This window comes from Spea bombifrons, chromosome 11, assembly GCF_027358695.1.
Source record: "Spea bombifrons isolate aSpeBom1 chromosome 11, aSpeBom1.2.pri, whole genome shotgun sequence".
NCBI classification, from domain to species: Eukaryota; Metazoa; Chordata; class Amphibia; order Anura; family Pelobatidae; genus Spea; species Spea bombifrons.
In genome coordinates this window covers 33,767,881-34,036,966 of record NC_071097.1, presented here as the reverse complement: position 1 = coordinate 34,036,966, position 269,086 = coordinate 33,767,881, and the positions used below count along the sequence as shown (strand labels likewise).

The 269,086-nt window shown below is 44.9% G+C and overlaps 19 protein-coding genes across 25 annotated transcripts in view; 8 read left to right on the top strand and 11 right to left on the bottom strand.

The window, feature by feature from the left end:
* The first annotated feature begins 2,654 nt into the window (after nt 1-2,654).
* LOC128468316 (transient receptor potential cation channel subfamily V member 5-like) lies at nt 2,655-16,032 on the top strand. Its single transcript, XM_053450007.1, has 17 exons — nt 2,655-2,671; nt 3,339-3,557; nt 4,498-4,587; nt 7,454-7,551; nt 8,354-8,476; nt 8,752-8,892; nt 11,062-11,160; nt 12,046-12,218; nt 12,313-12,459; nt 12,549-12,761; nt 12,925-13,011; nt 13,393-13,469; nt 13,591-13,756; nt 13,990-14,056; nt 14,355-14,623; nt 15,059-15,165; nt 15,510-16,032. The coding sequence occupies exons 1-17, from the start codon at nt 2,655-2,657 to the stop codon at nt 15,967-15,969; spliced, it is 2,553 nt and encodes an 850-aa protein (XP_053305982.1). The 3' UTR covers nt 15,970-16,032.
* An 841-nt stretch (nt 16,033-16,873) lies between these two features.
* On the bottom strand, nt 16,874-27,248 carry LOC128468524 (transient receptor potential cation channel subfamily V member 6-like). The gene is made up of 16 exons (XM_053450277.1): nt 27,023-27,248; nt 26,194-26,316; nt 25,082-25,179; nt 24,648-24,770; nt 24,197-24,337; nt 23,581-23,679; nt 23,314-23,486; nt 22,769-22,915; nt 22,454-22,666; nt 21,753-21,839; nt 21,045-21,121; nt 20,429-20,594; nt 19,768-19,834; nt 18,595-18,863; nt 17,928-18,034; nt 16,874-17,446 (listed from the first exon to the last, which is right to left on the bottom strand). Exons 2-16 carry the CDS (start codon nt 26,286-26,288, stop codon nt 17,182-17,184), a joined length of 2,127 nt encoding a protein of 708 aa, XP_053306252.1. The 5' UTR covers nt 26,289-26,316; nt 27,023-27,248; the 3' UTR covers nt 16,874-17,181.
* A 3,476-nt stretch (nt 27,249-30,724) lies between these two features.
* Nucleotides 30,725-50,395, top strand: LOC128468315 (alpha-2-macroglobulin-like protein 1). The gene is made up of 36 exons (XM_053450006.1): nt 30,725-30,794; nt 32,668-32,851; nt 33,026-33,191; nt 34,121-34,173; nt 34,366-34,386; nt 34,555-34,708; nt 35,166-35,250; nt 35,651-35,774; nt 36,147-36,261; nt 36,771-36,883; nt 37,364-37,531; nt 38,155-38,373; nt 38,569-38,632; nt 38,768-38,916; nt 39,137-39,286; nt 39,474-39,656; nt 40,052-40,121; nt 41,048-41,098; nt 41,277-41,403; nt 42,009-42,234; nt 42,467-42,593; nt 42,926-43,047; nt 43,193-43,244; nt 43,584-43,670; nt 45,026-45,202; nt 45,314-45,395; nt 45,519-45,675; nt 46,318-46,555; nt 46,673-46,884; nt 47,197-47,412; nt 47,504-47,613; nt 47,823-47,913; nt 48,241-48,309; nt 48,711-48,813; nt 49,939-49,980; nt 50,224-50,395. The coding sequence occupies exons 1-35, from the start codon at nt 30,730-30,732 to the stop codon at nt 49,977-49,979; spliced, it is 4,371 nt and encodes a 1,456-aa protein (XP_053305981.1). The 5' UTR covers nt 30,725-30,729; the 3' UTR covers nt 49,980; nt 50,224-50,395.
* Nucleotides 50,396-51,025: 630 nt separating this feature from the next.
* Nucleotides 51,026-75,552, bottom strand: LOC128468314 (alpha-2-macroglobulin-like protein 1). Its single transcript, XM_053450004.1, has 34 exons — nt 75,373-75,552; nt 72,098-72,257; nt 71,956-72,008; nt 71,652-71,672; nt 70,784-70,943; nt 70,491-70,575; nt 70,271-70,379; nt 70,001-70,118; nt 68,615-68,724; nt 68,080-68,244; nt 67,369-67,599; nt 66,539-66,602; nt 64,222-64,367; nt 63,763-63,912; nt 63,514-63,660; nt 63,211-63,307; nt 61,511-61,625; nt 60,963-61,188; nt 59,968-60,094; nt 59,728-59,852; nt 59,481-59,532; nt 58,835-58,909; nt 58,405-58,581; nt 58,237-58,318; nt 57,742-57,898; nt 57,479-57,553; nt 57,240-57,402; nt 56,881-57,074; nt 55,584-55,799; nt 53,829-53,953; nt 52,974-53,064; nt 52,487-52,555; nt 51,926-52,028; nt 51,026-51,063 (listed from the first exon to the last, which is right to left on the bottom strand). Exons 1-34 carry the CDS (start codon nt 75,508-75,510, stop codon nt 51,026-51,028), a joined length of 4,164 nt encoding a protein of 1,387 aa, XP_053305979.1. The 5' UTR covers nt 75,511-75,552.
* Nucleotides 75,553-85,406: 9,854 nt separating this feature from the next.
* RIMKLB (ribosomal modification protein rimK like family member B) lies at nt 85,407-96,753 on the bottom strand. The gene is made up of 6 exons (XM_053450346.1): nt 96,553-96,753; nt 89,384-89,604; nt 86,767-86,997; nt 86,524-86,610; nt 86,112-86,315; nt 85,407-85,920 (listed from the first exon to the last, which is right to left on the bottom strand). The coding sequence occupies exons 2-6, from the start codon at nt 89,553-89,555 to the stop codon at nt 85,415-85,417; spliced, it is 1,200 nt and encodes a 399-aa protein (XP_053306321.1). The 5' UTR covers nt 89,556-89,604; nt 96,553-96,753; the 3' UTR covers nt 85,407-85,414.
* A 24,512-nt stretch (nt 96,754-121,265) lies between these two features.
* MFAP5 (microfibril associated protein 5) lies at nt 121,266-128,385 on the top strand. Its single transcript, XM_053450366.1, has 8 exons — nt 121,266-121,359; nt 123,196-123,255; nt 124,091-124,132; nt 124,991-125,017; nt 126,372-126,407; nt 126,727-126,814; nt 127,523-127,596; nt 127,800-128,385. Exons 2-8 carry the CDS (start codon nt 123,198-123,200, stop codon nt 127,892-127,894), a joined length of 420 nt encoding a protein of 139 aa, XP_053306341.1. The 5' UTR covers nt 121,266-121,359; nt 123,196-123,197; the 3' UTR covers nt 127,895-128,385.
* Nucleotides 128,386-137,262: 8,877 nt separating this feature from the next.
* LOC128468313 (single-stranded DNA cytosine deaminase-like) lies at nt 137,263-138,465 on the top strand (the record flags this gene model as incomplete). Its single annotated transcript, XM_053450003.1, has 3 exons — nt 137,263-137,713; nt 137,947-138,062; nt 138,412-138,465. Coding segments are annotated over 3 exons (621 nt in total), but the record flags the coding sequence as incomplete, so codon positions are not given.
* Nucleotides 138,466-139,844: 1,379 nt separating this feature from the next.
* LOC128468591 (solute carrier family 2, facilitated glucose transporter member 3-like) lies at nt 139,845-149,604 on the bottom strand. The gene is made up of 10 exons (XM_053450344.1): nt 149,037-149,604; nt 147,454-147,552; nt 147,072-147,232; nt 146,410-146,650; nt 145,688-145,850; nt 144,075-144,262; nt 143,533-143,637; nt 141,471-141,572; nt 140,897-141,100; nt 139,845-140,692 (listed from the first exon to the last, which is right to left on the bottom strand). The coding sequence occupies exons 1-10, from the start codon at nt 149,049-149,051 to the stop codon at nt 140,483-140,485; spliced, it is 1,488 nt and encodes a 495-aa protein (XP_053306319.1). The 5' UTR covers nt 149,052-149,604; the 3' UTR covers nt 139,845-140,482.
* Nucleotides 149,605-167,522: 17,918 nt separating this feature from the next.
* On the top strand, nt 167,523-174,983 carry FOXJ2 (forkhead box J2). 2 transcript variants are annotated; one of them, XM_053450385.1, is made up of 12 exons: nt 167,524-167,890; nt 167,978-168,054; nt 169,377-169,692; nt 169,948-170,022; nt 170,210-170,290; nt 171,431-171,562; nt 172,039-172,183; nt 172,446-172,643; nt 172,728-172,829; nt 173,383-173,601; nt 173,771-173,884; nt 173,986-174,983. In XM_053450385.1, exons 3-12 carry the CDS (start codon nt 169,384-169,386, stop codon nt 174,090-174,092), a joined length of 1,482 nt encoding a protein of 493 aa, XP_053306360.1. In that variant the 5' UTR covers nt 167,524-167,890; nt 167,978-168,054; nt 169,377-169,383; the 3' UTR covers nt 174,093-174,983. The 2 variants fall into 2 exon arrangements, with proteins under 2 accessions (XP_053306361.1, XP_053306360.1); XM_053450386.1 differs by having other exon boundaries at nt 167,523-168,054; nt 173,774-173,884.
* A 4,075-nt stretch (nt 174,984-179,058) lies between these two features.
* LOC128468361 (centrosome-associated protein CEP250-like) lies at nt 179,059-193,650 on the bottom strand. Its single transcript, XM_053450052.1, has 17 exons — nt 193,520-193,650; nt 193,209-193,265; nt 192,246-192,304; nt 191,964-192,129; nt 191,352-191,458; nt 190,154-191,224; nt 188,186-188,330; nt 187,918-188,064; nt 187,588-187,803; nt 187,282-187,424; nt 186,063-186,190; nt 185,849-185,982; nt 181,290-185,618; nt 180,855-181,001; nt 180,679-180,768; nt 180,351-180,404; nt 179,059-179,646 (listed from the first exon to the last, which is right to left on the bottom strand). The coding sequence occupies exons 1-17, from the start codon at nt 193,631-193,633 to the stop codon at nt 179,434-179,436; spliced, it is 7,320 nt and encodes a 2,439-aa protein (XP_053306027.1). The 5' UTR covers nt 193,634-193,650; the 3' UTR covers nt 179,059-179,433.
* Nucleotides 193,651-196,430: 2,780 nt separating this feature from the next.
* Nucleotides 196,431-197,606, bottom strand: C3AR1 (complement C3a receptor 1). The gene is made up of 2 exons (XM_053450002.1): nt 197,015-197,606; nt 196,431-196,879 (listed from the first exon to the last, which is right to left on the bottom strand). The coding sequence occupies exons 1-2, from the start codon at nt 197,604-197,606 to the stop codon at nt 196,431-196,433; spliced, it is 1,041 nt and encodes a 346-aa protein (XP_053305977.1).
* A 2,562-nt stretch (nt 197,607-200,168) lies between these two features.
* On the top strand, nt 200,169-214,470 carry NECAP1 (NECAP endocytosis associated 1). Of its 5 annotated transcripts, none has more exons than XM_053450616.1 (9): nt 200,169-200,370; nt 201,116-201,284; nt 211,302-211,394; nt 211,496-211,600; nt 211,916-211,997; nt 212,169-212,277; nt 212,415-212,601; nt 212,951-213,041; nt 213,743-214,470. In XM_053450616.1, the coding sequence occupies exons 3-9, from the start codon at nt 211,337-211,339 to the stop codon at nt 213,789-213,791; spliced, it is 681 nt and encodes a 226-aa protein (XP_053306591.1). In that variant the 5' UTR covers nt 200,169-200,370; nt 201,116-201,284; nt 211,302-211,336; the 3' UTR covers nt 213,792-214,470. The 5 variants fall into 5 exon arrangements, with proteins under 5 accessions (XP_053306591.1, XP_053306590.1, XP_053306589.1 ...); XM_053450615.1 differs by having other exon boundaries at nt 211,294-211,394; XM_053450614.1 differs by lacking the exon at nt 201,116-201,284 and having other exon boundaries at nt 211,294-211,394.
* On the bottom strand, nt 203,755-206,760 carry LOC128468797 (beta-citrylglutamate synthase B-like). The gene is made up of 6 exons (XM_053450611.1): nt 206,585-206,760; nt 205,679-205,909; nt 205,516-205,605; nt 205,204-205,407; nt 204,468-204,601; nt 203,755-204,092 (listed from the first exon to the last, which is right to left on the bottom strand). Exons 1-6 carry the CDS (start codon nt 206,745-206,747, stop codon nt 203,979-203,981), a joined length of 936 nt encoding a protein of 311 aa, XP_053306586.1. The 5' UTR covers nt 206,748-206,760; the 3' UTR covers nt 203,755-203,978.
* Nucleotides 214,471-215,818: 1,348 nt separating the features above from the next.
* On the bottom strand, nt 215,819-222,321 carry PEX5 (peroxisomal biogenesis factor 5). Of its 2 annotated transcripts, XM_053450979.1 has the most exons (16): nt 222,120-222,321; nt 221,681-221,827; nt 221,546-221,581; nt 220,896-221,028; nt 220,552-220,668; nt 220,372-220,471; nt 220,191-220,281; nt 219,863-219,982; nt 219,503-219,577; nt 219,104-219,223; nt 218,761-218,904; nt 218,524-218,594; nt 218,243-218,443; nt 217,959-218,124; nt 216,674-216,831; nt 215,819-216,595 (listed from the first exon to the last, which is right to left on the bottom strand). In XM_053450979.1, exons 2-16 carry the CDS (start codon nt 221,816-221,818, stop codon nt 216,391-216,393), a joined length of 1,875 nt encoding a protein of 624 aa, XP_053306954.1. In that variant the 5' UTR covers nt 221,819-221,827; nt 222,120-222,321; the 3' UTR covers nt 215,819-216,390. The 2 variants fall into 2 exon arrangements, with proteins under 2 accessions (XP_053306954.1, XP_053306955.1); XM_053450980.1 differs by lacking the exon at nt 219,863-219,982 and having other exon boundaries at nt 222,120-222,320.
* A 4,592-nt stretch (nt 222,322-226,913) lies between these two features.
* LPCAT3 (lysophosphatidylcholine acyltransferase 3) lies at nt 226,914-235,619 on the bottom strand. Its single transcript, XM_053450550.1, has 13 exons — nt 235,464-235,619; nt 234,280-234,387; nt 233,020-233,126; nt 231,757-231,850; nt 231,338-231,375; nt 230,372-230,550; nt 230,179-230,287; nt 229,884-229,970; nt 229,061-229,227; nt 228,830-228,977; nt 228,556-228,714; nt 228,230-228,358; nt 226,914-227,649 (listed from the first exon to the last, which is right to left on the bottom strand). Exons 1-12 carry the CDS (start codon nt 235,555-235,557, stop codon nt 228,242-228,244), a joined length of 1,407 nt encoding a protein of 468 aa, XP_053306525.1. The 5' UTR covers nt 235,558-235,619; the 3' UTR covers nt 226,914-227,649; nt 228,230-228,241.
* A 5,463-nt stretch (nt 235,620-241,082) lies between these two features.
* C1S (complement C1s) lies at nt 241,083-248,767 on the top strand. Its single transcript, XM_053450224.1, has 11 exons — nt 241,083-241,117; nt 242,321-242,531; nt 242,879-243,053; nt 243,369-243,494; nt 243,874-244,073; nt 245,574-245,721; nt 246,553-246,677; nt 247,090-247,162; nt 247,374-247,505; nt 247,594-247,668; nt 247,828-248,767. Exons 1-11 carry the CDS (start codon nt 241,104-241,106, stop codon nt 248,622-248,624), a joined length of 2,076 nt encoding a protein of 691 aa, XP_053306199.1. The 5' UTR covers nt 241,083-241,103; the 3' UTR covers nt 248,625-248,767.
* A 2,014-nt stretch (nt 248,768-250,781) lies between these two features.
* Nucleotides 250,782-257,961, bottom strand: C1R (complement C1r). The gene is made up of 11 exons (XM_053450223.1): nt 257,942-257,961; nt 256,304-256,520; nt 255,308-255,494; nt 254,800-254,940; nt 254,462-254,658; nt 254,148-254,295; nt 253,861-253,982; nt 253,526-253,604; nt 253,151-253,291; nt 252,231-252,305; nt 250,782-251,581 (listed from the first exon to the last, which is right to left on the bottom strand). Coding segments are annotated over exons 1-11 (2,094 nt in total). The 5' UTR covers nt 257,944-257,961; the 3' UTR covers nt 250,782-250,796.
* A 1,481-nt stretch (nt 257,962-259,442) lies between these two features.
* On the bottom strand, nt 259,443-261,716 carry RBP5 (retinol binding protein 5). Its single transcript, XM_053450243.1, has 4 exons — nt 261,412-261,716; nt 260,897-261,075; nt 260,656-260,757; nt 259,443-259,565 (listed from the first exon to the last, which is right to left on the bottom strand). Exons 1-4 carry the CDS (start codon nt 261,482-261,484, stop codon nt 259,512-259,514), a joined length of 408 nt encoding a protein of 135 aa, XP_053306218.1. The 5' UTR covers nt 261,485-261,716; the 3' UTR covers nt 259,443-259,511.
* Nucleotides 261,717-264,774: 3,058 nt separating this feature from the next.
* CLSTN3 (calsyntenin 3) overlaps nt 264,775-269,086 on the top strand; it is a 13,715-nt gene continuing 9,403 nt past the window's right edge. Inside the window, exons 1-2 of the mRNA XM_053450218.1 lie at nt 264,775-265,278; nt 266,026-266,174. Of these exons, the coding sequence (XP_053306193.1) occupies nt 266,102-266,174 (73 nt within the window). The 5' untranslated portion in view covers nt 264,775-265,278; nt 266,026-266,101. The remainder of the gene's footprint in view (nt 265,279-266,025; nt 266,175-269,086) is intronic.

The window sequence follows — 269,086 nt, the reverse complement described above, 5'->3', positions numbered from 1 at the left end:
TTTAACAAATTTACTGGATAAAATGTGTAATTTTTGTGTTTAAAAGGCAGAGATCAGACGCTATGATCAGGCGACAGGTGAAGGAGGTTATGTCAGCACAAGGGCTGCGGCCTCTCTCCTGTTACATGGTGTATGCTGGCTGATTTTAGAATGAAAGAAATTGTCAATTCTGTTGTTTTTAATATTATTGCTTTTTTTATTTTGTGTGTATATATATATATTTTTTATTATAATTGCTTTCTTTTAAAAAAAAATGTGTGTTTGTATATACTGATTATTTTATTTTGTGTGTATACATACAGTGTGTATATATATATATATATATATATATATATATATATATATTATTATTATTATTATTATTTTTTTTAAATTTATTTATTTAATGTGCTGACATAAGTCTGCAGCGCTGTACAATTAAATAGCTGTGAGAGTTAACAATGGCGAGAAATATGGTGTATTGGGTTGCTTAAAAATCCTAATAACCGCAGGGGGTAATAAACTACCCACCCCTCTTATAACAGAGACGTCGGAGTTAAAAAAAACTTTCTGATGTCTTTTGATACGGCCTTTACCAACCAAACAATTGTGTCACGTTAACAAACTAAAGGCGAGAAGTTCTTATTTTATTTGTCAGAGCAAAGGAGAAAATGTCCTCTAAAACTAGAGGCTTAGATGTAATGTAAGGAAGTTTTACTTTACTGAAAGGGTGGTAGATAAGTGGCGCAAACTCCCAGTAGAGGTGGTAGATGGTAATACATGCATGGGATAGGCATATGGCTCCTGAATCTAAGATGAGACCAACGACTGATTGTTATTTATGGGTCTTATCTCCCATCGAATCATGTTTATATCTTTATAAGAAGAAGAATTAGATCCCTTCTCTGATTATATTTTATTTATAAATCTCTACAGCGATTTCCTTTTGTTTTAGTTACAGCTCGTTTGGCTGAATGTATCGACAAAGTAGACCAATCGCCATGGCAACCCATGGAATATTTCTATGAATTTTCACTAGTTGTTGTTGTTATTTTATCAAATTATACTTGTGGGCTGAAAACCATCGCCGGCATGAAGCGCGCAGGCCTGCGTCGATCGTAGGACTGTATGATCTGAACACGCTAAACACGTATGATGCTCGGTGACACCCGCTGTATAAAGTGATTGCGTGGAGTGACTTCTCCTTCCACTGACTGACGTTGATTGATGGGTTTTGATTTACTTTTAAACGCATCAATTACGAAACAGCAAAGCCGGCAAAAACAAGAAAGTATTGCCTCCAAACCATTGTTGTATTTCACGTCTGAACTTTAACCCCGCGGAGCACATGAGGATTCAAAGTACGTCTACAGGGGACAGGAGGACAGAAGCTGCCAAACCAGATCGGCCGAGTTAGACCTGAACTCATCATCCCGCGTCTACTGGGGTATTTTTCACATATGGCTGCCTGCATGTTCTAGGCTTTAAAGCCCTGACCCTCACCTGGGGGTGTAGCTACCTTTTAGAGTTTCCCCCTCTGAGGTCAGCGCCTTTGAGACACGGAGCACCGGGGTATGATGTCATATCATGGAGCGCCGTGACTTAAATGCACACATCTCCATGGTGTAAATGGGCTTGAATCAAAGAGTCCCCGTGAAGCAGGGCAAAGGGTGGGGGCTTGATCGCTCTGATCTGCCCTTAGTCTGGTTCTGCTTCCAACTTTGTGGGGACGGTTTTGGGGAAGAACCTTTTCTATTCTGGCGTGACTGCGCCCCGGAGCACAAAGCAAGCTCAATAAAGACATGGCTGGATGAGTTTGGGGTGGAAGAACTTGACCGGCCGCACAGAGCCCTGACCTCAACCCCAGCGAACACCTTTAGGATGAACCGGAGGAGAGATCGCGAGCCGGGCGTCTCGTCCAACATCAGCGCCTGACCTCACAAACACTCTACTAGATGAACGGGCGAAAATCCCACAGAAACTCCCCAAAATCTTGTGGAAATCCTTCCTAGAAGAGCGGAAAGGGGGGACCAACTTCATATTAATGTCTATGTATTTAGAATGTGATGTCATCAAAGTCCCTGTTGGTGTAATGGTCAGGCGTCCCAATACTACGGTATATCCATATAGTGTATATGATATTGGTATGTTGGTCGCAGTACATTTTTCCTTTTTTTTTTTTTTTTTTTTGTAATCATCCCAATTCCAACTCGACCTGTAACCCTATCTTCTAATCATTCCCCCAAAAGGATGGTCACCTACTTTGGCCACCTGATATGTTGGGACATGAATGTATGACATCATCACTATTGGCAAAGTTTGGCCTCGGCAACCTAAGCTTCCGAATGGTCTACGGCCACCGGGGGTCCTAAAAAGAAAATAAAGCTGACCAGCAGTGAGATTCACCAGTATACCGTAACTCACTTTTGAAGGACCTGTCCGACCATGAGAGGTCTCGTGGGTCTCCAAAAGCCTCTTCTGGGTGCAGACTGGCTCTGCTGAGATGTGGCTTGGCAAAGCTAGTTTAGACGGGTCTTTGAAAACCTATAATGTTGAGTTTTGAGCTGGGAAGCCCCAGGCAAAGGCTTTTCAGCTTAAATCATCATTTTTTAATATGTTTTTTAAAGATTATATGTGATAAAAGTAAGAATAACACGTTTACCTTCAGGGATAGAATGTACATCGGCTTGCTGTGAGAATTATTATTGTAATAGTTTTGTTTGTTTTTTTACTTTGTAAACGGCTGTTTTACCGAAGGAGTAGTTGTTACGTTGCACAGCCTGCTGGTAAAAGTGGTAAAGCAAAAATATTTTATTTTTTGAACATTTGATACAAATAATAACGAAAATAATTCCTTTTTTCAATGATTGATTTAATTCTAGTTAATGAGAAATGTGACATCTTTGAGCCGCTGGTACCAGGAGGTTGGTGAGATTAAGCAGCGTTTGTCCTTGAAATATACAAAGTCAAATTTGCCAAATAATAGACATTTTGGCTGACTTTGGTTACGAACTTTCCACAGGCTTAGTTAGGAGATGTAAGGAAGTTTTGTGCTGCGACACGGCTGTTGTTGGAACTGGCTTCGAGAACCTAGCTCGGGGAATGCTGCCGGTGTTATGTGGGACTGGTATTGTTTTTTTATTTGTTTGTTTGTTAATTTTGTAATTAACATTCTTTGGCAGAGAAGGAGTTAATGCAGCCAATTTGCAGAATTTACTAGAAAAAAAAAAAAAGGTGGCTGATAAGATCTTTGGTGACAACAGGGGGGCCAGGGGAAGCCTTTTGTTGAAGGTAAACCCCATTGATGTGGCGAGGAGTCCCGGTAATATTGTATTCGCTGAGTCTAACCTGTCCAGCAGGTTTAAAGACATTCTGCGGGCCGGAAAGCGAGCGAAAAGACAGGAGTTCAGACTTTTGGAAGAAGCCGATAGCGAAAAAAAGGAGTCAAGGACTCAAGACAAGGAGACGCGGGGCAAGGAGGGCTTCGAGGGGCACGTGAAGACCACCTTGCGTTGGCTCAATGCCAGCGTGGACCAGAGGCTGAGCGGAGGATTCTGGGAATGCGGGAGAAACGCGAGGTTTGTATAAATAGCAATATTATCATTTCTCAACAAACAATACTATGTTTAGTTTAAGGCTTAATTGCCTAATTTTTTTTTTTTTTAATTCACTCTTGTTTAGTATTTTTATTTTTAACAAAGATTTAAAAAAAATAAACGGAGAAAAAATTAGTTTGAAGCCAGAATTATTCATTCAAAAAATAATTTGTATTGGTATTTCCTTTATTTCATTATTTTCCTTTAGCTACTCTAATTGGCTTTTTATTTTATTTTTTTCCCCGGTTATATTATTATTATTTTTGTATTACTTTTGGTTACCACTAGATATACCTTTTTGGATGGAGGCAGTCATTGTATTCTTAATTTTTTATTTATTTTTTATTTTTTACTGATCCGCCACATTAATGTACAACAATGGAAAATCTTATATATATATATTTTTTTTTATTATTTTATTACATTAAATTGACTAAATAGAAACTTATGGAGGTTCTCCTGTGCTCTTTCACCTGTATCTGTAGAGTAGACTCTGATCACTATTTGAAGTGTAAAGAATGAACTGTGCATGAACTAAAAAAAAATTAAAAAAAATCTATATAATATAATTAGCAGTAACAAATAATAATGGAAGCTTGAAGCCACCAAGTACCTCCTTGCATTAACATAGCTACTTTAATTATTTTTGGTAAAGGTGGCGACCACGTGGACAACTGATCTGCAGAGCTGACAATCCTTTGGAAATGCAAATTTCGTGACTAAGGAGAGAACTTCCAACTTGAACATGTGAACAATTTTATCATGAATTCACCAGAAACTAGCCCTGGTATTTGTGGACCTGAAAGCTCGGTTTCAGTAACTCGTGGCTATTTCGGTGTGTTTTTTCTCTCACCTCTATGAGGATAACTCCGTTTTCCGGACAAATTTTGGACTACGTTTCATTTGTAACAAACTCACCCAGGGCGAAGCCAGCGGAGGTCAATATGGTCCTCGGGTTTGGGAGAAAGCAAGAGGACGATATCTGCGAAATCAATTTGTTGCAACAGAAACGGTGAGATTTTTCTTTTTCCTAAATATTGAACTGAATATTCGTTTAAAAAAAAAAAAGCAAGTTTCATCTTCTACAAAGTCATCATTTCCGCTTTATACAGGGAACCAAAGCGTTCATAGCTGATATTTCTGGTGGTCTCCATAGTAATTCCCAGATAATCACGATTTCTGTTGGACCTGGAATTCTTTATGCAAAATATTTGACCTTAGAAAGGTCAGAATAATTCCAGCTCCTTAAAGCCTTTAATTTTTTGGGAAAAAAATCTTTTTATGGATTACTATGTTGCTAAAACCACTTCTCAAGCTTTGCTCCTGAAACGTAACCCCCAGGGTGTCGATCCCTCGGAGCCATCATCCTGTAAGAATACGTTTGGGTAAAACCACTAACCTTTTTGAAAAACATGTTGTTCCTGAATGAGAAGCGGCGGCTCTGCCTGACAGCTTAATTTATGGCTTTTTTTGTGAATGCAGGTTACAAACATCTAAAGAAAAATGCCTTGTGGACCCAGCTAGTCCCTGTCCCAGTGTTTATTTGTTATTGTTGTAATTACCCCCACTATTGCATATAGACCACTAAACAACTACTAGTTCTCCAACTTCTGTAATTTAGAGGGCCAATGGGATGGAGAGGTTAGGATGGTGGGCAATGGATATGGAAATGTTGGTAGGATGGAGAGCAATTGGCATGGAGGGCCATTGGCATGGAGTGGTTGGTAGGAAGGAGGGCCATTGGCATGGAGTGGTTGATAGGAAGGAGGGCCATTGGCATGGAGTGGCTGGTAGGATGGAGGACCATTGGCATGGAGTGGTTGGTAGGATGGAGGACCATTGGCATGGAGTGGCTGGTAGGATGGAGGGCCATTGGCATGGAGTGGCTGGTAGGATGGAGGGCCATTGGCATGGAGTGGTTGGTAGGATGGGGGGCCATTGGGATGAAGAGGTTGGTAGGATTGGGGCTATTGGCATGGAGTGGTTGGTAGAACGGACACTAGGCTTATTGTCACATTAAAGACCTTAGTGGGTCATATATGCTGGTTTTTTGGGGGTTTTTCTTTGTGGTTTATTGGTTCTTGAAGCTTTTGTAGGGGTGGAGCCAGAGAGACGGAGAGCTGATATATAAGGGCAGGTATTGGATAATACGGATCCTTGGCCTATTTTAGATCCCAGCCTTGTCTTAATCTGTTGAGTGCAACTAAATTAAAGAAATAAAATAAAAAAGGTGAGTTAATTAGTAAAATTCGATATATAATTAATGATTCCCACCTTTTTTACAATTTCCTTTAATAAGTGGCTCCAGTCGAGGCCCGTAATACAAATTGAAGGATGGGAACTCGCTGACCCCCATCAGTCATTTCAAGATCCATGTTTATAAAACACTTCAGGAGTTGTGTTTTCCCAAAAACACGAAACCGGTTTATTTCTCACTTGATAAAATTGAACAAAAACAACCTCCTTGAATTGTTTGCCCCGTTTTTATTCACCTCTCCTTCAAACACTTTAAAGGAACTGTTTTTGTTTTGACTTTAGCAACGTTTTTTATTGACTTCTTGGCCTATTATTAGCTAATTTTGAGATGTTTTTTTCTTGACTGAGAGGGTGGAAGATAAATGGAGCAGCCTCCCAGCAGAAGTGGTAGCGGGTAATACAGTGAGGGGATTAAAAATGCATGGGATAGACATACGGCTCCTGAATCTAAGACGAGACCAACGACTGATTAAGGTTTGAGTCTTTACAGCAGGAGAAACGGGCGACTAGACGGGGGCCGAATGGGGGCCGATCTACCATTAAATGCTACATGTCACATGACAGCTAAGCATTCCCTGAAAAAATATGAATGGCCTAAAATGTTTCAAATACGAATTATTTCTGGGAAGGGTTTTGGCATTTAGTGATCTTAGGAATGATGTTTTTTTTTTGGGGGGGGGGGGTTATTTTGCGTGTAGTTACAGAATTATTATATTTGGAAGAATAGGAAATCACAATAGTCCAATAAATCCCCGCACGCCCCGGTCTGTGTGAGAGGTGACCCGAGAGTCTGACCTCGTTTAATAGATAGTAACCTCCGGGGGTTTCGGCAAATATTTACATCCATTGTCTTATTCCATATGGGGGAGGAAGATCCGTTCTGGAATCTGACACTTTGATCTTTACAGTATCTCTGACCTCAGAAACCAGCTGGGGAAACCCATTCACTCGAAAGGGTTCACGTAATGACTTTAAAGAGTCTAACATTCTTCGCCTGATTTTAGAAGACCTCAGAAGAAATATAAAAATGTTCGCGGTGTGTGTCATCAGGATATGATGTCATATCCCAGCATTCCAATTTAAGGCCATGCTGTAGTTCGCCATCGTGTTAATGGGCCGGCCCTATAAGCGGCCCGCTGAGCAGCGGCGCTACAGGGAGCTTCGAGACCCAATATGGCGGGACTGGCTGCCCCCCACCGGACCTGCTGCCAGCATGTACCCTTCCGCTTGTATAATATATACCCCTCAACATTTTAAAGGGCCAGAGCGACAATAAGAGGGGCTTTAGCCGGACTTTTCATGCAACATTTTGAGGTTTTGATGTAACGGAGTAAGAAAATAAATATCATGTTTATGAATAATGCATTATTGTGGTTTTGAAGACTGTAGATCCCTCAAACCCAACTGGGCTCCTAGAAAAGAGGGGCAAGTTTTTTGTTTGTTTTTTTTTTTTTACCATTTTTGTCATTTATGATATAAATGACAAAAGGAGAATCACATGAGGACCTTGTCAAACACCCTACGTTCCCAAACCACCCTTGGAATCTTTTGCACGGATGTAAGGTTGATGAATGATTCTGGTGATGCCCTCCTACATTCCGCGCTGTCTCATCTGTTTTCAGAATCCAGGAGCTCCCGCTGCTTTGTTCCGCACAGAAGAACCGCGTGAGGACGCTTAAAAAGTTATTGGCGTGTAAATCCACCGACCGCTTCCAGAGAGGTAAACAACGCACAACTGGGTTTTCTGGCGTCTATCATCTCCAATTCTGTTCTACTCAAACAAGTAACATCTCTGTAATTGGTCTCTCCCACCATGTTTTATTCCAAGTATCAGATTTAAAATCCATTTTTTAAATATTTCTGTCTTCTCTTTTTTATAACAGTTCTAGTTTTCCATAATTTTTTCAGGCAGCTGCAGATTAGCCGTTTTGTATGAGTTCTGAGCCCTGATCTACTAGACAAACACCCCGACTCCTTATCATACCGCCTGTGGGGAACGATAGAATGGCTCAGTCTTAATCACCCTGTTAGACTCTCTGACTAATGAAAGCCTATGGAGGAATGGACTTCATTAGCATCGCCATAGAGCATCAGCTCAGTGTGGGGTCTGAGCCGGGAAAGTCACCCAAAATATCACATGACTGACAGCAACGGCGGCTGCAGGTCTGCAGATAAAGGGAGTTTATTGGAGCAAATCAGATAAAACCAGGGAGCAAATCAGATAAATACAGCGCTGTGGGGGTTATATTTCTGTGCATTTTTACCAAATATTCTAGTTGTTACCTCCTTAATTCATTTAAATATAATATATATAAACTCCTGCAGTAACTTACTTGAAATCTGGAAGTTGTCCTCTTTCTGTTGGTTCCACCTCCAGCGTTTCATTACCATAAAGGTCCATGAATGGGTTTGATTGAAGTTTATTATCATCCAGACCATCAGGTTCGCTGTCCTGATCTTTCCGGATGAAGTAAAACCTGCTCTGTTGCTTCTTGTCGTTCTAATGCCTCGTTTTATATCAGGAGCCGTCGGGGAGACCGCGTTACACCTGGCCGTCCTGTATGACAACGTCGAAGCGGTGAAGGTCCTCTTAGAAGAAGCCCCTGATCTGGTTAACCAACCCATGGCTTCCGAGTTATATGAAGGTAAGCGCATCTTCTCCAAGGGAAGTGGGCATTGCGTCATTCGGTCATACATGCGTTCCTTCTTCATCATTCTTGTGGTGTCGTTTTGACCTTAGTAACATATTAAAGGGTTATTTTTCCCTACTTGTGACTCCATGGAAACTTTTAATTTCGTAGTTTTTTTAATAGAAATGTGGCGTATAGTCCATGTGCATGTGTTGATTCTTTCTCTGGTCGTTCCTGTGTATCTGTCGTTGTGTTGATTTCCGACGGACTCTCTTCTCCTCCGATGACAGGCCAGACTGCTTTGCACATCGCCGTGATGCGTCAGAACGTAGCGATCGCCCAGGAGCTGATCGACAAAGGAGCGGACGTGTCTACTGCACGGGCCGTGGGGACTTTCTTCAAACTGAAGCCCACCAACTCTTTCTATTACGGTAAGAACATGTTACTCCTAACTCATTGTATACAACGCTCTACGGTTCTAATAGTCATGAAATTGGGGTCATATATTAATCTCTTATCAGAATTATCCAGTGCCCTACGTTTTTTTATCCCTTACTGCCCTCTTTTGAGGACTCCCAGACCTCCCTTGGACTTTAACCAAGGAGGGAAGGAAGGGGTTGTATAGAACAGAGTTCAGCCCATGGAGAGAGTATGGCTTCAGCTTTCGCTGTGGCCCTACCGCTTTGGCGCGCATGTCTCCAATCTTCATGTGGCAAGGTGGAAGCATAAGATACCTTTTTAGGGAAACAAATGGCTCTCAAACCGCACAAAAGTCACATGGCTACAGCCCACCGCCAGCCGCACTAACCATGTGCCTTGAAACCTGCATCCCTCCAGTCATCGGGTCATGCTCTCTCTTAGGCTTGTGCATTCAGATTTGTATTACCGGTAGTTGCAAATTTACAGAATTTTGGTAAATTGGGTGATTCGTTTGAAGTCCCCAAAACGAGGCAATAAGCTCAGAATTTTCGGCCAGAAAAAAAAAAAAGAAAAAAGAAAGCAATGACATTCATGGAATTCCAAATGTAACTTTCCAAAAATAATTTTGGCCACTTTTATATCGTTTCTGCAAGGAAGACTTCACAAAAACTAGATGTTTTTGGGTCCAGTGGTAGGAAAAATTAGAAATCCATATTAACCTTAAAAATGGAGTCTGTAGTTGAAGCCGATACAGTTTACTGATTGGTCTGGTTGTCCAAGCTCCGTATTTTACGTTGAGCTCCTGCTGTAGGGCTCAACGGAGAAGCCAAGTTCCGTTTGTCCCAAAAAATCTAGTAGAATAAAGAGTGAAAAGCTGCAAGTATCCTATGTAGAAGCCATTATGTTTCCAAGTGGACAAGGTGGCCTATGACAAAGACCTTTCTCGTCAGCATCTCGATGACTGGTCTTAGCGAGATGTTGGACTTGGTCTGTAGGAGATATTTGGGTTTGGTCCCCAAAACTCTGCCACCTTATATGACTTGATGGATTGTTCTGTGTGTCTACGTCTTTATTCTGTGTACTACGGGCTGATCGAGCTGAGGAACCAGCGAGGAACGAGTTCACGAGGTGGAGTTGTTGATGTTCTGCTTATTGTTTTGGGAAAACTGGCAGATTTTTGGCAGCTTCTCTGATATTTTCTTTTTCGTTGCCTGTCATGTGGCTTTGAGTTTAGTCCGTGGCCGTATCTGATTTTGGTTTTATTTATGCCAGACCTGAATTTCCTCATTCTTTAGTGTATAATGTACAGTGTATGATACAAGATCCATAAGGCACGCAATGTACGCATCGTTTGTTATTGTCACAGTCTTGTGGAACTGTCGACTTTCCAGTGTCCCAGGCAGCCTCACGAACAATACAGTCGTAAAATATGTCACTTGCCTTTAGGAGAAGCTGCAGCTCCAGAGCTGCAGTGGAACATCTCCTTCATAGCACTTTCTTTGCATGCGCACAGGTGGGGGGGGCCTTATTATAACCCCACCACAGAATATTCCCCCAAGCCAATGCTGGAGATACCTGCCAGTAATCAGAATTTTACCCCACAGGTGTAATTTGCGTTAAAGTACATATGGTAGCTGGAGAGTCCCTTTTAAGGGGCAATTTGTGGTTTTGGTTGCATTAAATAAAATTTATTATTTATTTATTCAGATTGTAAAACAATATATATATAGATATATAGATATATATAATCTTGTAACTAAGTTACTTTAGCAATTCTATGTGCATTTCTCTCTTAATCGGTGAATTTGCATCCCTGGGTAACCGGAATAGAACATTTAGAGAACGATAGCCATTGAAATCAGTAACCTTGTATCTACTACACCTGCAGCATATCTTAAGGGTTAATGCGGTCAATTTCATTGGAAACACCCTAAATATATATTTGCTATAGGATGTGAATAATGGAACGCCTCATCCCACCTCGCTGGGGTAACCTATTTACTACAGTCCAAAGGTGAAATGCGTTTGTGTGCGACAGGAATGTGCGTTTGTATGCAATATGTAAGAAATGTACATTCTTTATGTAATATATAATCATGTAATTTTTTGTGTTTCAAATAATATTTTTTTAAAATTATTTACCATCTCTTGCCGTTTTTATTTTTTTCCTCCCCTTCCAGGAGAACACGTTCTGTCGTTCGCTGCCTGCGTGGGGAATGCTGAGCTTGTTCGGTTATTACTTCGGCACGGAGCAGATCCAGAGGCCAAAGACTCGCTGGGTACGAGATGGTTCTGTTGGGTTACCGGGGCTAATACGGACCCATAATACTGAACACAGTTCGGTTTTCCTGATCGTTGGCGGTAGTTGGAACCGCTCACCTTGCCCCGTTTCATCCTTTTTCCTGCTGCTTGTTGGCCGGCCAGCCATCCATCGACCTTCATGAAGGCAAACTTGGCCTGGATCAAAAATATGGAAGTTGGTGTTGGGTTTTGTTTCGATCCAATTTCTTTCCTCTTAACTTGGTCTTTCCTCACCTCTCGCCAAGCACGATTACCCACTTAGAGATGAGTTAGCGACCATGACCTAGAACAGAGCGTCACGCTCTGCCGACCCAACCGATACTTAACAGGACGGCTGTTTTTTCTTACCCCCTGAGCAAACTAATTGCTATACCCCTTCTGTGGCCGCCTCTGGTGCTTCTTATGTTTTATATTGAATTGGAATCCGATCCATTCTCTAGCACCGGTATACATTTATAATACTTGACATCTGATGTGATGAGACTCCAACTTTTGTTAATTTGGCATTTCTAAATATTTACAAATAGATGACAGAGAACATAATCCTGAGAAAATGGCCATTGTGTCATGAACTAGTCAAAGCGGAAATAAGAATAAAGAAAAGTTTCCTGAATTTGCACATTAAGGAAAAAATGAGGATTATATATTTGTTTTGTGTTTTTTTTTAAATGCGGAACCTTTTTCTCTTGTTTTGCATTCTTCTTTTTTTTATCTTGTATTTCTGTAAATGAAGTTCCGCTTGTAAGCTAGCACGTTGTGTCCTACGCCAAAGACATACCAGGACAAGGAAATAAAAATTGTATGTATTTTTGTTTTGGGGGCAAAAGTTTAATTCAAGGTTATCCATTTTCTTCTGTCCACAGGTAACACCGTCCTTCACATTCTGGCGTTTCAGCCGCACAAGATGGCCGCCTGTCAAATGTATGACCTCATCCTGGCCTATCACAAAGAGAAAGTAGGACCAGGATTAGAGGACATCTGCAACAATGACGGTCTCACGCCTCTAAAGATGGCTGCCGGAGAGGGTAACACCGTGGTACGTCAACTACAACACATCCAATGTGCTAGAGAACGTAGTCTTCTTTGGAATATGGAATATCTAAGCTTTTATATATTTATCGATATTTTAGATGTTTCAGCATCTGGTTCAGAAGAGAAGACAGATCCAATGGACCTTTGGCCCTATTAGCTGTTACCTTTATGACCTGACTGAGATTGACACGTGGGGGGACCCCAAGTCTGTCCTCAATCTTGTGGTTTCTGGAGAAAAGAAAGAGGTAACGGGATGACCCGATTAAAGATAGACCTAGGGTTTGATTTTATTATTGTGCATCAAGTCCTCCAAACGTGTCTCGTTAATTTCCAGGCGCGTCGGATTCTGGACCTCTCCCCGGTGAAGGAGCTGGTTAATAGGAAGTGGCAGAGGTTTGGCCGGCCCTATTTCTGGTCGTTGGCGGTCCTCTACATCCTATACATGGCCTGCGTCTCTTTCTGTTGTGTCAACCGGCCTCTAAAATCCAAAACCGAAAATTCCACGAACCCCAGGGACATCACGATATTTGTGCAAAAACCCCTAAAGGTGAATAAAGGGTGAACTATGTATTTTATGTATCACGTTAATCGTTTTCTTCAATTTATGCTGAAAATATGTGTAATGGGTAACAAAAAAAAATTAAAAAAATCTGTCAATTTATGTCAAAATGGAAATATTTCTTGAGTAACTTCGGGCTGTTTTTCTGCAGGAAGCCTATTCCACACCTGAAGACCTCGCCCGTCTCGGTGGGGAAATGATCAGTGTTATCGGGGCAATAATAATTCTGCTGCTGAAGGTAAATATCCTGATGTGTGTAAGTTTATATTTTCCAACAAGAAAAAAAAAAAACTTAAAGCTCCCTTCCTTTGAGGAGATGTAGAAGTAGCGATTGTAAAGTTTGGCGCGCTTACTCACACTCGCTCTAATGTTCTCCAACAGTTTCCCTTCTCTGCCAACCCCTTCCACATCTTCTTGTTCTTCTCGTTTTTATCTTCTATCTTTTATATATCTTCGTCCGCATCGCCACGGACATAATCTGGTGCGAACGTCCAACAAAATGGCGGCTCTTCCGTTGACCTGCCCTCCAATCAGTGGAGAGAACGACCCAGAAAGGGTGAAATAAACTAGAAGATCTTCAGTTCTAGAATTTCAACAATCTTCCTGATTTTCCTTTCAGATCCCTGACTTGCTGCAGATAAAAAATGCTAGGTACCTTACGCAAGCTGTCCAGGGTGGGCCGTTCACCATTATTATGTAAGTGTTGCGGAACAATAAATATTATATTTGCACAAAATATGATGGCACTATATAAAAGAAAGTATGTATTTTTTTTTATATGTTTTTTCATCGTTTTGAATTTTCTGTGCCCGGACAGCATCTCCTTTCCTTGCCTGATCCTGGTGACCCTTATCTTGAGACTCACTAACACAGACGGAGAGGTGGTCCCCATGTCCATGGTGTTGGTTCTCGGATGGTGCTACGTCATGTACTTTGCCCGAGGTTTCCAGATGCTCGGACCTTTCACCATCATGATTCACAAAGTAAGGAGAATTAAAGGGATGATGTTCTACCAGTTAACGAACATCTCACAAAACCCAAGACCGTCACTAACCTCTATAATGTCAGTTGGCACCGAAGTGAGGTCTAAATAAGCCATGTTCAGCCTTCAGAGAGTATTTCACCACAAGTTCTTCAATTTGCTTCTTATGCTTTCTGAGCTCCTTCCATAGAAACGTCCTCCACTAATCCCTTAATTCTACCCTGTTCTCTCCAGATGATTTTCGGGGACCTGTTGCGGTTCTGCTGGTTAATGGCTGTTGTCATATTTGGCTTTGCTACCGGTAAGTAAATTATACGTGGGTTGATCTTATGGAAGAATCAGCATATATTAATAATAACTTCACTAAACTTTGTGCGCTTGGTACCGTTGGAAGCCGTCAAGCTGAAATTGATTTATATTTTGTGGACGTTTTTGGCATATCAATGATTCTCTTGCTTCTGATTGGCTGCGTACCTTATGGAACAGTTCGAAACCAATGGACATGGCGAAACCCACGGATTAAATATTAAGCTATTTAATGTATTGTCAAGAAAATGTTGGTTGATCTTCATGGGAACCAATTCTCTCTGTCTCCCCAGCTTTTTATATCATATTCCAGACGGAGGATGCGTCCAAGCTGGGGCATTTCTACAGCTACCCCATGTCTCTCTTCAGCACCTTTGAGCTTTTCTTGAATGTCATCAACTCCCCGACAAATTATGATGTGGACCTCCCTTACATTTTCAGTATTATCTACTTCACCTTTACGGTCATCGCAAACCTGTTGATGCTGAACCTCCTGATTGCTATGATGGGGGACACGCACTGGCGGGTGGCGCAAGAGCGGGATGAGCTGTGGAGAGCACAGGTATTGAGCGACGTCTGACCTCTCCACTCACGTTACTCTTTCAGTTGATCCGAGCTCCTTTATTGACTCGTCTTTTTGTTTGTTTTTTATGATTATCATTTATTTTTAGGAATATTTTTAGAATAAATTTGAGAAAATATCATTTTCTGCATCTCAGAAACTTGCTGCCCTGTCAAAAATCTCTCTATTATAATTTTTTGCGTGCATATGTGTAATATATGGTTGTCTCTGGGGGGGAAAAAACAAAAAACAATGAGTCAACCTTATACATGTGTCCAAGTTGGGACACCTTCTGTGGGAGATGGAGTATATTGTTTTTTACTCTTTTTTTTTTTGTATTAAATGCCGATTGAGGAACCACATATTGGCTGCTCTTGACCCGTTTGTCAATTTAGTTAAATTTTATAACATCCCCTTCCTCGGCCTACCTTCCAGGTCGCAGCCACCACCGTGATGCTGGAGAGAAAACTTCCACATTGCCTATGGCGACGATCGGGTGTCTGTGGCAGAGAATATGGACTGGGGGATCGCTGGTACCTCCGGTGAGTTCACCATCACTTGAACTATTTCAACAGTAAAAAATATATATATTTATAATATATTTCTTAAGCTTTCTGTTGATTCTCCCACAAATTATTTTTTTTATCGGTATCCACTTTGAAAATGTTCTACCACAGACGATTTGCAAATATAAGAGTTGTTGGCTTTTGTTAACTTTTCTGGATGTGCTTCGAGAAAACTCTCTACACAAACGATCGGACGACCGGTGGTGGATAATATCACTTTTGAAGATAAAATAGTGATGAGAATTTACGTTTTGGAAGGTTTATTATACATTTTTTGATCGTTTGAAATAAATCTTGATCATATCTGGTTCTATTTACAGAGTGGTGGCCAGGAGGGACCTCAGCCAGCAGAAGATTCGCCGTTACGTCGAGGCGTTCCAAGGTCCGGAAAACGAACACCAGAAACATAAACCTGAGAAGCCTCATGCCAGGAATATCCATTTGACCAAGGGGATAATCTGCAGCGTCCCAGGGAATCTCCCAACCTTTGAGTTCACCGAGGACAACGAACCTTCGAAAAGCACGCAAATGCTGGGTAACCTACGGGACCAAGGCCCCTTTTCTGGCCAAGATAACCCATGTGCAACCAGACTTGAGTTGCCTCAAATATGTGTAGAAGACACAAGGACAGACCCCACGGCTTCAGGAAACAGGACGGTACCAGTGAGAAAGGCCAGTGGCCGTGGCTGGCAGATCGTGAGGTCAATCACCATTGAGCAGCTACGTGGACATATACCACAAAGTAGCACGGAGGAGTTGGAGGAGATACACCACGTGTGACAAATGCATGACCTAAGGTGTAATCACGGCTAGATGATGTGGGTCTTTCGGAATGCCAGAGCTGTGCAGTAGCGGATGCTAAAACTGACTGGGAAAGCCAAAACGGAAGAAGGTGCTGGCCAAAACTGACTGATTTTCTTGGTGTTACCCCAAAATGAACCAGGATTGTTTTAACTTAAATGATTAAGACATTAAAAGGTGCCTAAAACTGTTACACGCCATATTGTAGTGTCGCTGCTGTTAACCGTTTGTCTGCCACACAACTGGATCTGTGGGATCTGTGGGATCAGATGATATGATGGGGGGGGGGAGCCACTTTTGTAAATAAAAAATTCAAATAAAAATAAAAAAAAATAACTTTTAGAAGCAAAAATATCACTATTTATCAATAAAAAGTGTTATAGGTGTAGCTCTTGGTTGTGACTGACCTTTCAATTCATACAAAGTATTTCAAACTAACCAAGCCGTTTACTCCCAAAACTAATGATTAGGAACAGGCGTATCGGACAGTGTGATATATTAAGGAAAGGTCGTCGTGTTGGATTGTGGTGAAAACCTAGGTGCGGCTGGCAAGCCTTTTTAGAGAGGTTTGCCCTTAGGGGGGTAAAGGTGTTGGGGGGGGTTACAGGAGAGATTTCTGATCTCCAGGACCGGCCCATTTACACTTTGGATGCTGTACCGAGCCAGCATAGCCACCGTAGGCTGCACTAAAAGGTGCTGCGTGCCTTTAAAACACGGCGCCCCCGGACATAATGCCCCCCATCTTTGATCTGCCAACTTCTGAAAATTGGGACTATCCTATGGAAAATGTGATGGTTGGGCGGTACGTAAACGTTTTATTATGCAAAACGTTGAATAAAACTACATTCAGGCTCATAAATCCGAAAAATTTATTTATTTCATTACATTTTTTTAATTAACCTTTTTCATTGACGTTCCTCCCTAAAACTGAAGGATTTAACATGTCTTAATTATCTGAATGGAGTCACCAAGTTTAAATTAGAGGAGGGGGGAAAAAAAAGGGGTGAGCATCCTACAGAACCACTTGATATGTTATGACATCATAGAAGATCTTCTCCATTCTCCCCATCGTAGTGATGCTAACCCAGTCCGTGTCATAAGTCAATTTAATTATAACTGAAGCGTTTCCTTGCAGTGATTATCCAACAATCCGTGTTCTGCGTGGTGCTTTTTCACGTTCTGTAGAAATGTCTAGATATGAAAGACTTCGTGTTCCGATTCCCCGGCCAACACGTCCATCCCTTGTAACTGGTCGATGGTTGCCCTCCGTACGATTTGCCAGCCTCGGCTTGACCTTCTTTCTGCCAACGGTTCTACCAAGTCTCTCTGCTCCTCATCCTCCAGAACGGGGGAGATTTGTATTTTGGGGATCGTTTTCCCGGATGTGCTCTGCATGGTTTCAGTCTTGTTGGGCGGGACGGTTCCTGACTTCTGGGGATCCTGGGTGTCTTTCACGCTAAAACAATAAAAATCAGCAAAATAAAAAGCAGTAAAATCGAAAGTGAATTCAATCAGGAGGATCGTGGGTTAAAGGGTATTATTACGCCAGGTATAAGTGCGACAATATGTATTTTTGGTTAGTTGTAACGAATGTGGATACGTTGTGAAAACTCTGACCTTAATCAGTCGTTGGTCTCGTCTTAGATTCAGGAGCCGTATGTCTATCCCATGCATGTTTAAACTCCCTCACTGTATTACCCTCGACCGCTTCTGCTGGGAGGCTGTTCCACTTATCTACCACCCTCTCAGTAAAGTAAAACTTCCTTCAGTTCCATCTAAGCCATCGTGTATTGTTTACGTGGGATATCAATCAGATACATTGTAACGCGCCATCTGCTATCGCATGCTGTAGGTTTGATGGCCCTCGGTTTGATGGACAGAGTTATTGTTTATTCATCTTCCTGTTTTATCGCTAATTTCGCCGGAGCTTCACTTACCACAAATACCAGCGGTTCCCAAGCCCGTACTTGGACCCGCAGACACCGAGTCGGGGCCAGAAGTATCGGGGGAGTTTACTTTCCAACATCACCGTGATGGCTGCAAGCTGCGTGGGATGGCAAAGAAATTGTTATGAAGAATGACGGTCATGCAGGCGGGGGGGGGGGAGCGGGGCTTATATTCCTGGAAGAGGGCAAATATCAGCTGGCGAGATCATTTATGCAAGTTTGAACTGGTTAGAACCAAGGGGACCTTAAAGCTGACTCCTTCCGGTTCTATACGGCCGTGATCATATCTAAGGATCCCAACTGGTGCTTTTGCTACCAATATAGTGGTTGATATCCCTGCTTCAATTTAGGTGATTCCATGAAGTCAATCTTGTGTCAAGGTTTCCATGAGGACGGAATACGAGCCAATTGGTTAGCACATTTTGTGAGTGACCACATCAAATATTTATAATGGGTCATTAAAGGGTAAATATCTGGAGCTTCTCGGGGTATTTTAGTAATAATGGTCATGGTCAGTATTTCGTTATAAAATAAAGGGGTACATTCGGGGCATTTATACATTTATTTTCTGTTTTGTTGTTTAGTTAATAGGTTCCTTCTTAACATCATCAAGCTGGCCAGGATCCAATGTAAGAGAACGGCGATTATCCCCGCTGACCTGTGCCCTCCACAGCTTGTCTCTCTCCTGCGCCACCCTCCAGTAGGTATCACCCATCATGGCAATTAGCAGGTTCAGCATCAACAGGGTTGAAATCAACGTGAAGGGAAAGTAGATGAAGCTGAAGACCAAAGGAAGGTCAACGTTGTAAATTTCAGGGGCGTCCATGACATTGATGAAGAGTTGGTAGGTGCTGTAGAGTGACATGGGGTAACTGTAAAACATCCCCATGTATGCGGGGTCCTCGGTTTGGAAAATCACATAGAAGGCTGAAAAGAAAATGGAACACGTTGTATATATTTACGGCCAATGTCAGGTCAAGAGGAGAAGACGTGACGCGGTGGGGCGTGAGGACAATCAGGGAGACGGAACGTCTGGAGAATGGAGAAGGATGATAAGGAAGAGAGGAGCTGCCGAGAGAAGATAAATGGCAAAAAAGGTGGAGAAAGAAAAAAGAGAGAGCAGAGAAAAGGGAGAAAAGCAGAAAAAATAAGAAAAAAAAGAGAAATGTAAGAGAGTTTCACGGTAAATGGAAGTGCAAGAGAAAGAGAGAAAGATGAAAGATTGGGGGAAAGGAAAGAAGAAAGTTGGGGTTAAATGTGCAAAAAGATTCTAATGCAAAGTTTAAAATGTGGCTTTATCACCGTAGCAACTGACTACATTGGTTTAGTGAGTTATTTTTTAGAGATACCGGCCAACGAGTCATGGAAAATAAAAAGCCAGGGTTGTGATTTTGGCTTTGGAATGGAGCTGTTGCCCCCCCATTTACATTTACTGGTGCTTTACACTTCAAAACTATAAGAGCGTAGCGTCTAGCCGCGTGTATCCCGCAGGTGGCGCACGTCTTATTTAATGGACCCTGGCCTTAAAGTGACAGCACCGCTTTTTCATAACATAGTCCATTCCTGAGAAATGTGCATGGAGGACTATAGTATATCTACACAGCTTCATTCCTACACAGCTTCATTCCTACACAGCTTCATTCCTACACAGCTTCATTCCTACACAGCAGGAGTATGACTGTGTCTGCGGCCCACGATGCCGACCTCATCTAGTTCAGAGCTAATTAAATTAGGGCCTTTTTATAGAAAAAAAAGTCTCATTAAGAATAACTTCATCAATCCGCAGCCAGGTTTCCATTTCTGGTGGAGTCTTTCTGATAAAATGTAATACCTGTTCCAAAACCAATAATGACGATCACCATGAGCCAGAAGAACCTCAGCAGGTCTCCAAACATTATCTGTGTAAAAAAAAAAAACCTCTGTGATACATTTAAACAAGCAAATAATTGATAAAAAGGGTAAAACATTCAAAAAAACTGATACGATTACTAATTATTTTTTAAGAAATCGATAAATGGTGCTGCTTGGTCTGGATTTTGTTATTTAAGATTAACTAGAAAATGGACTGGATTTCTTTCCTGTAAAAAAGGAGGACATTGGTCCATATTTATAAAAAAAATGCGATTAGATAATATTTAAATACGTTTTTTTTTAAAGAAGTCCCCTCGAAACATTGGCAAGTAGGTAAGAGAGTTTCAAGAGTGATCAAGAATATTGAGAACATGTCAAAAAAAATATTTTTTACATTTTACTGCCAATGTAAGCATTCAAGTAATTAAGTAATGTTTTTTAACGAATGTTTCAGATAACAAAATTGCAACAATTATATGAACCAATTTTGTGATTCTGCAACAAAATATAACAATCGGTGATGAATAAATAACAAAACGTGATTATTAAATAACGAGATCTCCACGATTGTGTCGTTATGAACGCTTATCGTCGCCGTGTTCCGAAAGAACTTTCGGATAATGGGAAAGAGTTTTGCTTACTTTGTGGATCATGACAGTAAACGGGCCGAGCATTTGAAACCCTCGGGCAAAGTACATGAGATAACACCAGCCGAGGACCAGGGCCAGAGACATGGGGACCACCTCCCCTCCGGAATCCGTGAGCCTCAGGACCAGGGTCAACAGGATGAGGCAGGAGAAAGACACGCTGAGGAGACAATGACGGAGCATGAGGTCTGCGGGGTATGAGGAGGAGGAGAGGGATTGGGGTACAACAATATACTTAGTCCATTCGCCTCTAGAACATTCTACATACGTGACTGACGTGATGAGGACGGGATAGAACATGAGGCCATCTGGCACATGGGGCAAATGCCCAACAGGCCGCTGGCCAACAGCCCCACGGACTCAACCAGCATCAAGATATGCCCAGCCGCGCACTACGTGAACATAAAAAAGTATATCCAGCTACCAGTCACACTCATGTCATCAGGCGGCCACTGGCCTTAAAGTGCCAGGCCCTCCCCACCATCGCCGGTCCAGCCCTGGAGGGCTCTGAATGCGTTTGATTTAGGAATGAATTTCTCTGTCCATGGAGTTTAGGGGGAATTTCTCCCTCGTCGTGGCGCATGTTTTAATACATCATCTAGTTACTCACAGGATGAGATGAAAAACCCCTCCGGAGACCGTGTCGGTGAAAAAGGAAACATTCCGAACGCTCATCAGTACTGGGATCTGCACAAGGAATGGAGACGCGGGAGTAATTAGAGCTGCATGACGTCTACGTTCCTTTGTTGTATGGAAAACATTTTAGAGCATATTGCATTTCAGACAAAGATCTATATAAAAGTATCTCTGATAACTCTATCATTTTTACGTCACTGAAAGTATGGTAGATAGCTGAACAGCCTCCCAGCAGAGGTGGTAGAGGGTAATACAGTGAGGGTATTAAACATGCATGGGATAGACATACGGCTCCTGAATCTAAGATGAGACCAACGATTAAGGTTTGAGTCTTTACAGCAGGAGAAATGGGCGACTAGACGGGGGCCGGATGGGGCCGATCTGCTGGCAGGTTTTATGTTTCTATGGTTTAGTTCTCCCATAGACTGTAATAAAAGAATCACATATCAGGACGGTTAAGTCTCCAGTAATTAAATCTTGACCAACACGCCCTATTTAAAGCTCATTTAAGGTCCATGTGGGCTTCTTCTAATAAATTACGAGAGCGTTCCATATATTCGACGTTGGAAAAGCGAGTGACATTGAAGCGCCAAGCAAGCAGCGGGAATGTCTTTGCAGTGAAGGTTTGTTACGTAGAAGGAATGTAACTTTCATTCATCTACAAACATTCAATGTGTTTTACCTTGAGAAGAAGCATAGCCACGGCTCCAATGACTGTGATCAGCTCACCCACTAGCCTTAACTCAGCCATCGGAGTTTGGTAGGAATCCTAAAAAGAGATTAATGACAAAATTATCCATCTATATATATATATATATTTATTTATGTATATCTGTGTATTTTTATATATAAATAATATATAGAAATATAATAAATAATTCATTAGAACATTGTCATTCGTAAAGGTTTTGGGTGCATTTCAAGCAAAAATGTATAGTTGTCTGGTCAATTCAGACCAAGTTGGCTGAAATGTTATATATCGTCTAATCACAAACGTTTACTCAACAACTATATAACTCGACTGACTGCTTGACTGCTTTTTTTAGTTTAAAATTCACTTTAAGTGGACAAAATCAACTCAAACCCTCAGATGTGGGTGAACGACCCCCCAAAAAAGATCAGACCTTCAATAAAGTAGAGAGGCTGACAAATGGGGCTATCAACGAGACGATCAAGGCAATTGAAGCCCCATCGGCCAAGATGGTCAACATGTCATTGGTGAGTGTCAGTAGCTCACTAGCTTTTGAGTGCCACTCAAATCACAACACGAGTGGGAGTTGAAACGCTCAAACACAACAGCAATTAATCTAACAGCACTTTTACTTTTAGTGAATAGATAACTTGCTGTTTGAATTCGATGACATCCATAAGATGTTCTCCTACCAGAAGGTTGGCTTGCACCAGCAGAGTGATGTCCCGGGGATCCGTCCCGTTTTTTTCGAGTGGCTTGAGCGGACGGTTGGCACAGCAAAGAGACACGCAAATCATATACAGCACATAGACGGCGGCAAGGAAGCAGAAGTAAGGGCGACCGAAGCTTCGCCACTTCTCATTTACCAGATCTTTCACCGGAGAGAGATCCAAGATTCGACGGGCCTGACCACGAAGGATGAGAAGGAAAATAAAGTTATAAGGTGATAAGAAAAGGACGGAACTGCAGAGTGAGATACAGAATTCGGAATTTTGGCATCTTGTCACCTCGGACTTGCTGGAAGAAACCAGCAGATGGAGCACGGAGCACGGGGAGCCCCAGGAATCGATTTCCGTGAGGTCGTACAACGTGTACGAAGCAGGACCCATCGGCCAGACTTTTTTAACATCTTTTTGCATTAGGTGCTGGAACATCTGAAAGGTATTTGGGTAAAGGCTGTGGTTATTATTGGTGATAACATCAGGCACAGAGCGATCTTAATTCACCACGACGGACGGACAAGCGTTGTTGCTACTAATTATCTAATAAATGTAATGGTTACTATTGTCAGGGTCAACTTTGTAACAAAGGCACATCTTTTATGTTAGTAGGAAGTCGCCCGTCATCTCTGCCCCTAGTTCATAGACTTTGTTATTTTTGGTATCCTTATTGACTTTTGATTCGACGTTTGCCTCCATGGCCTTTGGGTTTGTATCCCTGATTACGTATAGAATGGAATCAAAGAATTCATTCCGTGCATCTTCACAATCTGACGCGCCGGCCGACTTCTACGAGCGAAGGAAGACCGTACGTTTTCGGAATATTCACTCACCGTGACGTTACCTTCTGCCGCCGCCATCTTTAGGGGCGTCAGGCCCTGATTATTTTCAATCTGGTTCAGACGGGGGTATCTACGGTCGCAATCAAGAGACGTGAGCAGATCAAACATTTGGCAGGCGATGGTTTTGTTGGGCTGCAGGACGAGGATGTGAAGGACTGTGTTTCCTGAAAGGAGGAAAGAAAGCAGTAACGGTCTCGAGAGGGGACACGGGGGGTCTCACCTGAGATTAAGTCGGGGAGAATTCCCTTTGGTTCTTACCCAGACAATCCTGAGCTCTCAAGTTTGCCCCGTTGGCTACAAGCAACTTCACAAGTTCACCGTTTCCCACACAAGCCGCAAATGTCAGGATGTGCTCCCCTGGGGATGCAGAATAACTAGAAATTATTATTATTATTATTTATTGTTTTCTATAGCGCCATCAAATTCCGTAGCGCTGTACAATGGGTAGACAGGACACAACAAGTAGTATGTAATGTAACAATTTGACTTACAGAGAAATGGTTAATACGGTGGGAAAAAAATATTATATTTATTGGATATCATTCGTGGATATTCACATATAAAGGATAGTGAATAGAATTATTATTAATTATTATTTCATTATTAACTGGTTATAATAACGCACTGGTCTATAGGGGTAGAATATATACAGATAATATCAGGGTCTGGATATCAATAATGCAGGTTAATACAGAATAATAAAACTACATTAATTCTCGGCGGTCTATCCACCATAAAACACATTTCGATGATAGTAAAAAAAGTAATAAATAAAATAAAAAAATATAAAATATAAATCGATAAAATACAATACATTCTAATCTAATAATATTTTAATAAAACTTTTTTGATTATGTTTACTTTGTGGGCTCACCGAAATAAAAGAGATTTTGGGCTTTCTGGGTAAAGAAGTTCCCGGTTGCCCGAGGCGAGGAGACGTCGGCCCCTCTCCGGATCAGCATGCGGACGAGGTTCATGTTCTGATTGACGGCCGCGATGTGCAGAGCCGTCTGCCCTGGAAGAAGAGCCAGAATCATGAGTTTCCATTGAAGGTCGTATGAGACTTGATAATATATATGAATTCCGGTGGGAAGCCATGTCCGACGTGCAGAAATACTTCTCGATAAGCTTACAAATATACCTAATGGTAACAAAAATGTTTAAAATATACCAAATAAAAGCAAAAAAAATATAGATTTTTACTAATAATTTGCCCATTTTTTATCTGTTTGTGTAATGTTGACAGTTTTGCAAGAATAAGGTTGATGGTTGGATAAAGAAGAACGCGTAGAATCCAGAGACGTATTGTTGTCGACCTGTCTGACCTTGGTAGGTTTCCGATGTCATTGGAAGATTCACCAGGTAAGGAGCCTCCGTTAAGAGAAGTTCGGCTATTTCTAAGTTGTCGTACAGAGCCGCCATGTGAAGAGCCGTCTCTCCTATAGCTCCTGAAAAAGTAAATTCGGTTACATAGAAACAGCCGGCAGATCGGCCCCATCCAGCCCCCGTCTAGTCGCCCGTTTCTCCTGCTGTAAAGACTCAAACCTTAATCAGTCGTTGGTCTCGTCTTAGATTCAGGAGCCGTATGTCTATCCCATGCATGTTTAAATCCCCTCGCTGTACTACCCTCTACCACTTCTGCTGGGAGGCTGCTCCATTTACCTACCAACATTATTGAGTGTGGCTGGGATGCCAACAGACCCAAGAAAAACAAACTATTGGGAATGAAGCAAGACAGTGAGCTGTTTGTTTCACTAACCTCTCTGAAAAGGGTCACATTTTTCCGACGCGAGGAGCTCCCTGAGAAGTTCGACGTTATTCTCTTTAGCAGCGAGAAGCAGAGGTAATTCCCAAATACTACAAAAAAAAAAGAGAGAGAAATTGTTCCTGGACGAGGCTTCCGATGATTCTAACGATCGCAAGGAACGTTCTATGTAGCAAATCAAGAAAAAAATAGGTTATGATGTCATCAGACCTACCAACCAAACTGCGGATATATTGCTTGTCTCTCCAAGAAACATTTTTTTTTCCTTTTTAAGGGAAAGTAGAAATGTAGATAATTTGGTTCTTTATTTTGGGGGGGTTAAACATTTTACAAAAAATTCACACAAATTCACCCAAGATCCCCATAAAGGTTGACAATATGATGTAACACTAGAATTTTAAACCCGTATTTACAATTGTGATTTACAATCATGGTACTTTTGTGCTTTAACACAACTAATACAAATAATAGAAAGACCTTCTAGAAATAACTTAAAAAAAACCAAGAACAATTAGGGATATGTTCCCAGGATCAGTCCCCCATTTGTGACATCAGCATTCGGCACCGTATGTAAATTCATTATTCTCTATTGCAGTTGTTGATCAGCATTTTGTACAGCGCTGCGGAATATGATGGTGCTATATAAAGTAATAATAATGACAGTACTAATGATGATAATAAAAATAATAATGATGATAATAAAATAATAATAATAATAATACAAAGAATAATAATAACAATAATAAATAATATTTAAATAATAAAATAATAATAATAAATAATATTTAAATAATAAAATAATAATAATAATAATAATAATAATAATAATAATAATAATAATAATACAAAGAATAATAATAATAACAATAAATAATATTTAAATAATACAATAATAATAATAATACAAATAATAATAATTAATAATTCCAAAACCCATTTCTTGTTGATCTATACCTTTGCCTGCAGTTCTGTTAGCTCAATGTATAGATCACCTTATGTGCTTACTGCTTAATTAAGTGAGCACTGATCTATATCACTTAATATGTTTACCCCTCAGCATTCTCTGAGCATTGCCAGCGATCATATTAATAATAATTCTAAGGTACCTTTTTTGCTGTAGAAGGTCTGTGTTGACCTCCTTTTCCACACATCCCATGCCGCCGATACAGAAGCAAAGATCGTGGATGCTTTTCTGGATCATCTTGACTTTCAGGTTAGGAAAGTCATGCCTAAAATAGGCGAAATAGCAGAATGTAAATTATCCAACTATCTACAGGAGATTTGTGATGTAGAAAACTCTATAAATACCACCAAAAAAAATTTAGAAAATTAAATACAAACCCCAAATGGTTAAAAATAAATAAGCATAGAGGGTAATAAAGCTGCTGTTCTCTGGGCTGAAAGGAATCAAATATATAAAAAGAAAAAGTGCTAAAATGACTCAATGCCACAATATATTTACATAAAAATAAATCTTATTCAATACAAATGTAATAAGTAAATCAAGATCAATAAATAAATAGAATATGTCAATGTTATTAGGACTAATAATAATCACCACAATATTCCATGTGATGTATAATATAGTGTATAAAACACAATAAATATCAGGAGAAGATAATACCGGATTTGCTCGATTATAAGACAAGGTTTTTTCCAGAGCAAACGCAGATTTTGGGGAGTCGTCTTATAATCAGGGTCGTCTAGATTGGCACTTTTCTCCCTGCCACGCCTGGAACCCCTGCTTGAATACAGGTGACTTTATTCAGAATGTCTTTACTTCCTTATAAGCCATGGTTTCCATTTGAACCATCATTAGAATGGGCTGTACCATTACTATTAATCAATGAGTAGGATCTTACGATGGGCTATCAATGGGTTAATGCTCAAATAGTCATATAGAGATACAGCCAGCCTAAGTGAAAGGTTACTCACCTTTATCCCGGTCAATAGTAAGTAGGTACAGGTGCCAAGCTGGTGTCTCCTCTCTATTATAGCGCCATAATATTGCACGAGGTGGTACTGGGGCAGCCCTTGTGAACAGGTTATTTGTCCGCAGGTGGTTTTGAAGATAAAAGTTCCATATTCGCCTGTCTGCTTCAGGAAAGGACTCGATAACCAGACAGGTCTGAAGTGTTTAGAGGAGGGAGGATTACAGGAAGCCCAATGAAAGCTCAAGAATGCGGAGAGACCTGATGAAGGACTTATGTGACATACTATACAGGGAGCGAGATAACCTCCCCTGGGGCTGGAAACAAAACTATGTCGTGGTGTGACTCCAAGGGCAGAAATACATACCGTAATGTTATGGCATTTAACAGGTTAATTTGACCTAGTGCCTGCGGACGTTCAACCATAAAAAGTCCCCGTATATTAATTTTCATTATAATTAGTATTACTAATGAGTAAACCAGAGAGGCAGATGATAAATTGATATCTGCCTCCAAGGTGAAGTATGGAAGACGAAACAAAACGCCAAAGCGAACCAATCAACAGAATAACAAAGGGCGCTGGACACAAAAGCAATGTTCTCGCTTATTGGCCCATTTCATTGGTTGCTGGGATGATAAAATCCTGTTGAATGCCTCTTGCTCTTATATGCATTTTTCTCCAACATAAAAAAATATCAAGCCATTTATATGTCGACAAAACATGACATAATATTTAAGTCACATGGTCCTTAATGGGGTATTAATGGCTACATTTGTATGGAACAGAGAAATAAAGTATCTTAAAAAAAAGATCACTAACTGATACATAGTTTATAATAAAACAAAAACAGAACCTGATAACAGAACAGTAACAATGTATCCATGATATTATACAGTATCTATTTAACCCTATTTTATAAAGACAATGGTTGTGCTGCCCCTGGTGGTCAGGTGTGGTCATTGAACATTGATCCATTCACATTACAATAGCGACATCTAGTGTTCCGCTGCTGTATTTACAGTCTATTTCATGAAAACAGAATTTGTCGGCAGATCGGCCCCCTCTAGTCTGCCCGTCTTTCCTGAAAAGACTCAAACCTTAATCAGTCGTTGGCCTCGTCTTAGGTTCAGGAGCCGTATGCCGATCCCATGCATGTTTAAATTCCCTCGCTGTATTAACCACTTCTGTTGGAAGGCTGTTCCACTTATCCACCACCTTTTTATCAAAGCAAGAGAACAGTAAAGTAGTAGCTACAGAAAGAACTCGTCAAATAGAGACAATGGGGTATATTCTCGGTATGCCAAAAGGTCTCTTTTTGCCATTGTTTTGAAGCAAGTAAATGCCAGTCACTGATCGCCACGCACCGTGCATAAGTATATATACGTAATGTTTGCAAGTTCACTTTCGCTCACCACACGTATGAACATTTGTTTTCAACACCAGATAAACCAATAAAAATCCCAGTTGGGCCGGTTTCATGGAGTAAATAAAGAAACGGGGATAAAAATGATCAGACTTAGTTAATCAGGAAAAAAAAACATTGGTGCTTTTTCTTGTGGATTCATTTAACTCCTTAATGACAAAGCCTGTACATGTACGGGCTCAAAATGCATTGTTTTCAATGGGTTTAGGGACCACCCATTGTCCTTAAGGGGTTAAACATGAATAGGACAGGCATATGGCTCCTGGATCTACCACCCTCAGTAAAGTAAACTTCCTTCCATTCCATCTGAGCCTCGGACCCTCTAGTTTTAGATGATGGTCTCTTGTTGTAACTTTTCTCCTCCTTTCAAACAAACTTCCCCCCAGCACTGAATCCCTTTAAGTATTTAAATGTCTCTCTCTCCTCTCTCGCCTCTCTCCTCCAAGCCGGACACATCGAGATCCCTTGTTCTTTCCTGGTTTTATCCTGTAAACCATTCATCTTTTTAGTTGCCCCCTCTGAATGCTCTCCGGAATCTCGAGAGGCTCTAAACAGACACAAAATTCATATAAATTCCTCCAGGTTAAGGAAGGGTTAACAGAAAATGATTCATTTTGGCTCATAATTCTATTAATTGAATGAAGCCAAAGTCCTTTAATAATCTGTTCTCATTCAGTAAGTCCTCCTCTTTACCCACCAGGCTGCGTGACTCCAAATATACATCAGTCTTCAGAAGCCAGACAAGGTAGCCTTTTCACCTTTTTTACCCCGAATTAAGAACGCACAAAGACCACATATTATATCGCCCAACCATTCCATTGGCATTAAACAAGCTCCACGGGGCACCTGCCAGAATGTCCACGCGCTCAGTGAGCGTGAAGTTGGCCAAGCGCTGGTCTACTGAGTGATGACCAACAGAACGTCCCATCTTTCCCCCACCATCGTCAGCATCGCTAAAATTAGGCAATAAATCTCAGAACGAGGACGCGTATTTCACCAGGGAGACGTTCCGACTCACAAAGAGCTGCATCGCAGGTGAGTGAGATCCCGGGATATAACGAATGTATTATACAGTAACGTATAGGTGTTAGCAGATACAATCTTTTATTTGGAATTCTACTTATGGCTTCCAGGACCTCCTGTAAAGACTCAAACCTTTAATCAGGCGTTGGTCTCGTCTTAGATTAAGGAGCCGTATGCCTGTCCCATACATGTTTAATACCCTCACTGTATTACCCTCTACCACTTCTACTGGGAGGCTGTTCCACTTATCCACCACCCTCTCAGTACAGTTAAACATCCTTACATTCCATCTAAGCCTCTGGCCCTCTAGTTTTAGATAATGGCCTCTTGTTCTAACATTTCTCCTTCTTTAAAATAAACTTCCCTCCTGTACCTTATGTATTTTAATGTCTCTCTCTCTCCCACCCCTCTCTCTTCTCTCCTCCAACCCGTACATAATGAGATCCCTTAGTCTTTACCTGATCATTTACCTGCCGATCTGGTCAGGTAATCAATCAGACATCTATAGGGCGCTCTGCCCCTCACCTCGAGTCACCGCAGTCTCCCCCATTCTCTTCTGCTATTGGAACTGCCCAAGTGGATATAAAGGTGATGTTGCTATGGGCAACAACCCTTTAGAATTTGGACCCAAAGATAAACTCACTGGAAACATTGAAAAGGCAGAGAAAGCGAGGGAGACGATGTGACAGATGCCAGGAGATAGAAGGCAAAGGAGAAGAACACAAATCATGTGATTTAGAGACAGTCACAAAACACATAGCGTGTGACACACAAACAGGCGTGCGAGCAGAGAGACAGCCGCTGACACAGAGACCACGAACAATGGAGACTTTACCCGCCACTGATTCATTCCCTTCTTACATCATGGCCACCGCTTTCTGGGGTTCAAAACATACTTTCTTTAAACAATTGCCTAGCTAGATAGATAGACAGACAGACAGACAGACAGAGAGAGAGAGAGAGAGAGAGAGAGAGAGATAGATAGATAGATAGATAGATAGATAGATAGATAGATAGATAGATAGATAGATAGATATTAGGTGGATAGATAGATAGATGAAACGAATTATACATATTTTTATTGTTTATTTATATAGCGCCATCATACTCCTCAGCGCTGTATGAGGGATGAGTAAACAGGATATAATAAGCTGTGTATCTCATAACAATTCACATTTTCAGAGAGAAAAGGTGAGATTCCCCCCCAAGTTTCTCAGTAGTTCTTTCTCTGTACCCTCCCTAGGATTGATCGCCGGCGGCTCCGATGAGGTGGATCTTATCTCTGCTCCTCTGCCTGGGCCTGGGCCTGGCTAAGGATGATGGCGTCCCGTAAGTTGGAATGGGAGATAAATACCTTGTGTGAAATATTATCAAATATTATTAATCCTGGCCCGTAAATAATCTACCATAAACCGAACCCCAGCGCTGTATACAGTAATAACCCCCAGCTCTTTATACAGTAACAACCCCACCAAGGCTGCATACAGTACTGTATACAGTGCTGTATACAGTAATATAACCCCCAGCCCTGTATACAGTAATATAACCCCCAGCACTGTATACAGTAATATAACCCCCAGCGCTGTATACAGTAATAATCCCAGCTCTTTATACAGTAATATAACCCCCAGTGATGTATACAGTAATAACCCCCCGCGCTGTATACAGTAATATAACCCCCAGCGCTGTATACAGTAATATAACCCCCAGCACTGTATACAGTAATATAACCCCCAGCGCTGTATACAGTAATATAACCCCCAGCGCTGTATACAGTAATATAACCCCCCAGCGCTGTATACAGTAATATAACCCCCAGCGCTGTATACAGTAATAATCCCAGCTCTTTATACAGTAATATAACCCCCAGCGCTGTATACAGTAATAATCCCAGCTCTTTATACAGTAACAACCCTGTTGTTTGAATTAATGGTCAAGTTCTCCTCAGAAAGAGTTTTAATTTATTTAGATCATGCGCATAATCGAGACAAGGCACACAACACACATACATCGAAGCGTTGTCTGATTACATGTTTGGATTACATAGTTTATAGAACCTCTTAACTTATTCTAATAGCATGCATCATTCTGATTGGTTACTTTTCAAGCAGGTTACGCCTCTTAAGCTGCATAATTAAGAATGGCCTAGACTTGACCCTTTGCACACATATATATATATATATATAACATAGAGTAGATGTGTTGGCGGGAACTCGTGCATATATCATAGACTAGACATTTTCTACTTTCTGATGTCTTTGTCAGCAATAATATTTACGATAACATAAGCATTTTTCTAACAAACCCCCCCAGTGATGTATACAGTAAAATAACCCCCAGTGCTGTATACAGTAATATAACCCCCAGCGCTGTATACAGTAAAATAACCCCACAGCGCTGTATACAGTAATATAACCCCCAGCACTGTATACAGTAATATAACCCCCAGCGCTGTATACAGTAAAATAACCCCCAGCACTGTATACAGTAATATAACCCCACAGCGCTGTATACAGTAATATAACCCCCAGCACTGTATACAGTAATATAACCCCCAGCGCTGTATACAGTAATATAACCCCCAGCACTGTATACAGTAATATAACCCCCAGCGCTGTATACAGTAGTATAACCCCCCCAGCACTGTATACAGTAATATAACCCCCAGCACTGCATACAGTAATATAACCCCCCAGCGCTGTATACAGTAATATAACCCCCCAGCGCTGTATACAGTAATGTTGGTCGGGGACAAAAACCTGGTTTTATCTCATTTTGAGCCAATAAACTCCCTTTATCTGCAGACCTGGAGCCGCCGTTTCTGTCAGTCATGTGATATTTTGGGTGACTTTCCCGGCTCAATCACCACACTGAGCTGATGCTTTATGGCAATGCTAATGAAGTCAGCTCCTCCATAGACTTTCATTAGCCAGAGTTTCCGACTGGGTGATTAACACTGAGCCATTCTATTGTTCCCCACAGGCAGTATGATAAGGAGTCGGGGTGTTTAGTAGATCGGGGCTCAGATAACACAGCGAGAACCTCATACAGACGGCTGATATGCAGCTGCCTGAAAATTGTTTTTTCCCTAAAATTTTTATGTGGAATTTATATGACGCTCTTGAGGGTTGATTAGAATTGGAAATATTCTATATGGACGTTATTATATGAAGAAGAGCTCGTTCCTATTTTATATTTACAGATATTTAGGTCTCTTTCTCCCGTCTGACCTCTATTTTCCGTCCGTGGCGACTTTCTGCTTTCACACCGGCGGAGATCTCGGTAAATTCTCATCTTTGACTGTAAATCTGGAGACAGACTCCGGAGACACAAACATCTACCGGGTGAATGGAGGAAGCGAACCCTTTCACTGCCCTTCCTTCCAGGTGAATCAGTTACTCTTATACTTTTATTTTCTTATTATCTACCGCTACTGCTGGGAGGCTCTTCCACTTATCCACCACCCTCTCTGTAAAGTAACACTTCCTTACGTTATTTCTAAGCCTCCGTGACACTTGGCCAACTTGATCTCGCTAACGCCACAGTCTCGTGTCTTCCAGGTCCCGGCACCATCTGGCACCAAACAAAAAGTGAATATCGAGATAAGAGGGGTCACGCCTGATAATATGTGTCACCAAATCATCACCAAGCAAGTGACGATTCGGGCAAAACGCAACGGGACCTTTATCCAAACCGACAAGTCTGTCTATAAACCAGGACAAAATGGTAAGACCTCGATCTCATGATAAATTAGGGGACATTTTGGAGGAAAGAAGGGATTTTTCCTCCTTTTTTTTGGGGCCAAAGTTGGAAATTGTCTCAATGTGAGGGTTTTACCTTCTTCTGGATCATCAGCGAGGTTGAACTTGGACTCTACTATTAATATGGAATGATAGGGAATAAAAAATAGATTTATTACTTTTTAAATATTTAAAATAATGACTTTAGGTTTTTTTGGATGATAATATTTTCAAGTTCAATTATAGTTTGGGGGGGGGGGAGAACTTTCCAAAAACAATTTCTGGATTGGGTGGGAATCATGAATAATAGTGGAAGGTTTGTTTGGAACGTTGGCGGTGTCAAGTGGCAGGGAAAGAGTGAAACGTTGGCTGTCTTGTATTTGTAGCCAACTTCATGTCTTGTGTCTGAAAGAGAAGTAGAAGAAAATGGATACAGTTGCATTAGCTCAAGAGAAAATGTAGCCTTTTGTTGAAGAGAAGACCTTTCATTGGGGACAGATAGACACAAGATTCTGGGACCTTCCTTCTTCTTCCTTTAATTCCATCTGAAGAAGACACCTCTGAGGTCCGGAAAGCATTTGTAACTTTGTATCTTTGTCTGTTGGCCCAATAAAAGGTATCAACTTCAACCAAAGAGTATCTAAATTATTGGACCCTAAGGATCTTTTTGGCTTGGCTTGGAGACTTGGCCGATGAGCTGATCTTCACAGCCATTGCTACCATGTTGAATTGTAAACGTTCTCATGGAACCAGCAGCAGACAGATTTCACACATCTTCCTCGATACTCAAGAGTTATCCTAAGAACATAAATTAATTAATTATTCAATTATTCAATTATATTGGTTGCTTGTGAACCCGAATTTGTTCCGTTATTGACGGTTTAAGGATATCTCATTCCTCTCGTTTCATTTCAGTGAGGTTCCGAATTGTAACACTGAATCAGGACTTGGAATCCAGCAACGAGAAGGTAAGAAATCTGTCTATGTTTTATGCTGCAGAATTGGAACTCAATATCCTTTTTATAATATATGTATTTTTTACTAGTTATCTTCATCGTCGCAATGATTTAATCTCATAGACCATGTATAAAGTTCTTCATGATTATATTTTGTATCTCATTCTCACTGTGATTTTCTCTCTGTTTGTCTTTTTCTGGCAGTATTCGCTGGTAGAGCTCCAAGTAAGTATTATATGATTTATTCTTTGACCCCCCCCCTTCAAACACTGGAACATTATCACAGGCGCTTCCATAAAGAGAATCCCACAATCTTGGGTCAACTTCCACTTGGGGCAATGTGTCTATAACTGCATTATTTACTTACATTTGAACTTAATGTTCCATCCACAGGACCCCCAGAAGAACCGTCTTGCCCAGTGGAAAGATGTGGCTCCAAACAGTGGTATCGGGGACCTCTCGTTCCAGCTGTCTCCCGAGCCCTCGCTGGGCATGTACACAATCAAAACCGGAGCAACAAGACACTACTTTTCCGTGGAAGAATACGGTGAGGGCAAAAAATAATAGAAACGCAGAGCAATAAAGGAGTTAATGACGATTGAGTCAGATGTTACGCATATTTGGAGCTTACTGGATATAAGAAAGTCGAGTTTAAGCAAACCGAAAGAACGTAAATTATTTTATTATATAATTTAATATAAAGGTACTACCAATAAAACCTATATGAATCAGAGCCAAGAGCAATAAACAAAAGACTCAACACCAGCCCCTTCTTTTAATTAGATAAAAAATTTATCATTTTGATGAAATAATGACTTTTTATGTTTATGGTGATTTCTGATACATGCGTTATGTGGAAGTAATTGAAGAACGGGTCCTGCTTTGGGAACTCTTTCTGGCTCCATTCCAATTCGGATCGCTCGATGCGCAGACAGAACGTTTCCATGTCTGAAGTCTCTTATCGGACATTAAGATCTTTCCTGTCCTCTCTCTCTGCTCCTCAGTACTGCCAAAGTTTGAAGTAATGATTCATACCCCATCGACCATCACAATCTTTGATACTAATGTTACTGTGACGGTCTGCGCCCGGTGAGTACACGCTTGGGGTAACTTTAAGGGAGCTTCCAAATCACTTAGAGCTAAAGGCTGATTGTCACAAATGCAAGACCACCGGGGCAAGCGATATCGCGACCGTGACACATTGTTGCAATAACTCTTGTGGGAAAGACTGAACAGTCATGATAAATGTTACAGAACTTGTAGTGGAACCTCTGAACGGGAAACACGTTCTCAACCTTCTTACGGGGGAAAGTTTTTCCGCCTATCTCTAGACTTGAGTAAGAGAAGAACAGGAGTTAATCAAAGTAATTGACTGTCACTGAGGAGACGCTAATCATGACAGCGATAGGAGGTTCTGGGATGGTGGAGGCCGGGATGACACAAAGCTTTGGGGAGACCGGTGATGTGTGGCTTCGCTTGCGGTGGACAGGTATACATACGGACAACCAGTTCCAGGAACCGTGACGTTTGAGATTTGCCAGAAGAAAGGCTGGTCCTACTGGAGACAGCCAAGGGGTCAGAAACAGAATCCGTGTTACGTCCATACAGAAAAGGTAAGACGTAGGGAGGTTGGAGAGATCAAACAACGCATGAGAGAGAGGGTGACCAAGGTGGGATCAAAAAAGAAGGTATCGGGGAGTGAGGCCAGAATATAATAGTAATGGGGTGATGTAGAAGTGAAAACGGGGGCGACAGATGTAATGGCGGCTTATTAACTATTGAAATGCAGTTACAGACCATTAGAAAGGGGGTTGTGGAAGGGAGGAAGAAGGGAGAGGCAGAGATAGCCGATTACTGCCAGTAACGGGAGGAAGGAGACAGGAAAAGAATATTAAGAGGAGGTGTGGGGTCCAACGTAAAATGTATCAATTGGCGTGTTACTATGTGTCTGATTATCCAACGTTTCAAGTTATTCCACCCCACAGAATGATCCGTCAGGCTGCCTTACAGCCGTCGTGGACCTTTCCCACTTCAATATACGCGACAACGGATACAACAGAAGATTGGAGATCGAGGCATCGCTGGAAGAAGAAGGGACCGGTGAGTCCTAGAGAATTAAGAGGACAGTTAATGAGCGAGAAAGAGGAGATACAAAAGGAGTTCTATATATAAGATATAAGATATAAGATATTAAGAAGGAAGAATCGCATGAAAGTACTAAGAAGTATAACAGATACAAGGGGGAGGTCATTTGGCTCTAACCGCTCGGAGTAAATATGGTTAGCGAGACGTGAGAGGTACAGGAGGTATAATTTAATAAATAAATAAGGATTCCAGCTGGGGATTAGTTCTGCTTCACTATCGACACACAATCCGGTTTACACACAAAAAAAAAGTAATTTGTCATCTGAAATTCAATGACCTGTAAATGATTACAGACTAATCTGACATCCGGCAGTCTGGCCAATTCTGTCATTAATGTTCCCATTGTTGAGGATTCTGGACAGGGCTGCGAGCACGGTCGGTTCCGAATGATTTAAATTGTAATATGGTGTTTGGGAAAGTCCGTCTCGGGATGACTTTTTCTCCGTTCTCGATGTTGTCCACAGGAGTGACGATAAACGCGACAAGAGGGCAATGTGAAATCTCATCTCAAATCACCAAGCTTTCATTCAAAGACACCAAGTCCCATTATCAAGCTGGAGCCCCCTACAGGGGAAAGGTGGGCGACGATGAGAAACACGCGGCCTCATTGTGACACACAGAAATACAGGAGGTCTTTACTTAATAACAAACCCATGGGGGGCATGGAGACCACCGGTGCTTCCACCTTCACCCCCAAACCCATTCACAGTGGGATAGGGGGCTAAAAAAAGCTCAAGGGGCATATGGCCAGCCTATGCCCTGCCACCCATGCCATTCACAGTCGGATTAGGAGGATAAAATAGTTTTACCCCTTTGGGGAGGCATGTGCCCACCATGCCCACCATGCCTCCCTCAGCCTTCAATCCTCCATAACCCTCATAGTCAATGAAGAAGGCAAAGTTTTTTTCAATTCATTGCACTCCGTTGCCATGAGGATTTTTTTATTTGTTTATTTTTTGTTGGATTGGTCCCTTTCCATTGGCCGCAGTTTTTCAGTTAGGTTCGAAATTAACCAAATATTTCGTTTTACCAAACTCTTCTTGTTCTCTTTCCACAGCTGGTGTTGCAATCTTTTGACGGGAAGCCCCTGAGTGGGCAGAAACTGCATCTCTCTGTCTCCTTGAGTGAAAAATCCACCAAGGAGACATTGGTCACAGACTCCAACGGAGAAGCTTCCTTCCAACTGTCCACCTCGAACTGGAGTGAAGGCTCCATCTCATTAGAGGCGAGTATGGTGTAAGAGTGGATATGATGAGAAACCTTGTGTTAAAGTGGAAGTTCCACTCCTCATTATAGGGTATTTTTCTTCATGCTAACAGCCATGTTTATATATTTGTTTATTATGGCCTCCGTAAAGAGATACACAGAGTTCATCGTAATGGCAGAGACTCCACTCACTACATTTTAGAAAAAATTAAACTCAAAGGAGACACAACTGTTGAGATTAATTTTGGTGAAATTTGATCCAGAAATGAGCTTCTTTAGGACTACCTGGGGTCCTTTCCAAGCCCAAGAAGCTGCTAGGTGTCCATTGTAACTTTAAATGCCCTGAGATGAAAGATGGTGCTTTAGGTGGGTTCTCAACAGACTTTGACTCTTCTGGGAGGACCACAGTCTTAAAAATAAAGAAACAGGACAATATCACCACGGTGGATAATTCAGGAGCAAAATACGAATGACGTATTAAGCCCTTCCGTTGGAGTTTTTTCTTCAGCATAACTGTAACGTTGTAAATATAATCAATGTATATGAATGTAATTACATTGTTACCCCCTGTACGCAACAATAGAGAACAATAACCCTCAAACAGAACGCAGACACCTCTGTAATTGCATGTTTTTGTTTCAGGCATCCACAGATGAAGAAGACGAGGGGTACAAGCGCTATCACATCAGCGCTCGATACGGCAGAGCCTACCTATATCTCAAAGACATCTATATGAGCAGCCGTGACTCGGTCTACATTCACCCAGTGAAGAGCTCGGCTGCTTGCCACGAGAATGTGACCGTCCGCGTGGATTACAACCTGGGAGAGAGACCAAAGAGAGATGTGGACTTCTTCTACCTCGTGAGTACGAGACGTAGGATCTTCAGAGTAGACAGAGCCCTGGAAACCCAGGAGAAATATGTCCTTCACATGTCTGGGACATGATTACCTCCAGCGCTGCCCTCACCCAGGGTTATCAGGGAAGCAGAGGGGTTGTTTGTTCCCCTCTTGGAGCGGCTTCTCTAAATGACGCACATTTGTCTCTTTGTCTCTCAGGTCCTTGTTAATAATAAGATCTCACTCAGCGGCCGGAGGACAGTAAGGGCTGTTAATACGGATAGTAAGTCTTCCTCCTTGTATTGTTATTAGGAATTATTACCATTATTATCGTGAAACGTGCTTACAATCTCTTCTGTTCAATGGATATCTTTGCAGCTCTCTCTAGATCTCCTTGTACCCTTTTATTCTCCCGCAGTTTCCGTCTTATCCGGAACTCTGGAGCTCTCTCTTCCCGTCCGAGAAATGTCCCCCTCTGGAAAGATTCTGGTTTTCTCTGTGACGTGTTCAGGCGCCGTGGCTGCTGACACCGCAACATTACAAGTGTCTCCGTGCCTGAAACAACAAGTGAGTGTCGGGGGAAGATTATATCACTTGATCGAACACCGGTCTTTAAAAAAAAAACACCTCTCCATGAAACGTTAGGGGGGTAACAAGGGACATGGGTAATGCCTAGGGGCCAGGGGCTCATCTTTAATCCCCAATTCAAGACCAGTGCTGAACACATTGAAACCAATGCGGGGGGTATCTGCAGGTATAAACGATAGTTATTTATTTTGCGTCTCAGGTGAGTCTTGGATTCTCCGAGCGTGAGGTCATCCCAGGTTCTGAGGTCAAGTTGCATCTCAAAGCCATGGCAGGTTCCTTTTGTGCGTTGCGAGTGGTGGACAAGAGTGTTGTACTTATGAAACCAGAGGACGAGCTGACGGAGGCCAAGGTAAGACACATCGGTACCGACAGTCATACTAACACTAGTAACGATACAGTAACAGTGTTACTTATCCGGTCAGTAGCCGGGAAGGAGCTTCTCGAGGTCTCTCTTCCTGTCCCAAGTGTTCTCCTTGACGTAGATCTTGTACTCAGAGTTCTTCATGTTCTAATGTAGAGTTTTCTTATGGTTTTAGATACAGAATCTTGTAAAACCCGAACCGTCTTATCGCCCGTATGAGAGCCTGGACTATAAATTTTGCGAAAATCAAGAGCCCTCAAACTCCATTTCTAGTACATGGCTACCTGACATTTTCCCAGGATGGCGTCACACTTACTCATATCCAGAGAAGAAGAAGGACGTCCAGAACTTGATCCAGGTTTGTATTTGATTCGGGGGACGGACAGGGGATTCAGATAAGATGTGATTTTGTATGAGAGGCAAGAAGATTTATTGTTAAAAGGAAAGATGAGTCAAGGGGTTGCCTGTTCTGGAAAGAGAACTGAGAACATACAGGTAGAGAGGAGTCCTGAGCAAATATGGCTCCTAAGTGACGTCCATTGCTCAAAGTAAAGATGGAGTCCCACCAAAGACTCAGGAACGAGGAAGGAGGGAGACGGTGTGTGGATGTGGAGTATTCCCAGCATACATATAGAAGAATGTTAGCAAACATGAGCCAAAAGGAGCATGATATCCAACGTACGCCGTTGTGCTTGTAAATGGAAAGATGGTACCGGAAAGCACCGGTATAACCGATGCTCTGCTGTTCCGCAGGACATGGGACTCACCGTACTTACCACCTGGGATATCGTGGCTCCAACAACTTGTAGAGTTCAACCCTATGGTATGTTCTGCCTCCAAACGCTTCCTATTCTCTGTGATAGACAAACGTAAATAACAGACGATCCAAATGATAACGCTTTATACGGGCTGCCTCGCCATGTACCCTGCTGAGCTTGGGGTCTCTAGGCCGTGGTGCACTGCTTTCTTCTAGATATATAGAATTTTTTAGTATTTAAAAAGTCCAAATATAAAAAGCTTTAGGCTTCTCTTGCCGCTCCTTGTTCTGTCTTCTTTCTTCTGTCAGAAGAAGACAGAAGCAAGAAGGGGCAAGAGATAAAAGGGGAGCTGCGGGAAAGGAGACGGGGACATGGAAGCGGTCGGTGGAGAAGGTAGGGAGACGTTGAGACGTTGAGAGATAGCGTGAGTAAGAGTGTGAGTGTGGGTGTTTGTACATTTTAAAGTGGGGGGGGTTGCCAAATCTAGAATCTACCCCGGGTGCCAATTACTCTGGGTACACCCCTGGTATGATGTGGGCATTATTGAAGGTAGGGAAAGTTTAAAAATATTACAATTTGGGGAAAATTGTGCATCTTTTATCATTTGCCCTAAAACTGTTAAAATAAATGACGTTCCTTGGGAAACGGGGTGAATCCAAACTCAGGACAGGTACACGAAACTACTTGGGGTTTTTTTCTGTGTACAATTTATATTTATTATACAATTATACAATTTAAGTAAAACGGCAAAACATTTTTTTTTTCAACATTCTGCTTTTTTTTATTTTTTTCATACTAAACGACAGACTGTGTGTAAAAATATTATCAGAAGAAAGCCCTACTTTGTACTTTTGTAAGCATTGTACTCGTGTCTTATAATAACGCGTAATTAACATGCATTTATACTCTTCTTGTAACATGAATGCTTTATGATGTATAACACGTGACCGGCACATACATGTAGAAGTAAAACTGCCTTTCTGTACCGCAGACATGATGCCAGCAAATTCAATGATGCGTTCTGCCCCCAGCGCCACGTTTGGTAGGTGCTCTGAATAGCCCCAAAACTTATCATGACTGCCCCGATATATATACCCCGTACAATGTATTCAGTAAAGACACCCAATGCCCATTATTATTATTATTATTATTATTATTATTATTATCGAGAGAAAGCCGGACACTGTATATGCTGCTCATTCTGTTGATATGTTTTTCAGCCAGCGTTATGAAGGCCACGGCCCTTGAAGATGATTCTCCGAATGAAGCAGCCATCGAGTCAAGTCAAGAAAAAGAAATCCGGACATTTTTCCCCGAAACCTGGTTGTTCGACATACAGCCAATCCCGTGAGCAAACCTCATTCTCTGCTGATCGTTACGAGCTTTTGAATGGGATTCCATAATAACAAATTCATACGCAGGGGCCTTCTCGTTTGGAATATTATAGAACTTCCCAGGGATTCTCAGAATCGTCTCAGAACATTTATTTAACCGTCACTCCATTATTCTTCCTTTCTAAATGACTGAGACTCCTAAAATATTAACCATTTAAAAGCCCCATTGTGAACATGCGTGTTAACCAAGTGGCTCTAATCCCGGCCCTGGTGGAAAACCTGACTTGTCGTTAGATAAAGATACACTAAATTGAGTCACCTGCATTCAAGCAGGAATGTCAACCATAACATACTGGGAGCAAAGGCACAGGCTGGGAGTCTTCGATGTGAACACAGTGGGGGAGAATAGGAAGGAGTCATCTCCAGACTGCGTGACCCCTGAGATTCTGCCCCTTCCCGTTGAGACCCTGAGACTTGGGCAAAAATGATGAGACTCAGGGTCAAGCCCTGAGAGTTCCCAAAAAGGTTTCTTCACCTAACAGTGTCCTTCTCCTATGAATGGCCAGTCCTATATCCGGCCATGTTGGACAGTCTCATGCCCTTGCATTTCCTCACCAGGTCCTCTGGCAATGCAGAGATGGAGCTAATTGCCCCGGACTCTATTACGGAATGGAACGGGCAGATGTTCTGTACAGGCGCCGGAAGCTTCGCCCTCTCCCCTGCCACCACACTGAAGGTTTTCCAGCCCTTCTTTGTGGGCCTGACCCTGCCGTACTCCGTGAAACGAGGAGAAACATTCAACCTCAAAGCGACGGTCTTCAACTACTTGCTACAATGTATCAAGGTAAAGGCCAAACTTTGTTACCATCCACGCATACGATGTAAGCCACCGAAGTCAGCAATATCTATAGAAGGATGTAAAAAGATCATGAATAAAAATTACAAGATAGACATGGAGGAACCCACCAAGAAGAGCATGAAAACAATAAAGTTTAGGATTTCCATACATTTTCCATAAAGTTGGAACGATTCCCATCGATCATTCTCCGTTTTCACACCAGTTTCTTTTCGCTTAGATTGTGGTCACCCTCCCTCCTTCTGAAGACTTCCATCTGAAAGACCCTTCCGGTAGCGACCACACTTTCTGCCTCTGCGCCGGGGAGAAGAGGACCGTCACTTGGCAGGTGACACCCACCAAACTAGGTAAAAACGATTAAAAACCATCAAATAAAACTCAGATTTACGACATCTAAGATTCATTAAAACACAAACAGACAGGGATGGATAACGAGGCTTCCCGGTCCATCTCATGAATAAGATCCATGGAATACTCGCCAACGTCTTGCACCAAGTCACAAATTTCACAAAGAATGGGGGTCCAAACAATGGATTAAATTAATATCACCCGTAATATAACATATTCATGTATTACCATGAGTAAGATTGTAACCGCTCGGATATGATGCGTTCTAATAATGCGCCGTAACGCAGCTCTTTTGGGGGAACGGACACCCACCCGTTGTGTGTAATTTCAGGAGAGGTAAACGTTACGGTCGCCTCTCAGGCCGTCAGCAGCCCGGAGCTCTGCAAGGGCCAGGAAATTGTGCTGCCTGAGAAAGGACGGACGGACGCCCTGACCCAGGCGGTGCTGGTGGAGGTGAGTTCGGGGTGGTCTGTAACTTTTAGGATAAGGGGGCAGCTGGCGCTGGCTTATTTCTGAGGGTGAGAAGGATATATGTTTGGTTTTAGAATAGAAGAGGCTCCGGAATAATAAATTGGGTTTATAACATGTTTTATCTCAGCCCGAGGGTACGCTGGTGGAACAAACTCACAACGCCCTGCTGATCTGCGAAGGTGAGTGTGATCTGTAAAGGGGCGATGCATTACTGGGGACCCTTCTAGAAGGGGTTTCTATAGTTTGGCAGAACGGGTAAATAAGTAAAATCTTAAATATTAATTGAAAGTCACCTCCTCAACCGGACTACGTCTTCTACCGGCCACCTGGGTGGTCTCACTGGGGTTGTAGAAACCACAACTGTCCTGTAAACTTCCCACTAAACGAGATAAAAAGATTTCTGAGCTTTCACTCAACTTTTCAAGCGCCGTTATTTTTAAAAATGTTTAATGAAATTCCATAATGTGTTATGATATGTATCGTGTGCTGTACCTTAATACATTGTAAACGTCCTTCAGAATCCTCTGAGTCCGTAGAACGCGTGAATCTGGAACTTCATCAGAATAGCGTTGAAGGCTCAGCAAAGGCTACCATCAGCATTTTCGGTAAGTTGGTTTCAAGAGGGTATCTAAAAAAGGAGGCAGAGTTACTCGGGAAAACAGATCGTCAAACAGAATATATATATAGCCTGCATACACTGCCATTCAAAAGTTTGGGGTCACTTAGAAATGTCCTTGTTTTTGAAAAAAGCAGATTTTCCCCATTAAAAAAACGTGAAATGGATCAGAAATCCAGCGCAGACGGGGTTAATGCTGTAAATGACTATTGTAGCTGGAAATGGCTGATTTTTAATGGAATCTCTTCATAGACGTACAGAGGCCTTTATCACTCCCATCACTCCTGTGTTCCAATGGCCCTTTATCACTCCCATCACTCCTGTGTTCCAATGGCCCTTTATCACTCCCATCACTCCTGTGTTCCAATGGCCCTTTATCACTCCCATCACTCCTGTGTTCCAATGGCCCTTTATCACTCCTATCACTCCTGTGTTCTAATGGCCCTTTATCACTCCCATCACTCCTGTGTCCCAATGGCCCTTTATCACTCCCATCACTCCTGTGTTCCAATGGCCCTTTATCACTCCCATCACTCCTGTGTTCCAATGGCCCTTTATCACTCCCATCACTCCTGTGTTCCAATGGCCCTTTATCACTCCTATCACTCCTGTGTTCTAATGGCCCTTTATCACTCCCATCACTCCTGTGTCCCAATGGCCCTTTATCACTCCCATCACTCCTGTGTTCCAATGGCCCTTTATCACTCCCATCACCCCTGTGTTCCAATGGCCCTTTATCACTCCCATCACTCCTGTGTTCCAATGGCCCTTTATCACTCCCATCACTCCTGTGTTCCAATGGCCCTTTATCACTCCCATCACTCCTGTGTTCCAATGGCCCTTTATCACTCCCATCACTCCTGTGTTCCAATGGCCCTTTATCACTCCCATCACTCCTGTGTTCCAATGGCCCTTTATCACTCCCATCACCCCTGTGTTCCAATGGCCCTTTATCACTCCCATCACTCCTGTGTTCCAATGGCCCTTTATCACTCCCATCACTCCTGTGTTCCAATGACCCTTTATCACTCCCATCACTCCTGTGTTCCAATGGCCCTTTATCACTCCCATCACTCCTGTGTTCCAATGGCACGTTGTGTTCGCCGATCCAAGTTTAAGTTTAAAAGGCCAATTGATGGTTAGAAAAGTGACTTCAAGCTTTTAAATGGTAGTGTATATAATATATAATTTTGATTTTGTTCTATTTTCAACATAATAACATAGTAAACATGTATTTATCACTGATGACATCATGCTGTGGCGAGTGGCTAGTTTTTACCCAGTTATAAGGAAGGATTTGTGTTTTATATGTCTCTTTTTCCCTGGTGTTTTTTCTCATTTCAGGAGACATAATGGGGTCTGCGCTCAATAACATAGACGATCTCCTGACCATGTCGTATGGCTGCGGGGAGCAGAACATGGTGCGCTTTGCCCCCAATATCTACATCCTGAATTATTTGGATAGCTCCCAGCAACTCAGCCCCGAGATCAACAAAAAGGCCAAGGACTTCTTAATAGGAGGCAAGTCGATCCTGTTTTACTGATTAGAATTACTCATTATTATTATAATTTTTTTTACGTTTCTATATTGTATTCCTGTTTTGTTGGCTATATGTTGTTTATTTTTTTCAGGTTACGAGAGGCAGCTCCAATACAAACACCGCGAAGGAAGCTACAGCGCCTTCGGAGAGAGCGATAAGGAGGGCAGCACGTGGCAAGTGTTGGCTAATGTTATAATTACTAAGTGGGGTTTAGGTGCATCGCAATGTATAGAATAACCGCCAGGATGCCGGCCTATGGCCCTCTCCTAATCGTTTGCTTTCTCTGCGCCCCTCAGGCTCACTGCGTTTGTCATTAAATGCTTTGGCCAGGCCAGACCGTATGTCTTCATAGATGAAGATGTTATCAAGCAGGGCATTCAATGGCTGAAGAAACAGCAAAGGTCTGACGGATGCTTCCAAGCTAAAGGTCGTCTTTTAAACAATGCGCTGAAGGTGAGCCCGCCGGGCAACATTTCAAGAAAAGAGTATCCACATTCAATAAAGTTTAACTGGGGCAGGAGCCAACGTCAACGCGTCTTACAGAATGCCCAACGCGGAGACCCCTTTACCCGATGCAGCGCCCGGTATACGCAGGGAAACACTCTAACTCCATGCCAGTAATTCAAGGTTATCTTATGTACAGGGGGATTCAGAGATAGATTATCCAGAAAAGTATCCAGCTAGACCCCCATTATATAGCACGGTATAGAAACTGTATATACGCTACACAGCGCAACATCAACCCTGAAACATATTAGAATCTGGGGGCAGAAGGGCAACTATCTCCACCCCCCAGGAAGACGTAGGCCCCATCTAAAGTGCCTCACCAATTTTAACTCACTGGCAGGCCAACGGGTTCCCGGAAGAAGAATCAATGATGCCACCAAAAATATTGCCCCAGGGGGTCACATAATGTCATAGAAGCCCACAGGGCTGTGGTATCCCTCCAGAGACTAGGCTCATGATAATCTCCATATCGGATTAATTATGTCAGTGGTACGCACTGCACATTTGTTTAATGATGTCATTGGGGTGTATTTTGATCTGATGATGTCATTGCTGTTTCCTTTCATGCCCTGTTTTTTTTTTTTGTAGGGGGGTGTGGATGACGAGGTTTCTCTGACTGGTTATATTCTGGCTGCTCTTATGGAAACTGGAATGACCCCTCAGGATGCCATGGTGGAAAAAGGAATAAAGTGTTTGAGGAACGCATCGATAGAGGACGCCAGCACCTACAAACTGGCCCTCATGGCATACGCCTTCACTTTGGCCGACCTTACAGACGCCAGAGCCGACGTTCTTCAGAAACTGTATAACAGAGCAATCAAATCAGGTAGGTTATTAAGTCACGTTATTTTGATGCTTTGCCAGGTTGTCATAGTGAAGCGTCTTTCTTTTGAGGGGAAAAACTTAAAATAAAGTGAACATTTTTCCCACATTTTCCTTGCAGATGGTTTAATGTACTGGACTCAAGAATCCAAACCCGATCCAGATATGTACTGGTCCAAACCTAAGTCAGTGGACGTAGAGCTGACGTCTTACGTTCTTCTGACTCTGGCTTCTAAAAAAGAGGCATCAAAGATGGATCTCGGAGACATGGTGTCCATCGTACGCTGGTTATCAAAGCAGCAGAATGGGAATGGCGGATTCTGTTCTACCCAGGTAACCCAAGACTTAAGGTTAGATGTGCGAGGTTACTGGTAATGGGAATGTCTCCTTTGCACCTTTTATAGTTCCATAATATCCTTTTTTAAGGACCAGTACCTCCTCCTGTGAATCCATATCCTACTTTATACATGTCAAGAGCTTATTGGCCTTTGCAGCTGCTGCCTGGCATTGTGCACTGTGCAATGATTCCTAAATCCTTAGCAGGAGAAACCATTTAAAGAATATGTTGCAGTGTTATTATTTTTCCCACAATGCACAACTTTACATTTGCCTGTATTTAACTTCATTTACCATTTGCCTGCCCAGGACACCGTGGTGGCCCTTCAATCCCTGTCCAAGTTCGCTTCTTTGACTCATACTAAAGGAGGGAATGTGACGGTCACAGTAATCTCAAAGGAAGGGTTTTGGCATGAGCGCCATGTGGATGACAGTAACCGGCTTATCCTACAGAAAGTGTCCTTACCCCACATCCCTGGGGAATACACGGTGTCCGCAAAAGGCGCAGGTAGCGTCTACGTGCAGGTGAGATGAGTCCACTGCTTACCTCCCTCTCTCCCCTTTAAATGTTTCATAGTCCTTGCCATACATTTATCTGTCTCCAAATGTCCGGCAGATCACTCAGAGATATCACACACCCCCTCCAGAGAAGAAAGCCGCGTTCGATCTGTCAGTTCAGACATGGTGTAGGGAGAAAGATGTCCTGGAAGTCGAGGTGCAGTTCAGGTAAGGACGATCGTGTCATTGGAAAAACATATCTGCGGTAATGAGGAATCCTTAAGGTATACTTCAGAATCTTCTAGACAAGGAGAGACTGAAGTTAAGGAAGAGAACAGTTTAAAAGTGAAAAAAACAGGGGGGTAAAGGGGGTAGAAAATGTGAAATGGGTTGTTGGAGGATATTTGTAAAGGGTGGACCTGTTTCCATCACTACAGGTACCATGGAGAACGTCAATCCACCAATATGGTTTTGCTTGAACTGAAGGTGATCTCAGGATATGTTCCACAAAAAGAATCCATAGAAAAGGTATGTTTGGGTCCATCGTAAGTCATGTTGAAGTTCCACCTCTCCGGGTAACCCTACCATCATCTCATTCCGTTAAACCCTAGATCTAACAGGTCCTAAAAGTCTGATTGTAGAATTGCTCAGGTTCTCCTAGTGACGCCATAGCTTTTGAATCTTGTGATAAGGGCTGGTGAAAATTTCCAAAAAGCTAAAACCCAGTAACAATCACCCATCAGGTCTTTTGTGCCAAATCTAAACCCCAGAGCCAAGTACACCGTAAGCCGGCCGTCTTTTGACTTGTAGGGCTTTCAGAAGCTTGTAAGTAAAGCCCCCTCTCCTGTATTTCAGCTGAAGAAAAACCCGCTGGTGAAGAGAGTAGAATCTAAAGAAGACACGGTAACAATCTACATAGAAGAGGTAAGAGCCGCCATTCCAGTCCTGTTACAATGTAACGCTAAAGCCTGTCTGGTTGTTGCTGAAGTTAGATATAAACTATTCACCTCTGATTATTCCAGGAGATCATACCGAGCCCAATTCCTAAAATTATAAGAAAGTGGCCCAAGGTCGGGGGCATTTAACATTAACCTTGTTTTGGTCTCAGGTACCATTTTTTTAATGGAAGAGAAGATTTTTAACCAGCCTGCAAGTAAGACGCTATGCGAGTCCTGCACCAGTTCCAAACCAAACTGCAGTGGCTTGCGAGGTGTTCAGAAATAGCTTTTGGGAAGAGGAGGACAGACGCTGGGGAGCACTAAACGGACACGTCACCCAAAATGTGATCCCTTTTTTTTACTAAATTGCCTTTCAATTACCCCCAGGTGACCTCACAGCCACAGACCCTGATGATTGCGTCTGAGCGGATAGTCCAAGTGACTGATCTGAAACCCGCTGTTTTGAGAATTTATGATTATTACATACCAGGTAAAAAAAAAATATGACTCTGTCAGCTGGTTTGACCAAGGGGGGGGGGTCGCCTTTTCCTTTACCGTTTGTGGGGGGCTCATTATTTGCCTTTGGTGGGATTGAGAAGAAGAAATCCTATTGGGAGCCATAGAGCCCACCAATGCCCCTACATCCTGCGCTTAGTAGAATGACGGGGGTTAAAATAAAGATTAACCCTTTAAGGGGGCGTGACTGCTCTCTCCATTACTTGAGGTTGAAAATGCACATCACCCCTTTGAGGACGTTAGGTAGTCCCCCCCCCCATCCTTATGCTGTGGGCTGAAGAGAGTTACATATAGAAGACAAAAAAATAAATAAAACATAGCTATATATCTCGTATGTCTAATTACCCCAGGAAGAAAGAAAGAATGAGCTCCATCGCATGCACTATATTGGGTGTCTGGGGGTGGAACAGTGACAGGAACTATGTAAAGAAGGTCCATTGCTAATCAACATCCTTGAGTCCTCATCTTTGGCCCTCACCCTTAACGCCTCATCTTTGGCCCTCACCCTTAACGCCTCATCTTTGGCCCTCACCCTTAACGCCTCATCTTTGGCCCTCGCCCTTGAGTCCTCATCTTTGGCCCGTGAAAATTGTGAGCTCGTAAAAACTGAACTGTAACTCACACAGTATAAAGCTGCAGACACTGGCATCACTTTTTTTATGGTTATTAATGGAATATCCAAGGCTCTTGCAAGTTGGAGCACTTTGGTAAATGCTATTTAAGAGTTACGTCAACCGAGCATCTCGTTATCCCACGTTAAGGATGAAACCCCTTCACTACGGACGTCAATAAATATAACTATAGGCAGGGTGATGGACTTGGTGACTTATAGATGTACACAAGTAACTTTGTCTCAGTAGACCCAAGAAGTTTTGAGATTACCATTCGCTCCGGGTCATTTGTATCAAGCGACTCGGTCACAAAACGATGGGAGAACATTTGGTTGGACGTTACATAGAGGCAGGAGATACTCAGTCCTATTGCACCCTGCGTTATGATATCTCACGCCATACGGGGTGTACAGCCCTGCGGAATATGATGGCGCTATATATATAAATAACTAATACCAGTAAGAATATAATCCTATCTATCATTTCAGATGATGAGAAGACAATCACCTACTTGAGCAATTGTCCTTGAGGTAAGTGGTTCTCCAGCCTGTGTCTGTTTAACCCCTTCTGAGACCTGCTTTAGTAACCTCCCTGTGATTTGGCACCCTTTGCAAACTCTAGAATGTATTAACCCTTTGATAACATCATAAAATTTGTCTTTTTACCAAGTTCCTTTACGGTCTAATTCCATGCGTATCCGTACCTCTGCAGAGAAGCGTTAGAATTGTCAGGGTATACGTTGCTAGTCATATGATTCACATCGTCTCCCACAGGCCTGAAACGTTTCTCTAATGGACACACGGATCACCTGGACGTCCCGCTCCCAAGCAGGGAAAAGTTATACTGTTATCAGTAAACCTATGTTTTCAGCATCAATGGATTAAAAATACATCAGAGAATGAGTCTGCGACTGGGTGTTTTATTTGCGGCTTGCGGGTGGATAGATAATAGGTGAATTCATTATGGAATTCAATAATAATCACTAACAACCCAAGATTTCTAATAGAAAAGGTAACTTTTATTAATATGCCATAAGAGGGATTTTTTCTTTTTGCTGAATTTAGTGGATAATGCACTATTTTAGCCCCACTCCTCTCTCTATGATGACCCTTTTCCACGGTCTCTTCTCTGCATTTAGTTCAGATCTCACCAGTAATGTTCAGCGTTGATATTATTTAACATCTCAGAAGTTAGAATGTTACCATCAGGCATGGAAGAGCAACAACCTCCCAAAACATTAAACTGAAAGCAGAAGTTTAAACTTTTTTTGTTGCGATTCAGGCATTTACGCTGCAGTACTTAGAATAGTTACAAGTTAAAGCACTCTTAGGACAGATTAATAAAAGGTAAGATTTGACTTTAGAAGTGTTGGGTTCTTAGTGTTTGTGCCTTTATAGGACTGCAATTTTTTTAAGAAAATCCATTTTTTCTTGTACAATTGTAAAATTTACATTATCATTTGGAAAAGAGACAGAAGATGGAACGTCTTCCCGGGGGGCCACTTGCATGCCAGGTATCCATCACCAACACTTTTGGAAGCAATAAGAAAGAATTTAAGAGTCGAGTCTAAAATTCTTAGCAGGATGCGATGTAGCTGGCCACTGTGTTCTCCTCTGAAATGAAATGTATGAAGTGTAAGTTTGTAAAGGACCTCTGTATACGATAAGCAGAGAAATACATAATGCGAAACCTTCCAAATTTATCATCTTTAAGAAAAAATTGGACCGATCTGAAGTCTGCTTAGAAACATAGAATTTGCTGGCCATATTCAGCCCCCTCTCGTTGCCCGTTAATCCTGCTGTAAAGACTCAAACCTCAATCAGTCGTTGGTCTCGTCTTAGATTCAGGAGCCGTATGTCTATCCCATGTGTGTTTAAGTCCCAATAAGAGTGTGTGAGAGACCAGTAATGGACCCATGGACTCTAATTCACAGGAATGCTTCAACACTCATAAGGATCATGGCCGCCATAAATCCATATATATGGCTTAACAACCCCTTTGTGTCCTATGAAGGTCCCAGGCTCTGCCCTTACTCACTTTCCTCCCAAACCAAAGAATTTGTTTACGGTGAACATTGATTGACTCTCTTCTCCTGGTGGGAAGAGGTCCTAAAATTTTACACAGGTGAACTCAAGAAGACATGTATGACGTCATTGATTGTAAGCTTGCGAGCAGCGCCCTCTCCAGCTAATGTATCGGTTTGTCTCAGTCTGTCAGTTCTCGTCTTGTCAGACCCCTTGAATATATGTATTGTATTGAGCACTGCGTAAACTGTTGGCGCTATATAAATAAAAGATAATAATAATTTATTTTTGAAGAGCTGGATGTTAAAGAGAAGTTAGAGACCAGAATTAGTCTGTCTGAGACGGTGAGAATGAGGCAAAGGGATAGGAATGATGAGACATCCAGAAACCTTGGCATATATTGAAGCCGTAAGAGATAAGTTCATGTTCCGAGCATTCTTCACCTTCTTACCTGGAGTGTAATAGTCGTAAACCTTGACAACCGCCGGCTTCAGATTTTGGACGACGTTCGTTTGTGAAATAACCAACAAGAACATTTCCGTGCTGCGCTTGAGCTGAAGGGATGAATGCAACATTTTATATACATTGTGTTCCCTTCTGCTTCTATAAGGTTCAATGCAAAGCGCTTGGAGCCCCCCAAGTGAATGTCATTCCCACCAACTATCATTCTTCACTGAGCAAATGTAGACATTACAAGGAGCCATAGCATGATCATGGGGGGTATATCATAGGATTGCGGGTACCCATATCTGCCAAGTGTCCCGGGACAGTCCTGATTTTCCTGAAAGTAGGGATTATGGATGGGCTGGGGAGATCCTCCGATATCTAATCAGCACAGTGTCTATATTCCGTGTGGTTATTATTCAATGTAATTTATTATTTATATAATGCACCAATATATGTTCGGCTAAATAAACCCACAAATGAATAATAATACAATGTATTATTCAAAATAATTATTATATTATATTAATAATATAAAAGATCGTGAATGCAAAGCATAATTACTCACCTCATCGAGATATATGGTCACAGAATCCAGATCAAGGCTGACTTTCTTAACAAGAGGGAAACTGAGAAGCTGCAGAATATGGAAAAAAAAGTGTAAGCTCTTGGGGTTGTTTCCACTGTACCTATTAAAGGTACACTGAATTTATCACTTCTCAAACTAAATGTAGCATTTGAAACGTGATTTGAAGTGTTATTCTATACTCAAAGATTTGCCCCAAACAATTATTTATTAGTGTAATTTTTTTATATTCATATTTTTTTAGGGAATTCATAATTGTCATGTGACACAAAAGTGCCAATGATTTGTTGTTGCTGAAAAAAAGAAATTGTAAACATTTTTTTAAAAAAATATATATATTTTTCTCTTCAGTGGTAACAATGAAGTTAGGAGAGATCTCAATTAATGCCCCTCACATCATATTATACTGTTGCGATCTACGACACATGCCGAGGAAGGTACAGGGAGGCGTGACAGCGATAAACGTTACCAGTTTAATTGTGTCCTCTCGTGCTCTGTACCCCGACAGCATTTCCACCCTTATGACAACCATATTGGTAAAATCTCGACTCCCGTTGTAACTGAAAAAAAAAATAACAATCGCCAGATTAGGTCAATAGCGCTAAATGCATTTATTACATGTTTAGATTGATAGAAAAAAATGGATTTTTTGGATAAATTGAAAAATGTAATCTGAAATTATCGGGTTTTTATTTGATGTGTTTTGTTTGAAATGAACAAGTAATGTACAAATCAAACATAGGGTCAGCTGCACCCACCACGGCATGGAGGTGGTGTCTACTGCAGACTACCTACCCCTAAAAAGGGCATTCAACAAATAGCCAAAATAGGAGGAGATATAATATCTGGTCTAGTATGGCCCCAGATAGGCTTTAGTGGGTGAGGGGTAGGAGGAGTGATGGGCAGGGAGGGTGTGTGATCAAATGGTGCTCTGTTGACCGAAGAAAGAGGAAACTGAACCGGAGACCCCGGGGAAGCAGAACTTCACCCTGAGACTCCGGGTGAAACCTGGAGGTTTCCCAGGTATAGTCGGCAGGAATGATGTACAAAGATCTGGATAATAAGATCGCCTTTCAAGTGGTCTCTTTTATATAAGCCCCAAACCACATTACTTATGAGATAATATGGATGCAGCCAGCACCACTACTTACGGAGACAATACGTGACGACATCGACATTTTTAGGAGAACGTTAGCGGCAGGGACGGGGAGATTTACGATATAGAAGAAAACAAAACCAAAGCAACATGTTCCTTTGCAGCTATGATTATTAATTATACTAAATAATATTCTTTCACACGGCTCCTTGGGTTTTGGGACATTACCTGACCCACATGGGAAGTAGGAATTCCGTTAGGGTCCCATTGCTGCAAGTGAAAGGATGAGCTTCAACTCTTAGGTTGAATGCCAAGTTGTTCGCTTTTGGATACGCGTTGTACTTTAGAACACTCTGTGGGGTAAGAAAGTAAAGCAACGTTTGAGAGAAGATGTAGGGGGGTAAGCAAGAAAATGAACACGTATAGAAGGAGCTTTCTTTAACTTACTTATTTTAACTTGATAGACAGGAGAATGGATATAACCATTAAAAAAAACCAACACGTGAAGTCACAATAGACTTTTGGAACCTCGGACATTTCGTCTTCAGTTGGAATGAAGGACCTCCCCGGACTTGAAAGCTTATGCAACTTTACATGAGTTTTTCCATGTCGTCGGAATAAAAGTTATCAACAACGGCTAAACGTCAAAGAGCCAAATGCAGGAAATTACAAAAAAAAAAAAAGTGTTTTTTCTGAAGAATTTTGAGAGACCACATTTTGTCAAGGAAACAATTACCGTATTTCTTTCACCACAGAGATTATTTTTAAAGTATTAGTAGTATTTTAGAGCTCTGTAGACTTTCTTCGGAACTGCGAGGCTCATGAATTCAGGGAGGCAGAGTTTTAGTAGCTGGAGTTCAGCTGATGGCATCTTGGGCTACTGGCGGAGAGGCACGAGGTTTCCCTTGGACCTCGACTTTGTTCTTAAGTTTGTGATAACTTGGTTTGTGTTCTCTAATTCCTTGCGACACCGAGATCTTTCTGGATGACACTGAGAGCCATCTGGAGGGTATTGAGCTCCTGAAATTTAATGTCAGCCCTTTCTGGGCCCTCTCATTAGACAGACTCCCCTTTTAAATTCTCAGTCATCTCCAAAGATGCTGTTTGTGCCTCCTTCTTAGTGTTGTACTTCTTTCTTAGTTTTATACCGTATGTTGCCAATTCCTCCAAAGCGACAGGCCGGGACTCCATTTCTCTCGCCAGCATCTCTGCTTCTTGGGTCTGAGACTCCAGCAGGTTCTCCATAGTTTTCATCTTTTTTTTTCTTAATGTCTCTGCTTCATCCATGGTCTCCAACTGCTGCTGATGAAGGAGCTTCAGATGTTAATCCATGGCAGCTCTGGAGGCTTAAACAAAATGTCTCCATGTCCCCAACCTGCTTCTGTAGACCCTCTGTGGTGAATCACCAGCATTCTTCCGTTTTGTCTGCTTCATCTCTGCTGAGTGAAGAAGGGCATTTGAGTTCTCCACTTCTCCTCTTCTTCTCCAACATCAAAGATTTTTAATTAGATGTCAGCTGCAGACCAACAGGGTTCCACATTGTGGACATGTTTGTCTTGAAGCCAAGTCAAAACCCCTGCCGTTTGCAGCAATACCCCTGGTAAGTACAATTGTACACAGCAACGGTGGGACGGTCTGGCGGCCAATTGCCCCCCCTGGGTAGTTCCAAATTCTTCAAACAAGGCTGGTACCGGACCAGTCCACATTACGTGACCTTTTTGTAATAAGGTGGCTGCTCAAACAGCTATAAAGGAAGCGGCTTGGTAGAATTAACATGTTTTAAGGTAAATGTGTAAGTGTGTGTTGGAGTGAGTAAATGTGTCTCTGTAAGAGCTGTGTGTGTGCTAGTTACCTGGTGAGGGTCACTCGTCTACCTGCCCCCTCCATGGCCAGCAGGTGCCAGCCCATCCCCTGTAATAACTCTTGTTGTTATTTCTATAGACAGATAGGGAGGGGAAGACAATGAGGCAGAAACGTTGTTACCTGTATATAGATGCAGCCGCTGCCGTTAACAAGAAGGTAGTACTTCCCCGGCACCAATGGCAGGGCGGCCGTTTGCTGCAGGAGCCGGTTCCGTTTATCCACATGGAACCTCTTTGTGAAGCCCTTGGCTCCGGTCACCGTGGCACACAAGCTCCCTTGGTCGTTAAACGTGGCTCTCGAGTATTTCGCTAGAGCTTGAATGGCCACCACTGTGTCCTACGAAGAGGCAGCAGTGGATGGGTTAAAAAAAATGATAATTGTGGGAGGGTGTACAGGTGCAAATATATACCCGAGGGGTACTGGTGCAAATATATACCTTGTGTAGCTACACACTCTGCCCCGCAAATCCTAGAGGTTTCTACCTTCCTGTAACAGAAAGCCTTTCCCTCGGGTCTGTCCCGTGTCGCCGTATAGTCAGTAGCGCATCTTGGCGTGGCGCGATCGTGGGCCTGGGCAGCTCTCCAGCCATTCTGACACCACTTGCCTCCACAAGCCATGGCGCTCCATAGTGTATATGGGCCAGCTCATGGAGCGGCACTGTGCCTGGAAGCCTGATCGACCAATAGGGAGGGTTTGATGCCACCCACCCTGGCACTGCCACCATATTCCAGAACACATCACAGTGTATATAAATTAATTCTGTATTATGTCTTTTTTATACCCAAAGTGCATTATTTCGCAAACGTCAGCTGGCAAACTCTTGCTCATTCTTCTAATTTATCGAAATCATTTGCCATTTCATTTAAGACCTTTTGTAAAAATCACTATTTTTAATATTTCTGGTATCAGTAAAAAGTTTAAAAAAAAAAAAAGATATCTCTGTTTTCTTTCTTTTAAAGAGTTCTAGCTTTTGCCTCATAATTTCAGGCAGTTGCAAATTAGCCAGTTCTCACTCTGTTATCTGAGCTCAATCTACTAGACAAACACCCCGACTCCTTATCATACCGCGAGTGGGAAACAATAGAATGGCTCAGTCTTAATCACCCAGCTGGACACTCTGACTAATGAAAGTCTATGGAGGAACGGACTTCATTAGCATTGCCATAAAGCATCAGCTCAGTGTGGTGTTTGAGCCAGGAAAGTCACCCAAAATATCACATGACTGACAGCAACGGCGGCTCCAGGAGCAAAATGAGATAAATTCTGAATTACTACATACACTGGAATTTTATGCTTAAATGATAAAAAATATGTTTCCATGGGACTTCTTGAATAACCCTTCAGAGCCTAACAGTGACATTACTTTACAGAGTAACCCTTTACATTCTGGCCATAATCCAGCTTGTCATTCAGTTACCTGTGTGGACGAGAAGCCACCATTGGGGTTTTGCTGCTTGGTCAACCATTTAACAATCTGGGATGCTTTCTGGATCTCTTCGGAACTCACTGTGGGTCTTGAGACCAAGGCCAGCAGAATATAAGAAGTTAACTCCACGTTGGCTGACACCGCACTCGAAGCGAGGAGCTTGTACTCCCAGAACATCTGCCCTCCTAACAAGAGAGGGGTAGAAACCGGAAAAATCATATCGATCCAGGGAGAACCTGATAAGTTCTAGATTCTAGAAGGTCTTTCGTGTGTGGACCTCTTTTGGATAAACACACAAGAGCTTACATCGATGGCCCTATATCTCTTCAGCCCAATTATGTGGTAATTACCCGAAGTTGTGGCTGCTGAGTAGAGCTTATCCAGAAGGATCTGTCTCGTTGCAGTGTCGCCTGTCAGCGAAAAGGTGTAGGCAAGCAAAGCTTGGGTGTAACGATTTGTTGACCCCAAGACTTTTCCCTTCACGCAGTTCAAAGCATTGGCCAAGATGATGTCCTACGAAGAACAAGCTCGCTCTGAGTCTCCAAAAGCGAAAGCCGCGCACTTTAATAAATATTAAATAAATACTCACGTTTTCCGAGATGCCAACCTCTAGCAGGGCAGCGGTGATATACGCAGACAGCGATACATCATCTTCCACACCGCCCTGCCCATGGAAGAAGAAGAAGAAGATGTCACAATATCATTAATTAAACACTAACCCTACAAATAAAGAATAAGGAACAGGAAGAGAGCTCCATGGCAGGAACCAAATCAGTGACTGGCCCGGGATGAAAAGTTGAGAAGAGGACCAAGAATAGGGTTCTTCTGACTTGAACTTAAAAAGTGTTTTACCTTCATGAGCGTGTGGAAAAGTTTCCCTTTGTTGGTGAAACATCCTCCAGGCTCCTGAAGGGATGAAAGCCAAGCGACCCCTCTGCTGATCACGTCCGAGTCAATAAATATGTAACTCCTTGCCTGGGAAAAACACTTCACCACAAATGCAGTGAGCCTGGAGAAAAAAAAGGTGAGAAAGGTCAAAAGGGAGAAAGATTGGGCGAAAGGATAGGAAGAATGGAGAATGACGCCATCGCCCTAAGGCAAGGAAAATGGTGGAAGAGTCAGGGTCAAGTGAGCTAGGAAGAGGACTTGCGGCCTAGAAGTAGTGGGTGAGGACCAGGTGGAGGTACAGAGGGAGTGGCGTACATATATTTTGTAAATTTACCGGGTCAGATCAGGTGAGAATTCGGTGATTGTGAGTCTAGCGGCACTGGGGATTTTTGGTTACGTATATCGTATCCTATCAGGATTGGATGGGTGATTTAATGATAGGTGAAAGCCGCTACCTACCAACTGCTGCCATCACCGTCCGACTGTCCGAAGGCGCTGAATGATCCATCCATATGCTTAAAAGTGAGCTGCCGCTGATATCCTGAAAGCGGGGAGGTTTAGACAGGTTTAACACCGTTCTGTATTGGGGTCTAGGGTCTTGTGTGAATGTGTGCGGACATATCTCACCGCTCTGCAGGTAGCCCGTGGCTCGTGTTTTCAGCTCGTTCATTAGCTGACCCGTGGCCTCCAAGTATTGCAGGACATATATAATGGGAGCAAAGTTCAGCATGTTCTGCTCCCCGCAGCCATACGGGGCCACAATCAGCCGGTCCAGATTCTGTAAAGCACTGCCCAGCACGTCGCCTGCAACAGAGAGACATACAGCTACCGGGTGAAGCACACAGCTGTCTGTCACTTAGAGGTCCATGGAGCTGTCACTAGGTGTCACGCACCATCTGCCGCTACAGTTATCTGTCACTGGAAGGTGCATGAAGCTACCTGACACTAGGAGATACAAGCAGCTATCTACTACTACTACATGGTAGATATAGCTGTCGCTAGAAGACACATATGGATACATACAACTGTCATGGGTAAACATATAGTAATCTCTCACCCATCACGGAGATTGCTGCGCTAACAGAATCCTCCACCGGCACCTCTGGGAGCGCCAAGGAGAAAGATTCCTGAACTGCAGTGGGACCTTAAAAAACAAGAGATTCTAACACAATATCTGGTGTTACTTACTAGATATGCCAATGGATGTGAAACGACATACCGGAGGGCAAAGGGCAAGAGGAGAGGCCATATGGAGAGTTGAATCATAAAGTGAGAAGACAATGAATTTGAATTCAGATGGAGGAGAGAGATGGAGGCTAGACAATGGCGGCACCTCTGAGGTTGTCTGACCCTGTATATCCTGGCCACTAGAAGGTATCATAATTGATGAGGAAGGGGTGGAAACCACTGGAATTTGGGATGGAAGAGAGAAGGACAGGGATTGGAATTCCATGATGAAGGGATGAAGGAAGGAATTGGAGGTAGAATGGTGGAGAGAGAAGAGTGGAAAACATGGTGGCCAGTTGGTGGAGAAAGAAGGTCAGGAATGGGAGAGGGGTAAAAACTGGAAGCTGCAACAAGGAAAGGCAACATTAGGAAGCTACTGGATGGATATGTAAACAAAGTTAACATTGTGGATTTAACACGGAATCTCCACTCATTCCACACATTTCTTAGGATTCTGTGATGTGAGAAGATTTTACCTTTCAGGCACAAGAAGAAAGTTTGGGTGATGTCTTTCCTGACACCTCCAGGCTAAAGGATAAAAGGGAAAAAAGAACATGAGTGAGAGAACTCTGGAGAGAGGCTGGACACGTCCACATGTGGCCAATTTTAATCCCGGGTTTGCCCAGGATTTACTCATGACAGGTATACCTATCGTCTTGCAAGGTATGTCAACAATGGCAGCGGTACAGTACAAAGGGGACCAAGAGGAACAAACAGACTCACTTTAACCAGCAGTTGTCTTCTGATAATGTCCGTCTGTCCACTAGTGGGTTTAAAAACCGGTTTTCCCTCGCAGGTCTCAGTGCTGTTGTTTATGGCATCAGCTCTCACTGTAAGGGTCACGGAGCCTGAGCCCAAGCAGAGATAAAAGATCAAAAAGATCAAGATGGAGAGATTTATTTCCAACAATGTGGTCACAGGCCGAAGCTCAGCCGCCGACGGGCAAACATTACGTCTGGTTACCGACTCTTTGAGGAGTGATATCCCATTCAAAGGCAACCGCTCGATCTGGACATGCGCAGGAAGAGGTCTTGCAGCCCAGGCACTTCGACACCTGTACGTCTTGGGAGGGCAATAACGATACCGCTATCTGATCGATAATTGTAAAATCAAAAAAAATAAGAAAAAAAAGGTAATACACATACACAATATATATAAATATATTATATATATATATATACACATGCACTAATATAATTCTACCTGTCTTGTTGAGGTCCAAAGAGAAAGACATTTGAAAAGAAAAGGGTACAATACGAGATATGTAAGCCTTGGGGCCAAAAGGACTGTTCCCCCTAAAGAGGGACACTAGGGAAGTATGGCAATAAAGTAATATCTCGGATAAGTCAATGAATTTTCTACTCAGACTTCAATTTTAATCATATTTAAATGCTATTTTCTTTATACTTCTTTACGCACTTAATTTTAAAAATAGGTAATAAGAATATATCCTTCATTTCAAAAAGATTTTTTTTCCCATTGGATGGAATTTCCTTCCAAAATTCTAAAAAAAAATCCCACAAATGTAAATATTAAAACATCATTAATTTTGCACTAGCGATTGCCAACCGTACTTTTTCTCTGTCCCTCCTGGTTCCAGGCTATCCCCCCTGAGTGAGGACTTTTGGGGTTCTTCAGGGATCCTATGCGGGTGGGTACAGGGTCAGACACCCCATACTCACCCTAGAAGCAGATTGGGTGCAGTAGTATGTGCCGCACACTACATGAGTATAAAAACATAACACACAGCCTATCGCGCTTACACCATTAGGCAGCCACCGGCCTTAAAGTGCCAGGGCCGCCTCGTTATCCCTAGTCTGGCCCTCGACAGGGTTGCGTGTCCTCCGAGTCAAAACATACAATATTCCCAGTCCCTACATTGAGTCTCAGCTTAGTAACAACCGACCTAAGGTCGTTAATACGCCCTTAATATGCCCAGTATGAAAGCTGGGACTCACCTTTATACACTGCTGCAGGTAGTTAAAAACCAAGGCTTTGAGAGCGAACCTCTCTCCTCGCACCACAGAGTACGGCAGAATAAGCTCCACGAAGAATGGCTGGAAACCCCGCAGAGAAACCGCAGGAGAGAGGCCGAAGCTGTCCGGCCCCGTGCAGAACGCCCCTGCGCTCCATTCGGTGATGGTGTCCGGAACGGTGACCTTAAGGTCTGCTTGGCCCATCTTACTGAGAGGCGTGGCAGGGGTTAATAAAGAAAGAAATACATGGTTTCAATTCCCACGATGACTAAACAGCATATAGTATTACGTTAAGGATAGGAATGGAGGAGGCCTAGTTTCAGTTGACATAGTTAAGGTAAAATAAAGCATTAATAATACTAATAACAGGCGCAGTAATGGTAAAAGGCAGTATTAGAAGTACCGGGCCTACTTGAGGTGGTAAGAAGTGGTAATTGTATTTGTTCTAGTTGGGGTACAAAGTAATGTTTGAAATACTAGTGACATTGGACCTGTATCTAGAGATGTATCTAGATGCTGAATGGCCTCACCTTACTGGCACAAGTTTCCATATCCAGGTTTCGGGGAAATACTTGCGAATCTTCTCTTCCGAATCACCTCTGATTAATGGGGCCTCAGGGACTACCGATTCTTTCAACATTACGGCTGAGTGGGGCAAAAAAAAACAGTACTCAATAACCAAAAAACAGCAGGAATGACCTAGACTATAAGCAATAACACAAAAATAACCCTGCACCAGCATTACTCAATCCAGACACCAGAACTACCTTGAACTAACTCACGATCGCTATGAAATGATCCATTCCACCAGTAAAATCATACTCCAGGCACCATTATAAAATAATTCAACTACCAGAACCATCGTGGAATAACCCAGCCATCAGAACCATTGGAGAATAAACCAACCACCTGAACCACCATGGAATAATCCAGCCACTGGAACCACCACTAAATAACCAAACAACCAGGACCACCATAAAATCATCCAAACTTCAGAACTATCATGGAACCAAATAAATAACCCGACAACCAGAACTTCCATTAAATCCCCCAGCCACCAAAACTACCATGAAATCACCCAGCCTCCAGAACCACCATACAATAAGCCAGCCGCCAAACTACAACAAAATAACCCAACAACCAAAACCACCATGAATGAAGTAGCGTCCAGTTTCGGTACCTCTTTCACAAATAAAAACAAGAGACACTTCTTTATTTCAAAATTTTATTAAACGTCAGATATGGAATTATTTGTCCGCGGTGCGGACTTAAAATACTTCAGCACCGCAACACTCAACCTTTATTAATATGTTACAAAGTGTCAAATATTATAAACACACAAATTTGACACAATATATATCAATAATTTATTGTCAAAACGAAAGACAACATAACCAATTGTAACCATTTAATAACCAAATTAATAACCAAATTAATAACCTGCTGGTATGGGCGTGTCCACCTGTATCTCTGCTGGAACTGCCGGCGTCCCCTAGGGCGGCAGTCACATGACCCTACGATTTACAGGGGCGCATGCCCCCGGAGTGTCCTGCACTTATACCTCTGTGCACCACAAGTAACCATACCTAGATGGTTAACTCCTGCACCGTACCAGCTTAACAAAACCAGAGTACCCGGCAAATGCCAAAATTAGGGGAGGGATGGGCGGGAAAATTCTCTTGAAAATAATTGCCCCTATAGGCCACGACCCTTCCTTATATACCCCCCCAGGGAGGGTAATTACCCCCTCCCTTCTGGCCCTGCACGTGCCACCAAACTTAACTCTTTCAGTGCCAAAATTTCCACTTAGTCATGCCTTAACCCCTTAAACAGGCTTGACCATGGGTACCTCGTCCGCACTACATTCATGTGGCCCCTCTGTCCAATTCTTTCCCTCCGGGGCTGTTCTTGAAATCACCCAGCTACCAGAATCACCATGGAATTTGCCGGTCACTGGATCCACTGCTAAATAACCAAACCACCATGAAATCACCCAGCTACCAGAAACACCATGGAATAAAACAGCCATGAAAACCACCACGACATAACCCAGCCATCGGGACCTGTACTTACATTGAAAAATATTTTATGTGCGCAGTACCCCGCCATTCCCTACCCTACACTCAGAAAGACGGGCAGCTAGTTATTCCCATCTGTTTCTCGATGAACAGATAGCTCAGCGCATTGCCAGGACTCTCTATGACTTTTAAGGATAATCTCTATATCTTACGCTCAAGCACACTGCCAATCATCGGAAGTGAACACGGCTCCGGCTCCTCTAGCGGCTTCTGAATATGAAGGTTCGTCAAAATCTTCACACTGATGTCCTGAAAAAATGAATCGTAGAGAATATAAAGACATATGAAATCAAGCAAATCGTGTCACGGAAGAAGTGAGGGTTTCTACATGAATGGATCACGTAAAAAGGTCTTAACGGGTGAGATTTTTGGTCAAAAACAACATTGTGTAAAAAAAAACTAAAAAAAAAGGAGACATCGGGACTGAGAAGATGAGAAAACCAGATAAAACGAACCCTGAAAAGACCTAGAATATCCACAAAGTTATTTTGATATGGAATTTTCCACGTCTGAGAACGAAACACCCAACATGGATTGGACTGAAGCTCATCCACCAGGTAATTGTATCCGGAGCGTTCCGAGAATGGAAACAGCTTGTAAATCTGGGGATAAAGTGGATAAAGTTTCAGTTGCCAGTCTCATTTTTTTTTCTCTCTTTTCCCATTTCTGTCCCCCCCCCCCCCACACACGCTTTTTTTCTCTACCTTTTGCGCAGTCAGCTCCTGATCCATGTAGGAGATCTGGACGCTCTTATCCACCGCTCGGAGGGCACACAGGGACCCCGCCGCGGCTTCCACGCGTAAATTCAGCTGAGATTTCGGGAGAGCCTCTTCCTGAGGGAATTTCAGATTCACCTGCACATAGTGCAATACGAAACTATTCATTAATTCGTTCATCACCATGGCCGCCATTTTAACTAGACTAAGAGAAGGAGAATCTTCACAATTTAGTTCTTTTAAGCATTTATTTCTTGTTTCCGTGGCAACCCGGACAGACGAATGGGATTTCTGAAAACATGAAACATGATTGGAGTAAAATACAACATGGAGGGTTGGAGAGCCATACGGAGGGTATAAGGGGCTCTTGCCTGCTGGGTTCTGTTTCGGCGATTGTGGGTAGTGAAATCATAAAACAAACTAATTATAAACCAAATTATCTCCCACCTTGTTCCGGAAGCAATATTCCACTTTGAATTTCAATCTGTCTGCGATAATCATCCCATCTCTTAACGTAATGTAGCCAATCATCTTAGGTCCTGGAGCGAAGTCGGAGGTGAAGACCACCGGAACCGTTAGAACCCCTTTGACAGCTAAACAAGGCGATGTATTTGGATTAGCGGACTCCGACACACGTATCTTACCGTTACAATGATATAATTACCAGTCTAAATCTTCATATGATAATAATGCCCCACATCTCCAATTGGCCCCAGCCTGGGGCCCACGGGGCTTTTAAACCATTGGTCCTATGTCTGCAATATGGATGTACCACATGCAGTGGCGGAACTACCCGGGTCGCAGGGGTCGCGACTGCGACCAGGCCCTGGAGTTCTGCCAGTCAGGGGGGCCAAGGGGTGCCGAGCGGTCGTTTTCAGCAACCGCTCGGCTCCCTTCTGTCTTCTCTGCTCCCTGCCACTGCCGCCACCGCCTGCCTCAGCGCTGCCCCGACTTCAGTGGTGGGAGCGTGAGGTGTCTGTCTCGGGTGCCGGCGCTCAGCAGTGAAGCCGTGCGCACCGCGGCAGAGCAGCGAGACAGAGGCCTCGTGCCCCCACCACAGGACTGCACGGTAAGTGACCTACAAAGGGGGGTAGGGAGAGGGTAGATAGTGAGAAGGGGGGGTAGGGAGAGGGTAGATAGTGAGAAGGGAGTAGGGATAGGGTAGAGAGTGAGAAGGGGGTAGGGAGAGGGTAGAGAGTGAAAAGGGGGGGTGGGGAGAGGGTAGATAGTGAGAAGGGGGTAGGGAGAGGGTAGATAGTGAGAAGGGGGGTAGGGAGAGGGTAGATAGTGAGAAGGGGCTGGGGAGAGGGTAGATAGTGAGAAGGGGGTGGAGAGAGGGTAGATAGTGAGAAGGGGGTGGGGAGAGGGTAGATAGTGAGAAGGGGGGTAGGGAGAGGATAGATAGTAAGAAGGGGTAGGGAGAGGGTAGATAGTGAGAAGGGGTTAGAGAGAGGGTAGACAGTGAGAATGAGGGGGTAGGGAGAGGGGGTAGATAGCCTGAGAAGGGGGGGAGAGGGGGTAGATGGTGTGAGAAGGGGGTAGATTGGGTTGGGGGTGGGAGGGCCCTTAACAGATTCTCGCACCGGGGTCCTGAGGCTTCTAGTTACGCCCCTGACCACATGACATACGTCTTGATAATAGGCAATCACCCCTGCTTTATGAGGGGTTTTCACATAACCCTGGGGGGGGCGTGTACACGATGAGTTAGAGGGGATAAGTAAACTTGAGTAAGGAGCAATATCAACTTGGGAGTCGGGGAAAAAGTAGTGTGAATGAAGTGTGCATCAAAAAGAACTCTGTCATCAAAACACTCTGGGTATATGTTCAACCTTTATGTCTTTTTTTTGATTGATTAGTTTATTTCTCAATTTATATAATTTTATGTATAAATATTCATCTATTTATATATTTATCAACATATTTATATATTTATTGAGTCAGGGAAGTACAGTATTGTAAAAAGAAAAGTGTTCTGCGCTAAATATAAGTTAAATAATGATTTAATTAATGAATCAATAAAATACATTAATTCATTCATCTAAATAAGCAACATATAAGTGATACAAATAACTAAATCCATAAATATATAAATAGATGAATAATAAATCAATCAATCAATAAATAACCAAACAAAAAATGTAATAAAAAAACAACTCTGACTTTATGTCCATTCTTTTTGGCAAAAATTTTTTTTTACTTTTTTTAATTAATTTATTTCTTTATATATTATTAATTTATTTAGATATTTATTCACTTATTTATATATTTATTGATATAGTTATTTATATCGCTTATATGTTGCTTCTTTTATTTAGATGGATGAATTCGTATATTTTATTGATGAATTCATTAATTTATGAATTATTTATTCCATCCTTATTTCCCTTATATTTTGCACAGGGCACTTTTCTTTTTTCTTGGCACATTTTTAGGTTTTTGGGGTCCTTTTTGCAGCTGCTACAGGAGCTCGTCGTAGTTCTTTTCTTTTCGTATACAAATATTAAAGCCAATGGTTGCCTGAACCAATCAGGGACAATCAGCAACTTAACAATATGTTACTGGGGAGGAATAATCGTACAGAGCCCAATAACAGGGATCTGCTTCTATGGTATGTACATACAGTAAGATTATCTCAGATTCGATCATTGGATAGAACGTTAAATTGTAAGATTTAGGGGGACAGATTGAGTTCCCTTTTACTGCAGCCAATCAAAAGGGTTCCTGGGAGCAAGGCTTTTTCATTCACTGTCATTATTTGACTTACGGTTTGACCGGCCAATCGGAATAGGTTTTTGTCCAAATAGCAGAATCCCCCCTTTACCGATAACCTGTATCAAAGTATTTAAACATACTGGAGTCAACGAACTTTACATCTCATATAACCCCAAACGCTGCATTCTATTTACTGATTGCCCTGATATAACCCCACACGCTGCATTCTATATACTGACTGCCCTGATATAACCCCAAACGCTGCATTCTATATATATGACTGCCCTGATATAACCCCGCACTCTGCATTCTATATACTGACTGCCCTGATATAACCCCACACGCTGCATTCTTTATACTGACTGCCCTGATATAACCCCAAACGCTGCATTCTATATACCGACTGCCCTGATATAACCCCACACGCTGCATTCTATATATATGACTGCCCTGATATAACCCCACACTCTGCATTCTATATACTGACTGCTCTGATATAACCCTGCACGCTGCATTCTATATACCGACTGCCCTGATATAACCCCACACGCTGCATTCTATATATTGACTGCCCTGATATAACCCTGCACGCTGCATTCTATATACTGACTGCCCTGATATAACCCCACACGCTGCATTCTATATACCGACTGCCCTGATATAACCCCAAACGCTCCATTCTATATACTGACTGCCCTGATATAACCCCACACGCTGCATTCTATATACTAACTGCCCTGATTTAACCCCGCACTCTGCATTCTATATACTAACTGCCCTGATATAACCCCAAACGCTGCATTCTATATACTGACTGCCCTTATATAACCCCGCGCGCCAATAAACACGTGACACGCAACATGCAATAAGCTCAGCACTTACCAGGTAGTAGAACGCCACACTGTTGCTGTTCGGTCTCAGGTCCTCTTTACTCAGCTCGTAGGTAACGTTTACGTTCACTTGGCGTCCACAAGAAATGACCCCATAGACTGCCTCCAACTTCACCGAACTCCGAGCTTCACTGAAGTACGGACGGACCGTGTGATACGCTTCATTATAATAGGAAGTCAGCTCTGACCGTGCGTCGTTATAAGGGGTTTTCATCACATAAGCCTGGGGGGGAGCACAGGATAAGTGAGGGAGAGGTAAACCTGAGTGAGGGAGAGGTAAACCTGAGTGAGGGGCAAATAAATGAGAGAGTGAGATTACTGGGAACAAGATGCGTGAAATGAGCTTGAAAGAAACAATATACAAGCGAGATAAGATTATTACAGACGCGGGGTTGTTGGGACAGGAGTCAGGGAACTGCAGTATTGTTAGTCTGACACAAGCAGCAACCAAGTCAGTGGAACTTAATAACTTACAGAAATCCCACTGGTTGTAAGAACATCTCACTTCAAACACATATATATTCTAACTACACGGCGAGGCATAATCAGTAATGTCCAAGGATAATGAATAAAAAAGGATTATCTAATCCCTGATTCGATCATTTTACTGTGAGAAGAACCTTTTTTGAAATCTTTTATATGTAATCTCTACTGCCGTGAAATGGTATAAAGGACATGGGCCGAGGTGAAAGCCTGAACTCACTCTCAGATTGACGGTCCCGGTCCATTTAGAGGTGTCGAGATTGTAGTGAATTTGTCCCATGTTGTCGGTCAGCTTTTCCATCTCAATCACGGCGTCTGCTATCTGAATCTGGAGAGAAGCCTTCTGGAACTTGGACGGCGATCCATTCCGGTTCAGCGCCACCAACTGCACGAAACGCGGAAAATGCACCCGGATTGAAATCCCAAAAGCTCAGAGACACAAAGGCCATGGCAACCGTCAACTCAATAAAACCCAAACGATGTGAACGATACGAGTCTACTGTATTTGGGACATAGGCTGGACCTGGGCAGACCATGGGTGGGATTTGGTCCAAATGCCAAGGTAGTGATCAAAGGCTCTATTTTTATTCTGATCCTAAAATTGTAGCGTTCTATACAATGTACAGTTGTTTAGGGGATGTCTACCTCATAGAGAATCAGCCTTGAGAGCATTGCCTTCATGTTACCCCAATATCTCCGCACCAAATCAGCTTCGGGGTTCTCTCTTTCTTCATCATTAAAAGACCCTCTCTTACCATCGCATGGAAGGGGTATCCAACTTTGTAGTATGTGTCCACGTCCTCAAATCTCACTGTTCCCAACACGTATGAAACAGGAACTTTTCTAGATGCCTCAAGCTTTACCCCTGGAATAAACAAGTTAAATATTGAGCTAAATAAAGGATGTCTCATTTTGTCTTCTAAGATTCCATAACCCGAAATGTCCATCCTTCCAGCATGAGATTGTGGGCTTTATTTGCAAGTCCAAGTAAACCTTAGTAAGGATTATTCCATGTTTTAAGACGACTGTGATCTTCATAACTCACTGGAACAATAGAAGGCCTCACTATGTCGAAACATGACCGTGTCTTCTACCACCTTCTATGGTCAATGCAAGATCTCTTTGATTCCCCTCGAGACAAAGAACTTAGAACAAAGTCTTGTGAAAAAAACTCATCTTATTTATTAAAATACCAGAAACTGCTGTCTTTCTAGAGAAACATGAGCTCTTTGACCCATGGTTTTACCTTTCATCTCACTATAAATGTCTCCGGTAGAAAGTGGACCTAGCACTCTACAGAGGGAACATGGAAGCACAAGCCGCTGTAAGGGGTGTGATGGATTACTAGGGACCCTTCACAGTTTCTTAATGGGAAACTCATGTATTGTGTCCTCTACTCATACGCCAGATGAGGATATTTTGCAGGACCATGTTGTGGGGTTACTTTCCTTATTCTCAACACACAACATGCACACATTAGGATCCCCAATGTCTCTGATACCCAAGTTTGTAGGTGTCGCCTCAGTAAATATTAGACTTGTGCATTCGTATTCGGGCAAACATGAAAACGAACCAAAAAGGGTGCATTTTCGTTGTTCAGCCCGAATACCGAAGGAACAAACATGGCGGCGGCGGCAAAACGTACACGAAGACAAAGGCGCAGAACACGAAGAATGTCTTCATCAGTATCTCCTAGCTAATCTCGCTGGTCCCTTCTCCTTCTAGCCTACCTTGTCTACGCAGCATCGCAGGGGTTAACGGGAGTGGGAATCCGTAGGATCGCTCAAGGCGTTAAAGGTCCGTGCGAGCGACTCTATTGGTCGCCGGCAGGGGCCTCCTCTGGCATCAACCTATGAAGAGCAGCTGCACTTCATTGGCAGAGGAGGCCCCTGCTGGTGACCAATAGAGTTGCTCGTACGGACCTTTAAAACCCTGGCGCCAAAGCTGCTGCACTCCACTTTAACCCCGTATTAACCCCTTATAATTAAAAAAAACAGACATGAATAATGTACACAAAGATTTTTTCCCCCACGAAGACGAACACGAGGAGTTGGCCGGCGCCCAAGTCTAGTAAATATGCTCCTTTGCTTTAAATTACAGAAACCAGTTGATGAAGATCAAAGAATTGCCAGAACCCTCACCTGTTCCTCTTTCCACCAAAGAAGCGACCATCACAATGTAAAAGTTAAAGTATCCGAACTCCGTCAGATTGAAGTCGGTAGTATTGACCGTAGCTGAAAAGCAGCCGTTAACATCTGTCTAAGAGAAGCGGAGGAGAGAGACAGAGTGAGAAAGAGAGAAACGGAGAGTAAGAAAAAGAGAGAGGAGCACGAGAAACAGAGTGAGAAACAGAGAGAGATACAGAGAAAACAAAGAACATATTACATATCAAGTAAATAATGTGACCTCACCTCTCCGTCAGCATTACTACAAATGTTATTTCCGTTCATATAGTACCATGCCATCTCCCTGCACATGCTAACACTGAACTGACCGTCTACTCCTTTCCCGTATGTGTATCTGAAAATAAGACAAAAGCACGCATTAGTAAGTAGGACAGCAACGGGGGCCGGACAGGAGGCTCTACCTATTTTTGTCGGAGCTCTACCTATTTTTGTCGGAGCCTCTCACCTGCCGCAGACTTTCAGCTGGAAGGTGGGGTCCGGTGCATAGATCTCAGAAGGGCTTTCGATGGTGACTTCAAAACGCGGAAGAACTAGAAGACAGAAGAGAACTGAGGAAAATGGATCTGCCGTGGAGTTAGATCTGTGAGTGGGCTCGTGTGGACTTGTCTGCAACAAGGGGTAGGTAGCGACATTGGTCATGGTGGACATTTACTGGGGTCTGTGGTAGACCATTTCACGATGTTCTATGGACCTTCACAGAACAGTGATCCCAAGAACTGCATTCTAGAACATCCGTACCTTGCTCTTCAACAATGAAGGTTTTCAAAGCCTTCCCGTTGTCCACGCTAATGGTGTAGCTTCCCAAAAGAGGTTCGGAGGTTAAGTTAAAGTTCAGGTCAATAATTCCCATATTGGGTTGAACTTCCAGCCACTGAGCAATTCGGTTATTGTTAGAATCCTGTTTATCCCGTAAAAACAGAGGAAATGTCCTTAGTATCACGGTGGAGTACCCTACCGAGCAACCCGCACTGCACTGTGCCATCAATTGAGCCCTGCTCCCTACCCTTCACTCCACGTACCCCATCTCCATTCCAAGTCTCATGCTCCCCCAGTCACCCATACCCCAGCCCCTCTTCTCTCCCTTCCAATATTGCATTGCACTCCCCAGCATCTCAGGTCTTTTTCACTCTCAGTTCCCTTTGTCTCAGATCCAACCCGTTCCATATCCTCATCACTCCTCACTCCTCACCGTTCCATATCCTCATCACTCCTCACCGTTCCATATCCTCATCACTCCTCACCATTCCATATCCTCATCACTCCTATTTCCTTGCTTTACTCCTTCCTATATTTCCACTACCTTTACCTCTACACCCTTTCTAATACTGTCTGCACCTCCCTCTTATCTGTCAACTCTTTCCCTCACCTACTCTATCAGTTCCATCCACACCTTGCTTCCCCCGGACCCTCAACCATTTGTAATCCACCTCCTCATCCTTATCTCGTCAATTCGTAATCCACCTTCACCACCTGCCCTCCCTCACACTATCCTACACGCCAACATCCCCATGAGTCTCCCTCTGTTCATTTACCCTTATTACCATCTATAAACCCACAGAACGCCATCGCTGCCCATGCTGCCAACACCAGGAAAATCACTACTCACCCTTAATTCCACAATGGGATACTGCAAACGAGAAGGACATAGATTAGCGAGATGATCAGTAAGACTTTCATCCCATTATCTCCTCTCCCTTTACATCTCCTGGGATCTCCCATCTCGTCGGCACAATTCCTCTTTCCAATTCTCTCTCTATCCATCATGTTTCTTCTCCTCCTCTCTCTCAACCCACAGAGATGCAAACTTCGAGAGTTCAGAACCTCTCTTAGACACACAAACTCTATCCTCGTCTCTTTTGCCACGTTACTTATCGCTACTATCTACCCTCGTTCATGGTCTACTATCTCACCGGTTTCTTAGAAGCCACAAATTTCTCGTCCAGAGTCACAATACGAAAGTTAACTAGAAAGAGAGAGAAACATTGTGATGAGATGAAGGCATCCTCCGCCCAAAACTCTCTAACCATTGGCTGTCTCTTCCCCGTCACTCACCCGTCTGGCTCGGTCTATACGTAGGTTTATCTGTTTGGATGACGACGCCATTGTTAATTCTCCGAATCAGAACAGATTTACTTTCTTTAAACTCTACGGCACCGCTCCCTGATATTTGGATCTCAGCCACCTCGTCTTGTCCCCCTGCCGGTGGTGGAACCTGCGCGGAAAATGCAGAAGAACGACGTTACCTCCTAAATCTGTGCTTATTTACTCCGCTCATTCTAATAAAAGTGTAACGTGTCCTAGATACATTCAACAAGATCTGTCTGGTGATTATTCCACAGACCAATTTTTCTTTATTCGGTCAAAAAAGTGGGAAAAAAAATAAAACAGCGGAGGAACACAGAAAAGAGAAAGGAAATGAAACAGAACGCGATGTATCTGGGGCATCCGTAGGATTGTAAAGGAATAATCCAATGGTCTAAGAGACCATTTTAGGAGATAGACCAAGTGACTATGACCAAGAGGTCTTCCTGTCACTGGACCAGTAAAGGTGACCCCCAAGCCACCCATAGACGAGAGTTACCCCGGTATCCGGACGCACCAAGATCTATCTATCGGAGACATCTTCCATTCCAAACTTCCATCATTTTCAGTCTTTACTTACCCCCCCCCCCGAATGAATAAACTCTAACAATCAACACAACTAATCGCTACATGAATGTGAGATTCGACATGACTTCATGACTTCAGCTGCTTTACTATGGCAATCACACTTGATTAGTTGTTGGGGTAATATTTTACATATTTTATATATTTTATATATATTTTATATATGTTATTAATTGGGATGTTTCCTAACGCATCCTAATTACATTGTAGCAAACTCTATCCCCTAATCCATAATTCAAAGTACTGTATATTTCTTATGTGTCTTTCTAAATGTATCTTTAGGGAAAGATTGTTTGTTTTCCATTAAAAATTACTTTTTAAAAAATCCAGGTATTAATGTCATAATTCTGTGGCCTTGTGCATACATGCGATGGCTTTACGTCACCCCAGCAGACGCTTGGCATTGGGCACACTGATCTGCGGCTTGTGTGCAGCTGCTTGGCCATAGAGATCCATTGGCTGAAGCTCCCGACATACAGCGCTACGGCTGATGTTGCTTTCGGAGGCAGTTTGGATCTCAGTACTGAGAGAAGTCAGGCTTTTTTTACGTGTTAAACGCTTCAGCACTCGATATCCTCACTCTATGAGTGTGAGTGGTCTACCGCTTTGTGGCTGAGCTGTTGTTACTCCTAGACGCTTCCACTTCACAATGATAGCGCTTGCTAAATATAATTTTCAAACACCAGGTGGCGCCAAAGTCATTATTTGAAGTCTTGTGCATGTCTATTATTGCAGATCGGCCCCCATCCGGCCCCCGTCTAGTCGTCCGTTTCTCCTGCTGTAAAGACTCAAACCTTAATCAGTCGTTGGTCTCGTCTTAGATTCAGGAGCCGTATGTCTATCCCACGCATGTTTAATCCCCTCACTGTATTACCCTCTACCACTTCTGCTGGGAGTCCATTCCACATATCTACCACCCTTTATCTACCTCCCTTTCTGTAAAGTAAAACTTCCTTACATTACATCTAAGCCTCTTTTATATAATATATATATACGAGTAGGGAAGGATTCTGGACAAAAGATACCAGCTAAAGCTAAACAAAATATTGCATAAAAAAATACCGAAAAAGTGCATCAAAAAAGCCTGCTTTTTTTGCATTTTAGCCCCAAAACGCTTCCAAAATATAAACAATAAACAAAAATATAGTGATTTTGTTTGTGCCTCTAGCGGTTAATTACATTTCATGATGAAATTTTTTTACACAGGCAAATATTTTGAGATATAAAGGGGCATTTAAGAATTATCTCGGGGTTTACGAAATAATCGGGAGCTCAAAGCGCGACGGAATAGAAGCGATTAGAATGTAGATTTACCGGTTCGCCCGCATTGGATTGACGTACGTAACGAGCATAATAAACTCAAACTCATAAAACTTCCCTATAAAAAAATACTATTTCTTCAGAATACTCCATGCTCGGCGAAGATGACGCTTTTGATGATGAAATATACAGTAAAATGATGCGATGAGCTCATTCATTCCTACCTCCGGCTGAGTTAAAAAAGGGTGATTCTGATTTTCTGTGCAGACCAGCCAGTTTACGTCACTGTCCCTTTTCATGCCCCCCAAGTGTCCCAGTTTTTGTAGGACAGTCCTGATTTTCAGGCACCGTCGTGTTATCCCACAATAGGTATCAAAGAGCCGGTTGGTGCGATCCTCGGATCCCCGTTGGTCAGTCCATATAAAACCCATGGATGTGCAATTAACGTACCCCGGGCTTCGTTATTAACCCCTTAAGGACAATGGGCGGTCCCTAAACCCACTGAAAACAATGCATTTTGAGCCCATACATGTACGGGCTTTGTCATTAAGGGGTTAAATATTATATACGATAAATAATAATGGCACCAACAAGCAAAAGGATGGGAATTGTAATCAAAATAAAAAAATCATCATTGGTGATGGTCGTATGTCCGTTGTACAGCGCCGCAGAATATGACGGTGCTATATAAATCAATCAATGATAATATTATATGGTGTCTGTTCCCTGATCCCCGAATGATCTCACCAAATACATTCATGGGCGGACGGGACGGTCCAGCTGGTCGGACCGCTATAGGAATCTCATCCAGCTGGGGGCTATGCAGCCGTTTATCTGGATTTACTACATATAAAGCAGACGTGCCCATAATGAACATGACAATTATTCCGCTAAAGGCCCCCCCGGAGGCTCTGGCTTATGCGCCATCTGCAATTTCACGTGAATGTTGTTTATCCTGCCAGGCTTATACAAAGAGAGGGGAAAAAACAGCAAATTAGGTAAAATTAGGGATGATGATGAAATCACTTTTTTTTTCTAACTATGTCTCTCTACGAAGCAGTCATCATGTCTTACCAAGTCTCGGATAATTCCTCCCCGATGGCAATGGCGCCCCCTGTCCATAGGGGCGGACTGGCGACGGTGGGGTGCCCCTGGCACTTTTAAGGCCGCACACTGCTCTTTTTATGCTTGTGTCCAGGCCTATCCAGCCTGAAGTGACGCTGATGGCCACCGGACCACTTGGGCATTTGCCTGGTGTCCATGGTGGCCAGTCAACAAAACCTAGTTTCCCATGAAAACAACTTTTTATGAATTATTTTTAAAAAAAACAAAAACAAATGAGATTTTACGACCTCCTTAAGAGAGGTTGGAGGTCTCCCGGTGGACTGGAGGCACCTCACCTGAAAGCTGTAGCACTGGAGGCGGCCAGTAGGGGGCATCTTCCCATTGTACAGCGTAATAATCTGTCCTTTCACATTCAAGGTCACAGAAACACTGGCTTCAACGCTGCGTTGTTCACTGTCCATCTGCAGACACATCTTCTCTGCGGAAGGGAAGTGGAGCTCGGATGGCACCAGTAGGACATAGTATCTGGAGAAGAATGAATTAGTAATTAACCCAGAGGAGATAGTGCCAGGGAGGGAAGGAGGCAGGGAGGGAAGGAGGCAGGGAGGGAAGGAGGTTAGGATTATCCATAGAGGGAAAAGAGGCCAACAATTAAACCTTATGAAGCGGAACCATAGAGTGAAGAGTAGAAGACATTTGGCCCCATCTACTCTGCCCGTTTTCCTGCTTTAGACTCAAACCTTAATCAGTCGTTGGTCTTGTCTTAGATTCAGGAGCCATGTATGTTTAAATCCCCTTAAAACCACCCCTACTGACTACTAACCATGTACAGTATGCGTGCTCCTCTGTCTCATCTGATCTTCACTCCCCGTTGTCTATATAAGAAATACCAACAATAAACAATAAAGATTACTCGGCCTGGACAAACCACCCAGTAGCCATAAAGAGTGCCGAGCTAGGACAACCTAGATGCATGATCCATGACCTCTTCCATCACTTTCGTGGTCATTATGGTTAAAAGCCTGGTTATATTTTTGGTTGCTGTCCTCAGCAGAACCTCTCCTGGACCCTTATTCCACCCATTTTTCCTTTTCCCTTTCCAGTTAGAGAACTTACATTTGAGGAGCTTGAGCTTCTACTCTCCCGAACAGAACAATCAGGAAGACAAGGAACATCTTACACTCCAAATAGAATTGTCCGGGTTTCAGGAGAAACATCTCTACTGTCTGCATTACTCTACTTCATGCTCTCAGCCCTGTCCTTCTGATTGTCTGCAGCCGAGTGATTCTTTATATATAATGGTCTCGGGTCCTGTACCCGTCCAGCCCTATAATTCATACGTCATTCTCAGATCTTCAAACACTTTCTGCTCCTATTGTGTGAAGATTAATGGGCGCTCACTAACCTGATATGAGACAAAAAAAGGTACACAACCACGAAGCACGTGGGGCATAAATCAGAAATGAGTGGCCTTGATCGCTCTACCACCTTAACTATGTGCAGAGATACAAATATACAAAATAATAATAAAATGGAGGAGTATAAATAGGGGTGGTCACCTACCCAAGGAGGACCAGTGACCCGCCATGGTATTAGCGCTAGTTTTGTGTGTTGAGTGCTATCAAGGAGACCTCACAGTCATCTTCACCCATCGCAGAGACTACTCCATTATTGGTGAAGATATATATATATGTACTGTTTATAGGGGGGGTAAAAACATTTCCTCTGGGTCCTTAAATATTTTTTTTCTGGATCCAGGGAGAGTCCTAAGGTTTCTGCAACTTAGGCAAATTGTGCCTTCTACCTCGTCCTGAATGTTACCAAGGTCACCGTCTCTTTGCCAAACTCCAATTTATTTACAAAATGAGAACACCACAAAATAAAATAATGAAGTAAAGCCAGGCTCCCGGTGGGCCTGGTCGGAGTCTTTACAGCAGGAGAAACGGGCGACTAGACGGGGGCCGATCTGCCGGTCCAGGTTTTTAACCCTTTAAGTAATTCCCGGCTGTCTTTGTCCATTTCTACCTCTCCATGTAACTGTTAAGGGTTCTTTAAGTGATGTGAGAAGCTGCCGGAGTGACCGTCGTGGCAAAGTTATGAGCAGAAAATGATTTGTTCACTATTTCTTTTGTTCGGATGGAAGGTGACACAAAGAGGTCACAGGCGACCTGTAACAGCGTGACTTTATTCAGTTGGTACCATTGTGTTAAACAATGAATTTGATATGTTTACAGGTCAAAAGGGGCAATCTATGGGTCTCGTGCCAAATCAGCCTAAGCGAATAGGATGACCATCTGGCACACGGGGCAAATACCCTCCCATTCCCGCAGCGGATCGGGTGCTATGACGCGCGGCCATCGGCCGGATACGCCTGACCTCAAGCTACGTGACCGTAAAAAAATGTAATGCGCTGCCTGGCAAATCCAGCCATCGGCCCGGGTCATCACCAGAGAACTCCCCCACTCCCCGCCGGTTTCCCAAAAAAAACAGCTGTGTGTCCCTTGACGTCAGCGGGACCCCTCACCGGCATCAGCGGGACCACCCTGCGACTCCTTGCCAGCATCCCGAAAGGGAGGGCTCCTGGTAGCTGGAGCCATAAAGTTCCCAGGTACGGGCATAACATAGGTAAATACGTCACCGAGCCCCCTCGGTCGACCTGGTTTTGATATTACTTAGTGAAGAATTGGGTAAGAGTGCGCTTTGTAAATGATGCCTATAATTAGTTTCCCTGAATTTAATAATTAATAAAAATAATACTAGAAAATAATGAAGAGGAAAAGTGTCCACATGAGGGCGCTGCCTTCTCAAATATGGAACCGTTGACAAGCGTGGGGTCTGAGGAGCTGGCAGCCATCTTTTTTTCAGGAACACTTGCCCTTCGTACATCTCAGCTGCCTTTTCAGGGATAAAAAAAGAGTGACGGTGTTAACGCAGAAATTCCTGAATACAGAAATCATGACAGACTGCTACCAATGGCCACTCCGAGACATTTGTTTTCCTGACTAAATAATAAATCTTAGGAAGCTCTAGAAAAATGTAAAGGGATGACGTTACCATGACAGCCAGGATCATCTTGAACACAGGGCAAAAGGGGCAGATGTTTAGGCCCAGCCTCACCTAGGGGCCACAGCAGTTCTAACATTAGACCCCGTATTGTTGTACGTGTTTGCCCGTTCATCCAGTAGAGCGTTTGTGAGGTCAGGCGCTGATGTTGGACGAGACGCCCGGCTCGCAATCTCCGTTCCGGTTCATCCCAAAGATGTTGGATGGGGTTGAGGTCGGGGCTCTGTGCGGCCGGTCAAGTTCTTCCTCCCCAAACTCATCCAGCCATGTCTTTATGGAGCTGGCTTTGTGCTCTGGGGCTCAGTCACACTGAAATAGAAAAGGGTCTTCCCCAAAACTGTTCCCACAAGGTTGAAAGCGCTGAAGTATTACGATAGGAAGGAAGGGACCCAAACACTGAAAAACGGCCCCAGACCATTATCCCTCCCTTCACCAAACTTTACAGTTGGCACAATGCAGTCAGACAGGTAACGTTCTCCTGACATCCGGCAAACCCAGATTCGCCCATCAGACTGCATTACTGTTGCCATTACTGCGGTGGGAATCACGTTCATTATATTTAACGTACCCTACATTGTTTCCGACGGAAATTTCCAATCCATGTCCTCCATGCCGGGCCGGGCCAGGCCAGGCCAAGCCGTGAAGGAAACCAGCTGACTCTTCATGTTTGGCGCTGCTCAATAAGGCGTCTGTCTGCAAGAAGATTAACCGTGAGCCGATTAGACTGGAAGAGATTATAGCGGAGATAACGCTCCGGCAGCTGGGACTCTATACCCATTCAGAACTTCATGGATGTTGGAAAAGTTCCCGTAATTCATTAGGGTGCCTCCTCTACCCCGCTGCAAGGTACCCTGCGTTGGGTCCAACATTGAAATAATGAAGCATACGGTGATATTCCGCTTCACAGCTGGTGCTGATAACTATTTTATAGACCATTATAGACATTTGGCTTTTAAGTTCTAAAAATCCCTAACATCAGGAATCTCGAACACGCAGAAAATGGCCCAAATTGGGCATGACCAGAACACGACCACCCGCTTACCTTACCCTTGCTGCACTCGCATCTTCCATGCGTCGCAGGATGGCTGCGTGGGGGGCTGATGGCGGAGCGTGCTCTGCGGGGGCGTAGACCTCAATCCATGTCATTCCGCGCCGGGCTGGTCAGGGGAGGTCAGAGGTTCTACCTGACCTGTCCACGATTCCCACCGTCATCAAAAGCAGGACAGTTGGGACGTCCGTAGGAGACAGCTGTTGGAATCCTTAGGATTATCAGACCTCAGCAGCTCTAGAACGGGGTCATTCTAGCTAAAATGTCTCACGTGGGTGTACTTGCCTTGAGCGTTGCCCTAGCCCCGGCCCAGAGGAACATCCATACCACATGCCAGCGTGCTGCATCTCTGTACTGTATCCATTTTCTTTATTGTGCCCCACAAAAAATTCAGGTAGACAGATACGTCTATAAACCCTGCCCCGGCCCACCTCCTTTAATCGTGTTAGTGTATGTGTAACAGATACACATTCATGCTAACAACACACACACTCACACACATACATACACACACACAATCTCATCAACAGCACAGCTTACTCAAACACCGCACCGGGCTGATTCTTTACAGCAGTTCCATACATCCATGGACTTTCATTAGTCAAAGTGTCCGGCAGGGTGATTAAGACTGAGCCATTCTATTGTTTCCCACGGGCAGTATGATAAGGAGTCGGGGTGTTTAGTAGATCGGGGCTCAGATAACAGAGTGAGAACCTCATACAAATGGCTGATACGCAGCATCCTGAAACCTGAACAATTTAAAATTTTATTTTTTTTTATTTATTTTTTTATAAAAGAACAGTTTTTTTTTTCAATGCTTTTTAACTCCAGATCAGACAGACAAACAAGAACACTAAATTGTAGTTCGTTTAAATAAGGGGAGTTTGGCAGCGACCGTTCCCCTTTAACTCTTTAACTCTCCTGCAAACCCCTGGGTTACTCAGTACAATCCCTTATCTTTTGGAAAGACAAATACAACAGATAAAGGTCAAAGGGCTACAAAAATGGCACAAGGTCTCCAGATAAAGCCGATCGAGACAGGCCGAAAGTCCCAAATATGTGTACGGCCCAGAACGGGGAGGAATTACGCTAAACGCTTAAATCTCACAGAGTACGCGTTAATATGCAGGGACAGTAAACACTAAAGGAAAGTTAAATGCCAGTAATAGAGTTACCCAGAACATACCCCCCCATTGTACAACGCCATGGCTTACGATGGCGATACTTAAAGCAATAATAATTACAAATTACTCTTCTGTCCTACAAGGGTAGCCACCGATGGGAAGGGGGCTTGAATACAACAGCAGTTACTTAGAGATTCATCGGAAATAGGGATTCCGAGATAAAAACAGAACAGATTGAATTAATGGACATTTTTCTCTCTTTCTGCCCAAATTCTCTTTGCATCTTTTACGCGAAGGTGTAATTCCGGCCCAAGCGGCATTAGCAAATATCCTCTTAAATATTTCACACAAATATAACTACCATTTTTTATTATTATTATTATTTCTAATATCAGTTTATTAGAATTTAAAAAACTATAATAGTTTAAAATTGAGCTTTAAAAGATATACGTGCAGAATATTAGCGACGGCATCCCACGCGGCGACGCGTCCAAACCTTAAGTCAGGGGTTTTGTTGCTTTTTTGCCAATTCCGCTATAAATTTAATATTTTTTTTTTCCTGCCAGGTAATTAGAGAACCATTTCTCAGTAGGAGATACTAAGGAGGAAATAACGTTATTTTATTTTTTTCTTCTTCCTTCTCAAATAAGCGGCCGCTTGGTGCACAAGATTCTCGCTGCCGTCGTCTTCCGTGCTTTCAGATGAGACGGAAGTTTTGCTTTCAGAGCCGAGAACAAGCGATAAAGATTAAACGGGGCAAAAAGCCGTTAAAGGGACGTTCTGGTCATTATAAGCACTTTAATGCATGATAGCCGGGTGGCCCTTTAAATAATAATTCCCCGTTGCTAACGCATGGAGCGATCCTGCTCAATCACCCCCCGTGCATTTCCTGCGACCCCCAGCTACTGAGCTTCTAGAACCTACCGCTCACCAGGGATGCATTTAGCTCCGAGCAGATCACAGGGCCGGTCCCTTTAAATAATCACCCCCGACCCTGCAAACACGCGGCGGCGGCATCCCACTCAGCCACCATTTTTCCTGCCACCCCCCGTAGCTGCTTAGTTTGTAGGAGCCGCTGCCGGCACCCAACCGCAGCAAGAAACCGCAAGAAAAGCATTGCGCATGCAAAGAAAGAACTCCCATTGATTGATTGCCTGCTGCAATGAATCCGTGGAGTGAAAATAGGCAGGCACAGGTTGGCTCTGGAGCTGCCGCTTCTCCTGAAGGTTTATACAGACTGAAGAACGCGTATTAAAAGTACTTCTACGCGCATCGTTTGTTGGCGAGGCTGCACGGGAGACTAAACCGACCCTTTAAGTAAATCAACGACGCCTCGCAACGGGGTCAGGAAAGGCAAGACCTCCAGCTCTCCGTGATATACAGCGTACAAGCACAAAAAAGGGTTAAACCGCAGCAGAATCTACCAGGAAAGTATTCAAAACTGAGCTAAAATAAAAAAAAAATTTAAAAATAAGACGTTGGCTGCACTAAGCAAGAATTACCGTTTACTGCGCCTAATATAGTCTCTAAATCTGTTTTTAAATTTAATAAAACATTAAAAGCCAACGGTACTTGCCTGGTAGCCCAGCACATGACTGGAGCAGCCTTGATCCGATACGAAGGAAACGTCGAGGTATAGACAGCATACGCGGCCGGGCTCTCGTACAGACTGACAGACGGGGCGCCGAGGACACACGGACCGGGGCGAGAAGCTGCAGCCACATCCGCCAGCGGTAAACGGGATTCAGCTGCAGCAGCCCGGCAGAGTTTCAGAAGCCACTTATTATACCGGCCCAACGATCACACAAAGAGTTAAAGCGCAGCATAAAGTCTCCTGGGGTTTGCCCTCCCCTGGGGTGCGTAATAATACATTCAATGTAAAGGTTTTATTTAGGTTGAAAACAAGTTTCGTGACCTGCGAGATTCCTGGTAAAGGCCAGAAGTCAAGAGAATGGCAACAACGTAGGCGATGACGGATCAGAGACACTCGGCCCGTCCGGTCTGCCTGCTTTACCCGTTGTAAAGACTCAACCCTTAAATAAGTCCCTTGTCTTGACTACCCAATGCATTAGTGCATTAGCATCTACTACTTCGGCTGGGAGGCAGTTCCACTTACCTACTACCCACTGTTAAGTAAAACAGTCACATTGCAGGCTTATGCTACCCCATCTAGTATACGTTACTCAATGGGGACATTTACTGCATTCAAATCCGCGCAGGCACTCTTTAGTTATTGGAGTTAGAAGACGAAACAATGGACTCCTCCCCCAGCTGCCTCTTCCAATTTCAGGGAGCATACCTCAGTATGCTCCTGCACATGCTCAGAACTGCTAGCCAATGGGATACGGCCAATATAAGAAACAAATCCCTGAAGCAAGGTAAGCCAATGCATTTTAATTATTTTGGTCTTTGGGCATAGAATACCGACCTCCATCAACGTACATCGGTTAGAACGAAAGGCTAATGCAAGGAAGTTTTACTTTACCGAGGTAGTAGATAAGTGGAACAGCCTCCCAGCTGAAGTGGTAGGCGTTAATACAGCAAGGGGATTTAAACAAGACGAGACCAACAACTGATTACGGTTTGAGTCTTTACAGCAGGAGAAACGGGCGACTAGATGGGCCGGATCTGCCGGCAGATTGTGTTCTTTCACCCCCAATAGCGAATTATGTGGTTCTTAGAACCATTACCCGGCGCTATATGAAATCAATAACTATAACAAGACAAAGGCACGTTAGGTCAATTGACATTTTATTACATTCCAGCATTTTTTTTTGTAATTTTTATTATTTTTTTGGCTGTTTGCTTAAATAAGACTTTAAAAAAAATAAAAAAAAACAAACAAAAAAAAAGTAAAGTCTGAGATGGAGGAGCGAGAGGAGGGGGGAGATCCCCCTGTTCCCTCTGTAGTGTGTGGGTGCAAGCAAATTACTGAACAGGTAGGGGCAGGGGAAGAGGTAGGAATGTAACAGACTGGGGACCCCCGGATGACTCTGGGGATCCCCCTTTATGAATCCGTGCAATAATACGCAAACTGGCTCAGACATGGAGGGCACTTTGATTTAGGAGAGGAGGTAGAAACGTAAGAACCCAACGGGACACTGCGCATGTTCCGTGATGGCAGAAACAAGGAACTCATTTGGGCTTTATTTTTATTTATTTTTTTCACGCTCACCCATAACCTAACATATGGTGCCGACTACGGGATGAGACCCCCATCATATCCTGAAAGAGAGGGAGGAAAGGCTAACAGGGGTGGGTAAAAAACCAAGAGATTGTATGGGGCAGATTTTTCTTGCCCCTATTTGTCATGTGTCTGAGAACCATTAATATGGAATCAAAACAGCTAAACCCTGTGGCCCTACAGGGGGACGAGGATATAGGGGCAATGCGCAACCTAAAAAATAATAATAACTCCCCCCTCTGCCAAAAGCCCCTCCATCCAGAACACAAAAAAAAGGAAAGCAGCAATATGGGTTTAAAAAGGGAAAAAAAAAAATGTACACTTTTTCTTCAAAGGCAATAAAAACCGCATCATATGTAACACTGTTAACCCTCTCACTGCTAGAGTGGGGTCCTTCCTGGCTCCACACATAAGCAATGACAGGGTTAAGGAATGAAAGTGGGGAAGGAGGGCAGATAAGGAGCATAAACCCTTCACCGTCAGATGCGCTGTGATCAGACCGGTGCGAAGACCACCGTGGCTTTTCCGACAGAAAAGCGTCACAACAAAGTAAACCGAGTACATTTTGCATGAATGTGTATATGTATACATATAACATGCATAAAGTTATGCTCTTGCTATATATATATGCGAGTGTGCGTGTCCATGTATACATATACACACATACCTATCACACTCACACAGGAATGCGCTGCAATGAACAGTGATGGAGGAGATTCTACGGAGGAGAAGGCTGCTTTGGATAAAGACGCAGTAGCAGGAGTACCAGGGTCAGGACATACGAGAGCGGCAGGTTCGAGGCACAAGACAAGATGGGACAGGGAGTCTGAGTAGTAAATAGGCCCAGGGGGTGGCCATGCTCAACCAAACAGGGGACATTAGATGACCACTAATGGAGGCTGGTGCTTCCTGCAGAAAGTAATATTCCTCGTCACAAAGTTCGTACGCCAATATTCCAAAGTAATCGCTGCAGGTCTTAGGGGAAAAGGACACAAGAATACAAATTTGTCCCTCCCATGGAGGACTTTAGTGAGATAATACTGTTAGTTTTAGGGCGTCTAATCAATATTCTACACGTCCTAAGCCAATGTCTCAGGACATGATGATTGTACCGAGTCTCGGTCCACAGAAGTGACAGCACCGGTTGTGGGTCTCCAAAAACCAGCTGCGAAAACTTTGGGGCGCTCAGACGTAGCAGAGGATGAACCCCCCTGGGACGCTGGTTAACGTGACCAGGAATAGGACTTTACAGGTCGCACACCATCACTGTCCAGAATGGTGGGGGGGAGCTTTGCAGTAATACATGAAGGGATATTACATGCACATGCAGCGTATAGGAGGGGTACAAGACAGTCTATGTCGCACCCCAGCCTTTAAATGTGTTACTCCAAGGGACATGCGTCAGCAGCACTATATGCAGTTAGGACAGAACCCACCCCACCAAATCACTTGCGTGGCAAGTCCCGTATACCGGACATTCGCCTGAATAGGTAACCAGCTTCTTATCGCCAGATTACAAGGGACCATCAAGAAAATAGGATTTTTTATAGGATGTAATGGCAGAGCAACAAGGCAGCCGTATTGAAAGGACATCTCGTAAAACAGATTTTAAGCCAGAAACATGACTCCTCGAGCCTTCCTCCATGCAGTTAAGGGCTGCATTTATCGGGGCTGTTAGCGGCTACGCTTTTGCCATTATAAGATATTTAAATGTCAGGTCCCTTATAATATAGCAGAAGTGGTTTCCCGTCTCCTATCATAACCCTCTCCCCAATTCATAGCTCAGTGGCGCAGCCTCATCCACAACAGGGAGTTGCAAGTTAACCCTTCCCTTCCAACCCTATTCACCCCCCCCAACACCAGCAATAATGGCCCCTTCAATATTTACACGTGCTGTAAACCCAACAGGCGGCCACCTCCCACCCTCCCTCCCCCCAATTCTGCCCCCTCCCCGTCTTCTACTCCACCAAAAGATTGATTTCATTGGCGAGAAGCTGGTTCATGTTAAAAATGGATCCCTTAGTGAGGAGCTCCCTCTCCGTGGCAGTGTCTGGGTCACTGTCCACAGAGCTGGAGCTGGCACTCATGCTGTCGCCAGCCTCGTGGTTGTGGTGGTGGTGAAGTGGAGCGGAGACGTCAATCCCCGTGCCGGAAGCTACACCAGGAAGCTCGGGTTCACTGGTCTCGCTTGCGCTGGAAACGACCGAGAGGAGGGACATTCGTCGAGTCAGTCGGCTGGGTAGAAGCGACAAGGCATAGTCCGCAATCAGCGAGGCCACATCCAGGTTGCAGGCTTTGTCGAAGGCGATGAAGCCCACGTTCGCGTTTGCCTCGCACACACAGAAGGAGCCATCTTCCTTGGTCAGTAGGTCGATGCCGCACACGTCCATGCCCAAGATATTGGAGACCTGTATTGCCAACTGCTTCCCTTGCTCACTCAACGTGCACATCATGCCAACACCTCCTGTTTTAAGAGGGATGAAGAATTGGGTCAAGAAAAGAGCAACGCAGAACATGCGTTAAAACTAGAACGTGGCAAGTTAAGGAGGCATGACTCAGAGGGGGATAGAAACACGGGACGGGGGGCACCAGATCTAGATTCCCAGAACAAAGTCTGCCGACACCACAGGTAAATAGATTTCATCGCGAGTATACCTAGTGAGCAGTTACTCTGCATCCTCCCATCGGTTGAGCAGCGCAGCATCGTGCCAATAACTCGACCTCCGACAACAATGACTCTCACGTCCCGGCCATGCGACTCCTGCACGTACTTCTGGAACAGGTAGGGAGCGTCGTGACGGATGAGGTGGCTCAGGTCTGACAGATGGTGCTTATCCCGGGCTAGGAACACAGCCTTACCTACCAGACGCAAAAATAAATGGTAAATAAGGCGTAAAGGAGCCGTAAAGGGGGGGATTTTGAAATCAGAGGCGTCACTTGCGTGCTTTGTTTCAGCTCAGCACTGATGTCAGATCTAAAGACGTACGAGGTAAACATACGTAGACCGGAAAACTGCTTTGTACCCTATTCATCACCTTACGTAAAAGTCTGCATATTGAGTACACACCTCTGTGACCTCGAGTATTCTTCACCACCATGGGAAACTCCAGGACTTCCGCCTCGTCGATCATCTTTGAGAAGTTTTCATGGCCTCCTACAAGTAAATTAACAAAAAATGTTCACAATGCACAAGTACATTTTTCCAATGCTGATCTACAAAGGCCAACAGCCTCAGGACACATCCGGCCGAGTATAAGCGTTCTGTAAATCTTATGCCCCATTAGCCTAGAACGTGGCAACCACCTCTTACCATAGGAGAAGGTGTCTGGAAGAGGTACGCCATGACCAGCCAGTTCCTGGAACGTCCAGAACTTATTGACACAGTTTAGGATGGCTTGGGGCCGGTTCATCAGACGGCAGCCCATCTTCTCCAGGTGCCTGAGGACAGTTATGTCGCTGTCACTCTGCACCCATGGCGTAGGTACGCGGACAACCACCACCTGGGGGTAGGCGGAGATGAATTCTCCATTCACACGCAGCCCTAAACAGGAAAGAAAAAAAATATATATATCATTACACTTTATTTCGTGCCCGTAAACGGCAACCAAAAACAAACTGGACCGGCGAGACTACAGATGGCACATTTTCTTAATTTTTTTTTTATTGAAACAGGGCAGGACAAACCAATGTAAAGTTAGAAGCCAGGAACCGCAATAGAGATTGATATAATATAAATATATAATATATATATATTAATATACAATGTCAGAAACTTTGAGGAGCAATGTATAAAAAGCACACCAAAAATAAAAGCAGAAATGGGGTTTGCTCGGTCAGCAAAGAAACAGGAAGGTCCTCGACAAAAACGCCAGCTTCACACATCCATGAGCTCTGAAAGCAGCCGCATTATGTTTGCGTCCACCCAGGCCTGTGTTTATTGTGTGGCGCTCGCTGACCTCCGACCTTCCGCAACCAGGATTAAAGATGATCTGCCCCTACGTCAGGGGGCACAGAGGGGGTTAGGGGGCAGGAAGGTGCGTTGGCACGAGAAGCAATCGATTCTCTATAAGGAGAGGCTGAATAAGAAATCACTAGGCACCGGCTACATAAACGGCTGGTGTTAAAGCATCGCAGAGGACAGCCCTTGGAAGTCCGCTTTCCCTGCTCCTCCCCACCGTATCGCTGCTACTTTTACGGCTGCCGCATTGCAGACGGCGGAGGGAAGCAGAGAGCGAGCGGCGGAGGGAAGCAGAGAGCGTTTCTTATTGCACAGAGACAGGGAGGCGTCTCGCAGAATACATGATTGGGAACTGAAAGCGGAGGGAAGGGCCGGCGACTCCGCTTTACGGGCTTGTGAAGCAAACCTTTTCATTACTTGCCCTAAAATGAATTAAATGCCCCCTCAATACTTTAAAACTACACAATGTGTGACGGCCCATACACAGTCATACAACCCTTAATACACAATTGCTGTTTAAAGTGGTATATCCACACACTGTATATACATATATCACACACATACATTTTCCATGCCCTGCGGGGTCTTGGTTGGCATTAGATAAGTCCGGTCAGATGCGTTTGTGCGCATGGAAACTTGGTCGGCCAGCCCCAGCACTGGCTCACGTGGGGTTTCCAGGGGGGTCTAATGAGACCCCCGCACGGACAGCAGCCCCGTTTATTCTTAGTAATTGGCTACGAGGCTGTGCTTCCGGCAGGTCCTTTTTGTTGGTAGGTGGCGGTAGCCGATGTGCACTTTAACGTGCCTTTATCATTGGTGAGGCTGTTTGGTACAATAGACAGTCCCTTTAAATATATAGCTATATTTAAATCTGCAGAAACCTCTTTTATTAACTGGAAAACCCTGGATACACAACCTGCATTTACTAATATAATATGAATCTGTATTTACACTATGGTTCCTACTTCTTTATAAAATGCGTACCCATCGCCTCTGCCAGGGCGGCAAGGAGAAAGCTGCCCACCCAGACCGTTCCAATGCCAACAGTTATTGTAAAAGCTTATCCTGCCCACACGAAGGAGCGTTTGCCAGTTTTCCGGCACGCTGCTCCTCACTGGATCCTCCGCATTTTTTCCTGTGACAGGTCAGCTGGCAGGAAGTTTATCCGGAGGGGGGGGGTGAGCGCTGAGAGGAGGGGGGGCGCTCGGCACTGGTCTCGTGATCCCACCACCACCACCCTCCCCTCCTTTACATTCTTCACTCTGACAAACTGGTTACAATTTGGAATGCAACGCGTGTGTATATAGAGAGAAGAGGATGGATGCGGAGGAAAGGCAGCAACGGGACGCCCACGCTTTCAGAGACACAAAGCAACGAGAGGAGAGACAGCACAAGAGAACGCAGAAACAAAGACAGGGGGCGCTTACTCAACACTGGCGGGGTAAAAACCCCATCTCTGCAGAAGCCTGGGGACTAAAGAGTCACAAGGAAAGAGACTGAGAAGATCAAACCCGGTAGGGATGGGCCCTGTCTGCTGAGCCGCCATCATATGATCAGCGTGGAGACTTCTAGGTAATCTCTGACCTCACTCACTGGTCTCGGAATACAACGATGTAAAGCCCCAAATCACTGCAGAACGGAATTTTAATTGACGCATGGCTTTGCAGATAAGCATTAAACGTCTAATCAAGATAAAAAGTGGTTTAGTGATGTATTGGCTGCTTCTAGCCCCTTATGCAAATCTGTCATTTGCATAAAGTGTCATGTAGCTATGCCAGAGAGGCCAAATGTAAACCCTCCTGCTGACCAACATTCAGACTGTCTACAAGCAGTCACTAAAATGGATCAGTCTACAGGGTCGGCCATAATCAGTGGAATGGATCCGCACAGAGATCGGTTAATGTCTTAGAGGAGATGTGAGTGTAAGGCGTGTATGAGCACTGACCACAATTACACGAGGCTCACTCACCTAAATTGCCCTGCTCAACAGTCAGCACCACTTCATCCATGAGCAACGCACGGAAATCCAAGTCCTCGTCGCAGCACTTTGCTTTGAGAGCGCGCAGGATCTCCTGCTGGGGATAGTCATCTTTTATTCTACGGTCTGTCAGGAACCAAATACGGCCGTTGGAGCTGCACATCTTCAAAGGCTCCGGGACAAAGATATGGGGTTTCTCCCTAATAGGATTTCTGCGAAAATATGAAATTAAAAATTAGGCTAAGAAATGCAAAAAATAAAATAGCATATCAAAACCCCCACCAGTTCGACCCCCCCCCCTTAAACCAGATCCTAGGAGGATCATCTGTGACCCTGAAAGCCAACAGCTGGATGACTACTTATAGCCCATTGATGGTCCTGGAAACAGACATAGCTAGTCTACGATAAGCGCCCGGCCATCCCCACCACTATGGCTTCCACGGGAAACAAAAGGGATAACATGGATGCGGACATGTTGGAAAATATGAGAAATGGATCTGCTGATCTGCTAAAAGAGATTAACCCACGCATAACTGAACTGTACGCCGTGTGATTTTATTTGTGTAATACCCAAGCTTTGGGGAGATGGGGTCCCTTTGTAATGTGTTTTAATCACTTATGTCGTGAGCTTGGTGGAGCTAAACGAAATTGCCTAGTAATGCGATCGTCGCAGCCGTGGGTCGCCTTGGTGGGAAACAAGGGAAATAGCTTTCCATTTTTATGCGCCGAGCATCATTGACGTTACAAAGAGCCCCCATGCTGCTCCTCCCTCGCCTCTCCATGCACGCCGGCGATGCTGTATTACCTCCGATGACGCTGCTCAACAACCCCCCCCCCCAGCTGCAGAGATGCATCCAGCAGACAATAGGCTCCGTGTAATGTTACATGGGGAGCCACAGGCGTCCCTCCCCCATCCGCCCCGCAGCCCGGGGAGCTGCACAAAAGGAGATGCAGGGACAGGCTGCATCCAGCCACCTCCCCCAGCCGAGAAAAAGCCCCTCCCCCCACTACTGCCCCCTTCCACAATAAGCAAATAGGCAAAACCCCTTTTCATTAATCACCTAGAAGGGTTTCTTTGAAACCAGCCCCCGCCCCCCCTCCCCCTGCTCAGTTACAATGAAGGAAAGCCATTAGAATCAGGGAAAGGATGGAGGGCAGACAGACTCTTGTTGGGAGAACAATGCTGGCGGACCACCTTACAGAAAGAATGCGGCATCAGCACAAAAATCCTGGCAGATCCCCCCCTCTTCTGGTCTTCCACCAGTAATAAAGGAACAACTCCAAGGACACGTTAGATTATCAGGAGCTGCTCAGGCGCATGGTCTGCACATACGTAAAGGTCATGGACCAATGCTGCACTGGCAGGCATGGGTTAATTTAGGAACAGTCGATGGGATGGGGCGATGGTGGGGAATGCAGAGGCAACGGGTAGGTTATATTGTGGGAAGCAGCCCCAGGCTTCATTCTGTGCAGACACAAAGGGGTTAATGGAGTTACCAAGGCGCTCCGCCTCCTACCAGATGAAGAATACGGCGCATGCACCTTTTTAACCCTTTCCCTGCAACCTCAATACCAAATCTGCAACAAAAGGCTTCGATAGCGGGCCATCAGCCCAGCTGTAAGCCAATGCCAGACAAAGCCGCAGGGGGTCTCCAGCCATTTACTTTAATGTGAGTGTTTTAACCCATTCCTGGCCAACGTGCGTACTCAGGAGACAAGAGGCTGCAGACAGTACGCAGCAATCCCGATGACCGAGGAAAACATCATGTGACACTAAATATCCCAAGAATGTCTTTTAGAGGGAAGTCATACTACGTGCACATGCGCCACAACAGGATACAGGGAGAGGATTAAAACCAACGTACGAGAGCGGGGGGAGCCCCTGTCTTGCGACATCAAACATTCTTTATAGCAGGTTCCACGCGTACCCCCCACATCCCCCAGAGAGGGGCAGCGGACCCATAATGTGCTAATGCTGTGATTTTAAGCGATGGCAGGCTTAAGCCCCACACCCTGCATTTTTTTTTTAGAACACAAACCTGTCGCGCAACACGCTTACTACTACATGCTAATCCCCTAATGTGAACACGCAAGAAAAAATAAAAGCAAATACATTTTTTACACACAATATAAGAACAGGAGTAACTACACGATGAAGCAGGGCAGAAACAGGGGCAATAGTAGAGTCAGGGACCAGCAACGATCACCACAAACCAAGGTGGTTGCCAGTCCCAGGACTATTGAGTTTACCGCAGAACATGCTGGGCTAGTCTGTTCTTCATATGTTATGCCAGACAAAAAAAAAAAAATGTAAAAAACAAAAAAAAATGTATATAGAACTTAGATTGAAAGTCGCTTTCTACATAAAAGCACCTTTACAAAGAACGCTGCTGCTCCTGGATGCGTCACGCTTTCATACGTCTGCGGCTCACACCTCCTGCCTCGGGGGGGTACGAGAGGCTCTTGCTGGGATTGAAAGCTGGGTATTAACTCCATACGGCGTCCCACCCACTGCATAAACATACTAGAAAGAGCATACCGGGTATACTATAAATACATATCGGGCGAGGAGGCCTCCAAAAAGCTCTGTTCCTCCTCCATGTTTCCTAAGGAATGTTACTCTGCCTTCAAGGAATACTCATCCGTACATTCCAGATTCAGACCCCTTCCCGCTATCCAAGAAGGCAGCCGAAAGCGAGACGAGAAAGTCACATAGGGGGTTGGAGAGCAAATTACAACATCCGTAGAGTATGAGTTTCACGGATCATAGGGCCACAAGCGAAGCTACACATAACGAAGGGGCCACCTTAGGCCATCCCGGTAGGAACTCGCCAGGGTCGGCCGGTTCTAACTCTCCTCCGAATTCTTACCTCGGTTAATAAACCCATATGGTACGGTGAGTGCGTATTTGTGGCTCTCCCGTGCCGGCCTCTTCCACAATGAACTCATTGGTCCCAACGAACCAAATAAATCCTACGGTTACGAGAACGCCAACAGCCTTGAGATATGTTGACATGAAAACAGTTTCATCGGTTTGGTTATTGCGCTGTGACGGCTTGGAACGATCAAAGAACGAAAGTTACGGGAAGCGGATGCACTAAAAAGGGCAACATCCGAGCTGCTTCTGTGACGGAATCTTTAGTAACACCAACAAAAAAAACTAAAGGGGGCAAGGAATTCCAGTAGGCGCCCTAACCAAATATCTCAATCGCCGTAGACCCTCTGTCATCAAGAGCAGCCACAGTCACGACATTCAGTAACCGGCTGATAAAAGCCCAGAACTCCCTGACCACACGTAGCGCCATTCTTGACACTTTTGTCACACAAAGTAGTAACACGTTGCTACATGTTGCTAGTTTACAGCCACTGGATTTATATTATCTGACCGAATTAGTAAGCGTTTGATGGAAAAAATACCTGCAGCCGTCAATTTAAGTTAGTTTCTCGTGGTCTAGAATGAAGACTTCCCTGTAAATGTTTTCACACAGCTGTGAGCTGCATTCTCTGGCTGATGAAATAGAGCCAAACAGAAGAAGCGCAACTATTGCATTGTAGAGGGCTGATGTTAATATACTGCCCCAAGGAACTGCCCCTCTTCTATAGCCGACAAAGCCCCAGATGTGACCCCACACCTATTCTAAGAGGGTCAGGACCAACTATAATTTTAACTAAAGACCCGCACCCTTCCAATAGGTGTAGAGCACCGGCCCAGAGCCAATCATAACATGAGTTACAGGCAAACCAACGGCATAAAACTCATTTGGAACTATGTTTCCCATAACACAGAGCGATGACTGATCGTGAAAACCCAGAGTCTTTATGAATTTAACTTCAACTCATCTGAATGGAAAAACATGACTCTAAAGTTTGAACCCGGGTCAATGCTTCGGAAATACTTTTCCAACCAACAAAACCCCAAACGTGACATCATAATTACTTTCCACCCCTGAACTCTCCTCTTCATGTTTAAAGTTTAATGCTTCCAGACTAAGCCACCGAAAAGGGATGGATTAACATATCGGGGAGGAATTATTATGCTAATCCTTGTAACAGGGAGCCAAGATCGGTAATTTTATGGTACATACAAAAGGTGTGTAGTTTTTAATGCAGATGGTAATTATTTAATTTGTAACATTGTTGGGATTTGGCTCGCAATAAGAAGGATCTGGCTTAGGGTCAGTCATTTTAGGATGTGGACAGCCCTCAGGTCCGACACGACACAGCTGGAAAAGAGCCTCTTAAGGTTTCAGGGTTCAAAAACGCACCCTAGCAGGTAACGTAGAGATTTAAAGGGGAAATTAGCCAACCGTTTATCTAAAGTATAATGATAAGTTGCCCCTTTATAAAAGACAACAGCTTCCTGATTCTAGGAATGATTGGCACAGTCCGAGCGGTTGGCACCGCAAAGGAAATCTATAAACACTGAGCTCTTCCTTCGGTGCCCCCCGGGGGTTAAACCCGACCGACAATCCGACGAGCTTTTCCAGCTGACATGCGATTCCGCGGACGCCGATATCTCCTACGGAACTATGCTTCAAGATTTGCATGTGGCTGAACTTGCAATTTTGAGCTCCTACCATGAATAATTCATTAGTTGGGGGGGGTCACTGTTTGAGGGGGGAAAAAAAAAAAAAAAAAAAAAAACACACTAGATGCAGGGGAAAAAAACCCAAACATTAAAGGGTTCTGGGAACGGCACACTTATAGAATGTATTACAAAGTTTGACGCCCCATCGTATAATTAGCAGCAAAAGCAGATGAGGCAATCCAGACTGCCTGGTGCCATCAACTACTGACCTCCAAAGACTATTAACCCGCCGCTTATTGGAAGAGTTTTCTAGAATAAGGGTTTTGGGTTTTTTTTTACATTATTAAACATCATAAAAGTGTTTTGTGGGAATAAAAAAAATAAAAAAAAATTGTGTTTTAAAGGTGACATTAAAGGGCAGGCAGGACAAGACGTAATGAGGCAGAAGAGGTGTCCATCCATACCGTGTCCCGACAGATATGGCTACCGGAGGCGCAACAGAGGATGTTGCTTGATTCCTAAACAATGAAGGCTATTGATGCCGGAGGAAGGCTAGCATGCCCTGGGATGAACAGGACTATTTACGCCTCGCGATTTGCCGAGCAGCCGTAGGTCCGATAAATGGATAGACCCGGTCCATCTTTGGGCACAACAGACGACGCAATCCATGTTGTCGAATGTCGGTTTTATCGCAGGGTGGATAAAAAGTTAACCAAAAACACCGGAATCCTGCTTTCAAATAAAATAAGCCGCAGACAAACGCGAAGCGCTTTCTACAAGTCTCTGCAACAGCCTCGCAAGGTGGAACACTTCTTTGAAGTCTGTACTCACCCTCTGATGACAAGACAGTGTGCCTTCCTGCCCTACATGTCACTGCAGATCACACCGTGGCCTTAAATCACAGAACCCTGAGAAGTGATCACACCCCCCAACAGCGATCCCATCAGACAGCGGACCTCCTACTTTATTCATCACAAGTGAAACCCAAGAGCGTCGGATGACTAACACGCCGAGGATCAGTGTAAAGTTTCACTACAAACCAGGTATTACCAGCCGTAAGACAGGTGTGGGGCCGGCGTTCACACAGGTGGAGACAAACATCTGTCTGCAGGTGTTACACAAGAACCAGACCGATGCCACCGGTCCGGCAGAAGACCATGTCCTGCATCGAAGACAATGTGGCCCAAAAGTGGACTCTACAGAATAATGCCCCATCAGGGGAGAAACGGAGTCACGGGACAGAAAGGATAAGAACATATCCAGGCCTCACGCAGCTGCATAGATAGCACCATCTCACCAACGCAGTTTGCACCTTCACCAGTGGGGGGTAGCGTGGGGCATTAGGGGGTCATCTAGCTGGGTTAATAGTGGGGTAGCACAGGGTAGAAAAAGAGCCAATAACACAAACCATCTCCTGCCCCCTGTAGACTGCATGCCCTGAAGGATAAGGCATCTATATGGTGACCACAAGGCCAGTTCCTCCCAAACACCTTATCAAGCATCACGCTGAAGGCCCAGTCTCCTCGAGGACCTCATCCCAGTAAAGCTCCAGAACAGACTTATCCATTGTTGATCTTTACCCCCTATATAATTACCTGAAGATGCAGCAGCAGACTACATACCCCCTTGGATGAAGCATTGCCCTCAACCTGCAGTGTTACATAGCTACTTCACTGCAGTGCTGCACGGGGTGAAGATTTACCCCAGGGATAAAGCATCACCCTGACCTCCATGCAGCACTGTCCTCAAACGGCCATTCATCTTTGCCTTGTGGCGCGATCCAGGGGCAGTATTCGTCCCACACAGCTGTAGGTTTACCCCGGCACAATGGAGAGAAACACCAGATGTACTCTGTATATACCCCAAGAGAGCGCAACTCCACATGCTACAAGGAACTGCAAGGAGCTAAATACCACACCATATGGCTCACAGGAGTCCCCCCCCCCATTATCACTGTAAACTTGTGAATCCTGCAACCCCAGAAGACAAAGGCCAAGGTCTCCAGCCAGATACCCCATAAAAGCAAGAGACATTGGGGACCCACACTTTGGGTATTGCCAGTAGTGGGGTACACTTCATCACTGCAGCTCACACCATGTACTGTGCCAAAGCATACGGAGATTGAGTGCACCCCAATACCACGCCATGTACTGTGCCAAAGCATACGGAGATTGAGTGCACCCCAATACGACGCACTACACTCCAAATCACAGATCCAGGTCGTTGGCACTTACTCTGTAAATCTCGGTATATCACGGTACTGGTTCCTCCAGAAGGACCCCGGAATACCGCTGCCACGTGACTCACAATCATTCCAACAGAAACCCACAAAAGATGCCATCACCGCAGGGGCCTTCAACACCCAGACTCCCCCCACAAACGTGCTGTCGTCTCCCCCCACCCCGGTTCGCGGCCTCCCTCGTCTCAGCTGGATCCCCTGAAACATGCACTTCCCATACCCAGCGTCACTCCGATTATCGACACCCCCCTACTCCTATACCTACCCCGACAAGCAACCCCCCCGGGCTACCCTCCATCTGTACGCCATCCGTAGCGTCATCCCCCTCAAACACTACTCCCTCCTCGATACCCGCAGGTGAGCATCCCTCCGCATCTTCCCGCTCACACTCACGCTGCTCGGTTCTTTGTCCTTCTCTCTCCTGTAGCGGGGTGGGGCTGGCTGGGGGTCTGCACACCACTCCGAGGCAGGGAGCGGAAGCCCGAAGCGAGGGTAACTTGCAGAGCGGTCCGGACCCTCCTCACCCCCCGGGCGGTCACCCCGCCGCCGCTCGGACACAGAGACAGAACTCAGCAGCGACACGTCCGCACTGCGCTCAAGCTGCCAGCGACTGAAACCTCGCCAGCACGCGCTGCTACCACGCCACACCCACACGTACCGCAAGCCAAGCACTATTGGGCCAACACAGCCAACCGCGACACCTATTGGTCGCGCTCGGCTGGCGGGAATGGAGGAGAAAGGGGAGGGCGGAGTAAAGACGCGGAGGCGGGAGAAGTAGATTGACGGAGGGTGCGGCGGAAGGGCCTGCGATCATTGGGCCAGGCGTGTGAGGGAAGCGGGCCTTAAAACTTAAGTGGGCGGGATTGGACGAGCTCGTGCTAGGGGACAGTTGGCAACACTGAGCCCAAGGGGTTTCCGATGATGTCAGCAGGGGCTGCATATGCATATATAAAGTGCGAGGCAGGCGGTTTGACACGAATTATAGCACGTAATGGCTGCTGCAAAGTTTGCTTTGCTGTGAGTGTGGACTTTGTGTGTGTGGGGACAGCTGTAATGTACACACACACACCACACTACACTCTTAGCTTGATTGTGTCTCTCTTTTCTCTCCCATGCCCGTTTTCACTCCACTGTGGCCCCCTCTCCAACCCCAGTGCCCCATTTGATGGGTATGAGAATATAGCCCTAAAAGCCTCCATAATGCAATGGCTTTATACAAGTTGTGTAAATAAAATACAGTCTTCTTCCGAATAAACGTTAATATTTTAGAGCTTCTTGATCTGAGGAGAAATCTGATCGCCTTTTGTAGCCAATAAGGAATTTTTGTTCCCCAAAGTGGCAAAATTTAAAAAATAGCTTAATTGAAGGGTTTTTTTTTGCCGCCTTTTGCCTCAAAAGCATGAAGGATCAGTAGAAGGGGGAACGTGATGTACCTTTTCAACCTAATTTACAGTTATGTTACTATTATGTTACTATGCTCTAAATGCTTCGCACAGTTACATAAATCTTGAAGTCACATAAAAGGGCTTGGTAAAGCTCATGTCACCCATTAAAAGAACGGTGTCCCTCTTGGGCCATTTGAAGCATTGGGGCTGTAATAACAATGATCCGGGCCGAACATGTGGCTTGTGTAAACTCATATCCTTAAGCCCAATTTCCAAAGACTTATGCAACGGTCTCTGCATCGAACGAGTTCAAAGACTAATACTCAGGAAAGGCAACCAGACCATGTACGCGAGGCGACTCGATATAAATACCTTGACCGGTTTTCAGGGCCTTCCCTGCCGGGTACCCAAAGCTACCTCACTCAGGTCTGGATCCCACTCAATGTCCTTTCTGCTAATACTTATCTTGAGTATATGTGGGGTTATGTGGGTAAATGCATTGGAACATCCAAACCAATGGGTAATGTCTACCTACTTAACAATAGTTTTGATTTTTTATTAGATTTTTTTTTCTAAAAGTTATCTAATATTCAGGGTTTTTTCAGTTTATTGAGCACACCCCTAGATGTACCATGAAAACAGGATACAATCTGCCACATTTACCAGGTCAGTGCCACAATCCTTGAAATTTCACAACCTACTGTTAATTTCTGTACGTAAACCGTCGGTGGCAACAGCCCAAGAATCCCTGGTGCTCGGAGCGCTCTTGTTAACATGTTATTATTTGCTGCCAAAATATCTTTCATTTAATGTCTTTGGTAAGTTTAACCAGGTCTGGTCTTAACTGGGAGGAGTGGGTGGGATGGGAGCCAAAAGTCACAACAGAACTACCCCCAGAAGTCACGTTGGTACCTGACAGGGGTATATACAAGGATATGGGGAGCCAGTGGAGCAATTGGCACAGAGGAGCGTCAGATGAGGGACGGTGACAGACAAAGATTAATCTAGCTGCAGCGTTTTGGATGGATTGGAGCGGTGAAAGGTGGGAGATGGAGAGACCAGTTAGTAGGGAGTTGCAATAATCCAGGCGGGATATCTCAAGGGAACGGACGGATCCGGGAGATGTTTTTCAGGTGAAGGCGGCAGGATTTGGTGTGGGATGAAGGAGAGAGCAGAGTCAAGTGTGACACCGAGGCAGCCAACTTGGTCTGTCGGTTGAAGCTGGGCTTCAGATAATGCAACGCCATCCACGATTTCCAGAAAGACATTCGTGAGGCAATATTAGTGAGGCAAGTGAGAAGAGAGGGTGAAAGGTCGGGAGAGGAGATATAGATTAGGGTGTCATCTGCCTACAGATGATATTGGAAACCAAAGGAAGATATGTGTTCTCTAAGTGAAGTGGTGTAGATAGAGAAGAGTAGAGGCCCAAGGAGTGGTCCCTATGTATATCAATTGCCGGAAATACTTCTCTGCTGATGGGCATAACATAATGGATGAACAGAGATTGGCCAAGTAGCAGCATGTCGTATTGTGAGACTAAAGAACAAGACATTCTTGATGCAACACAGAATGTTTGGACTTCATTTGGATGCAACAGTAAAAGGTCCAACGCTACTTGTGGATTCTCAGTTTGACCTCCCAAATTCTTTAGAACAATTGAGAGGATTAGCACCATCATTCTGATTGATATGCTCAACAGTCCTCAGGGTCTCAATTTACAAAGACAAGTTGGGAACAGAATCTGTATGTCATCATCAGTCTATTTCCACTTTTGCTGCAGTTTTTTTTGCTATTAGCTACACATAGTCAAAAGAAATAGGCGTTGGGTATCACTGACCAGCAATTGCCACATATCAACATATCATGAGGGCAGAACCTCCATAATCTCTGCTTCATATAAAATTCAGGATTAACTCTAACGTCCATACATAACATGTCCTCCAATGTGTATTTTAGCTTCCTTTCTTTTATCAAACAGGAAAAATATTTCTCTCCTTGAGCATAAACTCCAGCTCTGTACACAGTAATAACCCCCAGCATTGTATACTGTGATATGCCCCAGCACTGTATAAAGTAATAATAACCCCAGCGCTGTATACAGTAATAACCCCCAGAGCTGTAAACAGTAATAAATCCCAGCACTGTACACAGTAATTTAACTCCCAGTGCTCTATACAGTAATATAACCCCCAGCACTGTATACAGTAATATAACCCCCAGTGCTCTATAGAGTAATATAACCCCCAGTGCTGTATACAGTAATATAACCCCCAGCACTGTATACAGTAATATAACCCCCAGTGCTCTATACAGTAATAACCCCCAGCACTGTATACAGTAATATAACCCCCTAGCGCTGTATACAGTAATAACCCCCCAGCGCTGTATACAGTAATATAACCCCCAGCGCTGTATATACAGTAATAATCCCCAGCGCTGTATACAGTAATAACCCCCCAGCACTGTATACAGTAATATAACCCCCAGCGCTGTATACAGTAATATAACCCCCAGCGCTGTATACAGTAATAACCCCCCAGCGCTGTATACAGTAATATAACCCCAACGCTGTATATACAGTAATAATCCCCAGCGCTGTATACAGTAATAACCCCCCAGCGCTGTATACAGTAATATAACCCCCAGCGCTGTATATACAGTAATAATCCCCAGCGCTGTATACAGTAATAACCCCCCAGCACTGTATACAGTAATGTAACCCCCAGCGCTGTATACAGTAATATAACCCCCAGCGCTGTATACAGTAATAACCCCCCAGCGCTGTATACAGTAATATAACCCCCAACGCTGTATATACAGTAATAATCCCCAGCGCTGTATACAGTAATAACCCCCCAGCGCTGTATACAGTAATATAACCCCCAACGCTGTATATACAGTAATAACCCCCAGTGCTGTATACAGTAATATAACCCCCAGCGCTGTATACAGTAATAACCCCCCAGCGCTGTATACAGTAATATAACCCCCAGCGCTGTATATACAGTAATAATCCCCAGCGCTGTATACAGTAATAACCCCCCAGCACTGTATACAGTAAAATAACCCCCAGCGCTGTATACAGTAATATAACCCCCAGCGCTGTATTCAGTAATAACCCCCCAGCGCTGTATACAGTAATATAACCCCCAACGCTGTATATACAGTAATAATCCCCAGCGCTGTATACAGTAATAACCCCCCAGCGCTGTATACAGTAATATAACCCCCAGCGCTGTATATACAGTAATAATCCCCAGCGCTGTATACAGTAATAACCCCCCAGCACTGTATACAGTAATATAACCCCCAGCGCTGTATACAGTAATATAACCCCCAGCGCTGTATACAGTAATAACCCCCCAGCGCTGTATACAGTAATATAACCCCCAACGCTGTATATACAGTAATAATCCCCAGCGCTGTATACAGTAATAACCCCCCAGCGCTGTATACAGTAATATAACCCTCAGCGCTGTATATACAGTAATAACCCCCAGTGCTGTATACAGTAATATAACCCCCAGCGCTGTATACAGTAATAACCCCCCAGCGCTGTATACAGTAATATAACCCCCAGCGCTGTATATACAGTAATAATCTCCAGCGCTGTATACAGTAATAACCCCCCAGCACTGTATACAGTAATATAACCCCCAGCGCTGTATACAGTAATATAACCCCCAGCGCTGTATACAGTAATAACCCCCCAGCGCTGTATACAGTAATATAACCCCAACGCTGTATATACAGTAATAATCCCCAGCGCTGTATACAGTAATAACCCCCCAGCGCTGTATACAGTAATATAACCCCCAGCGCTGTATATACAGTAATAACCCCCATTACAGTATACAGTATACTGTATACAGAAATGTCAGTTGGCATTGACAAAAACCTGTTCCTATGAACTCCCTTTATCTGCAGACCTGGAGCCGCCGTTGCTGTCAGTCATGTGATATTTTGGGTGCCTTTCCCGGCTCAAACACCACACTGAGCTGATGCGTTAAGGCAATGCTAATGAAGTCCATTCCTCCATAGACTTTCATAAGTCAGAGTGTCCAGGTGGGTGATTAAGACTGAGCCATTCTATTGTTTCCCGCTGGCAGTATGATGAGGAGTTGGGGTGTTTAGTAGATTGGGCCTAATAATGAAAACAAACGGTAGAAGTTTTTCTTTGAGAAAAGATTCTAGTCCTCTTTTTTTTGTTGCCTTCCATGATGTAATATAAAAACTGCACGTAAGGCCCATAGAATCCACCAGCATTTACATTTTTGTCGACGTTTTGAAATAACTTGTCATTGTTTATTGAGACAGCATCATAATCGTTTAAATACATGAAAGCATTCTTTTTAATTAAGTTTTTATTGTTTATTTAGACTGCCTCGTTTTACCAAAGAGCTTAGCAACACTGTCTTGGGTTTGTATATAAACAGTCAAGAGAAACAAAAAAAGAAAGTAAATCCGGAGTTAATGCTGAACATGAAAAATACCCATTTTGTTTTTATATAATCTCATCTAGTTTTATAATTGTATCGATTGTATCCCCCACAATCACAGCCATTCATAAACACGCTTTAGCTACGTTTCTTGTGTCTCTAGGAGAGACATATGTCATACCTTTGACTGTTTTTAACGACTTTCCCTTTTAATTGAAGGTGTAGGCTTCTATGCTCTGTAAAACAGGTGTGGACAGTTTACAGCCTCGCTGGCTTCACTTCCCATTCATTAAAATAATTTTACACCAGCTCAGGATTAGTGGGGTCTGATACAGTTCCTTTCTCACCTGTTGAGTCTCCCTTGGGTTGGGAATTATTGGTATGACCCAGGTGCTACAGGCGTTATCACTATGGCCCTTCTAATTCCTTGTTATGCCTGCCTTGATCACCTAAACGTGTCATGAATAAGGTCCATGTTGTGCTTGAGGCACAAGACACCAGATAACGTGTTTGTTCTTTTCAAAAGTTCAGCAAGGATTGTGGTTATGTGAACATTGCATATAAATACAGCTAGGTCTGTCATGTCGCTCTGTGTTGATGGTAATGCCGGCAAGACTTGCTATCATTCCAGTAAGATAAGCTGTTGTTTGAGGAACAGGAGACCTTCAAACCACAAGTGTGGTCTTATCAAGCCCCACGTCCTGGGGGGGGGGTATCCATATACAGCATGTGTTATAAGACAGCAGGGAGAGTTTATTCATCTAGCTCTCTCTGAGGTAAGATTGCCCTTTACCATAAGTTCCATGTAATATAAAAATAATGGAAAGATCAGTAATGTAACAAGTGTAACAAGAGATGTGATTGTGACCAAGTCCCAGGGAGCTCCGACACTTTGTTGCGAGAACATGACACATTTACCGAGTACAGGACAAGGTTGGTCTCTGTTAAAGCTCTCTCTGTTTCTGTTTCTCTTGTCCCCACCAGAACGCACATTGCAAAAAATTAAGATATTAAGATTACAGGGCCTCGTGCCTAATTCCCTAAAAATCATCAATCCCTGAAAATGGATGGAAATTAATATCCGTCTCCTTACACATTGAATTATATATTAAAGAGGACCACCTCAGCCATTATAGTTGGAGAAACCTACTGATGCTGGGCCTTCATAATGCCTACTGTCTCTTATGCCAACTCTCTCTTTCTGTCTGGAGATCGTTTAAAGTCACCCCAGAGACTACCTTAACCACAAGAGCAGAGGAGTCATTTTGGCCGGCTCGGCTCCACCTTTGATGAATTGCCCAAGATATACCGAGCCTAGATGTACACATTTTACATTTACCACCTTAAAGTGTCCCGGGGCTACTGAGGTCTTCTGCTCTAATATGCATATCTCGATTCAATGGAACAATACAAGAATTCCAAGCTTTTTAGCTTCTTACGTTCTTTGCCTCTTTATACTTACGTCTGGTTTGCCAGCTGCACGTTTCTGCCTTTGGAAGTGTTAATCCTTTTAAAATACCTAGTTTCATTTATTTAATGGTTCTGTGTGTTTTACGGATGCATTTATTTTGCACTTTATTGCTTGGGTGCAGCATGGAGAGCTCTGTAAAACAGGCTGAGAGGCGCAGTACACAGTAAGTGCTCCAGACACACGGATCGGGGTGAGGAAGCTCATCCCAGACGCACAGCAGTTGCACTGGGAACAGGAGGGAGAAGTGACACACAAGACGCTCAGCTATAATTGGAAGGACGCTGAACCATACAAATCCAGGCAAATTAGCTGACGCACGGAGATTTCACCGGGGTTTGGGAAAGGAGGCCTATCTGCAAATCGTGACTGAACAGAGAGAGACAGGAGTGCGTTTCTGATAACCTGTGACTACAGACAGAATCCAAGAAAACGGCAGCGGGATATTGGTCTTATTTTAATATTCGGAAGGGTAGGTCCCAGTGTAGCCACCAGTAGGGCAATCCTTCCCACCCCCTTGGAACCCTTAGAATGCCAGAAGGTGCTATGAACTGTATAAAAGTTACTGACATAGATTGGCATCTGAGGCTGATTCTTTCGCAAAATCATGGGAATGTGACCATGGAAGATGTTGGCAGAAGCAGAATTATGGCAGGGTTCATAACGGTTATGAAGGTGCATGACCCTTAGGGATGACTCAAATTAAGCCTAGCCACCTATAAAGGGTAGGCAACAGCATCATGGCTGCAAAAGGAAGTGAGCATGGCCAACTGGGTGAGAATGGATAACTTGGAGTTGGCTGGTAGATAATAGCGTGTTGGAGTTACTAGAACAAGTTGGGTTACTTTTGGGTATAATGGTATAGTTGGGTTACTTTTGGGTACAAGCTGCTTCGGATACATTTTGGTAAAAGATAAAGGCGGCTGGGTGGGCAAGTGTGGGTCACCTACTTACATCCAACATTATTTAACCAAAAACATCTTTTAGTTATTCACCCTGCCACTCACTTTCTTTAACACCAACTTCTCAACGGCTCCTTAAACAGCCTTCACTTTTTCCCATATCTAAACCCGATGATGTGGCTGGCGAGATCAAGTAATCCTTATCTTTATTCCACACGCATGGGTTGTGGCGCCAATATATGTGTAATTACACAATCCTTTGATAAAATATGGGGAGATCTAGGACCTAGATTTGCTTAAATCTTGATTCTCTTACAGATTATTGTAGTACATGAAGCTGCAAGATGTCACTGCAGCCGAGGCATGTTACTGCAATGAGGCTGCACCTCCCTGGAACCATTGATGAGTCCGATCGATCTTAGCAGAGCATAGAATCAAATCGCCTTTAGAGCGAAGCGCAGGAAATGCATTGCTCTGCAGTTTCGCATATCTTCTGCAGCGTGTGCACATCGTTTTAATGACTGCCCACAAAGGTGACCAGGAAGCTCTTCTGTACCTCCCTAGTGTCCATCTTTACGAGCCAAATCCTTCTTTCCTCCCCTGATGCCCCTCTTTTCTAGAAGCTCAGAATGTTTGCTGGGTATGAGGGTATCGCAGGGTTCTACAGCCCTAAAAGCCCCGATAATGTGTATAGAAACAGCAGGGACTGGCTTTATAAATTATGTAACTAATAAAAAAAAATCGTTTATTTCAATGCCTTACTCAGTTGGCCAATTGGAATGTTGAGGGATAAGTGGCCGTATGAGTGAAGGTTGTAGGGTTCATTAATCTTACTTAGATTTGAGGTACTTTATTAATAACAGATGTTATAATTTCAATGTGGTTGTATGAACATATCGTATCTGGGGGTACCTGTGTTAGAGGTGGTGTATCTGGGGGTACGTGTGTTAGAGGTTGTATATCTGGGGGTACGTGTGTTAGAGGTTGTGTATCTGGGGGTGCGTGTGTTAGAGGTGGTGTATCTGGGGGTACGTGTGTTAGAGGTTGTATATCTAGGGGTACGTGTGTTAGAGGTTGTATATCTGGGGGTACGTGTGTTAGAGGTGGTGTATCTGGGGGTACGTGTGTTAGAGGTTGTATATCTGGGGGTATGTGTGTTAGAGGTGGTGTATCTGGGGGTACGTGTGTTAGAGGTGGTGTATCTGGGGGTACGTGTGTTAGATGTGGTGTATCTGGGGGTACGTGTGTTAGAGGTGGTGTATCTGGGGGTACGTGTGTTAGAGGTGGTGTATCTGGGGGTACGTGTGTTAGAGGTGGTGTATCTGGGGGTACATGTGTTAGAGGTGGTGTATCTGGGGGTACGTGTGTTAGAGGTTGTATATCTGGGGGTACGTGTGTTAGAGGTTGTATATCTGGGGGTATGTGTGTTAGAGGTTGTATATCTGGGGGTACGTGTGTTAGAGGTTGTATATCTGGGGGTATGTGTGTTAGAGGTGGTGTATCTGGGGGTACGTGTGTTAGACGTGGTGTATCTGGGGGTACGTGTGTTAGAGGTTGTGTATCTGGGGGTACGTGTGTTAGAGGTGGTGTATCTGGGGGTATGTGTGTTAGAGGTGGTGTATCTGGGGGTACGTGTGTTAGAGGTTGTATATCTGGGGGTGCGTGTGTTAGAGGTTGTATATCTGGGGGTACGTGTGTTAGAGGTGTTGTATCTGGGGGTACGTGTGTTAGAGGTTGTATATCTGGGGGTACGTGTGTTAGAGGTGGTATATCTGGGGGTACGTGTGTTAGAGGTGGTGTATCTGGGGGTACGTGTGTTAGAGGTGGTGTATCTGGGGGTACGTGTGTTAGAGGTGGTGTATCTGGGGGTACGTGTGTTAGAGGTGTTGTATCTGGGGGTACGTGTGTTAGAGGTTGTATATCTGGGGGTATGTGTGTTAGAGGTGGTATATCTGGGGGTACGTGTGTTTGAGGTTGTATATCTGGGGGTACGTGTGTTAGAGGTGGTGTATCTGGGGGTACGTGTGTTAGAGGTGGTGTATCTGGGGGTACATGTGTTAGACGTGGTGTATCTGGGGGTACGTGTGTTAGAGGTGGTGTATCTGGGGGTATGTGTGTTAGAGGTGGTGTATCTGGGGGTACGTGTGTTAGATATTGTATATCTGGGGGTACGTGTGTTAGAGGTTGTATATCTTGGGGTACGTGTGCATGAGGTAATTCCTGGCACAAGAAACCAGTAACGGAAACAACAAATAATCACAAAGCTTCCAAATGCTCAGCGCACGGAGAAGCGAGGAGGAAAAATATTTCCCAGCATGGAAAGCAGAAAGGAGGTCAGACAGAGAGGGAAAGTCCCAGTCGGAGTTGTGGTTTATATTTTGGATACCAGATGTTTTGGAAAAAAGGTGTTTTTTTTTTTTTCTTTTTTCCGTTTTTTTTTTACATATTCCTCAACTCATAGGTACTGAAAAGGTTAATTATAAACCTGGGATTAATGTGTTAACAGAAATACAAAGGGTTAAACTCAGCCCAAGTAGCCAGCTCTCTGGCATTCAAAAGGTTACTAGTGGTCTGTGAAAACTGCCCTTCCAGCACTTAAAAGGTTAATCCTAGCCTGGGAAAGCAGAAGAACCTTACATAGACAGCACAGGAAAGCAGGGCAGGACTGGGAATGAGAGCCGGGAAGGGCCCAGGCGGGTGAGGGGGGAACCCGGGGACAGGGAGCGCCCACCAGCTTTTAAACAATGGCTAGGGGGGCTTCCTGGAGAGAGGGGTCTCTGCATCCAATGTATTAATCCACACAAATAAAAGAAGAAATGATATCCAATTCCTACCCAAAATCCAGCCGAGGAGGTTAATAAATGAATTATTACGGTAATAGGCGGAGCTTCACAGCGATGCCATTTACCGGGACACTCCCACCATCATATGGACTTTAATGGATATGCCAGCTGAGGGGTCCTTCTAAATTTACATGGTGTACCCCTCTTGCGAATGCACGGCGGGCGTCTCGTAGGCATTAGTCCCTTTAGCTTCATGTTCGGCTGATACAATAACCACTCTTTAGCCCCAGCGCTGGCGCTGTGAATGTCATGGGGGGGGTAGGACCCCCACCCCTTGTGCATGGGTGGAAAGCGCTCCCATTGATTTCACAGGGGGTCATTCCTTGCCACTGCTTAGTTGCTTCGTTTAGCCAATGAGTGGTAAGAATTATCCAACCACAGAGGAGAATGGGAGCTGAAGCTCTGGAGCTGCAGCTTCCCCCTAAGATTATTATTATTATTGTTGTTATTATTATTTAACATTTTAAAGAATGCATACTCATCTTTGGTGAGGCTGCCAGGGGCATTACACTCTGGGATTAAAATATCAGTAGCCCAGTAGCGTTTTCTTTTTTTTTTTTTTTATAAAGCAGCAAAACCATTTTTTTCTCAAAATAACTTCCTGTCTACCTAAAATACATACCTCCCAAGTGCCCTTTACAGGAAGGACAGTCCCTCTTTTAGACCCATATCCCCTCTGCCCCAATTCCCCCCCCCCCTGCCCTTCTTTTCTAGGAGGTCAGAATGTTTGCTGGGTATGAGGGGATCGCAGGGTTCTACAGCCCTAAAAGCCCCCACAATGTGTATAGAAACAGGAAATGTGTTGCATTTTAAAATATGTTTTTTAAAAGCTGTAAAGTGCCCCCCCCCATCTGCCCCTCATCTCGGGTTCCTCTTTCTCCATATGTTAGGGTGTACTAAAAATCATTAAATAAACAGCATTAATATTTCTATAATATAGGAATATATCTTGTAATAAATAAAAATAATCGCCGGGTAAGAATAGATATAAATAAAATAATAGAAACCTCATCAAGAAGGGGTTTAAAAATAATTCTGTCTCATTTACGAGCGCTATTGACCCGAGTTAACATAATGATTTATTTTACGAGATCCAGAGACCAGGCATTGCAATGAACTCACTGCGTTTGCCCATTCCAGGTAATCGCGGACCCTCTCGGTCTGTAAATCGGGATATGAGGATGAGGATGGACAGCAAGCGATTGGTATGCAAGTTTTCATGCATTATTTTCTAGGGTGTAAGTATTTATATATATATATATATATATACCGTATATACCGCCTATACCGTATATATATATATATAATAGTATATACACTATACGCAGTTGGCAGACCAGTAGCACATAAAATAAAACCTGACCATTCTACTAGCCGGTGACTAATGAAAGAAAAGATGGCCAAATCCATGTACAGCCAACAACTAAACTCATGAGCACAGGGATAAAAACCGATGTTAAAGACATAACAGCCAAACAAATGTATATTTAAAGAGCATCACCCAAACTGATGTACATGTAATAACAACCAAACTCATCTACATTTAAGGGATAACAACCAAATATACAAACAGAGAATTTGCCGGCAGAGCGGCCCCATTCGGCCCCCGTCTGGTCACCCATTTCTCCCGCTGTAAAGACTCAAACCTTAATCAGTCGTTGGTCTCGTCTTAGATTCAGGAGCCGTATGTCTATCCCATACATGTTTAAATCCCCTCACTGTATTACCCTCTACCGCTTCTGCTGGAGGGCTGTTCCATTTATCTACCACCCTCTCAGTAAACTAATGTAAGGGATAACACCCAAACTCATGTAATTCAGTCTCCTGCCCCAAACAGCCTCAGCAACGATTAAAGCATATTAAAGTATTTAGTAAGTAATATGCAGGAAATGTCACATGAGCCGGCTGCGGGGCTGGTTGGCAGTGATTATCCGCGCATGCACGCTGCAGAGCAGGAGATGCGTTCAAAGGAATAAATCTCCTGCAAGGCAAATAACGAAGACTGGGGAGTAAATGTATAGAGAGGGTTCTAGTGAATGTGTAACGGGTAGGACCCGAAACTTAAGTATTCGTTGTAAAGTCAGTAGCTGGGTGCCAAAGCAAATGTAACATAGTAACAATAGTAACACAGTAACAATAGTAACACAGTAACATAGTAACAATAGTAACACAGTAACATAGTAACAATAGTAACACAGTAACATAGTAACAATAGTAACACAGTAACAAGGTAACAATAGTAAAATAGTAACATAGTAACAAAGTAACACAGTAACATAGGAATTTAGAATCGTAGTAACATAGTGACATTGTAACATTGGAACAAAGTAAAATAGTAACATAGTAACAATAGTAACATTGTAACATGGTAATTTTGTAACATGGTAGCATAGTAACATAATAACATTATAACATGGTAACAATAGTAACCTAGTAACAATAGTAAAACAGTGACATTGCGACATAGCAACATTGTTACATAGTACTTTAGTAACATTGTAACAATAGTATCATATTCATTTAGTAACATTGTGACATAGTAATTTAGTAATTTAGTATCATAGTCATTTAGTAACATAGTCATTTAGTAACATTGTGACATAGTAATTTAGTAATTTAGTATCATAGTCATTTAGTAACATTGTAACAGTAATTTGGGTTGAAAAAAGACCTAAGTCCATCAACATCAACCCTCTTATTGGCAAGTAGTTGAAATTTGGGGGAATATCAGGGAGAGGAATCCAGCGACTTCGCTCTCCTTATCGGTTGTCCAGGAGTTTTATCCCCTAATCCTACTCTTCCCATCCCAGGCTCTCGTCTGCGCAGCGTGCTTGTAACGTGTGGCCACTTGCAGAATATTATCTCTTGGGCTCTCCACTTGGAGGTGTCACGGATCTCTTCTCTCCTTTCCGCGCCCTGTTTAGGTTGGCTCCTATCAGGAGATCGCTGCACATCTGGAACAGCTTGAAACTTTCTGCACACTCTTGACCTCCTCTTTCAATGGACAAGAAACCTCCCATAAGGTCCCGACACTGTCCGGCCTCACAAAAACAACTGGAATGTTCCGCTTCTCTGAGCGTTGTGAGCGCGCGCTCGTACGCGATTCCCTCCAAGCCCAATGGAACAGGAATTCATCGATAATATAGAATCGGTAATAATATGAAAAACGATAAAATGGAAACCACGGGAGTCTCATTCTTATATCCTTATACCTACCCCATACCTACCCCATACATGCCTACATTACCCCCCCCCAAGAATTGAGGTGAAGGCAGGGAGTGGGCATCTGCCCACCTTAACCGAAGGACAACCCAGCTAAAGAGCTTCCATGGTGGCCACATAGAAGCTGCGATGGAGGTCTGTGCTGCAACAACTGAGGCCTCCATGGCTTCCTGGGCCGACCAGAGGAGATCAGAGGATCCCGTGATCAGCCCGTGATCCCCGCTGCCCAAAACAAGCAGACCCGTGGGGCAGTTACGCAAAATAGCAGGACAATGTCCCAAACTCAGGACAATTGGGAAGTATGTGTTTAAAACCCCAACCCCCACGCTTTTGCTGGAAGGCTGTTCCTCTCATCCACCGCTGTCTTACTCCAGAGATCATTTCTTGTGTTAGATCTAAACCTCCGACTCTCTCATTTTAGACTCTAGTTAACCCCTGTGTGCCTTTAAATGCTCGGGAAGATCAATATTGTGGATTTTCGCTTGTCCGAGTTTTGAGCCACATCGAGGTAGTCAAAGGCAAGCGGTTCTTCTAGAAGTCTCTGACACCATATGGCGTCACAGCAAAGGCACACAGAGATCGTAAAAAAATATTTATGAGATCTTTTCGCTTAAAGATCAATAATAAAGCTGAACTCTGTTTATTCCTCCCCCGTAGCGCGTCGGAGCTGCTTTATTTCTGTCCATCGTGTATTTAAAGGGACACTCCAGCTATCATGAGCCCTTTAATGCATATGATAGCCGAGAGGTCCCTTCACAATGATCAAGGTGTCCCCCCCCTTTGCAAATGCGTGGGGAGGGATTTTGCAGAAAGCTTCCGTATATAATTGCCCCATTGCCCCCAGCATGCCCCATCGTCACCACCAGTCAGCTCCATCGTTGGCTCGGTGAATGCTGCGGGTCGAGGTCTGTTCAATGATTTCAATCAGTGACCAGAATCCATGTACCATGATATCAGTGCCTGATTTAGGGGTCTATTCACTAAATAGGGAGTCTGCAGGCGAGTCGGGCATTTTGGCTCCATGTGACCGCTATGCATTATCAGGGGGAGAATCCGCACAAAGTGGAAGATTTCTCACTAAGCATGCATTGTACAGGGCCAGCTCGGCCCTTCTTGCTGGGGAAGCTCACTGGGGCCGGCCCTTCATAATGCATAATGAATTCAGGAACCTGAAAGGCTCAGCGCTCCTGCAAGCTCCCTCTTTGGTGAATAGACGCGTCAGTCATCAATATCCCCCCCCCTCGGGAAGAAGAGAATGTAAACCCTTTTCGATCTATTTGTCTTGTTTTCAGGCAAAATCTCATGATTTGTTTAATGTGACTGTCAGGTGACAAGCGAGATGTGGGAAACTGCCCCTAGGGAGGGTACTATTCTGCCCAGTGGCCCAACAGTCCCATAGAGGGAGCATAGAAAGGATCCAGACAAGGATCTAACTCCGGACACCCTGGTGGCGTTTTGTGGATTTGCATTGCAAACAATGCACGTAAAACGGCTTCAGATCTTCAAATCAGAGCAGCCCCGAGGGAACGGCTTTTTCCGTCTCCCTTGTCAGCATTCCTGTTCTTACCCCCCTAACAAAATCTCTTCACTCAATGAGCTTTTACCAACTTGAAAAAAAGTCTATTTAATTGTGAGAGAATTAAAGGGACAAGAGCATCCCTGCTGTACATCCCCACGGAATATGATGGCGCTATATAAAACAAGAAATAATGATGTCATAGTGACACACGGTTCCTTCTTACCATGTATATACCTGGACACAGGTAGCTTTATACATTCCTAATTTACGTCATTTCTAGGAGTGTTATATACATTTGCCCCGGGGGGGGGTAGGATTAAGGATTGCGAGTTTCTTCCGGCGAATGAATGAAACTCGGAGAAAACACGTGAAGAGCGTTATGATCACGTCCTGCGCATCGGACCTGTTTAAAGCTATGACATCATTGTAAATAAATGGGTTGGCACAGCCCCCCCGCACACAGCCCCCCCCTGCACACACACAGCTAACCCCCCCACCCTAGCACACAGCCCCATTCTTTTACGGGAATAAAGTATCCGTAGGTCTGGGTAATAACTGACAGGGGTATCAGCGCCGGCCCCGCTGTTCCTCCCCCTTCCTGAACAATGAGTCTGTGAGCAGCTGCCTGTGCGGCTAAACCGGCTGAAACCAGCGCTCAGCCTGCGTGTGCACACGGCTCGCTCACACCGTGCGTACAACAGGCGGTGCGTGTGCACACAGTCACATTACACTGCGTGCACACCGGACACATTAGTGGAACGGCCTCCCAGCAGAAGTGTATGCTGTGTATGTGTGTGTACGCTGTGTATGTGTGTGTATACGTGTGTGTGGATATATGTGTGAGTATGTGTGTGTGTATATGTGTGTGTGTGTGTGTGCGCTGTGTATGTGTGTGTATATATGTGTGTGTATGTGTGTGTATATGTGTGTGTGTATGTGTGTGTATATGTGTGTGTGTGTATACGTGTGTGTGTATTTGTGTGTATGTATGCATTGCAGGCAACACGCCCACACAGAGCCGGCACACATCACGTACATCCAGTATATCTCCATCAGTCTATATTCTGGCTGCCTTTAGCATTAATCAGTCGTTGGTCTCGTCTTAGATTCAGGAGCCGTATGTCTGTCCCATGTGTGTTTAATCCCCTCACTGTGTTGCCCTCTACCACTTCTGCTGGGGAGCTGTTCCACTCATCTACCACTCTTTTAGTAAAGTAAAGCATCTGTCTACATGTCAGTCACTTTGTATTCTGTAGTCTCACTGTCTCTATTTCCCGTATTCTGTCACTCTATCTCTGGCTGTCTGTATTGTGTGGATTATTCACTAAACGGTGCGTTACGGGGAGGTTGGATTTACTGTCCCCGGATCAAGTGGCCCCTTTGTTAACGCACTGAAAGGAAGTTTGTCTCATCTCACTGCTTAGTGAATCAGGCCCCCATCCCCAGGTCTCTGGCAGTTGGGATCGTTTGCCCCCGGACTGTTTGCGCTCCGTGTGAGCCGTGTTTGTGTTTGCATGTGTTTGGATGCTGCCGTGTCGGCAGGTGGATGCGTAACATGCGTGTGATGCTGGTCACATGCTTGTTTGCATGCAGGCCGTGTGTGGGATGCGCGCGGACTCGCTGGGTGTGTTTCGCCTGCAGTTGTCTCGTAACGAACTGGTTGAAACCAGACGCACCAGAGGGGGGGGGAGCGGTGGGCAAGAGGGGAGGAAGAGGAGATGGAGACAAAGCAACACAAAGCGTACACAAAGCAACACAAAGCGTACAATTTCAGGGCTTTGCGTCAAATCCACAAGACAACAGACTTAATGAGTGACAGCGACACGCAGAACCCTCAGTACAATGTCATACGTGTCTTTCCATCCAATCCACGTCACTAAGCGTGTCAGCGAGGCATCACACGTGGGACACACACCTTGTCTAGGGGGTGCGCACATCATTGAGAATACACAGGAGTGCGGAAGGGTTCGGGGGACACGCGGAGTGAATGCAGTTACATGGGGTTAGCATGTAAAACGTGAAGGGGATATACTGAGTGTGAGTGTGTAAAGAGATGGGGGATATACAGAGTGTGAGTGTGTGAGGAGAGGTGGAAATATACCAAGTGTGAGTGTATAAAAGAAGGTGGGGATATACTGAGTGTGAGTGCGTAGGTAGAGTTTGAAGGTAGGAGGACATACCAGTGACAATGGAAATGGGGTACACTAGGAGGGGCAAATACTGAGTGTAGAAGGAGGGGTAAATACTGAGTGTAGAAGGAGGGGTAAATACTGAGTGTAGAAGGAGGGGTAAATACTGAGTGTGGAAGGTGGAAAATGCAGACACACGCCAGGCAGCATTAGGCAGAAGTATGCATGTGGATTGAGGGGGGATTGGAGGAGATGGGGTGGATTGAGGGGGATTGGAGAGGATTGGAGGGGATTGGAGGAGATGGGGTGGATTGGAGGAGATGGGATGGATTGGGGGGGATTGGAGGAGATGGGGTGGATTGAGGGGGATTGGAGTGGATTGGGGGGGATTGGAGTGGATTGGGGGGGATTGGAGGAGATGGGGTGGATTGAGGGGGATTGGAGTGGATTGGGGGGGATTGAGGGGGATTGGAGTGGATTGGGGGGGTTGGAGGAGATGGGGTGGATTGAGGGGGATTGGAGTGGATTGAGGGGGATTGGAGGAGATGGGGTGGATTGAGGGGGATTGGAGTGGATTGGGGGGGGAGTGAGGCTGGGACGCAGTGCAGGGACGGGGTCGTGGCAGCAGCTGCTCGTGACGTGTCCGTGTAACATGATGACAGTTTAGGATGCAGCTACAGGAGGGGTGTGACCAAAAGCAAGGAGCTGATTGGAGCAGCCAAAACCGCACCCATTAGTGCAGCCGTACATCGCAGGATCTTTAAATCCCAGGCGCAGCCCAGCGAGAGGCACCTTCCTGCGGCATGGCTGGGTTACCAGTATACCTGACCAGAAACCTGGAGCCCGCCGGCAGATCGGCCCCATCCGGCCCCCGTCTAGTCGCCCGTTTCTCCTGCTGTAAAGACTCAAACCTTAATCAGTCGTTGGTCTCGTCTTAGATTCAGGAGCCGTATGCCTATCCCATGCATGTTTAATACCCTCACTGTATTACCCTCTACCACTTCTGCTGGGAGGCTGCTCTAACAACACATCCTGCTACCTACGCAGAGAAAACCTGTTAACCCTACACAAAGATGGCTGCCATCTCCTAATCCAACAATCACGAGGGTGTAATGAGATCATTATGAATAGCAAGCACTTTAGGTTAAGGACTGTGAGTCTCTCCCCTGACTATGGAAGGGGTTGTGGATACAGTGCACCACCTGCTGGTGATTTTCATATTGCAGATGTTGAAAAAATATAGATATAAAAAAAGTCTTATTGCCCCAAAAGCCGGCGAGTGATTAAACCCAAGGACTTACTAAATGAGCTGACACTGAGACTCTTCAAATATTAACCCTTTAATAGCCCATCGTGCAGATTCTATTTAGCAGCTCGCCAAATGTGTTACCTAAATGGCTATAATACAGGTTGTCATGGAAACCTTGACTTGTCATTATTTGAAGATACACTTAACAGAGTTACCTGCATTCAAGCAGGGAGATCAACCATAACGTATTGGTAGCAAAAGCAGTAGTTGGCAGTTTTATTATGATCACAGCAGAGCAGAAAAGGAAGGCGTCATCTCCAGGCTGTGACCCCGAGAATCTGCCCCTTCACCCTGAGATGGGGCAAAAACCCTGAGAGCTCCCAGATATTGAAAATATTAGGAGATATCATTAATGCCGTGGGCCCCTCTAAGACTTGGGGTCCCCTGCATTGCAGAGACCTGCGTGACATTACTTAACCGGCTGCTTCATTTAACTCACAGAAACCTAGAACCCTGCGGCAGATCGGCCCCATTCGGCCCCCGTCTAGTCGCCCCTTTCTCCTGCTGGAAAGGCTCAAACCTTAATCAGTCGTCGGTCTCGACTTAGATTCAGGAGCCGTATGTCTATCCCATGCATGCTTTAATCTCCTCACTGTATCTCCCTCCTCTGCCAGAGGGCTGCTCCACTTATCCACCACCACAAGCACCTGAATAAATTATAAACATAGATTGACAAAAAAAACTTTTTAACAATTAAAAAAATGTCAATTTAAGATCCATTATGAAAATCCAGCTCTGCGCATGTTGAGTCATTTAGAAGTTTCACATGACTGTTTTTACGGTTCTGTCAATACAGAGAGAAGGACGTCCGCATTTATTCAGCAAACACGTTATTTACTTGCGGCTTGTTATAGATTTTTAGTTTGAGGGCAAAAAAAGGAACAGCGCTGCACTTTTTTTCTTTTATATCATAAGGCGCTCTCCTCGTAATGTATCGATTTGTCTTTTATTTTGTCCGTCGATTCCCGTCTCTTCGGACCCCTGGAATATACGTATTGTATGAAGCGTTGATGATAATAGGTAAGGAAGGGGCCGCGTATCCCCTTTAGGAGGGCAGCCCCAGAAGACAAAGGTTGAGGACCTGCTATCCACGGTGGCTCCACCACTTTTGGGGGCGTAAATTACATTAACCCTTTATAAGCCCAAAGCAGGGGTTTCTATAACTCCAACGTTCTTAAGATTTCAGCAAAAGGGCAGCCAAAATCCTTCTAATATATATGAATTTACAATAATAAAACACAGTTATTCCATTACCAAAGCATCATACAAAATAATTAGGCTTGGTAGTAGGTACCTACTATGTATATATATATGGGGTGGTAGAAGTATTATTAAACACTCATCTACAGACACCAGACAAACCAGAAGGCTTGTATTTCCCTCTCATACAAATCTCATACAATATATATATATATACCGGTATATAAAACTCAAACTCACATACCTGTAATGCACTTGGCATCCAATAGGTGGCAGCAGATTCACACTAAAATATCATGGGTAAAACACAGTTAACCCCACAGCAGGGCCGGACTGGCAATCGCGAGGCCGGCTCTGGCACTTTAAGGCCAGCAGCCACCTAATGATGGAAATGCGGCCGATGTCTGGGTCTGTCTGTCTCTATGCTCACGTAATGTCCAGCTGGGCAAATCCGCCATGCGATCTGCCGCTGGAGCTTCTGCCCCGCAGTGTTCTTGATCCCCCGGTTTAAAATATTGCTTCTGGGCCATTGTCTTGATAGCACAGTCCTTTTTACCTCTAAGAGCCGGGTTGGCATAAAAAAAGATCCATAATTAGCCATTAGTCACGCTAACACATGACACATTTCTGAGAAGCCTGCGTGTAGTTTATCATGTAATGCGGCTACAAGGCCCGGCACCGACACGCTTGGCAGACAGAATGGTGAAGTCACTAAACGCGACGGCTCGTTACTCTGTTTCTTCTGTGTTTGTTACTGTGGCAGAGGGGAATTATACTGGATACCTGCTTGGCAATAGGTGGAGAATCGTCTCTCCGTTAGCGGTTGTGTTATGGTGATCTAGAACTGGATTCGATGCTGGAGAGAAATCCATCACAGATAATGAAATCGCAATCTCCACGTAGACTGCAGTAGGAAACACAGAGATTTGGTGGGATGGATTCACGCATTACAGATTTTTACCCCATATTTTACCCCATTAGGATAGATTTATCTCCAGCTCGGCGTCTCCAGTCCTGTCCAAGATGCATTCATAGAAAGAAGATGCAGAGAAAGCGTCATCATGTGAATTCTTCCTTCCACCAAGAATTGCAAGTAAAACACACAAAAACCTTATAATTTTATCAATTTAAATAGCGCCACCATGCTCCGCAGTGCTGTACAATGAGTAACTGGACATAAAGCGTCCCAGAAGGCAATACCCCCCCCCAACCCCTAGCTTGTCCTTCACTTGTGTTGCGCCACATGATGTCACCTTCCGCATTTAACGTTCATTTTTTAAGGTTGTCATCTCCTGATTATCTTATTCTCCTTTGGGGTGTTATGACCCAAAATACCTAAACCCTTTTTAACACTGGTACCTGTTGTCAGCCCCCCCAGGAAACATTCCATTTTATTATAAAAAAAAATCTGATGCACCTTTTGGTAGTTAAGTGGAACAGCCTCCCAGCAGAAGTGGTAGAGGGTAACACAGTGAGGGTATTAAACACGCATGGGATAGACATACGGCTCCTGAATCTAAGACGAGACCAACGACTGATTAAGGTTTCAGTCTTTACAGCAGGAGAAACGGCCGACTAGATGGGGGCCGGATGAGGGCCGATCTACTGGAAGATTCTATGCTTCTATCTCACCACCAAGTAAGACGGGGCACTGGCCCAGTTGTCTCTTAGGGTTCACAGCAGGCAGCTATCCATCGAAGGATGTGAAGGACCTCTTCGTTCTGCACTGGCATAGAAAGGGTGGAGGGAATTCCAAATGTATTTAGATTATGATTTATGATTAAAAAAGTGCAGCGCTGCTCCTTTAATATTGCTCTAAAATACTTATTCTGCCCTCAAACCAAAAACAAGCCTCAAGTAAATAACGTGTTTGCTGAATAAATGCGGACGTCCTTCTCTCTGTATTGACAGAACCGTAAAAACAGTCATGTGAAACTTCTAAACGACTCAACATGCGCAGAGCTGGATTTCATAATGGGTCTTAAAAGGCCATTTTTGTGAATAGGATATTCATTATTTTATTCAGCTGCCCGAGGCTGGTAGAAAAGTGGAGCAGCCTTCCAGCAGAGGTGGTAGTGGCGGGATTTCAGTAGAATACACCATGATGAATCAATCATGCACGGTACATACAGCTCCCAGCGCACACATCCTAAGCTCATTTTTGGCATCCGCGTCTCGCACAGGGATCTGGACAAGTTCACTCCAATTAAAGTGTGCTCCATCTCGCTGATTGCAGTATTCACTTAGGAGTAGAGAAGGGAGGAGGAGAGCAGCTGTCACAACGAAGCAGGTCAGTTTTCCATGAATTCCGAAGCGGTGAGAAGCAAGCCGGGCGACCGGCCAGAGAAACGCACAAAAACGAGGAGGCAATTAGAAACAGAAAACGAAGAAAAAAGAGAGCGCCGGAGAGGCAGAGCGTGTAATGGAAAGTATGGAGTAGACAGGGGAGAGAGGCAGAAAGAGTAAGACTCAAACAGGAGAGAACAGCAGAAAGAGCAAGAGAGATAAACAGACAATAAAGAGAAGAGACAGCGGGATCGGTGGAGACACCTTTCTTCCACCTGGCATTAGATGTTTCTTCCCCGTCTTCTCTTGGTTCCTCGATCTTTCTTTCCTCTTCCACTCCCAATCTGTTTTAACCCCTTTCCTGTAGATTAGCTTTAGCTCCCCACCAACAATAAGTTCTTTAGGTCTCTCTTGCCTATTTTGTAGGCGCACCTGGGGACCTTTTTAGTGCAGGTCCAGTGAGGAGAGCTGGTCTTGGCCTCATCTGGTCCTCTGCACCATTGACCATCATCATTGGATCTCCTTGGCCTGGAGAAGACCTCTGAAGACCCATGGCCAACTGCGAATGTTCTACCAAACATCTATAAACCGGTTCATTACGGAAAATCCAAGGTTTATCTGAAATAAAAATAATGATTTTGATCTATGAATAATGACCTAATTTCCCCCGCCCTGAACCCGCTATTAAAAAATATATATATAAAAAAATACGTATAAATTTGTGTATAAATATATAAATAGGAATCCTTGAAAAAAAGATAGATGTTGCTGGTGAAAAAATCCTCTGAGATTCTCTCTCCCCGCGTTCCTCCGACACATTGAGGCAAACACACGGGAATATCACCTGTAATCAAATTATTTAAACACAAAGGAATAGTCTGCCAAGCCGTGTACTGTATACTGTATACAGTGCTGGGGGTTATATTACTGTATACAGCGCTGGGGGTTATATTACTGTATACAGCGCTGGGGGGTTATATTACTGTATACAGCGCTGGGGGTTATATTACTGTATACAGCGCTGGGGGTTATATTACTGTATACAGCGCTGGGGGTTATATTACTGTATACAGCGCTGGGGGTTATATTACTGTATACAGCGCTGGGGGGTTATATTACTGTATACAGCGCTGGGGGTTATATTACTGTATACAGCGCTGGGGGTTATATTACTGTATACAGCGCTGGGGGTTATATTACTGTATACAGCGCAGGGGGGTTATATTACTGTATACAGCGCTGGGGGGTTATATTACTGTATACAGCGCTGGGGGTATATTACTGTATACAGCGCTGGGGGTTATATTACTGTATACAGTGCTGGGGGGTTATATTACTGTATACAGCGCAGGGGGGTTATATTACTGTATACAGCGCTGGGGGTATATTACTGTATACAGCGCTGGGGGTTATATTACTGTATACAGTGCTGGGGGTTATATTACTGTATACAGCGCTGGGGGTTATATTACTGTATACAGCGCTGGGGGTTATATTACTGTATACAGCGCTGGGGGTTATATTACTGTATACAGCGCTGGGGGTTATATTACTGTACACAGCGCTGGGGGTTATATTACTGTATACAGCGTTGGGGGTTATATTACTGTATACAGCGCTGGGGGTTATATTACTGTATACAGCGCTGGGGGTTATATTACTGTATACAGCGCTGGGGGGGTTATATTACTGTATACAGCGTTGGGGGTTATATTACTGTATACAGCGCTGGGGGTTATTACTGTATACAGCGCTTGGGGGTTATATTACTGTATACAGTGCTGGGGGTTATATTACTGTATACAGCGCTGGGGGGTTATATTACTGTATACAGCGCTGGGGGTTATTACTGTATACAGCGCTGGGGGTTATATTACTGTATACAGCGCTGGGGGGGTTATTACTGTATACAGCGCTGGGGGTTATTACTGTATACAGCGCTGGGGGTTATTATTACTAAATACAGCTCTGGGGGGCTGTTACTGTATACAGCGCTGTTTGGGGTGGCGGGGAGATGACTGTAGTTTGGGGCGACATCGAGCGGCGTTGCAGTCTTTCCAGATTATTGATAAAGTGATGATGTAATAATGTTATTCCGCCCCATGACCAGGGAGCTCTGCGATTAAAGGCATAATATCCACCGTCATTTCTGGACCATTTAGTGTCATTAATCTCACTTATTCCGCTTCCATCGCGGCTGGAGTAATAAGGCAGTGGAAGGTGTGTTGTGAATCCACACGCAGATCGCTCCGTGTTTACCTACATGAACGATTCCAGACCCCCTCGCGAAGCACAGGGAGACAGATGTTTCAGGAACTCCAAGCAGCTGCCGCGCTCCTTAAATATTTCGTGTCTCTGGGTGCGGCCGTTAATACAGAAATACTGGATTTAAGACAAAAATGAGGGTAAAGAGGGGGAGTTGTGTGAAGGGACAGAGGAAGCAGGAGAGGAGGACAGACAGAGCCAAGGCAGACCCAGAGACCGAAGCAAGGAGACCAGTAAGTTTATGATATCATCGGACATTAGAGAGGGAGAAAGCGGGGATGGGGAAAGGGAGCGCTAGAGAAATATTGGTGAGGAGAGAGGGAGAGAGGGAGAGACAGGTGAAGCGTCAGAAAGAGAGAGTGAAGGATAAGGTCCGGGGAAGAGAGCGGGAAGTCGAGAGAAAAGAGATCCAAAAGCGAATGCAGATGTGAAACGAGAGCCCCGCTACTCATCACTTCTGGATACATGGGGGGGGGGCGCTGCGAAGAAACGAAAGGAAATTTGGGTCTGGAATGGAGAGAAAAGCAGAGAGGGAAAGGAGTAGGAGAGAAAAAAGAGAGAGCGAGAGATGAACGAGTGAACGAGGCAGGCGAGAGAGAGAGTGATGGGAGAGAGGGGGCACTAACACCAGGGGGAAGATATTAAACTGCCGTATCTGACATGAAGCCACAAATGGTCCCAGTACCGGAAATCATCTGTTTTCTTGGGTTATTTTGTTGTTTTTTTTCTGGTTTACATTTTCCAGTTCTGACATTCATGCAAATGTTCTTTTTCCCATAATCCCTCTGTGCCGTTCAGCTGTCAGGCCGAGTAGGAAGTTGTAGCTGCTTCCTCAACTCTCCCTGTATTGACCTCTCGCTGTACAAATTTATTTTGTTATTATTATTATTATTATTATTATTATTTTTATTAAGAGGGAAAAAGACATTTATGGACAATATTATTATTATTATTATTATTATTTTGTATTATTATTTTTATTATTAATATTATTTATTATTATTATTTTTTATTATTATTATTATTATTATTTTTTATTATTATTATTATTTTTATTATTATTATTGTTGTATTATTATTGTTATTATTATTATTATTAATGTTTTTGTAATTATTATTATTATTATTACTATTCATGCTCATATCCTTTTAAATTAAATTATTACAAATATCCTTAGACAAAGCAACAATTCCAACCATGAGATGAACATACCTGACAATTAAATGAGCTGACCCCGGAATATAATTAAATATTAACCTTTTAATAGCCCATCTTGAAGATTCTATGTAGTTACTCGTTACAAATGTGTTACCCAAATGGCTCTAAGACCGGTGCTCATGGAAACCTAGGCTTGTCCTTATTTAAAGATATAGTTAATTGAGTCACCTGCATTCAAGCAGGGATATCAACCATAACCTACTGGGGGCAAAAGCACCAACTGGGAGTGTTATATATGATCAGAGCGGGGAGAATAGGACGGAGTCGGCTTCAGACTGTGTGACCCCTGAGAATCTGCCCCTTCATCCCAAGATTGGGGCAAAAATGTCAGGTGTAAGTTTCAGGGTAGATGACAATTCCCCTTCACACATATAAACGTAATGATTCTAAAAAAACAGCAATGATTTCCAGAATCCGGTCAGATTGAGGTTAAACGCCCAAATAAATTAAGGACTGGAGGACAGGAGATGGGAGAGAAACATTTAAATACATAATAAAGGAATTTAGCAAAGTACAGGAGGGAGGTTTATTTCAAAGCAGGAGAGATGTTAGAACCAGAGACCAGAAATCTGATTTTATTTCACTGAAGGGGTAGTAGATAAATGTAACCGACTCCCAGCAGTGGTAGAGGCTAATACAGTGAGGGAATGTTTCTAAAATATATCTATCAATGTGAGAGCGACATTAATGGACAAGCAGTAAGACATTTACAGATTCCAATATAATAATAATTATTATTATATATAGCACCATCATATTCCTCAGCGCTGTACAATGTATAAGTAAGCAATGGGATTCGCACAGAAGAAAGAGGGGTTGGAGATTAATGAACGCCTCTCTTTCCCCCCAGACATGCGAGGGATGAATAAAGGCTTCGTGTGCCTCCTGCTCCTGTCCATCGCGGCTGTCGGTGAGTATTCTGCTGCCGGGGAAATTCAACTCCATGAAATGATTCAGTTACTAAAACCACAAACTAACCCCACAATGGGTTAAATACCAGATGCCGGCAACTCGGACCTTTAATAAATAAATAGCAAAATAATTAGAAATGGAGATTTCCAGGTAATTTATATATACTTTTTGTAAAGTTCGCTTTCTTTTTTCTGAGTGTTTAACTCGTTTTGGAATCTGAAAACTATACCTCTTCAGTGTTGCAATTTTACCAATTTATCCTCAATTATTGTCATTAACCCACAATCTGCCACTTTTTTTATTCCTTATATCGTATTAAAAAGAAATCTTTAAAAATATTGTGTTTTGTTTTAAAAACTTGTAGTTTTTGCCCCATAATATAAGGTTTTCAGGCAGCTGCATATCAGCCGTCTGTATGATTCTCGCTCTGTTATCTGATCCCCGATCTACTAAACACCCCGACTCCTTATCATACTGCCTGTGGGGAACAATAGAATGGCTCGGTCTTAGTCACCCAGACAGACACTCTGACTAATGAAAGTCTATGGAGGATCGGACTTCATTAGCATTGCCATAAAGCATCAGCTCATTGTGGTGATTGAGTGGGGAAAGTCACCCAAAATATCACATGACTGACAGCAATGGTGGCCTCCGGGTCTGCAGATAAAGAAACAAAATTGGATAAAACCAGGTTTTTCAAATGTTTGAGTCCAAATCTTTTCAACTCATTTAACAAATTGGAAAATGCTACGCGAAAAGTAATAAAATGAGATAATGTTCCCAAACTTAAATATTTTAAATCACGTATAAATGGGTGGGTTTGTATTTTTCAGCCATCCCTGCCCCAGAAGACAGGATCCGCCGCCAGGATGAGGGTGAGTCAGGTCAAAGCCCAAAAAGGGATGCTTGTACAGTTATCTTACCTTTCCCAGAACGCTCTATCCGTTCTAGGTTTTCAACATTGTAGCACCTAGAACACAACTTTCTTTTCCTACACTAATACAAATACAATGAAACCAACCCAATTGTTACATCGTTTTAATAAATTAGTGATCGTTCCTCTTAAATTAACTCTCCGAGTGCCAGGACTGTGCAGTGTAGGGTCTTGGCAGCCTGTTTTATCATTACAAAGCCTGTGCAATGTATGTGGCTTCAGGACTGATCCGGTGAATGAAATTACAGTCCCTACCAGCATTTATTAAAACGCTTCTAATTATGTATATCGGCACAGGAATAATTAGTGACGCTGGATGTGGCTTAAAGCAAAGTATATATATATATAAACACAAATATACATTACAGGTTTACAATATATCTATCTCTATATACTGTATATCTATCTCTATATACTGCATATCTCTATATACTGTATATGTATCTCTATATACTGTATATCTCTATATACTCTATATCTATCTCTATATACTGTATATCTATCTCTTTATACTGTATATCTATCTCTATATACTGTATATCTATCTCTATATACTGTATATCTATCTCTTTATACTGTATATCTCTATATACTGTATATCTATCTCTATATACTGTATATCTATCTCTATATATACTGTATATCTATCTCTATATACTGTATATCTATCTCTATATACTGTATATCTCTATATACTGTATATCTATCTCTATATACTGTATATCTATCTCTATATACTGTATATCTATCTATATATATATATATACATATTTTAATGTTTAAATGATTTGTGTTGTAGGTGATGGAGCAGCTGAAACTCCAGAAGGTGATGCATGATACTCGTTATTTTGATTTCCTTGGCTACAAAGGGTCTTAATCACTAAACTGCAAGTTGAAATTAAGTTATTATAAGATCGAAATAGCAGGACCCTCTTCCCTTCCCGTACCAAGCGTCTGAACGTCTGTTTATCTTATTGTCAAATTGTAGCTTAATTTCCACTGTCCACCCATTATAAAGGCTAATGAATCATCAGGCATTCTTTCTATAAATATATACCGTATATGTGTGTGTATATTTATATATATATACGGTATATGTGTGATATAATACGTTAATAATAGTGATATGCTTGCCTGTAGAGTTCACCCTCTGTCCTCTATCATTGTTCTCAGTTTTTTAAAATGTATATTTGTGGGTATTGGGTTTTTTTGCCAATATGTTAGAACATCATTAATGTTTGAGACCGTGCAGCGCTGTCATGGTTTTTGTCTGTTGGTGTGTAACGTGTAACGGGTGTGTTAGTACAACGTGTGACTGTTGGCGCGCGGTGTATCGCTGTGTATCGTGGTGTATCGCGGTGTATCACTGTGTATCGCGGTGTATTGCGGGGTATCACGGGGTATCACGGGGGTATCACTGTGTTTCGCGGGGGTTTCGCGGTGTATCACGGGGGTATCGATGTGTAACGCGGGGTATTACTGTGTATCGCGGTGTATCGTGGTGTATCACGGGGGTATCGCTGTGTATCGCGGGGTATCGCTGTGTATCGCGGGGTATCGCTGTGTATCGTGGGGTATCACTGTGTATCGCGGTGTATCGTGGTGTATCACGGGGGTATCGCTGTGTATCGCGGGGTATCACTGTGTATTGCGGGGTATCGCTGTGTATCGCGGGGTATTACGGGGGTATCGCGGTGTATTACGGGGGTATCGCGGTGTATCGCGGGGGTATCGCGGTGTATCGCGGGGGTATCGCGGTGTATCGCGGGGGTATCGCGGTGTATCGCGGGGGTATCGCGGTGTATCGCGGTGTATCGCGGGGGTATTGCGGTGTATCGCGGTGTATCGCGGGGGTATCGCGGTGTATCGCGGGGGTATCGTGGTGTATCACGGGGGTATCGTTGTGTATCGCGGGGTATCGCAGAGTATCGCGGGGTATCACGGGGGTATCGTGGTGTATCGCGGGGGTATCGCGGTGTATCGCGGGGGTATCGCAGTGTATCGCGGTGTATCGCAGGGGTATCGCGGTGTATCACGGGGGTATCGCTGTGTATCGCAGGGGTATCGCTGTGTATCGCGCTGTATCACGGGGATATCGCTGCGTATCGTGGGGTATCGCGGTGTATCGCGGTGTATCGCTGCGTTCTGAAGTTTAGTAACGCCGGCTGTTTGTATTTCAGCCGTTCCTGGCAGCGAAGCCACACCAGCCCCAGGCGGTGAGTATAAAACACCCAAGAGCCGTACGCGTGTTCATGCTTTTACTACGCGCGAACGTGCAGTGCTATAGGTGAAATATTTATAAATACATTAATACTGCATATTTTTTTTCTCCTATCCCTTTTATTCTCTCTTATTGATCATCTTTCCTGTGTCTGACTGCCTCCATAATCCACCTTGCTCCTTTATTTACTATATATATATATATCGCTTTTTCTCCCTGTTTTTCTCTCTGTACTCTCTCTGCGCATGCTGTCTGCACGTCTCTCTCGGTGACCCCTTTGTTCTTCCCACTCTTTGGCCCCCTGCCCCCATTAGACTGTAGGGAGGTTCAGTACCCCTGCACCCGGGTGTATTCGGTGCAGAAGCCAGTCAAGCAGTGCCTCAGCTACCTTTGTGTGACCAGGTACCCAGCACCAGAGACCCCTCTTCCCACCGGCAAGGAAAGACCCATTTATCCTCAAAAAAATGCCCCTAGATCAATCAGCACTCAAAGAAAGATTTTAGCCGGGTGAACTTTTAGATGGTTGTGGAATATGAAGCTTTACAGCTCTTAAGATTGAGGGGTAGAATTATCAGAGGAGTGAAATTTGGGGAGCAAACATCCCGTGGTGCGGTGATAGGGGGTAATACGGCCTCAATCCTATAAAACGATAATTCAAACTCTATGAGATCAATAATGAAAAAGGAAGCTATAAAAGAAAAAAAAACTATACCACTATACCAGGTCTGGATCATTTGTTACAGTCCTGGGTCCCCAATCACTCCAATTTACTGGATTAAGAAACTAGTTTAAGTTTAAGTTTTGGGGGGACGTTTTTCTTCATTTACGTTTAGAGAAGTCGAGTTTGATCGTTGATTGTGAATAATTGGCTTATTATCCATCTTTACTAAGACGCTCTGAGCATCTTTCACAGTATCAGAGGGAAGCTGTGACAGCATATGGCCGATTGTCTGAACCCCTTACAATAAACAGTCTAATCCCGCGATGGTCACTCAGTACCGTTCTAACGCTCCGTTCCTTCTGATTATTAGCACTCCGTTTTTCCTATTGTCCTCTCCCTTCCTCCATCTTTTTCCTCCATCTTTTTCCTCCTCTTTTCCTCCGATGCAGCGTGAGACGCGTCTACATGTTGAACAAGGAGATTTGTACTCGTCTTATGTGCAAGGAGCACGAGGTGATCCTCGGTGAGTGAATTCCGTACTTGGGAAGATCCCACACAAGTCTTTAGTGAAATAAAGCCAGGGAGGATTCAATGAGGGGCTGGTTGGGAGTCCGGGGGGCTATAGGAGAGAGGGTGAGTAATGTGGGGTAAGCAGACACAAAGCTTTTACCCCCTCATTCTCTCACCATTCTCATGCCAATAAACCTCTAACTCCCACCCTGACAGACGAGAAGTGTCGACAGAAGGCAGGACTCCCACCAAGACGCTTCCAGCCCCCCGAAACCACGGACGTGAAGCCAACCCCCGAAGAAGGAGCTTAAACCAAGGAGATATTTGCACCCCCCAATTCCCACACGTCTATAGTGCACCTCGATATCCCAGAAACCTTGCTCTAGAAATACAGGCAACAATTTAGGTCGTCCCCATCCCAGGTACACTCCCCACCATCTATTTTTTTCACTACTCCGTTTTCGCTCTTTCACCGCCCCTCGTGTGACCCTTCCTTGGTGCTGTTATGGATCTGTTCAACCCCCAATCCCCCCCCCACCGTGGTTCAAGGACCCTGATGCCCAAGGGGCAACCGAAGCTGGCGTGGCCAGGGTAGAAGTTGGCACCAACGCAGACGTAGCTCCAGTTCCTCTGCTCCACTTCTTTGTATTGTTTCATGTGTGGATCTGTAACTCAGCAAAACGAATTACAATATAAACCAATTTTATAATCCTAATTGGACGCTCTGCCCATTAATATCCCTTAAACGTGTTCTGTCTTGTACCGATATATCCTATTTCCATTATATACATATATGTACCAATTGCGTGTGCTTGCATGTGTATTAAATATATGTTTGTATAATATATATATACACACAATATATACCATACACAACCCGGAAACGTTACCAGCACTCAACCATAATGCAACAGATTCAGTTCTTATGAGACATTAGTGCTGGATTTTGGCACAAAAGCTCAGAAGCCGTGCCAAGGAATGTGGGGGGAAAATCACGACCGTGAATGCAACATGGCGGGATCTCCGGATCAAGGTGGTATCTGTTGTGTGAAGCGGGTAGGTCTCCTAAAGATGAAATTTCTCCTAACGGCCTAGCTTTAGCTTTAAAGGTCAGGCCCAGACTGGCCATCTGGCCTACAGGACAAATGCCTAATGGGCCGCTGCCCAACCCTCGGGTCCTTTTGCGTACGACCATGGCCGGATTTATCCAGCCGTCGGCCATGCTTACAGCCATGTGATTGTAAGGGATATGCACCAACAAAAATAAACCAGCTTTAACATAATCTCTTTTCGTATTATAATAAATAAAAAACTGACAACTTGAATTGGATAAACAGGCCATGGTCTTTTATTTAGCTTACAATGTAACATCAACCAATTACTTACATCAACATAAACATTATAACCATAAAGCACTCTTGGCCCAAGCCCCAGAGTGCAACCATACTTAAATACTCAAAGACCATCCGCCCTAAAGCCAGGACAGTCAAAATACCACTGGTTCACCCTCTCTTCTCATACATTTTTTTTTTTATAAAGAAAAAGGCAACCTTAACTCCAATAAAAGCCACAACAAAGATTTATTTTTTTTTGCCTCAGAAGAAGTTCTTCCATCTTGGTACCTTTGGCTCTCCCGCTATGCTGCCGCTCACCAGACGCTGCAAAGAGGTCAGTGCAGTCAGCTAGCGGTTCGCTGCAGGTGTGACAGGAATGCACCTCAGCAGGTCTATTTATAGGGCAAAATCCCGCCCTTTGCGCAGCGCGAGATACCCTTTACCTCAGAGTAGCAAAAGCGCGGTTAAACTAAGTGGCTCGAGACACCCTTTGAGCGCAAAAAAGCGCAGCAAACTAAGCGGTGCGAGCGCAGCTAGAAGCTTCTACACTTAAAGTGCCAGGGCTGCCTTGTGATCCCCAGTCTAGTCCTGTCGAGGGGGCCACCAAATATCCATCGTGTAAAGAATGGAATCTCCAGCCAACGCAGCCAAAATAACCGGAGGACCAGGACAAAAGATGGCGCTTAGATGGAAAGCAAGCATTAAGTGCCCCGGGATATGGGGAAAAACAAAAAATGGCTGGAGCTAAAATAAAGTCCCATCTACTAAGCATGATATAGCGTCAGAAAAGCCCCTGTCCTTTCTTACAGACTTTCTAACCAGCCTTGGTCATCATCCTGGTTGAGTTGAGCAGAAATTTGCAAATAAAGTAATTGTAGTTTTTTGGTCGCATGCCACCGGCATTCCCAAGGGCCGCAAAATATTTCGAACCAAACCAGAAGATGAAGGAACCCCACTGCTGGATTATACTCCATATGATTGCTGGAGTGTCCCTCTTCAGCTACCCGGGGCAACAGGGCTCCATGTATCAAACAATCCGGGGGGCTATCATTACCAAACCCCGTCATGGAATTGAGTTGAATACATTGTTGCGCCACGAAGATCATCTTTAGGTCCTGACAGAACCATCAGTGAAAGTTAATTGTCTTAATTAGGACTTGGGGGTCAGTTTTAACCGTTTCATGATAATTGGGGGAGCGCACACTGATTCCCAGGCTGTTACTCACTATTTATGAGTATTTTTATGATTTGGGGAGGGTGTTGTTTGTTAATCGCAAACAAAAACAAGCAGCCCCTTTACTTTCACATCCCCTCTAATGTATCCACTCCATAAACTGTAGCAACACAACACTCACATCCGCACACCTGCTGTGTGTTTGTATCTGCAACTGCCTCCTACTCACCCCACACGCCGCTGAACATCTGCCCCCCCAACAGCAACAACCCCCACCATTTACAATAATCAGGGCGACCCTGGCTCACCCTTTCCTCGGGGCACTTATGAAACCTGCATGAAATAAAAAAAATTTTTAATGAGAGACACTAAAAGAGAGGTTTGTATATAACGTTAATGGGGTGCGGCGTTAGAGGACGGGCAGCTATTACTTTATGTTACGTTTAATTAATAGATCAGATTCCGTAGCTACAGGATCTGCCACCGAAGGGGCAGTAAGGGTAAGTATGGGGCGATACCGGACGTGTGCTAGATAGACAGACTAGACGGGGCTGCCAGCAGATTACTATTTATTATCATTATTTACTCATTTATATGGAGTTAATAAAAATGATATATTTTGTAAAATATCCTTTGCACATTTCTAAATGATCCACTCGTGACTGAGTCTTTCGGGGACCAGCGGACTGTGTTATGGGTAAACCCCCCGTTGTATTCTCAGTCATTCCTATTCCTAGAAGACCTCCAAGGCTCGGCTGCTTGGTCGCGAGGAAAATTTATCTCTCATTTCATGAATACCAATGGGAATTACTGCTTTATTCTGAATTTTAAAATTTTTTATATTTCTATCTGCCTTTAAATCCTCCACCCCTACTCTTCTTCATCGCTAAAGGAGATTTTTTTTGTAAACCTGAGCATAAAGAATCCCGTTGATCACACGGTTGGCTCGCTTTAGGACTCTTTTTGAGCCATATCCCCCGCTCCATACCAAGTTAATCCAGTTCCGTATCTGTAATCCAGAATCTATCCCTGTTCTAGATTCCTGTCCCTTTTCTAGATTCCATCTCTGTTGATGGTCTCTCTCCGTATTTTCGATCTGTCTTCCTATTCTAGAGTCTTATCTGCCCTGTTCTCCATCTTTGGTCCTCCCTACAACCTGGCCTTCACACTTCTCTCACTCTGCGTCTGGAGTTGCTCTCCCCTCTATCGCTGCATCTTCTGCAAACCTCTTCTCTGTTTCTAATTTTAGTTTGCAGAGAAAGTGAGTCTAGCGCTGCAGGGTGACAGGGGGGTGCATCCAATTGGGGCATCCGGCGCGAGATACAAACCAGCTGTCACAGGAAGCCAGACCCACAGAACCAGAGCTTCCTGCCCCAAAACCTCACAAAACACGCACACTCTTATTTTTTAAACAGGTGACAGAGCACGAACGTGCAGATACTAATTCATATCTAACAAGTGTCCAAGTTTAGGTGGGACAGTCCCAAATTGCCCAACCCCTCTTTCCACCCCTGATGCCCCTCTTTCCTAAACTGATGCCCCTCTTCCCTCCCCTGATGCCCATCTTTTCTAAGAGGTCAGAGTGTTAGCTGGGTATGAGGGTATTGCAGGGTTCTACATGTCATTAACCTCCCTGAATCCTCACCTTCAGCCAATGTGAATGGACTACAAGCTGACACAAATCAGTGGTCAAGCAATAGAGGTGAGTAGCGTCGAGTGGCTTGTCTCCGGTATTTAGTGAATAAGTAAGGACTCCCTAATGTGATGTAGAATTACGCCTTACAGGCATTACAAGGAACATGGTTAGAAACCCCTTTCTAGAGCTGGCAAGCAGAAGGCTTCTAAAAATCTAGAATGAGTGATCTAGAAATCCATATTGAAGACCAAACCACCAAACTGTTTTAAGCTTGGTTCCTGACGTTAACAACCTGATTGTTTCTGGAAAGATGGGAACCGGCCACGTCCACCCATGTGCGTCTTTAGAAGCTGCTGGTGAACTCACAAGGTTTCCACCTTCACTACCTCAGGAACAAATTCTGACCTAGAAGAAACATCTCGGAAATAGAGTAGGAAATAGAACAACAGATCCAACATGATCAAAGGGAGAACATTTCTTATATATATACATGTAGAGTGTCTGGATAAATCCATTTTGTTGAGAAATAGAGATGTTTGATGGCAATCTCTTCACTCAGAACAAAGGCCTTCTAAATACAATGAAAGGAACCAAGAGGTTCCAGATCAAACAGAGAACATTCTAAAGCTCTAAAGCTCTAGAATGAATGAATGGAATGAGATAAGCGTAGATGTTATGGATGGGTGTCCTGAAGGTGTATTAGATGCATTTTGGCAATCTAAGGAATTTATGGATAGCCATTATATGATAAATAGTGGCTGACCCCGGGGTTCATCTACCTGTCCACCCTCAAAAATGGACAACAACTCCAACTGTCTTTGTCTTCTTCTGGATCAACGCAAAGACGAGACAGTTGGCGAGTTGTCTCGACCTCACTACGTATGTAAACAATGTATCCTGGTGCATAATGGAGGACTCCTCGGTGCTTTGTTGCATCTTGCGTTGAGATAACGGCCGCCTCATCAGCCGATTAAAACGCGTTGAGGAAATGAGCTTCTTACCAGAAATTTCTCTAAATGAAAACAAAATTTTGAATTTAGTTTTGACCGTTGGCCGTGACGTGACACGGGGGGTGACGTGACACGGGGGGTGACGTGACACGGGGGGGTGACATGACGAGGAGTATTTTAACTCTGGTGTGACTCAGATGCAGAGTTTCAAGCTGCAGGAATGGACAGGTGAGGTATCGCTCTGAGTGTCCGTCCCTCTGTCTCGATTTGACTCACTCTTGTTTTTACACGCCGTGCGCGTCACGGGCGACTAATAACATTACTCTAAAACACGCCACCGCAACCAGATCCCCAGCACACGCTTACAGAAACTTTACAGAATTCATAGAAACATAGAATTTACCGGCAGATCGGCCCCATTCGGCCCCCGTCTAGTCGCCCGTTTCTCCTGCTGTAAAGACACAAACCTTAATCAGTCTTTGGTCTCGTCTTAGATTCAGGAGCCATATGTCTATCCCATGCATGTTTAAATCCCCTCGCTATATTACTACCACTACCACTTCTGCTGGGAGGCTGTTCCACTTATCTACCACCCTCTCAGACCCTTAATACGCAGAAGTTTTACCGTATTGACCTGATCACTATGTGTGTCTAATTTTATCTGTGTAGATTTTATGTGCTCAGTCCCTCAGGTGGATAATTTGTTTTTGTGTGTTATTTATATCTGTATGTTTGTAGTTTTTAATATTTATGCTGATCGGTGTACAACATTATGTCATTTTTTATAAATGAAACCTATTTAATTGACTAAAAACTGTAATTAATAATAAGTATTAACTCTACGCATGCTGCTGGCTCTGTGCACATTGGGGGTTGTGTACAAAAAGGTATCGAGTGTGAAAAGTTGTTTTCTCACCATAGCAACGGATGGAACGTCCAATCACCAGCTGCTATGAGATGATATTGTGCTGATATATGATATATATGATATATGCAGTATATATACTGTAGCCAGGAGAATATATTGTAGGATATCATTGTGATACTTTGTTGCTAATTTATTATTTTATCTACATCTGCAGTTAAATATAATGATCCTTATTATATGCTGTATATTTAGACATATTATATACTGTATATTAAGACATATTATATACTGTATATTAAGACATATTACATGCTGTATATTAAGACATATTATATACTGTATATTAAGACATATTATATGCTGTATATTTAGACATATTACATGCTGTATATTAAGACATATTATATACTGTATATTAAGGCATATTATATGCTGTATATTTAGGCATTTTATATGCTGTATATTTAGACATATTATATACTGTATATTAAGACATATTATATACTGTATATTAAGGCATATTATATGCTGTATATTTAGACATATTATATACTGTATATTTAGACATATTATATACTGTATATTAAAACAAATTATATGCTGTATATTAAGACATATTATATGCTGTATATTAAGACATTATATACTGTATATTAAGGCATATTATATGCTGTATATTAAGACATATTATATACTGTATATTTAGACATATTATATACTGTATATTTAGGCATATTATATGCTTTATATTAAGACATATTATAAACTGTATATTGTGAATCCTGTAGGGTAGATTATATGCCATGTATGCAGACCCTTGGGCATTTTTTTTCATTAGGGTCAATTAAATGCCACCCTCCTATTTTGTGCTATGGGGGTTATATCACCCATTATATGCTGTATCCCATCTTGTACTATATCAGGGGCGTCCAACATGCGGCCCGCGGGCCAAATGCGGCCCGCGAGACCTCGAGGTGCGGCCCGCGTAAGATCGGCAGCCAGGGCAACCGATCTCACGCGAGCCGCACCTCAAGCCCTGCTACTTACTTGTGGGAGGGTCTTCTGGACTGCACACAGAGGAAGCGGAGTTCACGTGACATCCTACTTCCTCTGTGCTTTAGCAGAGAAGGCAGAGGGAGGCCGCGCCCCCTGCTGAAGTCTGTAAGCGGCATCGAGGAGCTGCCTTGCAGGTAAGGAGGTGGGGAGGGTGTTTGAATGAGTGTGTGTGATTGAGGGAATGAATCTGTGAATGAATGATTATATGAATAAATGAGTGTGTGTGTGTGTGTGTGATATCATGGATGTGTAAGTGCTGGAACCTAGGCATGATGGGACTGTGATTGCTGTTAGCAAACACAATCCTATCATGCCAAGTCAGCCAGTACATGCTGAAACCTGGCCAGCTGCCCCCCTTGTGTATTGATGCTGCCAGCAGTATGGGGTCTGCACTTATAGCCACCCTGTACCAGCATGTACTGGCTGACTTGGCATGATAGGAGTGTGATTGCTAACAGCAATCACAGTCCCATAATGCCTAGGTTCCAGTATTTACTGGATGGATGTGTAAGTGCTGGAACCTAGGCATGATGGGACTGTGACTACTGTTAGCAATCACACTCCTATCATGCCAAGTCAGCCAGTACATGCTGAAACCTAGCTAGCTGCCCCCCTTGTGTATTGATGCTGCCAGCAGTATGGGGTCTGCACTTACAGCCACCCTGTACCAGCATGTACTGGCTGACTTGGCATGATAGGAGTGTGATTGCTAACAGCAATCACAGTCCCATAATGCCTAGGTTCCAGTATTTACTGGATGGATGTGTAAGTGCTGGAACCTAGGCATGATGGGACTGTGACTACTGTTAGCAATCACACTCCTATCATGCCAAGTCAGCCAGTACATGCTGAAACCTAGCTAGCTGCCCCCCTTGTGTAGTGATGCTGCCAGCAGTATGGGGTCTGCACATCACAGCCACCCTGTACCAGCATGTATTGGCTGACTTGGCATGATAGGAGTGTGATTGCTAACAGCAATCACAGTCCCATAATGCCTAGGTTCCAGTATTTACTGGATGGATGTGTAAGTGCTGGAACCTAGGCATGATGGGACTGTGACTACTGTTAGCAATCACACTCCTATCATGCCAAGTCAGCCAGTACATGCTGAAACCTAGCTAGCTGCCCCCCTTGTGTAGTGATGCTGCCAGCAGTATGGGGTCTGCACATCACTTACAGCCACCCTGTACCAGCATGTATTGGCTGACTTGGCATGATAGGAGTGTGATTGCCAACAGCAATCACAGCGAGCACAGTCCCATAATGCCTAGGTACCAGCATTTACTGGTTGCCTGGGTTGCCAGCATTTACTGGTTGCCAAGTCATATTGCTAATTTTGTCCAATTGTGTGTTACCTACTTTTATTAAAAATGTGAGTTTTTATTATTATTTTTAAAGGTGGGGGTCATTTTCCGTTTTGGCTAAGTGAACCCTGAATGTTTTGGTCCAGAATTTTCATTTTTGTTCATCCCTAGAATAAATCTAGGGAATCCTGAATTTGTAGTCGCAAAACTTTCTAGGCCCAGAAATCAGTGAGAGGAAAAGTAAAGGTTTTGTGTCATTTTACTTTATTTTAATCTGCATATTTTATTAAAGGCCATATTTTTTGTCACAGTGCAAAATGAGTGCGGCCCGCGCACGTATACAATTCTGATGAAGTGGCCCACTGCAGAAAAAACTTGGACACCCCTGTACTATATGGTCATTTCCATGTGATCTGCCAGCAGATTAACCCCATCTAGTTGCCAGCTTCAGTCGTTGGTCTCGTCTTAGGTTCAGGAGCCGTATGCCAATCCTATGAATGTTTAAATTCCCTAACTGTATTGGCCTCTACCACTTCTGCTGGGAGACTGTTCCGGTTATCTACTACCATCTCAGTAAAGTAAAACTTCCTAACATTAAATCTTACCTTTTGGATTTTTTTTAATCATCTTAAGGTTCATCTGAATTTCATAGAATAGTTAGGATGAATTGTGTATGTGGGCGGGGGAGGTGGGCGGGGGTAATAATGAAAAAATGGAAAATACGAATTGACTTCGTTATTCAGGAAGAATCTTCTTAGCTGGATAAACACTTGTGATGTTAATTTGCCTTTCAATTTTGGAGATAAATTGTTTGCTATTTACATTTTCAATATTAAGGACAATGGGCGGTCCCTAAACCCATTGAAAATAATGCATTTTTAGCCCGTATGGGCTTTGTCATTAAGGGGTTAATTCTATGAGTTATCTATTCATTGATTATCGACCCGTCACCCTGCGTGTTAAGGTGGGGTTTCTGACTTTTGCTGTCCCCGTCTCCGTTCTGAAACCCAGCAGCCTTCAGCACCATGGACAGCAGAGAGATGCGGAGATGGGGCAGGTTAACCCCGTGAGGACCATGACTGCTTTACACATCACCCCATCCACAATTTCTGCATTCTTCAAGGTTTTTTTTTTACAAAAAAAAATCCCATCTTTTAGCCTAAAGACAGCTACGTACTTTACTGAAGGGTGGTACATAAGTGGAACAGCCTCCCAGCAGAAGTGGTAGTGAGTGTTTAAATCCATCTCCCCTTTCTGTGATGAGCTGTTGACTCTTAGCTTTAGGATTAGGATACGTTGCTGCCAAGATGGTCGCTTAGGGGAAAAGATTATTTATCTGTTATCTTTCTATATTTAAAAACTTAAATACATCTGCCGCTTTTGCAGCCTCCTGTTGAAACGCAGCAAGTTCCTGTATCACTTCAAAAACATGCGCTGGGCCCGGGGCCGGCACGAGACCTACCTGTGCTACATCATCAAAAGGCGCTACAGCTCCGTCTCCTGCGCCATGGATTTCGGGCACCTGCGCAACCGCAGCGGATGCCATGCCGAAATGCTGTTCCTGCGCTACCTGTCCGACTGGGTGACGCAGGAGCCGCACCGAAACTTCCGCGTCACCTGGTTCAGTTCGTGGAGCCCCTGCTGGGACTGCGCCCGACGCACCGCAGAGTTCCTGCTCGACCACCCCAACCTCAGCCTGCGCATCTTCTCCGCGCGCCTCTACTTCTGCGAGGAGCGCAACGCGGAGCCCGAGGGTCTGCGGAGACTGCAAAAAGCAGGGGTGCGACTGGGAGTCATGAGCTATAAAGGTCGGTCTACGTAACCATTTATTAACATGGTTCTTATATGGTAATAAATTAAACCCATCTATCCTGGCCCCCGACATACCCCCCCCATCCTTTGGGTTACACCAGCCTAATTGATGGGGGTTCTTCCACCATCAATTACCTCCTTTGCGGTCTCTGCCCCGGTCCTGGTCGCCCCCAACCTTTATAATTCCATCTGGCCGTCTCCGTCATTCCGTTATCCCGTCTGCTTGCAGATTATTTTTACTGTTGGAACACCTTCGTTCAGAGCCGGGAAAGGAGATTTAAGGCTTGGGACGATTTGCATCAGAACTCGGTACGCCTGGCTCGCAAACTGCGACGGATCTTACAGGTAAATCAACATAAAATCGCCTTTGGGGGGGGTTATTCAACTCTGAGGCCATTGCCGTCCAGCTGGATTGACCAGATGTCCTCCACAAGGTTGGCATGGACCCTACCTATATAAAGGCCATAAAGGATTGTATATTCAACTAGAGTCCACCAATCCCCAGCTTGTGGTTCCAAAAAATATTCATCCCGCGATTAAACAGCAAATGACCTTCATTAACACAACGAAGTTTAAAGAACCGTCATGCTATCTATTTGTATTTAATGGAAAACGTAAGCAATGTCCTTTACTCAGCGTTGTAGCTTCGGCTTTGTTCCTCTCCGTCATTCTGCTTGTCCTCCTTTTTCTGCAGCCTCCGTATGACATGGAAGATGTAAGAGAAGCCTTTGACCTCCTCGGCCTCTGAGGGTTTCTCAGCAAAGCTATCCTCAGAACCAGAACCCAACGCAATCTCTAACATGAGCCAGGTTTGTCTTCTGAATGAGAGCTGAGGGACAGAACATGGACCGGCACCATACGCGAAAAGTCCTCATTACAACCAAGGCCAATCCGGAACGCAGATCCCGGAGTCTACTACTACTGGGGAACAAAGCCATATCCGCTCAATACGAAAACTGAGATCCGAGCCGAATGCAGAGCTGAGACCCGAACAAGATACAGAACGAATCCTCCGACCCGGCTCTGGACCAGATAACGCTTCAACCTCAAAGGGTGTATAAAAAACGCCAGAAATAACAAACCCCCACTCTCTACCTCCGTCCTTCTCTTTTCTATTGTACAATATTCAGAAATTAATAAATATTTCCCCTGAGACTCAAAGAAGCCCTTTATGTACATCATTCCGCCCTACGAGTCTCCAGACATGACAATAAGGTATCGTTAGATTGACCCAGACATAGCCCGGTTAGACCAAGTAAGTCAGAAACTTTTGGGTCGAGTCCTCTAATGTGTCCATGGGTGGGATCTTTCGGGAAGCGTACCCCAAAAAGGCGAGGAGGCTGGGTACCTGGTGCCGAGGGATAATCCAGAAATCATGGTCAGACGCGCAAAAGAGTCAGGGCTGGGGGCAAGATACAAGCAGGGTATCCAGAAGAACAGTCAGAACAATCACTAGAACGCACTCTAGAACAAAGTATCGCTACAACCGAGCAGCCAAGAAGGGACATTTTATAGGGGATGTCCAAATTAACAGAAGAGGCAACCCCTATAAGTGGTGTGTATGTCACGCGCATGCATAGGGGAATACCTCTTCAACGGAGACAGACATTGTCCGATGGATGAGGAGATGTCCCTGCGGTTTGAGCTCAAAAGTCCTTCTCCCCCCCCCAATACTCTTTGACTTTGAGGATTGAGTCTTTCGCAGGGTGGTGGCTCGATTTTTCCCAGAACCCAGAGAAGGCAAACTTAACCGCTTATAATAAATATAGATCCCGGCTTCTTTCATATTATATGATGGGGCAGATTATGAACAGGGCTGAAAGGTATCGGCGAGTCAATAATCATCAATGAGTTCTAGATGCATCTATGTGGTTTACAATCCGCCATCGTCCAAACAATCAACACCACCAATAGGGAAAGATAGTTTTTAGTTTAAGAACTTGGCCTTCAATATTCCAAATTTCCAACTTATCAAAGTTGACTTTTACATTTGCCAGCCATATATCCCATATATATTTATGCTGAACGTAACCGTACCGCGTCTACTCCAAATGTCTACCCCATTGGCTCTTGTGGTTTTGACTCTAAATACATAATTAATGAATAAAGAAAAGAAAAAAACACAGCTGAACATAATATAATTTTTAAGTTACATTTAGATTGAATTTACATGTTTCTCTGTGTAATAAAAATCCATATTTACAGATACAATTAAAAATCTATTAAGAAAAAACCCACAACAACCCACCCCACCCCCCACCTGGAAAGCTCTGGATTATTGGGGTTTTTTTTTACAACTGGCCCCAGTGATACGAGTTGACATATTTCCAACAGATGATTGACAGATGATTCAGCTCCCATTATCCTCAGCCATTTCTCACCCAGGAAGAATATTTTGGCTCAGGAAGACGTGTTGGCTGTAGCCAGATCTTCCTTCCAAATGGGTGCCCAGTGCCGGTCACCATTCCCCTTCTATGCAGGACACATATTGGGGGTCCTCGTTACTTCTAATGGGTTATCCACCTTGTTCTTCATTACGTATAGATAGATGAGGTTTAAGGCCAGCTGAACATCGCGCCATCATTATTAGAGTCAGCAGAACATTTAGCCAGCGTTCCCAAATGCCTGCAGAGCATTACATTATTGTGAGAGCTTCATATGACCTGCAATTCCCATAGAACAGTCACCCCTGAATACATATACAGAGCATGGGGTTCCCCCCGTGATCGGCAGGAGAAGGGATGCCATGGAGCTGTCTCTGGCCCTTACTCTGTGGGCTCCGGGGAGACTTTGACGTTCGTCAGTTCCACGCTGTTGCGTTTTTCCCTGGGCTCCGCATCTCTTGTTCTCTGAAAGTCCCTTGAGATCTCCTCGAACGTCCGCCCCTTGGTCTCGGGAACTTTGAAGAAGGTGAAGATGAAGAACAAAATGAGAAGGACCAAGAAAATAAGGAAAACGTAGGGTCCGCAGCCTCTCTGTTGGGGGGCAAAAAGATAAAAACGGGTTAAGAGATTATCCATTGTCTGTCAGTCTGCTGTTCTCACTGGAACCCCCTTCCCGTAAACATTTTATTCCTCCAATAAGAAAAAACTATTTTCCTTTCCTATTCTCGCCTTCGTCCCCCCCCCCATATCCTGCCCTTCTCCCAATTCCTTATTTTGTCTCCGTTCCCCACTCACCTCTGCGTAAGGGAACAACATGGCCACAAGAAAGTTTGCGGTCCAGTTGGAGCATCCAGATACGGCCATGGCTGCTGGCCGGGGTCCTTGACTGAAGAGCTCGGCCACAATAAACCAAGGGATGGGCCCAGGACCAATTTCAAAGAGAGCGACGAATCCAAAGATGGCCACGATACTGACGTAGCTCCATCCCATGGCAACTTCCTATACTCAGAACAAAATGGGGGAAGATAAAGGTGGGGAATGGTAAGGGACGGCATTGTTAATAAGGACAAGAAAGCGGGGTATACTTTGGGAAGAAATAGCCAATGTGATACAGATCGGGGCGTAAACACTGAAAGGGGGGTAAGTAAGTTATGGAGAAGGGCATGTGGAGGAGATCGGCTTTACGAAGATCTTTTCAAAGAGAAAAATGATAAAGTAGAAAGGACTTTGGTGGATTGGGGGAAAGGCGATGAAAAGGATGGTGGAATAGGAAGTTTAGAATGTAGGGGATCAGAAAGTTGCACAAACTGTAGAAAGGAGAGCGGGGAAAGGTGACAGGGGAGCCGTAGAGGATGATATTTTCTCTCACCCTTAGTTTCAGAGCAATGGTCATTATAACAGCACAGATGGCCATCCCCCCAAGGCCGGTGAGATGTAATGTCCGGCGTCCTGCGTGTTCTACCAAAAACAGCTGAAAGGGAATGGAGACGTGAGTATCCGCTCGCTTATATCCTTCCAAAACACATCTTATGTCGCCTATACATACACATGCCCATATACACAAATAAACAGCCCCAACACGCACAAGCAACAAAACAACCGAAGTATCCGAGCAACTAGAAATTTCAAGTCTACTCCCCTTTCCGAGTAAGGTCTCGATCTCTGAAACTCACTGTAGACCAGTCTGACATAACCACACAAACTCGGTTTGGTAAATCAAGTGCTGCACAACTTTTATGGGGGAAAAAAAGGCAAGGTCTCCATTCCTAAATGAAGATGTTTGAGTTGGGATACAGGGTACCCCACCACGAGGTAACCTTCTCCAGAACCTCCATAAACCAAGAGACTCAAGCTGAAGGCCCAGGGTAAAATCTATGGAGGTGGAACGGGTGAAGTACTTCGTTTGACCTGTAGGTGTCGCTATTAGGTTTCTTGTCCACTCTTAGCCACCGAGTGCGGAACGAGGCGATGGACCAGTTGGTTTTGGGCTTTAATCCCTCAATGAGTTCACTTCTGGAGTTCCCATTCACAATTATAGAGGCACCTAAGAACATTTCAGCAGACAGAACATGTTGCCCGTACCAATGGCCAAGGTTCTCATTTGGACTCATTGTGGCCCGGAGAGCGAAGGATAATCCAGCTATGGACTTCACTCCACTCCACTACTCTTTGGGGCTTATAAAGTATAAAATGTGATTCTGGTGCAAGGAACCGGTCTCAGCAACTAACGGAATAGTCTTCCTCGAGTTGTTTTTGACAAACTTGGGTACTTGGTAGTGACTTTACACGGGATTTTGAAACAAACGCAAAATTGTTTAATAAATATTAATATATATATTAATTTATTTTTTTCAAATGCATTGCGTAACAGAACTACTAATATCAGGGCGTTTCTATTAATAGCTAATGCTATTTATTTCAAATTTTACAGGAATTATTAATTAAAATCTATAAAAGTATTACAGATTATGTATGTGGGTGCATTCTGTCTCCTCTTAAAGGGACACTCCAGTCATCGTTTACACTTTAATGCAGGGTCAGAGTGGCGATGGCGAAGGCGTCCCCGGCACTTTAAGGGCAGTGGCCGGCTCATGCGTCTGGGGCGGTGTCAGCCAGCGGCCTATGGGCACTTGCCTGGAGTGCCAGATGGCCAGTCCGGGGTCTGCCTCAATGCATGTGACCCCTTATTGTAAATGGTCCCTTTAAATTTTCATGGAGTATTCTGTAGAATCCCCCCATATCCATGTGTCCCTTTCCATTACCCCCCTCCCCCCCCACACACGATTAGTATGTTCCATGAGCTTACATTTCTACACACCCCGGGAGGGAATAAGTACATTTTTGTCAGATTCTGGGAAGGCGGGCGCACATTTTTTGTTACCCCTGAACCACCGGCAGACCCCCGCAGCTATGGCTTCCCGTACGCTTTCGTCACATCTCTTGAAATAACCCACAGTCTTTGACGGTTCAGAAAGGAAGCGACGTTGAGTAAGTTCTGCTTTTTTTTCACGAGTATAAAAGGATTCGAAAGACTTATTTATTGCTAAATTTCTATTAGAAATCGATGACCAAATTTTCAATATTTCTAAAAAAATTCCAAATAAATATATATAGCAATTTATTAAGATTCCGGGAACGGGAGGTTGGCACAAGGTCTTTGATAATAAACGGCAGCCCATCTAGTTTACCATTTTCTTTCCTGCTGGTTTTCATAGCTGCCAACCGCCCCGAAAAAAAAACAGCCTGTTATGGGGACTGGCGGCAGCTTTTGCCCAAATGGGGAAATAGGGGTAAAGAGAGGGCGTCCCATCACGGTGCAAAGTGCTTAATGTGGAACTCCCTGCATGAACAGTCCTGTTGTTTCCATGACGACTGCTCCACACAAACCATTTTTTCCCCAACAAAAACTCCATCACACTGATCCTACTCACCGACACCACGGTAAACACGGTGTTCACCACGCCGGCCCCGATCGTTGCGTATACCGGATGAGGGACCCCGGCATTTTCAAATATTCTGGTGGAATAATAGAACACCTGCAAGGCAGGGGAGGAATAAATGAGAAATCGAAAAAGTAGAGGACTGATAGGATAATCAGCAGCAGGACCCACAGTAATGGCAATGGGGGTATATGCAAGCTTTTTCTGCCCCAATTCAAAGGGCGTTAAAGGGCCGACAGTACTGGCAATGGGGGTATATGCCAGCTTTATCTGCCCCGTAATTAAAGGGCTGTATTTTTAATAATTTCCATTATATTTCTTAATGAGATGCTCCCTAGAGCGAGGCTGGAACTCTAAAAATGGGTGTGGTTCTAAAAGGGGTGGATCATCAGAAATGGATGTGGAATATATATTGGTAGGTGTGGCCACACTCAAGCCCCTCCCTCGTCTGTCTCCCAAAGCCCGTTCCGCCTTATTTATAAGCCCAGTCCTCTCCTCCCGCCTATGAGGTCAGACAGAAGAGCGGCACTCACGGCGTTAATCCCGGAGAACTGCTGTGATAGTTGGAGGACGATGGCGATGATGATCGGCTGCCGGTATTGTCTGGAGCGGAATAATTCAACGAAGGACACCGGCTTCTCTTTAGACATTTGCTCGCTCTCTTCTTTCATCTCCTTGATGTCGCCGGACACGTCCTGCTCGCCGCGTACCTTCTGTAGGACTGAAAACACATTAATCGTATCAGCCCAAAAACATCTTATTAACTGATTTCAAGCACCAAAAAAACATCGCTTCTCTGTTCTCTGCTAATTCTTGTATCCCAATCATTTTGGATTTATTTATAAGTATTTTAAAACTCTTACCACAAAGTCGAGGCCTATTATTATCCAAACGGCATCGTACGCTGAAGGGGACATACCGAGACATTTTGGACAATGGTCGGCTTCCAGCTTTGTGGGAACAGTTTGGGGAAGACCCTTCTCTATTCCAACAGGGTTATTATTACTGTATACAGCGCTGGGGGGTTATATTATTGCATACAGCACTGGGGGTTATATTACTGTATACAGCGCTGGGGGTTATTACTGTATACAGTGCTGGGGGTTATATTACTGTATACACCGCTGGGGGGGTATGTTACTGCATACAGCGCTGGGGGGTTATATTACTTTATACAGCGCTGGGGGGTTATATTACTGTATACAGCGCTGGGGGGTTATATTACTGTATACAGCACTGGGGGTTGTATTACTGCATACAGCACTGGGGATTATATTACTGTATACAGCGCTGGGGGTTATATTACTGCATACAGCGGGTGGGGTTATATTACTGTATACAGCGCTGGGGGTTATATTACTGTATACAGCGCTGGGGGGTTATATTACTGTATACAGCACTGGGGATTATATTACTGTATACAGCGCTGGGGGGTTTTATTACTGTATACAGCGCTGGGGGTTATATTACTGTATACAGCGCTGGGGGTTATATTACTGTATACAGTGCTGGGGGTTATTACTGTATACAGTGCTGGGGGTTATATTACTGTATACAGCGCTGGGGGTTATATTACTGTATACAGCGCTGGGGGATTATTACTGTATACAGCACTGGGGGTTATATTACTGTATACAGCGCTGGGGGGTTATATTACTGTATACAGCGCTGGGGGGTTATATTACTGTATACAGCGCTGGGGGTTATATTAGTGTATACAACACTGGGGGGGTTATATTACTGTATACAGCGCTGGGGGTTATATTACTGTATACAGCGCTGGGAGTTATATTACTGTATACAGCGTTGGGGTTATATTACTGTATATAGCGCTGGGAGTTATATTACTGTATACAGCGCTGGGAGTTATATTACTGTATACAGCGCTGGGGGTTATATTACTGTATACAGCACTGGGGGGGTTATATTACTGTATACAGCGCTGGGGGTTATATTAGTGTATATAGCGGTGGGGGGTTATATTACTGTATACAGCACGGGGGGGGATTACTGTATACAACGTTTGGTTTTATGCTCAAGGGGAAACGTTTTTATCTTTGATCCCTTTTAAATATGACAGGAACATTTCCGGCGTCTCCAGTGGCTGCCGCTCACATATGAGAGATAATATATGTTCTTTACTTACTGGCTTCCGCCTGCTGCGTCTCATTTTTAATAATCAGCAGGTACCGCGGGCTCTCGGGGCACAGGGGAAGAAGCGCGCATTGGATCAACGACAGAAAAACAGTGACACCCAGTAAAAGGGGCCAAAATGTCACAGATCCAAGGATTTCATCCAAGCCAAAAATCTAGAAAGAGTCAAAATGAAATAAACCTTTAATTTAAATTTCTATACTTCATCTGAGTTTGGGTACGGCAAAGCTTACTGCCGATTTCCCGCATGGTCAAAGATCCGGTTTGTTTCCCGGACAGGAGACGAAGGACATCAATGTCTTACTTAAGAAAACCTCCACCTCGAAAGACTGATCCTTCTAGCTGCCCCCTTTGGTGGGGATCCTACGGCCCTCCTCCATTTTTTTGGTCCTGTCTTTCATGCCACCAACTGCCTTCAACCTACTTACTCCACAAGATGCCGCTACGGGACCGTATTACAACGTAAACATTAGAACACATGGCTTATAACATATTAACATCTACTATCCCCGGGGCGGAAATGTTCCTTCCTAACCTCCTATGTCCAGAATTAAATCTAAAATCCATCATGAACATTTACGTCACAGCTATACCCAACCCAAAATAACGTAACTGAGGATCAGAGCCATTCAGCCCCGTCTAGTCCGCCCGGTTTTCCTACTGTAAAGCCTCTATCAGAACGCGGTGGCCTAAACCATACACCCGGGTATTCACCTGAGCAATAAGAATTCCCACCACGATGCCCAGCTGGTTTAGGGTGCCGAGAGCTCCGCGAAGTCTGGTTGGCGCCAGTTCCCCGATGTACATGGGCACCAGACCAGTGCAGAAGCCGGAGAAAATCCCAATGATAAACCGTCCGATAATCAGCATCTCCGGTGACCGGGCCACTTCAGAAAGAGCCATGAAAGCGCCACCCAGCAGGGCGGCGATATTCACCAGGAGCATGGCGTTCCTCCTGGGGAAAAGGACCTGTGTTAATATGACTTCATTCCAAGGAGTTTTATATTTACCCTCTCTGAGACCCAAATCCGTCAGTCCCTCTCTCCTCCCCTGATGCCCCTCTTTTCTCCCCTGATACCCCTCTTTTCTAAGAGGTCAGAATGTTTGTTGGGTATGAGGGCATCTCAGGGTTCTACAGCCAGAAACGGCTTTATAAATTACGTTGTTTATCTAATGTTTATAACATAAAATAATTTTTTAATACTTCTTCATTGACAGTGAGCAGTCAAGACAGGTCCCGTGATCTCACCAACCGCCACCACTGCTTGCAAAAGTGGGGCAATGGGGCAGATCAGCTGAACAGCGCTCAAAAATCATGCCATGTCTCCGTTGAGTCAATGCACCACCACCACCACTCGCTCTTCGTCCTTCCTCACCTGCCGAATCGGTTCGCTAAGTACCCCACTGAAAGAGATCCACACATCCCCCCAACGGAGAAGATAGCCACGGAGAGCGACCAGAGTGATGTCAGCAGCCCCTCGTGGATAAACTCTCCGTAGCGCTGCTCGTACGTCTCATTATAGAAAGCTTTGATGATCTGCGGAGACAAACCAAAACCACAGCCCATCAATCAACTGGCCTTAAAACCAATCAGCACCTCGCTTACAAAAGCTGGTTAATAAACTAGCCAATCAGATGATCAACATGCGGTCCAATAAAACAATACACTGACCAATGAGCGGAGATTCTGATTGGTTGGATGATCCATAAATTCGTCAAACGGCTCAATAAGATGTCAGGTAATAATTTGTATCTCACCTTTTCGGGAGCGTTGATGACGCCGGTGTTATATCCGAACTGCAGGGAACCAATGGCAGCGACCGAGACAGCAAAAGCCAGGGAACACGTGATCCGACCCTGGAATCAGAAATGTTTTTTTAAGATTAAAAGAGAGCAAAACTGGTTACGATGAATTAAAAAGCTAGTTGAATCTACCATAGAATCTCCATTATAACCAGCAGAGTGACATTCATGACTTCCAGAGGCTTTCATTGATTATCATCTCAGGGGCGTAAATTAAAAGAAGTAGATATGAGTTATATGAAGATATCGGAGAAGTGGACCAAAGTTAGTAGATCCCTCTATGGATCTAGAACAGTTTCCAATGTCTAAACTACAACTAGCCGATTTCCAAAGAGATCGGCATCGTGACTTGCAGATTACCCCAAGGTTCCTACATTCCAACCGGTGAATTCCAACTGGATCATCACTATTCCAACGGAGAACTGGACTAGAATTACTATTTTTATTTTGTGGATCCAAGGTAACTAGTAGATGACTCCATTGATTTGTACCTAAACTAGTAGATTGTGGGAGATATATGTATCAAAACTAAAATATAACCCTAGGTATCTGCAAGTCTAGTCCAGGCTAGCGAGTCACACCAGGAGAGAGACACTCAGCCACGTAAATCTCAAAAAATACTGGCCTAAACAAGGCCTGAATACTCAAAAAAGTCCAGGGTCCACCGTCGGGTCCTGATGAGTTATTGCCCATTTCTAGCGCGTTGTTGTCTGCTACTCAACTTGGTCACCCAGGTCAACAGTCGAGTTGGTCAAGTTTTTCATTCAAAATGGTCATGAAGTCTGCGAGTCCTATGTGTTTAATGAAGTTCTTGGAAATATTTGAGTTTTATGAGTCAACGCGACAACTCAGTAGCCAGTTCCACTGTATCTGAAGTTGTTATGGTATTCAACAAATCTCAACTCAAATTGGAGCTCGGCCAAGTAGAGTAGCTCGTGTCTTCTCGTCATGTTGAACACACAGTTTAGATCTTGGTCAAACTAGTGGAAGTTCTCACTACAAACGTGAATCGACTGCCTTCTTCTGTTCTCCTGACCCAACAGACCCCTTTGGGGAATTGTCTACACATGGGGGTGAGATGGAGAAGGATCTGGGGAGATTTTTGGGGACTGAGAGAGTTTACATAGAAATCTTTAAATCCAGAAAGTGTTTTAAATGTTTCGAGGTGAATTTTATGTGTTTTTTTGGCTGTGGATTTATTTGCACAGTTTCCATTGGGTTTCACTCTCGGTATGTCAACAGTACACGGAACTCGTACGGAGAAAGAGTCTCTTGGCAGAAGTAGTACTAATAATGGATATTTAAATCATAAAGTTAAATAAATAACCATCTTTAGGCAGCTCGTAAAGAGGTAAAAAGCATAACCTGTTCTTGTCCATTCACATAACAGGGCTGTGACCACGGGGGTGGCAGAATTTAGGATATTTCATGCCCACGCTCATTATGTGAAGGCATATATAAAGCACCTTTGTGATGGGGACACGGGCACATGCGCGGATAATGATCCCCCTCGCAGTCTTTTAAGACGTACGCCTTACCTTATTAGCTTCCATCCTGCAGATCTTCCCACCTTGCTCCAATTAGATTTAAATCCAAAAAAGATCCAGAAGATACGGGGGGCTCTTTCCTCTCTATTTCCAGGCGTCTCCAGATGTCTCCTTCTCACCCTCTAGTTTCCTTCTAGCTATATGTAAATATTTGTATCTCTCTAAATATATTTTTCTGTGCCTCTCTCTCCCTCGATACTCTTCCTTTGCTTGCTCTCCCTCTCTCTAGCTCTTTAGACTTTCTTCATACATTCTGACGCTGTCTCTACTTTCTCCGTCTCTCACTCTTTCACCCTTTCCTCGCTCTTATATCCTTTCACTCGTCTTTTTCTCGCTGTATTTTCTCTCCCTCCCTTCTTCACTTTCTCTTTCTACTCTTTACTTTAGTTACTCTCTCTGTCTCTCTATCATATACTCTCTCTGTCTCGCTCTCTCTCGCCCCACACCTGCCCTGCTCCCGGAGCTATGAGGGAGTGATCCGACTGGCAGTCTCTCTGCTTTACTCTGTGTAGTAATCTTCTCTTACATCACTAACCGCCCGATCCAGGCAGGAAACATTGTCTCATACTTCTCTCTGCTCACTTTATATACAGCACTAAGACTGGTGATCGTCATAGTGTGATGACACAACGAGCGTGTCCTTGGTCACCACCAGTGGTCACGTATCTCAGGGAAGAAATTCAATCGGAAGCTTTGTGGCTTCGCAACGCACCACGTCAAACACACTGTCGGTGTTACAGTAACAATGTCACATAATCAGGCTGCTAATACGTGCAATCAGCGCCGTTTGGTGAGCAGGTTACTTTGTATCTCCAGTTATTACCATTCTGTGGCTTAATTAGAAACCACAGGGCCATGGTGCGAAAATTGTCCCGGGGCCCCGCAACTTCACAACCTGTCTGCGCCTTCTTTGCCCCTCGCCCCCCTTGCTAGATACACTCTGGCACACATATGTAAACACAGCATCAAAATGGGTAAGAAACGGGAATTTAAGTGACTTTGAACGTGGCGTGGTGGTTGTTGGTGCCAGACAGGCTGGTTTGAGTATTTCAGAAACTACTGGGATTTTCACCCGAACCATCTCTAGAGTTTACAGAGAGAAAAAGAGAAAATATCCAGTGAGCGGCGGCTGTGTGACCGTTGCTGCCTTGTTGGTTTCAGAGGTCAGAGGAGAACGGGCAGACTGGTTCGAGATGACAGAAAGGCAACAGTGACTCAAATAACCCCTCGTTACACCCAAGGAATGCAGAATCCCTTCTCTGAACGCACAACACGTCGAACCGCGAAGCAGATGGGCTACAGCAGCAGAAGACCCCACCGGGTGCCACTCCTGTCAGCTAAGAACAGAAAACCGAGGCTACAATTTACACAGAATCACCAAAATTGGACAATGGAAGACTGGAAGAAGACTGTGGGGGACATTTTCTTGGCACACTTTGGGCCCCTTAGTACCAATTGAGCGTCATTTCAACAGCCTGAGTATTGTTGCTGACCATGTCCATCCCTTTATGACCACAGCGTCCCCATCTTCTGATGGCTGCTTCCAGCAGGATAATGCACCGCGGCACAAAGCTCACATCATCTCAAACTGGTTTCTGGAACATGACAATGAATTCACTGAACTCCAACGGCCTCCATGGTCACCAGATCTCAATCCAATAGAGCACCTTTGCTCTATTGGGTTGAGCATCATGCATGCGCAGCCGACAAATCTGCAGCCAACATGTCCATATGGACCAAAATCTCTGAGGAATGTTTCTAGCACCTTGTAGAAAGTCTGCCACGAAGAATGAAGGCAAAAGGGGGTCCAACCTGGTACTAGCAACGTGTACTTAATAAAGTGGCCAGCGAGTGTATATACATATCTACAAACACATTTACACATCCCGCCGCCCGCACTTATCTCTCACACTGTGCGGACAGTCTCTGGTTCACCGCGGGGGTCGCGTGACCATAGCTGTGACCTCTGCCACCCCTGTAGTTACATCAGTGTTACCATTATTACAATGCACGCCCATAGCGTTACTTCGGCCATATTTTGCATCTGTGAAGCCACAAGAGGAAGTTACGAGGCTCAGGAAATAGTGATACAGAGTATCTGTCAACCCAGCGACAGTTACTGAGAAATAGTCCCATTGCATCAACTTCTTCCAACAAACGCTATAAATTACCCCATTTATTTCACCGTCATACTAACGGGAATAATAACTCCCTCCCTGCACCCATTTTCCAACCACCCCCCCCCCACAGGGCTAATCTCGGAGCAACATATAAACATATATATTTACAAAGATGTTTGAAAAAAAAAAAAAGGGCCAAATAAATTCCTTTGTATGGATTTTTTATGATTATTTTGTGGGGTCTCTTTTGTTTGTAGTTTTTTGATATTGAAAAGATAATATATTTTATATGAATTCCAGGTGTATTTTGGTTATAATTGAGAACGCTGTTTTGTCTCCATCACAATTTAACCATCGCCAGCCCCCATTCACCCCTCTCAATTCCCCATTCTCTGCATTCACCATCTATTTAACTTTGCATTTCTCTCCACATCCCTCCACTCATTCTCTCTCTCCATCCTCTATTCACTCTCCTCCACCTCTCTATTTGCTGTTCTCCACCTCTCTTTACCTCTACATTTGCTTCTCTCCATCTCCCCATTAACCATTTCTTTATCGCTCCACGTGGCCCCTCTTCCTATCTTCTTTATCCCCGTTCTCCATCTCCCAATTCCCAATCTCTTTCCATCCCTCATTCACACCGCTCCATCTCCCCATTCACCATCTCTTTGTCCTTCAACTCGCCATTTCTTCATTTCCCCGCTCACCCCTCTGCATCTCACTTTTGCAGCCACTCTCATCCTCTATTAACCCCATTGTCATCCCTTCATCCACCATTTCTCTCTTTCTGCCCCATCTCCACCCCCCCCACCCCCCCCCACTCTAGAAAGCCTCTAGAAATGATGAACCTCAAGGCGAAAAAAGGAATTAAAAATTTGTGGTTTTCAAATTAAATGATAGGTGTCGAGAAATCTATGAAAATCCAGTAAGTGGAGGGATGGATTAAGCTTTATCATCAGAAACACAAGGAAGTGCTAAATTGGTACAGCGGCGGGCAGCGGCGGGGGTACTTTTGTATCTTAGGAGGAGGAACAATGTCAGGTTTAGTCACATAGGATGGGGTTATTGTCCATATTCTGATATATTTCAGTGCAGTGGTGTCTCTTATGCTATCAAATGGGCAATTGCTCACCCCAGAAGAAAGTAGAGCTTTCTGTTATAAAACAATATCTTGTGAAACCTCGAAGATTGTATTGTTTGTTTTAAATTTGGAATTCGTTTCTTCTGAAAGTTGAAATGTGTTACACGTTAATCTAATCAAACATCAGCGTCTGCATATGGAACAAAAAGGATTTCCTGACTGTGGGGTAATAATTAGATATTTGAGGTTCTGTTTCTTCTGGAACATCAGAAAACGTTGTTGACTTGAAGCGATGAGGAGAATTGGTGCGACATTCAGATGGCCGGGTCAGACTTTGGCATAAACAACATGAAAACATGGATCCATCAACACTTTAGGCTGGTGGTGGTGTAATGGTGTGGGGGACATTTTCTTGGCACACTTTGGGCCCCTTAGTACCAATTCAGCCTCGTTTAAACGCGACAGCCTACCTGAGTATTGTTGCTGACCATGTCCATCCCTTTATGACCGCAGCGTCCCCATCTTCTGAGGGCTGCTTCCAGCAGGATAATGCACCATGTCACAAATCTCACATCATCTCAAACTGGTTTCTGGAACATGACAATGAGTTCACTGAACCCCAACGGCCTCCATGGTCACCGGATCTCAATCCAATGGAGCACCTTTGGGATGCGGTGGACGGGAGATTCGCATCATGCATGCGCAGCCGACAAACCTGCAGCAGCTGCGTGACGCCATCATGTCCACATGGACCAAAATCTGTGAGGAATGTTTCCAGCACCTTGTAGAAAGTCTGCCACGAAGAATGAAGGCAAAAGGAGGTCCGACCCGGGACTAGCAACGCGTACCTAATAAAGTGGCCAGCGAGTGTATCTATATATATATATATATATCCAAACACAATGAAAAAAGAGGGCCAAATAGGCTCCACAAATGTCCAACTCCAAATAAATTCCTTTGTATGGATTTTTTATGATTATTTTGTGGGGTCTCTTTTGTTTGTATCTTTTTGATATTGAAAAGATAATATATTTTATATGGATTCCAGGTGTATTTTGGTTATAATTGAGAACGCTGTTTTGTCTCCATCACAATTCAACCATCGCCAACCCGCATTCACCCCTCTCGATTCCCCATTCTCTGCATTCACCATTTATTTATCTTTGCATTCCTCTCCACATCCCTTCACTCATTCTCTCTCTCCATCCTCTATTCACTCCCCTCCACCCCTCTATTCACTCTCCTCCACCCCTCTATTTGCTGTTCTCCACCTCTCTTTACCTCTCCATTAACCATTTCTTTATAGGTTCGCTTGGTCCCTCTTCCTATCTTCTTTATCCCCGTTCCCCATCTCCCAATTCCCAATCTCTTTCCATCCCTCATTCACACCGCTCCATCTCCCCATTCACCATCTCTTTGTCCTTCAACTCAACATTTCTTCATTTCTCCGCTCACCCCTCTGCACCTCACTTTCGCAGCCACTCTCATCCTCTATTTCCCCCATTTTCATCCTTTCATCCACCATTTCTCTCTTTCTGCCCCATCTCCACCCCCCCCCCCCCACTCTAGAAGGCCTCTAGAAGTGATGAACCCCAAGGCAAAAAAAGGAATTAAAATTTGTGGTTTTCAAATTAAATGATAGTTGTCGAGAAATCTATGAAAATCCAGTAAGTGGAGGGATGGATTAAGCTTTATCATCAGAAACACAAGGAAGTGCTAAATTGGTACAGCGGCAGGCAGCGGCGGGGGTGCTTTTGTATCTTAGGAGGAGGAAGGACATCAGAAAATGTTGTTAAATTGAAGTGTTGGCGTGATCATTAACGAGGCAGTTTTTGGTCGATTGGAAAATCTTCACTTTTCATTATAAAGGGCCGAGCCCAGTCAGTTTCTCCTGCATGATGCGCAGTCAATGGACGGAGATTCCTCGAAGGTCATCTCACTGATCAAAGCACCAGTTCAGACCCACTTGTAGGTAAAGCTCATTGAGGTCGGTCCTTCATAATACAAAAAGTTGGCGAGTTGAGATATTCCCAAAACACCCAATGTTTAACACATCTGGCATCTCCCAAAATCCAGTAATCAGTTGATTATCCCCAAATATCAGTCCCCCAGCCTCTGGTTTTCCAGACATACGGACCCAAAGGCTCGAAAGAAAGAAGGATATTTAATTTTCCAATGGCACCTACCTGTGATCCCAAAATTTATCTCCAAAACCTACGCCACTTTGCATGGCCAAAAGGACTGAAGCTTATTGAAAAATGAATATTCTTGTGACACTGGTTGTTGGCCGATATCTAATGCCCACTTTTATTTATGAGGCTAAGTGCCGTCACACTATGAGGTCCAAGGACCCGTCCAGGTAGTTGCTTTAGGCTGATGATAGAGTAAATACGAGGACCGAGTCCTCAGAACAAGTGCCAAGCTTTACCTGTAATGTGGATGTTGGCGTGGTGCCCCGTCCATGTTCCGCCCATTTCTCGGTAACATTCTGATAAATATTTACATTGTTTACTCTTGAGGTACGCGGTAACAGGTATTTGTTACAGGAAAGTCATCCCGTTGAACTCAGCCTACGATGTTGAAACACAGTTTCACGTTTACCTTCATTCGACTCCAAGAACCCTTCTTCTCACCTGGCCACAGCTTCGTCCATCTCTCCAGATTTCTCTTCCAACTGGGGGCAGTTATCCAAAAATGTATATATAAAATGTACATAAAACACCTATTCTGCATGATTCTCAACTTTTATAACCTTTCTCCAGATCTTGAACAACCACATCCATACCCTATGGGTTTCCCACTAACCTACGAATGTTGATGGCTCCCTGTTCTAGTTCTAGGTAAAGAACCTACTGGATCAGTAAGTTCCGGATGAGTTAATTCGCAGCATGGGCCCGTCTACTGCCTGTCTATACACCGTTCATATTAATATTTTGGATTAATGGAATTTTACATCCAGAAACATAAATTCCATAATAAAAGTTGATGTTCCCAGCAGGTGGGGCGCCAAACTTTGCCAAACTCTATCCATGCCTTCTCTTTACCAAGTTCTCCCGCGTTCCTGACCCTTTTTGCGGAATTATCTCACGTAAGAATTTATGTTAAACGAAGTTTCAACTTTTTAAGGAGCTGTAGGTTCCTGGCTTCCTTAATCTTCAGGTTGAAAGCAAATACCCCAATGCAGAAAGGGCGCATGACACATGGGGCGTTCGTTTGTAGAGGAGGTTGTGATAAGATTGCCGGTGCCCTGCACAGCAACCATTGTGTTGCATGTTCTGGATCAGGTATCACACAGCGGAATGGCACAGACCCAAAGTTCAAAGGATTCTGGAAACAAACATTTGGAGAAGTGTCGCACAGAGAAGAATGAGTGCAAAAGAAGAATGAGCGCAGGACGTCGCATTAAAATCTAGAAAGAAAGTCCATCTTTTAGTTCGGTGAGCTTTCTGGATGATAAATTCCATCTACGCATCTTCATAGTTCTGGACTGTCTGCCAGCTGATAGATTTTAGTGTTGCCATCTGCTGGTGAAATTGTGCAAGTGTGCTTATCATTGGCATCCTTAGCCTTTTATATATATAAGAATCCAATTTTTTGACCAATTAATACACAATAATGATGTCATTCATTTAGAAGATTAATGTTGGTTAATTAGAGAGTTTAATTTATAAACATATGTTGTTTTTATACACATTATTGGGGCTTTTAGGGCTGTAGAACCCTGCGATCCCCTCATACCCAGCAAACATTCTGACCTCCTAGAAAAGACAGAGAGTATCAAGGGAGGAAATAGGGGTTTTGGCTTCAAAAGCGGGGCTGATCATCCTTTAAAGGGACATTTGGGAATTATGCTGTCAGTGATGGGAGTGACAAAGGGCCATTGGAGCACAGGAGTGATGGGAGTGATAAAGGGCCATTGGAGTACAGGAGTGATGGGAGTGATAAAGGGCCATTGGGACACAGGAGTGATGGGAGTGATAAGGGGCCATTGGGACACAGGAGTGATGGGAGTGACAAAGGGCCTTTGAAACACAGGAGTGATGGGAGTGATAAAGGGCCATTGGAACACAGGAGTGATGGGAGTGATAAAGGGCCTCTGTACGCCTATGAAGAGATTCCATTAAAAAGCAGCCGTTTCCAGCTACAATAGTCCTTTACAACATTAACCCTATCTGCGCTGGATTTCTGATCCTTTTCCTGTTATTTTAATGGACAAAATGTGCTTTTCTTTTAAAAACGAGGACATTTCTAAGTGACCCCAAACTTTTGAACGGTCGTGGATAGATAGATTTTTAGTTAAATAAATAGGAATTTCCGTGTCTGCTGCAATAATTATCTCCATCATTTACTCTGCCAGCCATTTCTTCAGAAGTCAATCTAATCCGTGTCAGCTAAAGGATATTAAATCATTTCTGCAAACTGATCCGCCCCGTGCTGAGCGCGAGAAAAATGATTTATATTCGTATTAATCTGACCAGATTTCTTAAATGCTTTATTTATTTTGAACTTGAAAGCGAACCAACAGGAAGGATATATTATAATTAAAAACATATTTTAAACGATTATGATCACCTTTTTGCTATCTGCTTTGCGCTGGAGCTTCCGTTACTTATTATTATTTGTTTTAGAATTTATATAGAAATATAAGGGGGGGAAATCGTGTTTTTTGGTATTTTTATGTGATCAGTTTCATCCGGCATCTATGGATAACTTCATTTTTCCTGAATAAAATTTTTATATGGTTGTCAATTTTCATAATGAAATCGGGACCAGAAAGTGGGACAAGGTAGAGTTCGGCAGGACAGCGGAATGGGGTGGCAAAATCGGGACTGTCCCGCACAAAGCGGGAGAGATGGGAGACATCTAGATCCCAAACAGCTACCTGCATGGAGTTAATCCTTTTTTATACCTCTTTAAAAGAATATTAACCCCTTAATGACAAAGCCCGTACATGTAAAATGCATTGTCCTCAAGGGGTTAAGCACCTTGTAAAAGGATGGATTTAACCCTTTGTGTATGGCATGGTTTTCAGTGCCCTTGCAGTGAGACAAAATACACGAAATACAAAGTGTTAAAAGCGGGGCAGTCAGTAGGAACATTCTACCGGTTGCTATGGTAATAGGAGAAATGTTTTAAATGACTCCAAGTATGAGCCCCATATACGGAGTGCCCATCAAGGGGGCAAATGCGACTACGGTGGGCTTCACTAGCGGCTGATGGACTCCCGGAATGGTTTTTAATTTGTGTCTCCGGATAGAGTGTTCTGGAATAGTAGATAAAGCCTCTCCCCACCGCAAGTGTCAGCTCTGTCGCTCTTCCTGTGGTGGGAAATTGCACGACATTTTCGCCGTGACTCTGGGCCGAGGGGAAAGCTCTTCCTCTTCCCTTTCCAAAAAAGTCACAAAAAAAACGAAATAATGCGCATGTTTTTATTTAGAATATAATGGGGGGGGGGTTGGGATGAAAGAGAAAGATGAGAGATGAGAATGAAGGACGGGATAACAGGGAGAAACGGCTGGGGGGTAACAAAGACGTCACGGCCGAGAAATAAGGGGAAAATGCGAAATACGTATAAATGGTTTTGCAACAGAAAGTTACTTAATGTGACAGCCGCCCAAAAACTACAAGCAGAAAATGAACGGTGAGAAAGAAGCCCGAAAAACTCTTTATTTATTTATTTATTTCTTTTAATAGTCACCTGTTTGTTTTCACCAAAAAAAACCACAAAAAATATAAAGAAAATACGTGAATTTATATATATATTATTCTGTTTTAATTTAAATATTCAACAACTTTGTGCTTCATCTCCGTGAGCAAGTGTGAGGGTGAGCTACAAAATGTGACTTTATACTTAACAACAAGCCTGTGACATCTGAACGCATATGACATCATACACGGCTCTGACCCACATCAAACGGGTGATGGCATTACACTTACCTAACCAAATAAAAAGAAAGGGGGCCCCTTGTATGTTTTGTGGCCCTGGTGATGCTGCAGAATAAATCAGATGCCTCCCTGGTGGTTTTGCGTGATGGATAAGTATCTGCCTGTACTTCTCAGCAATGAGGAGACCATTCATTCTGACCAAATCCCCAACTCCATTTGCAGAAATGCAGCCCCATCTTGCGAGGAACGTCCGCCATGCTTCACTGTTGCCTGCACTCATTCTTGTCCCGCTCTCCAGCCCTTCGGCAAACGGCCTTCTTTTACAGCCAAATAATTTTTTTGACTCATCAGTCCGGAGCACCAGCTGCCATTTTTCTGCACCCCAGCTTCTGTTTTTTTGTGAATAGTTGAGTCGCTTGGCCATGTTTCCACGTCAATGGCATGGCTTTTTGGCTGCAAGTCTTCAATGAAGACCACTTCCGACCAGACTTCTCCAGACAGTAGACAGATGTACACCATTTTTTCACACCTGCCTAAAACTTCTGCACAGTAATCTACTATTTAGATCATTAGGTTCCATGAAAGGGCCGAAAAAACATATCTCATTTTACGTTGTGATTGTGTATTATAAAATGAAATAACATGGACAGAATTGGGATGTCACAACCACTGAACACATTATCCTCTTCCTTTGGGGAAGGAACAGCCGGCAGCCAGGACTATGCCGTCACATATGTGACTGTTGGCAGCTACGGGTGAATTGGAAGATCGCCTCAGAGCCCTTTTTGTTGCAGGACAAGCTCGACGGTGTAGGAATGCTTTTCACAATTTAGTAAATGAACCCCAGTGATCCGGCGAGAGAGAGACAGCTAGCACTCAATGCCATGGATTCGTTCTGTTGACTTGGTTGTGTGGTTTTGGAATCTGAGCACCGGCTTTAGAAACGTGACAGCCCTGTGTACACAGCCGTATCGGAGCCGTATCGGAATACCTTGGCAGTAAACAAACATCTCTGGAGAATAAAACTCGATACCCCCGTGCCACCTCTGTGCCCAGCACCTTTTTGGAGTTGTTTCTAGTTGACCGCTCTCAGTTAAGAGAGGGGTTGAGCTGCGTGGGACCTGCCTCTCTCCCTTTTTTTGCCATTAATAGAAATATAAACAGGAATCTCTGTCAACTTTTGTAACTGGACTAGAGGGCAAGATGGAGGAAGCCCTACACGAAACACGTATATCGTAGAGCATAAAGGTGACAGCCCCAAACAAAATGGAAGACATAGTCAGTTTGATCATGTCTCCGTCTGGTGGCTTCCGGTCTGCGATTCGAAAAAATATGTCTGTATTTAAGACAGAAAATACCCCAAAATAGGAAATTTGAAATATTTCCAGATATAACTAATTATACATTATACAGGGCCATCCAAGCGCTTCCTGCAGCAGAAGTGTATGAGGGACGGACCTTCATAATGGATAGTGAGGTCAAGGAGTTAAAGTCACAACTCTCCTCCTGGAGCCCATCTCCTGCATAGGCAGAAGAGGACCTCATGGCCAGCTTGGCCCCTATGGGTCGCCTATATAGAAGGGCTGTAATGCACACAATTATGTGTCTCTGTACTAAAAGTCACATTGTTTAGCCTCATTAATGTGTCCTAACTGCCCCGCGGGAACAGACTGGGCGATCCATTTGGGAATGGCCAACCCCAAGCAGCTAGAGCACCAGTGGAGGTTCATCTTATCTCAGCCACCGAGCCACCGAGCCACCGAGCCACCTCCCAGGGCCAAAAAAACACAAAATGTTGACCTAATAACAAAAGGTTCTCCCTGTGAGATCTCAGCACTTCCCAGTAATCCCATTATCTGGGGCTGGGTAGATTTATAGCCCAGTGAGTCACGGGAGGAGTTATTGTAGCATAATTATTGTTTAATTCTGTAGAAACTATCTGTACCTTTTCTACCGACCGCCTCATTCCAAATTAGCATTTTGAATGGGAACACTATTGGTTTTATAATCCTTTGTGACTATAAGCACGGCATTAGGCGATGGTTTACACCAGTGCGCAAACAGTGCTATGTTGCTATGACGACATCTCTTGAATTGAAAGGTTTAATATTTATTCTTCTTTCCCAGTTACTCGAATTCCGATGCCGCGTTTTAATACACTTTGCGACCGACTTTAACTGTTTGCTTCCAACAAAGATCATTAATTCATAAAAAAAATCACAACGCGGGTATTCTACTGCATCTCTAGAGCTGCAGCTTCCCCCTTAGGATTTTTTTTTTGTTTGCAGGTTGAACAAGCACTTGTTATTGAATGGGACACTTTATTCTAGCCAACCTTTATATCATTATACAGTACGTGAATATGTTTGCACGGGTTTCTAAGATACGTGCTTTATCTAAGATCATAATGCATGGCAAAAAAGAGAATTAACCCTCAAATGCCTGCTGTCACCCCAGTTTATCTTACGCTGGCACGCAGCGTTAAATGCAAAAAAAAAAAAGGAAAACATGTTTTACGTGCGTGTAATCCAAAGGCGTGTGTTGGCAGCCAAGCGTGTGCTGTGACTCCTGAACCTGCCACCGCCTGCCATGTGTATGCATGACACCGTTTGGTGAGGGGGGGTTTTGAAGCTCTGCGTGTGTCCCTCGTACATCTCTCACGATACTTCATGTTCTCCATGGCAATTTTCTCAAACGGGGGGAAAATGAAAAAAAATACATGCCCCCCCTAAAAAAGATAATATCATTATTATTGTTATAATAATATAATAATACATTTAGAAAAAACAACAATAATAATAATAATAATAGAAACAACAATAATAAAAACAATAATAATAATAAAACTAATAATAAAAATAATAATAAAAATAATGCAAAAAATAGTAGTAATAAATACAATATATTCATAACATAGCTAATATTTTTTTTAGCTCCCATATTCTTGTTTTAATAATTTTTCTTAATTTTTAAATTGGCAAAAGAAACCAAAGTATCGACGTTGATACCGTACATAGGTGAAATTAGCGGGGGATGAGACAGCTAGGGGCATATTACAATTACCCCATGTATGCAATGCCATGATGCAGTACTGGGATTGCTGGGAGTACTGGGATGGCCGCTGGGCAATGTTCCTGTTACATAAGCTCTTGTGACCTCGGATGTCCCTTCTTCAAATGGAATCTGTGAGTTTATGTCAGTGTGTACGGAGATCGGTGTCGGAATCCTCAGGGTGGAGTGTGTATGTTCTATATATTCTAATTTAAATGTATCGGGCACCCAGCCCTGTTATGTAAAGAACGATGTCCAGGCTGAGTTAGTAATTAGGATAATGAGCGGTTATGGGAAAACGCTGAGGTTGCGACCTGACCGGCTATGAGGTTGCCCCCGCGGGGTATAAATGCCATCGCTTGGCGGTAGCGGGGCGGCTGGCACCCCGACTGCCCGTACCAAGCACAAAAGAAACGCAATTGCAATCTCCAGGCTTTAACAATCAAAGCTCCGTCACATTTTAATCCTGATTAAGCGCACATATTTCATCCAGGACACATTGTTCCTTGGCAGGAGTTTGTGTTTGACAGGGAGGGGTGCCGTCCGCTGTGTGTATATGGGGTCTGGCACTTACAGCGTACGTTACCTGCTACTAGACACTGATTTTATATACCGTATATATATATATAATATAGAGTTAATAGTCTGTTAACCCTTTGCAGGGCCTCCCACTGCAACGATACATTCTATAGGACTGTATGGGAGTAACGAGTTATACTCGTTATGCTCTTTTCCTTGGCAAGAGCGACATTTGTTCCATCGTTGGGTGAGGAAGGGTGAAGGTGGCCGTGCCATGTAAGGACACAGAGGATCACCGGGCCCCAAGCTTCTTCTTCTGGGGCCACACTCCACGAAGGAATATGTAGCCATAGCTCCCTTGGTAAAGCCAAGGGACGGACAGAGCTTCTTTGTTGGTTCCCCTCTGAAGTGAAGCCTTCATTTGGAAGTGAGATCCAAAAGTCCCGTCAATAGCTTCTCCTTTCACTTAAAACTTAGTAAACTAAGACAATAGATTCAGACCCCTCTGTTCCTCAATTGGTTTGTACCATGAGCACTTCCTGTCTGCAGTGTGAGCAAGGAGTGCTTCCTGTACGAGGGAGCTTGTCTGTCTCAGAGATATTAGAGACGCAACCTGGTCTGCAAACAACAACGCCACTGGGGGGGAAATCTGTGTCTACATCGCAAACGGCATTACCTGTCGCTACGCCTGTGTCCAGGGGCATAACATAAGGGCAGGCAGCGACATATCCCAGGCCCAGACGGACTAGGCCTAGGCCTTGCGCGGCAGGTCCCGGAGGGCAGCAGTCCCCCTGGTACACAACTAGGGGCAGGTCGCTTTCTCCCATAGATTATTATAGATGTTATTAATATACTGAATGATATATATATTATATAATATAATATTATTATAGATGTTATTAATATACTGAATGATATATATATTATATAATATAATATTATTATAGATTTTATTAATATACTGAATGATATATATATAAATAATATAAGATTTTATTACTGTAATATAGCTGCAGGCTGTTATCTCCATACACTTTGATGACCGTATCGCGCACGTCAGGAATGATCTGCTGGGTTTGTTCTGTGATTTGTAAAGTTGGGCAGCGATTGGAAGTTGTGACTCACTTTGGCCTGAAATATTACTGGTGTTTGTACAATGAATTTGTGCATTCATATTATATTTAAATATCTATCGTGCGAAGTGATGAGATAAACCCTCGGCATGGATGCTTCAAGCCCAGATCCATGACAGAAATAAACGACATCATCGATTTAGAATCTGATGTAACAGAGAGACCTGCTTTAACATCATACATTTATGCCAATGCAGTGTTTGCCTCAGTGCCGTTGCCCCAATCTCGGGGTCTCAGCAGCCTGGCGCAAAAGGTGGAAGCCGCAGGGAAACGGTTAAATCCCCCCAATAAAGAGTGTAAGCCCCTAAAAACCTCCAGATATTTAAACAGTTTAATAAAAATATTTTTTAAAAATAAAAAATAAAATAAAAATGAAGGATTAAATAAAAAAATAACATAAAATGCTTTAAGCATTTGGTACAAACAAGAAATTCTAAAGGTTTTAAAACTAAAAGACCATGGGGCTCATACACGCAAATATACTTTTAGAACAGAGGGGGCGCCACTCCGGAGCAGACTTCAGATACAGGAATATATGGGGATACAGAAAAAGGGAACCAAGGTCCAAAGCGATTAAAAGTGACAAGAATCAAGTATAATTTTATACTTAAGAAATTTATATTTCACTTATCTTTTGGGTGAAAAACATAAATTTTTTTGCCCTCCAAACTAGCATTATACAAACTCTTTGAAACCAAGAAACTCCAAAAAAAGGATTAGAAACTTTTAAGAACTTTTTGGAAATGGAAAATGATTCTGATCGGTTTCAACCTCCAGCAACAAAGTTCTGTCCTTAAAATAAATGCATCCCCCAAACTTTTATTTTCCGGCCGATTCAGAACCCGTTAAAATTGGGGTGGAATTGGGGTGGAGGTCAATGAGATGACCTTTCCAGACAGGCATGGAGAGCATGAAAGGAAAACTCTAAGCAACAAGATTTGATTATTAAACCATAGGATCGGTGGTAATGAGGTCATTCTTAGACATCTGAGTGGTTACACGTATTTTATGGGGATCTCTACCCCTTCAGAACCCTCATGGATTAAGGATTCTACTAACCAATGGCTGAACGGATCAAGCAATATTATTCATCGTACGTTGGAGAATGCGGCTGCCATATACATTAAAGTGCGTATGATGGATGGAGGGCCACCCTTTTTCACAATGGGATTGTTTGTTTTTTTTAGATCCCCCCCATTCTTCGGATAGAATCTGTGTCACAGGCGTTTAAGGGGTTAATAGTCGTAGAGTCTATGGCTTTAATGGTGCCAACCATGTTTATTGAATGGATGTAGGAGATGATTACAGAGGCCAAACATCAGTAGTTTTGCCCTCCTGCTCTTGTGCATTGGGTAGCAACTTCTTCCTTCTGCCTTTTGTCTCGCTTCCCGACCCTGTAACCCTCGCTCCACACACTCCCCATCTCTCGGCATTTCATCTAGAAATATATTCCACGCCGCAGGCCTCCTAACTGCCCCATTCCATGAAAATACCAAAAATGCATAAATGCTAAATTTAACTTTCATAAAATGTCAAAGGCTGTGCAGCATTAATTAAAGTCCTACGAGTAAGAAGGGGGAGCCTGAATATAGTGACACTGAGCTCTAAAGGCCCCTAGGTAATCACCCCGGGATTGAACTGTATGTAGGAAGCGTATACAGGTGCAGCCTATTCTTTTTGGGGTGGCTCTGCCTCACCTCTTAACAATGAGCCCAACAAATAAGGTATATCGGAACATGATAGGGTGACCACAGAAGCCATTTTTTCCATGGTAGTCCTGCATTTCACATGTTGCTGATGGACACATGTAAAGTGCTGCCCCCTGCAGCATGTGGGATGTATAACAGTAATTCATTGTTTTGTGTGAGGTTATACATCCCACATACTGCAGGGGGCAGCACTTTTTACACGCGCAGCTCAGCAGAATGTAAAATGTATGTATATTCTGGAAAAATGGCCTAGAACAGAAAATCAGGGGTCTGATCTATCACCCCCCAAAAAATGATGGCTCCCTCGTCAATGCATTTATATGAAAAGAATAAAAAGCAGGGGTTTACGGCTTCAAAGTGAATTTGTCAGGTTTTCCATATACTAAATCTTAAAATTCTGTATTGGAAACCCACCTAAGCGTATAGCATAGGAGCTCAGGATTATTCCTCCCCATTGACTTCTCTCTCTTCCATTGTTGAGTTGCTGGTTGTTGATGATTGATTAAGGCGGCCTTTTTAAAGGTGGGGAGGAGAAGGGAGAGAACTTCGGGACAGTATTATTATTATTATTTATTGTTTTATATAGCCCCATCAAATTCCGTAGCGCTGCACAATGGGTAGACAGGGCACAACAAGTAGTATGTAACATAACAATTTGATTTACAGAAACAACAGGTGAGGAGGGCCCTGACCCAACGAGCTTACAATCTAGAGTAAATTAGATAATACTGGCTCTGCCACAGGCTGCCACCTAAGTAATACAAAAAGCTTTAGGTAGATTTAATAAATGAATTCAGTTATTGCTGCAAATATGTCTTTTACGGGAACTAGGATGATAAATAGCACTGGTTATAGCAGGCGGGTTTGCGCAGCCACACACAGCATGGGTGATTATTCTGTGGCTGCAGCGTTTACCATCAATGTGATAAAAATAAGATATTCTCCTGCAGATCCATAGTGGCTAAAAATATCCGCTGTAAAAATCTAATGCATATTAATAATATATCCACCCATTTGCTACATGTATTGCATCAGCTGCGTATCGTCAGTGCAGTGCTACATTATGTCCAGCAGGTGTCAGTATAGGGAAAAATCAGTCCTGCCCATAACAAAGATGGCAGGTCAGTGTTAAAGCTACCTAGCAGGCTAGGGGCTTTGATTGCCAGTGTTGTGCGCATTACACTAGGGATTTTGTCTCATTCCCTTGTGGTCCTTCGGAGACGGGTAATGCCGAAACCTCCTTGAAGTTTGTTCACCGAAGTGGAAATTTCCGGAAGAGTTGAATATTTCAGTTCCATACCTCCAAAATTCTGCTGTAGAGCTTAGGAGAGAGTGTCAATCAAACTGGCAGCACTACTGTGCATGCGCAGTATGCTTTCTCGATGGGGCAGCTTGGCAAAATCAGTACTGTCCCACGGAGAAAGTGGGACAGTCGGCAAGAATGCTATTCTACCAGTATGTTATGGTTTGATATCCTTGCTTGAATGCAGGTGACTAAATTAAGTGAAACTTTAAATAATGACAAGTCAAGGTTTGCTTCAGGCTGGGTATTAGAGCCGTTTGTGTAACACATCTTGCGAGTCGCTACATAGAATCTTCATGACGGGCTATTAAAGGGTTAATATTCCAAGAGTCTCTTTTAAAAAGTTTCCAAGCAAGTCTTTGAATGTATGCGATCTGTTATTATTCATTAAAATAATCCACTGTATATAGCGTTACTTTACCTACAGTAAGGCTGCATACGGAGATCAATGAGTTACCGTGAAAGGTTCCTTGAGACAATAATGAATAATATTACGGGGCATCCGAGTCACAAACAGCCAATAATACGGTAAGTTCTCCAAAATATTGCCCATTACACAAAAACATAAAGAATCCCGTCGAGGTTCACTCCATAGTGGCTGCAGATTCGCTGTAACACCACTAGGTGGCACTAAAACCTTATTTTCATGCCTTAGATGCCTTCAGAAGGCCAGTTTGCCCATATTACTATTATTACTATTATTATTTTGTATTATTATTATTTATTATTAATATTATTATTTATTATTATTTTGTATCATTATTATTATTTATTGTCTTATATAGCGCCATCATATTCCGCAGCGCTGTACAATATTTACCCCGCAGGCTGTGAAATCTTAACCCAAATATTACACAACATAAAAAACATAGAAATTGTGGTGATATTGGCTTTAATTTATATAATTAACCATTTGCATCCTCGACCCCCGATGAGGATATTTGAGATTTTTTGGACAAATGTGGTTTAATCTAGAAGCCTGTCGCAAGGTGTAGAAGGGGGGGGTGATGTGTTTTGTAGGGCCACGGGTCCCCAAGCATCTTCTTCTGGTGCCACATTACCCAGAGATAAGTAACCCCTTCCTTACCTTCATGGCAAAGGAGGGCTGGGTCTTCGAGGTTCCTTCTTCTTCAAGCGGGAGAAGGAGCCAAACACCAAACCCTCCCCCCAAAAAAACAATTCAGGGACCCTTCGTACAGAGCTGTGGCGTATGATGGCGCTATATAATAAAAAAAATAATAATATAATTAACATCATCTTTTATTTATATAGCACCAGCAATCCCCACAGCGCTTCTTGCAGTCCCTACATTCAAAAGGGTCTGACAAAACTAGAACCGACAGAACAAGACAAGTGGGCTTGGCTCACAAGCTTACAATCTAGGGGACATAAAGTGTTTATATATGAGCATTAGCTCCATGAGGAGAGACGGGTGGAAACGAATAAGAGACAAGCTTAGTGAGACAGACAGTCAGTGACAGAGACCGTCAGGGTTAGTGGGGAGACACAGACAGTTGGGGAGAGACAGACAGAGTTAGTGGTGGAGAGAGACAGACAGAGTTAGTGGTGGAGAGACAGTCAGTCAGTTGGGGAGAGACAGTCTGCGCTCAGTTAATATCAGCCAGCCCTCCTCCCCTTTCTTTTACCTGTCCCTCCCTTTCTGTCTGCCTTTCTCCTCCCTCTCTCTCTCTCTATCCCTCCCATTCTGTCTTTACCTCTCTCTCATTCCCTCTTCCTAACCCTCTCTCCCCTCATCTTCTCTTTCTCTCATCTCTTCCTCCTTTTTCACATTCCTCTCCTCTTTTACCTCTCCCTTCCATCCCTCCTTCTTACTTATCCCTTCCCTCCCTCTCTCTGTCTCTCCCTCCCTTTCATTCTCTTCCTCCTTCTCTTTCTGTCCCTTTTTGTACTTTCCCTCCCCTCCAGCACTCGTCCCCTCCCTTTCTCTCTCTCTCCATCCCTCTCTCTGCCCTCCTTCTTTCTCTCCCCCCTCCCCGTGTCTGGGCTGCTGCTCTCCTCCCATTCAGACTTCTGTCCCGGAAGGTAACCCAGCCCTGCAGGAAGTAGAAGGGGCTCCTCCTCTATCTGTCTGTGCCCCCCTCCATCTGACAATTCTCTCCCCCTCCCCAGCCGAGGGCCACTGACAGGGGGTGACCCCCAGAAGAGAGGAGGCGCGGAGCGTGAGAGACACCAGGCGGGGAGCCAGGGTGAGGAGGGGACGTCAAAAAAGGGGGGGAGGAAAAAGTGACAGCTCCAGACAGACAGATGTTCAAACAGGCAGATCCTGACAGACTGACGTACATGTCAATACAGACAGCAGCACGCATAGTGACAGCCGGGCACGGAGACAGCCGGTATAAGGAGACAGGCGATATAAAGAGACAGGAGGTATAAAGAGACAGGCAGTATAAAGAGACAGCCGGGCACAGAGACAGGCGGTATAAAGAGACAGCCCGGCACAGACTGACACACGCAGAGACGCCTACGAGCAAACGTGCACACGGAAAAACTGACGGGTACATGGAGAGACAGGCTTGCTGCGGTCTCGTATGGGCATGGGATAACAGCCACACATGCAAAAACGTGACTTTAGACGGACATCCCGGTGAACACGCGTGTTTTACTTGGCCGCGTTATGTCGTCTGTGCCGTGTACAGCGAGGACGAGAGTTTCTTAACACGTCGGGCAGTAACGGGCTGTCATACGAGAGAGACGCACAGATACATAGAGACAGACACATGGATGTCTAAGGACAGACAGAAACGTATATACAGCCAAACCGAGACTTCACATTTATTTATATAGCGCCAGCAGGCTCCGTAGCGCTGTACACATAAAACAGAGAGGCAGACATCTGGCTGCGTGAATATAGACACCTGGACACAGAAAGACAGACACGCGTGTGATGGCGTGTACTGCCGTGTGATAATATTGTAACCTGTTGTGCTCGGACTACACAGAAAGCTGTGACTCTCTGGTCGGAGCCGGACGCGGCCCCTGGGGGTCGATGGCCACGGCTTCCAAAATCCTCACTGGATAAACCGTCCGGGCTTCCTATCTGTACAAAATGTGAGGTCATATTCTCAAACCGGGGGTCCGAGACTCTGACCTCTGAGGTTAGATCTAACATAAGGAAACTTTACTTTACTAGGAGGGTAGTAGATAAGTGGAACAGCCTCCCAGCAGAAGTGGTGGAGGGTAATACAGTGAGGGTATTAAACATGCATGGGATAGACATACAGCTCCTGAATCTAAGACGAGACCAACGACTGATTAAGGTTACAGCAGGAGAAACGGGCTACTAGACGGGGGCCGGATGGGGCCAATCTGCCGGCAGATTCTATGTTTCTGCATTCACTTGCACTCATACACTGTTACCTTCACACTCCGTGACTCACATTCCCAACGCAAAACATCGCGATTCCCACTCACACAGAAACCCCACTCACACCGTGAGTCTGGGACGGCCACTCAAAGCGTCTCTCACGGCAAACATAAGGGCTGATTGGCTCAATATTTTATCTTTTAGTCTCAAGATGGCATCGGACTTGGGCAGCAGCCTGACCTCCATAGACTGGCTCCCACAGCTCACCATCCAGGCTGCCATGAAGGGGACGCAGGGCAGCGGCGGACGTAAAGGTCCAGGGTCCCCCACCGATCCCAACGCCATGCTGACAAAGGAGGAGGCAGCGGCCCACCGCGACGGAAAGCCCCCTTACAGTTACGCCAACCTCATCCAGTACGCCATCAACTCGGCACCTGCCAAGCGCATGACTCTCAGCGAGATATACCGCTGGATCTGCGATAACTTCCCCTATTACCGCAACGCTGGCGTCGGCTGGAAGGTGAGGAAAAAATGTGGGGCATCACGGGGGCAAAAGAGACAGCCGGGGTAGGATTATGGGCTCTTTTAGAGAAGTCATCATGCCGCGGTTGGTACCAGTGGTGGAGAAGGACAATAATCCTTGCGGTGGGGTCAACATGATGTCCGGTGGAAACATGAGGGGATATACGATCGGGAATGAGTTCTTCTGCCGAGCCGCCATCTTGCTTCTGAGAGGTCATACTGATACTTTATTATTTTCTTTTTTTCTCCCCAGAATTCCATTCGCCACAATCTGTCTCTAAACAAATGTTTCAGGAAAGTTCCTCGTCCAAGAGATGACCCGGGAAAGGTGAGGGGGGCTTCAGTACAATCCAATTTAAATATGGGGTGTTGCGGACCCGGAGCCCCCTGTCAGGAATGGTGGGCTTCTGACGAGCCCCGCTCACGAGTTTACATTCATAAAAGGAACGATATGGGTAATTGAGACAAAATCAGGTGGAAAACACGGAATAACGACAGATATATTTGTTTCCCAGGGCTCTTACTGGATGATTGACAGCTGCCCAAAAGAAGATATAAACCTGCCCCGACGGAAGAGACAACACCCTGACGATGAGGTAACCAGCTCCGGTGCTGTTGGTTCCCTTGTGGAGGGGGCTGCTCTTTTGGGTGGGATCAGACAGATACGTCGATGGAGCTCTTTCCTCTGTCATGGCACACGAGAGCTAAGACTCGAGATGCCCCCGAGGTGGGGGACGCGCTGTAGGACGGGTTATGAAGCAGCTGTCCATTCTTGGTTGAGCTTCTCAAGTTTGTTTTACCTTCACCCTTCCTTCCTTGGCCGCATGGCGATAATTAGAAGTAACGCGTAGATTAGCGTAGGACAAGGGTGTCCAACCTGCGACCCTCCAGCTGCTGCAGGACTACATCACCCATAATGCTCTTTCAGCTAAGGGGCTGGCTGAGGAGTATGGGAGATGTAGTCCTGCAGCAGCTGGAGGCCCGTGGGTGGGACGCATCTGGCGTAGGGGCTCCCAAAAATCACCCTCAAGAAACGCTGAGCATCCTCACCGGGTTTAGTAGATAATCTGTGGGAATCGTCCGTGGATTAAGATTATTTGATGAGGATATTCCTTGGTTTTTGATCCGGTTCTTCGACCTTTCATCGTGGCCGGGTTCCAATTACCTGAATATCAACGTTCTAGAACTATAATCGCCCTTATTGTAAAAGTTTTCTGAAAAATATTGTTTATTTCTGATACGACCCAGAAGTTTTATGGATTAAATCGGGTTTTTGGTGGTGACGTGCACCCCGAGCGGTATTTCTGATGGGGCCAGAGGGCACTTCACCGGATATTAAAACCAGAAGAGTTTCTGGGACCTGGGGGGGTCCATCATTGTTAGAATTTGTCATGAACAGTACTTTTTTTGGAAAGAAAAGATTAAGTAGTTTCTTTTGTTAAGAGGAACTGTAGCTGTGAGCCGATAGTTAAGAAGATCTGTATTAATCCTCTTGGTTAAGGCGATCTATTGGATTTATCCTTAGGGGATCTGCCGCGGTAATCGTTGGTTGTGGGAGGTCTTGTTAAGAGGATCTATAGGAATCCTTCCTTGCTGATGATCAGATTTAGGAATAATTCCTTGGTTGGGATGATGGGTGGGAGTTATCTCTTTTGTTGACATGATGAATGGGAGTCATCCCTGGGTCACATGATCCGAGACAATCACCCCGTTGGTAATTTATATTTTTTTGGCAGCTCTCCCAGGATTCCACTGAGCAGGATGTCAATAAAAGCCCCGCCAGTGCAACCAGCGAAGTGTCTTTACCCCCGGAAGCCGTCCAAGGACATCACATGGAGAATAACTCCCCGCTCCCCAGCTACAGCCAGGTGAGTGGGGGGGGATCTTCGGAGTGCGGGGCTTCTGTGGGTTTGGAACACAAACTGACATTTTTTAGAGTCTTTTCCACTTAAAATGATAATTTTCTTAATTAGAGCGATCCCTCTTGGGAACATCACTCTTTGGGGAGCCCCCATAGAAATTCTGATTTTTTTTGAGTGCCACAACTGATTCCCCCCCCCCCATCATGCATGGCTTGGTTTTTTTTTATTATTGGTATAAAATGAATTTTTATGGTGGTCCCAGAAGAGACGGAAACTTATTAATATGTATTTTTTTTTACCATTAATAGACAATTAATTGCTCTTATTTTTTTATTATTAGTATTAATAAAAATATGAATTGCGATTGTGCCTATTTTAGCATTTTGCTCTCGAGCTGTGTTTAATAACCGGTATTATCTGTTATTATCTTGCGTGTGAGATGAATGTCAGCTCCGCGTGTGACGTCTCGTATCTCCCCGCAGGCTGCCCCGACTCACATGCAGTCAGATTCCAGGGCCCCGTCCTACAACAACAACGACTGCTACAAATTCTCCTTCTCCGAGAACAGCAGCCCGGACCTGAGCTCGTCTTTCCGCAGCCTGTACTACTCTCTGTTGGGCAAACAGGGTGAGAGGGGGCAAAAGGGGTGATTACTGGTCTCTGTAGGGGCAAAAGGGGTGATCACTGGTCTCTGTAGGGGCAAACAGGGTGATCACTGGTCTCTGTAGGGGCAAACAGGGTGATCACTGGTCTCTATAGGGGCAAACAGGGTGAGAGGGAGGATCAGGGGCAATTACTGCTTTCTGATGGAAAAAAATTTGAGAGAGGGCAATAAACAATATACTCCTCTGTAGCTTCCCGGATCTGAATCCTCACCCTTTATTTTTAGGGCAATCACCTTTACCTCCGGAGGTGCAAACATCCAGCTGCTGTATGTACCAGCAGAACACGGGGGGGAACTCTTCTGTGCACCCCCACAGCGTCCCCAACATCAGCAGCCCCCCACCTCAACACCATCAAACCCAGCACCCGTCTTATCTCCCTCAGCAGCAGATGCCCCGGCCGCCAGTGCCTGGGATGTCCCTTGGTAAGTGTGCTCCATTCTGCCCTACGTGCGTAGCTACTTGACCCGGGTACTTGACCGCGGAGCTTACGTTCGCTTCCTCTCCAGGGCTCCCCAGCGACTGGTGCTCAAACATTGACTCCTTAAAGGAAAGCTTCAAGATAGTGAGCAGTCTGGATTGGTCCAGCGTGGATCTGTCCCAGTTCTCAGGTGAGTGACGGTAGGAGATGATAGGGGGGGTATTTGTTGCAACGCTAAGTGACATCATTATATTCATCATTGTTCTGTTAATAATCGAGGGTTTGGGAGAATAAAGGCGAGAAGGTTATTAAAGACGTTCCGGAGGTATATCAGTGATGTAGATATAGACTGGGTTTCGGGGTACAGGAGGGTAACCATGCGTTGGATTGAGACGCACACCAGGGTTGACCCTACTTAAAGCAATGGGGTGCGACTTATCATTTGGCTTAAAAAAATAAAATAAAATAGAATTCACTATTTAGTGAATAATACCACCCAGGGTGCAACTGGGATTTTTTTTGGGGGGGGAAATCTGCAAAAAGCGGAACGGGGCAGGGAGAGAATTAAAACTCTAGTAAAACATGTAAAAAGATCGAGTTTAGGTTTTTGTACAACATTATTTATAAAGGGAAGATGAGGGGTGGGAAATGGGGGGAAGGGTATGAATGAAATAGATGGGCAGATAAATGAAAGTGGGGGGTTCTAGAGCGTGTGACCGCAGAACGTTTACCTCTGTCTCCAGACCTCATGGAAAGTCTACGTCAGGCAGAGCTGAAGAACTGGAGTCTGGATCAGCATCACATCGCCAGCCTGTGCGACTCCCTGAGCCATCTGCTAAACCAGACCGGGCTCCTGCCGCCAACGCACGGGCAACCCTCTCAGTGCCAGGCACAGTGCCTGCCCCCCACCACCAGCAGTGCCTGCGCGCTCCGGGGCGGGAAGCCCGGCCATAGCATGGCAGGTGAGAACGGGGGGTAAAAACGCGCAGAGAGGTGGGGGACTTCAGGGCAGATGCCGGAAGGGGGAGAAATAAAGGGCAATAAGCAAACGTCAGGTCTAAAGGAGTATTTAAGAGGCAGGTTCTTCTTAAAACCACACATATTCTGAATAGTTTCTTATTTTCCCACCAGCAGTAAACTCCTACGGGCAAAATCAGCATCCCCCTGCCTCCTGTGGTCACACTTTCACCGCACCCCCTGGTTACCCCATCCAGACCCAGGCACCCCCCACCTACAGCCAGCAAGGTAAGGCACCCCCTGCGGTCGGTGTACGTCATGCCGGTAATGATGATTGAGTGTATACTCAGGTGGGTTACAGACCCGTTAACTGACGCTTCTCTCCGCAGGACGCCACTCACAACGTGCTTTGTACCCCCCGCCTCGTCCCTCGCTACGCTACCCCCACAGCAGCGACGACATTCAAGATGACTTTGACTGGGACTCCATCGCTTAAAAGACTCGCCAGCCCACCCCGTGGGGCATTACAGAGACTGGAGTGAGTGCCGCACTCCGCTACGTGTGTGTGTATGTGTGTATATAGATATACATATATACATGTATATAATCGTATATCTCCGCCCGACAATCAGGGGCACAGTATCCCCTCTCGCTAAGCAGGAGGGGACCATAAGAAAAAGCCCCGTTTCACCCGATATTGCCCCCCCCCGATGCCATAAAGAGAGGGAGTCGAAATAACGACGATGCCTTTCTGTCTGCCTGCCCCGGCGTGGGGGGAGATCTCCCAGCGCCGCGGCTTCTGGTGTAACTGAAGGAAAGATGGAGCGGCCCGAATTATTTATACGGCACATGCGTACGTCACGACAGAAACTGTTATTAACATGCACAAGACTCCGCTCCGGAAATATCCACCGACTGGCGAATCCTCGCCGCCATCTTGGATTTGTAGCCTCCATGTTTTGTCACCATTGAGGAACGCCGCCCGACAACCTTTTGCCGACCTGTGAGTCCAGTATGAAAAGAATTAAGCGATGCATGGTGCAGGGTTGGGGGCATCCGCGCAGCCCCTCTTAACTGTTTCAGCGCTGGAATGCTTTAGAGGAAAGAAGAGGAGGGATTGAAGATACGTATCCAGAAAAACCAAGACGCTCGGACTTTTGTGAAATCACAGACATTTTTTTCCATTTCAAGGACAGAACTTGTTTTCCTGCTTTAAACAAAGTGTACTAATCAAACCACCTGTGCACAAGCATTGGGATCTTATAAAAGAAAAAAATATATGGTGTACCGCTGCTTCTGAGGCCTGGCTTTGGGAAATGTCATCTGTCCTGTTATTGTCATCATCATCATCTGTGTCACGCTGGTCTGAATACAATTATTGTTCAAATGGCTGCCATTTCTGCTAAGGGCCGTCCGCAGTGGGTGTTCTGTTAATAGCCCTAAACTCTTAAGGAGGGTGGTTTGTTATCTTAATTATACATCTTCTGGATATTCAGTGAACTCAATCGCACTCCTATACGTTACAAGATGCTAAACAACGCTGTACTGGTTATAGAGCTCTGTGTGGGTCGGTCAGGGTTTGTACTGGTTATAGAGCTCTGTATGGGTCGGGTCCGGCATTGTACTGGTTATAGAGCTCTGTATGGGTCGGTCAGGGTTTGTACTGGTTATAGAGCTCTGTGTGGGTCGGTCAGGGTTTGTACTGGTTATAGAGCTCTGTGCGGGTCGGTCAGGGTTTGTACTGGTTATAGAGCTCTGTATGGGTCGGGTCCGGCATTGTACTGGTTATAGAGCTCTGTATGGGTCGGGTCCGGCATTGTACTGGTTATAGAGCTCTGTATGGGTCGGGTCCGGCATTGTACTGGTTATAGAGCTCTGTATGCGTCGGTCAGGGATTATACTGGTTATAGAGCTCTGTATGGGTCGGTCAGGGTTTGTACTGGTTATAGAGCTCTGTGCGGGTCGGTCAGGGTTTGTACTGGTTATAGAGCTCTGTATGGGTCGGGTCCGGCATTGTACTGGTTATAGAGCTCTGTATGGGTCGGTCAGGGTTTGTACTGGTTATAGAGCTCTGTACGGGTCGGTCAGGGTTTGTACTGGTTATAGAGCTCTGTATGGGTCGAGTCCGGCATTGTACTGGTTATAGAGCTCTGTATGGGTCGAGTCCGGCATTGTACTGGTTATAGAGCTCTGTATGGGTCGGTCAGGGTTTGTACTGGTTATAGAGCTCTGTGTGGGTCGGCCAGGGTTTGTACTGGTTATAGAGCTCTGTGCGGGTCGGTCAGGGTTTGTACTGGTTATAGAGCTCTGTGCGGGTCGGTCAGGGTTTGTACTGGTTATAGAGCTCTGTATGGGTCGGGTCCGGCATTGTACTGGTTATAGAGCTCTGTATGGGTCGGTCAGGGTTTGTACTGGTTATAGAGCTCTGTACGGGTCGGTCAGGGTTTGTACTGGTTATAGAGCTCTGTATGGGTCGAGTCCGGCATTGTACTGGTTATAGAGCTCTGTATGGGTCGAGTCCGGCATTGTACTGGTTATAGAGCTCTGTATGGGTCGGTCAGGGTTTGTACTGGTTATAGAGCTCTGTGTGGGTCGGCCAGGGTTTGTACTGGTTATAGAGCTCTGTGCGGGTCGGTCAGGGTTTGTACTGGTTATAGAGCTCTGTATGGGTCGGGTCCGGCATTGTACTGGTTATAGAGCTCTGTATGGGTCGGGTCCGGCATTGTACTGGTTATAGAGCTCTGTATGCGTCGGTCAGGGATTATACTGGTTATAGAGCTCTGTATGGGTCGGGTCCGGCATTGTACTGGTTATAGAGCTCTGTATGCGTCGGTCAGGGATTATACTGGTTATAGAGCTCTGTATGGGTCGGTCAGGGTTTGTACTGGTTATAGAGCTCTGTGCGGGTCGGTCAGGGTTTGTACTGGTTATAGAGCTCTGTATGGGTCGGGTCCGGCATTGTACTGGTTATAGAGCTCTGTATGGGTCGGTCAGGGATTGTACTGGTTATAGAGCTCTGTATGCGTCGGTCAGGGATTATACTGGTTATAGAGCTCTGTATGGGTCGGTCAGGGTTTGTACTGGTTATAGAGCTCTGTATGGGTCGGTCAGGGATTGTACTGGTTATAGAGCTCTGTATGGGTCGGTCAGGGATTGTACTGGTTATAGAGCTCTGTATGCGTCGGTCAGGGATTATACTGGTTATAGAGCTCTGTATGGGTCGGTCAGGGTTTGTACTGGTTATAGAGCTCTGTATGGGTCGGTCAGGGTTTGTACTGGTTATAGAGCTCTGTATGGGTCGGTCAGGGTTTGTACTGGTTACTGAGCCCTGTACGGGTCGGGTCAGAGGCCATACTGATTTATAGAGCCCTGAATTACTCAATTTGCGGCCTATACCCCATTTTTTATAGCGCTAACTAACGTGCTATGGGTGGCTGCTGCCTAATGCCAGTCAGTGAGCTGTGATTGTTAGAGCGGTGGTGGGTGATGCCGCAGAGTGCATGCCAGTTGGCGTAAGACCTGAGTGCGCTGTGCCAGTCGGTGTTGGGAGCTAATTGCACAGTGCCAGTCAGCACTGGGTATGAGCTGAGTTCATGGTGCCAGTCAGTGCTGGGTATAAGCACACAGTGCCAGTCTGCGCCCAGAGAAAGCTAATTGCACAGCACCAGTCGGTGCCGGGTGAGAGTTGAGGGCACCAATTATTGCCAGGTAAGAGCTAAGTTGACTGCCAGTCAGTGGGGGACAAGGCTGAGCGCATGGTGCCAGTCAGTGCCAGGGGAGGACTGAGGTGCCAGTGGTGGGTAAGAGCTGGGTGTACAGGGTCAGTCAGTGTTTACCAGGCACATGATGACAGCCTGCGCATGGTGTGAACACAAGCTGATCTCTCCTGTTTACAGATACTCCATGTGTTTCTCGTATTTTCTATATCAATGTTACACAAACGTATTCAGTTTAATACATGCTGCCTTAAATCTCTCGCCTGTCTGTGATTTACCCGTTCATAAAAACGCGTCCAAAAGCCACGGCGCCTTTTAATAACTAAATACAGCATTAGGAACATAATTCCCAGCAGCCGCATTTATAATTCCTCGAGAAATGACAAAAAAGAAGGGAAAGAGGCAAAAAACTTTTATAAAAAATATTTTATAAGTATACAAACCTTTATATGCAGACAATCGTGCCTGTATTGCGTTAACTTCATTATGGAGCTATGTACATAATACTGTTAAAAAAAATATAAAAGATTTAAGAACCAGGATGAAGTAAAACACTAAACCCACAGATCAGCCGGCAGGGAAATGCCCCCACTGCCCTGCGCGGGGTAAATAAACCCTGTACGTTTCCGTAACTGATTGTCTTGGACCTGTATGAGAGGATTGCGTCTCGGCGGCCTGCGAGACGAGCTGCGTAGTGCAAAGCGAGAGGTCCCGCGGAGCGCCATAACCCTCAGCCAGCCATTCCACCTGGTTACATGCGGCCAAGCTACGCGACGGGCTCTCTAATCAGGTGAGGCCCAGGCTGCTCTTCAGAGTCTCATCCAGTCTGGCAGTTTCTCGCTCTAAAACCAGAGGTCGGGGGTCAGAGGTCACCGCCGCCAGGGATCGATTGAGATTTTGTCTCAAAGAGGTGAGTTCATCCGTGGTGCGAGAGCAGCTCTGTATGTACGCAGACCGGTGGTCTCGTTCAGCGCGGAGCTGGGACTGTAGAAGCAACACCTGGAGGGGTAAAGTCATATTTCTTCAATTCCGTGTCCACTAGATCTTTCCTATCTTATAAACTGACAAATATATATATACATACATACATATATATATATACACACTCATATATATATATATACTCATACACTCATATATATATATATATATACAGTCGGTGTTGGGAGCTAATTGCACAGTGCCAGTCAGCACTGGGTATGAGCTGAGTTCATGGTGCCAGTCAGTGCTGGGTATAAGCACACAGTGCCAGTCTGCGCCCAGAGAAAGCTAATTGCACAGCACCAGTCGGTGCCGGGTGAGAGTTGAGGGCACCAATTATTGCCAGGTAAGAGCTAAGTTGACTGCCAGTCAGTGGGGGACAAGGCTGAGCGCATGGTGCCAGTCAGTGCCAGGGGAGGACTGAGGTGCCAGTGGTGGGTAAGAGCTGGGTGTACAGGGTCAGTCAGTGTTTACCAGGCACATGATGACAGCCTGCGCATGGTGTGAACACAAGCTGATCTCTCCTGTTTACAGATACTCCATGTGTTTCTCGTATTTTCTATATCAATGTTACACAAACGTATTCAGTTTAATACATGCTGCCTTAAATCTCTCGCCTGTCTGTGATTTACCCGTTCATAAAAACGCGTCCAAAAGCCACGGCGCCTTTTAATAACTAAATACAGCATTAGGAACATAATTCCCAGCAGCCGCATTTATAATTCCTCGAGAAATGACAAAAAAGAAGGGAAAGAGGCAAAAAACTTTTATAAAAAATATTTTATAAGTATACAAACCTTTATATGCAGACAATCGTGCCTGTATTGCGTTAACTTCATTATGGAGCTATGTACATAATACTGTTAAAAAAAATATAAAAGATTTAAGAACCAGGATGAAGTAAAACACTAAACCCACAGATCAGCCGGCAGGGAAATGCCCCCACTGCCCTGCGCGGGGTAAATAAACCCTGTACGTTTCCGTAACTGATTGTCTTGGACCTGTATGAGAGGATTGCGTCTCGGCGGCCTGCGAGACGAGCTGCGTAGTGCAAAGCGAGAGGTCCCGCGGAGCGCCATAACCCTCAGCCAGCCATTCCACCTGGTTACATGCGGCCAAGCTACGCGACGGGCTCTCTAATCAGGTGAGGCCCAGGCTGCTCTTCAGAGTCTCATCCAGTCTGGCAGTTTCTCGCTCTAAAACCAGAGGTCGGGGGTCAGAGGTCACCGCCGCCAGGGATCGATTGAGATTTTGTCTCAAAGAGGTGAGTTCATCCGTGGTGCGAGAGCAGCTCTGTATGTACGCAGACCGGTGGTCTCGTTCAGCGCGGAGCTGGGACTGTAGAAGCAACACCTGGAGGGGTAAAGTCATATTTCTTCAATTCCGTGTCCACTAGATCTTTCCTATCTTATAAACTGACAAATATATATATACATACATACATATATATATATACACACTCATATATATATATATACTCATACACTCATATATATATATATATATATATATATACTCATACACTCATATATATATATATATATATATATACTCATACACTCATATATATATATACTCATACACTCATATATATATATATATATATACACATATATATATATATATACACACTCATATATATATATATACTCATACACTCATATATATATATATATATATACTCATACACTCATATATATATATATATATATACTCATACACTCATATATATATATATACTCATACACTCATATATATATATATATACTCATACACTCATATATATATATATATACTCATACACTCATATATATATATATATATACTCATACACTCATATATATATATACTCATACACTCATATATATATATATATATACTCATACACTCATATATATATATATACTCATACACTCATATATATATATACTCATACACTCCTCATGGTACGGTACGGCAGCCCTGGGGCAGCGCTCTGTATTACACCCTCTGCAGAGTTTTGCTTCATCCTCATGCCCAGCTACTTACCCCCCAAACTGTAATAGCCATGTCTGTACCTGTTTTTGCAGATCCATCACACTTTGCAATGATATCTTTGGGTCGTTGGTGTCCTAAAGAAGCCAGAAAAAAAAAACATCAGTAACTCGAGTAACTTGAGGATGATCTAGGGCCTTGAGGATGCATTCTATGGTGGTCTTACTCAGTGTGTTATAAAGGACCTTTGTTTTCTATGGGTACTCTGTGTCACAGAATTTAATGGTCTTCTCATTAACAATCTGTTTTAAGGCAGCTTTGGGCTGTGTGGGTTCTCTGTATGTCTGCTAGTTAGATGCCCCATTGTAAGTATCAGTCATATTCTTGTAGCTTCTCTGGCGTGAAACTCACTTGCTCAGGTTGGACGGCACTGGAATGATGAGTGGACGCTCCAGCCATATTGCGCAATTCTCTGCGGAGACTCCTCCTCTCACTTTCCACCTGAGGATCAAGAACAGTCGGTAGAACCCAAGAGTTCCAGATCTGCCATAGATCCCCGCGGCATACAAGATGCTTCAGATACTCACTCTATCCAACGTCTGTCTCAGATGCAGATTCTGACTCCGTAGGGCATCCTTCTCATTTTCCACCCTCGCGACTGCCTCTTGCAGGACCTTCAGCCTCTGCTCAAAGCTCCCTTTTTCGGGACCATGACTAAATTGATTGACGCTCTCCTGCATGAAATTGACATTTTGTTATTACTGTCACAGGGCGCAAGCTGCATTTTTGGGGCTTTATCTACTAACCAGGGACTTGAAAGCACTTTGCAGTCCAACCCCAATGAGCTTCTGCTCCAACAACAGCTTGTATGGCTCCGTATAAAGCATTTCGACTATATAAAGTCACATGACATATGTCATAAGTAACATATTACTCCATCAGCAGGTTTGGCTCATTCTTTGAGCCAAAATCTATCCTTATTGTACTACTTATTGTATTGGCACGCAGTAGTGTCTCCTCACCTTTAAAGCCATAATCTCTAGCTCCAGTTCTTGGGCTTTCTGTCTCCAGGAGATCTCTTCAGCCTCGGTGTTCCTTAGCGCAGTCTCACATTTTTCTAGACGACCTCTCAGAGTCTCTTCCCTCTTCTGGGATTCTTTTCGTTCATGCCGTAGGGCTTCCAGCTCACCATGGATCCTCTCCAACCCCGCGTCCATCTCAGAGTCCACGTATCCGCTTTCGCTCTCCAGAAAACTCCATTTGCCAATTTTGCTTTGAGGAGCCAAGCTTCCGGTTTCCCTCTCTGACAATCCTTTATCCAGAACAGATAAATGTCCTGCTATTTTCTCGCGGAGAACTTTGATTTCATCGTCTTTCTCCATCACCGCGGTCTTTGTCGCTTCCAGAGTATAGACAAGTTCTTCTTTTTTCAGCTCCTGCTCCTTCATAGCTTTGGACAGATCGGTCACTCTCTGCTTCAGAATCAAGTTCTCTCTCTCATGCCGTCTCTTGTCCTCTAACCTCCTTTGCTCTTGGACCATCAGATCTTGCTTGATTTCTCCTATCTTCATTCTCAGAGCATAGATCTCTCCTGATTTTCCTGCTTCCTCCGCTAGAGAAAAATCTGTCTCCTTCACTTTATCTACCTGTCCTTCCGTTGTTTCTCCTACAGACCCCTCAGCATCTCGTATATCCCGGTTCTTCTCTTCTTCATCTCTTAAACCACGTGACAGTTCTGCTACCTGTTCATTCAGAGCTTTCAGCTCTCGTAGTCTCTCTTCCTCTATGAATTCTTTGTCCTTTAGCGCCTGCGTATGTTCTGTCAACTTCTCTCTCAAAACCCTTTTTTCTTCTTCATCTTCCTCTATGATCATCTCCTTCTGTTTTAGAGCCTGTGACAGACCACCAAGCTTCTCTCTCAGAGCGCTCATCTCTCTCTCATTCTGCTTCTTCTCTTCCGCAGTCTCTCGCTGCTTCTCTATTAGAACGCGGTGAAGCTCTGCTATTTCTTTCTTTAATGTTTCCATCTCCTTGGTTCTCTCCCGTTCTCTTATCTCCTTTTCTGTTAGACTTTGCCTAAGTTCTGTGACTCTTTCATTCAAAGCACGGCTGTCTTCTTCAAGCTGCGCGATATTCTCTCCTGATGATTTTTTATTGTGAAACCGTTCCTGGTGCAGTTCTCTAACTTGCTGTGTCAGAGTCTCACACTCAGAGCCTCTCTGTTCGGCTAATGTTTCTTTTTCTCTCAGTGCCTGGGATAATTCGGAGAGTCTCTGCCCAAGAGCTCGGTTCTCCTTCTCGATCAGACTTTTCTGTATAGATTCTGTCTCCGCGTCTCTTAAAGATTGTAAAAGATCTTCGACTCTCTCTCGAAGAGCTTTATTCTCGCTCTCAAGTTGTATCTGTAAGATCTCAGCTTCTCTCTCTTTCTCTGCCATTTCACTCTCAAGAAAACTCCATTTGCCAGTTTTGCTTTGAGGAGCCAAGCTTCCGGCTTCCCTCTCTGACAATCCTTTATCCAGAACAGATAAATGTCCTGCTATTTTCTCGCGGAAAACTTTGATTTCATCGTCTTTCTCCTTCACCGCGGTCTTTGTCGCTTCCAGAGTATAGACAAGTTCTTCTTTTTTCAGCTCCTGCTCCTTCATAGCTTTGGACAGATCGGTCACTCTCTGCTTCAGAATCAAGTTCTCTCTCTCATGCCGTCTCTTGTCCTCTAACCTCCTTTGCTCTTGGACCATCAGGGCCTGCTTGATTTCTGCTATCTTCATTCTCAGAGCTTTGACCTCTCCTGCTTTTCCCACTTCCTCCGTTAGAGAAAGGTCTGTCTCCTTCACTTTATCTACCTGTCCTTCCCCCACAGACCCTTCAGCATCTTGTATATCCCGGTTCTTCTCTTCTTCATCTCTTAAACCACGTGACAGTTCTGCTACCTGTTCATTCAGAGCTTTCAGCTCTCGTAGTCTCTCTTCCTCTATGACTTCTTTGTCCTCCAGCGCCTGCGTATGTTCTGTCAACTTTTCTCTCAAAACCCTTTTTTCTTCTTCATCTTCCTTTATGATCATCTCCTTCTGTTTTAGAGCCTGGGACAGACCACCAAGCTTCTCTCTCAGAGCGCTCATCTCTCTCTCATTCTGCTTCTTCTCTTCCGCAGTCTCTCGCTGCTTCTCTATTAGAACTCGGTGAAGCTCTGCTATTTCTTTCTTTAACGTTTCCATCTCCTTGGTTCTCTCCTGTTCTCTTATCTCTTTTTCTGTTAGACTTTGCCTAAGTTCTGTGACTCTGTCATTCAAAGCACGGCTGTCTTCTTCAAGCTGAGCGATTTTCTCTCCTGATGATTTTTTATTGTCAAACCGTTCCTGGTGAAGTTCTCTAACTTGCTGTGTCAGAGTCTCACACTCAGAGCCTCTCTGATCGGCTAATGTTTCTTTTTCTCTCAGTGCCTGGGATAACTCGGAGAGTCTCTGCCCAAGAGCTCGGTTCTCCTTCTCGATCAGACTTTTCTGTATAGATTCTGTCTCCGCGTATCTTAAAGATTGTAGAAGAGCTTCGACTCTCTCTCGAAGAGCTTTATTCTCGCTCTCGGATTGTATCTGTAAGATCTCAGCTTCTCTCTCTTTCTCTGCCATAGCGCGTGATAATTCTGACACTGTCTCTCTTAGGGATTTCCTTTCCATCTCAGTCTCTCTAGTTTGACTTTCCCACCGCTCTAAAGAGGTTTGTGCAAGGTCTCGTTCTTGTTTGCATCTCTCTAGGCTCTCTTCCAAAGCCTTGATATCTCGTTCCATCCGTTCCAACGACCTCTCATGCTTTCTCTGGCATTCCTGTAAGGCATGTTGCAATGAGAGGACATTCGAGTTCCTCACCTCCAAAGCCTCACTCTGGTTCTCCATCTCATTCAGAACAGTCTCTTTTTCCGTTTGGAGAGCCGATACTACTTGTTTTAGATCTTGTATTTCGCCGTCTCTCTCTCGTACCTCTTCGTTGTGGGACTCCAGTAACTCCAGAGACGATTTCCTCAGAGTCAGAACTTCTTGTTCGCATTTTTGCTGCGCTACAGTCAGACGTTCTGCCGTCTTCAAGGCCGCGTCTCTCTGTTCTTGACACTCTATTAACTTGGACTCCAAAAATAGGATGTCTCTAATTCTCATTTCCAGTGTAATCTTCTGGCTGTCTAAACTACTCAGAGCAATCTCTCTCTTTTGCACGGTCTTTCTCAGTGTGTCGATCTCGATTTCTCTTTCTTGTACTACCATAGCCTGTCTTTCTAAGGACTTTAAAGCACTCTCTCTTTCCAACTCGCACTGTACCAACCTCACATTCAAAGCTTCACTAAAATGGTCTCTCTCTTTCAGTACGACGGTTTGATGGTCCAGCTGTTCCAACAAACTCTCGGTCTCAGACTGGTGATCTCGTATTGTCTCCCGTAGGGTTTCAATTTCTCGGTCTCTACTGGTTAATTCTTGATGCAATGCACTGACTGCGCTCTCTCGCTCCATCTGGCACTGTCTCAGGCGCTCTCGCAGATTGGAAAGTTCGTTCTCTGCTTCTGAAGCTGCAAGAGACATCTGCGTCATAGCGCTCTCTTCCTTTTCCTGACAAGTACGGACCCTCTCTTTAAGCGTCTCAATTTCCACATCTTTCTCTTTTATTATTATTAGGCTGTCCTCTCTTGATCTCTCGGCTGCCTCCTTCAGTTTTTCGCACTCGCTGAAACGCTCTTTCAGGGTGGCCAGTTGTCGATTTGCTTCTTGGAAAGCCTGGGTCTGATACTGCAAGTCCGTGACCGTGGAGTCTCTCTCGCTTTGGCCCTGTAAGAGCTGTTCTTTCAGGGTCCTGATCTCTCTCTCTCTCTCTTGGACAGTCACGTTGAGGCCAGCTAGCGAGGTTAAAGCCATTTCTTTTTCTTCATTGTACTCCCGGACAGTCTCTCTAAGTTCTGCAATTTGTCTGTCTCGCTCTTGTAAAGTTGCTACGTGGCTTGCTAGGTTATTAAGAGCTGTCTCTTTTTCTTCCATGCACTCTGTTACCCTCCCTTTTAGGATTTCCACCTCGTGTTCTCTCTCGTTCTTTATTAAAGTCTCGTGTTCCAAGTTCCCCAGGAGGTTGTCTTTCTCTTCTAGGCTCTTCTGCAGGTTCTGTCTGAGAACTTCCATATCATGTTCGAGCCGAGACAGAGAAGTGGATTTTTCCTCAAGTTCTTTTTTAAGTTGCTCGGCAATGTTTCTCTCTTTCTCGACTGTCTCCTGAAGCGACCGCTGACTGTCTAATGCTCTTTCAGCACGTTCCTCGGAGGCCATCCTCAGAGCGCTCTCCTTCTCCAGACGGTCACGCAGAGTCTCTGATTCAATCTGTAAAGAAATGGTATTTAGTGGATCAAAAAAGTACCGCTATGTCCATTCAGTGCTAGACATGCAGAGCATCACAGACTTGCAGATTATTACCCTATTAATGGATCCACCAGCGACACAGTAACGCCAACACAGCCCCAAAAAAAAATCACAAACCAAACCTAATTCACAAAAAAATTACTCTATTCATGTCATATCTGCAATATTTCTCCCAAATTCCCCAAACCCACCTTGTCTCTCTCAAGCTCCTCTCTCTGAGCTCTCTCAGTCTGATATTCTCTATCCATTTCAGACAGTCTCTGAGACAATGCAAGCAGTCTTTTCTCTGTTGACTCTCGCTCCTCACGAAGAAGCAAAACTTCATCTAGAAGGAATCCAGAGATACGTATAACAGCTGCTTTCAATCCAATCTCCCACCACAGTGCAACACAATCTGTTTCTCACCTTGAACTGTCTCTTTAGACTGCATGAGTGTCCGCACTTCAGTCTCCAGGTGACTGCAGGTGATCTCCAACTGGGACGCTCTCTCCTGCGATGCAAACAGGGTGCTTTCCAAAGATTGCTTCGAAGAGCTGGGAGAAGTGGCAGAGAGAGTACAGATGAGATGCTAAAAAGCAGAACGAGACACGGGGAGAGCACCGAAGTAATCAAAACCGAGAGAGAGAGAGAGAGAGAGAGAGAGAGAAATAAAAGATCGCCGTACCAAAGCATTAAAGGAACATCAAACCTCACTATTGTGACATATAGAATTTCCGAGAGAAATGTTAGATTTAGACGTGTTCAAATGGCACATAGCGAGTGGGTTTAATCCCGAGTCCATCTGCTAAGGAATTAAGAAACATATTATATTATATTATTGTGTTGGAATTCCTGTTTTTTTGTATAATTCTTGCTCTTGCCAGGGAAAATATACACACACTTTGGTTTTGCACACGTTTTTGTACATGGACTCAAGATCTACCTACAAATAAAATGCTTCTTCGTAACTAGAAAACTGTAAAAAAAAGAGAGAACAAGATAATGTTGGCGGGCAGCTAATATCTATTTAATAAATTCCAAATGGTGTATTTATTGGGGGGACGCTTTGGGTGAAATACAAAGGAATCCAGATGGAAGATTATGGGACTACAAATCCCCAACAGTTTCTTGCCAAACACCAAATTTCATCCACTTGTATTCAGATAGAGAGCTATTTCAGTCTTGATTAAAGGTGATAAAGTCCGTCAACCTTTCCTGGATATCCCTAACGGAACTGACTGAAATGCCAATATTTACCAAAAGAAGGAAAAAAATCCTTTGTCATCCCCAAGGCAGTCAGATTATTCCATGAATCATTTAAATAAAACGCACCCTGTTCTATGGCTAATGTTTGAGAACGTTAAAGCCATTTTGTCTTGAGTCCCAGAGTCACCTTCAACGCTTTACTACAGAGAAGAGGGCCCTGGCCTTGAGAGCTTACAATCTATAAACCTTTAGCATTTCCCATTCCATCCCATTCTATGATCACCGAATACAGACATGCAGTCTCTGAGATTTACTGAAAGCCCCGGTAAATAACACGCAAAGCTTGTAGGTAAACCTGCCCAAGAGAGACAACCAAGAGATAACATAAACCAGAGACAGACTTTAAATGAAGAGATGGGGGTGAAAGCACACTCCTCACCTCATGTAATTCAGTTTCTCCCTCAGCTCTTGATACCCTCTCTCTGTCTCTACAAGCTGCACATGCAGGGCAGATTCCTCCATGTTAAGGTCCCCTTCTTCCTGGCATAACGCTGACGGCTCCTTCTCCTGCATCAGAGAAAGCTGGGACAGCAGAGAAAGGCATCGTATTAAACGAGGACAATGAATGGGGTAAGAGAGCAGCAGCCTGAGGTACGGACAAACGTAACAAGATTTATATACTGAATAACGAATCTCGTGTCTCTATGGATTTAATCATAGCCTCCAGGTTTGAACTTGCATTCACCTGCAGTCCGTCTCTCTCTGCCTGGACGTGTCTTAGCTCAGTTTCGAGATTCTCTCTTGCACTCTCGCTCTCTTGTAGTTGGATCTGTCTCTTCTCATATTCTGCTCTCAGCTCGGAAAGCTCTGTGTTGCATGTCTGCAAACTATCTTTGGCCTGAGCAATCTCTCTCTCGGACTCTTGCTGTCTCTCGGCGAGTGAGGCCATCTCTTTCTCTGTCTGCAAATGTGCACAAAGAAAAAAAATATATATATATATCAATCCCTCACGCAAAAGGTTTTCAAAACAAAGGAGCCAAATAAATGAGTGAAACGGCACAGGTAGATTATGCACCTGCTGTAAGAGGGTGTTCAATGACACTTTATCCAGAGACAAGGCCTGGTTTAAATCTCCCATCTTGGCTATGACATCATGAAGGCTTTCTACTTCCATCTTGCGTTGACTCTCTGCTACAGTGAGCTCACAAATCCTTTTTTCAGCCTGAAACAAAACGTCGCATGCATAATTGGAAGAATAAGTCACCGATCCAACTATCACCTGCTTAAAACTTTTAGCACTTAGTTGCGCTGCACCAGCCAACACTAAAAGAACTCGGGTGTACCTTGTGAAGTGCGTCCTTCAGAACGTGGTGCTCGTCCTGAGATAGGTCCCTCTCCAAGTGACACCGCAGAAGCTCCTCTCGTAGCGTAATCAACGCCTGGAGCAGATCTGAACGCTCAGAGTCCAGAGAGGCGAGAGACTGCTGGCTGGAGAGAAAGAAGAGGTAAGATGTGAACAGTGGTATGAGCAAGTCGAGAGTCAGCAAAGGGCTACAATTAGGGCTGCAACTAACGATTATTTTAATAATCGATTAGTTGGCCGATTATTTTTTCGATTAATCGATTAATCGGATAAAAAAAAACAATATGCAAATTTTTCGTTTATTTAAAATAATTTAATGAACTGGATGTTAAAAAACAACTTAAAATTTACATTAACATTCTTATTTTGTTATGATGTAATAAAAAACAATATTTTCAAAGTACAAGAACCCAAACACAATATTTATGAAACAAAATAACCCCAAACATTCTGAAAAGAGGTGGACTATTACTGTTCAAGAAACTTTGCCCCAGCCCTGGCACTTTGCACCCAGCACTTTGCCCCAGAACTTTGCACCCAGCACTTTGCACCCAGCACTTTGCCCCAGCCCTGGCACTTTGCACCCAGCAAGCACTTTGCACCCAGCACTCAGCACTTTGCACCCAGCCCTGGCACTTTGCACCCAGCACTTTGTACCCAGCACTCAGCACTTTGCACCCAGCACTTTGCCCCAGCCCTGGCACTTTGCACCCAGCACTTTGCCCCAGCCCTGGCACTTTGCACCCAGCAAGCACTTTGCACCCAGCAAGCACTTTGCACCCAGCACTTTGCACCAGCACTTTGCACTTTGCACCCAGCCCTGGCACTTTGTACCCAGCACTGGCACTTTGCACCCAGCACTTTGCACTGTGCCCCTGCACCCAGTCTCCAACTCTGCCCTGCACCCAGCCCTGCCCCCACACTCACACTCTGCCCTGCACCCACTCTGCCCTGCACCCACACTCACACCCTGCCCTGCATCCCCACCCCCACTCTGCCCTGCACCCAGTCTCCCACTCTGCCCTGCACCCACACTCACACCCTGCATCCCCACCCCCACTCTGCCCTGCACCCAGTCTCCTGCCCTGCACCCCCCACCCCCACTCTGCCCTGCACCCCCCACCCCCACTCTGCCCTGCACCCCCACCCCCACTCTGCCCTGCACCCACACTCACACCCTGCATCCCCTGAAACCCCACCCCCACCCCACCGTGGACCCCCACCCCCGCGAATCGCTCTGTGCGAATGGAGCCACTCGCACAGAGCGAACCGCTCTGTGCGAATGGAGCCACTCGCACAGAGCGAACCGCTCTGTGCGAATGGAGCCACTCGCACAGAGCGAACCGCTCTGTGCGAATGGAGCCACTCGCACAGAGCGAACCGCTCTGTGCGAATGGAGCCACTCGCACAGAGCGAACCGCTCTGTGCGAATGGAGCCACTCGCACAGAGCGAACCGCTCTGTGCGAGTGGAGCCACTCGCACAGAGCGAACCGCTCTGTGCGAATGGAGCCACTCGCACAGAGCGAACCGCTCTGTGCGAGTGGAGCCACTCGCACAGAGCGAACCGCTCTGTGCGAGTGGCTCCATTCGCACAGAGCGATTCGCTCTGTGCGAGTGGCTCTGTGCGATCTGTGCACATAGACATGAAGAATACTTACCTCCGGAACGCGTCACATCCGTCACGTAGCTAGAAGGCGGAGACTGCAGAGCGTGTAGCAGAAGCGGGGAACGCTCGCGGAGGTAAGTAAAAGGAGCCGAGTGCTCCAACAACGAATCGATCACTCGATTAATCGATAACGGAAATCGTCGACAACGATTTCCGTTATCGATTATTATCGATTTTATCGATTCGTTGTTTCAGCCCTAGCTACAATGCAATAAAAGGTTAAATTTCATAAATAAAACCCGGAAATAAAAATTGAAGAAATTAATTGAAACTAAACTCACTGTTTGCTTCTCAGTTCGTGCTCCTTATTCTGCCACTGAGATTCCATTTCCATCTTGAACGCCTTTTGATGCGACCTCATAGATTCCACCTGTAAAAAATACGCTTCCAGTTGTGACCTCATTATATCTCTTTCCTGATCGCCTTTTTCAGCACGTTTCCTCAAGGACTCCATTTCCCGCCCGCATTCTGCTACCTGTGACTTTAAGGAACCGATTTCCTGCTCTGACCGCGCGGTTTGTGATTTCAGAAAACGGACTTCCACTTCTGATGTCGCCAGTTGTGACTTCATCAACGCCACTTCCTGCTGAGATTTGTCTAGCAGCGATTTTGTTAACCCCACTTCCTCTCTCGAAAGTTTAAGTTGTGACCTAATTAACTCCACTTCTTCTCTTGAATCTTCTAGCTGTGACCTAACAAACTCCACTTTCTGTCTCGCTTCTTCTAGCTGTGAGCTCATTGACTCCACTTCCTGACTAGATTCTCCTAGCTGTGACATCATCAACTCCACTTCCTCCTTTGATTTTTCTAGCTGTGACCTCATCAACTCTACTTCCTGTCTTGATTCTTCTAACTGTGACACCAAAGACTTCACTTCCTTTTTCGATTTCTCGTGTTGGAATATGATGGACCTTACTTCATCTTCTGAAGTGTCTTGTTGTATCCTCATTAAGCTAAGTTCATGCTCAGATGACAGAAACTGTGACCTCACAGACATTAAGTCCATTTCTAGTGTCTGTAACTGTGCCGACATAGTATTAACTTGTTGTTCCGAAGTCTCTAGCAGCGATTGTTTAGTCTCCAGATCCAATTTAAGCATCTCAATCAATGACTTTCTCGATTCCACCTCTTGTCTGGATGATTCAGTTGAGGAACCCACAGTCTCCCCATCTCTCCTTTCCACTGTCCCCACTCCATGATCCCATGTTACCAGAAGGTAGTTAGGTGGCATTGATGTGTCTTGGGATATAACATCCTCTGATTCCTTCAACTTCAACTGAATGACAGAGACACAAGAAGCCTGCAGGAGACGAGAGAACCTTGCCCAATCAGCACGATAAGCAGATAAGTCCCTGGGGGGAAAAAAAAAATGTCGTATTGATCGTAAAATATTTTTAAAGTGACGCGGGGGCTTGTTCAGCAATCCAGCATGAGATCTTTTTGAATTTTACCTTCTAAGGTATTCAGATCAGTTCTCACCTGTCTGTCGCAGTTTTCAGCTCTTGAAATTGTCGGTGAAATGTCACAAAATCCGTCCATATGCGGAGAAGCCGTGAATGCTCTTTGGCTAGGCGGCTGTTATAGACCTAAATAAAGAGTAGGGAATTATCTGTGGTGAACGCATGCAAGCTCTTTGATTCCTACAAATCCATCCTTTGTTCCAAAAAAACTTTGTTTTTTCTTTGTTCAGAAAAACGCCATAGTTTGAAATACTAATGCACTGGCTGAAATAAATGTGATTGTCCCAGCGCTTTATTATTCAAAACCATATCCACAAGGCAAGCAGCTTACTTCACCAAAAACTCAGTCCCTCTTCCAACAGGTGACACCAATGGAGAAAATATATTGCGGGTCTGTGTTTAAATCTTAATGCCCCTGCATGAAGCATTTTTATTAGCATCCTGAGTTAAAGGAGCCATTGAGTCATCCAGCCAAATAACTTTCCTCTTCTTACTTCCTGACCCCAAGCACTCTTACTCACCCCAACATTTCGTTAAAGCAAAACCCCCTTTTATAATCCCTACACCAATACATTACCCCTTTTATATATCATTCCCTAATGATGCTTCCCTTCCTCATTCTCCCACAAACCTGTCTCTCCGACTCCCACTCCGTCTCTTTCCTCTCCAATTCTTTCATAGCTCCTGCCCAGTCTGCTGTAAGTTTTCGGAGATCTTCCTCCAGACACGCGTTGACTTCTTGCGTGTGACCCAGGTCCTCTCTGAGAAGAGCATTCAGAGCAGCGAGACTCTCGCACCTGGAGTCAGGAGATCAGAAGAAGTCACCTTTCCGGGCGTTAGCGTCGGTTGTGCGGCAAAAACATGCAACAATTCTACAAACGCTTCCTAAAAACACCCCAGACTCACTGCTCACCTCTGCTGCTCTTCTTCCAGCCGCTGGAGAGCTCTCTCCAGCTCTGTTTCCCCTTGACTCTGCATTAAAAACAATAAAAAATAAATCAATTAAAATAAATTGGTACCATATGGACATTTTTAGGTTTAATGAAAGTAAAATAATTCACTTCCACCGGAAAAAAAACAATTTAAAGCCAGCTTGTAGCTACCTTTACCCACAATTAATGATTCCTATCCTTCAATACTAAATCAATTGCTTATCACACCATCAACAAAACACGGCAGGTTGTGGCACCTATTTTGGAGTCTATTCACTAAAGGGAGGGTTGGCAGCAGAGTTTCCTGGAGAGTTGTGGTTATATCTCCTTCACTTCGTTATGAAGACCCAACCCAGTGTTTTAGGGGGTTTTTTGCTGCAGAAAGAACTTGGCCCTGAATAATGTATTTTTAAATCAATGATATTTTTCTCATCACATATTGAATTATGCATTATGCAGGGCCAGCTTGACCCTCGTTGTTGCTGGAGAAACTTTTGCCTTTTGCTTTGAAAATCCCGCAGAATCCCGTATATCAACATTACTTTAATAAGTCTGACTGATCTATGCAAACAAATCAATCAATCGGCTCCTGCACAGACGGAAACACTCATAAGTAAATAGCCAGATTAAGTTATACAGGGTGCCTCCACGGTGACAATAAATAATCCAAATACCCCACAATCACTTGTCTCAGTGTTTCATTTCGAAGAACAGATGGACGGAGAGAGAGACTTTCACCCTTATACCAGTGGTTACTTATAAGTAGTTACAGTAAGGTATGGGTGCGAAACACGACCTTTATCCATCTGCTCCTGTAAGCACGGATTCTTTGAACACGGAGTCAAGTAAGCGCGGAGTCTTTGGATTATTTATTGTCTAACCTGACTCATATATATATATATATATATAATATGTAATATGTTGGTTATTCGTTCGATCCGTACCAGGCTCCATTCTTGACTCTGCTGCAGCTCTTGGTAACGAGTTCTGTACTGAAGAACCTGGAAAAAAAAAATAAAGCTTAGAAACCACAATTTATATGTCAAAGCCTCAGAATGGGGGTTAACACAAAATTGCACAAATAAAACACATGTATATATATATATATATATATATATATATATATATATATATAGGTTCTGCACTGCTCGCTCTCTCTCTCTATTATCTATGCTGTGTCTATGTTGTATGCTATGCCTTTTTCTTACTGCCGCCGATTTGCGCATGCGCGGCGCTGAGACGCGTATTGAGTCACCTTGGCCTGAAGTTTCTCAATGAGCACCGCCTGCCTCTTCTGAGCATCTAACGAAACTTGCAGCTCCCTTTGCAAAGCCAGCCAATCAGGGCTGAGCTCCGCCCTCTGCGTCATTCCCACATCGATGTACACAGCAGCTGTGTGAACAAGAGGACAACGTGTTTACGTACATCTTGTCACACAAATAAGTACACCGCGACACACATGCGCAAACTGCTACTCCTTCATACTATATGCATGTTTAAATTCCCTCACTGGGTTAGCCTGTACCACTTCTGCTGGGAGGCTGTTCCACTTATCCACCACCCTACATTTAGATGCAATGTAAGGATGGGGTAGATAAATCAAACAGCTTCCCAGCAGAATTAGTAGACGTTGATACTATATACCACCCTAAGCTCCAAGTGGCCAAAGAGGGACACTTTTATGTTAGGTGTGTGGTTAGGAGCACAGATTTCCGGGGGCTTTATGTGACTTTGTGACGAATAAGTAGCTATTTATGTAATTGAGTTAAAAGAATAATATGTTTTATTTGCACCGTTTGATTTATCGACACATTTCCCGCTGTTTCTATACACATTATCGGGGCTTTTAGGGCTGTAGAACCCTGCGATACCCTCATACCCAGAAAACATTCTGAGCTCCGAGAAAAGAGGGAAGAGATCGATTTGAGGCTGAAAGAGTACACACACACGCACATACGTACACACATTTGCACTACGGGCAACCAACCTTTACAAGCTGGCACGGCTCACGCACTTTATTTTATTGGGTTTATAAATATATTGCTAAATGATTGACACAGACCCATCCAGCTAACCCTCCAGCTTCATCACCCCAGCATGCCCGCACCTCCCCCGCTGAGTTACCTCCCCTACACGTTCTTCTCCCCCCTCACTACACCAGCAGGGTATTTATTCCCCTCCCTAACTCGGCAAGGCACCCCAAGCGGGTTAATTCCCACCCCCGCGTCCCCTTTATATACCCTGAGCACGGGTAACTCCTTCTGCCTCTACCACCCAACTTTACCTGACACTCTCACCCCATTTTGAATCTCCCTCCAATATTTCCTTCAGCTGCAAGTCTGATAACCTTTGAACTCTGACCCATAACTTTCAGTAACAAGTACTTCCGGTTATGGGGGCACATGATTGGATGAATTATTCACTTCCAAGAACGACGCTCTTCCCTCCCCTGGCAACAGCCGGGATTCCATACCGCCCCTTAGCAACCATCCACTGTCTCTAGTAAAAACCTAGAGGTTGACAGACAGGAAGCGGAACTGGGGCTTGATCCGACCCGCATTGCGTTCTGGGGATTGTAGTCATCATAAACCTGTCATTTAACGTGAGAGAGACGTATAAATGATGAAAATGTTCTGTTTATTGAATAGAGTAAACGTCCCGTGGTGTAGAAAAGTGTCTTAAATAATACAATTACTACGTTTCTTTTTAGTGAATATCTACCGAATGTTAGTGAAATAATATTAACAGGGCAGAGGGTGGTAGATACATGGGACTGCCTCCCATCAGATGTGGTAGAGGCTAATGCAATGGGGGAATTTAAACATGCATGGGATAGGCAAATATTTGGCAAGGGTTATTCCTTTATGGGCTAACAGAAGTATAATAGATTGTAAGCTTTAAAGACCATATCTGCCTGAAGAAAAGACCTAGATTGTCTTGGAAGCTTGCAATCTATTGTACTCCAGTCAGCCTATCACATTAACTCACAGCTAATAATAATGCTTTAAAATATTTTAATTAATAATAACCATAGGCAGTGCCAAATTTCCCTTAATCTATACATTCACTCGCGTAATAAATAAATTACGTTTTATGTTTAGGCAAGCCAAAGGGGGCTGCAGTGCTCAGGGTGTTCAGAAATGTTTTTGGGGGGCTCGATGGGTAATTTAGATGTGTTGGATCCAGTTTCTCAAGCCGAATAACTCCAAAAAAGTAAAAAAATTAAAAAGAGTTATATCCCCGGACCGTGGATGATCAAAAAAAATAAAAATGAAAGCTTATTGGAAGCACAGCATGGACAACAGAAGGCTGAGAGAGCTGTGAGAGATGTCTGGTACATGCGCGAGACATCCTCTAATCTACTCAGCCAATCCATTCCCCTACCAAGATGGCGCCCATGTGGTCTTCAAGTTCATCCTGGGGAACGCTTGTAATAAGTAACGGAGCTTATATAAAAAATAACCACATGATCAAAGAAGGAGAAACATTTAATACATTCAGTTCTCGCATTTATTTTACATGCAAAGAGGAATATTATTAATCATTATTTTTTTTATTTCTTTTGGTGTTTTTTTAATCACATTTAGACATTTAAACATTGATTTAGGGTGATATGAATTAAAATTGTCTCAGGGTTTTTTGATGACCATTCAAGGTCAGTCAAAAACGAATCAGAGGAACTTTCCACCGAAAATGAGGACATTTGGTCCCCTACGTTCTAGATAACTCACGCCAAAGATGTTCCATTCATTCCTTTGAGAATCTTACGGAAAAAAGAGTATATTTCACAAAAAAAAAGCGTAAAGCATGTCACAACTTTGCTAAAAGAAAGAAAACGGCGGAAAATAGAAGATTTATATTTCTTGATCACGGAGTTATTTACGTGATGATGTCAGATCTATATGTTCCGGAGCAAAGTGACCAGTAGATGGCGACATTCATACACAATGGGGGGGGGGCAATTATCTCCTAGGATGGCCTGATTTATAGATTTATATAATCCAGCGAGCACTCATGGTGTGTTTTTGGGATCCTTCACTTGGACTATAGTCTAAGCCAGATGTACATTGGGCTGTTTTATTACTCTGCATGGCCGGACTTGCCCCCCCGGGGCTAAATGTTTCCAGCCTTCCGTAATTTCATACACAATGCTGGGCGAGGGAAGCTCACAGAGTTACACTCTCTGGAGCACTGACCCGGCTTCTGCTTCGGCTGGTGGATTTAGTAGCTTCTTCGCTGAGCGCGCTTTCTATGAGCCCCAAGAGAGACCGACGCAACTTGCTTTTGAAGTCTTTGCCCATGAAGACATAGAGGATGGGGTTAATGCAGCTATTTGAGTACGCTAGAGCCTGCGAGAGGGAATCCAGGTGGTGCATGTTAGGGCTGTCGACATGCAACATGGTGAGACCTACCAGGTGGTACGGAGCCCAGGACACGTAGAAAGCCAACACGATGCTAAACACCACTTTACGGGTTTTTCTGCTCATCCTGTTGAATCTGGCATTTTGCATTTTCCATGCCAGCCGGATATAGCATGCCGAGATGATGAGGGCCGGTAACAGAAATCCGAACACGGCTCGGGCGATGGTGATGACGGCGTGATGGCTCGAGTCATCTGAGTCAAGGAGGAAAGTAAAATCATCCAAAGACGAAGCGAAAGGCTCGGCGCTTGGATCTCTTGGATCCCAGCTTGGGAGGTCAATGTTTTTTACTTGGTTTGTTAAGGTCAAACCATTAAAAGGTGGACTACTTGTTGGTTCCGTGGCCAAGTCTCGTGTAGCTGTGCTGCTCCCTGGCATGGTATCATAGTTATAGTCATAATCAGGAACGTAGGGCCCTCTGGTGTACGTATACTGACAGGTGGTGGTATTTTGGTAGGTGCTGGTTTCTCGGTAAAGCATTGCTGGAAGACACATCAGGAAAGACAGCAGACAAATTCCCAGGCATACGAACCGAGCAGAGCGGACACTGCGGTGATTCTGGGCCCACACAGGCTTCACCACCAAGAGGCAACGGTCCATGCTGATGGCCACCAAAGTGAAGACGCTGGCAAACATGTTGAGAATGACGACGGAAGGTAAAACCTTACACAGGAAGGAGCCGTACGGCCAGCGCTGGTGGAGAAACTCAAGGGCGATGGAGAAAGGAAGAGACAGGCAACAGGTCAAATCAGCCAACGCGAGATTGCAGAACCACACGGTGTTCACTGTGCGTTTCATCTTCACGCTCGTCAACCAGATCACCAACAGGTTTCCAGGAACGCCCAGAAGGAAGGTGATAAGCATGACCATCACCGTGACCAAAGACTCGGGGGAGTAACGATCCACGGGTAACTCTGCCATTAGATTCGGGAAACAGGCCCTGAAATTGAGATGAATTGGTCAATTACACATGCTTTTTGTGCGACGTCTCCTCAGCTGGACACATCCAAGGTTATCGGGCTAGGTGGAGAAAGTATGAGTTATCTGTATATCTATATAGATATTTATAGATATTGTTATATATTCTCCTCTCTCAAACCAATACCACCAATTGATATGCGTGCAGAATGATCCGCTCTGCGTTGTGTATGAATGATAAATGTAATACCCCTTGTTACCTCCTCCAAGAACTAACATATAACCCCTTTTCCAGATAATATATATGTCTAGTTCTACTAAGGTTTTCTACCTGATATTACAATAACCCTTACAAAAAATTACTGCAGTTTTTCTGAAGTAATACTGCAGTTTTTTGGACATGAAAAAACTGCAATACTGCACTTTTACTGCAGTTTTACTGCACATTTACTGCACTTTTTTTATATTGCAAACCTACAGTTGCTCTTCAATGTGCTGTAGCTTTATTGCATTTGTACTTCCGTACAAAAATTACTGCAGTAAAACTGCAGTACAGTGAAGTACAAATGCAGTAAAACTGCAATAAATGTGTAGTAATACTGCAGTAAAAGTGCAGTATTGCAGTTTTTTCATGTCCAAAAAACTGCAGTATTACTTCAGAAAAACTGCAGTAATTTTTTCGTAAGGGATTATCCCAACCCAAGATTCTTACCAGAGAGAGAGCTTTAATTAGAATCTACCCAGATTAATGTTACAGCAAAGACAAAACCAGAGTTCCAGTGATATACAGACGACAATCATTCATACCGACCACAAACATCCCATCTAATATCGGCTAAGTGTGTATGCCGCGTGGGTGATGTGCCAAGGGTGAGACTCACCAATCCAGTCTCCTTCTATGTGTTTCTATGTCTTTTTAAGGGATTTCTCTCTTGATGTGTAAATGTGGTCCCTGTCCTCTGCTCCCAAGACCCCACCGTGTGATGTCATTGACTTGCTATGTTTCCAATGCTATCTCCAGGTGATGCATTTCCTTCCTTCTCTACATAGTATGGAGGTGTGATATCATCTTACAGCTGTCTTTCCTGTTGCTTGCCGCTATCATACATACATATATACACACATAAACTTAATCAAGCACATATTAATTACAGATATACATACTTTGTATTTACCCCAACGGATATATATATATATTATGTTCTAGAACCCTATTATACCCTCATACTCAGCAAACACTCTGAGCTCATAGATAAGAGGGGCATCAGAGAAAAAAAAGGGCATCAGGAAGGAAAGAGGGATATTAGGGGAGGAAAGAGGGGCATCGGGAAGGAAAGAAGGGCATTAAGGGAGTAAAGAGGGGCTTCAGGGGAGGAAAGACGGAAATTAGGCAAAGAAAGATAAGCAACAGGGGAGGAAAGTGGGTCAAAGGGATTGGTCCATACAGGGCATTTTTAATGCATCTTTTCCTTAGCACAGAGCAAAGTTAGCAAAACCACTAACTAACACAAAATAAAATATAATAATGATTTTATTAAAGGAACTATACAAACAGCCATCTTTGAAATGTGGAAGGAAGTGTCGCGTGACAAATTCTATACATTTTATGACAGAAGTACTTTTTGCAAGTGATAAGGAAAAAAGAAACAGACGTTGGAATATCGTAATATGCCCTTAAGAAAGAATACGTGAAGGAATTACATTTGTTTTTGTTTTTTTTTTTTTGGTTTATAATGTCCTCATTGAGAAAAAGATACCGTTATCTTAAAAACATTATAAAGACAAATATTTCCTGTGAAAAAAGACTATTATGCTCAATAAAGCTACTGATGGATAATAGACTGCAAGCCTCCTATGCTAGATCTCTTCTACACATTTGAAGTGGAAATTGCTCAGACATTTATACAGCAACAATGTAGACAGTCACAGCAAGTTACACAGACTGTAACGTTAGTGATGTCAATGGGAAGTGCGCAAGCGGTCTCTCTTGGTGTTATAGACTGTCTCGCGCTGTTCCTTTAAGAGGGACTCGCTGGCTGTTACATACGCTTTAATGCATATAATTGCTGAGAGGTCCCTTTACATTTCCGCTGTGTCCTTTTTGCAAATGCATAGGGGGATTCTGACCACCCCCGGCTATTTTCCATGCAGTAAACCCGATATATTAAATCCTTCGGCCGATTCCAATGGCTTTGGTCTATTTCACTAAATAAAGAGGCTGCACGACCTTTGCCTATGAGGAAGTTTACAATATTTTGCTTACGAGGCACAATGGTGGCTTCAAGTACCGTTTTTTATGGTTACTCAGAAGAAGGATGATAGAAGTATTAATAGTAAGTGTATTGCTGCCAGCTTTCCTATTTTAATCATACTAAAGGTCAGGTCTGGACTGGCCATCTGGCACAGAGACGACAGCGCCCTGTGCTCACCCGATCTATAGCTTTAGCACCAGCCGCTGGCCTTAAAGTGCCAGGGCTGCCCCGTCAACCCCCCCCCCCCGATCTGGCCCTGCTTAGGCTTCCCATTGGATTTCTATTGATGCTGAGTAATTCCGTATACGTCGCTAGCTTGAACAGGACCAAGAGCAGCTGCCTTCCATGCAGGAGAGGCGTTCGGCCAAACACATCTCTTTGCGCATGATTGCACATCTTTACTACCAGTGATCTTCAGTGCTGGCTTGGTGAGAGTTATGGAGGTCCAGCAGCAGATACGTCTGATGATACATCATGCCACAGAGGGGGGAATTCCACTGCGTCTCCTACTAAGGGTACCTTCTTTATTTTATTTTGTTTTATTGGTATTGTTTACATTTTGAAGAACGCATAAGAAAGTATAAAATATCTTAACAAGCATTCTTTGTTGGTGAGGCGGCCTGGGACACGTATCTGTCACTTTAATTATAATAGTAGTCTTTAAACCATCTTTGGTGGACCTCAAACTCTATCCTCTGAACAGCGGGGTCTGTTTAGTAAGCGCTGATTCACTAGAAAATCACACATTACATTGTGAGAACAAGAAAACCTAGAAAAAAAACCCAATTATTCCCAAATATAAACCTCAACCAGAGTTCCTCATTCAATAAGGCGGAAGAGTTTCTCTTCCAGTGTGCATTATGAACGGTCAACCCGTTCCCTCAAGCTCTTCTGCGAGGAGAGGAGAGCAGCTGGGTATGACGTAGTTTGAAATCAGCCCGATGGAAATCTTATATATTTGATATATGGAACCAACTATGGTTTGCCGATCATAATGCGCAGTGAAGTTAGTGATTCGATGCAATAACTCTTCTGCAAACAAAACTCGTAACAACTCTTGGGATGGAACCCTAAAATTCTCCACTAGCGGAAAACATTCTGACGTTATGAACACAAGGAGCTACATGAATTCCATTTATGGGGACTTTGTAAAAGATTATGAAGCACCCCAAAAACTAGATGGTTACTATGCTTCTATTACGGTCATGATTTCTGATATTTATATCGGTCAGGTTTATTGAATCATCTGATTTCCTACAGGTCCAGTCACACAAAATATGGCTACTTTCTTACCTGCCCAGTCTGCCCTCTCCAAATTGCCCCAAATCCTCAGAGATCTGCGAATAATCTTAGAAATCTCTCGGTAATTTCAAGAAGAATCTCCTGAGGGACGTGCGGGTGTCCTCTGGAGCTCAGCGAAAGCCATTTGGTGAATGAATTTTTTCTTCTGCATGATTATTTCCTAACTTCCTTCTAGTTTTAGTTCATTTATAGCATGCAAATTAACTTCCCTCGGCTTCTTAAGAACAGCAGAAATCTGGACATATAGGGTAACGCTTGTAACCTTGTATCATTTTGGTCTACAAAACGCAATACAAGACCAAATCTCGACGTGTAGTTCTGGTGCACACTTTGATGCATTCTAGCTCCGTCACGTTACCATCACATTTGGTGCTTCATACCCAGAAACCCTAAATGTCTATCAATGCCAGAATAGTGATCTTTTGTTGTCTTTTGCCCATATAACTGGTATTTCCATCTGAGCTTTCCCTGCCCAAACCTTTCGGCTTGTTACCTGGACCGCGCCTGTATTCTGCCTGCCCTGACTCTTTGGACTGGATCTTGGTTAGTGAGTAGGCTTTCCCTTAGCGCTTGGATGTGACGCCATATCTACTAAGTCCTGGTGGTCACGGTACCTGAGGTTCATCTGAAGGGATAGTGACTGTTAGAAGCAGAAGAACTGCACCCTTCAGGGTTTCTTTACTAGACTCAGACCAAAGGTCCATCTATAGTATCTGAGATTTATCCATAAGGGGACCAAGAATCTTGGTATTTATCCATAAGGGGACCAAGAGCTCTCAACATAGTTGGTGTTCAAGAATTATACATTGGTCTCCACTTGGTGTCCACTTCACGACACTTTGGCTTTGCTGTCATCTTTTCTCCAAAAACATTTTATATTTTTTGACATAATAAGGTGTCAACCTCATAGTAGGATCTGCATGTCCAGTCTTTTAGTTGCCTCAATTGTGTCTTGTACCATCTTTGTACAGGCAGGTTGGAGGGGTAAAGTCATATTTCTTCGATCTTGTGATCAGTTGACACTCCTCTCTCCGTCAGATTCCTCCCTACTTTATACTCCTTCTCTATATTCTTATACACTGCCTGTGTTCCAGAAATACTCAATGTATATTTTTTAGTTCCCATATGTTTCTCTTAAATATGAGTACAAACTCACCTTTTTTAACAGAACCTAAATCCAGACTTTGTAGAATGTCCAACAGCTGATTGGTCTACAGGCTTTAACCTCAATACCTGATTAATAACCTAAGGGGTAACAAAACTTTCCAAAACATATGGTGGAGTCTGGACAGAGTGTGTTTTTAGTAGGAAGAATGTTATGGACACAGAAGAAGGAACTTTCCGGATACATGTATGCATGTATTAATTCAGCAAAAAGACTGTAACAATAGCCACATTTATTTTAACAATACCGTATTTGCTCAATTATAAGACGACCCCGATTATAAGACGACCCCCCAAAATCAAAATATTAATTTAGGAAAAAAACAAAAAGCCTGAATATAAGACTACCCTATAGGGAAAAAGTTTTACCAGTAAATATTAATTAATGTAAATTATTTTCATGTTTAATAAAAGCTATGATTGAGAAAAATATATTTTTTAAATTTCCTTTTATTTGCCAACCTGCCCCCCCAGTTATGCCACTCTGCCCCCAGAAATGCTTTATACCCCCCTATTTGCCACTCTGCCCCATGATATGCCTTATACCCCTGTATGCCACTCTGGCATATAGGGGGTTAAAAGGCATATCATGGGGCTGAGTGGCATATAGGGGGGTATAAAGCATTTCTGGAGGTATATAGGCATATCATGGGGCTGAGTGGCATATAGGGGGTTAAAATGCATTTCTGGAGGTCCAGAAATGCATTTTAACCCCCTATATGCCACTCAGCCCCATGATATGCCTTTTAACCCAGCATGTACTGGCTGCCTTGGCTTGATAGGAGTGTGATTGCTGTTAGCAGTTTGATATATATATATATATCAAACTGCTAACAGCAATCACACTCCTATCAAGCCAAGGCAGCCAGTACATGCTGGAACCTGGGGATGATAGCAGTGGGATTACAGCCTCCATATGCCATGCTACAACCCCCACCCCCCTTACACATCCATGCTATCACACACACACTCACACTCATTCACAAACATTTAAATACTCATTCATTCCCTTAATCACACACACTTCACACATACTCAAAAACCCTCCCCCACCCCCTCACCTGAACTGCAGATCTCCCACTCGCAGACTTCTGCAGGGGACCGGCTGTAGCAACTTCTCTGGCCCCGCCCTCAGAGGAGGGAGGGGGAGATAGAGCTCTGTGAGGACGCTGCAAGCTTCCTGCCCTGCTTCTAACAGAAGAGACGCTGCTCGCGACCGGTAAGCAGCATGGCGCCAGCATTTTTTTGGGGTCTGATTAGAAGACGACCCCGATTATAAGACGAGGGGTATTTTTCAGAGCATTTGCTCTGGAAAAAACCTCGTCTTATAATCGAGCAAATACGGTATTTTAACAACATCCATAGGGGGCAAGTGGTCGGATGACAGAATCCCTTGACATTATTTATTTGGCCTCTAGGGATTGAGCCAATCATTATTTTTCCTATTATCTAAGTAATTTATTGGAATCCAGAGATCAGGTCCATGTTTTACCAATTTCAACTCAACTCATCTCAAATTCTCTCAACGGGCCATGTACGTAGATTAATTAGCACCCAGTATTCTGAAAATTCCGGAAGGCGGCCATGATTTCAGGAGACAGAAGGACGTTCGACTTGTTTCATGGTCTTGAGAAGAAAAGGTCAGGGTGTTACATGGTTACTGCAGATTCCTGTGTCTGGGAAGCAGGGACAATATATGCTGAGCTATCCTGGAGGCCAAGTCTACGTTGCAAGCTCTTTCGAGGAGGATAAATCCTGGATTGGAGTTCACCTGAAATGGAAGAGCACAAGAAAAATATACAGTAAATGCTATGAAACTGTAGGTCACGCTGTGGACCAGGGAGACGCAGTGGACGTGATCTACCTGTTTTTTGAAACCATGCCTCCTTACTTGAAGTCCATACCTTTTATTGCACCAAAGGAGAAAAAAGCTGCAGAGGTCTCTTCTTCTGATGGAAACACCTAAAGCTTGTTGCCTTCAGACTCCCTTTTCTCTTGGGCTGCTATAGCTATATGCATTTTTCGCTACCATGCCACACAATAGGTTACTTTGTAAAAAAAAAAAACACAAGTATCCAGCACCTCCTCAGTGATGAAACCTTAAAGTATACATAGAATTCCCAGGCCTCGCCGTCCCTGTCCTCACCTCGCACACACACAGCGATCCGTCTTTACGCAACAAAAGGTCGATGGCGCAGATGTCCAGGTCCAGGATCTCCGATATCCTAACGGCCAGATACCTCTCCCTTTCATCCAGCGTGTAGCTTTCAGTATCCGAACCTAAAGAATTCACAGAAAGGAATTGAGGTTAAATTATGGAGAAAGAAGAAGAAAAAAAAAACGTTAAAAAAAAAAAAAAATTTAAAATTAAAAAGTTGGTGAGAAGAACAGAACGTATGGAGGACACTCTAAATGATCACAATTAGAATTCCTGTAATTAACCTTTTTATTATTATTATTATTACCTTTCCACACCTACAGATTGATCAAAAACAGAAAGAATGTTTCCACAAACATATATATATATATATATATATATATAACATATATATGTTGATTCTGACTTGAAGAAGACATTACTGTGTTAATGGGGGGGGGGGTTGCCTTATTCTGGATCAACTAATCAATGAATGGTTGAACTTGGAGGACTAAATGTCTTTTTTTCAACCTAAATAACTTTGTAACACACTGTATCTGCAGTGGATATGGCAACCTGTCTAGCTTTTGTTTAGGATAAAGGACTTATCGTATAGGTCCACGAGCGTTGGTGGTCCTTGTGTTCTTGTGATGGATGACCAAGGGCGAGATAAAGGAGTGGACGGGACAGACAGAGGAAAGCCCCAGGAGAGGACACTACAAAACGCCCGGCAGCTCTATCATACCTCTGCATAAGTTACTCTGGAGCCTTCCATCCTTCGCCATGCGTTTCACGGACGCCACAACTTGGCCTCCAATGACCAAGACTCGCACGTCACGACCATGGGACTCCTGGATGTATTTCTGGAAGAGATACGGGCTGTCCTTCCTCAGCACATGTTGGATCCCCACCAGGTGGCCCTTATCGGCAGCCAGGAACACAGCATTGCCTGACAATGAGGAAGACAAAAGGAGCGGGTGCCAGGGATGTTACCACACTCTTCACCCAAACTACTACACAAAAACAGCTACCACTATTTTTTTCGACCCCTCCTCACCTTGACAGCCCCGCGTGTTCTTAACCACAAGAGGGTAGGAGAGCTTCGACTCCCCCAGCTCAATTATCTCTTCGAAATCCGAATAGCCTCCTGAAAATTAGAAGAAATGAGGACCTAGCGACAAGTTCATATATTTGTGAATTGGGTAATGGGGTTTCCTCACCGTACGACAGGGTGTCGGGCATTGGGATCCCGTGTCCGGCGAGCTCCTGTAATGTCCAGAACTTGTTGATGCACCTTAGCATGGGTTGCAAGGGGTTGACGACCCGGCAACCCATCTTTTCCAGATGTCGGAGGACCGTCACTTCTCCATCCATTTTGAGATGAGGAGTGTGGCCCCGAAAGTACACCACGTGCGGGTACGTGGACAGCAGCCAGCCCTTCAAATACAGCTCTGCAAGAAAGAATGAGCACAAAGAAGCAAAGCAACACAAGACCTTCCATGGGGTGAACTCCGCAACGCTCACTAAACAGTAAAGCATCTAGAAGGATCATCCGTGGACGTAGCCCAAGAGGGAGGCGTGATGAATTATAACGGGGTTTGGACATTGCAGTTGACTTTTAAAATGTAACGCTCTGGAAATGCTATTGTTTTGTCCCAAAAATCTGTAGAATGACCCAGAATATGGGAAAAATTTTTACCAAAAAAAAATATATATATATATAAATTTATATACAGTATAATATTATTTAGCGATATTTCTGGGGTTGGCTTTTATCTACACTGTATCCCATAAAATGTAAAAGCGACAGAATAATTATAGTCTGCGGCCCCGTTGTTTTTTAATACTCCGCATTCTCTTGTGACTTACTAGCCTCATCTTCCCAAATTTCTCTACCTACTGTACCTGCCCCAGAGGTTACAGGTAGGGCAGCTGTTTGGCGAGATTCGGGAGTTTTCATTGGCTATCCAGGCAGTGGGAGTGGCTTCTGGCACCACCAACTCCAGGACCGGCTCCACCGCCTGACTGCTCCTTCTGTATTCAGAACTGATACAATGTGACAAACACAGGCTAACATAGTTACTGCCCCGCCTAGCTGCCACACACATAACTCCCATCACTCTTACTCAAGTGCCCCCTTTCCACAGACATAATGAGATCCTGGAACAGGACAGCTCGATAAGACACGGCCAGCCCCGCACACTGCTTCCTAAATGCCGTGTCCAGCGCCCGGTAGGAATCCTTTTCAGTCTCAGAGGAGTCTGAGAGAAGCCAAATCTGCGAATCCATGAACTGAAAGAGACAGGGGGGAAAAATGACGGGCCGAATGGGCCGAATGGTTCTTATCTGCCATCAGATTCTATGTTTCTGTGAATGAATGAGAGGAAACTGGCAAAAGTTCCTCATCTGCGGGCCATTAATTCTTGCTTGCTTGAAGCAGCCAATCAGTGGCAGGAAAATTCCTCCACTTAAATCAATGGAAGCACTTTCCACGGATGTACACGGGGTCTGAACGGACCCCCGCCAGCAGCGTTCAGAGAGCTAGCGTTGGTACTGGTTGGGGAGGTGGGGGAAAGGGGCAAATGCATGTGGGGGGTATTCATATGTATTAAAGCGCATGTGATGGTTGGAGCGTCCCTTTAATATGTCCACCCTATAGAGCAAAGTGAGTGCGGAGAAATGACAGAAACATTCAAGTATGCCGAAGGATTAAGCAGAGTACAATAGGAGGAATAATTTAAAGCAAGAGGATGGAAGACTGAGAAGTGACCCTAACATTTTGGGGGTGATAACTTCAGGAAATTAAATAAAACCACCAATAATATAACAGACGTGGGATCATAAAAAAAAATAAACAATATAAAAAATGTTGGAATTGCTATTTTTATATCTTAGTAACTTAACAATGTTGAAGATTATTTCCATAGATTCTCAGGGTTTTTGCCCCAGGGTGAAGGGCAGATTCTCGGGGTCACGCAGTCTGGAGACTCCTTGCTATTCTATGCTAATGTGATCATATATAGGGCTCCCAGTTGGTGCTTTTGCTCTCAGTATGTTATGGTTGATATCCCTACTTGAATGCAGGTGACTCGATTTCTAGCTTTGAATAATGACAAGTTAAGCTTTCCATGAGGGCCGGTATTAGAGCCATCTGGGTAACACATTTGGCGGATAAGTACGCAATGGGGCTTTGAAGGTGAAGAGTCTCAGGGTCGGTTCATTTTTCCTATGATTCCCATTATTAATGCAAGATATATGATAACACTGTTTAGGGTAAATCAGCATATAAAAAGAAATAATAAAAAATAATAACTCACAATTTTATAGGAGGAAGAGAAAGGCCCAAAGACGACACCGCGGATGGAATGGAATGGAAACCTGAAGGTTTGGCTTCTTGCATAGATAAGATGACATGTGAGAATTTACCCAAACAGTGCGAGCCTCCGGGGCGTGTGCTCGATAAATAAAGCTTTCAACCGTAATTAACCAAAAACGGTGAAACTAAAACAAACTTAACCTGAAAAAAGGGCGTATGCAAAAACTCAAATAAGAATGAAATAAAACTTATATAAATGAAGCATATGATAATGAGCATGGCTCCCGCCAACCGGAGCCCACCCTTGCGGGATGCGGGTAGGAGGTCCCGCTGCCGTCAGTGGGCAGTACCACTGATGTTGTGGGCGGTCCCGCTGATGAAGCGGGATACACGCATTTGTTGCTGCAGGGGAAGTCCTGCTGCTTGCGCCCCCATGCGCATTAATTTCAATGGGAGCGCTTTCCTGCCAGTGTCATTGCTTACACCGCCGGAAACCATGACCTTTCCGGGACCTCTGATGACCTTACCGGCCATTTCCACTTGAAAAAGAGAAAGAGGTGTCAGCAATCACGTGCCGATAGTGAAAGAAATCAAAAAATATATAAAATATATAAAAATATACTTCCCAGAATAACCACTGCGGCAACCCTCAGAACACTCCTCACAACACTCCACACAACACTCCTCAGAACACTCCTCACAACACTCGTCAGAACACTCCTCAGAATACTCCTCATAACACTCCTCATAACACTCCTCACAACACTCCACACAACACTCCTCACAACACTCCACACAACACTCCTCAGAACACTCCTCACAACACTCCACACAACACTCCTCACAACACTCCTCAGAACACTCCTCACAACACTCCTCACAACACTCCACACAACACTCCTCACAACACTCCACACAACACTCCTCACAACACTCCTCACAACACTCGTCAGAACACTCCTCAGAATACTCCTCACAACAGTCCACACAACACTCCTCAGAACACTCCTCAGAATACTCCTCACAACACTCCTCAGAATACTCCTCAGAACACTCCTCACAACACTCCTCACAACACTCCTCAGAATACTCCTCACAACACTCCTCAGAATACTCCTCACAACACTCCTCAAAACACTCCTCACAACACTCCTCAGAACACTCCTCACAACACTCCACACAACACTCCTCACAACACTCCTCACAACACTCACAATACAGCAGAAAAAAAACAGGGGCGCATGTTAAAAAAAGAGGCTCATCAGGAAAATCTGTAAAAACACGTCTTTATTCTTCTATACGGTCTGTGGATAAAACAAAAAAGTGAAATAGTGCAGTATCCTCAGGTATGGCACATCAGTAAAAACGGAATGGTTGGCTAAAGTGTTACGCGTAAGCGGTTTAGTTATGCCAAGCATTGATAAGGGAAAATAACAGAAAATAACAGGAAAAGAGGATGGGAGGAATGAGAGGAGGGAAGAGAAACAAGGAAAGTAATTAGAGAAAGGAGAGCAGAAAGAGAGAGAGAAAGAGACTTGGAAAGACAACAGAGAAAAGAAAATAATAGAAAAACAGGGGGAGGAAAGGAGAAAGGATTCCCAGGAGATAAAGAGGTAAATCTAAGACCTATCAATCCCTCTTTGGGATCATTTCATATGAAACTCTTCGCAGAGCTGCTTGGCTTCTTTCCTTTTGGTGCGATAGCCTGCAGGGTTGTGATGAGTAATGCACCGTGTGCCTGCGTCACATGCGCGATACACCTAGCAATAGCCTGGAGGAGGGAAGCAGCACCCAGTACACCAGACAAGCGGCATTTGTTAGCGAAACAATGTTTGTTAAATGACTGTTGCTATAAACACTGTTTGCGTGACAGAAGGGACGGTGCTGGAAATTCTTTAATGGCTCCTTACTGAGGCACGCGTGAAAATTCACAATTCTTACCCTAATCTCGGGAGACGCGTTTGTTTAGGGGGTGTGGTTAGAGGTGCAGCTGGGGCGGAGTTTTACCCAGGCTTTTTATACGGCTTTGGGAGTGCTAGATTATTTGTGTATCTGAGTGGGGCATTTAGAATAAGAGTAAGGGGTTTTATTCACGCAGTTTTAATTTATAAAGCCATTTCCTGCTATTTCTATACACATTATCGGGGCTTTTAGGGCTGTAGAACCCTGCGATACCCTCATACCCAGGAAACATTCCGAGCTCCTAGAAAAGAGGGGCATCAGGGGAGGAGAGAGGGCATCAGGGGAAGAGAGGGCACCCTTTTCAGGATAGGTGGTCCCGCTGATGTTGGTGGACGCTTCCCCTGATCACGGGTGGTCCGCTGATCCCGGTGTGTGGTTCATGCAGGGCTAGTCCCACACGCAGGAAAGTGCCATGGTCGGAAGGGATGCGGGTGGGACGTGCTGCAACGCTGCTCCTGAGGGCCGGGTTTATTTGTCGTGAAACCCTGAGGTTTCCCAAATAAGGGGGTATCAGGGGTCGAGACACCGAGGGTTTCAGGGCCAAAAGAGGGATGGTCAGCGACATGTGAAAGACATGTGTGCCCTGGAAAATGGCAGGATCTGGTCACCATTATGGCAGGGTCTGCTCAGTTCACTTCAACATGCTCCCAGACAGGACTAGTGTAAAGGCACAGGGGTACTGTCTGGCTCCTAAGCACAGCTTCGTAATATGTGTGAATGCCAGTATGACACACTTCCGGCAAAACTTCCTTGCAGTCCCCCTCTTTCATAGATGACAATCTCCATATTTGTAACGGGCGGAAGTTGCAAATTAGTGGTTTGGAACATAACTATTCGTACCGGAGGTGTACTTATTTAGGTTTCCCATGCCCGAAACGACAAGCAGCCGCCCGCTGTTTGCGGTCACGTGATTTAGCGGTACTTGCCATTCCCAAGATGGCGCCCGGATGCTGTCTCCATGGTGACAGGCGGAAATCGGCAGTCAGCTGCTTCAGTGTCGGTAAAGATGGCGGCGGAGGCTGAATACGAGTCGGTGCTCTGTGTCAAACCCGAAATTAGCGTGTACCGGATCCCGCCGCGGGCCTCCAACCGGGGATACCGGTTAGTCAGACTGTATTCTAGTGACAGAGGAACGGATGCGGGAGGGAGGGCAGCCGCAAAGGCGTATTACAGCGAATTATATTGACATATAACATAGAATTACGTGTAAATTGTGAATATTGTATATTTTATAGTATAATTCGCCTGATGTTACATTAAAATATGACATTATCAGAAAAATTATATATATATTTTTTTAATTTGTCTTAAGATTTTATTGATGTATCTTCATGGCATTTAAATATCTCTAATTATACGTGTGTTTATATATATATATACACGAGAGCGCTACGGAACCTGCTGACGCCCTATAAATAACGTCTTGCTTTTTGTTCATGTTCACGGCTGGGTAGATTAGAGCTCCGTAGCTATCCAGCCATTCATTCCCTCGCACCGGTAAGTAGATGGAGCCGCAAACCTGTCTCATTCATGACTGTCGCCTTCCCTCCGCTGTAGGGCATCAGACTGGAAACTTGACCAGCCGGACTGGACCGGTAGAATGCGGCTCACCTCCAAGGGGAAGGTGGCATTTATCAAACTGGAGGACAAGGTTTCAGGTATTTGCCAGCCACGGGTGCCATTGTTCCGTATGGGCTCGGTGATGCTCGGGGTCACCTCTCTGACTGGTAGTATCTTACTTTTATTTATTTATTATCAGGTGAACTCTTTGCCCAAGCCCCCGTCGATCAGTTTCCTGGAATCGCAGTGGAGACGGTGACAGATTCCAGTCGTTACTTTGTGATCAGGATTCAGGATGGGAATGGTAAGGAGTCTGATGGAATGGGAGACCGGATCTGGGGAGAAAATAATAGAAATGTGATCCCGGGTTAGGACGCTCAACAGACTGATGAGAACCACCTTTTGTCCAGAAAACACCATTTTTGGTTGGCCTTTCAGAGAAAAAATAGCGTGACTGTGAATGAGGAGGACCTCGGTAGGAGGATCATGTGCGCAGCATGAGCTTGAACAGGGATAGGGTGGAAATAGTGTGATATTCATTATTACTGATGACGTTGTAGGTATTTTTGTATTCAGTAATGGGCATTTCATTCATTGCGCTCTTCTCCACCATCTATAGGAAGAAGTGCATTCATTGGCATCGGGTTTGCAGATCGGGGAGATGCTTTCGACTTCAACGTGACCCTCCAGGATCATTTCAAGTAAGAACTCAAGCTTCCTCTGGCTATGGCATGCCTCGGGGACATGGGCTTGTTAGAGGACCGGTCACTCGTCACACGTCGAGCGTGTCCTCTCTCTCCAGGAGAGCTGTACATTTGCACCCTGTTTTGCAGCCCTCAATGACCTGTGATATCTTGTACTTCTTGGTACAGGTGGGTAAAGCAGGAATCTGACTTTTCCAAAGAGCCTCAGGGACAAGACAACCAACCAAAGCTCGACTTGGGGTTCAAAGAAGGCCAGACGATCAAGCTCAATATCGGGGTAGGTCTTGTCTTCTAACGTAGACCTAATTAAACCGGCCCGGGCTGTCCTCGTGCGGCTACTGTTTGTTTTTACCTGAATCTTTCTGCTATTTCCTTTTCTAATAACTTGCCCACACTTTGCATCTCCATCTTCAGAACATAAAGAAGAAGGATGGCTCGGGCAAGCCTCGAGGGAATGCTGGATCTGGGGGCTTTGCACTGCTTCCTCCCCCTCCAGGGGGCAAAATCTTTGCTGCTCCTGTTCCTGTATCCGCTTCTATACCTGTGGCAAATCACGTTACCCCTCCACCTCTGCAGCCCAACAACACTTCCGCCAGTCCAGGTAACAGCCCCGTTCCACTGCATACAGCGACCCCTCAGATAAAGCCCCTTTTTTAATTCAAACTGTGTGCCAGTACCCCCCATCCAACAGGGTAACCCAAGCGAAACACCCTCTCAAACTATATACCTGCACCCCAGCAGGACACTGAATACTTCCCACCAGCCATATTTTATTAACGTGCCAAGGAAATGTACGGTCTCCGTAGGCCTTTCTTTTCTTCTATCCCATACATCTTGTGTATAAATATTGGTTGTAAGGTTTCTAGATGTTCTGCGTTACTTGTGTGGCTCTCCTTTTGATGATAAGTTGGAAGCCATCATCCTGACACTTGCCACCTCTATGTCCCCAGACATTCTGCTCGATCTCGGCTCTCCGGCTCCACCGGCTAAGCCCGTCGCAGCCGCATCAGACCTGTGGGGAGATTTCAATACAGCAAGCAGGTGAGGAAATTCAAAAGAAATGTTATCCAAAATGATCATGTAAATAGCTTGGCAATGTTAAGGTCATCTATGTGATACGTGTCTATAAGCGGGCTCTGGGGGTCTACAAGTAAAGGAAGCTAGGCGTGCATTCCACATGCGTGACTAAGCCATGTGGAATTAGTCAAAAATCTGGTGACCTACCCAGAATCCTAGCTGCCCCGAGCTTGTGATTACTTTAACTAGGATGTGTATACGTACCCGGGAGGATGTATAAATACAAGTCCGGTTTCTCAGACTAATTCTAATCCCTTCGTTTAAACTCTGCCCGTCTGTTTGCGAGATGTGAATAAAGATGTCTGGCTTTCCTACGTATGAACAGAAACGGGCACAGTCATGTTCACATTGAACGCGGCTCCGATAATGCTTCAGCAGAGGAGGTGCACTGGTGTGGTAAATTAGCTTTTATAAGTATATGTAGATTTTGGCTCAATTACACTTTTTTCCCCCATTTCCCCGAGTGTGTTTTGTAACCCCTTTTGGGAAAATCTCTGTTAACCGGAAGTGTGTGCAATACTACTTAATTATCACATAGTTTGGTGGTAACTGTCAGAGCTGGGGTCTTGGAAACTTTAAGGGGGGGTTCTTTTTTATTTTTTCTCTGGGGGGGCTGTCGGGTTGCTTGTATTGTGTCTGACCCGGTCTGTCTCTCTCCTTTCTAGCAGTCTGCCCTCTCAAGGTCCGCAGGCGTCCAGCTGGGTTCAGTTTTAGCTGAAGATGTTTGGATCTACCCTCCTGTCTTGTGGAGAGCAGGCCGCCCCCTACACAGCCGGGGACCGACGCAGCTCCGTTACACGTATCATTGTGATGTATCCTCATTACCGGGCTGTGCGCTTGTCGGCGATCACGTGATCTGCCGTCAGGGTGGCATCTCCCCCCGAAATGCCTGCTCCTTTCTCCATTTCCCCGCAACTCCTGATCCATCCTCCCCTAATCGGTGACCTTCTCTCTCTCTCTCTTTCTTGCATACGTTACTGTATGATAATCGCTGTCTGCACCTATATGTGAGTCCTTACACAATCTCAGCCTGTCTTAACCCCCCTCCCATTTGTACAGCCTTGGGTACCATTCTTCACTCTGCAGTGTCATTTTGCTGCTAGGAGGTGGCGTGCCGTTTGGTTGGCACAATAATACACACATTTGTCCTGATTGGGAACAAATTCTGTCCTGATCCTCTCCAATGTGCAATATCTATCCCTAAATATGAATGATGATGCAGCCATCACCTGTCTTCTAGAATGGGTGAGACCATATTCCTCCGGCACTGTCAGGGTTAATGTTACTCACGTGTCTATGTGTCGTCTTGTAACCATGAAACATATTTATTATCAAGTCATACAATCAGATGAAGGAACAAAACTGTACATATTAAACTATCTGTTACCACGAACCTCCTATAGCTGACTGAACTTTTGTTACTGTTGATACCTTCCCAGCTTTGTTCTTTCTATACTCCTAGCGGCGACTACGCCTATTGCATTACTTCTGGATAATGTATATAACGAAAGCACGCTATACCAGCGCCGGCACCGCTTAATGTATATAACATGCTATTACTCAAGTGCTAGATCTCCCAGTGACCCTTTCCTTCCCAGAAAAGTTCAATACAGTGTGAGTGCGCTCGATATAACAGCATGAAATAGAACAACCAGAAGCGTATCGGCACGAGAAGCCGATGGAAACGTTACTCCTTTCCTTATGGTTCAGAATACGTTTACCTCTCGCCGAGTTGGTTTTTATACGGACCAACACCGGAACCGGTCCGATGCAACCGCAGTTATACGAGCAAAACGTTTTTCGTGGTGGGCTGTTAAAGAGTTAATGACTTAAAGGGCCTGGCTCATTTAAAGTATGTTAACACACTCAGTATACCAAGAGTACACATTAATAGAAACAAGCAGAAGAATAAAGGTGATTAGAAAATCACATTATTAAAGTAAATAAAAGCTATTAAGGTAAATAAAAGCAAAACCAAGAGCCAGAAACACACTTTGTCTGATTTTGCTTCAAATCCCTGAAACGTTTTTCAGCTGTAGTTAAGAATTATATTATATTAAACGATTAATGATCTGTGATTAATGTCTAAGAAGACACGGAGACAGTGGCTGTTAATGGGACGGTGTGCTGATTATATACATTTTATTAATACAATATTATACAATAACATTTTACAGTACCCGATGCATCCTTCATACCACATTTTGGGCAAAGATTTCCCCTGTTGCACTTCACCCCCCCTTGATTGATTACTATAATCTCTAATAGATAGCTTATTGGTGGTAGAAGTGGGATCTCTTATGACTTGAAGATACCAGCGCTATTATTTAGTTGCCCCATTCCCTCGTGTCAGTGATCATCTATGACATCTGCTAGACACCAGGACATAGGATCTTCTCTCTGGACCTCAAGCCTCGATCGCGTCCGTAGCCCCGGCACCTGCGCTGTTAGGCAGCTGAGGGCCCAATGGCCCCTGACCCACTGAGTCATTGGGCTTTTCGCCATTTGATACAGAAACAGACATTTAAGACTTCATGCAACTACAAAAAAAAACAACAAAAAAAAACCATGGTTTTCCGAGCCCGAGTAGCTCACACGGACTCAGCTGTTCCAAAAATGGCCACCTTTGACGCAGTCCAGCTGCAGTACACATCGCACAACCATCAGCCAGAAACATTTCGCCAAACGGCTGTAAAGAAATCTTGATGATGATTTATAGATTGATATTTTTTGTCCTATAATCTCTGGGGCTGGAACCGCGAGCGATCATCGTCGATACCCAAAGACCACGAAGCTCAGTGGCCTCTAGTAAGGACCTGGACGCAGTTCAGGGGTCCCATTGACGGTGATTATGCCCGAAGACCCTGTTTAAATTGTAATCGAGGCTCCAGACCTCCAATAGTCAACGACATGGAGACGAAGCTGGAACTCTACCCGCTGCCCGAGCGTCCAAGCGGAGGCCGTTCACAGAGCCACAGGGGAAAACAATCAGAACGATGGACCAAAAGGCTAAAGAGGGATCTCTCCAGCGACACCGCGTCGTACTAGCAGGATATTACACGGCTTCTCACGCAGAGATGAAAATTAAATAAAATTAAAGCTCTAATTAGAAACAGAAAGCGTCTTTTTCCTTCCGTACCAGCCAATGAAGGGAGAGATTACATCCGCAAAGAGTCACCGAGCCGCACGGAGTACGGTGGAGATTTCCTTCCGATGCAGCTTCGGCCCTCTGGATTTTTTAGCTCACTCCGGAACCGGCGCACTGCGGGCGACCCCCTAGCATGCACTCGCAGGGCAGCGGGTCAGTCGGTGGTCACTGGCTGCTCGTCGGGTGGGGAGGAAAAGCCAACTGGAGGGCGCCGAGATCGCGTGCGTCGGCCGCGGCGTACAGGTCACTCTGCCCGAGCATGGACAAGGCCATGCGCAGGGTGCTCCAGATATTGTCGGACATGGCATCTCCCGAGCCGCCGCTTTGCCGCTGCATGCTGAGGGCCTCCAGAAAGTGCTCCACGGCCTCCCTGCGCGGAGAAGGGAGAGGCGTCAGAGGGGAGCGAGGGTAGAAGGGGGGGTACACACCTTCACCTGCACCCGCTTACCTGTGCGCCCCCAGGTTAATGCAGGCGATCCCCAGGTTGTATCGGGAGCGGATGAATCCGGGCTGTAGCTGCAGCGCCCGCCGATAAGCCTCCACGGCAGCCTCGCTGTCATTACCGTTGGCCAGCGTGGCACCCAGTTTATTCCACAGCAAGTAATCCTGGCCGGCGTGAATGAATATTTTATAATTCAGGAACATCGACAGATACAACGAACGGTAAAAAAAGGACATTTCTAGAAACAAAACTATTACTCTGTGTTCCGGTTTACTTCTTACCCCAACCACATCGTGAACGGTCTCTTTCCAAAACGACTGCCTGGTTGTCAAGTGTCCGCTCCTACTCTCATTGCCCTCAGCCCTGGCTAGTGCACTCTTAAAGGGGGTGTCTACCATCTACTGCTGTATACAGTAATAACCCACAGAGCTGTATACACTAATATAACCCCCAGCACTGTATACAGTAATATAACCCCCAGCGCTGTATACAGTAATAACCCCCCAGCGCTGTATACAGTAATAACCCCCCAGCGCTGTATACAGTAATATAACCCCCCCAGCGCTGTATACAGTAATATAACCCCCAGCACTGTATACAGTAATATAACCCCCCCAGCGCTGTATACAGTAATATAACCCCCAGCGCTGTATACCGTAATATAACCCCCAGCGCTGTATACAGTAATATAACCCCCCAGCGCTGTATACAGTAATATAACCCCCAGCACTGTATACAGTAATATAACCCCCCAGCGCTGTATACAGTAATATAACCCCCCAGCGCTGTATACAGTAATATAACCCCCAGTGCTGTATACAGTAATATAAACCCCCCAGCGCTGTATACAGTAATATAACCCCCAGCGCTGTATACAGTAATATAACCCCCAGCGCTGTATACAGTAATAACCCCCCAGCACTGTATACAGTAATAACCCCCTTTATCTCCAGATCTGGAGCTGTCGTTGCTGTCAGTCGTGTGATATTTTGGGTGACTTTCCCAGCTCAAAAACCTCACTGGGCTGATGCTTTATGGAAATGCTAATGAAGTCCTAGTGGGTGGTTAAGACTGAGCCATTCTATTGTATGATAAGGAGTCGGGGGGGTTGTCTATTAGAACAGAGTGAGAACGGCTGATACGCAGCTACCTGAAAACATTATATTATGGGGGGGAAACTACAGCTGGTTTGAAAAAGAAAATGGCGCAATGGTTTAGAAAACCTTGTTTTAATCTGATACCAGCGATGAGAAATAGCAGGGGTCCCCTTTAACCCCTAAACCCCACTCACGTCGGGTCTCTGGCTCAGAGCGGCGGTGAAGCAGTCCACAGCTTTCTGATACTCCCCACTCAGGTTGAACAGCACACCGAGTCCACACTGCACATCAGGATCCACGTTCGATGGGTCCAAGCGCACGGCTGACAGAAAGAGTTCCCTCACTTCCGAAAACAAAGAGCTGGAGACGCAAGAACAATTACATAACCAAGAAGGGACCTCTGAGGTCTTAAAAGCTTACGGTCCACGGTACAGGAACCCCCCCGAGCCGAAGGGAAGTCTCCACCAACAATACTCACTCGGACAGCAGAGTCCCAAACGTGCGCGTCCTCGGAGCGTTTCCGCTGGCGATCTCGTCGGTCACCAGGTGGCTGTACTTTGGGTTATATCGCAGCCATTCACGTAGCGTCTCGCACGCCTGCTGCTGGAGACACTCGTTGGTGAAACTCACGGCCAGCGCCATCAGCGCGTTGCTATTATCCGGCTTCAGCTCCAGGCACCTACGGTGTGAGACAGACGTGAGACCCAGAGAGACGTCCAGAGACACGCCGGCGATTCCGGCGACCGGAGGAGACCTCACCTGCGCAAAGCGCTGATGGCTGCCAGTTCTTGCTCGTTCTCTGCCTGCGTCGTGCCCAGATACTGCCAAGCCTGGGGGCGATAAACCGATAGAAACGTCAGGATATGTACAGAAAACCAAAGAAAATACCCTAAATATATTGATGGCGCGGCCAAGACACTTCATGCAAATTACCCATCCCGTCCCATGATCCTTCAGGACAGATCACATGGGACGTGATGAGACGCCGCCGTGTACCTCCATGTGCTGGGGGTTCCTCTGTACGGCCACTTCAAACATTCGGACCGCGCTGGGCAGGTCTCCTTCCCTCAGGCGCTTCAAACCTTCTTCAAACGGTTGCTGCTCCTCGGAAAACGGGTTGTCGGCTTCAAAAACGTACCCCTTACAATGCAGGCAAGAGAGAAACGACGGTCAGCGAGGGGGGCACGTGAATAAAGATTAAAAGGGCAGAGGTGAAAGCCGCAGAGGGCGAGGTGGGCATCAGAGTTAAAGTGGCTGGTACAAAATGGACAGGTCAGCAGAAGAGCAAAAAAAGGACACAAACGGGACGAGAGAATAAGTTAGTGAGGTTGAGGGTCACCTTGTCATAAGATTTAGCAGACAGGTCCTGGAAGTCTGACAGCCACGGGTGGGCTTCTGCATCTCGTTTCGACATTTCCTCCCACTCTTCCTGCAGCTTGTCCCAAAAATCCACATCAGCCTGCATCAGAACCAAAAAAAAACCCGTTGGCGACACCAACCAAGAGGACCTGATGGCCAACTCCACCGAAAACAGCCATCGTCTCATACCTACATCCATCAACTCATCCTTTTTACCCAACAAGCATCTTAAGTCTTCAAATCCTTCCATAAAGCCACCTAAGAAACCTCACTGCCACGACCATGAAATGTAAAACACTCTCAGCAAATGGCCAGGTTGGGTGCAACCCACTCAGTCTCTACGAAATCCTGCCCTTGAGCCTCACTCGCACTCCCTTACCTCTACAGCGGCCTTGGCCGTTTCAAATTCTTTCTCCATGGGGGCAAACTGGTCGACCCACTGCTCCGCGAGCGCCTGTAAGGAAAACGAAACGGCGAGAGAGATGATTGACTACGCGTAGCAAACCGTAGACAGACGCCATATTGAAGTGCGTCCACAAGGGTAGCGAGACATCAAACGAAAGCGAAAGAAACATTCCAACGAGAGACAGCCTGTCAAAGAACAAGCGCGTGGTGAGGGACTACTTGTAAAACAGAGTGTAAATAGCCCGCTGTCTAGACAATGCCAGAGTGCCGAGGGTAAGCAGTTGGAGATAGATGGAGGACGGTTTCGGGATTTAATCCCTACGTGGGTCACTACCTGTTCCTGTATAAACTGCTCAGACCACTGCTCTGCCTGAGGGGCCGCCTGGGAGAGGGCGCTCGGAGTGTGCGTGAGAGTGAGTTCTCCGTCCCCTATCTTCCTCACAAACTGGAGAAACTGAGAGACAAAGAGATCGAGACATGAAACGTGAGAGGAACAATGAGGGCACCTGGTCAGAAGGACAGAGCAAGAGAGTAAGGGTCAAAAAAAGTAATCATAGAGGGGCCCAGACGAGAAGAGTCCTAAAAACAGTAGGGGAGTTAGAGACAGACGTCGTATATTCTCTAATCTGGGACCCCAAGCCTGGAATGCTCTCCCAGGATACCTGACTGTTGGCCAGTTTGGGGTCAGTTACTTGAGACAGGAGGGATTTGGCTTCTCTCTGTAGATCGTCTTCAGGCTGATACTCTTGAGACCTGCAGCAGATTAGAAAACAGAGCAAAAGAAATAAGGAGGAGTGGAATAAATATAAGTTGATGTCCTTAAGAGTCCCGTCACTTTCTCACCATTTCTCGGCCATCGTGCCCTCGTTCTCCCCCAACCAGAGTTTTTCTTCCGACTGCTGGAGGTATTCTTCGGCCCAACGGGACGGGGAAGAGAGGGGGTCTGTGTACAGAGAGAAGCGAGTGTCACACGGGGGGGAAGAGATGAAGCGAGAGGAGACAGACTTGCCAAGGTCTCCCCACCTGTCTGTTCGGTGAACTCTCGACTCCAATCCTCTTCTTCTACGGGATCAACAGCTTCAGGGCCAGCAAACTCCTCGGTCCAATTCTCCAAGAGCGCAAGATCGGCCACGTTGGGGGCTGGAATACAGAATACAATTAAGAGAAACCTCATAAAGGGGGTGATAAAGCGTTCGGTGGGAGACGGTCAGAGAACCACAAGGTACGTGGACAACCCGCAGACGGCAAGCACATGCAGATAATGCCACCGACCAAATCTGAAAACCTTAGCCCCTGGCGTAACCTACTCGACCCCCCCCCAAAACCTCCGTCCCCGGTGTCAAAAACTTTGTGGCGCTCTCGCTCACCTCGTAGAGGCTCCGGTCGGAAGCTGCTTTGCTCGATCTGTTGCATCTCTGCCAAAAGGCCGTCCATCTTAAAGGTGTGAGGAGCACGCGCATGAAGAGAGGGAGCGCGAGACTGCAGGAACTCGGACACAAGCTACGAGACATAAAGACTCGTGAGGCCGAGAGGGCCGGAGAATATCCAGAGCCAAGCGATCGTACCTGCTGGAAGTCTGCGTTTATACAACAACGTGCAGGGACATCTCCTAACCACTCAAACATGTCCTAAGGCCAGGTACCTACAGGAGACCTCCTGCCCAAGATTTTACTTATTACGATTCAATTCACCATAACCAGGGGACATCCCGGGGGGAGCAGACCTCCGACACAGAGGCTGGAGAAATAAGTAAAAACAGTGTGCGTCGGAATAACTACGGCCAGCGGGTTCAGGCAGAAGGCGCTTGGGTCTCCCACACAGACGTCACAGAAGATCTTGCTGAACATACAAAATGTGAGTTTTGGGACTAAACACTGTAAAAGAAGAAATCCGTGTATGTTCCGTGTTGAGAACGTAGAACCCCGGGGAAGAGAACACGTGACCCGGGTCGGGACGTTCCAGCAGGTCGTCCGGTGAACGTATAGAGAACGTATAGAGAACGCCATCTGCTGCTCACCTCGTCTTCTGTGGCTTCACCGAGAGGTTTTGAGACCTAAACGGACAGACGTAAAAGAATGAAACATTAAAGCGCCGCCTGTTCTGTGGCGGAACGCAGCCGCGGGCGAGACACTATGAAGCACAAGTCACTCACGGCGATGGCTCCTTGAGGCCACGTCCCAGGCTGTAGGCCCTCCTCGCGCAGGCCCCTGTCCTGGGTGAAGTGACCGGTCAGTTTCATGAGTGGGTTGGTGCCGCCACATTCTGTTTCCACTAATCCTCGCATCGCCATGGTTACTCTCTGAAAAGAAAAATTACGTAAAAAAATTGGCAGCGATGCCCTGCAGGTACTGGTTTGGGGTGCAATATACAGAAACGGTATTTATTCCAAACTAAGGATCAGACAAATTTTTTTACCAGCGGCTTATAAAAGTGACACGTCAATACTGAGAGAAGTGGTAGATAAGTGGAACAGCCTCCCAGCAGAAGTGGTAGAGGCTAATACAGTGAGGGGATTTAAACTTGCATGGGATAGACAAATGACTCCTGAATCTAAGACGAGACCAACGACTGATTAAGGTTTTAGACTTTACAGCAAGAGAAACGGGGGCCGGATGGGGCCGATCTGCCTGTAGGTTTCTCGCCCTCGCATCGGGGTCAGCCTGGGATGGGGAGGGGGGCTGCAACACATTAGGGGGAAATAGTAAATACGGGAGGATCTATGTTCCAAAAACCTCCTATCCATAGAGGAATGAGGGGGAGCTGACACACAGGGGCAGGTGGTAGCCCCACACACTGAGGGGATGTCTGTTACCTGTAATGCTCCTGGTGACAGATCCACTCACTCTGTGACAGTCTAGTCCCAGGAGCTGTCTGTCTCTTGCTGCGCCTCTGCCGTTCTCTAGATGCAGGTTTCCCTGCCTGTCTCCCTCTTTCTTTTTCCTACGTCTCTTTTTCTCCCAGTCTGTCTCTCCCTAAGTCTGTCTTTCTGTCTGTCTCCCCTCCGTCTGTCTCTCCTTGTGTCTCTGTCTCTTCCTGGGTGTCTCGCAGTCAGAGTTCAGGGGGAGGAGCTACTCTTAAAGGGACAGGACCCCGCTCGGCAGCCTGTGACTCCGGCACTCAGTGAGGGGCGGGGCCTGCAGCCGGCGTTTGTTTACGCATCTAATAAACAGAATGCAACAATGTATCCGGCTCATTGTACGGAATGTTAACCTCTGCAGTGCCAAGCCACAGGCTATACTCAAACACCAGCATGCAGAGATATAGAAATCATTGGGCTGATACTAGCCGTACACACAGACTCACAATAAGGGGCAGCTAATAACACACAGAAGTGTAATAATAATAATAATAACAATAATAATCTCTAGATTGTAAGTTTATTTGAGCCGGGCCCTCCTCACCTGTTGTTTCTGTAAGTCATCTTGTTATGTTATAAACTACTTGTTATGTCCCGTCTACCCTTTGTACAGCGATGCGGAATCTGATGGTGCTATATAAAACAAATAATAAATAATAATATAATCATAGTATACTTAGAGGCAATGGCAGAGTTGGTTAGATTTAAGTTACCATTGGCCTTCTCATTTATATAAAAAGAGCACCAGATAGAAAAATTACAGGACAATCCCACACAACGGAGTTTATTAAACTAATTTACATTACATACAACGCAAACAACAGCAACTTCTACACAACGATAGCATTTGTGTAGGTCAGTACCAGAAGCAATACACCTGAAACAATAACACAAACACAAAGAAGCAACAGTAGGCATGACATACAGTAAAAAATACATTGTACGCTTTCAGTGGTGCACAATAGTTGTATAACGGCAGTATTATTTATTATTATATTTTATTTATATAGTGATATATCCTGGCCTAGGCAGACTAGGCTTAGGGCGGTAGGTCCGGGGGTGTGGAGGACCTCTGATCTCCCTAAGACCCTAACCAACCCATCATGGTGGGTGTGGAGGGGCGGCTGCGGGCAGGTAAATTCACCACTGGGCAGGAAAGCACCTGATCTGCTGGCTTGGTCTGGGCTCCCCTCTAGGTTGAAACAAAGTTTATGACTTGTATTGGTCCATTAACCAATCCACTCATAGAATGCAGCAGAAGAGCTCCTATTGGCTGATTAAAACGGTGAGCAGGGTTTCATGCCCTTATCATTCCTCCACATGCCCCGGACTTTCTACCGGCCTCATAGAGATACATGTTATTACACTGCCATCTAGTGGTGGTGCTTGGCGCCTTGATAATAAGGTGGTTGTAATACCTTATATAGTATATATTATATATATATATATATGCATTTTATTCATCTGTTGTTTAGGTTCCATTGCATAACAATAACAATAATAATTTGTTTTCTGGGGGTTGGTTGATCTAAAACATATTCATACATATTCATCAATGTTCCATTGATCTACTACCACTATCTACTTCCTTCATTGTTCCACATGGAGACAGTAGACAGTGTGACACGCTGGCTTCATGGCGCTTGAGTTTATCTTCTGTCCCCTGAAAACTTTACTGAGGTCATCAAGAAAGAACCCTTTGGCTCAGAGCGGCTCCTTCATCGCCTGGCCTGTTCCTTAACACAAGTCTGTTAATCATTTCCCATAAATTACCTCTCACCCTAACAGAACTAACAAGGGGCTGATTATTAAACAGCGCTATGTTTAACCATTTACATACTTACTAGTATTTGAGTGTCCGCTCCTAGACACCTGAAAGTAGACAACGTCACCAGTGTGCTGGCGCACAATACATGGGCGATGGTACAATGCGCCCCCCAACGTATAGAAACGAAAATACATTTTGCGTGTAGCCGGATTCTCCCCCTACTACAAGTCCAGAGGAAGACGTAAGGTCAGATGCCAGGACTGGCTTGGAAAATTTGGGATTGCTGGCACCTATGTAGATTTGGAAAATGGCTGGACGGTCACCGACACGCTCGGACCACCTAGTCGCATCCCTGAAAGGGAGGGCTTCGGGTAGCTGGACTTTCACATGCTGGACATTATTGATCAGGGCAGGAATTCTATGCATCCGGTAACCGGCCCCCGCGGACACCTGAGCGCTCGTGCAAGGTGTGGCCCGGGCACTTTTCCTCTATGCCAGCAGATGGCGCTGTTTCTGTAACGGGCATCGATGGATAATCAGAGATTCGTACCAAGTTCTGAGAGTTCTAATTGGGAAGGAGTCCAGGTTGCCATGGAAACATCAAATGCTTGCTTCTGGCTGGATGAGATTTATTTTAGCCGATGCTCGGTGACGCAATCATTTTATTTACGCAGATCCTGCCAGCAACATTAACCCCTTCCTCATATATATACACACACATACATTATATATTATATATATGCGTAATGTGTGTAATTTATAGAAAAGAAAAAACCTAACATCACAAATCACATGAAAAAATTACTAACAGTTATCACAACAATTTGAAGGGCCGAAGGTAGACATGTTTGCTTTAGCGTACCACCCAAGAGTCCTGGTTTTAAGGGACTGTTATACTTTTGCCTTACCGCCACTTCGTACATCGTAAACTGTAAAGTGCTGAGTACACCTCACTTGTTAAAATAGCTCCTTCATACCTCCCCTTGGCAGTTCACAGATGGAAGCCGGTAGCCTTGCCAGCTGCCGAGGGGCAAAAATGACCCCCCGTAGCTCGGAACAGAAATACCGAGGGCAACAAACGGTACAACGAGCACATAGATATTTACAAAAAGGGGGTGAAATGTCACAATTTTGTGACCCATTAATGGCAAAGCATGAGGTTTAAAATAAAAAAGGATGTAAGGAGGAGGAAGAGGGACACTCGGGAGGTATGGAGCTAGGTATGAGAGTATATATTCCGGGAGGGTGGTAGATAAATGGAACAGCCTCCCAGCAGAAGTGGTAGATGCTAAAAGAGTGAGGGAATGTAAGCATGTACGGCACAGGCATAGGGCTGCGGAGGGTTAGGGTTGCTCATAGTGCTTTAATATACATTTTTCTATAGGGGGCTGCCGGGACATTAAACGGCCCCTTTAGTTTCTTTTCCTCCTTCCTTTCCAGTCCCTGTGAAACCTGCCTGTTTGCGCCTGCCGTCCCATTTCATGTTTCTTTTTCCACGATTTACCTTTTAAGATCCCTTTTACTGATTAACGAGGACTTTGCGTTCTTTAACAGGTACGCGTTTCTGGGTTAGGTTACCGTGGAAACCTGAGCCGCCGTGGAATTTTGGGCACAGATACAATCCGGCTAAAGCGATAACTCATCGCACAACGCGCTGGATTAAAATGGCGTCACCGCAGAGAGGGTTAACGGGCACCGGGGGCATCCGACACACCTGGATATAAACAACCAAAGTGTTAAAGGCGCCGTTCCACCCACGCTGCTGAAATGATAATTCCGGGACATTCCAAAAAAAAATAACTATTCTTGAATCTGGTTTAGATTTTGCCTTATTCATTATTTTCAGGGAACACTTAATTGTCATGTGACACAAACGCAAGAGCTGGTTGGTTGCCATAGAAACAAATACCACCTTACACTGATGGATCTGCTAAGGATCTTCAATTCATTTTATGTCTCACGTGGGACAGCGCCGTTTATTAACAGCAGCTAAAGCAGGAACGTTATATATCAGTAAAGTTCAACTTTTTTAGTTTTCAACGTAAGAAACGGCTAATAATCCCTCTTTTTTATATTTTATTTCAAAAATGCCGGGTTTTCTCCATAAAGTCTGATTGTACGTTGGGGTCTATTCACTAACGTTGGTTTGTCTGTTTTGCTAAGGATGGAGAAATAAAATCCACGCTAAAAAAAAAAACACCCTTAAAAATATTATAAATGACATTTAAAAATTAACCATAATTAACTAAAATTAGAAAAAGTTTAGCCCGAGAGAAAATTGGTACTTTTTGATACTTTTCATTGGCCCAGCACAGAAAACGCAGTCATGTAAGGTTTCAGGGGTCTCTTTTTTCATTGCTTTCCATCTGAAGGAGAGACCTCTGAGGTACCAAAAGCTTACAATTTTTTTTTATGGTGACCCAAAAAAAGCTATTAACCTCAACTAGAGACCCCACTCTAACCGTTCCATAAAGCAAACAGGCGGATCGTCCTAAATTCCACTCATACTCCCCCTTTTTGAGGTTTTATTGCCCCTTGGTGCCCTTCTACTCCAGTCTTACGTTTTTAACTATTCACATTCTGGTTTAACACAAAAAAAAAAAAAAACAGGACCCCAAAGAGACCAAAAGATAATTTTTTTTTTTCAGGGCGTGATGATTACAAACTCCAGATCGAATAAACCCCGTCAGGCACTTGTTCCTACGCAGGACTCGTAAATCTCCCGGCCGCGAGAGGAATGAATTTGTGGCACACACGGGGTTAACTGGCAGAGTGCTTTATTGCAGCTCTAGGACACAAAGTGACTTAAAAAAAAAGGCTGCTGTCCAGATGTGTCATCACGTGACGGCGTTAACCAATCAACACCAACGATCCGGGAGCCACCACTGGCTAAGGCTGCGATGATGGGCGAGAAACCCATTTTACCCCCCTCCCCGGGGCGTTCCATTTGCTCCGGACGTGGGTAAGTGCGTGCGACCCCCGGGTCGGTGGTTCCAGACGGACGTCTCTGTTGCCCCCAGTATCACATTCTACGTGTTCAGAGTTAGTAACGGCCCCCCGGAGTTTGAGAGGCTCAGATCCAGACCTCGGAGCCCTCCGTGGCACACGGGGCAAAAGGGGGTTACTAATCCGTACTATTAGCTGCCCCGTGAAACAAACCAACTGCCCCCCGCAGACTGTTGTGCGAAAGAGTGTTTCGGGGGGAAAAAAAAATTAAAAAGCTCAAGTAGATGCGTCCGGGAAACATCCCAAACAGTAGAAAAGTCTAAAAAATGGGTTCCCCCCCCATTCCTGCAGGGCTGTCCGCAGCGGCAGTCAGTTTTTGTTTAATTTAAAAAAAAAAAAAAAAAAAAAAAAAGAATCAGCAATTTTCTTTAACCCCGGCAGTGTTATCTCCCAATTCCCAGAGCGGTCCGCGGTCATCCCCTCGCCCGGCACGGAAGGAGCCTTTCCGGGGAACACGTTGAATATCGGAGGGAGACGAGCGGCGTACAATCTGAGCGGAGAAAACATCACAGAGTATTAACGGAAACGGAGGCAAAACGGTTACAGATTCCCGGGGGGGGGGGGATACCGGCAGCGACCCAGCAAAGCACAGAGACTCCGGGAGACGGACAGAGAGGGGCAGGAGAGAAGAGGTGGGGCGGCGGGAGAGAAGGAGAGGGGGACGGGAGAGAAGAGAGAAGGAGAGGGGGACTGGAGAGAAGAGAGAGGGGGGGACGGGAGAGAAGAGAGAAGGAGAGGGGGACAGGAGAGACATTTAAATACATAAAGAATTTAACAAAGGACAGGAGGGGAGTTTATCTTAGAGGGTCAGAGATGTAATGTAAGGAAGATTTACTTTCCTTGAGAGGGTAGTGGAACAGCCTCCCAGCAGAAGTGGTAGAGGTTAATACAGTGAGGGTATTAAACATGTATGGGATAGACATACGGCTCCTGAATCTAAGACAAGGTTTGAGTCTTCACAGCAGGTGAAACGGGGCCGATCTGACATTAGATTCTATGTTTCTAACACACAGTGGGTTAAATACGGCTGTAACCTGGGAAACAAAACTCTCAAGCGATGGAGATTTTACCGTGGAGCGCGGTCACTGGGATTTCTGGAGCTTTTCTTTCTTTTGCACCAGGACCGTGCGAAGATAAGGCAGCACGAAGAGCAGCAATAAGAAAACGACGTGGCCAATGAAATAGACCGAGGAGTACACCTGGCGAGGAAGGAGAGGAGAGTCACGCGGGCGAAACACCTCAGGTAACGCCATTAATATCTGCGGATCAGCTGGAAAGCTCTGCGTCCTAAATGACCCTTAAAGCAGGACGGTCCCACTGCCGCGGGGGCCAAAAGCAGCGAGCCACACAAAGGGCCACGCGAGGAAGAGAGCGTGAGCTCACCGCCTCATCTCACCTTGATCCACTTGTCCCAGGTGAAAAGGCAAAATGGCACCAGCGGATATCCCATGAAGAACCAGTGGAAGAACTGCTGGACGACGTAGAAGACGGGGCGCAGGAGAGGCACGGAGCAGATCCGGCTGAGCAGGGGGCTGTCTCTCACCAGCTCCATCGCCTGAGGAGAGAGGGAGGAGGGCAGGGATTAAAGGGAGGAGGAGAGGGCAGGGGAACACGAAGAAAGAGAGGAGCCGATGAGGAGCACGGAGCGCCCGCTCTCTCTCTCTCCTCACCTGTTTTTCCACCATGACAATGAGAAACTCCAGAGAGAAGCAGACGAGGTATCCGGAGTGCATGCCGTGCCATATCGCCAGGAAGAAGAGGGCCGTCGCCTGGGACACGGCCTTGTTGCCCAAGAAACGGAGCCGTTTAAAGACGTATCTGACGGGACGGAAGGAAAGACGGCCGATGAACCAACAGTTAAGGACAGTCATGTGACCCGACGGTAACCCCCGACCCCTCACCTTGCAACCCAATCATTGGTGTTGGTATTGAAGCTGCTGATGGTTCCAGTGAAGAGGGGCGTGGTCTCAAACAGCCACACCTTCATGTTGGCGCATGCGTTCCAGCGGGGCCGCCCCGTCTCGTCTCTCCCGTTATAGCCTAAGCCAGACAGAATGCAGACGCCTTCCTGCGCGATCAAAGGAGCAGATCTATCAATCAGGCGATGTGAACATGCGCGGGACACACACACACGGCTCCCGAATCTAACACGACACCGATTAACGGTCTTTACAGCGGGAAAACCGGCGACTAGACGGGGGCCGAATGGGGCCGATCTGCCGGGAGATTCTAGGGTTCTGTCTTAACAATGGAACGCTTCAGTGGATTAAAAAAAAAACTTACTTTGTTCATCAGCTTTGGGGTATATTTGTGAAATTAGCGCTGCCTTTCGTATTAAAGAACAGTTATGTACACTGTGCACCCTTATGGCACGCAGAGACCGTGGCCCCCCCGTATGCTGAGACCGTGGCCCCGGGTACGGTATATACTCCACAGATACGGTATATACTCCACAGATACGGTATATACTCCACAGATACGGTATATACTCCACGGGGCACGGTATATACTCCACGGGGCACGGTATATACTCCACGGGGCACGGTATATACTCCACGGGGCACGGTATATACTCCACGGGGCACGGTATATACTCCACGGGGCACGGTATATACTCCACGCGGCACGGTATATACTCCACGCGGCACGGTATATACTCCACGCGGCACGGTATATACTCCACGCGGCACGGTATATACTCCACGCGGCACGGTATATACTCACCGTCACCAGCCAGCACGTCACGTACTTATACAGAGTCACTTTGCCCCAGATGGTCATGTACACGCAGCGGTACCAGAACGGCTGGCTCTACGAGAGGGCAAAAAGGGAGGAAAATTCAGACGCAGAAGATCACATGGTTGGGAAATGCGCCCACCGGGGTCACTTTTACTCCCCATACCCATTGCCACCCCCCCCCCGGCACCGAACCGGTTCGCTATACAAACGTATACCAGGTCTGTATCCCAACCAATAACAATCCTCGGTAATCCTCCCAATGAGCGCACTCTTCACTCACCGCGTACTCTTCGCTCAGGAAGTAGTTATCGGGCAGGTACGGCCCGAACACCATGTAGATGACCAGGGTGCAAAGGCCGAGGGAAAGGCGCTCCATGGCCGGCTTTATGCTGCGGACGGAGAGAGACGGGAGGTCGGCGACTCGGTGCGGAGGGAGAGGTTATTTTTTTTGCCTCACAGGACTCGGTTCTTACCAGTTTGGCTTCTGCCCTTCAACGTCGGTCATCTCCCCGTTCACGAGTTTCAAGTAGCTGCACATGGAGAACTGCGGCCCCACTAAAAAGCCGCCATAATAATAGGAGAAGCCGCAGACCTCCAGCAAAGTGGGCACCCGAGGCACGACGTGGCGCTGCTGCTCTGGCGTGAGACTGGCCTGTTGGGGAGAGAAGCGGAGGGTTATATCCATGAGACTCAAACCGTGCGATGAGGGAAAAACAAATCGGCCCCATCTAGACTGCCCTTTTTCCCCCGCTGTAAAACCTTTGATCAGTCACCGGTCTCAGCTTAGATTCAGGAGCCATATTCCTACCCCATGTGTGTTTAAATCCCCTCATCTACCACTTCTGCTGGGAGGCTGATCCCCTTATCTTCCACCCTCTCAGTAAATAAAAATCAAAAAAAGTTGGAAAGATTTGCTGTTATCCATGTTTTGGGGCAGGGGTAAACTAGCCTCTGCCAGGCTGCAGTGTACGGGGGGGGGGGTATTTTAACCTGTTCTGGGAATGATCTCTACCTGTGACAGATACATTATCACTATACTACCTCTGGTTACCTATTAATTATAAACAAATAAGATACGATGGGTTAGAGATCAGCGGGTCCAAGGGGCAAAGTCAACGTCCTAATCAATATCATAAAGAACAGACACGTTCCCACCCAACGCCAACACAGTCCTTCCCATAAGAGGGGCTGCACGGCACAGCGGGGGGGGTACATCAAATTCTAAATCCGAGGACCAGGAGGAGCGTCACACTCAGCGGACGCGCGAGCCGCCACAGGAGATGCCCCGTGAGCGCCGGAGGGAAACGTTAGACCGCTGGCTCGGCTCCAGCTCAGGATCTGTTGGACGCGCTAATCGCTTAACAGATCTCATGAAACGGCAGGTGCGGCCAGACCCGGATCGATGGCGGCTCAACCTCCTTACAACTCGTGCTGCTCACCTTGTCTTTCCCGCCGTCATAATAATCGAACACGAGTCCTACGGAAGAGAGAGAGAGATGGGAGACACTGGACTGCTGCCCCTACAGTCACGTGGCCCTCTGCCCCTACAGTCACGTGGCCCTCTGCCCCTACAGTCACGTGGCCCTCTGCCCCTACAGTCACGTGGCCCTCTGCCCCTACAGTCACGTGGCCCTCTGCCCCTACAGTCACGTGGCCCTCTGCCCCCTACAGTCACGTGGCCCGTCATCCCACCCAATCCAACCCAAGACGTGGACAAATCATAGGAAATAATAACGCGGATAGCTAGCGGTAGAGTTTGAGGAGCTTTGCCAGACCTTGCCTATTCCAGCCACGTCCGGCCACCAGGACTCCTATGAACCTTCTCCCCGCAGCGAATGATTCAAACACTGACACTTACCTATGAGTTTGAGTGTGAGTACGCAGTGCGGCATTGTCCATTTGATATCATAATTATCGGTGGCCGTGTAATAGTAACCAGAAAGCAGGTATGCCTGCGAACAGAGACATTATACGCTGTAAGACACTGCAAACATCTTTGTTGGATCTATACCCGGCTGTTCATAGCGAGGGTTAAAATAAATCTGATATCATTATTATTATTTGATGGCATCTCCACCAACATTTATTTTGAAGAAATAAGAACTGCTGGCCGTGAAAATGAGGCGAGACCATTTTTAAAGAATATGGCGTAGATCCCTTTAAAGGGACACTCCAGTGTGGTTTGCAGAATCTCCCCAAATGCCCCTTTCCTTAACCCCCCCAGCTAAATGCCCCCCGACATAATCACCTCCAGCCAGCGGCGTGAAGGGGTCCGTTAAGACCGTAGTGCGCATTACTGACACTAATTGGCTGCTGAAGCTGTCAATCACTGAACGTAAAGTGTTTCCATTGATTTTAATAGAAGTCATTTCCTGTCAGTGATTGACAGCTTCAAGAAGCCAATCGGTGGCAAGAAATGTCAGATCATGGAGGAGGAAGTAAGCGTTTGCAGCATGGCTGTAATTTCTATGTCCAGTAACCGTTTTCTTTTTTGGAAGAACCCATTTCTGTATAGTAGGGGTGTCTGGGACATTTAACTGTCCCTTTAAATAATTTGTGTTCTTCGTACAGTTTGACTAAAACTATGTTTAATGCGAGCAAAAGCGAGCCGGGTTGTGATGCAAGAACTGCGGCTTAATGCAGCCTTTCCCAAGAAGACCTTGTTTTGGCGTGCGGCCCTCCGACACATTTTACTTCCTTCCTGTTTCGGGCAGAATCTCACCAGATCTAGTTCCGGATAAAAATAATCGAGAGACCCTTTCCTATCCGGGATCAGCGGGACTCGCACCGGTCATACGTTTAATGGGATCCTAAAGGGGTCTGGGTACCAGACACCCGATTCTACCCTCTTCAGGGACTTATACTAGCCTCTTAAGTTATACTCCCAAATGTACAGAGCCACTGCAATAACCTCTACTACTTCTGCTGGGAGGCTATTCCACGTATCTAACCCCCTCCCAGTAAAGAAGCCAGTAGCCTCAAATGTAGCCCTTGTGGTGCACGTGAACAGCCCTGTTCCTGGCCCTCCATACACCCACCGACACAAGCCCACTCCGAGTGGCCTCTGCCCGTTAGTTATCGATCCGTTGTCGTCCTATCGTGTTCCGGGACGTTCACTCACCATTTGAAAACAGAAGCTGGTGAATACGGCCGTAACGGTTCTTCCCATGAGCCGCAGGATGAGGAAATTCAGCACGACGCAGAGTAACGAGTGATACAACTGAGACCCTGCGGGAGGAGAGAGCGGGGAAGAAAAGGAGAATACTTTTTATTTCAGCTTAACCAAAACCTCATATAAGCCTAGATCAAAATACTGACGCACGCACACACTCACACACTCGCTCACACACACACACGCTCGCGCACAACCACACACACTCACACACACGCTTGCGCACAACCACACACACACACAATTTTAGTACAGTAGAGCGAATCACGTGTGAAAGCGTTCCCTTTAATTCCGATGGGATGGCTCTCCGGCCACAAGAACCGTCGGAGGGTTGGAGGAAGAGGAGGAGGAAGAGGACTGGTGCTGCTGCAGGGCTGCCTCTCCTGTTCTTTCGGATGAACGTATAGTAAAGCACTCCGAGTATTTTAGGCTTACTCAGCGCGCTTTAATACGAGTTCTTCTATACAGAGGCCGCCAGGGACATTAAACGAGTTATTTTCTTGATGCATCGTTCCAATTCTCCAATTTATTTGCATCGCTACCTTTTAGGATTTAACCTCGAAGCTGAATAATGGGTGACTATCCCTTTAAACAGCCGCCAACATTTTACATAATCATAATTGGTCCAGGGCCCTGAACACTGTATAATATATATATATCTTCCTGCTGTATACGGAAGGGCGGATTTATTGGCGGTGACTGACAGCCAACGCCAAGCTAACGGGGCTTTTAAGCAGCCGTTTCCCCGCCGGCTAAAGAAAGTGACCACGCGGGAGAGACGCACCGTCTCAGGCGAGAAGGGCTGGTGCGTGCGGGAGGAACGCCAGCCGCGGCGCGTGCCACTCAGGGTGCGGTTGGCACAGACGCCAGCTCCTCAGAATCCAGTGTGCCCTAAAGGGAAATCATCTTCCTAAAGTTTACTCACTACTCATCCACAGCTTAGAGAGCATTATCGCGCCCGTACAATAAACAGAGGTATCCGGCAAATTCTACAGAGGATCAGCCGAGATTAAGAGGAAAAGCCGAATCGCTTGCGGGTTACAGAGACTCACTCGGCCGAAGGGGGACAGATCACAGGACTTGGACGTAGGCAGCGGGGGTGTTACCTGCTATATGAATGAATCTCTCATACCCCCACCCCCCCGGGACAGATCCGTTTCCCCGCCGGGCCGCAGTAACAGCCCGCCACCCGTCATCCTGCGAACCTACCGAAGTTGAAGTAAGCGATGCAGAGTCCGGTCACCGTATTAAACAGGTGGATGTGAGATGGCGGCTTCTTGAAGAGGAAGTGTCTCTGAAATAAGGCCAAGGGGTATCCTGAGGGTAGAAGAAAAAGAGTTCAAACTCCTCATGTAATTAGTGCGACCCTCCATCTCCCCACTCCCCACGCTCCTTACTGCTCCACTCGTCTCTCGCCCTCCATAGTGTCCTCCCAACCACCTATTCTTTCCAGCTGAATGTCACCAACTGCCCCAGCTTGTCACAGAACAGTCCTGGCGACCTGTGGCTACCCGCAGTGTCCCCTCAGCTTTCTAATTCTCTCCTGCTGCGAATAGGAAACAGGAAGCGTAAACAGAGGTGCTGCCCCTCGCCTCTCCCTCTGTACCCCGCGTCGCCTCTCCCTCCGTACCTCGCGTCTCCGGCCTCACCTCTCCCACCAGGTCACCTTTACATCCATACCCTATCCCGCGTCGCTGGCCTCACCTCTCCCTCCGTACCCCGCGTCTCCTACCCCACAGCAACGGCTTCACCTCTCCCTCCGTACCCCGCGTCACCTCTCCCTCCATACCCCACCCTGCATCACCAACTTCACCTCTCCCCTCCGTACCCCACAGCAACGGCATCACCTCTTTCCTCCGTACCCAACGGCAACGGCCTCACCTCTTCCCTCCGTACCCTACGGCAACGGCCTCACCTCTTCCCTCCGTACCCCACGGCAACGGCCTCACCTCTTCCCTCCGTACCCCACGGCCTCACCTCTTCCCTCCGTACCCCACGGCAACGGCCTCACTTCTCCTGTTGTACACCGTCAGCTGCTCTTCTCCCTCAACCTTTCCGTCTCTATTCCCTGTCACCTGTCCTGCTCCACTCCGTTACCCCCTCACCTGTCCTGCTCCACTACATGCCATGCCCAGTTACCGCCCTCACCTCTCCCACTCTACCTCCTTAGACATTAGCTGATTCTTTTAGTCCAGCGCCACCATCTCTGCCCTCTGCCGTAATACCTTATCCCTCACATTCCTTCCTCGCATTTTTCTACCAGCCACCCCCCCATTTCCCTCATCCTCTCTGCACCCCTCTTCACCCTCCATCATCCCTGCCCCCTGCCTTACCCAATGCCCGGTATCCCCAAGTTCCCCCCATTCCCCTGTACCCCCATCTCCATGCCTCACCTATAAAAATAGACAGGATCAGTCGGAGAGCCGCTTCGGAAGCCCCCAGTGCCTCCGCCACCCACAGCAGCGGGGAACCCCCGGCCGCCGCCATCTTTCAGATCCCCTCGGGCCCAACTGGACACAGGCAAACACACACATCCACACAGGACACGCCCAGGGCGAAGCCACACCGCCCGGACTAGCCCTTCTATTCTCCGATTGGCCGAGCTCACATGAGGAGTAAGAACTGGGCGTGGATTAGTGGCCCGTTACTGTCAATGTCACCTGTGGGCGGGGCCAGGCCGGCTCGCTCAGGGAGGGTTACTGGCGGTCAGGACGTGGAGTGTCCGCACGGGGCACTGGATCACGTGACGCCAAAGATGGGTGAAAGGTCACGGTGAGAAAGGTCTACCTGAGAGGGGGAATAGCGACGGTAACGTGTGTGTACGGGGCAAAAAACAACATGCAGGAGGGGTATCGGGGTAATATCTGCAATAACTATAAATAACTACTGAGGTAATCGGTGAATATGCGTATGTGTGAATAATCAATAAAAAATAATACATTTACTCTATATATAACTGATAATACAAATTAACATATTATTATATAATATATAGTAATAATAATACATTTATTCCATATATATATATATATATATATATATATATATATACACCACATATGTATCATTATATAATATAATATATAGTAATAATAATACATTTATTCAATATATATATATATATAAATATACACCATATATGTATCATTATATAATATATATTATATTACTATATATTATATAATATAATATATAGTAATAATGCATTATATATATAGTAGCATAGTATATCTAATTGAAATAAATATATGTATCATGATATATATATATAGTAATTATAATACATTTCTCTCGCTCTCTGTGTCTGTCTATCTCTCTTGATATATATAATTAATAATATAAATATAATTATTATATAATGTATAGTAATAATAAATGTATTTATATATAATATAATATTATAATGTCTAAAATAATTCATATAAATATATGTATCGTTATATAATATATAGTAATAATAATAATACATTTTCTCTAACCCTCTCTCTCTATACATATAATAATATATATATTTATTATTCTATAACGTATAGTAATAATACATTGATTATGTATATAATATATATATGATATATATAATATAATGTATTCGGCCGGTAAGGGCCACCGAGGTTTGCGGTGGGCAGTTCTGTAAAAGCCCCAGAGACGCCGTTGGCTTTCGCAAGTCTTGGCAGAAACACCAGATTCCATGTTTTTGATAAGAAAGTTTGGTAAGCGGAATGCGGCCGATGATCTCATCGCGGGATCCTGACGCTTGTACTTTGTCTTTTTATCGTGTTTTGGATCTAAATGGAACATGTCATCGTGTTCACATACACGCAGTTTAACACCTCGATGCCCATAACAAGTCGGTGATACCATAGCCGTCACCCGCACGGTCTGGTAATAAATAATTCGGGGACCTCTAGGACTCGGGGTGTCCCCTGAGCTCTAGTGCAGAACTTTCCTGGCTGATGTAATAGTTAATGATGAGTTAAAAATGAGTTCCCCAAAGGAATTAACCTCTCGGAGACCGCATCGACTCCATGACAGGTGAGTGGCAGATGGAAAAGGCTCGGATCCAGTTATAACCTGCTGGTGTCTCCTGAAAAACAAACTGAAACCGGAGAAAGCAGCCTCCTCGAGGACAAAAGACTGCGGCACGGAGGACGATTTCATGCAAAACCACTAAAGGCGTTTGACTTGAGGATCTCGAGTCTCCACTCCCTGATCTCAACTAACTCGGCATTCATGGTCTGATGAATGTTGTTCTATTCTTTTACTTTCTTCTTCATTACTTTCTTTTCTTTATTTTTTGTACATTGAGTGTACGTGGAACAGCCTCCCAGCAGAAGTGGTAGAGGGTAATACAGTGAGGGTATTAAACATGCATGGGATAGACATACGGCTCCTGAATCTAAGACGAGACCAACGACTGATTAAGGTTTGAGTCTTTCCAGCAGGGGAAACAGGATAAGTATTGAGCTGTTCTTATACCCACAGGGGCTACATAAAATGAAATTAAAATCATCAAATGGATTATTTTCTTCCCAAATAAAGCCGGACACCGTTTCCATGAACGGAGGTTTTATTTCATATGAGTTGTGTCTTTAACTCTATACCCTTCGTGATTCCGCCGCACAGCTTCTTCATTTTGGCAACGACGTGGAGGGAATTCCTTTCATAGCTCTCCAAATCCAGCGCGATGGTCCATGTTTCGTTTGTCAGCAACGTAACAAGTTATCCGGCCTGTGATACAGTAACACGCGAGTACTTAACGGCTGGATATTTTAGGTGGGTATTAACAGGCATCACGAAACGAAATGGGAAAGGGCTATATATATCCTGTATACACGCTACTGTCCAAAAGTTTGGGGTCACTTAGAAATGTCATTGTTTTTGAAAGAAAAGCACATTCTCACCATTAAAATAACATGAAATGGATCGAGATCCTGGGCAGACGGTGTTAATGGCCAATGGCCCTTTACCACTCCCATCACTCCTGTGTTCCAATGGCCCTTTACCACTCCCATCACTCCTGTGTTCCAATGGCCCTTTATCACTCCCATCACTCCTGTGTTCCAACAGCCCTTTATCACTCCCATCACTCCTGTGTTCCAATGGCCCTTTATCACTCCCATCACTCCTGTGTCCCAATGGCCCTTTATCACTCCCATCACTCCTGTGTTCCAATGGCCCTTTATCACTCCCATCACTCCTGTGTTCCAATGGCCCTCTATCACTCCCATCACTCCTGTGTTCCAATGGCCCTCTATCACTCCCATCACTCCTGTGTTCCAACGGCCCTTTATCACTCCCATCACTCCTGTGTTCCAATGGCCCGTTATCACTCCCATCACTCCTGTGTTCCAACGGCCCTTTATCACTCCCATCACTCCTGTGTCCCAATGGCACGTTGAGTTCGTTGATCCAAGTTTAAGTTTAAAAGGCTAATTGATGGTTAGAAAACCCCTTTTGTAAATATGTTACAGTCAGAAAAGTCCTTGTTTAAACCAGCTAAATGACCCCAAACTTTTGAATGATATTGTATATATATATATATATATATATTGCGGGACATGTAAGTATTCTCTTATAGTTAGATTATCAGGTGCAGTATAATTACGTACAGTTAAAGAACCGTAAAAGACAACATTTATGGGGAATAGGGTCATTTCAAACCCCCAGAAAGGAAAAAGTTATTAGTAGTGCTCACAGCACCTGAACACCCGTCGGGGGTGGTCCGGAAATCCTGTCACTGGCTGGGCTGGGATCCTGCGATAATGCAGGGCGAGTATAAATAGATGCATAAAGAATGTAAATTGCTTGTAACTTCAGGCCGTGGCGGTTATCTGATCTGCTAAGGTAGCCGTAGAGCCCTTAACTACCCTGCATTAGCCATGTATTTACCTTCTGCCCAACCTAGTGCTCCCAGTCGCCCCTCCTCCTTTTGTGTAACCAAAATGGCACTTATACCGATTTCCATGGAAAGCTTGACTTCTCATTATTTAAAGATAGACTTCATCGAGTCACCTGCATTCAAGCAGGGATATCAACCATAACATACTGGGAGCAAAAGCACCAGCTGGGGGTTTTATATATGATCAAAGCTGGGGGGGAGAATAGGAAGGACTCAGCTCCAGACTGCGTGACCCCGGAGAATCTGCCCCTTCCCCCTGAGATTGGGGCAAAAACCCTGAGATTCTACCCCTCCATTTTCTCTTCTCATACTGGCTAAACTAATTCATAACTTGAAACTCTCGCAAGCTCGTCCTTAAAATATAATGTTAGTTTATTAAACTATATTATTTTATATAGCTGTCCCAGGCTGCACTACCGCTTCCCAGAAACATGTAGAAGGAATATATCGCCCCCTACTGCTACAATCTGGAAACACTCCTAAAAAAAATTATATGTACCGTATATATATTTATTTTACTTAAAACCTACATTTGGTTTATCTCCAAGGGTCAAACACATTCTTGCCTTCCTGGTTGAACAAGCCAAATGGCAAGTGAATTGAGTAAAATTACAATAGCCGACAGATTGGCAGCTGCAGTTTAATGTAGACAAGTGTAAAATAATGCACTTGGGAAACTTTATAGGCAGGGTATAGAACTGGGGACGCCGTGCTGTCAATGACATCAGAAGAGAGGGACTCGAGAGTCATTATTTTTAGGGGTTTAAAGGTATGTCGGCAATGCAACAAAGGGGTGGGAAAAGCAAGCAGGTTTTATTCCAGATTTATCCGATCTTTTTGGTACAGAATTAATGGGTTAATCTGTATATATATATATACACAGATTATTGATAATCCTATAATATTCTCCAAATTTATTATCTGTTTTTTTCTGTTTGGCTTTAGTTGTACTTTTCCTCCATTATGTTAAACTTGTAGTTCAGCCACAAAATAGGAAATGTCAAATAAAATCATAGTTATGTTTGACGGTTTCTAATTTCAATTTTTAATTTTGTAAAAACTGTTCTCGACTCCACGATTCTGTCCTTGGGGAGAAACAGTTAGATTAACGACCCCCAGGGGGCGCAATAGGATCGTTTATTGCATTTTAAGACCATTTCATCAATGTTACTATAGTTACTTTTTTTTCAGTGTTTTTCTACAATTGAAAGCCGTGGGGGGCAAAATCCAATCTATTGGGGCTTTCAGAAGACATAGCCTGCGAGGTCGACAAGGGTTTAACCCTTGCATCCTTCACTCCCGTCACATAGTCCCAAAAGGGAAACATTTTTACTCAAAAGAGGGCTGCGAGACGGGGTGATGATGTGTGAGACACCCGGGGGGGGGGATAAATGGAAATAACTTGAAGATTTACACTTGTGCAAAGTGGTTACAACACTAAAATACTTTTGTTTCCATGGTGATTGTTTCACGCTTCGCACCGGAATCGCTCCTTATTGCCAGCCCCCCCCGGCCGGGTCTTGTGCCTCCTACCCCCCGAACATTTCAGGAACATTTAATTGCCTGCATTGAGAGCGTGTAACAAGAAGCAGAGTGGGACAGGACTGTCTCCTGAAAACAGGGACTGTTGGGAGGTATGTTGCTCTAGAACCTCTCCAGAAGCCCCAGGTTGGGGTGAATTTGGTGTATTATGGTGTTGGCCCCTGTTGCTGAGTATTATTTGCTGTGTTTGTTACCCCTGGACTCTTCTGTATACAGGGCGATAAGCTGTACCAGACTCTACCTCCTTTTTGGGGAAATCAGCTGATTTTCGGGAAATCTACTCTTGTGAAATCCTGAACTTTCCCCGGGCGTTTTGCCCAAATCCAGCTGTTTTTTCTCTCTGCCTCCCCAAAACCTGCCTCCCTTCCTCCAAAATCCAAGAGGGTCCAGGGGGAAGCCCACCGGACCAACACCTCAATAAAATGTTATTCTTCCACCCAGAGGTCCAAATTCCACATGTTTTACTGCCCCCCCCTCCATGTCTCGCATGCACTCTCGGCTCTGGTAACGGCGTCTCTCTCCCCCGTCCACGTCTGTCTCACACACAGTCTCCCGACACGCACAGTCTCTCTACGCCCAGCCAGTCTGAGCCATGGAGCTGAGACGGTGAGTTTCCTTTTCATGTTATTTTATATAGCGCTCACAGAGTCTGTGGCCCCGTATGACGAGTCGGACCGGCGTGGGGGGCTCTTGTCTTTAAAGCTGCCGTCCCACTCTAATGGGTTAAGCAAGCAAACCTCGGTGGATCTGTCATTTCGGTCTTTCCTTTAAAGGGTTAACCACAAAAAAACCTAAACCTAAAATATTTTTTAAAACTTTTCTGTATGTTTTTTTTGTCAGCAGCATTTTTTTTGGGGTGATAATTAAGTTGTCTTGAAGCGAAAGAAGATAAGAGAATGATTTCTTTTTTTTGCCGCGTGGGTTTTCGGGCCGTTTCTCTCTCATTCGGGGTTTACAAGACGAATGCACAAATTATACAAAATGACACAAAATTGGTTACAGTTAAAATTCGTACAAATCAAAATAATGTTTCTATTCCTGAATTTAGGTACAAAAATGCCTGCATTAGATGAGTACGGGCATACTAATAATAATTATAATAATAATAATAATATTAATAATAAAAATAATAGTAGTAATAATAATATTAATAATAAAATAATAATATTAAAAATAATAGTAATAATAATAGTACTAATAAAAATAATAATATTAAAAATAATAATAGTAATAATAAAAATAATAATAGTAATTATATTAAAAATAATAGTAGTAATAATAATATTAATAATAAAATAATAATATTAAAAATAATAGTAATAATAATAGTACTAATAAAAATAATAATATTAAAAATAATAATAGTAATAATAAAAATAATAATAGTAATAATATTAATAATAATAGTAATAATAATAATATTAAAATACTATTATTTATACATGGTGGAATAGAACGTATAGGCTGGTTAAAGTGCAGGGAAAAGTGACAGATCCGCTTACAGTATATTTACATTTGTTTTAATGCAAATACATTATGCATACGGTATTAATCTTTATATAGCGCCATCATATACTGCAGCGCCGTACAATGGGTAAACAGGGGATAACAGGTAAAAGTGCCAATATATGAGATGGAACGGCCATATATTAATATATTAATGAACTACAACTCCCATGATGCCTGCTTGGTCTTGACCTGGCTGATGATGGGAACTGCGTAACGTCACATGATCTCTTTCCCAAATTAATCAGAAATGGAAAAATGGAAAATACTCTGATAACTTGGCTCCTCCGTCTCTTTCCTCAGTGCTTGGCTGTTCCTCACCCTTTTGGGGTGCACCCACGCCGAATCCCCCGCTATGTATGGGGCAATCTCTTCCCCCAATTACCCGCAGGGCTATCCCAACCAAGTGCAGGAATCCTGGGAGATCTCCGTACCCAAGGGGTTTGGAATTACTCTGAACTTCATTCATCTGGATATCGAGCCATCCGAGAACTGCGAGTATGACTCCGTGCAGGTAACACCCAGCCGGTATCTAATAGCCATAGAGGGGCATCAGGGGAGGAAAGAGGGGCATCAGGTGAGGAAAGATGAGCATCAGCGGAGGAAAGAGGGCCACCAGGGGAGGAAAGAGGGGCATCAGTGGAGGAAAGGGGACCACCAGGGGAGGAAAGAGGGCCACAGGGGAGGAAAGAGGGGCATCAGTGGAGGAAAGAGGACCACCAGGGGAGGAAAGAGGGCCACAGTGAAGTGTATGATATGGGGGTAGCACACAGTGTATGGTGAGGGGTCTCTGCATATGGTGAGGGTACGAATGTCTGGGGGAGAGTTCGGGGGGAGTCTCACGCTCCTTCTCTCTGGTAGGTGATGATCGGGGAGGAGGTCGGACTGACCCTGTGTGGACGTAGATTTGATGGCTTCTCAGGAGAGCCTCTGCCGGAGCAGCTCTTCCCGTCCAACACCCTGAGAATCCGGTTCACGTCAGATTTCTCCAACGAGGAGAGATACACCGGGTTTTCAGTGATCTACACAGCTGTGGGTACGTCTGATCTGCCTGCGTAATGACTTAGCGGTCCACTCCGGCCCTACGATCGCGTTAAATGGATATTGGAGGCCATGTTGAATGCACTCAACGCGTTTTACTGCATGTAAAGCCACACCGGCGTGTACACAACACATGTACATCGTCCTTCCCACATCACCGCACGGAAGTCTCCCTCTCGTATCTCTCTCTATAACACGGCGAGAGCTGGGAGGACAGCAAGTGGGTCGGGGTTCCCTCTCATTGTATCCATCGTCACGTCTCGTTTCCTCTGCCGGTCTCGCTGACCCCGTCTCTCTCTCCCCCTCTCAGATCTGGATGAGTGTAAGGAGCCGCTGGGGGCAGAATGTTCACATTTCTGCCACAATTACATCGGAGGTTATTTCTGCTCCTGCCAACCCGGGTATTTCCTTCACCTGGACAACCACACCTGCGGGGGTAACTATGTAGCCTCTCGTCTCGCGTGACTTTGGGTCAGACTCATGGGCATTCAACGCTTACAGGAGACATGAGCCATAGACCATCTTCTGTAGGAAGAATCAAGGACCCTGCAAGCTGAAGGTGGTTAGGGTGGGTAGATAAGTGTAGCAGCCTCCCAGCAGAAGTGGTAGAGGGTAATACAGTGAGGGTATTTAAACATGCATGGGATAGACATACGGCTCCTGAATCTAAGACGAGACCAACGACTGATTAAGGTTTGAGTCTTTATAGCAGGAGAAACGGGCAGACTAGACGGGGGCCGAATGGGGCCGATTCTATTGTTCTATATCTTCTCCTAACACGCTCTGTATATATATATATATAATGTCTCCCACAGTGCATTGCAGTGAAAACCTGTTCACAGACCTGAGGGGTCAGATCAGCAGCCCAGGATTTCCCCAAAGCTATCCGGAAAATTCTTTGTGTGAATACAAAGTGCGCCTGGTTCCTGGGTACCAAGTCCTCCTCGCCTTCCAACCCAAAGATTTCGACGTGGAAGAGGATCCTAGCGGGAGCTGCTTATATGACAGCCTCATTGTATGTATCCGCTGGGATTTATTCGCATGGTCTCTATATTCCCGCAGGTCCCGTACAGATCCATCCCAGGCTCGCTGCGATAAAGTGAAGCGGGCAGAGCGACCGATAATGAATAGAGAGAGAGAGGAGACACACGGAGAACCCTGTAACTAAGAAATGGGGGCTCTTGGTGGCAGGTGGTGGAGAGTTCGGAGGGGTAGGAGGTGAATCTGCCCAAATTGTCTTTGAATGGACAAATTATTAAGGGGTTTCCAACTTTAAATTTGGTCTTTCTTCCAAATGTTATTCTTACAAGAATCAGATTCCGTTATCCAGAAATTCCGCTGTTTTCTTGTTGAAACTAGTTGTAGTTTTCCCCCCGTAATATAATACTACTAAACACCCCGACTTCTTATCATACTGCCTGTGGGAAACAACAGAATGGCTCAGTCTTAATCACCCAGTCAGACTCTCTGACTAATGAAAGTATATGGAGGAACGGACTTTATTAGAATTGCCATAGAGCATCAGCTCAGTATGGTGTTTTAGCCAAAGTCACCTAAAATATCACATGACTGACAACAATGGCCGCCTCCAGGTCTGCAGATAAAGGGGTTATATTACTGTATACAGCACAGGGGGGTTAAATTACTGTATACAGCGCTGGGGGGTTATATTACTGTATACAGCGCTGGGGGGTTATATTACTGTATACAGCGCTGGGGGGTTATATTACTGTATACAGCGCTGGGGGTTATATTACTGTATACAGCGCTGGGGGTTATATTACTGTATACAGTGCTGGGGGTTATATTACTGTATACAGCGCTGGGGGTTATATTACTGTATACAGTGCTGGGGTAATATTATTGTATACAGCGCTGGGGGTAATATTATTGTATACAGCGCTGGGGGTAATATTACTGTATACAGCGCTGGGGGGTATATTACTGTATACAGCACTGGGGGGTTATATTACTGTATACAGTGCTGGGGGTTATATTACTGTATACAGTGCTGGGGGTAATATTATTGTATACAGCGCTGGGGGTAATATTATTGTATACAGCGCTGGGGGTAATATTATTGTATACAGCGCTGGGGGGTAATATTACTGTATACAGTGCTGGGGTTATATTACTGTATACAGTGCTGGGGGTTATATTACTGTATACAGCGCTGGGGGGTTATATTACTGTATACAGCGCTGGGGGGTATATTACTGTATACAGCGCTGGGGGGTATATTACTGTATACAGTGCTGGGGGGTTATATTACTGTATACAGCGCTGGGGGGATTATTACTGTATACAGCGCTGGGGGTAATATTATTGTATACAGCGCTGGGGGGTAATATTACTGTATACAGTGCTGGGGTTATATTACTGTATACAGTGCTGGGGGTAATATTACTGTATACAGTGCTGGGGTTATATTACTGTATACAGTGCTGGGGGTAATATTATTGTATACAGTGCTGGGGTATGTGTGTATATGTTGTTATTTTGTTGATTACTTCAGATACAAGCTGCTGGGAAGACTTTTGGTCCATATTGCGGTAAAACAGCTCCTCCACGTATTGAATCTGGAAGCAATGAGGTGGATATCATATTCCAGACTGACAGCGGCGGGGACAATAAAGGCTGGACGTTGGAATACTCAGAGGCTGGTGAGGCAGACCCCCACCCGTTATATACCAAGACCCCCTAGCTATAGCCTAACCTCACATAGATCCCAATCTAGAAGAAATTGGGGGTGCACAAGAGGTAAATGCGCCAATATGTGAGATAAATGTATAATTAAACCAATAATATTTAAGGACATACAATGACATTTAATAGTTTGGGGTCACTCAGAAATGTCCTTGTTTTTGAAAGAAAAGCCAATTTTGTTCATTAAAATAACATGAAATGGATAAGAAATCCAGCGCAGACGGGGTTAATGTTGTAAATACTATTGTAGCTGGAAACGGCTGATTTTTAATGGAATCTCTTCATAGGCGTACAGAGGCCCTTTATCACTCCCATCACTCCTGTGTTCCAATGGCCCTTTATCACTCCCATCACTCCTGTGTACCAATGGCCCTTTATCACTCCCATCACTCCTGTGTTCCAATGGCCCTTTATCACTCCCATCACTCCTGTGTTCCAATGGCCCTTTGTCACTCCCATCACTCCTGTGTTCCAATGGCACGTTGTGTTCGCCGATCCAAGTTTAAGTTTAAAAGGCTAATTGATTGTTAGAAAACCCTTTTGCAAATTATGTTTTACAGCCGGAAATGTACTTGTTTTCCATAAAAACAGCTGAGTCACCCCAAACTTTTGAACAGTAGTATATGTATAGACCGACAGGAGGAGTGAAGCTGGGAAAGATGAGACAGAGGTAGGTGGGGGGAGGGCAGTTAATCTGATAGTTTGAAGATACGCCTTAGCGGGGTATACGCACCATAACCATAATATAAACACCAATTAAATCCTCAAACCCTTTGTCTTCCTGTAAGCCATTCCATGCGATCACCATCACCTTTTTGAACACTCGCTTCTTGACCCGCAAAAGGTCAAATATGTGTTTAAGGACAGCGTGACTGTGACCTGCGAAGAAGGATATGAGCTCGCTACCATGCCGGTGAGTGGATTATGTCGTATAAGACATTATGATCAGGATATGTGTGAATACATTAGGAAAAGAAGTCCCTGGCCCAAAGAGCTTACAGTCCAAGTAGCAGTAGGGAGTGGAGGGAGAGGAAGACTAGACCAATGAAGGACTAGGTTTTTGGAGTTAGAGGTGGCATCTGTTGGGTAAAAGATCACGCTAGAAGAGATCTAGTCATGCAGGATCTGGGTATCAAGACCTTGACCTTTCGCGGGCAAACCCAAGATACAGCCCCCAATAACAGAGCGATCAAAAGCAAAAGCACTTGCCAGTCCTCCTCTGTTATAGGCTAAAGCAATGACCAGCCACGCGTGTGTTAACATGTCAATGTGCCGAGCTTCCTCTTGGTAAATATGTCACCAAAATGTATCTTTGTCCATCTTAGGCAAACCAACAATCGTTCCAATCTACTTGTCAAGGGGACGGGACGTGGTCTCGCTTAGACCTTAAATGCCAACGTAAGCCATTCAGCTGAAAAATTTCCGGGCGCCTGTCAGGTCCAAACTTGTTCACTTTTCTTTCTTACTATAAGTCTTCCCAACTGCCTAAATCACTGGAACGGCCACAATCCTCGTTCCTTCGCTGGATTCGTGGTTCTTTTGTTTGTCGGCGGTCTCTTGGCTTCTGTTTAGTCTCTGGTGGCTTCATTTAAAGTCTCTCTTTCTGCAGCTGTGGATTGCGGGCCGCCTAGCGGCATTGATAACGGGCACGTGGCCTTCTCCCAGACCACGTACGGGGCGCAAGCCACATACAGCTGTGTCTCGGAATACTACCAGCTAATCCTGCCGGGGTCCGCAGACGGTAAGCGTCCCACCAGATCCTTAGGATGGAGACGAAACATAAGGCACGGTTGTGGTACGAGCTGATCCTTTCTCTCTTTTGCCCGCAGACACGTTGCGCTGCTCCTCAGATGGACTCTGGGTTAGTAAGGATGGAGGGCAGGACCTCCCGAAATGCACAGCAGGTACAGAAACTGAGCACCCCATCCCAAAACCCAGGGGTAGGCAGTAGAACAGGAGGCATGCCCTGCCTGACGTCATATACCCCAGGGGTAGAAATACTTAAAGCCCGACAGAAGCCCTCTCTGTCCAGTGCCTTTACTTATCCACTTTTTCCTCCCCAGTTTGTGGTGTGTACAACCCTTCCCAGACAGTCGACGGGAAGATATTCAAAGGCAAACCGGCCAACCTTGGACAGTTTCCGTGGATGGTGGCCTTCCTCGAGCCGAAACGTGGCGCCGGAGCTCTCATATCCGACCGATGGATCCTGACTGCGGCTCATGTCGTGCAGGGGGTTGAAGAACCCGTGATGTATGCGGGTATCATTGATCTCCGTGGGCGCAAACATCAGAAGCCCCTAATCGCTAAGAGAGTCATTTTGCATCCTCAGTATCTACAAGATAACCCCGATACCAAGAAAGACTTTAACAATGACATAGCCCTGGTCCAGCTGTGCAATAAAGTTGAGCTGGGGGTCAATGTCGCCCCCATATGCGTAGCTGGAAGTGATGAAGGAATGTTCCCAACCGTAGGTAAAATTGGGTATGTTGCAGGCTGGGGGAAGACTGAAAGCAGAGAAAGGTCGCCACTCCTTCTCTATACCAAGGTGCCCCTAAGCCAAGCAGAAAAATGTCAAGAACTAGCAGTGGAGCAAAAGTTCAGCTTCACCCCAAACATGCTGTGCGCCGGAGACAACACCGGACATGACAGCTGTTCCGGCGACAGTGGAGGACCACTCATGTTCCTTGACACCAAGAATGACAGAAGGATGTACACGGCAGGCATCATCTCCTGGGGATTAGGCTGTGGACATTATGGTGTCTACACCAAGGTGGAGAATTACTTGGGTTGGATAAAAGAGACAATGGAAAACGCGGAAATGGAAGAGAGTGGGGAGAGATCAGGGTATACGTGTGGATAAGGACAGGGAGGGGGTATGAGAGGAGTTTTGGAGAAGACATCTCGTATACGGGATGGACATCACCATGTGAGAACTGGTGGGGTGTTGAAACTCTTCGCTATGTGTTTTCATACGCTGATTAACATTAAATATATACGCATGGGGTTGTGTGTACGCAGCTTTCTTGGGATCGGTGTCCACATGTCAAAGGTCATCCTGCATTACGTAACGTTATTAAAGAGGAAGTCCCACCAAAATATAACCCCCAGTGCTGTATACAGTAATATAACCCCAGCGCTGTATACAGTAATATAACCCCCAGCGCTGTATACAGTAATATAACCCCAGTGCTGTATACAGTAATATAACCCCCAGCGCTGCATACAGTAATAACCCCCAGCACTGTATACAGTAATAACCCCCAGCACTGTATACAGTAATAACCCCCAGCACTGTATACAGTAATATAACCCCCAGCGCTGTATACAGTAATATAACCCCCAGCGCTGTATACAGTAATATAATCCCCCAGCGCTGTATACAGTAATATAACCCCCCAGCGCTGTATACAGTAATATAACCCCCCAGTGCTGTATACAGTAATATAACCCCCAGCGCTGTATACAGTAATATAACCCCCAGCACTGTATACAGTAATAACCCACAGCGCTGTATGCAGTAATATAACCCCCAGCGCTGTATACAGTAATATAACCCCCAGCGCTGTATACAGTAATATAACCCCCAGCGCTGTATACAGTAATATAACCCCAGTGCTGTATACAGTAATATAACCCCCAGTGCTGTATACAGTAATATAACCCCCAGCGCTGCATACAGTAATAACCCCCAGCACTGTATACAGTAATAACCCCCAGCACTGTATACAGTAATAACCCCCAGCACTGTATACAGTAATATAACCCCCAGCGCTGTATACAGTAATATAACCCCCAGCGCTGTATACAGTAATATAATCCCCCAGCGCTGTATACAGTAATATAACCCCCCAGCGCTGTATACAGTAATATAACCCCCCAGTGCTGTATACAGTAATATAACCCCCAGCGCTGTATACAGTAATATAACCCCCAGCACTGTATACAGTAATAACCCACAGCGCTGTATGCAGTAATATAACCCCCAGCGCTGTATACAGTAATATAACCCCCAGCGCTGTATACAGTAATATAACCCCCAGCGCTGTATACAGTAATATAACCCCAGTGCTGTATACAGTAATATAACCCCCAGCGCTGCATACAGTAATAACCCCCAGCACTGTATACAGTAATAACCCCCAGCACTGTATACAGTAATAACCCCCAGCACTGTATACAGTAATATAACCCCCAGCGCTGTATACAGTAATATAACCCCCAGCGCTGTATACAGTAATATAATCCCCCAGCGCTGTATACAGTAATATAACCCCCCAGCGCTGTATACAGTAATATAACCCCCCAGTGCTGTATACAGTAATATAACCCCCAGCGCTGTATACAGTAATATAACCCCCAGCACTGTATACAGTAATAACCCACAGCGCTGTATGCAGTAATATAACCCCCAGCGCTGTATACAGTAATATAACCCCCAGCGCTGTATACAGTAATATAACTCCCAGCGCTGTATACAGTAATATAACCCCCAGCGCTGTATACAGTAATAACCCCTCAGTGGGGCAGATACTCGGCTTGATATTCAGCTCTAAATAAGTAGATATTTTCTGTTAAAGGATCTTTGATGGTGGAATCGTTATTTCACAACCAGGTTTCCTATTTCAGAATTTTTATTGAGTAGTTGTGATTTATTTGATACACATTGTGTTTTATACATCACACATATTTCATATTTATCATTTTATAATATATATATATTGTTGACCTTCCTATCCTCCTACATTTACCCATTTAGAGTGCTGCCCCACCCCCACCCCCGGGGCTATAGATACTCAGGGAAGTTTTAATAGAATGTTTATCAAAATGTTTAATATTCTGGGAAAAAAGGGGTAGGTTTCCCAGCGCCCACATCAAACCCCAGGGGCTCGTCTGCAGAAAGCCAAATTAGTTGCTTTAGTGTTATTGTTTTCAATGACATCATAAACCAAGACATAATAATGGCAGAGCTGGGGTAGTCTGAGTGGTTTTTGCCCCCCGGAAAGGCTATTGTGATTCTGCCTCTCCGTTGCCATTATTTGCCCGTGTAACCAAGAATCCAGTCGATGTAGTTACTGACTTTGGTGTAGAACCCAAAGCCGTGGCCGCAGCCGATCCCCCACGAGACGATCCCCGCGGCCACCCAGGTGCCCTTTTGGTCCTGCGCCACGTGTGCCCCTCCGCTGTCCCCTTGGCACGAATCCCCACCTTCCGGGTACCCGGCGCAGAACATGTTCTCCGTGAAGACATTGTCGGGATTTTCCTTCTTGTGCTTGTCCAAGTACGCTTGGCACCTGTGCCTTCCCACCATCGGCACAGCCACATAACGTAGGTTGGTGGAGATGGTTTGGTTTTCGGTCTCGCCGTACCCGCTCACGTAGCCCTTCCTGGAGTCCGCGTAGATGAAATCCTTCCCCGGTTCTGGCAGACAGATGGGGGCCACGTTCTGGTTCATGACCACAGGGTAGCGCAGTCGCACCAGAGCAATGTCATTGTCGAAGTTTTTGGGGTTGTAGTCGGGGTGCACGTGGTACCCCTCGACCTCGTGATAACCCAGTTTAATTATTTCGTCCACGTCAACTCCACCCATGTAGACCTTGACGCTGGAAGGGTCGTCCTCAGCAGGAGCGTTCGAATACCTGTCCCTGAGTACATGCGCGGCGGTCAGTACCCAGTGCTCCCCGATGAGTGCCGCCCCGGAGCGGCCATATTTTGTCAGAAGGATCTGCCATGGAAAGTTCCCGATTCTAGCCGGTTTGCCGGAAATGATGCGGCCTCTGGAAACGTTACTGGTCACGGGGTCCCACGGCTGGCCGCACACTGAAAGTAACGGCGTTCCGTTATTCTCGCTCCAGAAATATTATTATATAATATTATTAACGCTGAGTTTGTGAGGTTTGCCCTCTTATACCTATTTACCAAGCACATGTGCCCAGAACCTCTTTCCTCAGGCATAACATTCTGGGGATGTTCCCACTGCTGTACCCCAACACTGACTACTGTACCCCCACACTGACTGCTGTACCCCCTCGGACTGCTGCACCCCCCCCTGACTGCTGTACCCCAACACTGACTGTTGTACCCCCACACTGACTGCTGTACCCCCTCGGACTGCTGCACCCCCCCTGACTGCTGTACCCCAACACTGACTGCTGTACCCCAACACTGACTGCTGTACCCCCACACTGACTGCTGTACCCCCACACCCCTGCTGCACCCCCCCTGACTGCTGTACCCCCACACTGACTGCTGTACCCCTCTGACTGCTGTACCCCCACACTGACTGCTGCACCCCCCCTGACTGCTGTACCCCCTCTGACTGCTGTACCCCCTCTGACTGCTGTACCCCCACTGACTGCTGTACCCCCACTGACTGCTGTACCCCCACACTGACTGCTGTACCCCCTCTGACTGCTGTACCTCCACTTTGACTGCTGTACCCCCCCTGACTGCTGTACCCCACACTCACCTGGGATGCACCGTGGAAGCTGCGCACCCCCATTTTCATCCTTCCACACATGTTGTGCCGAACACGTGAACTTTGCTGAAAGTAGAACAGTCCGTGTTACTAATGTTTCCTGCACCCCTCTGACGGGAAATAACAGGGAAGTTTGAGAGGGATAAGGTAATATATATACACAGTGACATAGTAGGGTGGTAGATAAATGGACCAGCCTCCCAGCAGAACAGGCCATTCAGTTCTCTATTTGCATATAGTTCAATGTTTGTAAAAAATGGCATTTGTATTACTATAGAAAAGAAACGTTACTTCCTTCTTCTATTCAACCATTTTTGCTACTTTGTGGCAAAAGTAATATTAAAAATCCCACCGGGTCGCCATTGTTTTGGGAGTGAGGGCCAATCAGGTTAATCCTTCCTGAAACGCAGTCCTGTGACCCCTGACAGTCTGGTTAAAAAATATACGTTTCTGGTATGAATTTGTAGCCCCTGTTAGAGGATCGGCCTATTACACGTTTATCATTTGCCTCTGTGTGCATAACTCCCACCTGCACAACGGTCCAAAGGTTTGGGGTCACTTAGAAGTTTCCTTGTTTTTGAAAGAAAAGCACATTTTGTTCATTAAAATAACATGAAATGGATCAGAAATCCAGCGCAGACAGGGTTAATGTTGTAAATGACTATTGTAGCTGGAAACTCTTTATAGGGGTACAGAGGCCCTTTATCACTCCCATCACTCCTGTGTCCCAATGGCCCTTTATCACTCCCATCACTCCCGTGTTCCAATGGCCCTTTATCACTCCCATCACTCCTGTGTCCCAATGGCCCTTTATCACTCCCATCACTCCTGTGTTCCAATGGCCCTTTATCACTCCCATCACTCCTGTGTTCCAATGGCCCTTTATCAGAGAGAGAGAGCGCTGTATATACCACTGCCTGTGGCCGTCACCATGCTGTAGAACGGGGCATTGCAGGTATAGGTGATGACTGAAAGGTACGTCAAGCTCCCCGGGGCGGTCAGGTAGGTCAGTTCTCCATTGATGAGAATTTCCGGCTCTTTACATCTCACAACTGAAAGAAATCAGGGAATCTCTGTTACCGTCTCATGTGGGCGGATGGGGTAACACCGGATAGGTGAGGGTATTTATTTATATCGCAGAAGCCCCACACAATAGCTATGAATCTCTCTGCTATGGATAGTAAATGCATATACCCCTTTATCAATAAACGGAGAAGGGATGAAATATCCCAGAATGCTTTCTGTTTGCCCCACCTCGTATATTCCATAGGGGTTTAGACTCTTACTTTCGCAGCGTGGGATAGCTCGATGCCAGGTGCCATCTCTCTGGCAAAGCGATGTGAATCCACGCTGCTCCACGTCACCCTAGAAGAAAAAGAATGATAGCGGGTGATATATGAATGGATATGATTGGATATTGCCATATGGTGCCAGAGAAGACACTCCAAACAGCTGTGTGACACGTTTCGATGACCTATTGCACAGGGAGTAACTTTTTGGGGCTGTATGTTGGTCCACTAAAAGGTATCACAGGATTTGGGAGCGAGAGGACATTTGTTGGACACCGACCAATATATTGTCCCTTTATATTATTAGGTGAGTTTCTCTTTCTGATACGCACCTCCATGAGTTTGTATCCCGTCTGGCAGGTCACCACAATGTAGTCTCGCATCCGATACTCCTTCTGCATGGGGCTAATAATGGTGAATTCATCCCGTGGGACAGGAATCGGGCACTGGATAGCTGCCAAGAACCAAAAACTGAGATAAACATGTGAACGCAGCCGGAGGTGAACTCTGAACACATTGACACAACGAAAGAGCCAGTCGGACAAAATAAAAACGCCTTAGCGAATGATATTTAAAGTCGCGTCCAATAAGAGCGCACTGTAGGCCAGGGTCTACTAACCCTCGGAGGAGTACCAGAGCTTCCATCCTTTGCTGTCTCCAGAGTCATCCGTTTCAAACACGACGTCCACACTGTTACTCCTTGTTTTCAGAGATCCCGGGGATTGACGGCCGCAAAATGTTTTTAGGATCTTCCCGTCTGCAAAGACCTGGCACCGGGGTAAAAAGAAATATAAAAGGATAAGTACAAGAAGAGGAGAACCACGAAGACACAGCGCAATATGGAGACCGACTCTCTGGGACAAGATGGATGGCCATGGGATATGTAAACTAAAATCAGAAGAGAGGTCTGGCCGGTTGACTAAAGAACGTTACCTTCAGAGTGTCATAGGGACAGAGGGCCTTTGGATGGTCATCAATCTCAAAGACGCCCTGGAAGCTGAGGGAGATAAGTAGACCTTTCTCCAGGCGAATACTGTAGTTGCAGTTTAAGTCAGGGGGATACGGCTTGGGGTATCCCGGGCTGAAGATATATCCCGTTTCCTCAGTGAAGACCTCTCGGCTACACTCCGCTGGAACACAGGGAGAAAATGAAATACGATGGATAAGATTAGAAGCTGAGTGATGATGACAAACTGGATTAAGAGGAGTGAGACCATGATCAAGGGATGATGCGAAAGGAAGGGTATGAGTGAGGGGTGGATGGATCTCACCTTTGCACGTCTTCCCGTCACTTTGCAGCTGGTATCCCCGGAAGCAAGAACAGAAATACCCCCCAACGTAATTGTGACAAGTGTGCTGGCACGGTGGGGTCCACGTGACGCTATTGCCCGGGTTTACACACTCATTCCTGTCTGAGGTTGGTTGGAATGGAAGCCGGTCACAAAGGAAAGAATAAAAAATAGAGAATTATCTATAATGATATGACGGGTATACATGAATAAGACTAGACTACAGTCTTCGTTGTCGAACCATATAATGTTCATTTTGGAGATACAATGTGGGAAATGTCCTCTTGTGGTTGGCCAGTAGCTCTGGTCGGTAGAAGATGGCGGACTTGTTAGGTGGTAAGGGTGCCATACCCCGCGTACCCGGAAAGCAGGATGGCTGGTTTTAGGTCATGGGGGCAGAAAGAACAGAAAGTGCCTGGGTATTCTGGAATCCTGGAGGATTACCTAGTACCTTGTAAGGTGGCCTCAGGCCCCGGAGGTCAGGATTTACCTAGAGCCTGGTAGTAGGCTTGGAAACCTTTGTAATGGATGACGGCGCCGTCGTCTTCGTTGGAGAAATCCGATTGAAATTCAACTCTCATCCGATCCCCTTGGGACACAAAATGGCGGTGACCGGGATGGCGTCTCGACGTTACGGAACCACAGAACCGCCCCAACTCCTCATTATCGGCAAAGACCTCAAAACGAAGAATTAAGGGAAACGAGGTGTCATGATATTACACAATACAGTGGCTTTATGATCCAAAATCTGTGGCTTTATGTCGAAAATATTTAACATTTTATCACTTATATTGGCTGAAATAGCACCAAACTACATGCTATTTAAAGGATATTTTTTGTAAAATACATATATAAATATATAATTTAATACTTAGCTAAAACACCAGTGGAAAAGATTTCCTAATAATAATAATATCCCTGTTACAGAAAAAAAATTCTTAAATGATTAAAAACTACCTCTTATTTATTAGCAACTACTTAGACTTGGAAAATAAAGATGTAATAAAATTTAACGGAAATAGAAGAATTAAAAATTTATTGAGAACCTTAAACAATAATCCTAAATTATTCCAATGGACCAAATACTAAGAACAGTACAAATTTACATTTATTTAAATATTTATCAATTACCGAAACACTTGTCAGAAATATTAATGCGGCGGTAAAATTTAACATTTAAATTAATAAAAAATTAGATTAGATAAAAAAGATTTTTATATAAAACTGTATCGACCTTTTTATAGGTTGGTGATACGCTGTGTCCTTTTTTTAACCCCTTAATGACAAAGCCCGTACGTGTACGGGCTGAAAATGCATTGTTTTCCATGGGTTTAGGGACCGCCCATTGTCCTTAAGGGGTTAATGATGTATCTCGCGGCTGGTGGCCAGGTTCTACACATATTACATGGGCTTCTGACACATAGATTATGCGGCTCCATGTCACGCGGTATGATGCGCAATTGTCACACAATTGTGTTTTCCGTACCTTAACAAAATCATAATTACAATTCTCAGAGGGTTCGATGTCAAACACCAAGAAGTTGAGTGAGATACGGTAGCCCTCGGGAACAGCGATGTCCCAGTAGGTTTGGTTGTTGTTGGGGTAGGAGTCGGGGTAATTGGGGGAAGTGATGACCCCATAAAGCGGTGTCTGATTCGGGGAGCAGATCGCTGTTCCGAAGAGCAGGAGCAGCCAGAGATACCTGCAGAAGAGAACCGAGATTGATGAAGGGCCTGGTATGGTTACTCGATGATCTACAGCACTTGACTGCAGTCTTGTGACCCTAATGCAGCGGGGCTTTAAGCTGCCCTACGCCTGACCTAAGCTGCCCCTCCGTCAGCTCCCACCCAAGAGGATGCTCCAGGTAGCCCGAGAGTTACCAGGAGGATGTCGGTGTCGGGTACACACTATGGCGGCTGTGCGGAGCCGGGTACACACTATGGCGGCTGTGCGGAGCTGGCGGTACACACTATGGTGGCTGTGCAGTGCCGGCTACACACTATGGCGGCTGTGCAGTGCCGGGTACACACTATGGCGGCTGTGCGGAGCCGGGTACACACTATGGCGGCTGTGCAGTGCCGGCTACACACTATGGCGGCTGTGCGGTGCCGGGTACACACTATGGCGTCTGTGCGGAGCCGGGTACACACTATGGCGGCTGTGCGGAGCCGGGTACACACTATGGCCGCTGTGCGGTGCCGGGTACACACTGTGGCCGCTGTGAGGTGCCGGGTACACACTATGGCGGCTGTGCAGTGCCGGGTACACACTATGGCGGCTGTGTGGAGCCGGGTACACACTATGGCCGCTGTGCGGTGCTGGGTACACACTATGGCCGCTGTGCGGAGCCGGGTACACACTATGGCCGCTGTGCAGTGCCGGGTACACACTATGGCGGCTGTGCAGTGCCGGGTACACACTATGGCGGCTGTGCGGTGCCGGGTACACACTATGGCGGCTGTGCGGTGCCGGGTACACACTATGGCGGCTGTGCGGTGCCGGGTACACACTATGGCGGCTGTGCGGTGCCGGGTACACACTATGGCGGCTGTGCGGTGCCGGGTACACACTATGGCGGCTGTGCCTGTCCCATCAAGTCAGACAGGGATTACAGAGGTAAGACTATCACTAGAGTAGATGCTTAGGGCCAACTTCCAACTATTTTTGCTTAGGGCCCCTGAATACATAGAGCTGGCCATTTTTTATACAATTTTTAGGTCCCTAAACCCCAAAACCACCCATTCTATAGAGTTTACGACATAAGCATACATGGGAACATCCGGGCTCCGGCTGCCCCGCGCCAGGAGATTATCACAAATAGATCCCGAGCGCCCCTTGGAGAAGAGAATAATAATATAGCGCCCCCACCTATGTATAATTAAACACCACGTGCCTCCCCCAGCTGCTTTGAGTCTATAGGGTTATATATTAAAAAGTGATTCTGATGCAAAGTCTAAAAAAATGGTCTAATCGCCGTAGCAATCAATGGAATGTTCATGGCTATTCCAATCGTTGCTATGGTGATAAGACCACTTTTCAAACTTATGTCACATTTTTATACTGAACCCTGTAAGAAGACGATATCAGATTTCCAGCAGACTTCCTCTAATGGGTTTTACTCACATGCTTCGGCTTCCACCTCTGTGCGATAATAGAATGTGAAAGTACGAGGACTGGAGACGGGGAGGAATAAACGGAGGAGAGGTGGGATTCAGTCAACTGCCCGTCTATCTGCCTGTGCCATGCTGCCCTCTGCTGTCTACATGTGACACGCACCTACTACCACCCAAACATTTCTACTAAATCAAAATAAAAAAGGGGTTTCAAAAATATCCTGTTTTCGTTTTAGTAATTTTAAACCTTTTTTTCATGTTTTTACAGAAAAAAATGTTTTCAGGCAGCTGCATATCAGCCATTTGTGTGAGTTCTGGCTCTGTTATCTGATCCCCAATCTACTAGACAAACACCCCGACTCCTTATCATACTGCCTGTGGGGAACAATAGAATGACTCAGTCTTAATCACCCAGCTGGACACTCTGACTAATGAAAGTCTATGGAGGAACGGACTTCATTAGCATTGCCATAAAGCATCAGCTCAGTGTGGTGTTTGAGACGGGAAAGTCACCCAAAATATCACATGACTGACAGCAACGGCGGCTCCAGGTCTGCAGATAAATTCCCCCCCCACCCCCGCCCCGGCATCCACTATATTAATGACTATTTTATTTATTGGTGTATATTTTGGTTGTCCTCTTTTTCATGTTTTTATATGGCATTCTTCTTTAGCTGCAATTTTATGACCCAAAATATTCTTTTAACTTATTAATGACTTTAACGTGTTAATCCAGCACCTTTTTCAGGTGTTTCCGCGCGGTTTCCTTGCTTGTTATAAGAAATAAAGTCCAGGTATTATTGGCACAGTAAAGATTTTAATTCCTGTGATTTTGTGTCGTAATTCACTGTGAGAACAAAAAAAATGATTCATCTCCCCTATTTGTCCACATTATTTCTTCTATTTCTGCCCTCTGCCAGGGCATTCTACCAACCCCCATTATTGTTCCTATTATTCTATATATTCAATATGCTGCTTCCTATAGATCCATAGGTGCCCTCCCTCTAACACCTCCCATACAACCCTCCCTCTAACACCTGCTATTGCCCTCTCTCCTCCTACTGCCCCACATACCCCTTTCTATTAACCCCATGTGCACCGGCATTTAAGCACCCACTTACATTTCCTGTTATTCTATAATGCTGCTGAATATAAGATCGCCTATAGATCCACTTAACCCCCTTCTGTAACACCATTGATCATATAACCCCTCTCTAAAATCACATAATGAATCCATTCTGCAACCTCCATATAACCCCCTCCTTATGCATGTAATTCCTCCCCGTTACTCCTGGTATTGCTCACTTCCATTATTTAGTTAACTCATCAGTCCTGACATCAATTTTTTGGATCAATCTCCCTTTTACGTCATGTAAATGAATCGTTTTACAGCACGTAGAGCAGTTTGTAAAGTAGTAGTAGTTAGCGGTTCCGCGTCTTGCTTCATGATGCTCAGAGTTATTGATTACGATGAGACGAGGAAAGGCTTTTTGGTTAAGAGAAGTTTCAAGAGTCACAGAAAACGTGCCCGGAGCTGAGCACTAAGGACCGGAGGTTATGATGAGGTTGAGGTCTTCTTCTTATGGCACCTTACGAAAGGTTTGTGTGCTGACCACATCCCTGGCCGTTAGCTCCTGGGGAGAGAATATCAAGAAGAAAGAAAGAAAGGGGTATAAGTTGGATACTTAAAAAGAGAACCGCAACTGGTTGGAGAACGTCGAGAGGAGATGTCGTGTGTGGTCTACTTGGGGTAGAAGAAGGCGTTGGTGGAATGATTGCTCTACAATAGCGCCTACTAGCTGTAGAGACTGATATAGGAGAAGGACCTCTCATGGAGAAAGAGACAATATGGCGATCAAATGAAAAGTAAGAGTATAACCACGGGAAGTCCAGACATAAACCCAAGAGTGTCCAAAACATCAGGACAGGTGACAGGAGACGTAAACCAGGAGGACCATCAAAGGTCAGGCGGCATGAAGATAGGAATAAGAAACCATAGTTACATAACACATAAGGTCCATCAAGCTTAACCCTTCTACCTAACCTTCCAACTCTTGATCCAAAACAAGGCAAAAAAACCCTTAATTAGGCTACTTGGAATTCTGCTATTAGGGGGAAAAAATTGCTTGACTCCAAAAGGCAATGGGATTTCTCCTTGGAGAATAGGGCAGAGGAGAGGTGACCTAGGGGGAATGGGGCCACAGAATACGGTAACTATCGACTGATGGTATATTATTAGTTATTAACTATTTTTCTATACAGCGGCATTATATTCTGCAGCGCTGTACAATGGGTACTTTGGACCCATATGGCCAAACATTGGCCATAACCGTTTAGGAGTGGAGGAACCCAACCGCTAAATACCATGCAATTATAGAATGTACGCATTCTATGATATATTAAAACCCCAATGTTTGGTACTTCATTCTATTACGGTACATATTGAGGATGAAAAATAAAGAAACACGTTCCACCGCCTCCACCATCGAAGGTTCTGCTCGTTTAGGAGAATCGTTAAGTGGCTGTTCATTTAGTAAACCTTAGATTGAGGCCAAAAAGCCAAATCTTGGTTCTGATTTTAGTTATAAATTGTTAAATGAAGCCGTTTCCCACATACAGAGCTTCCTATCATTCAGTCATTTGGGGAAGGCGTGTAGTTGTGATGTGGTTGTGGTTTATGGAGGTCAATGGGGGAGAGGACCTTAACACGAGTAAATCTCTCACCACATGGAGCAAATCGCCCTCCTGCCACTGTTTCCAGCCGCGATTTGGTATCTCTCCCCGCTGAATACAGACTAGCTTGTTACCTTCCCAGAAAACGGTTGTCTGTCGGAAAAAAATATATCTAATAAGAAAACAAGAAGCATTTTGATGATAATGGCAGGGACGTGGAGCAGGATACACTATACGCAGGTGGATCGGTTCTCGGTGCCGCATGCTCCACGTCCCTGAGCGTAGTGTTTACCTTGCAGGTCCGTCCATCGATGACAGCCAGATTCTCTTCAAACTCCTCGCCCAGGGTGAAGTCCATGATGTAGTTGCGGAAGGTGCTGAGCATTCGGATGATCATGTGGTTTCCGTCCACCACGAACTCCTTCTCGGGGCGTAGGAGCAGAACTATCTTCCTCAAAGCCACATTGATATCTGAGGGTTATATCACGGGAAGGCTCACGTTTCGCAACCTCCTTATCCATCAGTCCTGTCCTGCCCCACCGTCCTGTCCGTCAGTCTCACGTACCCAGCATGTCCTCTGTCTTCACCCATTCATTTCAGGGTCCACCAATACGTCACTGTGTCCTGTCCGTCAAACTAAGACACCACGACACCCCAACACCTGATTGGTCCAGTTACGTTGTGTCAACCATCAAATCCCAAGTTTGCTACATTGTCCTTTTTGTAACTACTACGCCAACTCTCGTTCCCCCCACTCTCTCCTCCGTCTGCGTCTCTCTAATTCGGATACATCGACCAGGATCTTACTCAGGGCTTTCAGATAGTTCTCCAGATTTTCTTGAGACACCAAGGTGTAGCGTCCATTCAGATCCGCGTCCATCACGCTGGGACAACTTCTTAAAACTTTTTAATTAAAAAAACCTGCGTCTTACTCACACTCACACTCACATTGAATCTGTTCCTTCTAACTCATTATCTGCACCCCGTCTGTCTCTTTATCCCTTCCACCCGCTCCCTGTGAGTGTCAACCTGTCTCAACTACTGCCCCCCAAAAACTTTAAATTGATTGCCCCCGACCATCTGCTTAAGTCTCCCCCTCTCTGTCTCCTTCTCACTTGTCTCTCCTCACCTACTCTTTTGCTGTCCACTCTTCCCTCTCTCTTTAATGTTCAGAATAATCCTCATTATGTCCTGGTCAATCCCACACTGAAATATAATCTCAGATTATCCTAACAGGGAATAACCGCATTAACCCTCCGCGTTCTACAACCACTATGGGTATGACATAATCAGCAAAACGCCTGTGTGTCATACCAAGACATGCATATAAAAACACACACATATATACACTATATGGACAAAAGTATTGGGACACCTGACCATTACACCAACAGGGACTTTGATGACATCACATCCTAGACACAGAGACATTAATATGAAGTTGGCCCCCCATTGCAGATATAACGACTTCTGCTCCCAAAATTTTGGGGGGTCTTGTGGGAATTTTCGCCCGTTCATCCAGGTGAGGTCAGGCGCTGATGTCGGACGAGACGCCCGGGCTCGCAATCTCCATTGCGGTTCATCCCAAAGGTGTTGAACGGGGTTGAGGTCGGGGCTCCGTGCGACCGGTCAAGTTCTTCCACCCCAAACTCATCCAACCATGGAAACATAGCATTGTCCAGACTGTATCGGTACGCTGAAGGGGAAATACCAAGACATTTTGGACAATGCTTTGCCTCCAACTTTGTGGGGACAGTTTGGGGGAGACCCTTTTCTGTTCCAGCGTGACTGTGACGCTTCTCTGGGTCTCCAGGTCACCATAAAGAAACTCTTGCTCAGGGGTGTGGTGATGCCAGAGGGACCCCCACCCACTTCAGCAGGACCACCCACAAATATCAGAGAGACCCGCCTACGCGGTTCCGAGTAGCTGGGATGTTCCCAGGTATGAGGAGGATCACCATACCCAGGAACCTTATGAATGGCGGCAACTGTGCGGCTTCTGGCTGGATATGCCCGGCCACTTACCTTGCATGTAAAAATGTAACATGTATCTAGACGCCAACCTCACATATGTGATATATGGCAGCTGCTGGCCTTAAAGCGCCAGGCATTGCAGCTGTGATGGGGAGAGTACCAACTGGGATTCTAGATTTCATTAAATCAGAGCAGAATATAAAGGATCCAGTCCTGGACTGCGTGACCCTGAGAAATTTTACTGGATAAAAATCCCGGAGGGTTATATTTCAACCCAAGCGTGTGCATTAGTGTGGATATGGTGTTAAAGCGGAACGCGCTGGACGTCCCTTATGTGTGTTCTCGAGTGACAAAAGAATTTGGGATTATAGATTTATTCCTCTTCTCTGTCTGATCCTAATCCCCCCACAGCCTCTGCCTGCCCCGGGATCCAGTTACTGAGAAACACGCAGGAATTACCTAGAGCCTCATGTAACCTCGCGCAGCTGCCTACAACAGCCACCCCCTTACCTGCGCGCGGCTCCGAAGCCCCTCTTACACCTGTACACAGCACCTGAGACCAACAGCCGTACGGGTGTACCTGTATAAAGCCCCAAAACCTGCCCCGTACCTGCATATAGCAACGGAATCCACCCTATACCTCTGTACTGCCCTATACATGCATATTGCCCTATACATTGCTTTGGTCCTCCACGCGGACCTCCGTAAAGTCTGGTGTCCCCTAAAGTTTGTATTATAAACACGGAGGGTCGTTATTTATTGCTTCAAATATGTACAATCTTTTAAAAGAATTATTTTAAAGTGTTTTTTTGTAAAAAAAAAAAAAAAAAAAAAAAGGGTGTGATTTAGGACAGAACTGGAAAGAAGATCAAGGAAAAAGATTGAACGAAGAGGTGAGCATGCAGAACAAACTAAGTGTAGTAACGCTAAAATGTGTAAAAAAAATAAAATAAGTAACATTACAAATCTTTTTTGGGGGGCAAAATACTGGGGCATTGGGAGGATAAGGTAGGTGTGACATCATCAGAACGAAATGGAATGATGGCAACGTTACTGATCATCGCGGTTGAGGCTGTAGACAGACAGACAGACAGACAGATTTATGTATTATTCCAGCCCGGGGTAGCTGTGTGTGGGAATCCAGAGCTGCTCCGCAGAGATCTCATGGAGATGCAGCGATAAAGGGCCATTGGAACACAGGAGTGATGGGAGTGATAAAGGGCCATTGGAACACAGGAGTGATGGGAGTGATAAAGGGCCATTGGAACACGGGAGTGATGGGAGTGATAAAGGGCCATTGGGACACAGGAGTGATGGGAGTGATAAAGGGGCATTGGGACACAGGAGTGATGGGAGTGATAAAGGGGCATTGGGACACAGGAGTGATGGGAGTGATAAAGAGCCATTGGGACACAGGAGTGATGGGAGTGATAAAGGGCCGTTGGAAAACAGGAGTGATGGGAGTGATAAAGAGCCATTGGAACACAGGAGTGATGGGAGTGATACAGGGCCATTGGAGCACAGGAGCGATGGGAGTGATAAAGGGCCACTGGGACACAGGAGTGATGGGAGTGATAAAGGGCCATTGGGACACAGGAGTGATGGGAGTGATAAAGGGCCATTGGGACACAGGAGTGATGGGAGTGATAAAGGGCCATTGGGACACAGGAGTGATGGGAGTGATAAAGGGTCATTGGGACACAGGAGTGATGGGAGTGATAAAGGGCCATTGGAACACTGGAGTGATGGGAGAGATAAAGGGCCACTGTGTATCATTGTGTATCAGTGTGTGTCACTGTGTTGGTTTGTGTCGTGTATCAGTGTGTGTCATTGTGTTGAAGTGTGTTGTGTATCCGTGTGTGTCACTGTGTATCATTGTGTATCAGTGTGTGTCACTGTGTATCAGTGTGTGTCATTGTGTATCAGTGTGTGTCATTGTGTACCTCACTGACACCTCTGCCGGTGGGCGGGGAGACAGAATGTAATAGGGAGGGGGGGTACAGAGAGGACAAGAAGCAGAAGGTAAGACCCCCCTCCCCTCTCCTGCAGCAGCTCTCTGATTGGCTGAGAGGAGCTGCCAGTCTTCAGCTGATGTCATCCTGCAGTGATAGCAGAATCAGCTTCATCCTAAGGACATTAAACGGACCCTCCCCTGGAGCAGAGCATCACCCACAGCAGAGCATCACCCACAGCAGAGCATCTCCCCCAGGAGCAGAGCATCTCCCACAGCAGAGCATCACCCCCTGGAGCAGAGCATCTCCCACAGCAGAGCATCTCCCCCAGGAGCAGAGCATCACCCACAGCAGAGCATCACCCCCTGGAGCAGAGCATCTCCCACAGCAGAGCATCACCCCCAGGAGCAGATTATCTCCCCCACAGCAGAGCATCACCCCCAGGAGCAGAGCATCACCCACAGCAGAGCATCACCCCCAGGAGCAGAGCATCTCCCCCACAGCAGAGCATCCCTTCTTGCAGTAGACCACCTTCCCCTGGATCAGAGCCTCTCCCTGGAGCAGAGCATCCCCCGCAGCAGAGCATTACACCTGTAGCAGAGCATCTACTCCCCCAGGCTGATAAAATCCTCCTTCCTCTGGAGCAGAGCCTCTCCCTGTAAGAAAACATCCATCACAGAACAGCATCCTCTGCAGAGCATCTCCCACTGCAGAGCATCCCACACCTGAGAGCATCATCAGAGACAGGGTGAGACAGACTGACTGAGGAGACAGACTGACTGAGGAGACAGACCCGGGTTAAATGACAGCAAAGAGAGAGACAGACATGACAATAGAGTGAGACAGCAACGAGACTGCCTGCAGCGGCAGCACTGTGTGACAGAGCACTACACACTGAGACTGCAAAGAGGTGGGAGAGAGAGACCACTAAGAGAGTCACGAGACAGCAATGAGAGAGCCCCCAGTGGCAACTGCAAGGGCCAGTATAGCAATAGTATGGTAACTGTGAGACAGACCAATGAGACTGCCAAGATCAATGCTAAGAGACAACAGCAAAAAGAGAGCGCTTAACCGAGTCCACAGTGACTCAGACACTTCCATAGGCCAGACTGTCAGAGACCGCATTAGAACAGTGAGACAGCACACTAGACAGTGTGCAGAGCGTTACAGAGAGCGCTGTGTGATAGAGCGTTACAGAGAGTGCTGTGTGATAGAGTGCAGAGCATTACAGAGAGCGCTGTGTGATAGAGTGCAGAGCATTACAGAGAGCGCTGTGTGATAGAGTGCAGTGTTACAGAGAGTGCTGTGTGATAGAGTGCAGAGCATTACAGAGAGCGCTGTGTGATAGAGTGCAGAGCGTTACAGAGAGCGCTGTGTGATAGAGTGCAGAGTGTTACTGTGACAGACGTTGAAGTGGGTGAGACAGCTCATGTGACGTGAGACTGCACAAAGACACACATAATGCCCTAAATGAGACATCTGCTCTCCTTTATAGCCACGCACTGGAACCAATCTCGTGGCCAAGCAGTTGAGAGAGACATCGGCCCTCGTGGCCCCCGTGACAGCGCAGAATGATCCCAGGAGAGCTGTCGGTGGCCCTGCTTGTGATCAGCGCTCTGCTGCACTCGGCCACCAGCACCAAAGGTCAGTTCCCAGCCGGCCTGAGCCCCAGAGTGTTAGCGTGTGAGTGCACGTTGTGTGACGTGTGTACAGAACATGTATGTTGCATGAGCTGCTGGCCACGCGGGCCTCACATTATAGCCGTATTAGTACATATGGCAGCCGTGTCCCATTAAATTAACACTCCCTCCGTGGAAGGATTCATGGCACTCCCCCCTATCCATTTGGACTGCAAGAGTCCCTGAATGAGAGCCCCCCATGCGCATGCACAGCAATTCATTTTAAGGGGAGTTTTTTTCTTGCCTGCGATTGGCTGAAAATCTGCGCGGAACTTGGAATGTCCAACGAGGTTCCGTTTACACGGGCGTCTCGCCCTCTGGGGCATGATGAAGGGCCGCGGCCAATCAATATGTCTAGGAATCCGTACGTCCGCTCGCCCCACGGAATATTCCTGGGTGATATCACCATGACGACTACAGGAAACCACGGAGAGACGACAGCTTCTAAAATCCATAATAATAATAATAATAATAATAAATAGATATAATAATAGATAAAATCATAATAATAATTGATAACGACTGATTAAGGTTTGAGTCTTTACAGCGGGAGAAACAGGCGACTAGATGGGGGCCGAATGGGGGCCGATCTGTCATTTTGGAAGATGTTGCTTAACGTGTTGCTTTATAATGGTTATGTGGTGGGGTGGTAGGTGGCGGGGTGGTACGTGGCAGAGTGGTATGAGATACGGTGGTACGTGGCAGGGTGGTATGAGATACGGTGGTATGTGGCAGGGTGGTATGAGATACGGTGGTACGTGGCGGGTGGTATATGGCGGGGTGCTATGAGATATGGTGGTACGTGGTGGGGTGGTAAATGGCGAGGTGGTATGAGATACGGTGGTACGTGGCGGGGTGTGTTAGGGCGCGCTCCGTCTCTGCGCTCCCGGCTGTTGCTGCTACAGACAGATTATTGACTTTATCATCACGTAGAAAACAGAAGGCTGGGGGGTGGGGGAGGGGATCAAACACCACTGATGTTTCCCCTTTTATGCCATGACCAAGACACAGAGTTCACGCGTGTCACCCGGTACACGGAAAGGACGTGTGTTGAAGACTGACCCTAAAACCAGATAATATATATATATTTTCCTGCATTGTGTGCCTTTGGGAACTCGGCCAATATCTGGACGCACGCCAAAGGCCGAATATTCCCCGTCTGCCCCCGGCCATACTGTGTTCTCTGTGTCAAGGTTAACTTCATACCTCCCAAGTGTCCTGTTTTCAGTCATGATTTTTCCGCCCCATGTAACTGCCACGCGGTGGGCCGGTTGGGGGACCCTCTGATGCCAAGGAGCGGTAAAACAAATGGAGCTCTGCGCCGTTGCTCTCCTTCTGGCTGGACCCACGCCGGCGGCTTTTTTTGGCGAGCCAGCATCGGAGATGACTGGGGGGTGGGCAATGGGGCAAATAAATATTGGGGGGGCTTCTCCATTAGCAAGAGGAACACCATGAAAATTTAAAGGGACCTCGCCCCTATCCTATGAATTAAAGTGCAGATAACGGCCGGAGCGCCCCTTTAACTAAGCCGCAGGTTGCCGGTGATTTTCAGCCATAAAAGTCACTTTAATGTATATAGAAACAGCAAAAAGTGTTCGTTTCAACCCATTTTGTCCTCCATCCCATACGGTAAATAAATAGTCAAATGAGTCTCGGTAAAAGCCCTTTTTTTGGTGGCTATTTGGTAATTTGGTGAATTTTGGCCCTCGGCCTATAAATTTATTATATTTCCAAATTCTAAGCTTTTGTTACGAACGGTGAAATAGTCTTACGATTCTGCTGTGAATTAAGTGGATTTTGGGGGCAGCTGGGAGGATTTGCGTTCTTTTTTTCAGAGGGGGATTAATTCGTCTTAATCCCACCCACCAAGACGAGCCGCCGGCAGAGCCGCCGGGTATTTTATTTCAAGTAAAGACGGGATTAATCGCACAGCGGATTTAGTTATAAAGGCGGGGGGGGGGGCGTACGATCCCGGCCAGGAACGGGGTTATTATTTTTACCGGGCTTTGAGGTGGGTTAGGGGTTTATGGACGTACACGCCGAAGGCCGGCCATCTTTGTGGCTACCTATCCAATATGGCCACTGGAATGGGTACGGGGTGGGGGAGGGGTATAACCATAGAGCAGTGAAGCCCATCGCCTGCAATTAAGTCGCTTTTATATTATTTATTCGCAAATGTCTGTATCGAAGAGGTTATTATCAGGGCCCCCACGCTCCTACTCCCAGGTGCCTTGGTAACTGGGGCGCCCGACGGAGAGCTGGATGCCATTCTGCCCCCAAGTGTGGGCAATTAGAATTGCCCTCCACAAGAGTAGATTTTTTTAGTCTGTCGACTTTAGGGCTGTGGATCCCGGTGGCCCTCATTGCCCTGTCTCGATTATGAGCCATAGCTTGGGTCATGTTAATGTTAACGGGGTTCTATCGCGTATCAAAGCGGTGCTGTCTCTTTACGTGACAGTCACTCATTCGAATCTACAATCAAATGCTAAGAACGTTCTAAACTTTACTCAAAGAGCCTAAATTTGGGTTTTTATCCTCTTCCCCGGGGAGAATCGCCCTGTTCTGTCTGTTGCTGTCCGTTCCGTAACGTAGAAGATGCGTTAGAACGTTTTCCTGACGGCAAAACAAGGAGATGGAACAGGTTAGCGAGCAGCAGGGTGGTGGGGGAGAGCGGGGAGCTGGCAAGCGAGGAGACAGTTAGAAGGTGATGACAGGCTGCAGACCGCGTGAATGCCGAGACAGCAGTTGTGTGACAGCTTCTGTTAAAATCAAGTTTGTGACGGCGCCTTAGGTCTTCCAGAAGAGAGCGAGACCTTTCGGTTTTTTTGCCACAACATCTTCCTCCACCTGGTTGTCGGGTAGACGGGCGCCCGGCGC

Bases quoted from the DNA above. Each gene is read 5' to 3' on its own strand.
- NECAP1 (XM_053450612.1), top strand. From the start codon at position 210,743: ATGGCGGCGGAGGCTGAATACGAGTCGGTGCTCTGTGTCAAACCCGAA. The intron at 210,838-211,293 runs GTTAGTCAGACT...CCTCCGCTGTAG, and splicing joins GCCTCCAACCGGGGATACCG to GGCATCAGACTGGAAACTTG. The intron at 213,042-213,742 runs GTGAGGAAATTC...TCTCCTTTCTAG, and splicing joins GATTTCAATACAGCAAGCAG to CAGTCTGCCCTCTCAAGGTC.
- RIMKLB (XM_053450346.1), bottom strand. From the start codon at position 89,555: ATGTGCAGCTCCAACGGCCGTATTTGGTTCCTGACAGACCGTAGAATA. The intron at 86,316-86,523 runs GTGTGTACTCAA...TGCGTCTGGTAG, and splicing joins GAATACTCGAGGTCACAGAG to GTAAGGCTGTGTTCCTAGCC. The intron at 85,921-86,111 runs GTATACTCGCGA...CTCTTAAAACAG, and splicing joins GCAGAGTAACTGCTCACTAG to GAGGTGTTGGCATGATGTGC.
- MFAP5 (XM_053450366.1), top strand. From the start codon at position 123,198: ATGCGAGGGATGAATAAAGGCTTCGTGTGCCTCCTGCTCCTGTCCATC. The intron at 123,256-124,090 runs GTGAGTATTCTG...TGTATTTTTCAG, and splicing joins CCTGTCCATCGCGGCTGTCG to CCATCCCTGCCCCAGAAGAC. The intron at 124,133-124,990 runs GTGAGTCAGGTC...TTTGTGTTGTAG, and splicing joins GATCCGCCGCCAGGATGAGG to GTGATGGAGCAGCTGAAACT.
- FOXJ2 (XM_053450385.1), top strand. From the start codon at position 169,384: ATGGCATCGGACTTGGGCAGCAGCCTGACCTCCATAGACTGGCTCCCA. The intron at 170,023-170,209 runs GTGAGGGGGGCT...TTTGTTTCCCAG, and splicing joins CAAGAGATGACCCGGGAAAG to GGCTCTTACTGGATGATTGA. The intron at 172,644-172,727 runs GTAAGTGTGCTC...CTTCCTCTCCAG, and splicing joins AGTGCCTGGGATGTCCCTTG to GGCTCCCCAGCGACTGGTGC.
- LOC128468316 (XM_053450007.1), top strand. The intron at 11,161-12,045 runs GTACGAGATGGT...TTCTGTCCACAG, and splicing joins AGAGGCCAAAGACTCGCTGG to GTAACACCGTCCTTCACATT. The intron at 12,460-12,548 runs GTAACGGGATGA...GTTAATTTCCAG, and splicing joins TTTCTGGAGAAAAGAAAGAG to GCGCGTCGGATTCTGGACCT.
- LOC128468361 (XM_053450052.1), bottom strand. From the start codon at position 193,633: ATGACGCAGAGGGCGGAGCTCAGCCCTGATTGGCTGGCTTTGCAAAGG. The intron at 188,065-188,185 runs GTACACCCGAGT...GTTTTGTTTCAG, and splicing joins TGAAGGACGCACTTCACAAG to GCTGAAAAAAGGATTTGTGA. The intron at 187,804-187,917 runs GTGCATAATCTA...GCACATTTGCAG, and splicing joins TGAACACCCTCTTACAGCAG to ACAGAGAAAGAGATGGCCTC.
- C1R (XM_053450223.1), bottom strand. The intron at 254,296-254,461 runs GTAACGTTCTTT...CCCCGGTGCCAG, and splicing joins GTCCCTATGACACTCTGAAG to GTCTTTGCAGACGGGAAGAT. The intron at 253,292-253,525 runs GTAAGAGTCTAA...GATTTCTTTCAG, and splicing joins AGCTATCCCACGCTGCGAAA to TTGTGAGATGTAAAGAGCCG.
- RBP5 (XM_053450243.1), bottom strand. From the start codon at position 261,484: ATGGACGCGGATCTGAATGGACGCTACACCTTGGTGTCTCAAGAAAAT. The intron at 261,076-261,411 runs GTAAGATCCTGG...TATAACCCTCAG, and splicing joins GAACTATCTGAAAGCCCTGA to ATATCAATGTGGCTTTGAGG. The intron at 259,566-260,655 runs GTGAGAGATTTA...TTCTCTCCCCAG, and splicing joins AGGGCGATTTGCTCCATGTG to GAGCTAACGGCCAGGGATGT.
- LOC128468314 (XM_053450004.1), bottom strand. From the start codon at position 75,510: ATGTGTCTGCAGATGGACAGTGAACAACGCAGCGTTGAAGCCAGTGTT. The intron at 58,910-59,480 runs GTAAAATCTTCT...GTCCCACTGCAG, and splicing joins TTTCTTCTTGTGCCTGAAAG to TTCAGGAATCTTTCTCCTTG. The intron at 58,582-58,834 runs GTGAGAGATTAC...TCTCTGTTGCAG, and splicing joins CGCAGCAATCTCCGTGATGG to GCGACGTGCTGGGCAGTGCT.
- LOC128468315 (XM_053450006.1), top strand. From the start codon at position 30,730: ATGAGGTGGATCTTATCTCTGCTCCTCTGCCTGGGCCTGGGCCTGGCT. The intron at 34,709-35,165 runs GTGAGGGCAAAA...TCTGCTCCTCAG, and splicing joins CTTTTCCGTGGAAGAATACG to TACTGCCAAAGTTTGAAGTA. The intron at 38,374-38,568 runs GTGAGTACGAGA...TTTGTCTCTCAG, and splicing joins ATGTGGACTTCTTCTACCTC to GTCCTTGTTAATAATAAGAT.
- PEX5 (XM_053450979.1), bottom strand. From the start codon at position 221,818: ATGGCGATGCGAGGATTAGTGGAAACAGAATGTGGCGGCACCAACCCA. The intron at 219,224-219,502 runs GTAAGGGAGTGC...GTTCTGATGCAG, and splicing joins CGGCCAAGGCCGCTGTAGAG to GCTGATGTGGATTTTTGGGA. The intron at 218,905-219,103 runs GTGACCCTCAAC...CTGCATTGTAAG, and splicing joins CTGCTAAATCTTATGACAAG to GGGTACGTTTTTGAAGCCGA.
- C1S (XM_053450224.1), top strand. The intron at 243,054-243,368 runs GTACGTCTGATC...TCCCCCTCTCAG, and splicing joins AGTGATCTACACAGCTGTGG to ATCTGGATGAGTGTAAGGAG. The intron at 247,163-247,373 runs GTAAGCCATTCA...CTCTTTCTGCAG, and splicing joins CTTAGACCTTAAATGCCAAC to CTGTGGATTGCGGGCCGCCT.
- LPCAT3 (XM_053450550.1), bottom strand. From the start codon at position 235,557: ATGGCGGCGGCCGGGGGTTCCCCGCTGCTGTGGGTGGCGGAGGCACTG. The intron at 230,288-230,371 runs GTAAGAACCGAG...CTCCGTCCGCAG, and splicing joins GAAGGGCAGAAGCCAAACTG to CATAAAGCCGGCCATGGAGC. The intron at 228,978-229,060 runs GTGAGGGGTCGG...CCGTCCCGTCAG, and splicing joins ACCAATGATTGGGTTGCAAG to ATACGTCTTTAAACGGCTCC.
- LOC128468524 (XM_053450277.1), bottom strand. From the start codon at position 26,288: ATGATCCAGAAAAGCATCCACGATCTTTGCTTCTGTATCGGCGGCATG. The intron at 24,771-25,081 runs GTTAGTGAAACA...TTACTTTTTCAG, and splicing joins ATGTGACCCTTTTCAGAGAG to GAGCTATAGGAGAGACGGCT. The intron at 21,122-21,752 runs GTAAAACACATT...TTCCTTGTGCAG, and splicing joins TGGCTATGCTTCTTCTCAAG to ATCCCAGTACTGATGAGCGT.
- C3AR1 (XM_053450002.1), bottom strand. From the start codon at position 197,606: ATGGCAGAGTTACCCGTGGATCGTTACTCCCCCGAGTCTTTGGTCACG. The intron at 196,880-197,014 runs GTAGTCCACCTT...TCCTTGACTCAG, and splicing joins CTTGGCCACGGAACCAACAA to ATGACTCGAGCCATCACGCC.
- LOC128468797 (XM_053450611.1), bottom strand. From the start codon at position 206,747: ATGGATTCGCAGATTTGGCTTCTCTCAGACTCCTCTGAGACTGAAAAG. The intron at 205,606-205,678 runs GTGAGGAAACCC...TCTAATTTTCAG, and splicing joins GCCCGACACCCTGTCGTACG to GAGGCTATTCGGATTTCGAA. The intron at 204,093-204,467 runs GTGAGGACAGGG...CTTCCATTTCAG, and splicing joins GATCGCTGTGTGTGTGCGAG to GTGAACTCCAATCCAGGATT.
- LOC128468591 (XM_053450344.1), bottom strand. The intron at 144,263-145,687 runs GTAAGTAAAGAA...ATGTGTTTTCAG, and splicing joins GACGCAGCAGGCGGAAGCCA to TCCTACAGAAGGTACGCGGC. The intron at 143,638-144,074 runs GTGAGTGCCGCT...CCTGCCTTGCAG, and splicing joins AGTTCTCCGGGATTAACGCC to GTGTTCTATTATTCCACCAG.